This window comes from Paroedura picta, chromosome 10 (genome assembly GCF_049243985.1).
Source record: "Paroedura picta isolate Pp20150507F chromosome 10, Ppicta_v3.0, whole genome shotgun sequence".
Taxonomy (NCBI): Eukaryota; Metazoa; Chordata; class Lepidosauria; order Squamata; family Gekkonidae; genus Paroedura; species Paroedura picta.
The window spans coordinates 48,412,520-48,700,877 of NC_135378.1; the positions used below are offsets into that span (position 1 = coordinate 48,412,520).

Genomic DNA, 288,358 nt, shown 5'->3' on the forward strand with positions numbered 1-288,358 from the left:
GTGGAAGCCATCTTTTGGGGACTTCTACCCATACCGGGTTTCATTGGTGATTGGCAAAAAGCATCTTGCTGTCAGTTTTGATGCCAAGGCTAAGAAAAACTCAAATGGCAGCATCAGACAGCAAACATCCTGAGAGATGCAAACATAATGCTGATGCCCATAATGTCAATCTGCTTAAGGAAACTGCTAAACACTAGAGTGTTTCTGAAGTAACAAAGCTATTACAAGTATAACACCAGGACAGCTCTAATATCAGTGCAATTCAGAAAACAGGAAACAGTTCTGGCACAGCCTTAGGATAATGAAAGCTGCAGGGGAAACAATCTGCAAACATCATGATATTAAAAGGCGTTATTACATGAAAATGTACTTTAATATATGCCATTAATGACCCAGTATTTGAGTGGAAATAGCAGGATGAACAAAATACTTTAAATACAATGTGGCAAGCACAGAAAATAGTTCAATAGTCAAGTCTGGAAGAATTTTTGAATAACTAGGACACAGCAGGTAGCAGCATTGATTTATTAATAAATAATTAAAAGGTTGTGATTCAAGCCACTCTGGAAGCCATAACTACTGACCAGAAGTCCTGCTCTCAAAAGTCAGAGGTTGATACAGACCATTTCATGTTGAACAGGTTTTCCCCCATGCAAAAAAGTACACACTGTCCCACCCCATCTGCAGGTGTAGTGGAAAAACTGTCAAAGGTAATGTTTGATATGGTACAGAGATGCTGTTCTAGAGCTTGACATAAACTTCTGGAACAAATTATAGGTCCAATTTAAGGAAGCTGAAACCAGATCTAACTAGGGTTGCCAAGTTCTAGGTGGTATGGATGGAGATTTCTCACTATTACAACTGATATCTAGGTGATATTGGGGTATAATGCTTTAATGTTCACCTTCCACAGTGGCCATTTTCTCCAGGTGAACTTATCTCTAGGTGACAAGAGATCCGTTCACCTGGAGAAAATGGCCACTGTGGAAGGTGAACTCTAAAGCATTATACCCCAATGAAGTCTCTCCAAATCCCACCCTCCTTACGAACCACCCTCAAAAGCTCCAAGTATTCCCCAACCCAGAGCTGGCAACTCTAGATTTAACCTGGATCTTTGATAACTATTGTAGTGCCATATCTACTGACTTGGGAAGCCACATGCCTTTCTTGATTGGGCTTGACTTGTTTAATTGTAGTGTCTTTTGGACCCCAACATGTTAGAACAGTAATACAAAGGAATGCGGCTTTGCTCTTTTGTAGATAATATCTGATGTTTTCTAATGGTGATGCCTTCCAGCGCTGCAAGTGCTATATGTCAAGGAGTCACCACTCCTTGAACCCTCCTAGAGTCAGCCTTCATGCTGATTAAGCCATGAAACACAGTCATATTCAAGCTGAAAATGATCAGCCTTTGGTAAAGTATCACTTGCCATAGCTGTATATCGTTTATAAAACCCATACACAACCAGGCTTTGCATGCTTCCTTTCCTGTCAACAGTGTACAGTAGCCATCTATTATGATACCCAGAGATTGCCCAGCAAGATTGTAAAATACAGTTATAGAAGAAAGCAGATGCAATCATGGAGACTGTAGATGCTGGTGCTATCTTGCCAGTTTTATTTGTTTGTTTATTTAAGAACTTTTAGCCTGCCCTTCCTCAGGGACACAGGGCCAGTTACAACAAACAAGAATATACAATTTTATAATTAAATAAAATTTGTATATAAAATTGGACATTAAATTACATCTGAACAATAAGTGGCTCTTATATTTTGTAAAGAGCCATGTGGGCGGCCCTGTCCGGCCCCAGACAGCCACCCTGTCTGGGTGGTGTATGAGTCAGTGGGCCAATCCAGACGTGGGCACTTCTGGATTGGGACGGCCCCTGGAGCCGCCAACTGCAGCTGACGCTCCTGCTCCCAGAGGCCCCGCAAGCCAGTAAGGAGCCCACAGGGCTGGGGAAGCCGCATGCTCACTGGGTTGGGGGCTGGGGATGGACAAGGATGCCTGCTGCCTCACAGAGACACCAGGTGTGTTTGGCGGGCTGCAGGGAAGCCATACGCTTGCCTGGGGAATGGGGGCCAGGGCGGCCGGGGCAGCTTCCCCGCAGCCTGCCAAGTATACCCGGCGGCTTGCCTGAGGGGAGGGGCCCAGGGACGATTTCCCTGCAGCCCGCCAAGCACATCCAGCACCTCACAGAGGCGCCGGGTTGCTTGGCAGGCCGCAGCCAAGCCGCGATCACACCTGGGGGTAGGGGGAGGGCCCTTTCAAAGCCCATTCTTATGAACGGGCTTTGAAGCTAGTTATAAATATAAATTCTAAAAATAAAGTACAGACATATGTAAGTTTGCAAATATTATAACATTGCCCAGTTCTGCATCCTGTCTGAGGAGAGAGGTGGGGAAAGTGTATGAGGATATCAACTCTGTAATAGATGGAGTCAGGCAGGTGTCAGCCAGAAATAGCAAATACAAAACTGGGTGGTACTTAGCTGGGTATGATGGATTTAGTGCCTTTTCGTTTTCCAGAAGTGGCCGAACCACAGCCTCCTTAAGCCTTTCCAGGAAGGTCCCTAATAAACCACCACAGAGAGGCCCAGATCTCCCTACCACTAGCCTTGAGGGACATGGGTTGAGAGGGTCTGTGGAAAACCTCACGGCTAATAATCAGTCATATAATTTTGGACATTCGTAATGTGTTTTAATTATTTGAATATTTTAAATTGTATTTATTGTGATTACTCATCTTTGATCCAGATCCTAACAAAATACATGAATCATGGTATTAAGTAATCAGAGCAGTGACTGATTTGAAAATTTCCTGTGCCAGCAAATAAATGCTTAGGATGAGACTTCCTAATTGCTGAGCCTGCACTGTTATAATTCATGCTGCCATTCCAGCAATGTATAAGGATGCCATCCATTCTAACACCATCCATCAGACTACATTAATGAAAGTGTAGCATTCTCAGCATCCATTGTTGCTCCAGGCAACCCAAATCAATCAAAGATACCACCTGTCAAACAATCTATCCTAATGGCAAATATCCCACCTAAATAAAAACAATTTATATCAAAATAGAATTTCCACTGACACATTGGTAGAAGAGCTATTTGAAAATCCAGAGTAAAAAAGCGTAATAAGAGCTTTAAGATCTTCAAGTATTTAAAAGGTAGTCATATAGAGGATGGAGCAGAGTTGTTCTCTCTTTCCTTAGACCAGAACCAATGGGATTAAATTAATTAAAAAGAAATTCCATCTAAACATTCAGAAGAAGTTCCTGACAGAGCGGTTTCTCAGTAGCACAGGCTTCCTCAGGCAGTGATGGGTTCTCCATCTTTGGAAATTTTTAAACAGAGGCTGGATAGCCATCTGACAGAGAGGCTGATTCTGTGAAGGGTGGCCGGTTACAGTGGATGATCAATAGGATTGTGAGTGTCCTGCATTGTTTGGGGGGTTGGACTACGTGACCCAGGAGGTCCCTTCCAACTCTATTATTCTATAACCACTTTCAAAGCCCATTTAAAAATAAATGGGCTTTGAAAGGAGATGGGGCACGGGGGGAAGGAGGGTGTCTTTGAAGGGGGGACCCCCTATTCCCACAGAGGCGGGCGGTTCCTGGTGGGGCTTGGAGTGTAGACTGAGGCCTGCAGGAAGCGTTTTGCGGCCACCCCCTTCCTTGGCATTGCCAGGGCAGCCAGGGGAAGGCTCCCCCTGCTGCCCCCCCATCTCCGGCGCTCGGCCAGCCTAGGCTTCCACTCAATTCAGCCCCATCGTCTGTCTGCTCCATTCCTCACTTGCCTTTTGTTTGGGAGCTGTAGGTGGATCTCCTGGTCTTCCGGCATTTCCTCTGCCTGTGGAAGCTTCTCATCCTGCCCTTTGCCATCGTCCACCCCCGCGAGGGATGGGGCCGCCACCACCTCCCCAAAGAAAGTGGCCATCACCTTTCCGGCCATGGGAATGCGCTGCTTTGGGATCTGGGGCAGTCTACGGCCAGGAGGGAACCATATCCTTCCAGGTTAGTGCAGCCAGCTGTGAGCAGGGCTGCTGCAGGTGCTCCCAGCGAGCATGCTCAGATGTGGCCTGATCGTTCGGCCGCTACCCGACGCAGACCCACAGGCAGCTCTGCCAGTGGCTTCCTTGGCCTTTGTGATGTGACATGCAGGCATCCTGGAAAAGGCAAGGAGGCATGTCTATGGGGAGCAAGCCCGGTCCGAGGCAGCAGAGGGACCACATGGGGCTGCATGGTATAGACTGGGAGGAAAGGGCGATCAGCATGTGCTGTCCATCATTCCATTCCATGAGAGCCGGGGGAAGCCTCCCCAGACCAGCCCCAGCCCCGCCGGTCGGCCAGTTCACCTGGCATGTGTGGCGGGATTTCAGCGAGCTGGGAGGCGTGCCCAATTATCCCCTTGGCCTTGGACTGACAAGCACAGGAGCTAAGGGGCCAATGGGTCTCATTTGGTATCCTGGACCCATCCCAGCCCCCCCCCCCTTAGCCTTTTATTTATACCACGGAGTGGTGTAAAGATTCTAAGATGCCTAATATAAAGGTATAAGTTTAAAAGCAACATCATAGGAAAGTGGAACCATTGTTTCCTGTATCTGTTACAACTCTAAAACACTCCCAATGATGCTCTTCAAATCAGTATATCTAATATGTACATCTGTAAACCACTTCACAGGAGCGGTATAAATAAAACAGTAAGGGGGGTTGGGGTGGGCCAAGTTTGGGATCAAAGCCCCGGATTGGCCCCGGACTTACGAGTGGTTTACAGATGTATTCCATGTGGCCCTGCCAGTAACAGGGTTTTACCCTGGCCATGTGTGGTTTCTGCTGACTCCTTTACAAGAGAACTTACTAGGTGCTGGTAGAGAGTTTATTGCTGTTTTGCTGGTGTCCGCAAATATGGTGGGCTTGAGCACTACAGATAATGGTAAGGGGGCTTTCAATTTATGTAGCCCTTATTGCTTTTTTTCTAACCATATACAGGGTATCACACTCTCCCTTGAGTGCGTGGGAATAGAAATGGACTGAGAAAAAATTTCCTCTATAAGGTGACTGAAGCTAAAAGTTCAGTTGGAATTCAGGTGCTTGGTAGAGTTTAATCTGGTTGTACATACTATTCTGAATTCATATGCAACATGGTTCCAGTACTGAATACCTTGCTTCACCTCTGCTTTGTTACAGAATATTTCATCTGAAAGGATATGAAATACAGAAAATACAAACAGAGCCATCACAATATCTAGAAGGACATTTAATACATTCCAAATGCTTTCCAAGCCAGAAAATGTTTTTTCTCCCAAGCAGTGTAGTAACCTGTACAACATGGATCCAGTCTGTTGCATTATGTGGAGTGACAAGCCACCATAGAAAAACAGATCTTTGCTAATATTCCCCAGAAGAATGGAGTATGAGTTAAATGTAAACAGCTGAAGCCAATTACCTGAGCTTTGGCTGCAATCAAGCTGTCAAACCAATTGACATTAGATCATCTTTGACAGCTGTTAAAACACTAAATCAGCAGATCATCTTTGACAATTGTCAGGACACAAGGCTATTTTCAAAAGTATCAGATTGTCTCTAACTGGTATCCAATATTAAGTCTGTAGCAGCACCTGTAGCAGGTGAGCCTCAGCCAGTTAACCATCAAGATCTCTGAGAGTCAGATTCAGCAAGCCTCCTTTCCACCAGAGCAGCTCAGTAGGCAACTAATGGAGTTAGGTAAGTCACTTTCTTGTATACCCTCTCTGATTGGTTAAGGGCAGTTTCCCCTCCCAAGCAATGCCTACTGGCTAATAACCTACCCCTCCTCTCAAAGTTGGGCTTAAGAATGTAAAGATCTTTTTCTGCTACAAGACATCATTGCACTGCATTTGCAAAGATGCATTGCAATGATTGGCTAAGCTACCTCTACTTTAATTTATTATGGTTAAAGATGGCAGATGATCTTTAATAAAAAGGCAATGATCAGATCATTTGCCATCTTTAACTATAATAAATCTTTATCTTTATGGATGATGGATATAATGTTGAGGTTGAAACACATAGATAATCAAGAACTTATAATCATTCACAGTATGTCCCACCTCTGTGAAGTGATAAACAAGAGGAGAGTCCAAATATCCATGTCTAATTCTGGATCAGTGTTCTCCAATTTGCATCTTAATAGGTCTTCTGCTGATACCTATATATAATTTTGGGCAGCTACATAATATGCAATATTATTTTATTTTGAAAATGTGTGAGATCTTTAACAAAGTTATCCACCAAGATAATGGTCAGCCTATTCTAGTCACAACATTTAGTGCTCTGAAACATGTAACTCCAGGCTGAAGTGAGTCACATCAGGGGCAAACCACCATTTGAGGAGGCTTTTATATTTTTTTTGAAAAGAAGAAAGGGTAAGACAGAAAGTCCAGAGATGGAGAAATAGTGAAAAATGAAAAAGGGAGAAACAGAAGGATGGATATATACAGTCAGAAAATGGAAGGGGGTCCCATGTTTCAATCCAAGATTCAGACTTGCATCCCCCTATATTAGCTGGTTGCCCAATCCCTATACTGCTTTATGCCAATGTTGTAGTTCTTCTTTCAAGAACCCCCATAGGGATTAGGCAAATGCTTAAAAAACTTGCCCAACATTGCGAAAAAGAACACCTTGAAATTAACTACCAGAAGACCAATGCCATGGCATTTGGCAAATGTCCAAATCCCCCTTACACTGAGACAATGTTTTTGTGGGAGTGGAGAAACTGATACAAGACAGCATATATTGTTCCACTGCCCTGCTTATGTAGACATTCATAGCAACTTGATTGAACCACTCCTTTAAAAGTTGCCAGAACATCATGATGTAGATCGAGCAAAGAGGCTGCTAAGTGATGAGTCCCCCCAGGTGACAACTCAGCTGGCTAAGTTTTGAGCCGCCGCCATAACAATCCGATACTCCAAAGTACCATGATTTTAAGTTCTATTTTATGATCTGTTTTAAATTGTATTATAATAAATGACCATATTCTTTTGGTCTTTTATGTATTAACTTCATATAACTTGATCTGAACGACTGTAATAAAGTTTGAATCTGAATCCCACGTTTCAAACTGGGCTTAAAGGTGAGTCCTGCAATGAAACACAACTGCTATAGAACACAACAGTTGAAACAAGCTTACTCAGATCTACACAGAGAGGACAGGAGCCTTTCATACTAGTCAATAATTACATAACTAGATCTAAACAGAAGTATGAGTAATTGTGGCAAGAATTTGTCTGTCTGGAAAGTGGGAAAGCATTTCTAGTAAATATTTACCTATGACATAATAATTAACTTTTTCTCAAGCAGGTTCTCATCTCTCCAGTTCCATCTGTTGACCTGATATCGATACATGCCAACTTTGCTGGAAAATGATGTCTGACTAACAGCCTCCCCTCAGGGTACATGAAAAACCAAGCACTGAATGTTACCTAGATGGCACCAAGAAGCTTATCCGTTCAAGTGTACTTAACAAAGTGTTTATCCGAAGACATATGGCATTGCAGAACTGCCAGCCTATTCGTAATGGAGACGGTATGCTGTAAACCTCAACCTTACATAAATCTTTTTCTGATTTGCTACCAATGAAATATTTGTGCCAGTGCAGTATAATCTGCACAGGACTCTGTAAAACAGCTGCTGATTTTCATTACAGCTAAATTTTATAAACATTGATCTGTTGGGAGAATCCTGGGTATGTTTTGTTTGTTTGTTTATAAAGAAAACTGCTCATTAGAAGTTACAATAAACTTTTGAAGTTAGGCAGACTATTCAGTAAAAATTAAGGGTTCAAAGTGAAACAACAACAAAAAAGGATTTTTAATATGTGGTGTGGTTTTGGTATAGCAATGAGTGAATCAGGCAGCCACATTTTAACACAGTATGGCTGTTACCTTCTATTTATTTAGGTACTTCTATTATTTAGGTACCCCTCTTTCTCCCCAAAGTGATTAACAACATTGTTATATCCTTCTCCATTTTATCCTCATCACAATTCTGCAAGGTATGTTAGGCTCAGACTGTGTAACTGCCCCAAGGTCACACAGCATTCCATCATAGCAGAGTAGGGATCTCACATCCGGCAAAGTTAAAATATGCAAAGAGGATCAAAGCACTAAGCTGCTTAAAATAATAAAATAGAGGAAGAGGAAAGGAGAGTCCTGTCTAATAGTTGTTCTGCATTAATTCAGTCTGTTCTGGAGGCAAGCGGGGAGGAAGTGTGACTCAAAAGAGCAGGAAGTCTCCAATTGAGCCAATCAAGACACTGGAGGAGATTATTTGAAACATTTCAAGAAGTTCTTATTCTAACTATGCAAAGTGCACATCTCTTTCAATGCCCCCTGATCTTCATATCCTCTTGATCATGCACACTACACTCTCTTCTGTGTGGAATTTTTCATCCATGCAATCTGGTTGTTTTCTTTTACCTAGGAAAACTAGCACTGTTTGTCAACTTTTCACTGACATTTTCAAACACCCTTTTCATTAGTATTCCAGGACATTACAACGATAGTTTATCTACTTAGTAATAGATTCTTAGACTGTAATATGAATACTTGAGAGGTAAAGACCTCCCAGACAAAAAGCCAATAATAGTTATATGCAGAAAAAATGACAAGCAGAAGAATAGCATTATTTAGCTTCAATATTTTTTCAGATGATATTGCATTTTTACAAGGCCTTCTAGATTCAACCAAGAAGAAATTTCAAATCTTTGAGAAGCCACTTAGGAAAAAAGCTGTTTGTTCTCCTTGAACCATTCACAGAGCATCAAGAACATCACTTTATCCTAGTTCCTAAAGCTCTGTATGAAGATGAACAAGCCATCCCAACTTGTGTGGGGGATCTATCAGGATTAAAACCATAATTCTTAAACTTTTTCTACATACAGAAATGTTTATATACATAAATAGTGGAAGAGGAAGAGTTGGTTCTTATATGCCACTTTTTTCTACCCAAAGGAGTCTCAAAGCAGCTTACAATCACCTTTCCTTTCCTCTCCCAACAGTGAGGTAGGTGAGGCTGAGAGAGCCCTGATATTACTGCTCGGTCAGAACAGCTTTATCAGTGCTGTGATGAGCCCAAAGTCACACAGCTGGTTGCATGTGGGGAAGTGAGGAATCAAACCCGGCTCGCCAGATTAGAAGTCTGCAGTCCTAACCACTTCACCAAAAGTTAGACCAGAAAAAGGCCAAACTAAACACATAAAATTGAGATTCTTTCAAATGGAAGTCTCTTAGAGTCCTGAATAGGATGGAATGCACACTATCGTTTGAAACAGCATACTTGCATTGACTCATGAAAGTAAAAGAAAGTTAAGCCCCAGTTAGGTTCATTATGAATACTGCATAAGGCATTTAACAAAACCAAAGAAAATACACACAAATAAACTAGTGAAAAAAATGTATAAAATATAACAGCAAATTTTGACACTATTTCAACAAAGAAAATACGTTCTGATTAGCAACATTTAAACATATAAATATACAGGCACACTAGGTTATCCTAGCATTATTTTCACAGCAGAATTAGAAATTGAACATGGAACTTGTTTCTGACACTTACACTATGCTTCTCACATATATTATTTTAATAATGAAGTGATTGCTATGATAGCTAAAAGTATAAACAGAGTCACAATAGATAGATAACAAAAATATAAACAATACAGCAGTTACCGTGTAAACATGCACTAATAAACCATGACAATAACTGAGAGGCTGTTTTTCAAATAACATTGTTTCAAATAATACAAAAAACAATTGTTTCAGACCAACAACAGCTAGAAAATCCATAAAAGTAGCTTTAAAAATATTGTATTATTTATACTTTTTATGGATCTTCTAGCCAATGTTGGTTATTGGTCTGGAGCAATTGTATTTTGTATTATTTGAAACAATGTTGTTTGAAAAAGGACTCAGTTATTGTCATGGTATATTAGTGGTGTTGACATAGTAACTGCTGTGCTGTTTGAATTTTTCTTATGATAGCTAAAATGACAATGAGGTTTTAAGGATGCAGGAAACTGAGAGCTGAGGATTCTGATATTTGTTATGAAACAATTTCAGCGTACTATGTTCTTTTTTTCAGCCAAGTTCATAGTAACATTTAGTGGAATTTACTGTACAAACAAATACATATCTAAAACTTAGCTAGAGATTCCATAGATCCATTATATTATTTAGGTAGAATACAAACTAAAATTCCCTGGCCCATGAAAATCACTATTGACTATTCAAATAGAAGGTTTGTACTCTTCTTCAGTTCTCTCAAGCAGCAGTATTAAGGCTGATGATGTGTAAATTTTCCATGATAAAAACTGTAGGTAGGGTTGAGTAATCTAAGAATTTTGAATATCCTCCCTTTCCTCAGTATATGTCCTGGCCATGTCACCAGCATTATGCCACATTGAACCAAGAAGAAAGACAGGATATAAATGTTTTAATAACTAATAAAAAATTATGCACATGAAAATGTTGATGTAAGTGCCAAACAGACACCTTCCAATTGCTAGATTATAATCAGTCTTTCCTGCAAAACTGTACCATGTTATTTTTATAAATGTCTATCCGCCAAGAAATCAATATAACAAGAAAACCTCTGTTCTAGAACCTCTGGTCTACCATTGGGGCAGCTGAGAACCATAAGAGAACACTCCCTGTAAGCCTCCTTCACACCATTAAGACTCAACCTAAATTGCATATGGCATTAAATCACATGAATGGACCAGATCCATAGACCCGTTGAATTTAGTTTCCCCCTTTTTAAACAGCCATGCTTACCATACCCATTTCTTGTACTGACCCAGAGCCATTAGTCAAAATGTTAACTGACCCATCAATTGGGACAGGTATAAATACTATGAATGAGCACAGTGGAAATGAATAAGCTCCTCCCCCCTCATTGACTCCTGTCATGCTTCAAATCTATGCACAGATTAGGATACCAAGTAAGCTTGCAGCTTCTCTAAGGATATTGTAGTCTCTCTTGGAGATTTGGGGATGAAGCCTAAAGAGAACAGGGAGTTCAGTGGGATAAATGCCAGAGTGCACCACTCTTCAAAGCATCCATTTTCTCCAAGGGAAATGATCTCTGTAGTCTGGAAATTATCTGAATTTCAAGGAATAGCCAGATCCCACCTGGAGATTGGCATCCATAAACCTATCACAATTCTACAAAGCAACATATAAAGCCTAGCCATGTTAATCACCTATCATTTAACAGAGTGCATGGGGTTATTTCTGTCTGGTTTCATTATGAGAACACTGAGAACAAAAGTGGTACAATTTTGATGATGGTAATGTTAGAGAACAGGCAATTTGCATCAAGGGAGCACTTTGCACAAAAAGCCAGGAAGAAAATAAACAAGATGTTAGCATATTTTTAACAGTGTTCAAAACCTTTGCAGATATGCCTGCTCAAATACCAACATGGACAACATCTGGGAATGGATAAGCATGAGTTAGCGATTCCACGATTCAAACATGATCTGGTGCAAATGTTTGCCTCTTCCCCTTGCAACAGTACTTACTGTGTGTGTAGTGTCAACAATTCTGTCTCTCTGACTTTCTCTGAAGAGACTGAGATGTAAGTTCAGGTTGGGTTGTAGCTGGCCTAGGGTAGTTTTTGGTCTTATTTGCACATTTTCTTTGAAATGGAATTTAACTGCTCTAGCTTCTGTTTCTCATGCTACTTAATTTGTTTAATGATCTACCTAGAAGACAACACAAGACTAGCCTGCTGGAGCAGACCTGCTGGGTGAGATTCCCCATTTGGCTATCCAGATGCAAACTAGATAACAATAGGACTATCCTTCATAGATCTGTCCAACCTCTTGGTGAAAATTCTCAAACCCTCATTACATCTCATATTTGGGAAAGGTTCTGGGCTCATCATGGGAGCCTGCGAGTAAAGTGGCTGGATGTTCATGCCTCTTCTCCAGTCAAATCAGTCAAAAAGAAATGTGTTTGCAGGAAGAAATTAAGATGTTCAAGAGTATGGTAGAAGTACCGTGGTATTTGGCCTACCATGGTTCTGGTTACACTAAAGGGTGCTGTATTTTCTAACTTATTTCCTTTGTCCACACTCTGTGTATGAGTGGAGGTAGCTGTGTAGAGGAAGGGGCATATCAATGAAGTGTGCCAGCATCAGCATACATTTATTAACAACTCTCATATATGGCTAACAAATGGTCTCATGATGGCCCCCATCTACTTCCCTCCCCCAGAGGTGAGATATTCCCTCCATTTTTCTTTCCCTCCTGTGACTGAACAGCCCTAGTTATTTCCTAAAGCATTCTGGTTGCCCCACCCTGTCACGGTATAATATTTTGACTGTTTGCTCAGCCCAGGAACCTGAAAGAAGCAATGGGAGCCCCTTTTAAAGGTCAGGTTAAATCAGGGGTAAAATTTCTGTGGTAACTCAATATATATAACTCTGAGAAAAAATCAGTACATGCACAGACTTATGTTCCAAGCTAATAAGAGTTTTTAAAACTCTTCACAGTAGTTTGAAATCTTTATGCTGAGATGCTTTTGCTCCAGTGTTTTTCCAAACACTCCAGCACACTTTCTTTGAATATTCTCTGACTCTTTTGGTTTCCAGAAAGTATAGTCTTTCCAGTACCCAAACCTCTTCTCTTGAAACACCAGTACTTGAGTTTTTAGCTGAGTCTTAAGTTCCATAATGGCAGTTTCTAACCACAGCATACCAGGGATCTCTGCATTCTTCAGAGCTTAACTCCCTCTTCGATTGGGTAGAGAAATTCTCCTCTCACTATAAACTGGGTCTTTCTTTGGCCCAAATGGAAGTCTTTGCCTACTTCTCAAACATCATTGCCAACTTTCCCAAACTCTCCTCTCTGTATTAAACTGCTCAGGCAGGTATGAATTCTGAAACTGGCAGTGTTCTACTCTTCTCAGCCTGAAATAACACTGGATTCTCCTCAGCGTTCAGTCTAGAAGTCTTTCTTTGCTCATCTGATGCTAACCAATCATATCACTTAGATTAGAACAACCTGTCACTCAGGCCTCTCTAACTCTATGAAGAATTAATCCTTCACAGTCCTTTTCTGTTTATGCCACCTTTCTAAGCTTTTAAACAATGCATTCTATCACAATTGGATATTTCTTTTCTCTACTGTCAAAACATAGGATACCAACTAGCTCTACCAGTGTTGCATCACCATCAGTGAAGCAATGGCATCTGGAGATTAGGAATGAGCAGTCTGTGATTTATTATTTGAGTTTAAAGCCAGGGTTCCCAAGCTGAGGCCCATGGGCCACATGTGGACCCTGACCTCTTTCTGTGTGGTCCCGCTTGTCTGCTGCCATCACCCTCAGGACATTTTCCCTCAGATCCATATTGTTCTTCCTGACTCAAGAGACACCACCTACTGCTGTTCATCCTGTCCCTTTCTTGCAAAAAAGAAAATAGCAACATTGTTTGTTTTGGTCTCCCTGCTTCCTTCTGTCAGCTTCCTCTTGCTCTTATAGCATTTTAGCCATTCCAGGTGCTTTGCTAACCAGCAAAGCTCCGGCAAGCATACCACTCAACTTTTTAACTCCCCCTCTGCATGAATTACCATGTTGAAGCTATGCATGTATAAAGGAAAGTTGCTGTGTGAATGGGTTCAGGAGATGTCAGGTAAGCTTTTGCAAAAATAAATAAATAAAGGCGGGAAAAGGACAGTAAAAGGCCTGGTATTTTTGCAAAAAAATGATGCAAAATGTTTTGCATACTGAACTCTTCTAGGGGCTCCACCCATCAAAGCTTCCAAATTACTGGTGAGGTTTCTGCAGCAAGCAAAATTTTCTTCCTTCCACAACAAGAGCTGGTTGCTCTGACTTCTGGCCTCGCTTGCTTCTGCATCTCCTCCCTTCCTCACTCCAGCTAGGTGTTTTCTTAAACATCTGTGATTGCAGAAGCCAGTGAGTGGCCCCTTGAGTACTCTCTTAGCAGGGAAGCTTGTGGCATTCCCCTTCTCACATCTTCCTCCAGCCACATTCCCCTCCCTCTGGCTGCCATTTTACTTCTCATGATTGAGGCTTGGCTGGCAAGCAGTGATATATGTGCATTTTGCATATAATGTGAAGTCAACTTAATGGTGTATCCTCTGTTCCAGGTGGAAGGCTGCCCTCATTTACTCTTTCTATTTGCCCTTTTTTGGAGGGCCCCCAATTTTTAACATATTAAAATGTATTAGCAGGTGTATACTTAAATTTCAAGGGACTGTGTTTATTAAGAAATAAATCTCATAATATTCATTGTACTTAGGATTGCAATTTTACCATCTGGAAGGCCAGATTCACAATCCATTTTTTTAATTGTCCCTAGCCTGTATATACAGCACAATGCTTCTGAGAACTGTAGTGAAGGGGGGGGGGAGCAGGGGTCTCTTCTTTTCTATGCCATGGTTGAATTGAAAATCCCCAGGCAATAGCAGCTAGATATTATAGAGCAACTAGACGCATTGAATCTAAGGTTGCAGGGGAAAGGAAAGTTTGTGTGTGACATGTATACCAAATTGAAAGCTTTTGAAGCAAAACTAAATATTTTTGTGAAGCAAGTTAGTGAAGGTAACTTTTCAGGCCTCTCATGCTGCAATGGACTAAAATTTGAGAAGGATGGGAATTTACAATTCAATGCTGAAAGACACATCAAAGCACTGAACCTATTGCAGGTGAAATATCAGAACAAATTCACTGATTGCCATAAGCTTGGAAAGGAAATAAGAATGTTTTGGAATCCATTTGAAGTAGCACCAGAAGATGCAAGTAACTTTTTCAGATGAAACGAATTGATTTGCAAGCCAGTGATCATCTCAGAGACATTTAGAAAGAAAATAGTATTTTAGATTTTTATTCTAGTCTACCTGATATATATATCAACCTAAAGAAATTTACTGCAGGTATTTTCACAGTCTTTGGCACCACATACATCAGTGAACAAACCTTTTCCCAGATAAAAACTGTTAAATCCAAGTGTAGGTCAACACTTACAGATAAAACTTTACATGACATTTTAAGAGTGTCTGTCACAAACCTTGACTTGATCATCAATGCCTTGGCTAACAGAAGACAACCAAAAAAAAGCACACTGACTAGGTAAGCATGAGTAGCTAAATAAAAAGATTCCACAGTAAAATATTGTTCCAAAATAGATTGCATTTCTTCATTTACTTTTGAATGTGTACTTTTGATCTAAGTAAGTATGTTAATAATTTTGTTCCATTTGGTTTAAGATATGGCCCTCTTTAGGCACTAAGCATGCTAACGTGACCCCCATGTGCCAAAAAGTGGGGACCCCTGGTTTAAAGCATCATGACATTGTTTGTATCTTTATGTTGAAAGAATTTAAAAGACAGCGAGTATCTAAACAGAATAAAGTTATGGTTTAAATTTCAATAAAATAATTCTGACCCATTGTTTGATACTTAAGTCAATGAAATCAAATTCCAAGTTTTTATCCCCTCACAGTGATTTCTTGTGACCCTAAGTGCTCTCAGGCAGACATACCGCTTATGTATCTACAGTATTGCAATAAAGGAACCCTGGCTATGAGCTCTAGCAAAATGCATGCAGAGCTGTAAATTAGAATACCTTCAACTTAAGGTGAAAAGTAGCCAATCTGCTTTTGAAGAAATAAAATACAAAGTAAAATCAAGGTAAGATCCTTGTCATAAATTTCCATGCCTGTCTGTGTATAATAACAGGTTAACATTCTATTCTGTGATAGTCCATTGGCTTAACACACCACACTTCAGACCAGATTTTAAACATTTATGTACTCACACAACAATTTATATGAAATAGATGTGATCTGGTTAATCCTCAGCGAAGTTATTACATTATAATGCTACCATAATGTTAATTTCGTCACAGAAAACTATGTTTCGTTTTAAGAATCTTAAGGGGAACATGTGTTTATAATTAATTATTTGATTATACATAGATATTTTTAAAGGAACGTACGAAGGACAGAGATACTGCTTCTTTTTCCCTTTTCCTTTCTTTGACGATTTCTCTTTGGAATAAACCTCTTCAACGCACAAGGAGAAGAAAACAAACACAAGAGCTGCCAATAAAAACTTCATTGTGGGGACTTTGGCTCTGGAACAAAAGTTGACCTAAGAAAGATAAGAGAAGTAATGGTCTTACATTAGTGGAGTTGGGTGTAAAAAAATGGGGGGGGGGTCATATATGAAATAAAGAGCTAATCGATAGAAATGTAGCATCAAGTGAATTATTGACTATAACTTACAGTCTTATCACATTTTAGGCATGCTTAAACATATGAACCTGTTACATTTATTAGTTAGTAATAATTATCCAGGATCGGGTTATGCATTCTTGAGTCAACTGACTTTATGCTATATTTTAATTATCCTCATATGCTTGTATAGATTACTAGAATAAGAAAACCAATAGCAATGTTATGAATTAATATATATTAATATATATTACTGAATTAATATATAAGTGGGTCTGGCGTACAAAACAAGTATACATCTTTATACAGAAGTTGCATACCTAAAACTAGCTTACCTAAGATTCAAATTCATTCACATATAACGTCATACACATCTTCATTACTGTTAAGGAGATCTCTGACATGCGGTTTCTCACAACTATTGTCCTAATCACAAGAAACAACATATTTGCTGAGGCCTTGTCCATGATATACTTATTGTACTGTTAATTAATTTCAATGTTTTTTTCTTAATTGAATAAAATCTGGATCAAATGCCTCTGAGTACAATATCTGCCATACTAACTCATCTACCTCTATTACCTGTTTACAATAGGAAAGAGAAACTGCATGTAGCTCCAGCATCACTGGTAATATTTCACTACTGCACAACATTTATATGGCATCTGGTTAATATCATCAATAATAAAGCATGCCTCCACAGCAGGGTTAAGTGTTTATGTTCAGTGCCAAGTACTGCTGGCCTACACTGGGGGAGGGGGGAGATCTCTGTATTTTATGATCTCAGCATCAAATGCAGTTTTCCAGGCTTTGCTCCTCAGAAGGTACGACTGTTCTACAACACTAGGTGCACTTCTCTGCTTGAAAATGCAGAGGCTGAGTACAGACAGATATTTACATCTCGTGAACAGCAGCAACAGCAAGACATTCTTGTCTTCCTTCCAAGAGCAACAGAAGCAGAGTCTTCCCTTGCCCAAAGCAACAGCAACAAGGGCTCCCAGCCAAAAGGCGAGACAGAGGGTTCTCCTTTCTCGCAGTCCAAGCAATGCTCACAAGAGCATTCGCCCCTGCAGTAGCACTCCCCAGATCAGGGGTAGTCAAACTGCGGTCCTCCAGATGTCCATGGACTACAATTCCTAGGAGCCCCTGCCAGCGAACGCTGGAGGGCCGCAGTTTGACTACCCCTGCCCCAGATCCTTCACCAGGATAACAAGCAAGGTCTCTCGGACACCTTTCCTTGCACTCATTTCCAAGGGCCTTTGGGGTGGCTTCTCTCCCAGGGCAATAATAGGGCCACAAACATTCAAGAGAATTCACACAACTGCAAACACACAATTAAAATGAAGCTATCAATGCTGCTGGACACATGCCACAATTCTGTTTTCATCAGAGGATGCCCACATTCCTTAAGGCCAAATAAACTGTTTATGGTCAGTGTCACCTTGGCAACAGGTGTCCCTTTCATGCATGTAGAGCATCCGCCAGTCAAGCTCCTTTGCCCTCTGCAATGACCCACCACAAGCAACAAGGCCTGTGCAGCCGTCCCTCTACTGCCTTACCCATCAAGACCTTTTGTCTCTGACATCATCATCCCCCAAAGACTGCCTGCTTTGACCCTGATCCTTATATTTATGCCAGACAGAACACTGACCGCCTTTATGCTCCCACCTCCCCCCCCAAATTGCCCTCTCTCCTATTTGGGCAACAGAGGAAAATCCCCCTTTCTGTGATAGATAAGGGACATCCAGCCCCCCTTTCCCCCCCCCCCCGGTTCACCATGGCCTCCACAACGTCGGAATGTCCCAATTCCCAAATTTCAGCCCTGCAAATGCCAGCCACGCAGGGCTCTGGGATGGAGCCTTAGTAACGGCAGCCTGACTCCCAACGCTGCCCAGTGCTGGCCAAGGTACTGAAGGTGCTGTTTCTGGAGCGGGGCGAGGGGTGCGGGACCACCCCTGCCAGGACGCGCCAGGGACCACGCAGAGGGCACGGAGCGTCGCCCTTACCAGCCAGCCCCCTCGCCCCCGCCGACACCAACCGCATGCCCGTGTCTCCCTCCGTGCCCGGCGAGCGTCCCCCGTGCAGTGACCCGGCTCTCCTCCCCAGCCGCAAGACTCACCCGAAGAGAGACGCCCGGGAAGCCACTGCCACCCCCAGCCCTTTATCGCAGCCGCAGATGGCCGAGCAGCCCGCAGCGGGCCATGGCAAAGCCGAGGATCGCGAGCCAGCGAGCAGGGGGAAGCAGTAGCTCAGCAGCGGCCGCAGCGCTACCAAAATGAACTCTGCATCAAGCGGCGTCCATTTTGCTACTGAGCATGTGCATACTTCCCGAGAGCCTCCTAGGGAGCATGTGCAAGATCTGGGCACATGTGCAGTAGGACTATGAAGCCACGGGGAAGCCTTTGCCCTTGCTGAATTCTGCCCTCAGTTCCGCTCACTGCTTCATTGCCTTTAAGCGCGTGGGAATGCGGCAGCGACAGGGAAGGAACGGCCGGTCAGGGCACACTCCCTCCTTTCCAGACTGTTCAAGGCACTTCGACGCTACTAGCAAGGCCAGAAAGAATGGCTCGCTTCGGTCCTCAGGAGAGACCCAAGTGGGGGCGTTGCTAATGCCTCTCGTGTTGAACTTTTACTCAACCTGCGGCAGTACCAGAGCCGGCTCAAGATAATGCAGCCCTGAGGCACTTAGTCACCTCTTTCTAAGGAATCACAAGAATGCCCCCTGGGGAAAGAATGCCTGAAGACCGATTAGATATAATGGGAGTCAGGAATGCCAACTGATTTGCATGGGCGCCATTGGAAAACATTACTGAAGTGAAAGTTGCAATGAAAATGTGAAATGGTTTTTGAGAAACCTACTCTATGCAAAGAATGGCAGCCTACCCCCACCCCCTCCAGTGTAATGATGGTCCCTGAGAACAGAATCAGTATTCCTGGACTGTAATTGCAGCCCCCACTGTGGAATGATGGTCCCTGGAAGTAGGATTCAGTGTTCAGGGACTGGAAGGACAACTCCACTGTGGATTTACAACTTACGGTAATAATGTCTCTGTCTAGTTTTGTGATATGGCAGAAATGAAAGAAAAAGTCTACATTTATAAAGTTTACACCATATTCCAGTTTACCTGGTCCAGATAGTTACCTAAAGTATATTACACCATTGTAGAATATTCTTTGCCTTTTCAATGAGCCATAGCATGGTGAAATTCATTTTGATATGCACCAATAGGTACATGAGAATGAATCCACATGTGACATGATTTTTATCCAATGCAACTAGATATTTTGTTATACATCTGTAATTTTCACCTAGCAAATGCGTCCATAGGAAAGACATGAGCAGTCTGGCAGTTGACAGGAATTCATACACTTTCAAGATAACTTGGGTTCTAAATCAGCCCTGGCTGGATCAAGTCTGAGGCAACTGTCAGGATGACGGACTCGAAATGACTTCTTTCAAAAGCGTTTATTCGTAGGCAGTTCTATGCAGGACGTTCAATGCTGAATCTGGCTTTCAAATTCAAAACGCAGTTCTTATCCCCCACCAGTTTCCGCCAAAGATGTTCACATAAGCACAGACACAATAGGCCTTCCATGTCCAGGTGCAGCCCGGGACAGCTTCCAAGTACGATTACATACACAGCATTGGCCTTGGAGCATCCAGTAGCTACTACTTGCAATGATAATACCACTTGTTACTTAAATGAATACATGAGCAGACAGTTCAAGGTTAGGGAACAGACAGATTCCCAAATGGCTACACAGTGGCTAAAGAAAGCGATTAATTCATGGCAGCAATCATGTGATTCTGACAGCAACATGCCTACTTCTGTCCCACCACAGACTGGGCAAAAGCTGAGCCTCAGTGGCCCTTTCAAGGGTAACTCTTCTGGAGGCATTGCGTCTCCTTGAGAGCTAGCTTGGTATAGTGGTTAAGAGTAGCAGCCTCTAATCTGGAGAACTAGGCTTGATTCCCCATTCCTTCACATGCAGCCAGCTGGGTGACTTTGGGCCAGTCAGAGTTCTCTCAGAGCTCTCTCAGCCTCACCTACCTTACAGGGTATCTGTTGTGAGAGAGGAAGGGTAGGCGATTGTAAACTGCTTTAAGACTCTTTTGGGTAGGAAAAAGCAGGGTAAAAATAACCAGCTGTTCTTCTCCTCCTCCTCCGCTGCCAGTGATTGGGCAAAAGTGCTCCAGCAGCACTGCAGTTGGATCAAGACTAAATAATAATACTAAAACCTCAGTTCAGCCCCAACCTAATCAAATTCCTGTCACTTGACACTCCAAAGATGTCACCCCTCTTCACTTCCTTGGAGAAGCCAAACGTGGGAGCAACTCCATGTGAAGACACCAAAAGGTAGCAAGTCCAAGTACCCTAACTCATGACCATCCCCTGCCTTCCCCCCATCTACAGTATTTTAGAAGGAATATCAAAATAATATTAGCATAGGAAAAGAGAGTTATGGTATTCTTTGAGCTAGCTGTGGTGTTCTTTGCTGGTGTGAAGCCATTATATGAGAGGATGTGTTCCAGCACAAAGCAGCTCTCAGAGTACTTGGCTCTGGAAATGCCTTCAATGCTAGTGCATTCTCTGTGTAGGCTATGCATTAGTTATGTAGTGGTACTGTTCTCCAATCCAAATAGTGGTACCAATATATACAAGATGGGTGTGTGAGGTGGCCCTGGGACCTGCTGGACAAACAGTGAACAGGGGGAGCAGGACTCATATGGATCTCATTCAAAACAGAAGTAGGGTTACATCACAACAGTTTAGGTGATCAGAAGAAACAGGATTGTGTGAATCGTCTCTGGATGCTAAAAACACTCCAACCTCCCAGCAGCATCACTTGTTGCCCTTTCTTAGTTATTTGGATATGTTGACTCTTGTATTTATAAGGAAGTCAATTTGTTGTTAAAGAAAAGCACAGCATAGTTCTCCAGGTCATCATTAGAGCAATGGCTCCCCTGGTGGGGCTGGGGATTTCTGGGGGCTGCAGAGCTATTGCAAGGGGACTCCAAATCTATGTTGTGATGTTGTTTTTTTATGTCACCATGCACTTTTTCAGTCGATGGATACCAGTACTACAAATACTATCATGTAGGGAGGGGACTTGCAACATTTTTAATATCAAAATGGGGTCCTCATACCCAACAAGGCTAGGAACCACTGGACTAGAAAAAGACTGGCAGCACATAAGAGAAGTCACAGGGGAGACACAGTGTGAGCGTCCATACGAATATATGCATCTAGCCTCAGACCCACTGGTGTGTTAAGCTTTTTATCAACTGGTCAAACTGGCAGTGGTTCTCCAGGCTCTTAAGGAGACACAGATCCCGAACATGCTCCTTCTGCGATTCTTTTACTGAAGAAGTCAGGCAATTCAATGCCTTTCATCTTCTGTACGTTACTGAACAAGCCACAACCATTTCACCAACATGCTACCTGTGTACAAGGACCATAACTTTTCACTAAGAAATAATTTTACATATTGATTTGAAATATTTGACAAATCAGTTCTGGTCTACAGAATTAATTATTATGAACTGTGTATAAAGAGCAGCACAATGTTAGGCTGTTTATTGTTTACTTGATTTATAAGTAAAGTGGATAGGATTTAGCCTCTGCTGCCCAGAATTGCCTAATGCCAGTTGCCACATGAAATGCATCATTTGAGACACGTTAAAAAAAAAAAAACTTTAGCATAACCACACAACTCTCACTGACTCACAGAGAAATTATAGGGCTGCATGTAGGCAGAAGCAAGGCCAACCAAGTGGAAGCTGAAAGTTTCCACTTACTGACCGCAACGCATTCTACTCTTTTATTAAGGAAGTACTCTTTTTGACTGAGATTTATACTTAACTGCTTCTTGATTTAGACATAGTCTACACAGCCATCTGCTACCTGCTCTCGGAAATCAGCTGCCTAAAGTCATTAGAACAAACCTCTTAATGTCTTCATGATGGTCAGTTTCCTCTGTTAACACGCACACACACTCACAAACTCTGTTGGTGTTGAATGCCCCGTCAAAATCCAGTTAGAGGTTTGGATACTAAGATGAGTTGCTCTAGAGAAAGACAACTTCCCCAGCTCAACCTCTCTATTCAGCCGCCTTTGCCTCTCCAAATCATAGTGGGGCTGATAGGGAGTTTGCAGCAGGATGAGGGATCATTTCTTTAAAATCCCTCCCATCTTCTTCACAAACAACAACAACATTCCATCGGAAGAACTGCTGCTGTACCAACGGAATGACACACAGAATCCAAACCACAATTTTCAGTGAGTCATTCTCTAACATTAGAGATACAGTCCAAATCTGGTCCCTGTATAGCTGGTCTGTTATGCAGCAGAACTGTGATGGTGAAGAGGCATGAGATTGCATAAGGAGGTAGATTTACTAAGCACTCATCACTGCTAATCCTGAGACTCATTTGGTGGTGCCTGAGGATGTTGTGGCTTGGGTCCAGTGATGTCATGAACTGGGACTTGATTGGGTCACATCGAAACACAGCATGGATGACAAAACTTCCACACATCAGACATTATTTATGAATATGAACAGTCACAATGAAGTGATTCTGATGGGTTATTCACCACCTTTTAAAAATAGCATGAAAAGTAACTCTGCACTAAAGCTAAAATAGTCCTGAGTGCTTAGTGCCAATTGTTTATTCCTGTCTCCAGTTTATTTGTGCAGTAGCTGCCACAAGCCTATATGCAAAAAGTCTTACAAGAAACTATCAGTGTGGAAGCTAGTAGATGGTTTTGAGTTTTCAACCTGCTTCTCTGAGAAAGAGCCTCAAACACTTTTCAGCTCGGAGGCTTGAGAGTTGGGCTCAAAAACAATCTGAGACTCAGCAATCCTGTATCATAATTCAATGCAGCAAAAACTCCCAAAGCAATAACATATTAATTATTAAGGTATTCATTTAAATTGCACTGGATTTAAAGTCCCAGGTGCCCAAACTGCACCCAGGGAAGGGGAAATTAGCTTATGACAGAGTTCCAGAAAGGAACAACACAAGAATTTGTAGTGTGTGCAGAGGGCTGGATCTCAATAGGGATACCTAAAAATAAAACTGAAAAGAAAGAAAATGTGTTTGTAAACATAAGCAAATAACTTTACTGTGTAAAAATAAAGTAAAATAAAATAAAAATATAAAGAACCTACACAAAGCACCTGATTCCTGAAGCACTCTTTCACATACATACACAACGCTGAGAATGAGGTTGAGGGGAAGATAGAAAGACAAGGGACGGAAGGAGTTTCAGAAGGGTTACACTACCTGATCTAAGGCTTGAGAATCATAGGGAGTCTATACAGCAGAAGTCAGAGGTAGGAGAAAATCAAGGAGGAAAAGTGGGGCATAGGAGCAGTTGCAGGGGTATCCAGGTAGTAGAAAACTTGGTACACTTTCCACCAATTTGAGATGGTCTTCTTATTGGAAAGGGCTCCATAGCTATACATAAGACCCCATTTCCCCAATGGTCAGGATTGGTGTGAGATATGAAGATTGAATTTGACTGCTGTCAAAATCTTTCAGGAATATTAGTGCCAATGACTGCCTCTATGATTATTTGATGGCATGCACACATTCCCTTACATGGATACCTAACAGTCATATGCTAAGGGTTGCCAGCTCTGGGTTGGGAAAGACCTGGAGACTTTGGGGGTGGAGCTGAGGAGGGTGAGGACTTCAACGGAATATAATGCCTTACTGTCCACCTTCCAGTGGCCATTTTTCTCCAGGTGGACTGATCTCTGCCATCTGGAGATCAGTTGCACAATTCTAGACTTTCTTTATCTGCAGTGCATTAGTGTTATCTGCTAACAGAGCTGTTTGAGGTCAGTCATCTCAAGAACCCAACCTGGATAGCCCAATAAAGCCCGACCTTATCAAATGTTGGAAGCTAAGCAGGATCGGCTGTGGCTTGCACTTGTAAGGGCAACCACCAAGGAATACAGGGGTTGTTAAATGGGGGCAGGCAATGGCAAGCCACCTTTGAACATCTCTTGCCTGGCATCCAGGCAATCTCAGGATCCCCTGGCTATATTACACACATCCCATTCAATGAATAATAATAGTCACCTCAAGAGTATCTATTAGAGCTGAGTCCTAGGAGCAAGCTGTTTTTCATTCATACATGAACTACTGCTCTTCTTTAATTCAGTTGGGAAGGAAAGTCAGAACCTTCCAGTGGAAAATTTGCATTGCTTCCCTTTGTTACTCTGAAAGACACAGCAACAATACCAGTTCCTTTTGGTTGTTTGCCAGTCATTATCTTGGCCTGTAACACTGGGTTGGGAATGAATATCTACCAGTTGCTAAGCTGCATGGGAGTATTCCAAGAAGAATTTTGCACACTGTTTGTAGACAAATGTTCTGAATCACAATGTATGTATGTATTTCACTTCAATGTTTATGAAGGGAGGTGGTAGAGAAGTGATGAACTTAATCATAATTAGCAAAGGAAAAATGTGGATGTGTTAAACATAAAACAATGTTAATTGTACCTTGTTATGAAGACAATCGTTATATCCCAGTAGAGAAAATAAGGTCTAAGCTTGCAGTTTTATGCTTACTTTCAAGCATAAGAGCTTAAAGAAATATTTTCCCAGACATAAAGGCGCTAATTAAATGGATCACGTTGGTTGTAGGAGACAGACTCACACATTGTGCTAGAGCAGGCTATGGATGTTGCGATATTTGTTCTTTTTGTAAGAAGAGCCTTCAACATGTAAAGAACTAGAGCTTCTGACTACCCCTATATTAGGCTTGGAAAGCCCCATGTTCATGATAATGAGTCATTGTGCAATTGTTGAGACACAGAAGGAGGGAAAACAAAACCCTTTCAAAGAAGGACTTGTTTTTATATCCCACTTTTCATTACTCCTGAAGCAGCTTACCATTGCCTTACTTTCCTCTACCCACAAGAGGCACCCCGACCCTTACAGCACAGGAGGCATTGCACCGTTCTGCTGCCTGGTTTCCGGCTTGGGGCAGGTCGCCCTGATCCCTCCCGGCACCACACAGGGGAGCATTTGGCCACTCCCCTCCCCACATCTGCCCTGGATTTGTGTTCCTGCACGAGGAAGCCAGGGTGGAAGGTTCCACTACGCTATGGAGTAGTGTGGTGTAATAACGTATGATTGTGTAGCAACACAATACCACCTTCCTATAATTATAAATTAATGCCCTAGATAGCCCTGCCATGCTGCACAGCATGGTAGAGCTGCCTGGGGCATTTCTTTTTATTTGTAAGAACACGGTATTGTGGGCGGGGGTAGGGAGAAGCCAAGCCAGGCCAGCACAATTTTTTTCCCTTCTAGACTGCCCAGGCCTGTCCTACACCCCAATGAGGCCCACGGCAAAAAAGGGAACATAGATTTATCCATGTTCTCTTGTCGCAGACCAACAGAGGGCATGAGTTGCACCAGGCCTAGGACTGCCCTGGCCCGGTGCTGACATTATCAGGAAGCGGGAATTCGGCCCGTTCCTAGATGCGTGGTGGGTCAAGCTGAATTCCTGGTGCAGGAGTGGTCCCTGTGAGGTACGTGCGGTTGAGAGAGCTCTATAGAACACTTCTGTAAGAAAAGGTCTGTGACTGGCTGCATGTGCAGGAGCAGGGAAGGCTGCTGCTCTTAATCACTATACCAATCTGGCTATGGAATCCTTTGAGCACCAGTGAGGCTAATCTAAAAGAGGTGAGTTACTCTACTTAGTCAAATAATAGTTGGCCACTTGTTCTTTGCTAGCAAGTACCTTTGCTGACATATTAATACAATTAGCTTAATTTTAACTGCATTTTCTTCTAATACACATCCTGTAGTGATCATTTTATGAAAGTAAGTTTACTCACAAATGATTTTATAAAACAATCATAAGTCTGCTGACAAGTAAGCACCAAGCACAATTTTATTCAATGGGGCTCACTATTCAGGAAAGCATTTTTTCGCATTGCAGCCTGAATGTCTTCTGTTTGTTGGCAGGAAAAATACCTCCCGCCCCCCAGTAGGACACATTTCTTTCTTTCATCTGACTAGCTCTTTGGAACATAGCACAGTCAACATGTTTAGCAAGCACCAGCTGAATATATAGCTGAAATCTCTTTAAATTGTCATATGTTATTGTGGTTTCATAACTCAAAAAGCCAGTGTACTTCAGCTAAAGCAGCAAGGGTTTTGCCAAGAGATCTGATGGCTGTGGGTGACAGAGTTGTGGAAAGATCCATGCATTGTAGTAAGCAGATGCTGAAAGAGGACAAACAAGTGAGAAAGAATAGAGGATTTCACTGATAAGGAACATCCAATCTTTAGGAGAATAACAATGTGGGGAGAAATGAAGGCGCCAGGCAATATAAATAAGAAGGTGAATTAAAAAAGAAAAGAATAGAGAACTGACAATTAAGAAATGATAGTCCAGTCTCAGTAGATGATTCAGAAAAGGATTTACAGCAGCTTCTAGTTACCATGCTATATTTGTAGTCACCTGTTTTGGATACTGAGGATGAGGATGTAAGTAGGCACTAAAATCATAAAAAGCTGTCATAGGGGGCTATAGCAAAATGGCTGTCATGGGATGCTCAGGCCAATGTCAAAATGATGGTAGGATGCAAGCCAAGCATCCTTAGTTTGAATGGGTGTTTCCTGGACTGTTCTGAAGCTCTTGAACTCAAATGATGTAGAGGAAAGCTGGGACTGGCACATTGGTTTGGGCAAAAGAGGTCTGGTCAAGGCAACAAACAGGCACCAGAAAGACCATTGGCAGATGCCATGGCAGCCAGAGGCTTCTTAATGGGATCACTAAAACTGAGAATCCAATGAAAAAGGCATTATCTGGTAACTAGGTTTCAAAGCTCATTTGTAAGAGGCTGCGGGTGTGCTCTGGGACCACAGGGAAGCCATCCCCAGCCCCTTCTCTCCTCAGGGAAGCTGTGGCTTCCCTGGGGCCTGCAGAGTGCACCCACTGCCATGCAGAGATGGCGGGCATGCTCCGCGGAGCCGGGAAAGCCATCCCTGGCCCCCTCCCTCCCCAAAGAAGCCGCGGTTTCCCCAGGGCCTGAGGTGGGTGTGCTCCGCAGGGCTATCCCCGGATGAGTTTCATTTTCGATCTGCATATATAAAGGAAGACAACCTCCTTTTCTTTCTTTTCTTAATGAGGAACATGTGGAACCAACCTCAGAATTCCATAAGTGACCACAAGCACAGCAAAGCTATTATGTAAGTAGCTGAAAATCTTTTTTCCTAATTAGCTACTTCTTAGTTATCAGTTCTCTTTCTCAGACTAAAGAAATCCATTGCTTCTTTTTGATCTGTGTTCTCCTTATACATGACCTATTGGCTGATCTCTTCATTCCCTCCTGTTCCATATTGTTACTTTCCTGGAGCCTGGATATTTAAAGACAGAATATCCTACATCTGACCTGTCCCTAAAATGTGGGTTTTTATGACCCACCAGACATTTGGGAGCAGGATTCACAACTGACAGATTCAGTCCAAATATGCATTCCAAGTTATGTTTTGTGCAACATTTCAGAAGAATTCTGTGGTCCATTCCCAAATGACTCTAGCCTACCTTGTGCAAGTTGCTTAGCCAGAAACATAGGTGATTTAAAAGAAAAATCTGTAGGTTCACTTAGATTGTTTACACATCTTGCACACTTTTATATGTAACTCTGCAGTATTTATAAAGTGTTCATCGTATATACTTAATGTATGATGCTGACATATTGAGCTATAAATATGATTAAAATGCCTTAATTTTATTTTATAAAAAAACAAATAAATGTAAGAAAATAGAAAATGTTCCTAAAAGAAGGAAACATGGGTTTTATTTTGTGGAAGATAGAAGCAACATTGAAATGGAGATTTGCAGACTGCAACACCCAAGAAGAAAAATTCAAAACCATCCCTTATTGTACTAAATGAAAAAGGTTATTTATTAAAACAAGTAACTATTGTCTTGCTTTGCTTTTGTGACAGATATTATATTACTCAGCTTGGTATAAAGGAGAAGAATAAAATCCACCCAATTCCTTCCAAAACAGGAACATTAGAAATCGACAAAACCATACTTTACTTTGCTTGCCAGGAGCTTCCTATGGATCAAAACTATTAAGACATTTTTGTCCAACAGTTGTCATTACAATGAAAAGATATGTCATCAATCTACAAACAGGGAGTTTAAAGTTGCTTATGTAAGTGGATTCTTCTACCTTCAGTTCTGAATATCACACTACACAAAATAGCCTTTGACTGAAGACAGCTCAGACAAGAAGAAATGCCTAACATTGTCTAAGTTGTGTTCCCAGATGATGAGATTTCCAGCTCACGCAATCTCTCCATCGATAACCATTTGTTTCAGTGGCATTTTGTTTATGAATGGGTTTTATGTTTTCTTTTGCTACAGTCATTCCTTTATCCTTATTCCCTTTTCTTTACATTATTCCTAAATCTTTCAACTCTGTCTAGGTGATAAATGTGGCTATGCATTCAGTGTTCTATGGAATAGTGCGTAGGAAAGTATATATCTCCTTTTTTTTTTAACATGCCATGCAGCATGCTAGCAGTTTGTGGCCAAATAAGTCAACTGTATTCAAAATGTCTAAAATAGAGATTGGTGTCTCTGCCTCCTGTTAGCCTGTCTTGCAAATTGTCATTCAATCATCATCTTTTACAATTATTTACAATGATTTTTTGTCAAATGTTCAAAAAATGTCTAACTCTTAAGGGCTTGGTAGCCCACAATGCCATGAACTGGATAGCCCAATCTCAGATTGGAGGGCTAGTACTAGGATAGGAGATGCCAATATTTGGAGGACTACTATTTGGATGAGAGGTGACAAAGGAATGCCAGGGTTGTGATGCAGAAGCAGGCAACGGCAAACCACCTCTGAATGTATCTTGCCTAGAAAAACCCTACAGCAGGGGTAGTCAAATTGCGGCCCTCTAGATGTCCATAGACTACAATTCCCATGAGCCCCTGCCAGCAAATACCCATGGGAATTCCCATGGGAATTGTAGTCCATGGACATCTGGAGGGCTGCAGTTTGACTACACCTGCCTTACAGGGTCTACAACATACATCAGCTTGATGGTACACACAACAGCCCACAAAACACACAAAATCAAATGGTCTCATTGTCTCCTTTGTTGTTTCCTCCTCTTAAGGAGTAACTAAAGGGGGATGGAAATATCTGGCAGAGGGAAGACTAACTAAACACAGAAAAATATCCTTGGCAAGTTCATGTAGCTACGATTATTGGGATTTGTAGTTTTCAAATTTATTTGGGAAGCAGAGACAAAGCCAAAACAAACAAAAAAGTCAAACCAGGAAGTGATTATTGGGTAAACTGGTGCTTGCAACTGTAAAGAGAGAGAGAGAGAGAGAGAGAGAGAGAGAGAGAGAGAGAGACATATAGGAACTCTGAAGTCTTTTCAGTACTTGCTAGTTCTTATCCCTTATCAGGGTCAAGATAACTATTGTTTTGGAAAGGTGAGGGAGGGAGCCTTCTTCTCTCCTTCCTTTTAATCTCACAACAACTGGGTGAAGAAGGTTAGGCTGAGATTGTGCTACAGTTGCCCAGCAAGCTTTCATGGCAGTGGGGATTTGAAGTGAGATCTCACCAAAGGGAGGGGACAAAAGGCTCAGGACAATTCTTTTCCATATGATAATTGCAGTTCCCCTCTATATTCTACTAGATATAAAAGCCAAACAAAGAAAATCATGTATTAAGCCATATATTTTTGAACAATTATACTACAATTTGGAATACATTTCCTATGAAATAGACATGAATGCCTAGATGTCAGTCAATTACAAAGATGTATTTTGTTCTGAAAAAGAGATTTTTTTGCTATATTTTTGGGATTACATTGAAATCACGGGCACTTACTTTCAGTTAATGAATTTAGGATTGGGGTTCCTCTTCTTATTTTGGAGCCTTATAGTCCCTAGGTAATAAAGTCTTTTTTAAGTATAACATTGTATAGTAATGTGTTAATTCCTTACTCGGAAATTACTCTACAACTAGCATAGTCTGTTCAGTTAATCACAGAGTGAGTTGAAACAGAACAGCACAAGAATAGGGCTTACTAATAAACTTTTTTCAAAAAGCTGCTCATGAAAAACTGTTGAAAATCTATAGGTTTTATTTCAGAAAAATACATTTGCTAATAATCGTGGTTGCATGCTATTGTTATTTTCAACTGCACCAATTATTGGGGGTTGTTTTAGAAACAAAGGCCAAAATGCCTATATCATCAATCTGTTTAAAACTTTAATCAGGTCCTCATTCTGCCCCCCCAACACATACATATATGCACACACACACACACACCACACACACATCCTTCGCTATAATTGCTATGGATACAGAATAAGCAGTGGCTAAAATGCAGGTGGTACTGTAAGAAGACCCTTTTTGGTTTAAGTTACACTTCCAAAGCTATTTTATTTGTCTTTTGATCTAAAGCATTTATTCACTCCTGAGATTCTGATAACCTGTACTAAACTTCCTTCCTCCCTGCCCCAGACATTTGATTGCTGCTTTTCCACACATCTGAAGAATAATGAAATCCCTACCCTGGAAAAGAAAAGAAAAACCCTTGACAATATGACAGTGGTGAAACAGAGGAAGCAAACAAGGTATTGTTGAGGCTGGAAGTGTCTGCAGCCAAGAATAACAAAAATCCCTCTGGTGCCACTTCTTTCATCAACCTTCCAGTCTCTTTCTAGCCTACGCCAGTACTTGGAGAATTTATTATGAGCTCAGGGCAAGTTAAATAACACACACACACACACACACAAATAAGACTGATGAGCTAACACAAACTTCGCATGTTGAGCAAAAAGGATAAAACAAGATGTACTACCACAGTGTCTGTGTAATGATTTAATTTTTTTAAGCAGAACATGCCATGCCTAACAATCCTACAACATTTCATCTGTCAGCCTTGGTATAAATATAAAATTTAATCTCAAAGTTCGTTTCATCCTAAGGATCACTTAAGGCAACCACTTTCTCAGGCTCAAATATGACCTTCCAAACGTATAACTAAAGACACTGTGAAGATCTTCACCCAGACGGTCTGAGACAGCGAAAAATTCCCACTTATTATTTACTGAAACAGATGAAGGCCTTTACTTAGGTATATTTCAAAGCACAAAACAGCCTCTCGTGTATTCATAGTACCTAAATAACCACAATCCACACTTGCCATTACAAGGGGTGGTGTTTAGGCATCCAAGTTCATTTTATCTTGTTATCTAATTTTCCAGTTCAAGATCTTAATACTCCACACTCTCCTGCACAGCTGCAGTCTCCATTGAACGAAACAAGGAAAACCTTGTAGGTAAGGGAGGTTCCACACATACAAAGAACTGTTGGATCAGTGTGCTTGTGTGTTCTATAGGCCCATCTTCCACCAATGTACAGGGCAGATTTTAAGATTTTTTTTTCTTTACTTCTATTTTTAACTGAAGTAAATGTAAAGTTATTTATGGATTATGCCCTTGAATAGTTTTCTTAAGTTATCTAGAATAAGTTGTCTGCTTCTAGATCACCAAATGAATTGGCTCAAACCTGCATCCACATTTGTGACTTGCGTAATTAAAATACTCTAACTAGATGAGCCAGGCTTCAACTACATGGACAAGCAAAAAAACAAAAATGCAGTCTTCTCAGAAAATAGGAGCACACAATAGGGATCATGGGAAAAAACAAGTTTGCTTATGTATATATATACAATAATACAATGAGTTGTTAATCAAGAATTATGTGTCCTATATATTATCCAATCCTTAAGCAGAAGAAAAAAGTATCAAGCTGGCAATGGCGAAATGCTTTATTCCAATGAAAAAACATTCACAACAATTTCAAAACGGATTCTGAGGTGTAGTCCATTTTCTATATCTTCATCAGTGACATTCTCAATATTGTTAATAACTGAATCATCTCTAAATGTATTCTTTTGGGTGATGAAATTATAGAAAATAACTTTGTCTCTGGTAATATTTTGCTTTGTATTGGTCAATCCCCAAATGGTCCTACAATATCCAAATTTTTAGGGGTCTACTAATATTAATATCACAATGTGTAATTACTCTTCAGCAGTGACCAATCCTTGGCAAGCCAGAGGAAAATGCAGGCTAAACAGGATTCCAGTACAAACAAAGCCTGTTTCATTACTTTCTTCAGCAGCATTAACTGAAAGGCTAAAAACAACAACATTAGAAATATGAATAACCATATTGAAAAACCTCATTATGCATAGAATTTATATATGCATCAATAAAACTCACCATAATAGCAGGATATATGCTCTCAATGGAACCTGGCTCACAGAAGCTTGTGGCTCAATCCTTAACCTATAACCAAGGTTGGATAATAATTACTATCATTATTTCAAAAATAATAATTTAAATTGTTTGGATTGAATACTTAGTAAGCTACAGGAAGTACTCTTCTTGTGTTTATTGATCCTCCATACCATTGAGAAAAAAACATAGGTAACTGAGACATCCTTTATGAGCCAGACACCTTATTATTTGTCTGTCATGGAATACAAAATTACAAAAATGTCCCCATTTCCCAGTATGTATTGAGACCATTGGGATATGTTGATAACCTATGGATTAAACAATTATTCCTGTAACAAACATCTCTGATGCTTTGTGAAAACTTTCAAAAAGGTACAAAGTGTTCCCATTCCTTGATGCTGTTCCTGAAAGTGTTGTGTTAAAGGGGAATCACTATTTTTACTCTTTATTCGAGACTTAGGCTCAACAATGCGAGTTTTTACAGTTCAACTGCTTTAACCCATATACCCTTTATCACAGAGAGAACACATGACTGCATAAATTATGTTTTGGGATTGACAATTAGAAAAAAAATGACAGTTGGAAATTGACATCGTGTTTTTCTATCATCTAAGTGGTAGATATTAAATTACAGATGTTGCACACGGAAAGACGCCAACTACTCCCTGTTTTGGAATCTGTTTTCAACTGAGATAGAACTAGACAATCTTTAATGTTCCTCATGTGTATATGAGGTGGAATTTGGCAATAAGAGGTGGAATTTGGCAACCGGCTAGAGAAGAAAATAAATGTCACTTTTTCAAATATTTGTAATTCAGGAAGACATTGGTGAATGCTCTATTGAAAATGTTATTTTGGCATTAACTTTGTTTCTATCTTTGTTCTTTTTTAGTAGTTGCTTTCTAGAAATATTTAGAGTCTTAGCTTCTGCTCTCTTCACTGTGTCCTTAGGGACTTAAAAACCTTCCTCCTGTTTTGCAGTCTGTTGTATCATGGACATATGAAGGAATATACACACACACAAACTGCTTTTTTTCTGTGCACAAAAATGCAGACATCATGGAATTTTTGCCTGGACCCACTGTTGTCCAGAACTTCTCCTTCCCCTCCTCATTTTCCCTTTTTTTATTAAGCTTCCCTATAACACTATCCTTCAATAAGGGACATATTTATTAATATCCCACTTTTCACTCCAATGGAGACCTAAAACAGCTTAGATCATTCTTCTGTCCTCCACTGTATCCTCACAACAAGCTGTGAGGTAAATTAGATTGAGGGAGTTTGACTTTAAAGGTCTGCAAAGGGAGGGATTAAGATTGCCAACTCCATCTTCAGAAATTCCTGTAGGTTTTGGGGTGGTACCTGGGGAGGGCAGAGTTTGAGAAGGAAAATGGACTCAACAGGGACATGATACCATAGAATCCACCCTTCTAGGTCCTCCAGGAAAAGCGGAGACTAGTTGTCATTCAAGGAGAATTCCACACCTATTGGCAGAGTTTAAAGATGTAATAGAGGAGGCTGCTTAAAAGAACAAAACAGTTTTATTTAGAAGAGAAAGAACTTTGAATAGAAAGAGGAGAAAAAGAAATTCCTGCCTAACTGTTGTATGGTCTTTATCCAGTCTTTTCTTCTGTCTGGTCTGTTCTGAGGGCAAGAAGGGAAGATGTGTGCCCTTAGAAGCAGGAGGTCCCCAACAAGCCAATCAGGACACGAATCAGAACATTTGAAAATATCGAATCTAACTATGCTAAATACACATCTCTTCCGATGCTCCATGAAGGAGATTCTTCTGATGATGCTAAATCATGCACACTATAGATCTTGCATATTTCAACATTCCAGGCCCCACCTGTAGGATGGTATACAACACAATGAATACTTCTATTTTGATGGCAGACCCTCTCATATGGGATGACCATAACTGCCATGAAATTTTCTTCCACTTTAATGAAAATGATGTTTATATCTAGAATAAATGGGGTGAGATGTGGGATCTAGGCAAGTCATGCACAGATTGGATATAATGTCATCTCAACTTGTCCATTTACTGAGGGAGCTTCCTGCTTTCCAGGTGGAAGGGAAATCCCCTCATTGTAAAAGCTTGGTGAGGAACCTAGATAAATTGATTACCACAGTTCAGACCAAGAGATAAAGCCAAAAATTGTATCATAGAAGTTTGTGAGCCTTCCCCTTAGTTGTACTAGAGAACTCATCTTCAACCATATTGGATGGGTTTGGGTCGGCCTCCCTGATAGCCTCAGTTCAGGCACACTAGTCTTCCCCTTCTTCCTTTCCTCCAAGTGAACATGAGGGAAGGGTTCAGTGGCAGTTTTTCCTAGAGAGAGAATTGGAAAGGCAAGTGAGGCTTTTGATCCTACACCAGCCTTTCTCAACCTTTCTACCACTGAGAACCTCCTGAAACATTATTCAGGCTTTGAGAAACCCTAGAAGTGATGTCATCAGGCCACACCTTCCTGCAATGCCCCCAGAAGTCACATGTCACCAGAAGATACATCACCAGATACTCCCACCGGATGTGACATCATGCTCTGTTGCCCCCTCCCCCCGATGCCAGAAACAGACCAGCAGCCTACTCAGCTAGGCAGGGATCAGGTTTGGGGTAGGCCTTTGTCTTCCCCACAACACTAGACTGCTCTCTCTGGGGTGACTTCCCTGGCCTTGGTACTTGCTGCCTGTCTGCCCCTTCATCAGGCTCCAGGCACGCCAGTAAGAAAGGTGACTCTCACATGTGGCTTGTTGCAAGACTCAGCCAGGCTGGCTCACAAGGTGTAGCGATGAGCCAGATTACTTTCCTTCAGCTTGCCCAGTATTGGTCATCCCTGTGAAGGAAAAAGCAGAAACACAAATGCAGGGGTGGGGATTTTGGTCTCCCTTCCTGTGTATTGCAGATACCTTCCCCATTTTCAGGGCAAAAGTTGCAGCAACGTCCCCGTACCCACCTACACGTACTGCCCTCACGCTTCCCTTTCCTCTCCTGTAATGAATGAAGAAGAGAAAAACCGGGCCCAGCAGCCTATTCCACTGGACCAGAAACAGGGCTGGGGCAACTATCCACTGCTCCATTGCCCCTTACCACCCACCCAACACAATTAAGTTAAAATGAGAGTACTTATTTTTGTGCACTCCAATCGCTACCATGTTCAGTGAGCCTCCTCTTTCCATCCCCTCCAAGCTCTGTTTAGAAAGTCTGTCCTACACAGTTAATGTAGGAAATGAATTCAGTGGCTTTTATTTCCATGGAGGTATGCATCATAGTAGGGGTATGCATTTTGGGGCATGCATCAGAGACTGAAACCAGAAAGGCCATATAAACACTTGAATCAATTACAGATATTTTCAAATTTACATTCACATGTACCAGGAGGCCCCCAACCATTTAGGAATGCCACTTACCCACTTCTAGAAGGAGAGCTCCTACTGATCCTTGAATAAACACTCAGAGAAAATGGGGAGGAAAAAATTGTGTTGTGTGTTAGCATTACAGTGACACCTCTGGCCAACAAGCAGGATCAATGTCACTATGCTGTGGTGATGCTTCACTGCAATGTAGTTTCACTTCAGGGGAGGGGGGATGGATGTGATGTTGCACCTAGTTCTCCCCTCCTCACCCTCCAAGTAACAGCCCTATCAGATAGATTAGGCTGTGAGACTGTGATGAGCCACATCACAGGCAAGCTTCCATGGAGGAAAGGGAAAACAAATCCAGTTTTCCTAAGTTCTGGTGTCACCCTCGAATCACTGGACCACATTAGAACTGGACCTGTATGCCTGGCTTTCTCAACCAGGTTTCATGATGGCCCTGGAAGCATTTCCTGAATGGATGGGAATAAGTTAATTTTTATATATACTAGATTTAAAGCCGGTTGTACTTTTAAATACAACAGGTGCTAGAAAGGGGGGGAGGAGGCCTTTTGGGCCCGGGGGGAAGGCCTCCCTCCCCCCTCCCCCCAGGTGGTGGCCCAGCCTTCCCTCCAGGCTAGAAGCACACCCGTGGACTGTTCGAAGCCCCAGGTGTGCTTCTAGGCCCAGGGGGAGGGGTTCCTTCTGTACTCACGCCATGGCGCTGCTTCCCTGATCCTTTCTGGACTGTCCTGGTGAGGGCCCAATCAGAAGGCACCCTCAACCGACTGGCTAGAACTCTTGTCAGTCCTGGTGAGGGCCCAATTGGAAGGTGCTTCACACATTCCGATTAGGCCCTCACCCAGACCGGCCCTGCCCACTCTCCGTCCACTTAGGCCTTAGCCTTTTATTTAACAGTGACCTGCTGTTAAAGATGTATAATTTGTTAAACATTTATTAGAAGATTTATTAGAAGATATGACCATATATGGTCATATTGGTCATATTGACCTTCCCCCCCAAAATGGCTAGTGATGGGTCTAGAGGGGGGCAGGAGGGGGAGGGCCCCAGGTAGACTTGTATGGAGCTACGTTTCCCCATCATATTCTGTACAAGTGTGCCACTTCTAGGGTTTCTTGAAGCTCTAAGAATGTTTCAGGGGTGGTAAGACAGTTGAGAAAGACTGCTGTATGAATGTACAAAATACATGTGTAGCCCTGTTGAGACAAATGACAATCAAAGATACTGAGAGTTTTGCAGATAGCAAGCTGCCCTGATAAGTACTAGTATGTAGTATTGTAATGTTTGAAAAGGGGCTACATTGTCCTGCATCTTTTATCTAGCAAGAACAACTTCTGATAAAATTTTGCTTTTTGTAGTCACTGGATGTAACTGAATGTATGTAGTAAAGGTGGACATAACAATTCTTGTGTGCATTCTACTATATGTATATATACAGAGAGAGAGAGAGAGAGTGAAATTATCTTTTTAGATTATGGTGACTTCCTTTATACCACTTCAGTTCAAAAGGGATTGGTCAAAGGATGCAAAGTGAACTGCTGGTCCAACATTATTTACTCATTTAGTTCATTCTTTAGCTAAATCCAAGGACAGATTTGATAAAGGGTGAAATACTGCATGTGCTGAGATGACTGGAGCTCTTGGAAGCCATATTCAGTTAAAATGAAATGTATTAAAATGTCAAGTAAATTTTAGAATTATACAATGTAGGGCTGTTTATGCGTATATGCATGGAATCTTGATACCAAATATTACAGAGATAAAACCAAGCACAAAAGTTAAACAAAATTTAGATACTTTTGTGCATTTTCACATTTAATGTGAGAAATTTCTAAATGACAAAAAACAATCACCATGTTTATTTATGTTTATGATTTTTTTTTCTGAACAGGCTGCAACTTTTAAAAAGTTTCCCAAATAAGTATGCATTAATCATATGTTACCTGAATATATTACAAACCAATTTTCTTTTAAGTACTGATTAAAAAAACCCGATACTTAAGCCTAGGGCCAGGAGAGGGCACTGCATCTGTGTTCCTGGACCTTTACAAGATCATTATTAACTCATAATACTAGAGAAAAGAAGTTATGGGGCATGCACAGTGGCAGATTTTTAAACATTACTCACATTGCTGTTAAAATTGTTTTTTTCTTGCCAGATCCAGCCTGAAGCAAGTTTTTATGGTGTTAGTTATAAGCTCCTGAGAAACCTGAATTTATATTGGAAATACTAACAATCTGAACTATTAGACACATCTGCTGCTACTTGAAGACCTGCCAGTTATCCAGGTTTTACATAGAAATGAGTTACATTTGCCAGGCAGCCACAAGAATCTTAAAGACAGATGGTGGTTATTTATTGAGCTGGGTGGTTACCGAATGCTGTGGCTACCATTCCATGCTTCCACACATAGGATCTATCCTGAATTCAGGCTAGACAGTCTAACTGAAACCTACAGACTTCCTGACAAGATGAAAAGCCATATACCAATACAAAAATGTTTATCTTGCCATATCTCTACAAAGATCTGTGATTTGTAAAATCATTTGCAAATAGATCTGTAGTGAAATGAGAAGCCAGAATGTGACGAGAGAGTGTTCTATTATGTTTGTTATGCCTGCCACACTTTGTGTGTGTGTGAGCGAGCGTGCACGCTCTGAAGAGGACAAGATGTTCTTCTTACTGGAGTGTGCCAGTATGTGTGTGTGTGTTTTCTCTGTGAAAAAGCACCTGTCTCTTCTACTGCAATTATTACACCACATTGTTACACGACTATTGGGAAATGGTTTAGATTTGCAGGATTGCAATTAGTGAGGTTTGTCTTTCCTTTCTACCAAGGACTATGTTTGAATTTTGGATGATTTATGTGTGCTTGGGGAGCATGGGAAGAGTTCTGAAGAAGTGTAGAAAAGTTCCAAAAAAAAGTATCTTCAAGGATACTGTTATGTTTCATTACGAGAGGCTTAGCCACTGTGTTGTACAGTACATAGGAGCTTCTATCACGTTATAATGACCAAGCATAGACTGATGTTCCAAGCACATCTGGACTATAGGGATTTGAAGGGCTGAGACAGTCTACAAAACCTCCCAAATTGGAGCCAGCTGGACATGCCCTAACCCACAGAACATATATTTTAGTATTTTCTCCCTTATTGATCCCATATGTCTACAGACAGTGTTTTCTACATTCTTTCACAAGGGTGTTTCATTTCAGTGGAGAGTCTACCTTTACAGCTCCCACTATTCATGGACAAACAACTTCCTTTGAAATGTCACTTGAAAATGTCCATCATTTGGGAATTCTGTGATGCGACACCATATTGGCTACTAATGAAGCAGATCTTTAAAGAGAGGTTTTTGCTTTGATCCACCTTTTAGAAACTCAGATCTAGAAAGGAAACCTTTCTGATACTATGTCCCAAACTTCCAAAAATATTCACTATGGACAAAATCCTTTAATCTACTAGAATGCTCTATTTTGGTGGTGCCAATTCTGCTACCACTAATCATGGAATCATAGAGTTTGAAGGGGTCTCCAGGGTCATCTAGACCAATCCCCTGCACAATGCAGGAAAGATACACAATGGAAGATATCCATAGGCGAATATGGTATTCAAGCAGGCAACTCTTGTCATTTAAAATAGCTGCTACTACCATTGCACAGTTTTAGAAATTAGTTTCCCATAAAAATTCCAAACGACTGGAAACCTTTTGGTTAATTGCATGGGAAAAGAGCCTTGAAATACCAGAGCTGCTGCCCAATTGCTGGATTTATTGTTTTGAATGGGGCAATCAGAAAACTTAGTGGATATAAATGTGGAGTTCCTTTGAGGTATGGGTGGAAAAAGTATGGCTTGTTACTGTCATGGAAATTATATGACTATATTTATGAAAGTGCAATTAAAGAGAATGGTCAAGTGACTATAGAATTTTTACCCAGGTTTTTGCACAAAGCCGGAACATTTTTATTTGAATACTCTGTGGAGCATCTTTGTTCTCCCCCCCCCCTCCACATACACAACAATTTATTTCTCAGACATTCCAAAAATAGGGGAGGAGGTGGTTGCAATGACTGGTACAAATAATCTGCATGTTTGCAGAGTGGAATTGGACCTATCTGCTCTCTGAAGTTTTTGATAACTACACAATTTGAACAAGCTAACCCCAGACACAATGGAGCGCCCTGGCTTTACTGTTCAATATGAGCAGTGCTTATGCAAACTGGTTGGTTAGGTTTGTTGTTGTTTTGGGGCTCTCTTATGACCTGATTCAGGGGTAGTCAAACTGCGGCCCTCCAGATGTCCATGGACTCCAATTCCCATTGGAGTCCATTGGCGTTCGCTGGCAGGGGCTCATGGGAATTGTAGTCCATGGACATCTGGAGTGCCGCAGTTTGACTACCTACCCCTGACCTGATTATTTAAAACATCTCCCCATATCAACTACTTACAACTCAAAAAATACATATTTTCCAGAAAAACTGTCATGAAGGCAATATTTGGCCTGATAATCATTTAGATCCGTTCTAAATGCCTTGCCACAAAGTGAGGCAATATAACATTTTATATGACTTGTAATACAGTTACTTGCTTCCATTGATTGTGATTGGGTACTCTATTCACAAAAAGACAAAAAAAGAAGAAAGAATAATGTGAAATGAGTGCTAAAAACCACTCTTCAAACTAGCGCCATCAACATGAATGTATTTATGAGATAATCTGCGACACAGAGGGTGGTAAGGCAGACTCTGTCTGTCTGTCTCCCTCACATGCACACATAAAGCTTGATTCTTTTTTCTGTGAAAAAGATGCTAAATTCAATGCCAGTGTATGATCAATAAAGAAAAATGTTGGCAATATCTTAATATACATTACTGGAAAACCTGAAACGACAGTGATTAATAATAAGATATCTTTGAAGAGTTACTAGGTGGAAAAAACCCTTAAAAACCATATTTCCATTAAGCAAATTGGCAAGGAAACAGAAGTTAGCTTTACCAGGTCACATAAAGAATCAATTCATGTATTTGTATTATCTCCATCCAATCTTCTGTCCTGGATTCCTTCCACTTTTTGCAGTTCTAACTTGAATCATTCTGGAATGCCTGCCCACATCAAGGTTTTTCTTCTTGATTGTATTCATTTGGAACATTAGACATATCTGCTGATGTAAATTCAGTTGTACAGGATAGGTTTAAACAACATACATTTATTTTCATCCCTGGATCAGAGCCCACACGTCATCAATTTTCTTTACCATTCACAGTTCCAAGATGGTTCATCAGAATCACAAGTTACTCACATATGTCCTGAGGCTCCCTTTCACAAATAAAATAAAATAAATGCTTAGTATTTTAAATGTTTAAAAATAATGCACCATGAAAAATTCTGATTTGCATAGGTTTCATTTCATCAACAACTTATAAATATGAAAAAAACCTGTCACCTACAAAGTCATTCTGTAGTATGAGTGTTTTAAGAAGCAGGCTCCCCTTCCTTAAAAAGAGCCATACAAATAGGCTAGTTCTATTTTGAAAGGGGAGTATAGAAATTGGTGATCTCAGAAATTACCTAAAGATTTCTAACCACTTGGTAACACTTTGTTTGGTCACTTTGACTGTATGGTACTTAAGAAATGTCAGTTTATTCATAGAACAAACAGAAACTACGCAAAATATGTTAATATGTTTAATTAAATATACTCAGAATAACTCAGTGGCAGACTACACGGTATCCATGGATCCAGCCCATGGATGATGACAATATTTTTAGAGCTGAATTCAGGCCATTGAAACAAATGTGAGATGGGTCTGATCCTGATTGAGCCCACATTGTGGCAGGGCAAGGCACTCTTGTTAACTCACCCTGTGCCTGTTCGAGTGGACCCAGTCAGGTTTGGGCCCTTTAGACATTATTCATCAGCCTATAGGTAAACAAGATTACATATAGGCAGGATCAAGTCCACCAGTTACATTTGGGGATGCTTCAACTATATTTTGAGATCAGGAAGCAAGGTATATGCATTAGTTCTATTAGTCAACCATGTTAGCTTTAGCATTGACATTTATCTCATATCCTGGCTAGTCTGAAAGTCAGCACTCCTTCCATCATTACCAGTTTGACTCATGGAAACAGACCACAGATCATTTCCTTGATGTAAACTGTTAGCACTGCATTTTTAGCCATGTCTATTTGTTAGTCAGATATTCCTTTTAGCATCCCAACCTCTCACGACTGACTAGCAAGTAGATATGGGTATAAATTCTTCTAATATATTATTTGCAGTAAGGGAGTAATTTACAGGTGCATTCATGTAAAGGAAAATGCTATAATTAAAATGCCTTTTTAAGAGTACAAAAATAATAAATTTGGCACTGCTCTAGTACCCCTTCTATCCCTTTCAACCCAGGCTATTTCAGGGTGAACACATATCTTCATTAAACGAATACCAACTGTAGAAATTATTCACAAGACTAGCTTCAAAGCCTGTTCCTAAGAATGAGCCTTGAAAGGGTCCCCTCACCTGGCTCCTGGCCAGGCAGCTTAAGGTGGCTTTGGGCAACAGCTCGATCAAGTGGGGTGCATGGGGGGGGGGGGCTGGCCAGCTCGTTAGCAGGCCCAGGACAGAGCTCCTGAGCAGGCAGTCATCAGGCCAGGAAGCCCTTGTTAGCAGGCCCAGCCTAGCAGGCCAAGAGGCCCTCGTTAGCAAGCCCTTGTTAGCAGGCCTTGTTTAGCAGGCCAAGAGGCCCTCGTTAGCAGGCCCTCCACCATGACCCTTTGCCCAGAGCCCTCTCCCCTTACCTGCTGCTGGCTCCAGGCACTGAGGTGTGTCTGAGACAGGGATGGAGGACAGGAGCTGCAGGAGCAGGGCCAATCAGGGTGCAGCCAGCTTTGCTGATTGGCCCTATTCCAACTTAGACAGCTGGACACATTCCACCCCCCAGGCTATTTCACAAATATAGAGAGGAACCATGGATAAGGATAATAACCCTATAGACACTGCCTTTTTGGTAAGTATGCTTGGATTTCGACTGGGACAAATCCTCACTTTGCTATAAGGCTCTTTGGGTGATCTGTGGAGAGTCAATCTACTTGGCAGGGTTGTTGTGAAAATGAAGTGGGAAAGCGGACCATGTATGCGCTCCTCTCCCCCACTCACTCTTTTAGTTTCTTGATGAGTGTGGCTGCTATGGTGACAGAGGTAGAAAGGAAGGTCTGTGTTGCTTGCTTGTTCCTCATTGAAGGCTAGTGAGCTGTCTCAGTATATTGGGCTGCTCCAGTAGCAGCATATTCTTTATACCAGGAAACGTTTGTGTTTGTGTGACAGAGAGAGGGAGTGCTCTTTTCCTGCCTTTGCTGTTACAACAGCCAGGTAAGTGTTTTGGTTCATCAGCAATCAGGTTTAGTCAATCACTGGATTTGTTTTGTTTGGCAGTAAATGGCTTGAATGATTTCCAAACCAGTTGTGGCTGCACAGTATATCTGCGTGCTAGTTGGCTGATCTGTTTCCTTATTTAGGCTGCTTCCACAAAGGTCATTTGCGCCAGTTTTGATCCTGTTGGGAAGCAGTTTTTTCCCTGCTTCCCCACAGCAATCTGGCACCAGTATTGGGGAAAACCCAGTAAGTGCACAAATAGATTAGCTCACCTCCTGGGTTTTCCACCGGCTTTCCCAAACATGCTTTTGCTGAGGTTATGGCGAACACAGCATGGGCAGGAAGGTTCAGGTTTTCCTGATACTGGACACACGGCAGCCCTTTACCCTGCAGTAGCCATTTCCTCCACCAGCACCACTGAGGACTTTTAAAAAACTGGTGACTGAACATTGTTATATCAACACATTGAAGATTTTCCCTTTATTGTACCAAACTGGATGTTTTTGTTGATGGCCTGGTTTTGAGTAGAGCGATATAGAGACAGGGTTTCATACAGTAAATTTCCTTCTATTCATGAGCCATCTCTTAAGTGCTCCAGTCATTTCAAACAGTGCTGCTTTTTCCCCTGCACTTCTTCACCACATGATCTTCCTCAGAGGTTTTTTCAGCATTCCTACCATGCCGCTTCCCCCATTCGCTTTTTCACTGCACAATCTTCCACTGACTTTTTTAACATTCTAAGTTGAGCGCTATAACGTTAAGTAAATATAGCCCTTCTGTGCACTATTGAGCACTAAAGTGCTCAACATAGAATGTTAAAATGAGTCAGTGGAGGACTGTGCAGTGAAACAGAGCGAGAGGGGAGGCAGCATTGCAGGAAGTGCTGTGTGGACATTTAAAGCAGCACACCACAGTGACTGAGAAGTGTAACAAAAGGGTAGAACATGGAAGGGAATGCTTTACTAACCTGATGCAAGCAGGTCTGTATGAACAAGTAAATAAATTCTGCTAGCAACATGTTATTAAAATCCATCAGCAACCAATCAAAACAAGCATGAAAATACCCTGGTGGTGCATTGGGCAAGGCAGGATGGCTACTGCCAAGTGTAGAGTGCCCCTACTAGAATCGCTAGTTACTGAACTTGATCTGTTTAAAAGGTTGGCAACTCTGATCAATATAGGCACAAGTTTATGGTGCATCATATATAATTCAGACACATGAATACACTATCCCTTTCTAACTAGGTGTCCAGCATACTCAGCCATAACCATTGTTCATTGTACATGAAAGGGTTAAATGTAACTTTTTTAAAGACCAGAGTTTCTTAGACATGCCTACATAAGGATTTAATCTTAAGTGCATATTAGGCAACAACCTTAGGTAATGCAGTTTAATTTTAGAACCTATCTCCCTGTAGTAAAAAGGACCTTGGAACACGGCTACTTCACCAACAGTCTCTTACAGATGCTTAGGTGTTTTCTTTCTTTCAAAGACATAATAGAATTGCTTTACCACAGAGCTCCACAAGCTGTAACTGATCTGTTTTAAAACCATATTTAGTATATCAAAATAGTGCAGTAGCCTTAGTACTAATTTATAACCATCCACTGTTAGTGGGATTGCCAGCTTTGGGTTGGGGAACACTTAGAGATTTGGGGGGTAGAGCTGACAGTGGACAGGATTTGGGGCAGTCAGTGGAGTATAATGATATGGAGTCCACTGTCCAAAGCTGTCATTTTCTCCAGATAAACTTATTTATTTAGTCTGGAACTAATCTCTTTAGTTTGGAGATGAGTTATAATTCCAGGGGATCCCCGGTTCCACCTGGGGTCTGGCATCCCTAATTGTTACTGGAGGTGTTCCTTTTCTTATACAGTACATTCCTTTTTTATATTTGACTGTGAAAATGACAGATAAAATTATCTCTAATACCTAAGGAATGGGAATTTTACCATTATTATTCACTTGCATTCATCAAATAGTAAATAGAACAGATATCTTAATAATTGGGGCTTTTCATTCCAGGTTCTAAACCAGAGAAGACGGAGGACTTCGTAAACCAGGAAGTTTTCAAGAAGCAGCGGAATGGATAAAACAAGCAAGCATGAGGCTTGTTCATATCACAAACCAATTATGCTGTGCCTGTGACATCTAGGGTTGCCAGGCATATCCTGGCAACCAGTTACACCTTTCTAAAGTGCCTGGCATTGTCTGGCAACCAGCAGGAGATGGGACGGAGATGGGTACTAGAGAGAGCCAGTTTGGTGTAGTGGTTAGGAGTGTGGACTTCTAATTCGGCATGCCGGGTTCAATTCTGCGCTCCTCCACATGCAACCAGCTGCGTGACCTTGGGCTCGCCACGGCACTGATAAAACTGTTCTGACTAGACAGTGATATCAGCACTCTCTCAGCCTCACCCACCCCTGGAAGTCTGTTGTGGGGAGTGTGTCTGTTGTGGGGAGAGGAATGGGAAGGCGACTGTAATCTGCTTTGAGCCTCCTTTGGGTAGGGAAAAGCGGCATATAAGAACCAACTCTTCTTCTTCTACTAATGGTACGAGGGGGGGGGGAGCTATCTTTGTGCAATTTTGGCACTTCCAGCATGGCTCTGGCTCTAGTGCTTGCCCCAAATCTGTATGGGCAGTTTATTGACAAGTGCTAGAGCAATGGTCCTAGTGCTATGCCAGTGCTTCTGAGTCATGCAGGGAGTAAGGTAGTGAAAATCCCCTCCCCCTTTTGTTGGTCTGTTTTTGTTGGCTGAAGAGATTATCATTGGTAGGCATTCCTCATCTTCTTGGAGAGGAGTGGTGTGCCTCAGGAGTCTGTCTCGGGCCCTGCGTGGTTCAACATTTATATAAATGACTCCGATGACAGAATGGAGTCAATGCTTATTGAATTTGCAGATGACACTAAATTGGGAGGGGATAGTAAATACAGTAGAAGACACAATCAAGATACAGGGTGGAAAACTGGGGTAAAACTAGCAACTTGGGTGTAGATTCTGGAGATGGTGGGGTTTGTCTAAACTGCTTCGCTTTCTGTACCTGGCCCACTGCAATGGGTTTTTTTTATCTTTGTTCTGAGGCCAAGTTCAGAATTGGATATATGATTTGAGTAAACTTCAGTTATTGTCCTGGCCACAGCACCCATTCTGTGAGGTCATTCTGTCTGCCTGGGTCAGCTGGGAAATGTTACTTCCAGCTTCTCTCTGGACCAGGAATGTCAAGCGACTTAGTACTTCCTAGCCTGTAAAAGCTGCCTGCCAACCAGTCATTTCTTTCAAGCAATCTCCTTATCTCCTTCAACTGGGCCCTTTTATCCTTCTTTCCCTTGCTATTCCTAGTACTTGTTTCATTGCCCTTTTTCTCAAGGGGGCTGTGACAAACAGCACTATAAAAGTCAAGCTTTAGGTGCTGAACTCACAGAACCCAGTGAGTACAGAGTTAAAATTCCTCACTAAGAGAGCTTGGATGAAAGGCAGTTCCAAGCACTCTGATTGGCCAGCAACAGCTGAGAGGGAATTGATATAGCAGCTGTGTCCTAGAGGGAGTTTATTCTAGTCTGTGTGGCCTTGGGGCATCTAAGTTGAGCCAAATAAAACCAACCCTGTGAGGTGGAATACTCCCATTTAAAAGAGACAGGGAGTGATAGTGTGTTATCACTGCAAGAGGGAGATATAAATGCCTATTGCCAGTATTAGAAAAAGGATCATTCTAAGCTGCAGGCAAAACTGTTAAAGAGTAAAAAGGTATTCGAAGGTTGAATGGAACAAATAGGTTAACATCTATACATTACAGCTTTGCTTTGCTGCTAATGTTATGTGTGACCCTCATAGAAGTCTTAAACTCCCCACTAGCAGTAACCCTGAACCTGGATCAGGTGAAAGAAGCAGGAAGCCAAACTGCTTGGCAAAAGGAAACAGACCTGGTAGCATCAAAGTTGTAGTAACCACCCCTGACTTTGTAACATCTGGAGACAATGGGGAATCAGTGTAGTCCAATGGAGTGACATTTATTATCTCTGAGCAGGAAGCTCTTGGCCAGTGAACACCACCTTTCAGTAATGGAGAATGCTTGACTGTTGGATCGGCTTTAGGGAAACTAAGGCCTTATGCATAGAGACAAAAGTTCACCTTACGCTGTGCTGGCTCCACAATACTAAGAGCTGTAACAGCAAATTGTTCTACAGCTTCAGACCAACACAGCTACCTGTGTGAATCTATTTTTTCAAATGGTAGTGATAATAAAATGAGCCTCTTGTGGCGCAGAGTGGTAAGGCAGCGATATGCTGTCTGAAGCTGTCTGCCCATGAGGTTGGGAGTTCAATCCCAGCAGCCGGCTCAAGGTTGACTCAGCCTTCCATCCTTCCGAGGTCAGTAAAATGAGTACCCAGCTTGCTGGGGGGTAAACGGTAATGACTGGGGAAGGCACTGGCAAACCACCCCGTATTGAGTCTGCCATGAAAACGCTAGAGGGCGTCTCCCCAAGGGTCAGACATGACTCGGTGCTTGCACAGGGGATACCTTTACCTTTACCTTAGTGATAATAAAATTAAAAGAATAGTTTTATTCACGTCCTATGAATTCAAACATTGTTTGTTCAGTAGTATGTTTCTGGATGGATGAAGTTCTTCCTCCTCCTGGATCTGATTGAATTGGGTTTCATTCTCTAGCAATAGCCTAACTGCTACTGGTTCTGTCTCCTTACAGTCATTGTCCTTGGAAATTTCTTTCCACTAAGCTCAAGTTAACTGGAAACCATTTCACCTACATTTCCCCTGTAGAGTGACTACCCAAGAAGAGGGACCACCATTCCACTGTGGAGGTTGTCATTCAGAGCAGTTTATCTTGGCCCAGGGATCTGAAGGCAGGTTGGCCCAGGACAGGTTGTTCAAAATCTGTCTTGCATTTTCTTTGCAATTAAGTTTTTCAGTGGAACCCATGCACATTAGGTGACATTCCTGACATACACTGTATAAAATGGGTCTTCAGGTATATTCCCTTCTCTCACTGGGCATTCATGTCAAATGTTACAAATCAAAATGTTGCATATTTATTTGAATGGACAGCCACATTTTCATCATCAGTTGTATGCCCCCCCCCCCCGCGCCCTTCCGTAAGAGCATTTCCTCTATTTGCGAAAACTAACTTGCTTTCTTTCTATCGGCTTATTTCTTTAAAGAAAGGTATCGAGCCAATCCCTGCTTTTTTAACCCCCGAAGCGTTGCGATGCCGGCGGCCTGGATGAAGAAATGCACTCTGCGCACGCTCAAAAGCCTTCTTCTGTGCAGCTTCCCGTGCTCAGCATGAGTGTGACCCGGTGGTCCGTTCCCCTTCTCCAGCACCTGTTGCGTTGCCAGTGAAGGCGGGGGCGCGCGCGCGAGAGGGCCAGGCAGCGTCTAGTAGCAGGCTTGAACTTTGCACGACTTCTGCGTTGCCGGTGCTGCCGCCTCCCGAGCAGGAGCGAACGAACGTCACCCCGCACGCCAGCCGAGAACGCCTGGCTGGCCGCTCCGGGCTTCCTGCGCGCTCTTGCTGCTGCTGTGGCGGCGGCGGCGGCGGAGACCCCTCCTGCGGAGGCGTGAAGGGAGCTTTCTTCTTCCCACCGCCACCTTTTCCCGCCAGACCGGGGGTGGGGGCGGAGGGAGGGAGGAAGGCGAGGAAGTTCAGGCCGTGGAGTGTGTGCGGAGGAAAGGGAGGACCTTGGCGAGTTGAGGGAGAGCGGGGAACTGGGTTGTGTGATAAGACCATAGAAGGTTCTGCGAGCACCAGAGCTGCCCTGAGCAGCCGGGAGGGCGCGCAAGAATTTGGGGTGGAGCAGAAAGTACTTTTTTCCGGGGGGGGGGGAGGGCGGAGGTAGGAAAGCCGTGAGCCCAAAAGGGTGTTTTATCTTCCTTGGGCCCGGGGAGTTTCTCGCGCAGGCTCCCGCCCCTCCCCGTCGCCAAGCCGACCCGGGCGTAAAGGGGAAACCAGGTGCTGTTCGCTGCCGCCCGCGTTAGGTCTGAGGGCAGCTGCTTGGAGAGGCCAGCAGGAGCGTGGAGGTTCCTCGCCCCTTTTCCCCGCCGGCCGGCCGGCGACTTCGCTCGCTTTGATTATCTTTGCCCACCCCTTCCCGACCGCCTCCTCCCCGGGCCAGGCCGCGCTGATGAGGGAGAGTGGCAGTAACACGTGAAAGCGAGCAGGGGAAAATCCGGGCGTCCGGAGAAGGGGGTGGGTGGGGGTGGAGGAGCTGGCTGGCTGGGCAGCGTGGCTGCCTCGTAAGAAGGGAGAAGGTGGGTGTTTTTCCCTCCCCGAGGGGGCTCTCTTTCCTCCACCCCTTTTCCCTCACTTAGTCGGGTGGTTTGTGGTGCCTGAAGCTGACAGGTGCTCCTCGGAGTCAGCCGCCGCTTCTCTTCGCCCCAGCCTTCTCTCCTCCTTCTCCCAGCCGCTGTTTCCACGCTTGTGGCGCCCTCAGGAAGCCGCCCGGAGAGCCCCGGTTATGCTTTGAACTTTAGGGCGAGAAAGAAACTCTGGAGACGCTGGAGGGCAAAGACTGTCGCGGGACAAAAAAAAGTTTTGGATGGGATTATGCGGAAACTACCCTGCTCTTTGCCGCCCGAGCAGGCTCAGTGCTGCTCTCTCCCTAGCGGTGCTGCAGCAGCCTTGGCGGGGAGGTGGAGGTGGTGAGAAGGACGCGGGGAGGGCTTGAGCTGCAAGTGCTTCGACGTGTGTGCGTGAGCGGCCAGACCCAGCCTGCCAAATGCTCCTCTCCGGGTTCCTCTGGCTGACATTCGCCCTGGTCAGCCAACGGCAGGGAGCTCGAGCCGAATCGAACCTGAGCAGCAAGTTCCAGTTCTCCGGCGGCAAGGAGCAAAACGGTAAGGAAGGCGCCGTCCAGGCTCGCGGTGTTTTGTTGTGTCTAGGAGACATGCAGCGTTGTCGTTGCAGCGCACGCGGGGGAAGGAGGAGTCGCCGAGGAGAGGAGGATTTGCATTCCCTTTGCTTCTGCAGAACCTCGGGGGCTGGGCTGTGGCGGAGCGGCCCGTGACAACTTTCCTAGTGCTGGGGGGGATTTTTTTCCACGTACGAGCGAGAAGCTGTTTCTGTATTTATCGACCGGGGGGGGGGGGGGAGATTGTTGAGCGGGGCTGTAAATATCGCATTGAAACGCGCACACTTTGGCGAGGGGTGGGTGGGCGGGCATCTTCCTTCGGCAGAGTGAGCTTTCGGAGATTGAAGCCATAATGAATGAGAGTTGGCAGGTCTGACTTCACTCGGAGTATGTCACTCCGGGAAACTTGTCAACCTCGTTAACTGGAGCAGGATAGGTAAAAGGGCACCAATTAAGAAGCTAAAAGACAGAGAACAGATTAACTCTCTTCTCTCCCCCCCCCCCTCTTTGTGTGTGGTGGTTGCTGCTGGTGTGGCTGATCGAATCACTCTCCCCCCCTCCAGTCTGATAGTGTGGGTTGATGGAGTATAAACTCTATTTTGTATGTGTTGGAAACAAGCTAATCTGCATAGGAAATGAGCCTTGCTTTCAAGTGTACCTGAAATGTTTAGAAAACTCTCAGATGCAAAGTCCCTTGGGCTGTGAGTTGAGCAGAGTGGAGAAAGGTTTCTTTCATGCAGAGGGCAGTTTCAGGGTGTGTAATTTGCTTAGCCTCCGAACTCCATATGATTTACATTATTCAGATTTTTAAGGCCTTTCACCCTTGATCTTCTATTACGAAGTCACTAAAGCATTACTTTGCAAGCAGAAATGTTATATGCCACATGAAACCACCCCATGAATGCAGGCTGCCTAAACTTGGGCTATTAAATACCCTGTTTTCCAGTGATGTATGCTAATGTAAGGGGAAAATGTTTTAGTAGTTTCCCCTTAGCTAGAAAGACGTGATTTCATCTAGGCGCAAACTAGCCAAACAGGCATAAATAAGAGAAGAGAAAAAAATCTTTGCAGTAGGAAAAAATGAACACAGTATTGAATAACATGTCAGTTTGAGGAAAGGCTCAAACTAACAGGAATCCCTGTGATTTTGGAAAATGGTTTACTTAATGTACATTGTATGTTTTGTCTGCTGTTACAAAGCAAACAGAGAATTGAATAGCCTCTTACAAATATATGGATCTGCGGAAAGTGCTTCATGCTATTAAGTTTAGCAGGAGAGAGTCATATTGTTGCTGGTTCCTAATGTGATGACATATGGCACCTGCAGACTGCCAGAGCTGGTGATCAAAGAGCAGCCTTGATGATCAGTCTCTAACCAGAGCAACTGCAAAGGGCCAGGGGAAAGTGATCAAAAGAGTCAGAAACCCAGCTGTAATACCACAGGAACTAATCAGACTAACCTTTGTCCTCAAGCAGGAAAAGCATCCACCTTGCACAAGGTTGGAGAATCAAATCTTAAGTTCCTCTGTGGAGTGGACATTTTAGAGTGTCACAGAATGTCTGGATTAACCAGTGACTTGAAAAAAGTAATATATGTCATAGTCCTGTTTAATACTCCAGCTGGCATGGTATTACAGTATAACCCTAAGCATGTTTACTCTGAAGCAAGTTCAGTAGATCTTACTTCGTAAGAAGGTTTTTTTTAGAATTTCAGCCTTAGTTTTGTTGGGAGGACAAACATGGTGGCTGAAGTAGTCTGTGGACTGCACTGCCAGTGGAATTGTATGGTTTGTGATTGAGAAGTATAGTTACTTCTTCAGTCCAGTCCTGTTGAAACGGTGCACCTGTTTACTTTGCAACCAGGAATTTGGAGCAGCACTGTGTAAATATCTATGCAAATCAGTTTTTCCACATGTTAAAGGCTATTTGAGAGCATCCTTCTGACAGAAGGGTTTGGTACTTAAAGATGCAGTAAGGTCTAAATGTACAAGAAAGCATCAGAACCTGTCACTCAATAGATGTAGGATGGTTTATGGTAACTTTCATAGATGACATTGATAGCTAAATTTCTTTTGGTTCACGGATATACAATTCACAATATTAAAAGTACTGAAGATACCATGGAAGCTTGGCATGGAGAGTACGCAGAAGTAGCATCATGGAATTTTCAATAAACCCATGTTCAATAAGTGATGTAGGATGCCATTATTTTAATTGTATTGCTTATGACTGTTTATCTAGATTACAGACTGCTGTGATGTATACTTTATACATTTGTCAGTGTGACATGAATGCTTAAATTATTTGGAGGATCTAATTTATTATAATGGGACTAATTTTTAACTTGACACAATTAATGTGATTTTAACTCTCTACAGCAACTTAAACGTAATGTTGAATCCAGCTAGTTTTTCTGCTGGTGAAAGAGAGAGTGGGGGATCCATTTAGATTGCCAAAAGGCTATGCCAGGGATCTTGCATGGACAACGTTCATGAAGGTGTAATAGGGAGAATAAATGAGTAAGGTTGAGTGGAAAAAGCTATCTGGATGAAGCCTATGTGGTCCTTAGTAGAACTAGGTTAAAATTTTCTGGCCGCTTTAAGGCAAGTTGCTAATCCCACAACACAGCACTGTATACTGGCACAACAATGCACTCATCTCTCTTATGTTTTTTTTTACTTAAAAGTAAGTCCAACTGAGTTTCCTAGGGCTTGTTTTCCAGGAAATGTTCATTGGATTACAGATTGATCCTCTAACTTCTTGATCTGATCAATGCAACTAATATATATTTATATACATCTTTATACTACTCAAAACTGTGTCACTATTCTCATATAGCAGATAGCAGGTGAGAGACTTGAGATTGAGGAACACATGGCTCATCTAAGGCTATCTTTTCTTGGCATAGGTTATATTTGAATTAGGAATTTCTAATTTGTAGCTCAATATACAGAGGGCTATTTTAGTAATTGAGGCAATTTAGTGGTTAACTGTTTTAAATTATGCTAGGTGCCTGAAATGGTTTAAGTTGTGCAGAATCTTCAAATGTTAGATATTAGGTTCCAGGCATAGATACGTACCTTTAATAAGGAATCAGAACTTCTTCAGTTATCTCTGTTAGTGTGTCTATTTAAACCTTGCCTCATATCAGAAATAGTGTTTTGTCATAGTAATTTTTTTCAGGTGGTTAGTAGAATGAGAATGTGTGGATTTTACCAGTTCCTGCCAGGAAGTCAAACTGATAGGTGTTTGGGCCTGTATATCTGCTTTGGAAAACAGTGTAGTACATCTGTTTAAGCATTCTGGTGGTAACTAGTTGACATTTTATCATAATGCTCTCATGTAAGTCATTCTTGATAAATAATCTAGCTTCATTGTTGGTCAGTAATAATTGTTACAACCACAAGAAAAGGTAATTTACTAAACAGAAAGCACAAAGAAGCCCTGTAATGGTTACTTGGATTTAGATTTATTATAACCTCTTTCATTTTTAGTTTGAACTCTTTTGATCTTCCAGGTTCACTTTAAATCTTCTGGTAGTGGCTTTCATGACACTAAATTGCAAGTTGAAAACATTTGATGGAATTTTATTTCACATCTTAATAGGGAAGTTAGCATGAGAAGGCTTAAAACCATTGTTGTATTTTGATTGTTGATATGCAAATTGTATTCAAATAGTAAGGCTGTACTTTGAACACAGTACATTGCTAATAACGTTTTCCTAATGTCAATACCTGAAAGGGATTTTGAGCTTTGTTGGATGGTTAAGTTGCCAGAAGTAGTCTACTTGTGGCCAGGAATTCAGTTTATGTTATTAAATTATTAGATAAGGGAGACAATTATACTATACCTTTGTTGGAGAGGCTATGCAAAAGTTTTTTGGTTTTTTTTGAAAAATCAAACAAAAGTAGCAGAAAGCACAGACAAAAAGGCAATGCAGAAAAAGTTACAGTATGGTGGTAACATTTATTCAGCTTTCCCCATCATCTGGGAATGAAAGTAAATCGACTGACTTGAATAGGAATTAATTAAATTATTGATTTTCCTCAACTGAAAAGTAATTTTGGCTGGATTGGGTTCTCCCTTTAAAGGGGCTGTCTCTAGTGTAACCTTTTTACCATGGAAGAACCCGTGAAATAATTTTTCTGGCTTTGAAGAGCCCTGGGAGTGGTGCCAGCTGGCTACACCTCCCTGTCACGCCCCCTGGAAGTGATGTCACCAAGTGACACTACTACTTGTGTTAACAGACAAGCTTGAGAAAGATGCGATGGGGGAAGAAGAGAAATACAGAAGGTGGTTTAAGGTGGGAGCAGGTGTGCAGGCTCTGCCCCTCCTGGGTGCAAAAGCCATGAGAGAACTCACTCATGCTTGGGAGGGCATAGGGGAAGCAATGGAAGTGGCAATTTCCCTAGTTTGTGGCCATGTCCATTAAGGCCACAAGTGCTGTGTCTAATTGTTGATACATTTTGGTAGCTTTTGCCCCAACCAACACTTTACTCTGAATAGCAAAACATTTTGTTTGTTCCTTGTTCCATCTGGATTGATGCATCATATTCAGCGATGAAAAGCAATGACTATAACAGATCTTGTATAGTGTAAAAATATTGAAATGGGTGATCTGTAGGAACGATTTCTGCCTAGCAGGATAATGTTGTGCACTTGCAGGCTGGCACACTGGAACAGTGCTCTCAGGCTTAGATATCGAGGAACAGGAGCATTGACAGGTGCTGGCAACTAGGAGCTGGAACTGAAGGTAAGGATCTGGAGGCCAGAAACTGGACGAATGGATCAATCAAGGCTCAGTAGACAGATGGATACATCAACCCAACTTTCTCAGCCTTTTATTGTTGTCATTCTCTGGCTCTGGGATGGAGTTACTTGCTATCCATTGAGCATTTAGCCTCCTTTGGGCCTCTTCATCCTGGACCTTCTGCTGTTGCCATTCCTGCACAGTGTCCCCAGGGGGGCTGTGGGCCTGATCCTGCCCAGTGAAGGCTGATGGCAAGGCCTCCATTGCAGATACAGACAGGATTACTTCTGATGCTGCTGGACCTTTGTCAGTAGGCACTGCAGTCGTGTTATGCTCTATCTGGTTCTGCTGGTCCTCCTCAGCTGATGGGGTTGGTTCTTTCTGCTCTTCCTCAGAGGACTCCCTAGTCTGAGTTCTGATTTCCAGTAAAGTGATTTCCAGTAACTAAACACTAAATTACCATTGGTTGATAATTAATAGGTTCAATAAAAAGGTGAGTTTTGTAAGGGATTGGAGGAGGAGTGTGTCTCACGGCTTAAGCACTGCTTAACACCCACTCGGGGTGGCAGTCCCTCCCTTGAGTGCCTCCTCCTCCAACCAGGTTGCCTGTGTCCAGTGGCCAGCCAATAGCCTTCCGTCCCCCACCCCTGACCACCCTCTCCTCTTTCCAGTTCCCTCCGAGCCTTGGAGGCTTCAGATCCCTGCTTCGTAAGAGCTGCTTTTGCTGCTGAGTTCCCTAACAGCTGCCTGCAGCCTTTCCAGGTGCTGGGGGTAGGGCCATCCACAGAGTTCTTCTACCTCACTCTTCCCAATTTAGTGCCTGTTGTATTCCTGAATGCAACATGCTTGGCCCCTAAAAATGAGATGAATGATATGTAGTCAAGGAAAAAATAACAAGGTGCAAGGTAGAAAGTTTGTTGGATCTTTTAGGTTCCTATTGTAATTCATTATAAACTTTGTCAGGGAATCATTTGTCCAATATGGGAGCCAGAGAGGTTTCTGCTTAAGATTCCCTGACAAGGCATTGGGATTTAAAAGGTCAAATAAACTATCTTGCACCTTGTTCTCCCCCCCCCCCCCACTGGTGTGGCCTTATTTTCTTGATGTGTAGTAAAGCCATAAAGAACTTGCTGGGAGAATCCATATGTTTTAGTTCTATTTCCTAATCTGGAATTGTAGCTATCTGCAGAAAATGTGATTATGAATAGGTTAGTATCATTTCAGTCTCTGCTCATCTTAGTTATGCGCTTCGATGTTTTTGTTCACAGATGCATTACAAAATGAAACTACAGGAATAGTCATGTCATAGTTGTACATGTGTCTCTTTTTTTCTAAATGGAATACTTAAAGTATCTCAAGAATGAAAATAATGTGGTTTAAAAAAATTGCAACAACTGGAAGATCTGTCCCCAGGTTCTATAGTTAGGGAACAATCTTCTGATCTGATGGGGCTTTGTTTGATGGAGTTGTATGCCCTCTGACAATTCGGTAATATTACACATTTTGGCTTCTGTAAACTTTTCTCATTGGCACACAGTTGTAAAATCATTCGCTTCATTGCTATAAGGGTTACTATATTATTCTGTATCCTTGACCTTACAAAGAAATTTACTTACAAAAATGCTGGGGAGGGTTCTAATGTTTCAAATGAAGAGTTTCAGGGCGCTTTCACACATGCTTTCACCCTTGCTATTCACTTTCAATACACTTCTCAACTGGATTTTACTGTGTGAAATGGCAAAACCCACTTGCAAATGGTCGCTGAAGTGGATCTGTATTATTTAACATGTGTAAAAGTGTCCTCAGTAAGTTTTTCCTTTACCCCAAGAGCTTCTGGTACATTTGAAATCTGTCTTTTCATCCATCTGATTTGTTTACTATACTTCTTGGTCTCTCTTACTCTCAAGTTATACACTCTAAAACATCTTGTTTATTTCTTTTATTTATAATTCATCATGATGAAAAATTCATGTGAATTCAGAAGCATGTACTCAGTAATTTGTGGTTGATTTCAATGGAAGGATATTTTTTGGGTTTTTTTTCTATGAAAGAATACAGATACCTTCAGCTTTTATTTTTGCACTCATTTAAGTGTAATCTGATGCTATAGGGGATCTCAGGGTAAATTCAGTAGCTGCAATCAAGAAATTCTACTAGTAATCCTTAGTTTTAAATATCTGACAGATCAGAGACTGCATTTAAGTATAAAAGTTAATTCATATTTTAAAATCTGTACTAGACAATAGAAGAAATGTTTCTCTTATCTACAATCTATGGAAACCTCAGACTTTAAAAAAAATTAAGTCTTTTTCAGTGGTAGTGAGGAATCAAAGCTCTGAAGTTTCCCGTGAATGCCAGAATGTTAAATGTTGTAATAAAATAATAAATCATCTGACAGAATATGACCATAACATTCATGCACACCAAAACTCAAGTAATTTCCATCTTACTTCTCACAGATCTGTATCAGATTGTTTCAAGCCTATCAAAATGCCACAAGGCTGTTTTTGTTTGTCTTTGTTTGTTTTTGTTTTTGTTTTTTTTTAGAAAAACCTTACTATTTCGGGGTAAACTACTAGGCATATGTGACTCCAATGTATTTTCCTGTGTATCATTTAAGATTTAAAACTATGTATAATGATTTAAAATTATGTATAAAGAAGTAGGGACTCATAATGCTTGTGGGAAATTTCCTTCACCTTCATAATCATGGCTCCTCCCTGTTGCTGCCTACAGACTCCTGCCCCCCATCAAGTCTGCTACCATTGAGCCTGGTGCAGCTCTGGCTCTCCCCATTGCCTTCCCTGCCAGTGAGTCCTGTGCAGTTCCCAGACTCTATCACCAGGTCCCCTGTGGTTCCTGCCCCTCCCGGTAATTGCAGCTGCTTCAGGGTCAGCCATGACTTCTCCCCCTGCCTTTGATTCCCCACTCTTTCTCCACATGCAGCCAGTTGGATGACCTTGGGCTCACCACAGCACTGATAAAGCTGTTCTGAACAAGCAGTAATATCAGGGCTCTCTCAGCCTTATCCACCTCACAAGGTATCTGTTGTGGGGAAAGGAAAGGGAAGGCGATTGTAAGTCACTTTGAGACTCCCTTCTGGTAGAGAAAAGAGGCATCCAAAAACTAACTCTTCTTCTCGTGGTCTTTGGTAAGTTTAGCATGGCTTCTGGCCTTTGGTGATGGGTCCACCACAACTCCCACCTCCTGTACAGACAATGATTTTATTTGGAGTTGGGATTTAACCTCCCATGTATGTATTTGGGGAATCTCCAAGTTAGCAAAATTGTCTGGTTTTAGTCAGTGTTGGCCCAGGCTGTGGATTAATGTATCCACAGATTGGCCCACTTTTGACTATTATATATGATAGTGTGTGTATGTGTTTTGACACCATCATGCTTATATAAGCAAGATTTGTAACTTGATTTGTTAGAAGTAGCTAGTTTTGTGGTGTCCAGAATATTTTATTGAGGTTAAAATAGCAATGCCATCACACTATTACAACCAAATTCACTTAGAAATTAAGGAAAAGCTTAACATGGAACTTTATAAAACGATGGCAGAATATTGACATGACTAGTTTTTGTAATCTTTCAAAGGCTTATGATTTTTTTAGAGCACAGATACAAAGTAGAAAATGAATTACTATCAGCAGGTTTAAATGTTGGGGTAGCTATGATAACCTGTTAGTATAGATTCCTCTTGTAGGTTTAAATTAAACTTCAGAGGAAAGAAAGATAAAGAAGTATGAATATTTTTCATAAAAACTAGGTCAAACTTTATTGCACTAGGCCATAGGTCATCGTGAAATCAAACACACAATAAAATTGTTCAGTACAGTAGATTAGTTCAAAACAAACAAGGATCTATCACAGTTAGCAACTAAACAGTGAAAATTACATTTAACACATACATTCTACTCATTAGCTATTTTGAAAGTCCACAAGGCCAGCTTGAAAAATTCTTTTTTTTTTATAACACCTATGTCAATTTCTGGAAAATATAATACAATTAAAGTTAAAGGAATGTGTTTGTTGAGAGGTAAAGAACCTTTGAAAGCAATGTAAATGCAATTTGAATCTTGCCAACAAATTATTAGGCTCATAAAATTGTGTTTATAGAACTTGGAAAGTGCCATGTTGCAAAGAAGCACTGCTAATACAAAATCTGTTTTTATTTTCGTTTTTTAATTCAGTTTCACAATTTTAAGTGGCAGCAACTCACCGTGCCTCCATTTGGCATGATGGAGAGCAGGCAGGAAGAAACGCAGCCTGGGTGGCCCCATGGCAGCTATTGCTGATGCGTGCGGCAGCATGCACAGCATGATGGAGGCGAGGCCCTGGGGTGCCTTTATAAGGTGCCATGTGCTTGGGCTCGCCTCTTCACCGGGTGCTTGGGAGGCAGACCCCTCCCACCTTCCCTGTTTTCGCATGTTGTTCTGGGTATATGTTGGGTGTTTGTTTTTGTCACAGTGGGTTCCAATAGCATGAAAATAGCATGAAAATGAGTCTGTTTGCAGGGAGTCCAGTGTGCGATTGGACTCCCTGGAGTGTGGGGCCTCATTAAGGGGTAGTTTAAAATGAGCAGGGAGCCAATCTGGCAAGGTAGGCAGGCATGGCTCTTTTTGACCAGGCTGCCCTGGGCCAGCCAAGGAGGTCTGTGCCCTTTGGCCCCACAATAGAATCGTCTCCCATCTTAGAGAATCCAAGAGGCGGTGGTATCTGTGTTCCCGGCTGGGAACAATGACGGACTCTGTGTGCCTTTTGGACTTGGTGGTATCAGCCTGCATAGGTCAGGCCCTTTCTCATATTGCGCCAATCCTCTGTTGTGGAGGTGATGTAAATAAAGCTGTGGCCATTTTCAAGCCGTACCTGGTATTGCATCTTCTTTTGCCAAAACTGTCCTACATGCCAAATGCTACAGCATTTTAAAAACCAAAGTTATCTTATGCTTGTCTGTGACTATATTAAATGTTACTATTTCTACCTTTTATAAATGTAAAACTCTTTTTCAATTTTTACAATAAATTTTGGTCACGCGGGAGAAAGTTTACTGTATTTCAAAAATAATTGCTTATCAGTTTAAAACTTCATTTTATGTGGGCGTTTTCACTTGTCAGTTTAATTTGATGCAACAGGCAGAAGGTAATTAATATAATAAGCAAAAGAAGTCTCACCACCATATTGTAGGATCAGTATGCTTATCAAGTTGGAAAGTTTCTATATTCTGTAACATTTAAGAATACTTTTCTAAATCCAATGTTAAAGAATACTGCTTGCCTAGCAACTCACTTGATCTAAGTGACATTGCTTTTACTCCCTAGAATAAAAACATGTGATTACAATGATGAACAATGGGTTTAATTCCCATCATTTACAAGTTTGATCTGCTGCTATCTTAAGTTTTTAAACTTGTGAAGTCTTTTGTGGAGGTGTACTGATCAGTTAGGAGCTGGAGTCTAGAGGTAATAATAATCCTAAATTGGGCAACTCTCCGCTGACTTCAAGCTGTGTATCAGTGTTTTTTTTTTTTATGTTCCCTAGTTTTCAAGGAGGTGTGCACAGGAGGATCAGCCAGTAATGTCTGTCATCCTGTTCTACCTTCTTACCAAGCAGTTGGTGTTGACTTCAGGATAGCTCATTATGCTGTCCCATTTAGCGGTTACAACTACATGACAGTGTATTGTGAGATCTTTCTTCTGTCATGCTCATGCCTTGGGCTACCTATCAGTTGTTCCCACATATTTTTATTTCTTACCAACCTGCTTATGTGATGTAATTTAACATGGTAATTCCTAATCAATTTGGATTTGGGATGCTTAGTATCTTACCAGTAAGATATTTGAGGTATGTTGCTTGCTACCTTCTTATTGCTCCTTCAATCTATGCTGCAAAGTCCAAGATGTGAATGTCAGGCTAGATGTGAGAACTAACATCTGTCTAGAGGCCTTATGTGGGCTTGAGGAAATTAAATCAGTAGGCAACTGTGTAGAATATTGCCAATGTATGAAAACATTAAAAATAATTATTTCTTATTTATTTTTATTTATTTGAATTTATAGACCACCCTTTCTGCTGGAATGGACTCAGTGCGGTGAACAACATAAGCTAATAAATACAATTTAAAATCAGTTAAAGCCATTCTAAAATCAATTCTAAAAATACCATAGATATAAAACCTGAACCCTGGGTGGGGTGCCATATAGGAGGAGGAGGCCAATCTGATGTTGATATTAACTGTTTTACTGGCCTTGACTGTAAGCCTGGTGGAAGAGCTCTGTTTTACAAGCCATGTAAAACTCGGTGAGTTCTGACAGGGCCCTGATGTTTTCTGGGTGCTCATTCCACCAAGCAGAAGTCAAGAACAAGAAGGCCCTGGATCTGTTTGAGGCCAGTCAAATTTCTTTGGGACCAGGGACCACTAGCCTGTTTGTATTGACAGAACAAGACTCTTCTGGGGGCATATTCGGAGAAGCAGTCCTGTAGGCTCCCATTTACATTCTGAAATAGCACAGCCTATTAATTGAAAAAAATCATGTGGTGTTTCAGTGGCGTTTGAAGAGATTATTTGCTTATCTTAAAGACTGCAACGACCTCCTTAGCACTTCTTTGCTTGCTTTGTCCACAGCTTCAGTGGGAAGCTATCTTTTAAATGAGAAACACACATGATAACTAATGAGTTCTGTAACTGCTTTTTGCCAGTGAGCTAAACTAATGAAAGTTCCAAAAGCTTCCCATCCTCAAATCATATTGGCACTTTCCAAAAGACAGAGCCTGCTGCATACAATATGAAGACTGGAATAACAGACAGTGTTTTACACGAGCACCGAATGGTTCTGACATATTCTTTGGGTATAGTTGTAGAACGATGGATGGATGGATGGATGGATGGATGATAGATGGATGATAGATAGATCAAATATAAAAAACAAACACTCATATAATCCTGTGTAGCTAATCTCTTGGATTTCAGGCATATGTCAGACTCAGAGGAAGTAGAAGAAAATGAGTTTTCTTATAGAGATGAGGGTGAAGACACATGAACTAATGGGTAGTATAATGGCAACTGGAATAAAGTATCTGCTTCACATATGGAACATCCCACCTTCAATCCTGATATCTCCAGTTAAATGGATCAGGTTATGTGAGGGAGTTTTTCCTGAGAAACTGGAGAGCTTTTGCCAGCCAGTATAGATATAACAGACCTTGATAGATCAGTGGCCTGGCTAAGGAATGTTGCTTGGGATGTGTGTGTAGGTGTGTGGTTGCATGCCTTCTGTTCTTCTGTGGTTCTGGCAAGAGGGGTGGATTGAAAGGGGACAACTGCCCTGGAGCAAGCTGAGCCAAGTGACACCTGGAGTCCTGGGCATACTGTAGTATTTGCTTTACTCAGCTTTATTCTGGCTGCTAGTGTTCCTCCAGAGCAGCAGCCCACCAGGAACTTGCCCAAAAAATTAAAGGCCCAAGTCCCTATGTATGCCAAAACCCAAACAAATAAAAAATGCATCTTTCAGGCAGAGGGACTATTTTTTCTTATTCTTTTATTGTCGACGACCACTCTTCTGTTGTATAAATTGAAATGATGGGCGCACACCATAGGTTAGCTTTTAAGTGGTTTGTTTTCTTTTGTTTATGTTCCTATGTTCAGATGCACATCTCTGGATTTCACATTAAAGGTTCTAGTCCAGTAAGTATTACTGATAATAAGGAATGTAAACATTTGGGATGATGTTGAAGCATAGCAGAATTTTACTGGCATTTTATCACATTACCTTGCTTGAGCTTTCAAGTGAAACGTTTTCTGACAGCAGTCTTTTAAACTTAGAACTACCCTGATCTTCAGGGATGTCTTTTCTGGGGGCTGCCTCTGGAAGCAGGAAACTGAAAGGACAGCCTATGATGGCCTCTTGGATTTAAATCATGGTATTTAAAGTAACATTCATTCTTCATAGTAGACAAACTCTTTTAATGACAAAAGGAGCAGGACATTCTTTTGATGTGTGAGTGGAGGTATTTTTAAATCTGCAAACACTGTTTGAGGTATTTCACTGGTAGTGGTAAATTACATGAAGCCACTTCCATTAGAAAAGAGCTTGTTCAACTAAGTTGTGGTTCTGGAGCCCATTCAAACACTTTGCAACAAAATAGGGGAATGGATGTAATAACTTCTTTATGGGAAAAAAACTATAAAGTTGCAGAGTCATGTAAGAAAATTGGGTCATTTACTAGAAGTTTAACTGATGGATTTGGAATCTTAATTCAAGTCTGGGTTATTTTACAGCCGTCTTGATTATATTTTACTTGTGTAATGAGGCTTGGGATAATTTTCCAGTCTTAAGATGAAGAGTGACAAATACATTTATATGAGGATTTAATGTGTTTCATTGCACTAAAACTGACTACTGTGAAGAACAGATTAATCCAAAGATTGTGGTATTTTTGCAGCATTCTAAACAAATCGATAATTGTGGTAGTGTTATGACAGTTTTGTTAATCTTGGGGGGGGGGATTCACCTAAAGTCTGATAAATTGGTGTAACAATATGCTTAAACCTAAAATTACTGTTGTTGCATAGCAAAAGTTAACTCAAATTCAAAGATGAAAATATAAATACTTCTTTTTAAAAGAGAAAGTATTGAATGTCTGAGTCAGGGGTAGTCAAACTGTGGCCCTTCAGATGTCCATGGACTACAATGCTGGCAGAGGCTAATGAGAATTGTAGTCCATGGACATCTGGAGGGCCACAGTTTGACTATCCCAACTCTGAGTATTCCTAAAGTAGGAAAAGTTAGTTAAAGGATTAGGCATGTACTTGTTGACTTTTGTTAAATGAGGTGTGTCCTTCAAAACTAGTGTTATTGGGGAAGTTCTCAGCTTCTATGTTTAAAGAAATTAGTGTAGACTTGGGAAATTGAGACTATTCACCAGTTTGTTGAATGGGCTGTAGCCAGCCGAAGAGCCATCTGAACTGTTTTTCAATTAGCACTCCAAATCAAGAGAGAGATCATGGAAACATAGTACCTGTTTTTGGCAAAATATTATTTAGAAGTAGGATTTTCTTGCAATAGGGCTGCTATCTTGTAGGAAGAGTAGTCGTTCCGAAACATAAAGGCAGCTGCTACTCTAGTGCAATAATATGAGAAAATAAATGTCTTCCACCTAAGCAGTCTCACCTAATAGTCAGCAGGGCTGTTCCTAGGCCATCAGGAATAGGCAAAGTGCATAATCTTATTGTAATATGAGGGAAAGTAAATGTATCTGTATCTCGGAAAATTAAAGTATACTAAATCAATGCTAAACTCCACCAGGAGTCATTAAAACCTTCAGATTAAATCTACAAGTGCTCTTGGAGCTGCATATGCAAACATATAACAGGGGTTGTAGTTTGAAGGGTGTGGCTCTATCCGTTCTGACAGTGCATCTTCTGCTTCTGGCAAACAAGAGATGGAGCCAGAATTAACAAGATCAGTAATTAATTTGACTGACTGAATTTCTGTGTACAATTTTATTCTGACAACATTAACAACACTTAAAATCCTGTACAAATACCAATTTAAACAGTATGCAAAATGCTGCTCAGGGTAGGGATGCCGATCCCTTGGTGGGATTGTGCATAGGTGTTGTCTGCCCTATGTGGTGAACAGGACTCTATCTTGTGATTTCAAATAAGTATTTAAAATTCTGCTGTTCCTGTTGTGGCTATGCAATGCAAAAATCCACAACATTCTGAACCTGCAGGTAACTTTGGAATTCTGACACAGGATGTTGGGTACAACCACAAAATGTTTGCTGCAGGATGTGGAGCCAACCACTAAATGTTAGGGAATGAGGTTATACATAACTCTAGTAGTAACTCTTCAGCATTTTAGGAAAAAGCTCTGTTTAGCAGGATGTTTTTTTTTTAATGAATGAGCTGTTTAGAAACAGTTGTGTTGTTATAACAGTTGCAAGAATTTAAAAAGTTTTCTTCAGCCAATCTGAAGCCCTGCTGGATAAAAGTTTCACCTGGCCCAGTTTCTAAACATACTTGGAAGGCACCATGTCAGGGTTGTCCAGTGGTCCCCAACGTTTTTATCATCGGGGACCGGTCAACGCTTGACAATTTTACTGAGACCGGTCAACGCTTGACAATTTTACTGCCGAGGGACATTGCCGCCGCATGAGCCCCTGCTCCGTTTGCTTCTCCACTGGTGCCCTTGACTTCCCACTGCCCACTGGGGGGCACTACCAGCAGCAGCTGCGCAGTGCCACGCCAAGGGGGAGCCCCAGCCACAGTGGCCACTGGAGAACACAAAAGGTGAGCCGGTGGCAGAGTGGCAGGGCAGCCCCAGAGGTAGCAGCCAGGGAGGAGGACTAGGAGGAGCCGTGGCCCAGTACTGACTGATCCACAGACCAGTACCATTCCCCAGACCGGGAGTTGGGGACCACTTATTTACACCACATCTGGTCCCTTGATTTAATGCCTTTTGTTTCCAAAATTTCATTACTCTTATTTGCTGTAAGATCTTTGTTTTCCGTTTCCGCATTTGTTTTCCTGCATTCCAGTCCCTCACCTCAAAATTCCATTTTTCTTTCCTTAAGTGCTGTTATGATTTTCATTGAGGCAGTTTTTAGTATCCCTCAATGTTATATTTTCTGGCTTCTTTCATTCAGTTGTTGGCTTCTCATCTGTAAGGTTAAAAAATATATACATTGTAATATCTTTTTTATGTTTGCTTTTATGCTTAAATGATTCTACTCTTTTGAGCAAAACATGCTCATGAGATGTTGCTTTACTGTAGTTATCAGTATGATGAAATGAGATTCATAACTATTTGGTAAGCTGATGAGTTGAACTGAAGCAGTTTGTTTACCTAATGAACACTGGTCCAAAGAATCATTAAGTGTCTGAAAACATGTCCTCTTGACATCATCAGAAGTAAATAAGGACATTAGTTGATGGAAAAGTAAACGGAGAAGAGAGTAAAGGGAATGGGAGGTAGCTTCTCTGGGATGCCTTACCAGACAAACATTTAGAAAGAAGCATTTCATGTAATGAAATTGTGATGGAAAGGGGAATGACCTTAACATCTTGTCAGTTACAGCATTTTCAGTCTCCTGCTGCCAAACAAATGCATTAAAAGGTGTCATGGATCAGGAGAATACTGTGAGAAATGTCTGTTTGGGGGGTTACAATTTGGTTTCTAGTTTGATACATTTTATCAACACATGCCTGGACAGTCTTTGAAAAACACGTCTTCGAAAACATGTTTTTCTGTTTGTTGAAAAAGTGACAAGTATATTGTGTACTTGCTAGGTTGGGAAATAAGCAGCTTATGACTAGTAGGTCAGAAAGATGAATACAGAATTTCTTAAGAGCGCAGAGTTTATTTGCAAAGATGAGGAAGAAAGCCTCAAATGCCAGGAAAGAATTGATGCATCATGTGTCCTTAAAGGTTCATGTAATATCAAACCACATCACAAGAGTAATTATAGGAAACAGCATTTAATACTAAGTACCCAATCCTTAATATGAGACATATCATGAGTGGAGAAAGATGTTGTATTAAGTTCTCACTACATAAAAGATGTAAAAAAGGCCAGTCTTTGTATAATTAATAGTTTAACATTGTTTATGTGTTTGTTTCCATTAAGGAACTCAGAACTTAATTTGCCACACTGCCATTTTATCCTTGCAACAAGCTTGTACAGTAGATTAGGCTGAGGGAGTCTGGCTGGGCAAGGTTCCCCGCTGAGATTCATGATGTGCTTGAACCTGGGCTTCCCAAGACAATCTTAAACATTGCACTGCCCTGCCAAAGTCTTTCATTGCATTAACTGGGAGGAGGACTCCATTAGGGTTGCTGGACAATTCTGGGCCTGAGGAAGCTGGCAATTGCTGCTAGTTCAGAAGAAAAACTGGTAAATAATGTCCTGGTTTTGCCAGTTGAAACTGATCATCAGTTACACCGAATATGCTTCTGTTAGACAAACAGGAAACTTTTTAAAAGTTGCAGAAAACTGAGTGCTTTGGAGTGAAAAAGGCAGTTCAGTTTAGCAGAGCTATAGAGGGAAGATCTAAAAAGTTTTTATAAGCAATATATTCGCTGACAAGACAATTGTTTTTTTCTCTGCATGCCACCCCAAATCTTCCCATCTGCCAGGCAGACCAAAAAAGCTCCAGAAGAACCCCACAAACTTTTGGCCTGCTTTATTTTATTTTTTTAAAAGAGGCCCCCAATCTGGGTTCTCAGGTTTGAAACCTGTCTCAGGGCTCATCTTTATTTACCAAAAAATTGAGCTACCACAGGCAGACGTTCATATGCATCTGCCTACTGTCTTCATTACCCAGTTCTTCTGCCTTAGTCTGGTCCAACTCAGAATAAGCCCATTAGGCCTTGCTGTGGACTGATGATGGGATAAACGGGCTTGTAAGTTGGGTAAATATATAACTCTTGGCCAGTAATGTGGGTTTTTAGAAAAATACGGACTGGAATCTTTTTAATGATTGGCCCTCCCTCCCTATAATAGGTATTTTCAGTGCATTTTTTGACAATAAATATGTTTCAAAGAAAATCAATGAAAAAACATACATTATTTGAATTTTAGCTAGTTTTATTAAGAATTCAACAAGTTGTGCTCACGTAATTTCCCTCCAGCAGCATTTTTGGGCTCTATTCCAAACATATGTTGATTTGATGTAAGCTCATCAGCTCATCATCTTTTAGCTCCTTACAGAGTAAAATGATATGTTCATTGGAATCCCCAGCTAATGCACAAGTGACACTTCCAACAGTTGTTATCAAATCCTGCAATAGTGTAACACTTTCAGTGTAGCCTTGTGAATATTGGTTTGTTTGTTTATTATTAGATTTATATACCACCCTCCCATACGGCTCAGGGCGGTTCACATACAACATTACAGGGGTAGTACATGAAACAGTCTGAACATATAACACAGTCACAAAATATTTATTGTATGGTGTGTGTAGTGTAGCCAGGGGATCTGAGGATTGTATGGCAGCCAGGCAAGGGACATTTGGAGGTGGTTTGCCATTTCTTGCCCTCTGCATCATGAGCCTTAGTGTTCCTTGGATGACTCCACTCAAATCCCTGATCCCATGTTTGGAGTCTACACTGCTGTAAAATTTTAGCTTTAACTATTCTTCTACTATTTCAAGTTGGTTGTTCTGAAGGTGACATTAATGGTAGTTGCAGCTGTAGAGAAATAAGTTTCTAGGTGCTTCTTCTTTACAAACCATGTACAAACCATTTAAATAGCTAGCCTTCTCTGTGTAGTAGTGGCTGAGGCTTCACTTCAGTTTCCAAGAAGATTCTGATCTTGGCATAAGTCTCAGGATGCCTGGAACAGTTACAGTGGTTGCCAGGACACCCATTGATGAGGAATATACCATCGGAGAGAAAAGAGTGGTCTTTTCTGTGAAGCTCGGAGAAGTTAAGTTGTTCCTGCCTTCGGAAGGGCATTCTCCCCTTCCCCATTTGTGCCATCTTCACCTTTCTGGTTTCTGTTAAATAAGCTAAGGGAAAATGAAAATTGCTGGCTGCATGATATGGTTTGGCAGCGAGGTTTAAAGGACTGCAGAGAGACTTTCAGTTCTATCTCCCCTAGGGCTATTTCCCATCTTTTGCTCTGGTTTCCAGGGCAACAGGAGGGAGTGGGAAGAGGTATCTCTGCAGCCCAAAAGCAAAAGGAACTTAGGGGGCTGGAGCTAGTCATTGCAGAGCTTTTGAAAATGGCATTGCAAAGCAGGCTTGCAATTTGCAAGGTTGTTGCCTTCATGCATGAAGTAACTTTCCCCACCCGTTTCCCAAAGAGCAGAAGGGAGTTGTGGTAATTTGGCAAATCAGAGCTCGGGTTGGAGGAACATTGTTCTTTAAACCAAGCAGAGAGAAACAGACCTATCCAATGGCAATACAATAAATATATTCATAAAAGAAAGAAAAGTGTCCTTTTTTGTGTGTATTTTTCCTTGTTTATTTATTGTGTAGGACTTCTGTCAAAACTGAATCCAGGTAATATCTGTTTGACTAAACAGTTCTTTTTTTAAAATCTTATTTTACTGTTAGTTGTTCTTTGGGCTTGGTGGTGGTTAGGTGTGTGTGTGGAGGCCAATGGCCACAGGCCTTTTTAAGTTCCCTTTATTTTTTCTTCATTGTTTGGCTTCAGCTCAGATTGTCAATATGTGTTTGACATCAGTCCTGTTGAGGTGGCATTTGCCACAATGGCATTCGGTTTTGCTTTTTGGCACTAGTTATACAACATAGGGTTGTGCTGCTGGGCTCTATTCTGCTGTTCTTGTAAACCCCCCCCCCTCTCTTGGATTGTGATTCTGTGCATATGCCACAATGGGCATTGGGTTGTATTTCTGGGCACCAGTATGCTAGTACTGCATTGTGCTGCTGTGCATTATTGTATTGGTTCTGCTGTCCTTGCAAGCCTGCTCCCTCTCGCTTGGATTGTGATTCTGTGCTTGACATCAGTCCTGTGGAAGTAGCATTTGCCACAATGGCACTGGGTTCTGCTGCTGGGCACTAGTAGGTTGGTACCCTGTGGTTCTGATGCTGGTTACTAGTAATTCGACACTGAGTTCTGCTGCTGGGCATCAGTACATTGCATTAGTTTTGTGTCCTTGCAGAAATCTCCCACCCTCGGTTTTAATTTCAGGGATTCTCAGATTTAACCTTAGTCCTGTTGGGCTTGGGCACTGGCATAGTGTCACTGGGCACATTCTTTTTGAGGAGAGGCTCCCACATCTATGCTGCAAATTTTGTGCCTCTGTGTCAGCTCCGTTCCCCCAAACCAATGAATATATCCCAGGATGGATTTGCCATTGACTTTAATGGTCACCATAGGATATAACGGAACCCAAAAAATTTCAAGATTCTGGAATATTTACTGAATCTTAATATCATACTTGTATTGGGAATCAGGAATTTTTGGGAATACTGATATTTTCCAGGTCCAATATACATGAATTTGGAAAAACAATGATTTTTTTCTCATACACTACTAGTAGTAATAGTCAAAGGTTTGTACATAAGTGTTTTAAATGTAAACTATTCTTTATGCAGATGATTTTTTATTGCTTTAAAACTTCAGTCTGCCATACATGTATTTGTGAATATGATTAATATTTCTGGTGATTTGATTAACTGGATAAAATCTGAGTTAATGCCAATGGGAGACAGTATATCACAGAATGTATTTGAAGATGGACATTATCCGTGGCGTTCAGATGTCTTCACTTGTCTTGTAATATTGACTCCTAGATATATGAATATGTCCCTTCTCTAACATAAAGCTTTTTGGATAACCTTGGGCTACTCATACATTCTTACCCAACAAACCTCACAGGGTTGTTTTGAGGATAAAACAGTGGAGAAGATAATGATGTAGAACACTTCATTTCTCAATTGGGGAGAAAACTGGGGTAGAATGAAGTTTATAAAACAATACTTAGACTCTCAATCTTTCATCTTTGAGAAGACCTTAGGGACTGGTGAGGTACCATGGGATTAGAATGTTTCCTCTTCAAAAAGGACAATCTAGGAAGCCTTGTTAGTGAGTGTGATGTCAGAAAGATTTTTGAACATAATTTAAGGCATCCAATCCAGGGATCCCCAATCGGGTCCATGGATCCCTTGGTGTCCATGTGAGCTAGGAAGCGCCATGGTATGGGAGGTGGGATCTAGGCTGTCTTTTCAGTTCCTTTTCTTCTTTCCTGCCTGCATGAGGTAGAGCCACTATAATAATAGTAAAGGCAAGGGGAGGGAAAAAAGGAGGGCTGAGGGTGTGGGTAGTGATGTCACTTCTGGGGTGCGTCAGGGAGGAATGGCTGGTTGACATCACTTCCGGGGGTTCCTTGGAGTCTAAAAAATTATTTAAGGGCTCCTCCATGGTCAAAAGGTTGAAAAAGGCTAGTCTAATCAGTAAGCCTCTTGAAATAATGCAGTGATTCCATTAGAATGGATTTTTCAAGAGTAATCTTACTTCCCCCCTCTATTGGATTATGGGAATAGAGTGAGGTAATATTTTGACTTCTGCAGATCATTTTGTAAACTGATTAACTGTGGGATAAATGGTAGTACTGCCAGGTGGATTTATACCTGTTTGGAGAAGCATAAGAATATTTATCAGTGTGGAGGAGGGTTTTCAGTGGGGTGTTGCAGGGTTTCCTCTTGGACCTGGTATGGTATTCTTCAATGCTTTTTGCTGAGGAGTTGGATGAAGAGGGGGAGGGATTCATTATCAAATTTTCTGATGTGACAATCAATAGTTTCTTATAAAGCTGAAATGAAAGTTCAAATGACCTTTTAATGGTTGAAATGAATGAAGCTTAACAGACAAAAAAGATTCTGCATTTAGGCAAAAATAATCCATTACAGTTAGAGGATGGGAGTTACCTGGCTTGACTGTAGTGTGTGTGAAATGAGTCTTGGGATTGCAGTCAGTTATAAGCTGAACATGAATCAACACTACGAATGGGATACAAAAAGTGATAAATGTACTGTATCCAAGTACTTGCAGTTCCTCTTTATTCCATGCTAGTTAGACCTCATTTAGTATACTGTGTCTAGTTTTACATGCTGGGCTTTAAGAATAATATGAACCAGATGAAATGGTTTTAGATAAGGGTAATGGATAGGATCAGGGTCCTGGAACACAAGGAAAGGTGGGGAAAAGAAAGGTTGATGCTACTTGTTGATGTTCAGTCTGTAGAAGATGACTGAACACTGCAAATACCTGTGGGGAATTCATGTAGATGAGAGCAAATAGTTGTTTTTTGCTGATCCTGCTGGTTTTAAGTTAAAGGAGAATAGATTTCTCAAAAAAAGGTGAGAACTGTTTGTTAATGGAGGCAGTTACTCAATGGTGGTAGAAGTGGAGAACAATGCTTCCTCAGTAGAGGACTTCAGGTAGATGTTGCGCTGTGAGGAATGCACTTTTTTTTTGGATTTCCTGCATTGAATGGAGGTAGGACCAGATGATCCCTTTCAGTTCTCTTTGAATTATGTTTTATCTTTTTCCAGTTCCTTTGTACTTTAAAAGAGTAGTCTATTTTGACTGTTTTGAGGAAAATCACTAAAAAGAAGTAATGCCCTACAAGAATATGATAAATTTGGCTCCACCTTGTATGAAAATTGTGTCTGTATCAACTCCACACTAATGCTTGCGTCCAATTGCTAAGCTGCAGGGATCTTAAAACAAAACAATTGGGAGTTTCAGAAAATCAGTTATGTTTTATATTTATTTTTGGGGTTTTTTAAACAAGAGAGGATCAAATGTCTGTTTGGACAAAGTTGTATTTCCTTATAATTTACATTACAGATCAGCTATTCAGATATTTTAAGTATAACATTTTAATATTTTGATATGCTTTTTACTGCATTTTCTACTCACATATTAATAGAATTAAAATAGTATAATGTGAAAACAGATTTAGTACTATTCATTGTGCAAATGAAGAAATTTATTGTTTTTGACCTGGGGGTACTTGCTTTTTCTGGCTGTCTTTCAAGAGGGCATATGAGCACAAAGGAATGGCATGTATTTATACATTTGTAAATTCTCACTCACTCTCTACTTGAGAAACATGCACACTGACCTTTTATGGTCAGTAATAGAGTGTTGCTCTCTGTATTTATGGAAGATCCAGATGTAACTGGATCAAGTGTGCTGCTAACTTAATGAACAGTCTTTATTAATTTTATATAAAATTTGAAAGAGGCTAGTAGAAAATTGAAATTCCTTTTCTAACTACTTTTCTGATACATATTGAATTGTATTAATAACAGTTAGTTTCTAAAAATAGATTTCTGGTTCCTTGGTGCTGCTGTTTCTAGCTGAATTGCTCTGTTTCCCAGAATAGCATCTGTACAGAACTTGAGATTCTTCTGTGTATAAATTAAAATCAAGTACACCAGACTATGTATCATGCACACTGCTGCAAGCCTCTTGATCTTTCTACATACAGAATATTTCCAGTTGAAGTGCTGTGCTCCACCATATGGCACTCCCCACCTTCTTGGCTGCTGGGAAGGTGAAGGAGGCTGACTGGCCATGCTCCCTTTCAGTGCATGGCATTCCCTGCCTTCTTGGCAGCTGAGAAGGTGAGGAGGGCTGTCTTGCTGCGCTCCAACATGGTGCATAGCACAGCCTGCTGGAAAGGTAAGTGCTGCACACTGCTCTCCACCCCCCCGCAGCCAGGAGTGTGTCAGATGCCAACTGCATGCCCTCTGCCATTCCAGCCTGGGTAGCCCACATTGCTTGTTGGCCTGCTCTGCCTTTTTTCAGCCCATTTTTTCAAGTCATCTTAAAAACAGTAAGTTGCAATTGTTAAAATTATTAAACTGTTAATTTTAAAATCCTGTGTTGTAATATATAATCTTGCAGCTAGTTCTCATTTCCTTAGGAGCTTATGCCTTCCTATGGAGTAGGGGGTGGGGAGGTTTTGCAGGATCTGTTCGGTGTAGTGGTTAGGAGTGCGGACTTCTAATCTGGCGAAGCTGGGTTCGATTCTGCACTTCCCCACATGCAGCCACTTGGGTGACCTTGGGCTCGCCACGGCACTGATAAAGCTGTTCTGATCGAGCAGTAATATCAGGGCTCTCTCAGCCTCACCCACCTCACAGAGTGTCTGTTGTGGGGAGAGGAAAGGGAAGGCGATTGTAAGCTGCTTTGAGCCTCCTTCGGGTAGAGAAAGGCAGCATATAAGAACCAACTCTTCTTCTTTTCTGCCAGGTCTTTGGTTGGGGCGAACGGCATGGAAGACCTAGGCCCCCTCCAAACTGAACATTCACCTGCTTGCTGGCACCATTGAATGTTTTGGCCCCCTTTGGTGCTTGGGGAAAGAGGGAAGTGGGTGAGGTGGGACTTATTTTTTTATTTATTGTCTCATCACTGGGCCTGGTTCTTGGTCTCACATGTAATTGGGGGTTTTGATGGTTTTATTGTAACCCACTGCAAGACATTGTGTGATAGTGGCAAGGTAATAAATCGTAGTAATAATAATAGTAATGATGATGTGCCTGTCAGTTATTTTGGTGGCCTATAATGTTATAATGTTAACTACCAATATGTAACTAAGTGTGCATATAGGGAGGCCAGTACCCTTGGTGTCCCATGGGCCTCAACTGTAGGCCTGCCAAAATAATTCAGTCTTGCAGGCCCTGCAGAACTGTTTTAAGTCCTGCAGGATCCTGATCTCAATTGGGAGGTTGTTCCACCAGGCTGGCTCTGGTGGAGACCATCTTTACCTCTCTGGAGCCAGAGATCTTCAACATATTTTGTGAGCTGGAGTGAAGGCTCCTTTGAGGGACATAGGAGAGAAGGTAGTCCCAATAGTTTGGAAGTCCCAGACCATTTAGGGTTTTAAAGGTGAGTACCAATACCATGAACCTGATTCAGTCTTCAACTTGGAACCAGTGCAGTTGGAAGAGTACTGGTCGAATATGTTCTCTCCATCCCGTTCCTGTGAAGAGTCAGGCCGATGAATTTTGGATCCAGTTTTGGATCCTGACGTAGATGGAAACTGCTTGGCATGCAATATCTGTGACCTGGGCCTCCATAATGTGTGGTCCAAGATCTTGACAGTGGTTACAGTTGCCAATTGGACCCCATCAAGAGCTGGTAATTGTAGGGCCCCTTCTGGAAGTCATTGACCCAACCAGAGGACCACGGTCTTAGCTGGATTTAACACTGTCTTAGCTGGATTTAATAGATACAGCTGGGTGTCATCCACCTATTGGTGAAACCCTAGCCTGAAACTCTGGATTAACTGGGTGATACGGTAGATATAGATGTTAAATAGCATTGAGGAGAGAATTGTTTCCTGTGGGACCCCGCAGGTTAGGACACACCTCTAGGAGGTGCTCTCTCCTACTGCCAACTTTTGTTCCTGACCTTGGAGAAAGGACTGCAGCCACTTCAGGGCAGTATCCTGTATCCCTATGTAGGCTAGGTGCTGGGAGAGTAGCCCATGGTTTACTGTGTCAAACACCACTGTGATTTCTAAAAGGAACAGTGGTGCCAACCCTTCCTGGGTCCAGTTTCCTTTGGAGATCATCTGTCATAGTGACTAGAGTAATCTCTACTCTGTGACCAGGCCTTAAACTGGATTGCAAAGGATCAAGGACCAATGTTTCCTCTAGAAAGCTCCATAGTTTGTCTGCAACCGCTCACTTAGCTACCTTTCCCTGGCAAGGCAAATGCAAAACTGAGTGGTAGTTGGCTGTGTCAGTTTTATCAGCGTGATCTTTTCAAAAGCAGCCTCACCCCTGCCTTCTTTAACTTCTCCAGGAATGTCTCAGTTGTCAAGGATAGGTTAATAATGTCCCAGAATTGGACTGCATCCTCTCATATCTGGCTTTCAGCAGCCAAGAGGGGCACAGTTCCAGGGAGCATGTGGTATGCTGAACAGCTGTCAGAGCTCTGTTCACACTGGCTAAGGAAAGTGGCTAAAGTGGCCCAAAGTAGGCCCTGAGACGGCCAAGGGGCCTCCAGGTTCCTAACTGCATCAATCTTGGTTGGAAGGTCCTGGCTTAAACTTTACAACACTCGTGGACACGTAATTTCTGCTTTTTGATTTATGATTGTCATGGCTGTTGTAACCTACATGTTAAAAAACACACTTTAACAAAGAACACACTTTAATACACACTTTAATAAGTGACTGATCACTTGATAACTAAAGCTTGCATGAAGTGGTTGAAAGAACTATAATCTTGCAGACGGTCATTTAACTCTTGAATCAAAGGAACTGCTCTGAAAATGAAGCTTTAGGGAACTGGGAATTATCCTCAACAGCAGTATATCTGCAGGGATTTTATAGGTCATTGTCCTGCTGTATTTTAGGTTTTTATTTGGTTTTAATTCATATAAGTAGTGAATTTCATTGTAGCTATTTCTTAATGACTGTTCTATGACTTTACCTTGTTTGATAACACAACAATGAAAATGAAATAGTACTTTAGAGTATGTTTTATAGATGCATGGATTAAACTAAAATATAAATTTAAGAGCTTCATTAAGTTCATAATTTGCTTCTTCCCAAGAGCATTCACATGTTACTATTCAATCTTATTTCTTTTGAGTATTGCCAGAAAGAAAAAAATATCTTGCAGATAAAGTAGTTACAGAATAATGAATTGATGAGGGGGGATTTGTCTTTGGGGTTCATACAATTGTACTTTTCTGGAATTGTGGACAAACTGGATTTACTTATTTAATTCTGCTTTCTTATGTTGAGTACTTCAGTATATTTGGGTAGCTGAAGAAAATGCCCTCATCATGTCAGGCAAAAACATCTCATTTGTTCGCATCTTCTGAGGCTGGCAAGAAGAACTTTTGACAGTTTAGATCAGGCTTTCACAACAGGGATTTTGTGAACCCCTGCGGTTTGTCAATGGCCCTGGAAGAGTTTTGTTGATTGGATGGGAATTAGTTAATTTTTAAAATTAAAAATTAATCAGATGATATGATATGTTTATATCGACCACCTCACCCTGGTCATAAAAATCCTTGCTGGCCGAGGCTCATCACACATGGTATTGATTGTAGTCCGGAGAAAATAGGAGATTTCCACCCCCTTAAATGTAGCATCATGCCAGTCAAATGCAAGCTGAATATTCCAGTCCCTTCACATGACGTCGGCCACATCCAGCGTCTGGCCCACTGACTGCTCACTACATCGTCTCTGATAATCCCCCAAAGTGGATTTACCACCCTAAAAAGTGCTATCCACCGGAGAGTAACCAGCAGGCAACCAGCAGAAGGAAGGTATGGAGGCTCAAACATGCTAAAGTCATCTGCAGTGTCCCAGCCTAGCTCCCACCTCCCTCTCCCTTGTTCCTGGGGATAAGAATTACTTTTTGAAAAATGGCATACTTCCTGGAGCAACAAATAGGTGGACATACGTGTAAGCCATAACAGAAATAAAAGACTATTTAATTCAACAAAGCATTCCTCTCAAAAGGTTGCTCCCCCCCCTCCCAAAATCAGGAACGATATTAACAAACATTATATCTTAACTAGGGGCAAAGGCCATTGTATCCAAAAATACAACTGGCGCTAGAGCTTGGCAGTGGGAAGAGGAAGGGGAGGAGTTGTCCATTCTGTAAGGGCATGGGTTTGAATGTGTGTGTTGTGTGGGAGGTTGTGGTGGCATGGGCCGCAGTGACCCAGCAAGCCTTAGGTGTCTCAAAGCATTTTCCATTCGGCTTCCCTTTCTCTCCCCATAGCAGACTCCCCATGAGGGAGGTGGGGTTGCGAACCTCACAGAGAAGCTGGCAACCCTAAGAGGAAGACTCTCTGTGCACAGCAGTCTTGACCTTAGTAAGGATTTTTATACTGTTTTTTTATTTGCCAGGCCAAGACTATTTGCCAGGACAATAAGTCATTCAGTTACCATGTGTCTCCAGACATTTACTTGTTCTCTATTTACAGTTTCAGGCTGTAAATATTTATTTAGATCTTCCTGCACTTTCCAGACTCACAGGACTGATGCTGGTCTGCCTGTCTGCACCCCAGAATACAACCAGTTGCTGGTAAGAGCTGGCCATAACCCATAGGCCAGGAGGGACACCCCTGCACCACTCCCTACCAACTGCAGGCAAACATAGCTCCTTTGAAGGCTGTACTCTGAGGCATTGTACGATTTTGAAGTCCCAACTCCAAACCTCCAGGAATATTTCCAACCCAGGGGTAGCCAACCTCCAGGTGGGGCCTGGAGAGCTCCTGGAATTACAGCTCACCTGCAGAGTATAAAGATCAGCTCCCCAGACAGAAAGGGCTACTTTGGACAGGGTTGTGGTAGAGAAGAAACATTTAAGGCCTCCCCACACAGGTTGTTGTTGAATTGAAAGACTTGAGGCCTACTGCACAGGGTTGTTGTACAGATGAAGCAGGAGACAAAAGAGCCATTTTCTTCTGCAGAATAATGCTGTGCAGTGACCTCAAATCTGCAGAGAGTTACAAAGAAGAAAGACACATGGCTTGGCTGTGTCTAACCTCCAGGCAGAACAGTATTTTAAGTGAGAAGGGGCTTTTCTGTGGCCTCCCTGTCAGGCAACTGTTTGGCAGAATGGGAAAGTCCCCCCCCCCTCAAAAGGAAGGCCCTCAGGCTCCCCTGCGTTGCTCTGTGAAGGAAAATGCCTCCCTCCCCTCAGTCAGGGCCTGTCAGAGGCTCCTTCGCAGCATGCCTGAAGGGGGGGGGGGACCACCTGCCAGCTCTGTCAGGGTTCTGAGGCAATATGCAGTTGGACATGACAGGACAGCCTTGGTGCAAAAAGGGCTGGCACAGCCTGTGTTCTCATCCCCCTTGGCAGCCCTACTGACCTCCTCTCCCTGCGGTGGTCAGGAGCAGACTGGCAGCCAGACTGGGCTTGGTGAATGGAATTTTGGTCTGTCCTGGTTGTGGGGCCAATTGGAAGGCACTTCGTGCGCCTCCCCATTGGCCACTTGGCCCTTGGAGGAGCTTCGCAGTTCCTGATTCGCCCCTCCAAGTTTTTATCACGGACAGAGCCCGCCCTAACTCTTCCCCAATAGCCCTTAGGGATTTGTTTTATCTGCTCGCCAGGAGCGGTTAAAGATTGTTGTGTGAAATTAATGAGGCTGGCAGAGAAGAAGAGTTGGTTCTTATATGCCGCTTTTCCCTACCCGAAGGAGGCTCAAAGCGGCTTACAGTCGCCTTCCCATTCCTCTCCCCACAACAGACACCCTGTAGGGTGGGTGAGGCTGAGAGAGCCCTGATATCACTGCTCGGTCAGAACAGTTTTATCAGTGCTGTGGCGAGCCCAAGGTCACCCAGCTGGCTGCATGTGGGGGAGTGCAGAATTGAACCTGGCATGCCAGATTAGAAATCCTTACTCCTAACCACTACACCAAACTGGCTCTCCAGTATAGTTTGATACATGAAACATCTATAAGTTCTGGTGCTTAGTTTACTTTGAAAGGGTTGCAGTGAGATATCAGTTCTACCTTTCTTAATTTGAGTGGTGCACTAGGATTGTTCCTGTTACCATGAAATACTGCATTGTTTTGGCAGATGATGCATTTTCATGTTAGGTTATGCTGGGGGGAAATGGTGTTTAAAATACTCTCCTAATAGTGCTGTCAGCCAAGAAGCTGTTTTTCTGGGAGGGTTTAAGTCACATGCTGCCTTCTACACATTGATATATACAGTAATAGTGTAACACGTACTTCGTATGAATATAATGCTATCAGTAATGTACCTATAGGAAAGCAAATGCTGTCTAGTGGCAATTATCCTTATGTCTTCCTTTTTTTAGTAACTCATTCCTACCCCATTGACTGTGGTACCATTTGCAACTGAGGTTTTTAAAGTGTGGTTAGCTTATTTATTAAATAAAATTTGTGGTCTGAAATAGGAAAAAATAAACAGTAGTGGATTATAGAAATATATCTTGTATTCTTTAATTTCTTAAATATTTGGCCTGGCTGAGAGTGGCGGTCTAGAAATCCAATAAATAAATAAATGTAGCATGGGTGTAATAAATTTAAACATACCTGTGTTCAAATATGATTGTAGTAACATACATAGTTCCATAGTATAACAAATGTGACCCCTGTATCATGACAGGGTGGATTGATTTTTAAATTGCTAGTAAAAAAGAGAGTTAATTTAAATCTATTTCATGAAATTTTCTCAGCTGTATGGAAGCAGCTCTAATGACAAGTACATACTGATTGTTGAATATAGCTGTTAAAATTTGGATTTATAACTGGTGGCTTTTATACTACCTGTATATACTTATACTAATAATTAAGCCCGCTGTAAAAAAAATACAGCGGGCGCTAGACATTCCCAACCACCCTGGCAGCGCTGCCTGGGCGGCTGGGAAGGGCTGGGGCCCCCGAAACCCTCCCCCAAGGTGAAGCCATTCCCAGGCGGTCAGGAGTGCGATCGCTGCCTCAGCGAGGCGGTGATCAGGCTCCTGGTCATCTTGGAAGGGCTGTCTCCTAACCTCCCCAGGCTAAAGCCTTCCCAGGTGACAGGGAGCGCGATGGGGGGGCTCTCGGAGCCGGCGAGCGTGCTCCCTGGCACCTGGGATGGCCTTTAGCCTGGGGGGGGGGCAAGCCTTCCAAGACTAAAGGCCTTCCCAGGCACGGGGGAGCGTGGTCTCCGGCTTGGAGAGCCATCGATCTCGCTCCTCCGTGCCTGGGATGGCTTTTTCCTCCCCCTCCCAAGGCGAAAGGCCTCCCCAGGAATATCTGGAATATATTTCATTAAGGAATGTTCTGTAATCAGATGGCGGCCTTGTTTTGTCTTTCTTGATATTTCATTAAAGTTTATATAACGTTTAGCATTGGATTCAATAATTTTATGTATGAAGAATGCCAACTTGGATGGAAACCCATCCCCACCTTTAGATCCTTTGTTTTTGATTTGGTTTCTGTTTTTGTCTTATATAATTTTACATCTTTGTATCTTTCACTGATTGGAACAATACTGTTTTATGATGATTTGTTGCTATATCTGTTATCAGATGGTATTCTGTTATGTTTTTCTGTTGTGGTTTTATGTGTACAATAAATAATTTTTAATAGATGGGTTCATAAGGAAGTGGGTGGTTCATCAGGTATGTAGGTCCTAAACCATATAGGGCTTTGAAGGTCAACACCATCAATTTGAACTGTGCCTGGAAACAAATTGGAATCCAATATAGATGGCTCAAGACAGGAGTGATAACACTCTGTATGACTCACTGTAGTCAGCATCCTGGCTGCGGTAGTCTGCACCAATTTTTGTTTCTGAACGCTTCTCAAGGGCAGCACTTCGTAATAATCTAGTCTAGATGTAATGAGGGCATGCAGCACAGTGGCTAGATCTTTTCTGCCTAGGAAAAGCTGCAGCTGGTTTACCTGTAGAAGCTAGTAGAAGCCACTCCTGTCCACAGCTGTCAGCTGTTTATCTCCAGATTACAGGTCTGTTCCTTCAACAGGATTGCAACAGCACCCAGAACAGGTAACCCTCTGTCCCATCTCCTGGTGGAAGTCACCCACTAGGGTTGTTTTCATGCCATAACCAGTTCTAAATCCAGACGGAAGGGATCTAAACAATTTACCTTGTCCAGAAAAATGTAGAGTTGTCCAACCACCATCAGTTCAATCACCTTGCTCAGGAATGGAACATATGAGACTATTCAATAATTTAGATCTCCTGGGTTCAGGTTAGGCTTCTTTAGAAATGATGCACAACATCTGTTTCAGTTACTTTTGTAATTCCATTTACTACACTGTTTGTACGATTCCTTGCCTTAGGCAGTTTGTGATCACATCAATAGATCTATGAACCTGTCCTCCTTGTGTACTGATAAACTGAAAGAATGGGGTCAAGTATACACAGAGAACATTTTTCTGTAACACTCAAGATAAAGTGCAGAAAAATATAAGCACTTTAAAATTAAAGGGGGGGGGAGTCTACAAAACACAGATCTAGGTTATGCAATTGCACATAACAGCTTTAATCACATTTGTGATGCATTGTTTTGAGAGTTGCTTTGAAAGCCCCATGAGCAACAGGAAAAACAATAGAAAAAACGAAGCAGCTAATGAGGGAGTCAATTTTCAGAACATTTGCTCCCCCTCACACAATTTCATGCCCACACTGGCTCTGCCATTGTCACCGCTGCCAGAGGACTCATTGGTGCTAGTGCTGCTGCTGCCATCAGAGCATGTGGCTGGGAAGGCAGCGCTGGATGATGATGATCTGAGTCTTGAGCAGGACAAGCAGTTGGGTCCTAGCTAGGCAGACACTTTGCCCTTTCTGCTAGCATCGCCCCCACCAGGCTCAGTGCACCCTTGAGCTCAGAGAGCTCACCAGGGCCCAGGAGGCAGTACCAGTGGATTGATCTGACACAGTACCTCCAGATTGCTTGCCTCATGGTGCTCTGTCAAGGTAGTTGGGGCTCAGGTGAGGGTGCTTGGATGGCGATGCCTGAGGCTGCAGGTGTGGCTGTTTAGATCCCCGCTGGAGGTCACATTTAAGGAGGGCGGTACAGTGTTTCTTTCTGGGTGCAACTGTGTGTTAACTTACCCGTCAGCTTGGACATCAGTTCCTGTCTTGACCTGCTTCAGTGAAGATCTGTCTGTTCACTTACTGGTTCCTTACTCCTGTTTTGGACTCTGGACTTTGGCTTTTCGTATTCCGACTTCTGACCTGGCTTCTGACTTTGCTCCTGACCTCGGCTCACTCTCTGACTATGCTTCTTTCTCACCCTCTGGACTCAGATCCACTTGGCTGGTAACTAGAACTCAGACTGCACCTGACTAAGGTACTGGAAAGTTATTTGGGACTTGGCTTCTTAGCCAAGGGTGTAGTAACTTGGACCCCCCCCCCAGGTGTATCTGGGTAGGGCAGCACAAACAGCACAAATGATCACTCCTTTCTTTTTTAATCAACCAGGAAAGCTATTCTCTTCCCTTCTGCGAATCATTCCCATGTGGGTTCAGAGTAGGTAACTCCCTCCCCACCAACAAAGTATCATTGCAGAAGCAGCAGGGAATATTGTCATAGAGTTTTGACTGAATGCTTAAGCAGCACTCTACATAATGGCATCATTTCCAGATCATGCTATAAGTGACGTCACTGCACCACCAGTGATTCTCCTTCCACCCTGCTGGCCCACCAAATGACAGAAGAGGAAGATTACTTCTGGAGAAAAGTTTCCAGCCATTTTTGAAGACCCATTAGCCTTAGCAGGAAAATAAGTCAGTGTGCATGTGTGGGTGGTGGTGGGTGATCACAGTGTAACTCAGCAGAAGGACATGGCACCAAAGAGCTGGAAGATTTAGGAGCTAAGGAGGGGCCAAAAAGTGAGGGGAAAGTCTGGTGAGTTGGAATGGAAGTGAGATAAAATAATTGGATTCCTCCCACCCCAAGTCTTACTGTCCTCTAATTCTTTATTTGTAGTCATATTGTATTAAGTTTTCTTATAAGTATATTTTCATTTTGTAATCTGCCTTTAATCTCAGGAAGAAAAAAGGCTGTAAATAAATAATTGTAGACAATTGGGTTTACTAAAAGAAAGCAGGAATATGTGTGTGCAAGGCTCAGTCTTGTAATTTTAAACTGCATTTAAAAATCAGGCTAAGCATCTGCCAGCCACCTTAGCCCTGTTCCTACAAGCACTCATCCTCCTCATTGATGTGGAGCCTGTGCTGTATTGCCAACCTGGCACTGCACCTTCTGGCTTTCATTTCTCTCCTTATCTTTTAAAGGAAAGGGAGCAACCTTGCACAAAGGGATACAATGTCAAGTGTGAGGTAGCTTCCTGTCATTTTATAACAATGATGATAACAGTTTGATCTTTGGCATTGTGCAATATATACAGAGTTTTTATAATACCAGGTGTGCTTCATGCACATGGAACAGTGCAGTTGCAGATAACAGAATAAGTAACATATTTGTAAAATGTATATGAGGTTTGATCTGTATCTGTCTCATCTGGTAGGGTTATTTTTTCATTTGCTACAGCCTGTTATAGTATCAAATGTAATATTGTCCTAAATAAGTAAGCCCTGTCCTTGGTAAATTTGTGAGAGATACCTTTAATTCATTTTTTAGAAATGTGCAAATATAGTGTTACTATTTATAAGAACAGCAGTATCCCAGTATGTTGTGTTCAACAATAGTCACTTTGCCTAAGGATATTTTGATGATGTCGAATATGTAGAACATTAATAGCTCTGTAACTATTTTGGATGTTTATTGTTTTTATATAGCATTATGATAGATGTCTTGAATGTCTGGCGTCTTAGACACTTTAGTTTTTCAGGAGTTTGTCATATGAAAGGCTGCTGTTTCCAGTGATAATCTGTCAAAATATACATGAAAAATAACCTTTCTTTAAACTAACAGCTTCTACATCATGCAACCTATTGGCTGTGTACTCCTTTGATCTCCTCTGTTATTCTTCCTTATGCAGTCATTCTTTTTATGCACCATTTCATTATGCTATTCCTGAAATTTTCAAGTTTTTAATACAGTAATTTTGTAACACTGATATTGTTCTTCCAGTAATCTAGAATGCCCCCCTGCCCCCATGGGTTACTGACACCTATCTTACTTTCCTTCAGGTACAAGGTAAAAAATTTCCCCAAAAGCTTTTAGTTTGAAGTGTTATGAATGCTGTTTATTACTGTTAGTTATGTTCTGTTCTGGGGAAGGCACTGGCAAACCACCCCGTATTGAGTCTGCCATGAAAACGCTGGAGGGCGTCACCCCAAGGGTCAGACATGACTCGGTGCTTGCACAGGGGATACCTTTACCTTTACCTTATGTTCTGTTCTAATTTTTTTTTTTTTTTTTTTGCTTTTGGGTCTATGTTTCATGCTACATCCATACCATGGCAGATTCTTTGTCAGTGATAACTTTTTATCTATTTTAATTTTTGGTTTGTTTTATTTTGTGAGCTGCGTTAAGCAGGTGTTTGGAGATGAAGCCTGAAAAAGATTCTAAATAAATGTTTTTTTTAGTAATAACTCTTTACCCAATATTAACCTCATGCATACCATACAAAGTACATTCTTTTTAGTAAGTTGTTGACATGTCTGTGTAACTGAATCTAAAATTTATTCTCTTCTTTTCAGTATGTAGGATAATTAGACCTGTGATTGGATTTACTCCTACATAAACTATATGAATGACATTCTTATATGGAAGATAATCGTAACCTTTCTCTTAAGGCTATTCAACTTTTGCTGTCTTGTTAAAAGAGTGATGCTACAAAGTATTCTGGTTTACTTCTGATTCATCTGCTCTGGCTGTCACTTCTCAACTATTTCTTGTCTCTCCCCAACCCCCTGCACAGACCTACCACATTCAGCTCAGTTTCTGGCCTCCCTGAAGCAAGAATGACTGAATGTTCCTTAAGTGACTTATTTAATCTCTACAATAAATTAGAAATTCTCTAGATAAACATCACCAACTGCACTCAGCAGTAGTCTAAATTTACGCATGTTATATTCTTCTCTGAAAGACCTCTCTTTTTTAACTCAAATTATTGTTGTCCTGTAAGTCTTTCTCTTCTGTGGTGCTTCTTTTCTCAGTAGGGGTATTTTTTTCTTATTCCCCCTCCCCAATATTTGTTCAGCGTGTTTAATTTGAAGTTGTTTTTTTTAAGCAGATTCAACCACAGAATCGTCAGAATATTAACATTAGAGTTACAATGCTTAAATTACTGCATTGTTTATGTAAATATTGAAGTGAATATACTCGATCCTGGTCTCCTTTGCTTGGGCTGAGTTCTCAGGTATTTTTTGTGTAATCTTCCAGTTATGAAATCCTGGGGTTTCTTGACAGCCCTGGAAGGGTTTCCTGAATGGGTGAGTTAACCAATATATATTATATTTTTTTTTAAATTTGTTAAACAGTTATCAGGTGATATGACCCCCTCAAATGGCCATCAATGGGCCTGGAGGGGGTGGGAAGGACAGGGGCCCTAGGTGCGTGTGTGTGTGTGTATTGCTTCCCAACCATATTCTGCATGATCACACAACTTCTGGAGTTTCTCAGACCCTAAAGAATGATGGTAAAAAGTTGAGAGAGGCTGCTGTTTGCAGTATATAGTATTTACCGTATTTGCCGGCGTATAAGACGACTGGGCGTATAAGACAACCCCCCAACATTTCCACTCAAAATATAGAGTTTGTTACATTACATTACAGTACCTGTCATTGTCACCATTGTACGGCCACAGCGCAGCCGCAGCGCAACCGCAGCGCCTCCGGCCCACCCCTGCATCTCCCTGAGACCGGCACTAGTGCGCATGTGTGAGGTCTGCGTGGACAAGGGGCGGGCCGGGGCGCCGCTGCTTCCTGTCGAGCAGAACGGGCCGGTCACGCCAAAAAGGCTGGCACCCCTGTCTCGCTGCTGATGCTCACCGCAGCCATGCTGATGACCCACCGCGGCCGCGCTGTATACCACGCAATACTGGATGGAATGTAGAATGAGGTGGGCGGGCATTGGGAGGCCATTATGGGCAGCTGTGTCTATCCCAACTGAAGTGCACACGGCGTATAGGATGACCCCCCACTTGGAGGCATGTTTTTCAGGGGGGGAAAGTAGTCTTATACGCCAGCAAATATATGAGTTTCAGATCTATGTATCTGCACTTTAAAAACTGTGTTTTAAACCTGTACATTAAAAAAGTGTTAATTGGTATACTTTGTGTCCTTTCACCTGGGTTTTGCATTGTTAGCTGCCTTAAGTGTATACGTATAAGGAGCGGCAATGGTTTTAAAATGATAAAATATGACTAGGAAATAGCCAAGGAAAGGCATTCTAGGATTACAAAATCTACAGCATCGTAATAGCCTTCAGAAAGTCATAGTGTTAAGATATCCTTAACAAAATCACAATTCCATAATTGTGTTTGTATTTGTTTAAGTGTATAAGAAAAACTGAGGGATAGGATTGCAATATTTATAATGCTTTAGTTAATGTTTATAGAAAAAGTAAAACTCTCCTGCTTGCATTCATGGAAATATCGAATCTCCCAGTTTCATTCAAAGAGGCCTGTTTGTTACAGTTATATTCAATAAAACGCTTCAAGGGAATATGGAAGAAAACAGAAAAGATTCCAGTTGATGGGGTTTTATCTTGATGAGAAGGATAAGTAGCATTGGGCATAGATAATGGTATGGTTAGCAAAATAGCTTATGACTGTGGTCTCTAATTTGAAAGTGATTGTTTTTCTCTTCTTCTTTGGGCGGGGACATGCTTTAATGAATAGTGTCGTTTTATAAATGTGTCCTACAGATGAAATTACTGGGAGAAATCTTTCTAAAAATGTAGTTCCAGGTTATAGTGGTACTGGAAAATGTACAGGTCATGAGCTGCTGGTCCTGGGTATGAGTCATATACACTGAAATAGACATTACATCCTAGTAGAATGTCTGACTTCTTTATAGGAGGCCAAAAGGAATAAATATATCAATATTTAGGTAATTGTCCATTATTCAAAGCTTTATATGCTTCCCCCACTAACATTAAGCATTTTTTCAAAATGTTTCAATGTGGAGAATAATATTTGGTTATTAAGTAGAATACATGTTGAATATGAGTGAAAATTTGTATATCTAATGTGGCAAAATGTTGGCTTGTCACCTTGTATGGCAAAGGTATAGCTCTTCCCCCAGGTCTTTGGTTTAGGCCAGAGCAAGTAAGATCAGGGGCCCCTCCTCAGGCTATGCCAGAACATTGTGTGAACCCACGTTCCATCTCTTCTGAGGCGGAAGGCTGTCTGGTTGGCAGGGGGGAGGTAATTTCTGCTGCCAGCTTTTGTGATGCTAGATTTTATATATGTGTGTGTATGTGGGGGGGGGGGTATGTTTTTTTTTATGCACATGGTTGTTACCTGCCATGAGTCATTTGTGAGAGTGGCAGGCTGAAAATCCATAAATAAATAAATGATTCTTCCCACTTTGCTTGCCTGTATTCTAAATTGTGCCATCCAAATGCTAAATTTCTGTTCCACTTTCATGTATTAATAGCTATTGACTGTGCAGAATTTATATTGCATTTGGAAATTATTTTCCTTTTGCTAGGAGGCATTTTTGTGGCTTTGGAAATATTGGTTTAATTAAAAATAATTCAGGGACATGTTAGAGTGAGGTAAGTGTTAAATCACTAGCACCTATGTTTGCTTATGAAGAAACATGCCATACTTGTGTTCAATTGTATCTAATAATTTAGTTTTGCTGTATATGGTATTGGGTTAGGTTTAACTGTAGTTCCCCCCACAAAGTTTCAGTCTTAAATAGTAGTTGTCACTTTCTTGAGTTACTTGCAGGTTTGTTGATTGATGTTCTGTAGTTTAATATATGGGGACGCAGTTTTAACTAACACACTGTATTGGATCAGATGCCTAAAGGGAATGCTCACTCTGTTCTTTTCCTTGCTAAATTTTGGCTTACGGGACTGGTGAGTATGCAGTAATAGACTATTTGAGGGTAACTTAATTCATGAACTGCACATTTTGCCCAGAGGTAAGGTGCATATACCTATGCCACGCACAGCTGATGCCATCTGGCTGCCCCCACCCAATGAATTTGCTTCAAGCCAGGAACAAATGTTTATTTCTGTAAAAGCAGCTTGCACCAACCTAGGAATAGTTATTTGCTTGTAGAACCCCTGTGTGCATGCTCCAACCCTGCTGTCAACAAGATGCTCTATCAGCATGGTACAATGTCCAACCCTAGGTATTCCACTTGAACATGATAAAAAGGCCTGATCTCTGGCTTGTTCCCATAACAGATGCAGAGTGTTTGCTTTGTTGATTGCACCATTTCCAAACTCCCTGTCTGTTTCTGCATAGCATCCCCCTTAACTTTTGAGTGTTTATTCTGTTGTAAATTTGGTATAACTACTGACATGAGCCAAAGCTAGCTTTAGAAGCACATGATACAGTTTGAAACTTTAAAAGAAATGTTGGAAGTCTAAGTTCTTCATGGTGTTTAAAGAAACTATTGGACTGCATGCCATAATGTACTTGTAGCACCGATAACATGAAGGCAAAATAACATTTAGCACCATGCAGAAGGAGAGCTGAAAAATAAATTATTGTGCCCAAGTACTACAGAAATGTTAGCAGTTTAATATATGTGCCTAATGTGACCTTGCAATAATCAGGGAGGGAATGTTGACTATCTCAAGTATTTTGGGTAAGAACTGAGAAGGATTTAGTAATAGTCATGCTAGTAAAGGAGAAAGTGCCTTTTAATTTACATGTTCCAGGTATATAATAATTGCATGTAGGATGAGCACTATGCCGTTCTATTCTGTACTCAGGAAATACAAAGTAACACCATGTGTAATCTTGGTGGATGCTGTCTGGAAAATAGGAGCATATACTCAGATACTCAAATTTAATTTGGAAAGGTATTATACTGGGAAGGCTGTATTAATAATTTATCTCTAGATATTTTAGTTTACCAATGCCTGACCAGACTTTTTTGGAACATTTTCCTATTCAGTTGCTTATGTTAGGAACAGTTTCATATATTGATGGGACTTAGACTTAGGACACCTCCCTACAACTGTACTCCAATGGCTCTTCTTCCCTTGTACCTGCTCATCTGCCTGTGTTACCATTCCCCATTGCCTAAACATACATCCTTCCCTGTGAGATCTCCGGCCATATGTATCACTTGGATACCATTTCCCTGGTGATGCTGGGCAACATGTTCAGCCAGGTGTCGAGGCAGCTACATCAGCAAAAGTGACAGTGTACCCTGATGGAACATCTGGGCCTTGGCAGCTGGCCCCTTTGGGATATACTGATTCTATCCCTGATTTACACCATTTTCTAGAGATTGAGGTGCATTTAGTTAGCATTATCATTAATCAGGGTGTAAAGGGTTAAACTTGGCCAGTTTGGTGTAGTGGTTAGGAGTGCGGACTTCTAATCTGGCATGCCAGGTTCGATTCTGCGCTCCCCCACATGCAACCAGCTGGGTGACCTTGGGCACTGATAAAACTGTTCTGACCGGGCCGTGATATCAGTGCTCTCTCAGCCTCACCCACCTCACAGGGTGTCTGTTGTGGGGAGAGGAATGGAAAGGTGACTGTAAGCCTCTTTGAGCCTCCTTCAGGTAGGGAAAAGCGGCATATAAGAACCAACTCTTCTTCTTCTTCTTTCCTCATTGATGTAAAACAACTGTAAGTTTGAAGGTAAATTTGAAGTGATCAGACGCCAGTATTGCATGCAACTTTTGAATCTGATGTTGTATTTCTTTTGCACCTAATGCAAAAATATTAAATCTGCATATGCAGTAGACATACAAGATTTTAAAGTGGCTCTTTTCTATATTCTGGCAAGATTAACAGCATGCACAAATGGCATATCGCAGACAAGGTTCCCAAGCCTATATAATATTAAGGAGTAATGGAACTGAATGGGTTGTGGACTGAGAGTGGACATGCTGTGGGCTGATGAAGTATTCTGACATGCCTTGTGTTTTCTTAGCAAAAAATTGTCAAGGTGTGCTCAATGAGAAGGTTAAATAAATGGTGAAATATTCAGTCTAGAATTGATTAGCAATATATTGGGTGATATGGGACCCATTAAATTATTACATCCTGGTATTGTGGAAATGGTCTGAGGCCGTGAGTCCTATCAAGATTCAATGGTTTGGGCCATTGCATTCCCAGAATGGTATGCACTGGCTGCAGTGGGGGGAAAGGAGGCACAGACAGAGGCTCATAGGGCCAAGAGGCGCAAAGTGAGAAATGCACTGCAAAGGTGGGAGCCACCATTTTGCTCAACCTCTGTCTCAGCAGCACCTTAACAATACCTTCTGAAAACTTACCTTCCAGATAGAACCAGGTCGAAATCCAGTCTGAAAAGGATCTAAAAATTCATTTTATCGAGGAAAACATGGTGTTGTACAGCCACCACTCATTCAGTCACCTTGCTCAAGAATCACTATCTAGAATACTTCTACAGATTGCAGCTATTATGTGCAGTACATTTTAGCAGATGTGTAGCACTCATGTGTATTGAAACCATCAAACATATGATAAATGCTAGTACCTCTGTAATTTGTTCTGTATGGGGATCCTTTTGAAGATCATTTGTACATGTCAGGTGATTCAAAATGTGACACTGAACACAAAACTTGCTGGTGCCTGTGGTGTCTGACAGTTTGTTTCCTGGCTTCCACTTACTGCACTGCTTCCTGATATCTTCTATACTGCCTTCTTAGCCCTTACTGAATTTCCTTGTTCTCCTTTATCTTACTTTGCCTCTCTCGTACTCCCGCCTTTCTATTCCTTCCTTCACAGCTGTTCATATTGCTTCATATTGCTTTGTTCCCTTTGTTCCCTTTTCCCTTAATTAACTCTGCAGTTAACCGCTTCCACTTCTCCAGCTTTCCGGTATTGTAAAGCAAGGGGAGGATGGAGCAGCAGTGATGGCAGTAAAATTTGGTGTGTGGTGGGATGGGAGATCCAGCTGCCTCCCATGGAGTTCAGACACAGTAAACGCAACTTAAGGGGTCACTGGCACTTGAGCTCACTCTGCCTTCATTATTGGCATGTGTTTGTTTGAAACTGCCACACCAATGGCTCTCCCACCAGCAAAAAGGAAGGGAGGAGGGGCCACTTGTTACAAAGACTGAAAATAAATTCAGGGAGAACCAGAAGACGCAGGGAAGATGAGAGTCCCCCAATCTCATCCAGGAAAAAAAACATACGGTATTTTCCTAGCACCTGCTGCCTCCAGAATACCTTCAGACATACCAAATAAAAGCAATTGTATTGGCTTTATGCATTTTTCTACTGGATTCCCCGTCAGAGACCCTGATCCCATAAAGACTTGCAGATGGTAACGAAAGTCGCCCAGCAAAACTTGTTCCTGTTGGATAAATAAAATATTAGCAAGTGAAGATGTTGTTATTGCTACCTGAAAGCTTTCTTGACTGCCACAAAAAACTGATCAAAAGCTACAACCTCTCTAATACTAGCCATTTCATGTTTGGGGACCTGTGCATTAAGGTATTTTCAGTGTGGCTCGACAGTATCTGAAGTAGGATTTGTTTTCACCAGTTTGCTTCTTCTAAAGTGGCTTCGCAATTTGGGCTGTGTTCTGGGTTGCCTGTTTCTTTGTCCCATTATTTAAGTTATATTTATTTAAAACATTTTATTGTGCCTTTCCACACAGTGTCCAAAAGGCAGTGAACAAAAGGCAGTGAACATAAGCATATAAACTTATAAAAAACATACAAAAGTTTAAAAAATTAAAAACTGTAGGAAATACATTTAAACTTCTTTATTCCATTAGACCTTTGCAAAGAATATTGTTCTTTTTTAAAATTGTAATTTTTATATTGATATTTAAGTTTTTATTCACTGTTTCATATTTTATAGTTTAGGCTATCCTTTTAATAAAAAAATAGACATCCACCTTTTAAAGAATAAAGGTATGGTGTAATTAAGTTAATACATTCATTCTTTTTCTCCCCCCCCCATACCACCCAGAACTGTTTATTAGCTCCTTAAATGAAACATGCTAAAACTTGTAATTTGGAAATCTTTGTTTTACTGCCTAATGTCATTAATTGTATTATTTTAATAGCCTGTTCATTAACAGCCAACTGAAATATTATAGGCTAAGCTAAGGGTGGCTGTGTCTTGATACAATATCCCTTAAAGGTTTTTTTTAATCATTAATTGGGTTTCAGTGAAATCTAGCTGCAAGCTGACTGAAGGAGGGTTCACTTCACTCATGTTTAATGGGGCATGGTTGAGACTACAGGTCTAAGAAGTTCTGTTTTGTCTACCTTGCAGAGTGGCCAGTGGTTCATTATAAAGTAATCTAACACTTTGTAATTTCCTGTTGTTCATTTGCTTGAGCTTCTTAGCCATAAATTTACCTTTGACCCAATTACAAAACCTTAATGTATGAATCTAGGCAGTACAGGAGGCAGGAAAAAAATGCTGATTTCTTATAATTCTTCATGTCTGCTATATTGTACAATAGTAAAACTTGGCATGACAAAAGGAGATACAGAGTGGTGATTGGAAATGTTCATTATTCTTATTTCCATGTATGATATATGATAATGCTTTACTAACGTATGCTAACGCTTTGCTTATCTCTATATAAATGGAATAATTAAAGCAATTCCAAAAAATCTCTGGAAAGAACTATTTGTGGAATGTTAGTGACTCTAGAATCCATAGTAATGGCTATTCCAAAATAACACTAAGTATTGAGGAAATAGGTTGTCAACAAATTAAAGCACTTAACTGAATTACTGAATTATGCTGCCAAACTGAAGTAATAAGGAGGGTAGTGGTGGGAAAGCTGATATGAGGCCTTGAATAGGACCTTGGATATTTGCAGATGCAACCATAGAAGAATGCATTAATGCTTCAATATAAATTCTGTGCTTATGGTCATTCTTGTCTCTTATAATGAAACACTTGCACAGCCTGTGAACTTAGTAGAATATTTTGGAACTTCTATCCCAGCTGTCAGCATCTGATAAATGTGTTTACAGTAGTTTTAGGGACTGTGCCTTTTGATCACAACAGCTGCAAAATATATCCTCCCTCTTTTTTTTTTTTTTTCAGCCAGAGTCTGAAATGTGGAGCATGTCTGCCACTTTCTCAGATGGCATAATTCTGTCATCAAAAGATGTTATTCCCACTCTCTTTCAGAGTATTCAGTAAGACGGATGGTGGAAGAAACTTCTTTTGCATGAGTTTATCAGGAGAAACAGTCACAAGTAGTGTTGAATGTGGTACCAGAAAGATTCATTGAAATAATACCTCAAAATTTAAAGTTAAGGTGTGCCATTCAGAAGAAAGTAAAACTGTATCCCCCTATCTTTTTCCTCCACCACAAGGCATCACTAAGTTCAGTGAATAAGAGGAAAAGCAGGGCACCATGTGGCATCTTTGAGGTGCTGCAAGATTTTATTTATTTGGCTGAAATAAAGAGTATCATGGCTACCCTCTAAAAATGTGAAAGGAAAACACTGTTCTGCACTTAGAGTTAGATATCTGTGTAGTGAACTGGACTGTAGTGTAATGCAGTGGTCCCCAACCTTTTTTATCACAGCAGCTGTGCAGTGCCATGTCGAGGGGGAGCCACAGCTATGGCGGCCGCCGGAGAGCACCAAAGGTGAGCCGGTGGCAGAGTGGCAGGGCAGCCCCCGGGGAGGAGGAGCCGCGGCCCGGTACTGACTGATCAACGGACCAGTACCGGTCCCTGGACCGGGGGTTGGGGACCACTGGTGTAATGGACAAATTTAAGTCCTCTATTTCTTTGTTATTTTAAAAGGGAGTGCAAAGAATGAGTGTTTTGAACTATTGTGTAAGGTTGTATCTGTATAAGAGAGAAAGGTTCAAGCAACTTTTTATTTGAGACTTTATTTATATTCCACACATGGAACACTTTTTGATTTAAAGGTAAGTTGAGTTGATAAGTGAGTTTGTTCCGCATATTTACTTTTACTTTGAGGAACAAAACCTTTCCATTATGATTTGTATTCTTTTTCTTGTGGTTTATCAGCATAACTGATCAGTTGCTTTTTCTGGTGATTATTTGGGTCTCTTACAAGTAATTGCTTATTCTCTGAACTGCATTAGACAGAGGAAAAGTCAAGCTGAGTTTAAGCTTCCAAAATGGATAACAAAACTTCGCTACTGTGATGGTTGTAGGCCACAGGCCAATATGCAACTCATATACTGCAGTCAAGTTTCCAAGTGATATAAATATTGAGTGCTAGTAATAGGCTTTTCGTCCAGCTTTACTTCAAAGGGGTTCATCGTCTGCCTTTTTGTGAAAGGGTTTTGGAACCTTGTGAATTATTATAATAATAATAAAGTCACCAATGTTTACTAGTGAGAGTATTTTCTTTAATGTAATAAAGAATGGGGAATGCTTTCAGTCCTTCAAACAAATTTTGCTATCCATTAAATATTTTCATTGAAGGAAGAAACTGACAGGTTTATGAATTATTTTATGCTTATTGTTATTAGCAGCTACTGCCACACAACATTTCTCTTTGTTTCCCACCTGGAGCCTGGCATCCCTGCACCTCCATGGGATCCAAAACCAGAGAGTCCCCCCCTCCCATATAATCCTTTGCTCCAGGGGAACTGATCTCTGTTGTCTGGAAATAACATGAAATTCCAGCAAATCTCCAGAGCCCAACTGGAGATTGGCATCCCACAACCTCTGTGGGCACAGTGCCACAGAGTTCCCCCCCTCCCAAGCAGCCCTTTCATCTCTCAGAGCCTGGAGATGAGTTCAAACATTGAGCCACAGTTCCAGCTTTGAGATCAGAATCCAGCTTTGAGATCAGATTTGAAATTTTATTACAAAGAGAAATAGAGATGCATTTGCAGTTCCAGTGCAGAAGGGTCAAGGAGACAGCAAGCTGTCCCCCCCCCCCCAAAAAAAAAGTTTCCTGGTGTGAGAGGACTGCAGCAAGGAACGACTGGTGCTTTATTCTCTTGCTGGAATAATTGGCATTGGCTGCTTCTGCACTAGAGGGACTTTTTGTCTGATCCAGGAAGAGTTCCCTTATATTTATGTTCAGGGAGCTACTGAAACAGATTTTTAAATAAAATTGTTTCATATTGTATTGTGGAAACATGAGTGAGATCAGTGTTTTAAAGAAACCTCAAACTTAAAAAATGGTTGTATCCATTAAAAATACTTTATTTGATATACTACATTAATACATAGAGCCTCTTGTGGCACAGAGTGGTAAGGCAGCCATCTGAAAGCTTTGCCCATGAGGCTGGGAGTTCGATCCCAGCAGCCAGCTCAAGGTTGACTCAGCCTTCCATCCTTCCGAGGTCGGTAAAATGAGTACCCAGCTTGCTGGGGGGTAAAACGGTAATGACTGGGGAAGGCACTGGCAAACCACCCCGTATTGAGTCTGCCATGAAAACGCTAGAGGGCGTCACCCCAAGGGTCAGACATGACTCGGTGCTTGCACAGGGGATACCTTTAAATTAATACATATGTAACAACATTAAACTGACAGTTAAAACCTATACAGAGAGTTTAGGAACCACATGTTGCTCTTTGCCATGCAACCTGTGGTTCTTCTGAGCACTCTTCCCCAATGTGGCATCCTTTTTATTTTCCACAAAAATAAAGAAGGCATATTGCCCAGTCAGGTTTGTTAGAAGGTGGTTGCCACCTTGAAACAGCACCTCTATTCCAGGGGCTGGAGAACAGGAAAAATGTGAGCCTTCCTAAGTTGCAGACCTTGTTCCAGGGATGGGAGTACAGGGCTCCTCTTCTACACCGTTCTCTGCAGTGGCCTGCAAGAGGGAGTCAAGCTGGACTTGGAGAGTATAATCAGCATCCCCTCAATGGCAACCACCTAGGATTAAATCAACCTGATCCCCTTTTCCCATGGTCAGCTTGCTTCTGTGAACCTTGGTAGTCTCTTGCTTTCTCACCTATTCCTATTGTGAAAATAGTGTGTCAGTGCAGCCTTTCCATTCTTTCTCTCTCTCTCTCTGGGGGTAGAGTTTAATCCTGTTTTCATGCTGAAATCCTAAGGCTCTTACAGTGATGATCACTGGGAGCAAATTTTTTAATTAACAACATAGATTTACTTCGACAAGCTGTAGTGAGGGCTACTGGTTTGATGTTTTTAAAAGGGCATTAGACAGATTCATGGAGAAGAGGTATGTATGTCAGTAGCTACCTAACGTTTTCATTTATCAAATGGTAGATGAACTCACAAGAGGTTCAGCCATACTGGACTTAATACTGACCAACAGGCAAGAGTTGGTGGATGAGGTGAAGGAGGTGGGGACCCTAGGGGAAAGTGACCATGTCCTCATAGAATTCCTTTTGAGATGGGGAGCCAAGGAAGCTTGTAGCCAGACGCGGATGTTGGATTTTCGTAGGGCAAACTTTAATAAACTCAGAGACATGATGAGCGTCATACCATGGACGAGAATGCTGGAAGGGAAGGGGGCATGTGAAGGGTGGGCGCTACTCAAACAAGAGCTATTGCATGCTCAATCAATGACTATCCCAGAAAGACGAAAACACTGCAGGAGCTCTAAGAAGCCTATTTGGATGAACAGAGAACTTCAAGAGGAACTAAGAAAGAAAAGGAAAATGTTCAGGAAATGGAGGGAAGGACAGACGTCTAAAGAAGAGTACCTACAGGTTACTAGGCACTGTAGATCAATCATAAGAAAGGCCAAAGCTGAGAGTGAGCTAAGATTGGCCAGGGAAGCCCATTGTAACAAGAAAAGATTTTTCAGTTATGTGAGGAGCAAACGTAAAGTAAAGGAGGCAATAGGCCAACTGTTGGGTGCGGAGGGATGAACTCTAATGAAAGATGCAGAGAAAGCAGAAAGGCTTAGTGCCTATTTTACATCTGTTTTTTCCCACAGGTCAAAGTGTTTAGGCACATCTAGAGATGGCCATAGCCAAAGAACAGTGTCTGGGTGGCAGGTTAACATGGATAGAGAGGTTGTCGAGAGGCATTTAGCTGCACTGGATGAGTTCAAATCCCCTGGTCTGGATGAAATGCACCCGAGAGTACTCAAAGAACTTTCCAGAGAACTTGCACAGCCCTTGTCCATCATCTTCGGAACCTCTTTAAGGACTGGAGATGTCCCGGAGGACTGGAAGAGAGCAAATGTTATTCCGATCTTCAAAAAAGGGAGGAAGGATGACCCGGGAAACTACAGGCCAGTGAGTCTGACCTCTGTTGTGGGGAAGATAATGGAGCGGATATTAAAGGGAGCGATCTGCAAACATCTGGAGGACAATTTGGTGATCCAAGGAAGTCAGCATGGATTTGTCTCCGACAGGTCCTGTCAGACCAACCTGGTTTCCTTTTTTGACCAAGTAACAGGTTTGCTAGATCGGGGAAATTCTGTTGATGTCATTTACTTGGATTTTAGTAAAGCTTTTGACAAGGTTCCCCATGATGCTCTGATGGATAAATTGAAGGACTGCAATCTGGATTTTCAGATAGTCAGGTGGATAGGGAATTGGTTAGAGAACCGCACTCAAAGAGTTGTTGTCAATGGTGTTTCATCAGACTGGAGAGAGGTGAGTAGCGGTGTACCTCAGGGCTCGGTGCTCGGCCCGGTACTTTTTAACATATTTATTAATGATCTAGATGAGGGGGTGGAAGGACTACTCATCAAGTTTGCAGATGACACCAAATTGGGAGGACTGGCAAATACTCCGGAAGATAGAGACAGAGTTCAACGAGATCTGAACACAATGCAAAAATGGGCAAATGAGAACAAGATGCAGTTTAATAAAGATAAGTGTAAAGTTCTGCATCTGGGTCAAAAAAATGAAAAGCATGCCTACTGGATGGGGGATACGCTTCTAGGTAACACTGTGTGAACGAGACCTTGGGGTACTTGTGGATTGTAAACTAAACATGAGCAGGCAGTGTGATGCAGCGGTAAAAAAGGCAAATGCCATTTTGGGCTGTATCAACAGAGGCATCACATCAAAATCACAAGATGTCATAGTCCCATTGTCAGACCACACTTGGAGTACTGGTCAGACCACACTTGGAGTACTGTGTGCAGTTCTGGAGGCCTCACTTCAAGAAGGACATAGATAAAATTGAAAGGGTACAGAGGAGAGCGACGAAGATGATCTGGGGCCAAGGGACCAAGCCCTATGAAGATAGGTTGAGGGACTTGGGAATGTTCAGCCTGGAGAAAAGGAGGTTGAGAGGGGACATGATAGCCCTCTTTAAGTATTTGAAAGGTTGTCACTTGGAGGAGGGCAGGATGCTGTTTCTGTTGGCTGCAGAGGAGAGGACACGCAGTAATGGATTTAAACTTCAAGTACAACGATATAGGCTAGATATCAGGAAAAAAAATTTCACAGAGTAGTTCAGCAGTGGAATAGGCTGCCTAAGGAGGTGGTGAGCTCCCCCTCACTGGCAGTCTTCAAGCAAAGGTTGGATACACACTTTTCTTGAATGCTTTAGGATGCTTAGGGCTGATCCTGCATTGGGCAGGGGGTTGGACTAGATGGCCTGTATGGCCCCTTCCAACTCTATGATTCATGAACAGAAGAATCTGATGTGTATCTGAATGCCAAGTGTCAAGGCCTAAGATCAACAGAATGTTGTTACCAGTTTACAAAGAGACATCTGGCTTGCTACTGTTGCAAAGGAAACAAGACTAGTGGACCTTGATCTGATCCAGAAAGTTATATGTATTGTTACTCAGAATTTTTTCAGGCTTGTTGCCAGTGTAAAACTCACACTTTTACCTTTAAAGGTTTAGACTATCATCACTAAACATTATAAAGTTGAAGCTGTGCAAGCCAAGTCACTCCCTACCTGATTGGTCCTGGGGGTGTGCTGCCAACAGGGAGATAGCACTCTGCCAGTGAGGACCGGTCAGTTCAAATTGCACTCTATCACTGAGCGCCAATTAGTTCAAATTGCACTCTCTCAATGAGGGTCAGGCAGTGCAAATTGCACTCTGCCAATGAGGGCCAAACAGTGCAAATTGCACTCTGCTAATGAGGGCCAAACAGTGCAAATTGCACTCTGTCAATGAGGTCCAATCAGTTCAAATTGCATGCAGGCAACTGAAACCCTACCTGATTGGCCCTCTCTGGTGCATGAAATAGGGAGAGAACAACTTTGGAATCTAAACCCTGGTTCGTCTGCAGCTCCATTCCCTCCTGCTGGTCAGAGCTCTTTGCCTGTTAAACATCTGGCTGGGCTAATCTCTCATCCAGCTTAGGTCCGGGTGAAGCTAGGAGCTCTGGGCAAGACTTTTCCTTCGAAGGGTCCTCCCTAACAGGACTGGGGCGCACAACACCTCCACATGGCCCTGCAGCTGCCCATTGGAGTACTCTTTGCTTTCCCCCACTCTCCGTCTTCTCAGCGGGTTTGTGGGATCCAGCAGTGTTTCTTATCCAGCCTGGTCCTTTGGAGATGTGAAGGAGGCAGCACTTCCCTATCTGCCCTTGCCCAGCCTCAAGGAGATGTGGGGAAGGAGGCAGCCCATTCCCTATGGTTTTCCTGGATCAGCCTGGCCTTTGGGTGAGGTGGGGATAGGTGAGATAGAGGCAGTCCCCCCATGGCTTTGCACACCCAGCCTGGCCTTTGGGAGATGTGAAGGAAGGGGAAGGAAGGAGGCAGCCCCCTTGCGTCCTTCCTTGCCTGGCCCAGTCTTTGGGAAAGGGAAGGGAGGAAGGTGGAGGGGCTCCCCTGCAGCCTTTCTGGCCCGGACTTTGGAAGATGGGGGGGGGGTGGAAAGGTGGTAGCCCAGCCCTCCATGGCCTGCCCAGCTGGCCTTTGGAAAATGTGGGATTGGATGGGAAGATGGGGACAGTGGTAATCTATATAGACACTGTTGTATGGGGGTGGGGGAGGAGGGCTAGTGCTCCTTTGAAGCAGCTGTTTTTTTTTCCAGGGAACTGATGCTGTACTTCCCTCCTCCCTTCCCTCTCCCTTCTTTCTCTTTTATTCTGTCTTTCATCTTCTTGAAGATTTCCACCTGGAATTTGGCAACCCAGCTGTCTGCATATGGAGATGGAGCCAGGAATCAAACCCGGCTCTTGAGATTACAGTCTGCTGCTCTTGAACTGCTTCACCACACTGGATCTCAGGACTGAGCAGGGAATGGGGGCGAGGGTGGGGCATAACTCAGGAAGATCACAGTGCAGGTGTATGTCCTAGCACCTGTTGTATTCCGTTTGCTCCTAGTCCTTCATATTCTCAGGGTTGATTCAATTGTGCATGTTAATTTCAATGATCTCACTTCATTAAAAAAAAAAACCCTCTCAGAGTTATCGAAGTAATTTAGCCTTAGAGGGAGCCTTTGGCTACCTGTGTACTGTGGAGAGAGGGCTACTTTGTTTACAGAATTTACTGCTGGATTTAAGCCATTTGGTGACTCCTGTGTGACTTGGAAAGTGTTTTACTGTAATGTCTGCAGGCAAGTTCTGTGTCTTTGTTATCAGTTTGGCATTTAATTTACCATATATAGAACTAATACAATCTGTTGGGAAGTATGCTTGAGATTTAGGATTGACACAGAGTAGTTTTTGCAGCTGTGTTTTATATGACATCTGGAATGCATTCACAGCACCAGCTGTAGTGTAAATGAAATAAAAGAAAACAATGGCAGATGAGAAGGATTCCAGTAAGTTGTGTCATCAAAATTAACAGGGATAGTCTAAACATTCAGGTATTGATGGGAAATAGTTCTATGTATTGTATCCATTACTTTTGTTAATTATTTATTGTTTTATAAACATCAGCAAGAATAGCTTTTAAGTCTCCTGATTTTTTATGCCGCACTTCTGTTTCTGCTATGAGCTGTTAAACTTGAATTTAACTTCTTTCCTAAGTCTAATTATTATTGTTCTGTAGTGCATTTAACTCACAATTCAATTTAAATAACTTTTTTGGTAATTGTTGCTGTAGGAAGAGTCCAAGCAAATCAAAGCTGCTGGAACAAGGAAGTAGAAAATGGGCAGATAAGGTTAATAGTTGCGCAACAGTATTTTAGTCCAGTGGCACCTTTAAGACCAACAAACATTTATTCAAGGCATGAACTTTTGTATGCATGCACAATTCTAAAGACCCAAGTGTGCATAAACACAAAAGCTCACACCTTGAATAAATCTTTGTTGGTCTTAGACTAAAATTTTGTTGTGCTACTTCATACCGACATGACTAGAAGTGGGCACGAACCTGGAAAATGGAAGTTCGTTGGAATTGTGGGTGGTCACATGTCTGGGGAATGTCATGAACCCCAAACCCTGAACTTGCACGGACCCCTCCATATTCACAAACCTTTGGGTTCCCTTTAGTTTGTTAACTGTTTAGCTGTTTCCTGAGGTGCTATACATGTGAAATTCACTGTGGAGCCCCCTGACTGTATCACCTCATTGTGGACATGGTTTCTGGGTCTTGCCCGGTGTCCATCCTTCTCCCCTTTGGCCCTAGGAAGTGATCATCCACCCACCTACTTTCCCATGTCATAATTTTATTTTGTTTAAAGTTTTTTCCCCCCTAAGTTTTCCCATTCTTCTAACATTTTGGGCTGAAGTACTGCATCCATGATATCATAGTTTTAGAGAGGAGCAAGGTTTCCTATGAACGTAATGGATGATGACTGAAATGGGCATCAGGAGCCCCCACAAGAACCAAGTGGTGCCCACACATGACCATGAGGGTCCATCGTGGAGAGGGCACAGCACCCCACTTCTCCCCAGGAGTTGTCGTTATGAACTCCAGGACACAACTGGCAGCCAAGTAGCCAAGTAAAGGCAGGGATGCCTGACCTTGCAAGGTGCCAAGGTATAGCCAGGTATGTTTTTGGCCTCTCCTTCCTGTTGGAGGTGGTAGCCAAGGATGAACCCTAACAGCAAACTGCCACTTTCCATGCAGCATCTCCAGAAGTTTAATCCCCAGTTACAGACCTCAGAGGAATCCTCCTCAATGGCTGCGGCTGGCTAACTGATTCTGTCCACCTCTTATGAGACTACCAAGGACCAACATTGTCCCTCCCAACACTGGAGCAACCACGCTTAGCAGAGGATGACAGGGAAGAGGAACGTTCTGCCACCACCAAGCCCTGAACTTCACCCTCACACTTAATGCCAGGCCCCCCAACATCTAGCCTAGAGTCATGCAAGGCCCGACAGTTCAGAATTGGAAAAAGCAGTGCTTTATGCATGGGTCACAAATGCAAGCAAGCCTAAACTCCTTCCCGTACATAGGGTACAGATGGATCTCGACACTGTTCTGCAACCTATGCAGAAAGGACTGCACCTATGGTAAGAGATCTGTTGAATGACTCAGCACGGAGGCCAACCATGCATTTGGACTCTACCACTCATCTTGTTAGGGGGGAATGGAAAAGGAATTTGATCTATGGGAAAGACAGCAGTCACTCTCAAACTCTCAATTCAGATCTGGCAGATAGAGTAGGCAAGAGACCTATAAATAAGGGGTTTTTGTGGTGGGCGGAATAACTGGGATGCCTATTAGAACTCACAACCAACCCTTGCAGAAAATCAACTAGGGAATGCCTCAATAGTCATTGGGTGTAAAGCAGGGGAAAACAAAAAAAAATGTGATTACTCAGGTAGATGACCCTAGAAGGGAGGGGAAAGTGATAAACAAGATCTTCTCCCAAGCGCCTCTCAAATTACTTCTTGACATCCATGACTACTGTCAGACTATGGAATGCCAAAAAGGGCAACAAGCATGCAGGTAGGAAGGACTGCAGAATGGATGTTCTCCAAAGGCAGGACCACAGCCACAATTTTTTAAAAGACAACTACTCAAAAATACCCAACCTAGTTGGTGGGGGGGGGGTTACAAAAGGGGATCCCAAACTGATGGTACCCTGATGCTTCAAAACCAGTGATTTATGACTGGCTTCTGAATGTGTCAATGTGGCATGAGCAGGGGAAAGAGGGTGGAAAAGAGAAGCACAGAAAATGAAAACTTGATTGGTAAAGGTGACAGGATTTATTGGTGATCTTTCACCCCACTCCCAGTTTGAAAGTTACAAATGGATTTGAGATTATTCCATCTGCTGAAATACTGAAAGCCTATATGCTGATTTGACTGTGCAAGGAAAGCCAGCCAAATTGTCTTTGGATGTAAAAGGGAAAGCCCCCAAGGCACAGGAAAATTAAAAGGAAGACCCAACCTGTGTGGGTGGGCGATTCCCAGAGGGGATCCAAAACTGAACATACCCTGATGTGGCAGAAACAGTAATGTTTGACTGGGTGGGTCCCAAGTGTGTCAGTGGAATGTGAGCAGGGGAAAGAGGGTGAAGAGTAACAAAAACAGTGTTCTAAGAGAAAGCCACATAAAGTTAGAACTTGACTGGTAAAGGTGATACTTTAAGTTAGGCCCATGTGTTATGGCAATGTGGTAGGCGGGAAGAAGGAAGGAAAATAAATCTGAAAGCCAGTAAACTGATGTGGCTATTCAGTGACAGCCGCCCAAAATACCCAGACCTGTTGAGAGGGCTGGAGCAACAGCCAGGGCCACCTACCCACCCCACACACAGCCCAAGTAAAGGAAACTGTTGAGACCAGACTGTGCCTGAGAGTCAGAGTGCTGGAGGGAAAAAAACAGGATTAATTGGTGGTCTTTAACACCACTCCCAGAAAGGGAAGTGAAAGTAAAATAGGGTATCAGATTAAAACCCAGGGAAAAACCCACCTAAATATGACATGTATTGCAGACATGGAACTCTGATTGTGTTTGAGATTATTCTGTTTAAATGCTGAAAGCCAATAAGCTGATTTGGCTGTGCAACACCCAGACTAGATGCAGTACAGTGGGCGAAACCACAGCCAGGGAGAGACATACACCCCCCCCCCAAAGAAATGAAGGGAAACCCGAAAAGTGTTTCCCCAAAGAAAACAAGAAATCTGGATTTGTGAGAAAGCTTTTGCCCTACTAAGAGAGAAAAAAGAGAGAAAAGGGTGATAAAAAGGTTGGGGACCACTGCCTTAAAGAACACCTTGTTGGAAAAAAATTGTTTTCCCAGACAGAATACTTCAAAGACAGAACATAAAAGACATCTACCTGCAGCCAGTGGAAAAGTCTAGCCAGTGTGACAGGCACAGCAGGGCTGCAATTAAAAGCCAATCAGGCATCAAATGGGGGAGGGAGCTTTGAATGCCAGCCAGAAATTAGCAGCCAAAGACTGACCAGTAAGGCTGAAGGTCTCTTTCTCTTTAGAACCACTCTATCCCACAAAATTCTTTCCCTCAAAATAGCAACACACCTCTCTTTCTGGCACCCATAACCAAAAGGTCACAATGCTCTCCCATGTGGCCTCAGGGATTAAATATAACACTGGTTCTCAGCCTTGGGGTCCTGACCCTATTTGGGATCACCTGGCCCCTTCTGCAGGGTTGCCAGGTTGGTGGCCACTGTGGCGGTGGTCAGAGGCAGCAGAGCCATGGCACTAGCCACCTCCACACCACCTCCAGATTCTTGTGCACGTGCCTACATGTGTGTGGGTGCGCCCACACCTCTGTGGTTGTGGCTTGACGGCGGTTGAGAACCGCTGATATATACCAAGGCATTCCCATTGAAACCAAGGGGATGGCTACTTTTGGATAATGAGCATGCCAATCAAGCTAAATGGGAAATCTTTGGAATAGCCATGGAAACAAAACAAAAAAACAACCCTCCCAAGGCCTGTCTATGCCGGAAGAGATATTTTTGTGTGCTTCATATACTTAATGCATCTGTGCCAAGAGAGGAAACTTTGCCCCTGAAAAAGCCCATGAATGCGCACAGAGGGATAAGACCTGTCTGTGGTTGTATGCAGTCACCAGATGCGTGGCCATATGAAGGCATTTCGCAAGCCACGAACGACCAAATTTTGTGGATTCGCGGAGACCCATGGGTTGGGTTGTGCTCATCCTTAAATTCTACTATTCATTAGAAATCGTCTAAGTTGGTATTAGAAATTTATGTATTTGAGAGGAGGGGAGTATGTTTGACCCTTTTATGTTAAATGCCGTGTGTTGCATACTTATTAAGAGGTTGTTTTATGGTGGGGTGCTTTCTAATCGCAAATTCCCACTGGATTTTCAAGGCAAGAGATGTTGCCCTTCTCTCCGTCATGACTTTGGTATGCCTTGGTGGTATCTTTTGCAAATACTGACCAAAGCTAGTCCTGCTTAAATTTATGATATCTGGCTAGATTGAACTAACCTAGGCTATCCAGGTCAGGGCTATTTCCTTGTGCTGTTTTTTATTAGCAACAATTATTCTCATATATATCTATATCTATATCTATATATCTATATCTATATCTATATATATCTATATCTATATATCTATATATCTATATCTATATCTATTTATATCTATATATCTACATCTACATCTACATCTACATCTACATCTATCTATCTATCTATCTATCTATCTATCTATCTATCTATCTATCTATCTATCTATCTATCTATCTATCTATCTATCTATCTATCTATCTATCTATCTATCTATCTATCTATCTATCTATATATATATATATATATATATATATATTGTTGTTGTTGTTGTTGTTATGTGCGAAGTCGTGTCCGACCCATCGCGACCCCATGGACAATGATCCTCCAGGCCTTCCTGTCCTCTACCATTCCCCGGAGTCCATTTAAGTTTGCACCTACTGCTTCAGTGACTCCATCCAGCCACCTCATTCTCTGTCGTCCCCTTCTTCTTTTGCCCTCGATCGCTCCCAGCATTAGGCTCTTCTCCAGGGAGTCCTTCCTTCTCATGAGGTGGCCAAAATATTTGAGTTTCATCTTCAGGATCTGGCCTTCTAAAGAGCAGTCAGGGCTGATCTCCTCTAGGACTGACCGGTTTGTTCGCCTTGCAGTCCAAGGGACTCGCAAGAGTCTTCTCCAGCACCAGAGTTCAAAAGCCTCAATTCTTTGACGCTCGGCCTTCCTTATGGTCCAACTTTCGCAGCCATACATTGCAACTGGGAAGACCATAGCCTTGACTAAACGCACTTTTGTTGGCAGGGTGATGTCTCTGCTTTTTAGGATGCTCTCTAGATTTGCCATAGCTTTCCTCCCCAGGAGCAAGCGTCTTTTAATTTCTTTGCTGCAGTCCCCATCTGCAGTGATCTTGGAGCCCAGGAAAATAAAATCTGTCACTATCTCCATTTCTTCCCCTCCTATTTGCCAGGAATTGAGAGGGCCGGATGCCATGATCTTTGTTTTCTTGATGTTGAGTTTCAAGCCAACTTTTGCACTCTCCTCCTTCACCCGCATCAACAGGCTCTTTAGTTCCTCTTCACTTTCTGCCATTAGAGTGGTATCATCTGCATATCTGAGGTTGTTGATATTTCTCCCTGCAATCTTGATCCCAATTTGTGACTCCTCTAATCCCGCATTTCTCATGATGTGCTCTGCATACAAGTTAAATAGGCAAGGCGACAGTATACAGCCTTGCCGAACTCCTTTCTCAATTTTGAACCAGTCAGTGATTCCATGTTCAGTTCTCACTGTTGCTTCTTGACCTGCATATAAATTTCTCAAGAGACAAATAAGATGCTCTGGTATTCCCATCTCTTTAAGAACTTGCCACAATTTGTTGTGCTCCACACAATCAAAGGCTTTAGCATAGTCAATGAAGCAGAAGTAGACGTTCTTCTGGTACTCCCTAGCTTTCTCCATGATCCAGCGTATGTTGGCAATTTGATCTCTAGTTCCTCTGCCTCTTCGAAATCCTGCCTGTACTTCTGGAAGTTCTCGGTCCACGTATTGCTGGAGCCTAGCTTGTAGGATTTTGAGCATAACTTTACTAGCATGAGAAATTAGTGCAATGGTGCGGTAGTTTGAACATTCTTTGGCATTGCCCTTCTTTGGGATTGGAATGTAAACTGACCTTTTCCAATCCTGTGGCCATTGTTGAGTTTTCCAAATTTGCTGGCATATTGAGTGTAGCACTTTTACTGCATCGTCCTTTAAGATTTTGAATAGTTCAACTTGAATGCTGTCACTACCACTAGCTTTATTGTTGCTCAGACTTCCTAAGGCCCATTTGACTTCACATTCCAGGATGTCTGGCTCCAGGTCAGTAACTACCCCATTGTGGTCATCAGGGATGTTAAGCTCGCTCTTGTATAGTTCTTCTGTATAATTTTGCCACCTTTGTTTAATCTCTTCTGCTTCTGTGAGGTCCCTACCATTTTGGTCCCTTATCATACCCACCTTTGCATGAAACGTTCTCTTCATATCTCCAATTTTCTTGAAAAGATCTCTGGTCCTCCCCATTCTATTGTTTTCTTCTATTTGTTTGCACTGTTCATTTAAGAAGGCATTCTTATCTCTTCTAGCTTTTCTCTGGAATTCTGCATTCAATTGGGTGTATCTTTCTCTTTCTCCCTTGCCTTTCACTTCCCTTCTCTCCTTAGCTATTTGTAAAGCTTCCTCAGACAGCCATTTTGATTTCTTGCATTTCTTTTTCTTTGGGATGGTTTTAGTTGCTACCTCTTGTACAATGTTGCGAACCTCCGTCCATAGTTCTTCAGGCACTCTGTCTATCAGATCTAATTCCTTAAATCTATTTGTCACCTCCACTGTGTATTCGTCGGGGATATGATTTAGTTCATACCTGAGTGGCCTAGTGCTTTTCCCTACTTTCTTCAATTTAAGCCTAAATTTTGCAACAAGAAGCTCATGATCTGAACCACAATCAGCTCCTGGTCTTGTTTTTATTGACTGGATAGAACTTTTCCATCTTTGGCTGCAGAGCACATAGTCAATCTGATTTCTGTGTTGACCGTCTGGTGATGTCCATGTGTAGAGTCGTCTCTTGGGTTGCTGGAAAAGAGTGTTTGCTATGACCATTGTATTCTCTTGACAAAATTCTACCAGCCTGTGCCCTGCTTCATTTTGTACTCCAAGGCCAAACTTGCCTGTTATCCCGGTTATCTTTTGGCTTCCTACTTTAGCATTCCAATCCCCCATGATGATAAGCACATCATTTTTGGGCGTTGCTTCTAGAAGGTGTTGTAGGGCTTCATAGAACTGATCAACTTCATCCTCTTCAGCAGCAGTGGTTGGGGCGTAGACCTGGATCACTGTGATGTTGAATGGTTTGCCTTGGATTCGAACTGAGATCATTCTGTCATTTTGGGGATTGTATCCCAAGACTGCTTTTCCTACTCTCTTATTGATTATGAAGGCTACTCCATTTCTTCTGCGAGATTCTTGTCCACAGTAGTATACCTGATGGTCATCTGAATTAAATTCACCCATTCCTGTCCATTTTAGTTCACTGATTCCTAAAATGTCGATGTTCAGTCTTGTCATTTCTTGTTTGACCACGTCCAGCTTACCTTGATTCATGGATCTGACGTTCCAGGTTCCTATGGAATAAAAATCTTTACAGCATCGGACTGTCTTTTCGCCACCAGTTACTTCCACAACTGAGCGTCCTTTCGGCTTTGGCCCAGCCGCTTCATTCATTCTGGCGCTACTCGTACTAGCCGTCTGCTCATCCCCAGTAGCATATTGGACACCTTCCGACCTGAGGGGCTCATCTTCCAGCGTCATATCGTTATGCCTATTGGAACTGTCCATAGAGTTTTCATGGCAAAGATACTGGAGTGGTTTGCCATTTCCTTCTCCAGTGGATCACCTTTTGTCAGAGCTCTCAGCTATGACCTGTCCGTCTTGGGTGGCCCTGCACGGTTTAGCTCATAGCTTCACTGAACTACGCAAGCCCCCTTGCCACAACAAGGCAGCGATCCTTGAAGGGGGATATATATATATATATATATATATATATATACTATAGTTGTGTGTGTATATGAGAAACACTATTTGGTTGAACTCCTGATTTGAGCTTATTCCCCAGTACTATATAAGAGTTGTTATGCCAGGGAACACAAACTGTAATTGGTTTCAAACATATATTTTTCATACACATACATGCCTCTCCCTCCTCATAATAAATGATCCTTAATAAACCTTTTAGTCTGGGTATCCTTGGTCCGACCCTCAGGTTTGCAGTGAGGACAGACGATACTTGGTATCTAACACTTAATACTTCTTTCTGACAGCTATGCTTTGATGTGCAGAATTCCCTGCTTTAATGTGGCATATTACAGTCCTTTCTTAAAGCCTCTTACAGCTGCTATGGGTTTTTGGAAACTTTCTTTATCTCAGATCTTTATAAAACTGATTTTGACTGTGATGTGCTGAAAATAAAATAATTCTTGCTCAACTATGTACGTAGCCCTATTGTTTTGGACCTCTCTGACAAAAGCTTTGAAATGCTCAGAATTTTTTCATGCTGTGCCAGGATGGATTGTATAAATAAAAGCAAAGACATTTATTAGATAGTTGTGGTATTACTGCTACGGTGATTTTAATCCCTCTCTCCTGCCCACACCCATGCTGTTAATGTGGCATGCTGCTTTTGAAGACTGGTCTTGCCTCTCAAAGACAGAAGTGATGTATAGGCACCTTATTCCCTTTTTAAAGAAAGACTACTTGTGCTGCATTGTTGTTTTGATATATGAGAGTCAGCCCGAGTTAAGGCTGAAGTTAGATCTAGGATGGTTTAGTTATGTCTCAGTCAGGTGCCTTACAAACTGGTACTTTCTTCGTCACTGAAAATTATTTCTAAGTCACCAGCAGAGATGCGTTGCAAGTATTAATTTGTTGCCCTTCTGGACAAAATAATTAATGCAGGATATTATGGACTAGCAGACTCTTATAAACCATTGTGGCCCAGTAATTTTTGTCAACTTACTTGAAAGCTTAGTTTTAGATTGTTTTGGCACTAGCTAATAATTGCATGACCCCAGAGATATTAAAATACTCCACTGATTTGTGGGCACTAATTCTTGCTGACTTGTGTACCTGATCAACTTAATGGTGATTTCCTGGCAGGTTGGAAACAAAACATTAGGGATGGCACAAATTGGAACTACAAAGCAAAATTTGTGACAAATTTTGGCCTGTTAATGGTTCAGGAACTGAAGTCCTTGATGGGTCCACAGTCCCAGACTTTCATGAAATTTTAAGACAGTTCATGGGATTCATGCCAGGTCCTATCCAGAGCAGAAATCAGAGATTTAATGAGATTTCGAGTCTCTTTAAACCCCTGCTTTTTATTCCAGAAAGCTGCAAAAACAGCCAAGTATTATTGAGTGCTTCCCACTGTACAGCTATTTTGGGTTTTCTTTTGCAGTCCCTGTAAAAGTTTAACGGGGTTGCAATCCACAATAGAGGACTAGTTGGTGTAGTGGAAATTACAGAGATGTATAAACTTACTTCTTTGATTGAAGAAAGGACAAATTCTACATTTAGTACTAACTGGAAACCCATTGTGGACTCTTTGTATGACGAGGACAAAAAAATGAACTGATTTATGGTTTTGACAATTGGGAGGGAGGAATAGATTAAGACAATATAAAAAAGAAATTTTGGTTATAATAAGGTAAGATTAGTTCATAGTTTTACTTACATATGTTGCAGAAAAAATGGAAGTCTTTCCTCTATATATCTGTACCATTATCCTTCCCCCTAGTTTTGTAGCTGTTAATTCTCTCCCTTCCATCAGTAAAACCTATTTAAAACAAATGTAAAGAGACTGCACAAGTAAACCAGGAAATGGGAATCAGCCTGTTCATGATTGGGCACCACTTCTGGAAAAACTCAAGGCATTCACCTACTCTCCCCCCATTGCCTGATGATGCCCTCCCCCCTGGAACTCCCATCAGGAACTCACCTAGGAGGCCTGTGGTAAAGAGGTGGTCATCTGGGGTGTTTGGCAGAGGAGATGGCTTTCTGCAAGCCATAAAGTTGCAACAGGGCCATGGTGGCAGAACAGTAAGTGGGCCCACCATAGGATCCCAGGTCAGGGATCACAGGCAGGGGAGGAGGCTACTGCAGACCACATTGGTTGGGCATCTTTTACCAGTGGCTGCAAAGTGGAAGCAAGTCAACCATAGGGGACACACAACCTGTTGCTCAGTAACTTCATTGAGAAGTAGAGTCAAGAGTTTACCTTCAAATGCCACAAAGAAAATTTGTACTCTTTTGTATGTGGATGACATGATTTTATTGTCGCTTATTCACGTAGGGCTTAGGAGCTTGTTGTTCAAGCTTAGTGATTGCTCTAAAGCAGAATTATCAAATATTAATAACTATGCTGAGACAAAGATGATGATCTTTGGCAAAGAGTCCCACAAATTCTAGCGGTCCATTGGCAGTACTCGTATAGATAAATGCAAGAAATTGACACATCTCAAGAGTTATCTTCATAAAATTCTCAGTTCTTTAGTCACAGGGAGCTATATCAACATTCTACTACACCACAGGAGGATTTTTGAGTAATTCTACCATGAAATTGTATCAGAGCAAACCCCAACTTCTATCTATATGGAGTATAAATTTGGGGCTGGTATAATGTAATGAACATTACACTGGAAACTGTTCAAAATATATATTTTTAAAAAACTAGCTCTGCCTAATGGCACTTCAGCTGCCTTAATGCAGGCCTAAATTGGACTTCCTTTAGTAAAGACTCAACTAATTTTTAGCTGATAAAAGCCCCAGCACCCCATCTCTCAAGTTAATGTATCACTCTTATTGAGAATGATAGTATCTGGGTCACTAGATATAATAGTGTTCTTAATTAGTACTCATTTCTAGTTGACTGCCAGCGGGTTCCCCAGGTTAGCTCCAAACTTCATGAATGGAATTGAAAGCCTTTATGGATTTGTGTGCAATAATAGGTTCCAAATTCTCTCCTTGGTCCGGATGGCTCAAAGTGGATCATGGCAAAAACCATTTCATCACATTTTACAGCCTAAGATCAGCCTTTACAATTATGTCCTTTCAATCTGCTATCTTAACAAGATGCTACTCATGCAGACAGGTTTCTTAATGTATTTATGTCTGTAGTACAGTAGAAGCTGAGTGTCTTCCTCACTGCATGTTGTGTTGTTCTCTATATTGAGAACCCAGATATAAATTTATGGTAGCCATCTAAGCCAACCTGACTGCAACCACAGCTGGGGAGAAAATTTCTTTGAGCATATAAACATATAGGTTCCACACATGGCAGCCCTTTTCGCTCAGGATGCCATTAAAATATGTGAAAAAATCTTGTCTGGAACTTAAAATCTGTATATTTGTAATTTAATTGTATAGCATCTAATCTTGATTATTTTTTATTCTTTCTATGTTTTATTTAGACCAACTTTGTAATGGCCCTTGGCCATGCACCTCAAACATTAACAAAAAAAATTGCATGATCTATTATGGAAAATAATTCAAGCAGCTGCTACATTTGTTTTGTGTGAACGTATGCAAAATCTGGCATCATCTCTTCAAGAAGGTACAGACTCCACATTTTATACTACTCTCTAGACTAAACACTATCTTATTCATTGATTCTCCTCCCCCAGTATTCACCTGCTCTGTTTCTGTAATCCTATTTGACAGATCTGTCATTAAAAACTAATTGAAACTCAAGTAGCTGGAGCAAAGAAATGTCAGTCATGCAGCTGTAATTTTTTTTCAAAAAAATAAGATTTCCTCTCTTCTCATTGACATTATAAAAGAAATTACTATCCAAGTGAACTAAGTTACAAGAATAATGTTAGTGATGTGTACATGTTGCAGAGCGTACATATTAGTTATTAAGCATTTTCTCAAATAGTAATCAAATTAATTGGATATTGCAGTTAGAAAAGAAGGTAACATACAAAAATTGAGTCCAATAGCACCTTTAAGACCAACAAAGAATTATTTTACTTTATTATTATACCTTTATTTATTATACTTCAAACCAACACAGCTACCCACTTGAATCTAGACAAAAACAATACTGTTCTTAAATGACAATCCTTTTAGACTTATTTAAATGGCTTGGTTGGTTCAAACTATATAAACATACATCATACACTAAAATGGATAAAACCCATTAAACCCCTAATAAAAATCCCCAACATTACAAAATTCAAGATGGCGAAAAGATTGAAGCATGGGAGAGAGAAGGTTTGTTAGATTTTCCTCCCAACTTGTTTGTGTGCATGATTTCTGCCTTTTTGGAAATCAAGCAGACTTCAGTTTCCTGTGTGGTTGGGTTGTTCTTTGGATTGTGTGATGTGTAGCTGAGGTCTCAGGCTTAGAATTGAGAAAGTGGGGTCTGTTCCAAGGGAACAAGCGCTTTACTCAGCAGAAGACTTTCCCTCAAATGTGCAAACAAAACCAAGGGTTAGGAGACAAGCCAGTATTACTACTCCAAAAAAGTTATTACTTCCAGGCAGTAGTAAAACACTTCAGAGTCCCAACTGAATCAACCTTCATTTTGTGTCATTCATCCATTCTTTCTAACAGCCAAAGAATGGAGATGAATATTGCATGTTATCTTTGCCAATGTTATTCCTTATCCTTCATGAAGTCACCTAGTACTAAACTGAGCTGAGTGACTGGGCATATGTAGACAAATATGTAATAACTGTGTAACCGTATCTTATATCTAGCTCAAAGGCCTGTTCATAGGTGTTTAACTGGTAGGGTGGCTGCTTAAAATGTAAGCTGTGTTTCAGTGTTTAGATGTATAGACTTAATCCTGCTGTGTTGCCAAATGAGGCATAGTGTGGTAGAGCAGTGGTCCCCAACCTTTTTATTATCGGGGACCGGTCAACGCTTGACAATTTTACTGAGGCCCAGATGGGGGTAGTTTTTTACCAAGGGACGTCGCTGCTGCCTGAGTCCCTGTTCCACTTGCTTTCCCGCTGTCTGCTGGGGGGCGCTGCCAGCAGCAGCTGCACAGTGCCACACCGAGGGGGAGCCCCAGCCATGGTGGCCGCCTGAGAGCACCAAAGGTGAGCCGTCAGCAGAGTGGCAGGGCAGCCCCCGAGGCAGCAGCCGGGGAGGAGGACGAGGAGGAGTCGCGGACTGGTACCAACTGATCTTCGGACCGGCACCGGTCCCCGGACCGGGGGTTGGGGACCACTGTGGTAGAGTATTTGCAAGGCAGATGTGGCAAGTCTTTGCTCAGAAATGGATCATCATGCCATTGTTGGTTTGTGTGAATTGGTTCTCAGAAACTTCACAAATGACTTTTTTAAATAGGAAAAAACAACAAGTACGTTTTCGTGATTTCTTGTGTTAAATTTAACAACAAATAAGCTCCATACAAATAAGTATGCCATTTTGCTTGTATGTTTAAACCAAACCTTTTTGTCTCTGGTTAAAAAAAGTAATTTTGTTCTGTGAATATAAAAACACATTCTAATTTGGATATAGAATGAAACACATTCTAAGATCAGTATAACACTGGGGCCCAATTTGGCTTGGAACCATGGTGTGAGTAGGGAGGAGCTTCAGGCTTCCTTTCTAGGCTGTTTTCTTGAAAGCTCTAAGGGGCTTATTTGCCTCACTGCAGGGCTCCATGTGCAGTATTAAGAACATGTGGAGCTCCACAGTGAGGGTATACACATGGATTCTCTGAGGCTATTTTGTCTCAGGAATGCCCTGAGGGGGGAAAGATTAAGAGCTTTTCCCACAGGTTTTTTCCATTGGTTCTGGCTATACTGCTTCAGTTTGCCCCTTGATTTCTACATGCATGTTTGTGTATTTAGTTTTTGCTTCATTTGTGTTTTCTCCTGCTTTTTCCCAGCCCTTTTGTCACCACTCTAGGCCTGACCTTTTTCTAGAAGCTGATTGTGAGTCTCTCTATATCTCATGCATAATGACCCGCATACTCCCACCACCTTCCAGCCCACTTTTCAATTATCTAACTGTCATTGTCAAATTACTCCTTTTCCCAGCCCCCAGGTTGGGTGGTTTGGTTTTGATTGGGGGAAGGGAGAAATGGCTGTAAAATATTGATATTATTATGGCATTATAATGATAATTAATTAGGTTCTCTAAATACCTAGTCTTCATATTTCAAAAAGTCTTCAGCTCTTTCTCTTGTGGAGATATACCTTTTCCCTTACATCTCTCAGATGGAAAAGGATATAGGTGTTGTTGTTGTTGTTGTCAGCCATTCCGTCATGTCCGATTCTTGGTGATCACACAGCACAGCTATCACCACGACTCCTGATCCCGTATCACTTCCCTCAGCCTCACAATATTCTGGCCGGTGTCCATTTTGATTGTGCCTAACCACCGTGTTCTTTGTCGCCTTGGTTTCCCTTTTCTACTGACCAATCCTAGCATGACTGCTTTCTCCATTGAGTTTGATCACATGATATGGCCAAAGTAAGTGAGCTGGAGCTTCATGATTTTGCCTACCAATGATATATCAGACTTTATGCACTGTAGTATTTCCTTGTTTGGGACTTTTGCTGTCCATGGAACCCAAAGAAGCCTTCTTCAACACCAGAGTTCAAATGAATTGATTCTTCTCTTGTCCGATTTTTTCACTGTCCAACTTTCACAGCCATAAGTGGCTATTGGAAATATTATAGATCTAATCTACCTTTAGTAATCAGGCTTATGTCTTATTTTTCCATGTTCAGTAGACAAATGTTCAGTAGTCATCATTACTGAGTGACCCAAAACAATTTGACATTTATTTCTATATACTGCAAAAAATACTGCTTATATCAATTTGTGATTCAAGAAAAAAGAAAAATAGAAGCTTACCTTTTTTTAAAAAAAGCTGGGAATTCAGAGAACATGCTTAAACTAACATTACAATAATATCTCAGTATTTTAGAGCCATTTTTAAAAGGGGATGTTCTGGTGCCACTGATGATAGTTGGTACCCTTCCTTTAAAATCCTCATTAATTAAGCCATGTGTAGGAGAAAATAAACTCATTCCACAACTGTGTAAATGCAGAGGTAGGGCAGGCATATGGAAGAACCCTGTCCAAACTGATTCCAATTCTTGTTACTACAAAGAAAAATAGGAGTAGGTCAAGCATGTGGAAAAGTCCTGATTCCTGGGCTAAATCGTGATATGGGTGATTTAGGAACTCATGTTTGCCAAGGTCATGTTGGCTGTGCAAAGATTAGTCAGGTAAGAATAACACTGACTCAACTCATGCTAAAAGTAACATGTAGTTTGGACATAACACATGTCTTATACTAGTGTAAATTATTCTTGAGATCAAACCCATGCTTTCAGTTTTGCTTTCTTGGCTATGGGATCACTCTTTTGCTTTGTATACTAATCATAGAGTGCTTCCAGTAGCATATTTATTTTTGCTCAAAGAAAATTGCTATGGATTTGGTTGGAAAATTAGTTATTTCTGTTTAATAAATTGCTAAAATAGTAATTTTGTCATTTTATATAGTTTCATGTCTTCAGGCATAGTATAACATGAATACTATATGATCTGTCTAGGTACATTCAATTTGTCTTTTGCATTCCTTGAATTTTGAATATATCTTGTAAAGAAATGGATATATATGTATGTAGTGTGTATATACAGTGGAAGTTCTGAAATGCTGAAGCCTGAGACGTAATATAGGAATCATGATTATATTTGGGTTTCAGAATGTTGCCTTTCATGTTGAAGTATTTCCCACCTAACCGTAATGAAGACCTGGGTTTGCTGCCCTGTGTATCCATAATGAACCAGTGATCTTAGGCAATATTATTTTAGCTGTTGGGGGAAATTCTTAATTTAGGTACCTCATTTGCTTTGTAGCTGTCAGGTTTGTAAAACATTTACGCAAACATTTCCACATTAAAAATTGGAACCACTTGCAATAAAATATGGCACTAGCAGATTATAGAACATTTTGCAAAACATTAGATAATTTTGTGAACCTGTGTCTCTCAGTGGAATATGACATGCATTTGGTACCAGTCTTCGACCCTAATCCTGAAGTCATTTGTTTTGGAATATTTCCACTGAGGCCTTAATGTTATTTTTTTTCTTTTGTACACGTACACTGTTTCCATTGAATTTGGACTAAATATCACATATATCTCTTGTCATTTTATTAATTCCAAATGAATTGGGGCTTACAGTTTGAATATTCATTAATTGATGGTGTTAGCTGACAGCTCTTTCACATAGACATATCATCAGATGATGGTTGTGCATGAGTATGAAGACAGCCTTGGATATGACTGACATATCTACATCAGATTATTTTCATGTGTTGAATTTCAGTAAAATGCTGCAAGTAGTTTATGTTTAACACTTAAATACCAATTCAGTCAGTAACACAAATGCCATTGGAATGATCCTTGATGAAGAGATGAAGCACTACAGCAAAGTTGGAATGAATGAGATTTACCAAAGAATCATGAATCAAAAGGGTAGGGGGAGGGAAATTCGAAGGTGTGATTCCAAGCACTATCTGCAAGTTACCCCTTTCAGACACATGAGAGAAGTGTAAGAGACATCAAGTAGAAGTGGGGGAGAGCAATCCCATAGACAAGGAGAACCAATGAAGAACATTTAGCTGGCCAGGTGATTAGTAAATCAAAGGAAAAGTGGGTTTAAGCAACTCACAAGACTGAAGTGATTTTAAAGAAGTGCCTTGGGGGAAGGATTATTGGACAAGCATGTCGGGCACAAAATGCACGTTTAGTTTATTCGTGGACTTGGAAATAAGAGGAACCAACTGCATAGGGAGCGTGAATGTGCTGGAATCACAACAAAACATGAGATTTTAGAGTTTGCTGATTCTTTCTGGGTAAGTTCATGATGATATGTAGGTAAGGTTCCTCCGTGGATAAACAAGTGGATATGTTACTATTCATATGATGACGCTTTCTCAGGCAAAGGGGGAAAAAGATGAAAAACAAATGGAAAAGGTGGAAATACAAAGGTGGAAATCTGTGAGTTCAGTGGTAGACAGAGATACTGGTAGTGATTTGAGCTCTTTATTAGAATCCGAGCATGGTATGAGCAGAACTGAACTGACAAACCCACAAGCAACCCCAACTTGCATACAAAACCCATACAAAAGATCTTCCTGCCAGTGCACGCTAATAGTCAGTTTCACATTAAATGGACTGGCTACAGCAGCAGGCACACATTGGTCAGTTTCAGTGCAAGCTTGGATCCTGCCTCTGACCTCAAGCTTGGTCCGCAGCCGATCTGCAGACACAACAGGCAGCTTGCTGCTCAAACACCTAATAGTTCAAATAATGTTCTGTTCATCTGTTGAAAGCAGGAAGCTTGACAGTCTGTTCTATGTTCAAATGAATTTTGAATGTCCATTTCACATTATTTCTTGGCATTTATGCTGCTTTTTGTAGCAGCTACTGTTTTCACTGCATTTGCCTGCCACTGCTTTCATTTTTAAAATAATACAGCGACTGGTATCCCTGGATGGTTCTCAGGATAATATGTTTTAGCATGTGATGGAAAGCACAGTTCCAGTAATTGGCCTCCAACCCAACAGCTTGCTGTGATGGCTGCTTGTTTTTTTAGAAAGCAATTTGAAACTGGCACTATTACCCTAGTAAGCTATTTCTACTGTTAGGCAGTATTCCTGATGTCCCAGCATAATAACGCTAATTTGCTCAAACTATCAGTAAGCAGAGAAGGAACAGCTATTATGCTACCGATTACATTGTTCTTTAGCAGCTGCTGCCACCCCAACCGTATTCCTTGGTCTTTAATTTTAAAAGGCACATGGTTACAAGAAGAAAATTCTATTTAAATTGTAGTGCTTGTTTGCCTTTATCGCTTTGTTAGGGTCATGAATCTGAAAAAATCCCAGATGCAAACAATTTATTGGTAGTGGGCTCCAGATTTTTTCAGGAATCCTGAAATTTTATTGAGTCCAATAGACCAGAAACAAACAATTCTGAGGAAGAAAAATCACACGCCCCTAACAAGAATATATCAACAAATATGGAAAACATTCAAACCACCACAAAAGCCCAGGCAAGCCTTACAGCATCCCATTAAGATCTCCAAGGGAGGTGCCCCTCACCTCTTCCAAGATCCTATTCAATAGAGACAGAGCTGTGATGGAATAGGTCTGGGCTCTTTTCAATTTTGGCCAGTCACATACTTTTAAGTTAACCTACTTCACAGTGTTGTTGTGAGGATAAAAGGAGGAAAGGGTAATTAAGTAAGCTGCTCTGGTCTTGACTATGGAGAAAGACAGGGTATAAATGAAGTAAATATAGCTGAAAATGAGAGGCAGAGGGAAAGGGATATGAGAACATTTCATGTTCTCCATATTCCTGCTTTTTGGTTGCTCAACTTTTGAAGCAGTTTGGACATATACAATTGGACCATATACAATTTGTCGGGAGGGGGAGGATGAGCTAGAGTATCTACCTCCATAAGGGAAGGGGTCTTGAGAGTAGGGTCATTTTTCATTCTGTGCAGCTCAGCTCCCATTCTCAAGGTGGCAAGCGAATCACACAGTGGTTGCATGCCCATGTGGGACCCCTGAACATGCTATCCTATGGTACTCTCCCAGTAGGTGGACTAGGATAAACGGTTGCATCATCAGGCAATGGGGGGTCATCCATTTTAGGATGCCCCATGCTGTACCAGTTCTTACATGATTATATTCAAAAAAGGCTGTGACCATTTTCTCTCCCAGTTGGTGTGGTCTGATATTCTTCCCTTCACTCTTGGTTTCTCCCTTGCACCCTCAGTTCACATTGGACATTTGAATTCGTGTTTCTAAGCTAGAAAGTGTTTTGCAAGCATGTTCATGGTATGCATAGAACTCCTCTATTCAGATATAGTCTTCTATGTTCTACTGCAGTGGTCCCCAACCTTTTTATCACTGGGGACCGTTCAATGCTTGACAATTTTACTGAGGTCTGGGGGGTGGGTAGTCTTTTGCCGAGGGATGTTGCCACCACCTGAGCCCCTGCTCTGCTTGGCAGCTGCCAGAGAGCACCAAAGGTGAGCCAGTAGCAGAGTGGCAGGGCAGCCCCCGAGGCAGCAGCCAGGGAGGAGGACGAGGAGGAGCCATGGCCCGTATCGACTGATCCACGGACCGGTCCCAGCCCCTGGACCGGGGGTTGGGGACCACTGTTCTACTGGAAGTCCTTCAGCATACTGATTATCATTCTCTGGGTGTGGTATTGGGAGGGAGATGTATACGTCTATCAAGTATAGTCTTTTGCGAATCAGATATTAAGTCACACCTTCACAACAGATGACAGGTGATCTGGTTCATGACAGGTTTATCAGTTTATTGGGCCAATAGATAAGGTTTCTTTTGGTAAGTGTTTTATCTGAGTAATAAGATTTTAATTTGCAAAGAAAAAATATTTTCTGAGTTTTTGGCAACTTTATTTTGCAGTCATTATTTCACATACCATAGCAACTCGTGATTGACTAAACAAACAATATTTTTGTATGTGTTTATTACAGGAGTTCAGGAACCTCATCATGAGAAGATTATTACAGTATCTGCTAATGGAAGTATTCACAGCCCTAAGTTCCCATTTACTTATCCCCGCAACACAGTACTGGTGTGGCGATTAGTTGCAATTCAGGAGAATGTGTTGATACAGCTCACTTTTGATGAAAGGTTTGGGCTTGAGGACCCAGAAGATGACATCTGCAAGTAAGTACTATTCAGCTTATAGAAGCTTAAAGGAAGTGATGATGGATGGCAGATCATAGTGCGATCTGCCATTTCAGACTGTTAATGTAATAAACCTCCCCATACTGCTCATTGTGTAGTTTTTACATAGTGCAAGTAGTCTGTAAAGGACCATAATACAACATTTCCTGAAAGAATATTATTTAGCAGGAACAAACTTGACCTTTTTTTAAACGAATGAGCATTCAATAAGATACAGCAAGCTATGCTGTAGAAATGAATAATGACTCAGAGAAGTTCATATCCTGCCACAAATTCAGTTAGTCATTGAGGTGCTACTGGACTCTTGCTCTTTGCTTCTTCTACAGACAAACACAGCTATCCTTCTTGATCTAGCAAGCAATGCAAGATAAAACAATAGTCATGGTGTTTCAATCAATGTTTTGGGAAGTGGACAGTTTCTGCATGTAGCACCGCCGTCTACTTAGATCCATTTCGCCTCGCCTCCCTCCCCCCCCCCCCGCTTTGCAACATTCAGGTTCTACCACAAAGTCAGTTGGATACCTCAGGGTATCCAAGAGTGCATTTTCCTCTTTTAAAAAAACATATTTATGCCCTTCACACAGTCTGTGATGGAAAATAATTACTGGGAGAGGAAGGGGGGAAGGATAGGGTGGCCTGCAATAGACTGCATACTATGAACCTGGGACCCAGACATTAAATGTGTTGCAGTTTTGTACAGGATTATACAGAAACTGGACAAAATGCCTTCCTGCTAACATAAATACACTCATTCATAATTGGACCAACCAGAAGTTCATTTAAAACGCTAGTTATAGGCCCACCTCCAGCCCAAAAAAGATAATTTTCTTTTTGGGTGCTGCACCAAAGATTATACTCTGGAAACACAAAGGGGGGGGGGGAATAGAAGAAGACATTTATGTGCAGTGTTATTTATTTAATTGCTGAATTACCTCAAGCCAGTACTTGAGGTAACACACCCAACACTGTGCAATGGAGAGTAAATGAGTGTAGAAAGAATAAGAGTTGGTTTTTATACCCCACTTTTCACTGTCCAAAGGAGTCCTAAAGCAACTTACAAACAGCTTTCCCTTCTTCTCTCCCCACAACAGACCCCCTGTGAGACAGGTGGGGCTGAGAGAACTCCAATAGGACTACTCTACAAGAACATCCCTAGGAAAACTGTGACTAGCCCAAGGTCACCAAGTTGGTTGTATATGGAGTACTGGGGAATCCAACCTGGTTCTCCAGATTAGAGACTGCACCACGCTGGCTTTCTAGTAAGAATAAAAAGTCAAAGCATAAGTCAGCAGTCATACTACAAAGTCACTAAGCAATAATTCTTGAACAGTAAGGAACCTGTGAGAGCCTCTTGTGGCGCAGAGTGGTAAGGCAGCGATATGCTGTTTGAAGCTGTCTGCCCATGAGGTTGGGAGTTCGATCCCAGCAGCCGGCTCAAGGTTGACTCAGCCTTCCATCCTTCCGAGGTCGGTGAAATGAGTACCCAGCTTGCTGGGGGGTAAACGGTCATGACTGGGGAAGGCACTGGCAAACCACCCCGTATTGAGTCTGCCATGAAAACGCTGGAGGGCGTCACCCCAAGGGTCAGACATGACTCGGTGCTTGCACAGGGGATACCTTTACCTTTTTAAGGAACCTGTGACATCAATAAATACTGACATGAACTACAATAGAATAACCAAATTTCAGAAATTACAAAACAGTATATTACAAAGTGGATCAACACAACAAACTGTGATAAAAATACAGATTAAAAGGGGGGTGTTTTGTTTTTAAAGTAGCTGATATCTGCTGCTATATGATCTATATATCACACAACAGCTTACTTTTCCTTCTGTTTATTACAGTTAAAGTATTGGATGCTATCTTAATTCCATGTACAAAAGCGCATCTTTCCTGCCTCCTCCCCCTCCCAAATCAGCCCCCAAAGTCCCTTGAAATGCTGCTCCTGGAAGACAGTGAACCCCATGACTAACATAAGAGGGAATTGACCTCCCTTCTTGTTTTGGCGATTCTGTTCCTTTCCTATATTGCTCTTTGTCCTTTTCTTGACATAGGCCTGCTGTATGTGTGCACTATAAATAGGAATAACCCAAATCAAAAAGTATACAACAATGATCTCTTCTCTAGTCGTTTCATAAATGTATAAACCTCAGCTTTAATAGTGTGTTTTCCATAGAAATGGGATGAAGATACAAAGGGTGGGAGAAACTAACAAGAAAAATGTATAGTTGGCTCAGATACAGCACAAGGTAGCTGCAAAATTAGCAGTTTGATATGTCTAATCTGTGGATACTTAAATTCTGTGAGAGGCCATGTACAGACAAGGACTATTCTTCTTCATCTTTCTATGAACCCTAAAAAAGCCTTACATTTGTGGGAAAATCTGAAACTAATATTTAAAATGTGGGGTTAATGTCCTCATTCATGTAACTTTAAGAAACAGATGATTCAGTAATCATTCCTAAGTAGCCACAACAGTATTCCCAAGCCTTCAAGCCTTGGTTTATGTCAGTAAAAGGCAGAGGGAGGGTGCCAGGTCCTTTTCAGTGCTATCTTCAGCCTTTTAGGGAGGACTCAATGGAACCTGGCTCAGCTGCAACCACTGGGTGACTTGCATGACTCACCCCAGCCTAGCTGTCTGCTGCTGTTTAACAGCAGCCAAACCAAGAAGTAGTTAAAGGAGAAGAGTTGATTCTTATATGCTGCTTTTCTCTACCAGAAGGAGTCTCAAAGTGGCTTACAATCACCTTTCCTCTCCCCACAACAGACACCCTGTAAGGTAGGTGAGGCTAAGAGAGCTCTGATATTCTGCTCAGTCAGAACAACTTTATCAGCGCTATAGTGAACCCAAGGTCACCCAGCTGGCTATATGTTGGGGGAGCGGGGAATCTAACCCAGCTCGCCAGATTAGAAGTCACTACAGTAAGCTGGCTCTTTTTGTGTTATCATGATTAGAATTTCATACTATATATGGACACCCACTATTGTGTAACTGATCTGTATTGGATGCTCACTGAGTTACTGAGTCAGTCATGCACACTCAGCCTAACTTGCTTCACAAAGTTATAATTAAAGTAAAATGGAGGAGAGTAGAATCATGTAAGCTGCATTTGAGTCCCCATTGTGGAGAATATGTGGTATAAATGAAATTAAATAATAAATAAAAAGGTAGGTATGTTTGGTGAGCAGGAAGGAGAGAAGGAAGCAGGAAAAGGGGGAGAGACTTCCAACTGTTTTCAGGGAAGGGAAAGAGGAAATAGTGGGGGAAGAAAAAATAAGATGCCCCTGTTTTTGGTGATTTCTCATGAACTGTGTTGGACAAGAAAGGGACTGGAGCCTTTGTCACTTGATACCATGCATCAGGTATAAAGGGCCTCCTTATTGAAATTGAACTAGATTCAAAGAAACACATAAGAGTTAAGGAAATTATTTCAGACTTCAAGCCTAGGAAAATTTCTTCTTTGATGATACTTCAAAGGGTGCTTTGTGGTTCTTAGCCAGTTTCGTAAACAACATGTAGTAAAACCAAAGCTTCCACATTTGTCCAGTGGATGATGTCAAGATCCATAATAAAATCTTTGAAGCTGCTTGTGCATGATGGAAGATTCCATTTTAATGAGAGTTTTACATTTGAACATTTAAATGGTGACAGAACCTTGCCATATAGCATCCTAGTTGTGCTTGAAACTGACTTGGCACATGAGAGACCTCTTCTTAGGGTTGCCAGCTTTCAAGTGAGACATAAAACCCACATCAAATCATGAGGTAGTGTCCATTGCATTACAGCATGCAACGGGCTTTACTACTAGTTCTGATATAAAATTAAATGTATTTGTTTCTTTCCAACAACACCTTCTTAAGCCTTTTGGAAATTCTCTTCAGAACTAGTCAGTATATTACAGGCCCACATTTCTACAACTGTCATTTTAAATTGACTTTTCATAACTGTCTACTTTATCATTCCTCAGAGATTTTAAAAGGAAGCTCCCTACTTCATAGTAGGCCTGCCCATTTAACCCTTCCTAGATCATTTAAGTCTTCTACGTTACATTTTAAAGATTAATCGCAGAAGTGTCATACCCTCGCTGCCACCTCTCCCAGGAGTTGCCACAGCAACCAAGGCCTTCAGCTGAGCCAGCTCTGGCAGAAGAGAGAAGGGCCTCTGAATGTGCAGCAGGGGAAGGCAGCACAAGTCAGCCAGGCTCTTCCCAAGAGGCATCTGTGGTGCATCCGCAATTGCATTCCAGCCCTGACAGCTTGCTTGAGTGATGCAGGCGAAGCAGAAGGGTGGGGCTTGACTTGTCGGCTGAGAGTGTTGAGTCCCAGAGTCTGCCTGTGGGTGCCTGCATAGGGCAGCACAGCATTTCTGCTAGAGCTCTCTCAGCCCTACCTACCTCCTAGGGTGTCTGTTGTGAAGGAAGGGGAGGTAATTGTAAGCCACTTTGAGACTCCTTCGGGTAATGAAAAGCAGGGTATAAAAACCAACCCTCCTCCTTACAGTTTTTTAAGGAATAAGAGCTGCTATGTTGTGGTGAGCTTGGGGCAAGTGCAGTCCACTGATTGCCATACTGAAACAATCATTCATAATTCATCTTGTCAATTTCTTTTATTTTTGCTGCTACCAGTGAGACCTTCTTTTTGTTAACTAGGAGAAGTCTTATCAATTCTTGGGAAATAGAAGCTTTAGTATTTTGAACCTTTAGCCTAGTAACCCATTCAATAATGGGATGGTGTGTATCAGTTAACTGACACCTGGAGACCAAAACAATACTTACTTATTCTATAGAAAAACAACATAAACTCTAAGCATAAAACAGTTGAAGAGATGTATTATGCACTAAATAGAATGGGTAACTTTTTACACAAAACTGTCAGAGTAACAATTGTAACAACTATCTCAGAGAAAGAAAATAGCATGTCTGTTCTGTCCTGAACCTTGCTAAGAAAAATCTTTCCCTCCCTCCATCTCTTCCTAAATTCAGGAAGATTATTTATTTTATTTTGACTGCAACTCCTTTACTTTACAAGTGAACTTGTTCCAACCTTTCTGCAGAGAGCCTGGTTTTCAACTTAATTTTCCCACAGTGGAAGAATCAAAAGCTTTCACATGGCAGTGAAAGGGAACCTAATTAAAGAGGCAACAGCCTTAATGAAGAACTTCATAGGCTTACTATATATAACAAACAGAATAAAGATAAGGATGTGTGTGGGGTGGAATGCACCATACATGGGGAAACTTCTGCTTCATGGTTTAGCTGAGATGAGATATGAGCAAGTCATTACAAGGATACTGAACACAATGAAATCTAGGACAGCTCCCAAGAAGTGGTGCAATGCAGTACAATAAATGGAGCACAGCAAGAATTTTAATGTTTGTGAGAAAAGATATAAGCCATGCTTCTAGATTTTTCAAGGAACCACAGCTTATTCTAAAGAAACCTTTTCCAAGTATTAAATCCTGACTGTTTATGAATTCACTCTTTCTAAATCTGTCATCCTGGTCTTTTACTCTGCAGAAAATTAAGGACTACACAAGTTCAGGCTTTGGTACTCTGTTTTTCCCCCTATTACTGTGAAGGGATTGTCCAAATCTGTGCTCCCTGACTTAGATTTAATGTATAATATAGTTGCTGGTGCTTCAATTCATCATGGATGGTTAAAGAACAGATTGATTAGAATGGCTGTAACTGCTGATTGGAAGAAAGTTAATCATATTATGATTCTTTAATTTAAAACCTTTAAAAGAAATGGGTTGATTTCTGCGAGAATAAAAAGAAATCTTAAATGGCATCAAAACTTTTACATTTGGATTACAAGTAAATTAACATACTAAGGATTCTGGAGAGATCATTAAACAGGAGCTCAGTGGTACCTTAGAGCCTTACAAAATTTATTCCAGCATAAACATTTGTGAGTAGCTCACTTTAAGTGAGCTGTGACTTTCCCAAGCTTATGCTAGAATAAATTTTGTTGGTCTCTAAGGTGCCATTGGACTCTGGTTTAATTCTACTGTGACTTACCAACATGACTATATCTTTGAAGAGCAGATGCATTTTGTTTTTAAATACACTTTTGTTCTCAGAGCAGCTGGTTTGATAAAATAGTAATGATAGCACTGGAAATAATAAGAATAATTGTCTTGAAGTAAGCTACCAAAACTTGGTTGCCTTGCAAGTAGGGGTTTTTCTCTCCTGCATATGCACATACAGCTGTGCATCTGCTTCTCCCTTTAGTTCTATGAACTCCTTTGCTTAACTAGCTCTGATTATTATCTCTGAACAATTAGCACCCTCTGAGTAAACATCAGCCACCCAGTGAGCCATTAACCTAACAAATGCATGGTTGAACAAAATCTCCAGCAATTACAGATCACAATGGGACATTTGTTGTGAGCCCCTGAGGAGGCAATAATTTGATCCCAAGTCACAAAAGAAATAAAAACAGGAAAGCAGTTTTTAAAACCAGAAAGGGAAAATGCATAGAAGAAACAGAAATGCTTCAGTTCCAATTCTGACAAACAAGTTTGTACTTTCTCTAGGTCTAGATGGTCCTAGACTTGGCTCATTGGTATATACATGTGGAAGGTCCCAGGTTCAAACCCTGGCATTTCTAGCTACAGGATCTTGAGTCAAAGGTTTTACAAATAATTTCTTATGATGACCCCCTCCATACTTCTCCAGACACAGGCAAGTTTTCCTTCTAAATATATTTCCTGGCTTTTAACTCCGCTTTGGAACATTAAGGGTAGGTGCAGGAGCCCTCTTTTCTGAAAACCCTTCGGAACAGAATTTAAGTTGTTGACTAACAAAATAAAAAGTTTTATTCAACACTGTGAAAGTCAGGTGAAATTAAGAGTTGAAAACTTTGAGTTAAAAATCTGTAGTTGTGCAGTTGTTAATTCTTAAATACAGACTATTGTGAGTTATCAAACATTAGTCTCTTAGTTCCTTTATTTTTAATAGTGAGAGGTTTTTCTATCTGGGTTTTCCCAACACTACAGTATTCTTCTTCGGGTTTCCTTAAACACTACAGGTTTTCTGAGCCTGGTAACATCTATCAGTACTTAATCTCCCCTTTTCTAAAACATCACCTTCCCTCTAACTCCTGAAGTGTCTACAGTGGTATCCTTTCACATCAGATCAGGGAAATCCTCAGAGCTAATTTCCATGTTTAACTGGGCAGGGATTCTTATTCTCTGCCTTGGATATATATCCCCTTTGTTTAGTCCTGACTGGCAATCTAAGTTCACTTTCCAAATCACTCTGCCAAATATTATTCCTGGTTCTTCTATTTTAGGATGAACCCAGACTCTTTAGTCAAAACCATGTTTTTTGACTGAAAGCTCTTCAGAGTAGATATTCAACAGTTAAGGTGCAGAATGGTTTTCTCTATCAGAATTCCCATTCTCTTAGCAAACAGATTTTATAGGACTTCTCTCTCAGCTGTTGCTGACAAATCAGAATGCAGCCTTTCACTTAAGCTCTCTAGCTGTGTTAAGGTTTAAACTCAACACCTTCAGATTCTCTGATACTTCAGCTCTTTGAGACTGACATACAGCTGTGACTGACATAGAGAGCCAGTTTGGTGTAGTGGTTAGGAGTGCGGACTTCTAATCTGGCATGCCAGGTTCGATTCTGCGCTCCCCCACATGCAGCCAGCTGGGTGGCCTTGGGCTCGCCACAGCACTGATAAAACTGTTCTGACCGAGCAGTGATATCAGGGCTCTCTCAGCCTCACCCACCTCACAGGGTGTCTGTTGTGGAGAGAGGAAAGGGAAGACAACTGTAAGCCGCTTTGAGCCTCCTTCGGGTAGGGAAAAGCGGCATATAAGAACCAATTCTTCTTCTCTTCTTCTGACTTTTAAGGTGCTGTCCATCACATATCTCATTTCCTGTGACCTTGAAGAGCTTCTAGACAGACCAAATCTAGACAGACCAGGTTTCTTTCTTTATAATGCAGCTTAATATGTTGGAATGTTGTTCACTGATATAGCATCATCTTGTTGTTCACTGAATGTTGTTCATTGATATAGCATCATCTGCTTTGCATGCTCATCATCTCCAGCTAGGCAGTGGGATTAAGTGCTAGATCTCTTTTTGGGACCTGGGAAAACTGCTGCTAGTGGGAGTAGATAGAACTGACCAGTTGTTTGATTCAATTCAATGATCAGTATGTGAATGGAAAAGAACTTGTCCTGCTTTTGCATGATCATTCATACATGAGCACAGCATACATTTGTCAAGCCTGTTTGTGTTCAGGGAGTGCTGTTCTTCAAATGTTTCTGAACACGGGAAGGGACTGTATGCATCTATATTTCCTTTGTGAATGAACACTTTCTCTTGAACTGGTGATTTATGTGCTTGCTATCCATCTGACTGCACTGATCACATACAAGTTGTATATAGAGGGCTAGTATAAGGCATTTTCATATGTCCTCCCAGTCAAAAAAATTTTTTCACAAAAAGGGTTAATCAAACTGATGAGCCTGAGAATTTATTTTCTGTTCTTACTCTTCTTAGTTGTAGAATCCAAAGCAAGAAATGTGTGACCAAACTGCCCTGTTCATCTGCTGGCAGCCCAGCATGGTGCTGCCAATGTGGTAAATGTCCCTCTGTTCTTGAATATGTTTCTGTTTTGTTCACTAATATTGGTAAAACAATATCTTGATTAGCATTTCCCCATTCAAGTTGATTAGCATTATTGCCAAGGCATTGTATTGTCAAGGAGGGGACCTGATGCAGTTTAGTCCGTTGCTTACCGGTTTATCACTAGACCTATTACAAATCATCAAATGACTGAAATAGTTTTCTCAACGAAAACACTCATTAATGTATACTGAAAAGGGGATCTATTTGAAAAAAACAGTCTAAACTATTGAATAAATTATTTAGGAAGGCCAGATATCACCATTACAATGAATATAGAATATCAGTCAACTTTATCAAACTCTTGTTCAATGGTAGTGTTTCCAGCCTTGGCACCATTGTCTACTTTTCATCTGGGGGCCAATTGTTGCATGCCCCAGACATGCAGGTGATGCCTAATTACACTGCTGTTAAAGGATCAAAAATGCTATCACAGGTAATGCTCACAGGAAAAGAGGAGAAACTGGATATATTTAGCCTGGAGAAAAGATTAAGGGGTAGCATACTGGCAGCTTTCAGACATTGTCAAAGATGCCAGAGAATAAAGAATTGTGTATGTTATCCACTGATGAAAGGACATTGGCAATGACTTTTAAAACACAGGTTGTAGATTTAGCTTAAGGATTAAGGAAAGTGTCCTGATTACTGGAGTAGTTTAGTAGTGAAACTGCTTGGAAAGAACGTGGCATTTCTCTCCCTACAGTACCCCCTCCCCGCAAAAAGAAAAATTAGTAGCTTTTTGTCAGAGGTGCTTTAGTAATAGGTTGTTTTATTTTAGGTCTGAACTAGACTGTCCAGTGGACTGATTCACTTTTCTTTCTATTATTATTTTTAAATAAATCCATTAATCTTCAGTTTACTCATTGCTTAGTTGATAAAGCAACAGCTTCTTCACAAGTTTGTACTTCTGCAGAATTCTCCCCTTTCCCTTGAGTATTCTGCCTGATAAAGCAAAGATAAAGATATATCAAACCTATAAAACAGTCATTAGCAAACCCTACTGGAATATTAAAAGATTCCAAATTTACAAGATTAATTATTTTATAAAACGTCAGGACTGTAATATTATTCTAAGGACCAACTTGATAACACAAGAAGACTGTGACACGGGTAATTAGAGCACTATGAAAAATCCTAAGAACTGAATTTTTGTAAGGTCTTACTATAACATTATAATTTATATCAGCTTTAAATGCTATAACCAGAAAACTTCTGTAAATGGGAAAAGGTATACTAGTTGAAAAGAAAAAGAATTCTAAGAGATTAGTAAGTCATTACTTCTTTTTACAGAATGTTGATTCTTCTTCAGCAACATGATTTAATAATTCTGTCTGTTAATAACAAATCAAAACAAAACTCTGCAACATCAAGAGAACATTAGAGTTATGGAAGTTTGATGTAAATAAAATTCAGCTCACATGTGCAGTGGAGGTAAAATCAATTTCAACTATTAGACGCAGTAGAGAAGATGCTTGATGAACTGTAGCAGGAAATACAATCAACTGTTGTTGAAAAGGCAGTTACTCATACTGCACAAGCCAGAAAAAAAGATCAAAATTGATCTCAGATAAAACAATAAGAATAGCTGAATGTAGAAAAGCAGCAAAAACTACAGGCTAAAGGGAGGAAGCGAGAAAATTAAATGCAGATTTTCAGAGGGCAGCAAGAATAGAAAGTAATGCTTACTGGAATCAGAAAGCCAACAATTAGAAAAAAATTACAGAAAGGGACACACAAGAAATGCTTTTGTGCAAGTAAAGAGGTTCCGAATACCACTTGTTGCTTGCAAAAGCGCTATCAAAGATAAACAAGGGAAGAAACTGACTGACCAGTGGAGCAACAAGACAGGTGGCGGAAATACACAGAACTGTACATGTGCAGAACGAAAGTTCGATGTCTTCAAAATGAAAAAGAAATAGAAATTGAACTTGAAACAGCCATTCTTGAGGGGGATGTTGAACAAGCCTTGTGTCAGTTGCCAAACAACGAGTCCCCAGGCATTGACATCATACCTGTGGAATTGTTTAGATGTGTACCAATCAAAACCATTAAAGCTTTGTGTCAGAAAATCTGGGAAATTAATAATTGGCCAAAGGAGTGGATATGATTTATGTTCTTCCCACTACCAAAAAAGGGTGACTCAAAAGACTGTTCCTATTACTGTAAAATAGTCCTCATTTCTCATGCTGGTAAGATCCTGCTCAGAATCATACAACAATGCATAGTAACAACTATTGGACGAGAATTACCAGATTTCAGGCTGGCTTTCAGTGCGGGCTTGGCACTCATGATCACATAGTAAATGTGTGCTGGATTTTGGAATATAATCTTCATAAAGCAATTAACCTTTCAATTTCTAAACAAGCAAAAGTAAAAATTTCACAGTGGAACAAATTTGAGAAAAAGAAGGCTATTTGCATTTGCATCAACTATTTTATAGGAGCAATGCTAAGTTATATAGCTTATTATTCCATCTTCAGTGAGGCTGCTGCTGACAGCAGCTCTTTCTACTTGCAAAGCGTTTAGATAATTGCTATCACAGCCAGTACCAGCTCTGCACAGGTCATAACACAGAAAGTGATTTAAATGCACTATTCCTTTTCTACACCACTATCTGCAGGCTCTGCTGAAAATGTTTTATGTTTCTTAAAATGCCCACTTGTGTATTCTGTGTTGAGCAGCCTGTTGAATGAAGTAAACTCGTTTGCAGTATCAAAATATTTTGGTAAATGAGCCTAATCCAAATTTATTGCTTCTAAAATTGTTCCATGTTACTGTTGTTGGCTGTGTTTCTAATGGAGTTTTCCCCCTTGAAAATGAGCACTGCAGTCTTAGATCTTGTTTCTGTCTAGGAGACTCTGGGAATAATTAATGTTGTTGGAGAGTTTCCCTTGTTAGTAACTTACTAAAGGATGCAAGTAAATGAATGCAGTAAAAGTCCATAAAAACCAGACTTTCTGTTCCTAGCCCTCTGCATTTGAGTTGTATGGTGCAGGCCAGAACTTTGAAAACTGAAGCCAAGAATTCAGATACTTCTGTACAGTTTCTTAAATAGTGAAGTCAGTTTAAATCCAAGTACAGCTATGGAAATTAACATAATCAAAGCAAACTATGAATAGACTAGAAATATTGTAGTTATATGCTTATAAGGAAATCTCATCCTAATGGTTTCCTGTTGTTGGGAGGTTGTGCCCTAAAGTGTCCTAAAGGCAGTAGATTCACTGTCAGGTTTAGAGCCATTTACCTCTGTGTTTTAATTAGCAAAAATATAGACATATCACTGTATTTATTTCTAGCTCACTTTTTTATCAGACTTGTAAAAGATGATTCTTATTTGTAATACGGATGGATGGATGTATACAGCTGTAAAGAGCTGTATTGTTTTGATCTCCTTAAATGTACATACGTTAGACTGACTAGACAGATAGAGGAATTAAATAATTTAGTAGATAGTTCTTTGGGTTTATCACAGTGATACATGGGCAAATTTTGAACTGAAGAATTAATATTTAGTTTACTTCTCTGTGGCCTTGTTTGTATTGGAAATTTGTGAATATCACTTTAATATATATTTAGTATGTGTCTGCATGGCATACAGCCAGGAATTGGATCAGCCATTTCCATGTTAAAAATTGTTCTAGGTTGAAATGTTTAATTTTAAACAATATTCTACAGTGTGTGTGATCGCATATTTTATATCCCATGGTTTAACCCCTTAGAGCGGGTGCTAGAGCTTGGCAGTGGGAAGAGGAAGGAGGAGGAGTTGTCCAGTCTGTAAGGGCATGGGGTTGAATGTGTGTGTTGTGTGGGAGGTTCTAGTGGCGTGGAGACAACTGAGGGCATGAATGTGGAGATATGGGTGTCAAGAACCTGTGGTTTGGAATGTTAGTTGAATATGAGAGAAGACTGACCTTTGGGAATTGTGGCATAATGGTTACAGGTGAGCTTTCCAGAGCCACGTCTTCAGATATGTGAAGGAAAAATCAGACTGGAGACTCTTCTTAGGGGAGGATTACATGGCAACCAATTCCTCCCAGTTCTGCACTCAACATCATTTCCCTTCTTGTCCCCCTGCCCTAATACACATAGGTAGTCACAGTACACAGGTGTCCACCCTGCTTCTTCTGTCTCCATTTTTTTACTGTTGATAAAATGTTATGTGCCCAAATGCTTCTTTCATGGTTGCTCCTTAGAAGAGCTGGATTTTTGTACCCTGCTGTTTACTACCCAAAGGAGTCTCAAAGTGGTTTATAAACACCTTTTCCCTTCGTCTCCCCACAATAGACAACCTGTGAGGGATGTGAGGTTGTGAGAGGTCTGCGATAACTGGGAATGGGTTGGCCCTGTCAGAACTTTGGCTTCGTGTCCCCCAACTTGCTAGAACTCTTGTCTGTCCTGGTGAGGGCCCGCCCACTTAGGCCTTAGCCTGTTATATTTATACAGCGACAGCTGTATAAAGATAATGTCTGGATACCAGTTATTTCTTTGAGAACATATGATCCTGTTTATTGATTTACTGCCAGAAGATGAGGCCTTTAGGAAAGGCCTGACAAATTGAAGCCATAAAACTGAAAGCAACAAACACGGGTAACTGCTTCATGGATTCTGCCTTGTATGCTATGACCAGTTTGGTGGTCCTCAGGTGTCATTCCTGGTTGGGATTTACTGCCTTTCCATTAGAGATGAAATGAAAGGTTGAAGATCTTCCATTTGAAAATTCCACTCTGTTTTCACTCAAGAGTTGAAGAGATGCTGTCACCTATAACAAAACAATAAGCAGACAGCAAAATCCCTGACTTCAGAGCAAGGAGCATACCAGAATAAGCAATATACCTTCTTGCACTAGCAATTGCACCCCTACCCAAATGATTAATAAATACAGCAACATTAATGGAATGCAGTAGCCTCCATCTAAACCCTTTGTCCCACAGCAGGGGTATTCCAGGTAGAAGGCCGCTAGTTGCTTGAGACTTGCAGCTTCAGCTTCCTCCCAGAAAAATGCCTCGCAAACCCAGAAAACAAGTTTCTGACTAGAGGAAGTTCCTGTAACTGTTGAGTTTGAAGACAGGTTGACTGCTTATGTTTCTGGCTGGGAGTCCATTCCTTCAGACCAGTGAGTCCTGAATATTGTTAAAGACGGTTACAGATTGGAATTTAAGGTGCTACCTCCTGTACTTCTCTATACAGTGAATACCTTGTTCCTTCACCTAACTTCTCTTTGGCCCTCCAGTCATGTAATGAAAAAGGGGAGATTGAAGAAGCTTTTGACCCTCAGTTGTCATTCTAACATCCAGTTTAGAATGGTTATGTGAAAATCCCCTGTGTAATCATAGTCCTATGGTGCTGTTTATTAGATGTCCCTTGCTGTCTGATTGAATTGAATATTTTATAATCTGTTTTGAGACTCAATGAGAAAGGCAGACTCTAAGTGAAATGAATAAATAAATACTGGCTTCAAGAAAGACCTTGAAAGTGAAGTTTGTAAGAGGCCTTGGAACTTTTAAAGAACTGTTGGTAACAGTTGGTAACAGCCATGGAGAAATACTTTTCTTCACATGTAATCTGTCAAGCCATATTCTTCATAAGAAACAACAAATAAAAGAAACAGGCTGTATCCATAGATTGTTAGATATTGTGCTATAGTAGTCATTTGCAAAAAGTTATTCCGATGTAAACAAGACAATCCAAGAGATAAATAATTGCTGTAGCATTGTGATAGTACACTTTCTGAAGATGTGCAGATGCAGCTACTGTCCTTGTGCAGTGAACTAAAGGGGGAAAGATATTTACTCTGATGCTTCTGTGGAGACGTTCTACTAATAGCAATGCTTTTCTTCTGGCACAAGGCAATTTCTGTGACACAGAAGGCTCTGAATAGTATCAGAAGCAATGTGCCTTGTACCAAGGGAAAGTGCTTTTATTAGCAGTATGGATCCTTCAGCGCATCTAACTCTCTGGCTCATTTTTTCTAGAAAGGGACAGAACAGTGCTTCTCTAATAGATTCTACACAGATGTGGAATCCTAACCGATAATTACACTAAAAAATTCAGAGTGTTAGATGAGCCTAAGGATGACAGCATGACACACATAGAGAAAAGAATCTTGCTACTTAGTGATGATTACCCTGTCCTGATGGTTGTAGTTTTGGCTACGATTATTGTTTGGACCAGTCAGATCTTGGTTCTGTACTGTGCTTTACCCAAACACCATGGAGTTGCTGAAAACACTGAAGCATCTTAGAAATTTCACTGGCTTCATTAACTTTCACAGCTGCTCAGATTTCAGTCAACATGTGCAGCACAAGGAATGTTGCAAAGCACATCTGATCCAGTTGGCAGGTGCTCAGAATACACTTAGACAGAGTAAAAGTTAACAGGCACAGCTCCAGTACTTGTAAGAAATGTGAACTTGCCAACTCTTCCTTATTATATAATACATTATTGTCTCTGGATTTTAAAAAGAGTTATTCAGACGTCAGTTTTCCTTTAGTGATAGTCAGATTCAATTTACTGTTTAGTATGCTCAACAATCCCTTAAAAGGTAGTAATCAGTGAGGACTGATTTTTACTGTAGTCTTTTGCCCTAAAGGTAAACAAATAGGATATTCAGGAATTATTTAGTTACTGTATTTTTACCCCACTTTTCTCTGCCCTAGGTATCCAAAGTGGAATTCCTACCTGATCTTTATAAATGAGAGAGGGGTGCTGCATAATGGGCATTTGCATAGATATTAATCAAGTAGGAAGTTAACTGCAAAGTGGCCAGCTTTTTAAAAAGTCCTTCTACCTTTTGTTCTCCTATTTCTAAAAATTGGAGGGAGAATAGAGGCAGGGATAGTGCTTAGAATGGGGCTACATGACAGAGCTGGCTTGGTGTTAATCAAGTGGCAAGTATCAGAAAAGCATACATCTTTGAAAGACATTTGGATGAGAATCAAATGTTCTGGATAAATTAACGTAAATAATTATCTTGGTAGGAAATGATCATGAGAGTAATAATTTGTGGCTTAATTTGTGCCACTGTTTAGTTTTCGGTCTGTAGCACAAACAAGTTCATGAGGACACGGGCAGTAGAAGGCTATTGTTTATTCCCAGCATTTGCCATTCATAGAAAAAGAAGAGTTGGCCACTTTTCTCTACCCGAAGGAGTCTCAAAGCGGCTTACAGTCGCCTTTCCTTTCCTCTCCCCACAACAGACACCCTGTGAGATGGGTGAGGCTGAGAGAGCCCTGATATCACTGCTTGGCCAGAACAGTGCTGTGGTGAGCCCAAGGTCACCCAGCTGGCTGCACGTGGAGGGGGGCGCAGGGAATCAAAGTTGGTTCATTAGAGTAGAAGTCTGTGCTCCTAACCACCACACCAAGCTGGTTTTCTGAATATGGTATTTCTAAATATGGAGATTTTAGTATTGATGTGATCATTCTTGTATGATTAGAGCTCACCGAAGGTGTGGGTGAATGGGTGTTTCAGGATTAGTAATCACTGAAGTGCTTGCCAAATGTATATCTAGGCTGTCACAAGAAATAGTATTTTAAAACTTTAGCTTAAAAATGTTCTGTGATGGTAAGATGAATTATGACAGCTTTAAAGATACATAAATTAACTTTTGAATATACAACCGTACACTGTTTCCCCCCTGTTTTTCTGATGCCGAGCAATTATTTTTCTGCCAGGTCCCCAACTTCAAATTTAGATAAAACCCTACGTTGAGATAAAACCAGAGTAGTAAAGGGGCATCTGAGGCTGTCTATCTGCAAGCTTTCATTGTTCTTATTTGCTGTTTGTGGGAAGTTCAGAAAGGCACCTTAATCAAACAGGTCCAGTCTCTGTTTATAGCTTTATTAAGTAAAAACCAGATCTGTAAATGTATTGAATGAGAACAAGCATTAAGTCTACAAAAACAGGCTTGTTTGTAAGGCATGAAAGAAAATGAATCTTCTGTAGGTCTCTGGGGGATAAGTCTGAGGAAAGAAGTAGTCATTATAAGCCACTTACTTATGTATGTACTGTATCATGTTGCAGCGAGAAGCCTACATTTGATTGGCCAATAAAACATGTTTCTTAAATCCTTTAAATAACAATTGGGACAATGCAATACAATACCAGTGGGTATATTACAGGGATTACAAAGTCTCTGAAAATGATGACCTGGGGACATATGGGGTTCTGGAGTAGGAGTAATAGTTCATTTTACTTCATGTGTCAGTTGTTATATCACTTTTCTAGTTCCCTGGAATGAAAATTACAGTAAATAAAACAAATGAACAAACAGTAGTTTTTTTGATGGACAGAATATTATTTTACAGTGCAAAATATATGTAAACACAAATTGAACATAAGACAAAGAAAAAAAATTGCATATTACATATAGTTTATAAATTTGTTTATCAATTTGTATGTTTTACCTACGTTATGAATATTTGCGTTCTGAATGTGAATAGTTTTTTTACAGCCTAGATATGCATTTGGCAAGCACTGCAGTGGTTACAGATAATAATTGGTAAATTACTGATTTCCAATCAAATCATTTTTCTATTTTTTAACTCTTCCTTGAGGATTAAAATAGCAGAAGTATGTTTTTAGTTGACTGTTGCTGCATACAGATTAAATACATTTGCCTTGCAGGGGAACACTTCCCACTCCACAAATGACACGGACAACAGTGCTTTTGGCATAAAATTTGGCCACAATCTTTATTGACACAGCGTTGGTTAGCATGGGGAAAGATCCCGCCAGCCTGTGGCCCCATGGCCACAAGGCAGCCAACCTTTATTCTCAGCAGGCATGCACAGGTCCTATCCGGCCCCATGCCAAATATCCTATGCCCCCAATGGCCTGCTGAGTAATAGGGAGATGGCACCCATAGGAATCCTAAAATGATTTAGAACAGCATCAGATAGGCCCATTATGCACGGAGTGGAAGGTCCGCATTTGGGGTGGAATGGCGGCGGCTAAAATCACCAATTATGCACGCTGCAGGCGGCAACTGGGCGCAGAGTCAACGTATGCCGCCGGAAAAGCCGCATTAGCGAGATGCGGAAGAAAGTGGAGCTTCCCGGGACCAGGGCGCAACCAGAAGTGGCTCCAGAGTAGCCGCATGCATAATCGGATACTCTGGGTTTTGCCGCTGTTGCGTCCCGTCCCATGCATAAGCGGTTTACTTCGCTTCTTCCTCCTCCGCGTTCTCCATGCCGCCATTTCAGCGGTCGTGTATAATAGGCCATAATATCATCTCTGGCTGCCCTGCTCAGGTTTTGTTTTTTGCATCTAAGACAGGAGAATATCAGATACAGGGCCTTTCTTTGATGCTACTTTATGGAACTCCTTGTGCAGCAGTTCTTCTGGTGAGCCTTAGGCATTGACTTGATTTATAATCAGTGTAATCATAGTCACATCAGAAGAAAGGAACTTCCTAGCTCCCTCTCACTAGAGCATTCTGTGGCCCTCAGAATTGTGTTCCTGTGTGTAAGTGACCCTTCAAAAGAACAGGGAAGGCCTCTGAAGTTATTGGTTCACAGTGATAATTAGGGTCAAATGGTAGCCATGCTGGTCTACAGTAGAACAGCTAGATTTGAGTCCAATAACACATTATACACCAACAAGATTTTGGAGGTATAAGCTTTGAAGATCAAAGCACTCTTCATCAGATACTAATGATCAGTTAATGATAATTAGCTGACTGTACTATGTCTGTGTTTTTCAGAGCTGTCTGTATAGTCAAAACTCAGTATATTTATACATGTGTTGGTCTTGCAGAATTATATCTGACCATAGCATATAAATCATAAGCATATGTTATACTTAATATCACTAGTATACATTAAGAATCACCCAACATGTAACTGTCTCTGTAATTTCTCAGAACTTTCAACAGTGATGGTTGATGTTTGTTCCTGAAGACAATATGAAACAGGCCGCATCCCTCCCCATTTCTTAGCTAATAATGCTTAATATACTTCTGAGGCAAGAGTATATTGAATAAGGAAACTAGGATTAAGGTTATTAATTTGTCTAGTTCACTGTTCACTATTATTAATATTGGTTCTCTCATTGCAGCTTGTAAAATACATGTGAAGATGCAAATGTGTGTCTAGATACACAGTCTCGCTGCAGTTCTCATCTTGGCTGCACTGACTATACATTTATTTATTATTTAGGACATTTGAGTCCAGCTTTTCCTTCCAATTAGATCCCTCAAGGTGGTGAACAGTTAAACATTATGGGAAAAATTTGATGTAGTGGTTAAGAGTACGGACTTCTAATCTGGCATGCCAGGTTCGATTCTGCACTCCCCTACATGCATCCAGCTGGGTGACCTTGGGCTTGCCACGGCACTGATAAAACTGTTCTGACCGAGCAGTGATATCAGTGTTCTCTCAGCCTCACCTACCTCACAGGGTGTCTGTTGTGGGGAGAGGAATGGGAAGGCGACTGTAAGCCACTTTGAGCCTCCTTCGGGTAGGGAAAAGCGGCATATAAGAACCAACTCCTCCTCCTCCTCCTCCTCCTTCTTCATCTATGTACACATAGTGTCATGTACTCAACTCTAGAGTACATACCTGTAACCTAGGGGACCTGCTAAGAGGCCTTGGGTACCCAAGGATGATCTCCCAGACTTCCTTCCTCATTCTTTGTTCTTCCCACTCTCTGAAGCTGCTCCTGTTATCTGTTGTCAGTGGTATTGTCTGGTGTTATAAGGAATGTAAAATGACCTTGCCTGGCTTTTCGTGTCTGGTTAAGACATTTGAAGTTTGTTTTCGCTTTATAGTTAGATAACTCTGTCTGACCATGGGAATGTCAGGTGGTGTGCAAACCTTATGAAGGGGAATGGGGAAATAGATATAACTGTTCTTGAAAAACTCCATGAGGCATGTTTAACTTTCTATGATGGCAACTTCTTGTAGAATGCCCCCCAGGCTCCCATTAAAGCTTCTTTTACTAATCTCTAAGAAGAGCCCTGAGTCTGCTTTGATATCTTCCAAGAGCATGTGTCTCAGGATCATGAAACATAGAAAACAACAATTTAAAATGTAAACTGGAAAAGGGCAAGTGAGTAAGGGAAAACTTAATGGAAAAAAATGTCTTCAGACTAGCAGAAGATAATGAGAAAGGGAACAAAAAAATCTCTTTTGGTGTCACAATAAAGAAGGTCCTTTCTCGGTTTGCCGCTCATCTAGCTTCAGATAATGGGACCACACAAAGCAGGGCCTCCAGAGTGGACCACAGTGGTCAGGCAGGCTCATATGATAATAGGCTGTCCTTAATGCATGCTGATCCCAAGCCATATAAGTCTTTAAAAGTCAATACTAGCATCCTGAATTTGGCTGGAAGCAAGATAGGAACAAATGTAGATGGAACAAGAGAGGATCAGCCCAGTTCCCATAACCCTCCTAGGGGACATTCTTGAAGCAGCATCCTAGAGCAAACTCTTCAAGTACAACTCCATATATAGCACTATGCAGTAAACAAGACTGTGTCTTACCTAAAGCTGCAGATTGTGGCCGCATGAAACAAAAGGCTTGGAAGGAGGAGGCTGGGCCATCAGCAGAGGCAGAAAAGGGTCCATGCTAAGATGCTGGCACATCTAGCGTGTGCACATGCCAGATGCAGCTGTTGCACAACACAAGGATGTAGTCTGAAAGGTCTTGGACTGGCAAGCCCATAAATTAGGCTGTGTACCAGCTTCTAGCGTCTTTTCCTCTGAGCTGGCTGCAGAGTTTCCCACCCTATATTACCAGGGCCCATAAAGGACTGTACCAGCTGTAGTCAGATTTACAGTGCCTGTAAGATGGAGCTATTCCAACACTTATAGTCAAGGCCCAAAATAAAATAACATTCACCAATAAGGCTGGCCTCACTGCTAGAGGATGAGAAGATCAGCTCCCTTATAAACCCCTTGTCTGGGAATTTAATGGGGAGAATTCAGAAATATAATGTTTTTAATTTTAAATTCATATATATCTTAAATGTTACTTGTCCTGAACGACACAGAAGAGTGGGTTAATAATAAATTATTTATTTATTTATTATGTTTTATATTTATTATTTGTTTTTTTCATTGTAGGTATGACTTTGTAGAAATTGAAGAGCCCAGTGATGGAAGTATTTTAGGGCGGTGGTGTGGTTCCACTGCTGTTCCTGGCAAACAGATTTCCAAAGGGAACCAAATCAGAATAAGATTTGTTTCTGATGAATATTTTCCTTCTGAGCCTGGATTCTGTATTCATTATACTCTTCTCACACCGGTAAGTGATATCTCTTCCAGTCTCTGTATTTTCAAGAAATAATGTTAAAAGAAATAGCCCGGTATAAAATTAGGCAAAAGTATTGAACCATTATTCTTCTATCACATCAAATGAAACTATGGATTTTTTTCATGTGTGATAAGCGAAAGATATTAAATATATCAGCATGGCGGAAACTGGAAAACAGGAACTCAAGTTAAAAATGCTTGTAAGTTATTACTAATTAGGCCAATAAGTGAGTTAATGAAAGCTTTTTTTTAATTAAGGAGAGCTGAATCATATCTGAAATATATTTTTGTGAACGTCCACAAGATGAAGAGTAGGTAGACTAGCAAAGAGAAATTGTTTTGGGTAGAAATGAAATAAAACAAGCTTGTGGTTGTTACTGGAGACCGCATACATTAAGGAAGGCAATGTTAGACTTCTTCAAGCATTCTTGTTTAATGCTATTATAATTTTATTTCATTTAAATTAACTGTTTTGAAGAAACAACTTATGTTGATTAAGTATCTGAAAGATGTTGATAAATCAGTTCATTCAAAAGGAATTTTAGCAAAACTGAGATCACAGGGTATGTTACTATTTTGTAGTGATTTTTATTGTAGTTTTCTCTGGTGTTCAAGCACCACATGGTATAAATGGCCAGACACTGAGCATTTCTAATGCATTTACAGTTGTATTTTGAAGACATGCAAAACTGAAAAATCTTGATGGGAGGGTAGAATTAACATACCCCTGCAGAGAGAGAGACCTTATGTAGTCCTGGAAACCTCATGTTGAATACATAATTCTTGGAAAACATTATATTAAATTCTCTAAAGTATATTTACGTACCCATCTATCGTGTTCACAATCATTATGGGTCTTGGCCTGTATAACAGCATTTTTGTATTTAAGTTCTTTGAGTATGTAAGAAAGGAAATGACTTGCCAAAAAATTATGTTAAGAAAATCTGTCCCAAATCTCCTTGATACTGATATGATTTACATAGCAACCATATGCTATGTAAACAAACCTGATAAAAGATTCCAATTTGGGTCTGGGTAATATTCCTTCTACTGACTTGTTTAGTTTAAATTATGTCAGTTACAAGCTTGGCATAGAACACCCAGTGTTGTAAAGTCTATTGTTACTTGGGGGAGTGGGTGAATGGGACACTTGATGCCTGAGGTGCCATTAAGGAATGCATGACTGATTGCCAAAGGAGTTATTAATTATTCAGGGCACCAAGAACAAAGCATCTCCAGTTGAAGTTGAAGTTTGGGGTGACTATGTCCCCCCCATCTATCTTGGCACCTGGTAGTATGTCATTTGTCATTCAAGATCACGCCAAAATTTCTTTGCAACAAACTCACTTAATTTTTTTGTTGGAAGCTGAGATGAAGGTAGAAATCCAAGAAGCTTCTGAATGATCACCCGAAACTGAAATGTGTGTTTTCTCAGATGTTTTGAGCTTTGTACATGTACCAGACATTCATGAGCCTCCATGGAGGGCAATATACATATACACACATACACACATATACACATACGTACACACGCACGTCCAGAGATTATAATTTTGTGGTCTCAACATCAGGCATCTGGAATTGAAAGTTAATAAATACGTGCAACATAGATCTAATTAATTGCTTCTCTAAGCATATCACTAGAATACCAAACAATTTTCTCTCCTTAAATGTACTGTGGTACCAAATAATACTTAACTGAAGAACATTTACTATTTATACTTCGAGAAACCAAACGTTCTTGCCCTGGAGTGAAGGACATATGGAATGATGGGTTTTCTCATCTGCTAATCAGGGAGGCAGGAGAAAAGAAACATCCTCCTTCCACTTCCTAATAAAATCAGAGTCCAGTGGTACCTTTAAGACCAACAAAGATTTATTCAAGGCTTGAGCTTTGGAGTGCAAGCACTCTTCCTCAGTCTGAGTGCTTGCACTCGAAAGCTCAAGCCTTGAATAAATCTTTGTTGGTCTTAAAGGTGCTACTGGACTCTGATTTTATTGTACTACTTCAGACCAACACGGCTACCCATTTGAAGCTTCCACTTTCTGTCATGCCTGCTGTGTCTCCTTCTCCAGTCTTTTGTTGCCTAGGGCAGAGTCTACACTTACTTTGTTTATTCCATTGTCAATCCTGTTGAATTCAGATCGCTTTGAACTCGGGTCTTCCTCTCCTCCCCCCCTCCCCATTGAAACAGGAAAGTGTTCTGCATGTGGTTAGGGTAGTTCAGAAGGGGGGGGGGAGCCAAGCCTCTTTCGTTCTTTTCTTGAAGGGGGGGAGAGGAGCCAGGCAGGGAGCCTCTTTCTTTTCTTGGATGGGTGGGGGAGAACATAGAAAAAGGCAGAGGAGGGAAGAAAAATCCAGGACCGACAGAAGTTGAGAGAAATTAGGGGCTTCTCCTTTAAGGCAAGCGTGTCACATGACCAGGTGTGGCCTATCAGAGGTTCTCTACCACAGAGCATGGTTTCCCAATCCAGATTTTAAAATATATTGAGCATTAAAAGCACTCCAAGATATTGCACAATAAAGGTAGGGTCACTCCGGATCAATCCTTCTTGCTGCAGAAGGAAAATTTAAATCACCCCAAATCCAAACGGAAATCGCATTCTGTGTAGAGGGCAGGGACTGAATCGATCTGGGGTTGGAATAAAAGCTCCGTGCAGTTTACACCTAGGATAGGGATAGTAGCATAATTATAGCTTCTGCTACTAAATTCTTTAATTTTCTGTGCCTACCTACCTTCTCTCCCTCCCTAACTCTACCTTTCCTGAGTTTAGCTATTTTTCACTCCTAATTGACTTCGACACAATGGGGGGAGGGGAGGAAAAAAGCTGCAGATTTTTTAAAAGCGCAGCACGAAGCTGTAGCACTCATTTTATTCCTTGGGAAGCAAGCTTCTACATATTATTGATCTAGGGATGGCTTTACTCCCAAGCCAAGAGAACTTCCTTTCTGAAGATGATCTCAAGGTTCCCTTGGAGGAGTCCAATCAAGAGGCAATGGGCCCAGTAGGCAATGCCCTGTGAAGGGCTGCCCCAACCTAGGTGAAGAGAGCCCAGAAAAAAAGGGCTGCACAGGATCAAGGTTCAGTCGACAGCAGCAGTGCAGCCACCCCACAGGCTCCTGACAAACAGTCGGTCCAGCCTGGTGGCCATTTTAAGAGCACCGCAGGTCCATCATCGGAGCAGCCTTCAGGCATGAACAAAATCCCACAAAGAATCCTGCTGAATCACAGAAGCAGCGTGGATGCTCCAGATGAGGTTCACATGAGTGAAAAGGGTGTTAGCCCTATGAGTGATGAGATGATGCAATTTTTCTGTAAAGCCATGAGGGAAGAAATAGTTTCCTTTTGTCATAGGGTGGAACTCATGTCTGAAGGAACTCTTTCTCTGCGTGCTTCTAATTATTCCTATAAGGATTATAATGAGGAAGCCCCATTCGAACACACACAGACCTGGCTTCCTAAAGAAAAAGGGGGAATGTGCCTCTGTACACTGTGATTCATCAGACAGTGAACAAAATGTTAAGGTTGACGGGGATTTCTTTAAAAGATCACTGAAGAGGTCCAAGTTCTGGATCAGAGTGTTAGGTTTTTTAAAAAAGAAGTTTATCTGTGTTTGCTAGCCAGGGCAATGGCTGCTGTTAACCTAAAATACTCTGAGGAACCAGAGCCAAAGGAACGCTCTGCAAAAAAAGAGTAGAGATGCACTAAGATCAGAGGAGTTTTTTCTTACACCAGAGCCAGTGTCTGAGCTCTTCTTGCTTCCCTTATCTTTTGAGAAGGAAATGAGGGCTGAGTAGAAGAAGTCCCTGATAAGCAATTTCCTACATTTATTAAAATGTTATACAGCCCTCATGAATATAGGAAAGAAGTCCTCCAAGTTTTGTCAGCTGATATGATTGTGACAGCCATTCACTCTCTGGGTCTAGTATCTGAAGATGGAGAGGGAAGCATCAGAGACACCAGAGATAAAAAGACGGAAATGTCCCTGCATAGGGCATATGAAGCAATGGCCATGATGGTAAGGAACCATAACTTCCATGAGTTCCCATCATGTGGGCCAGGGAACTCATACAGCTTCTACCCGCAGATAACGCCAGACTCCTGGTGTGCTGTCCTGCCGTGCTGCACCTACTCAGCCAGAGACCAGAGTCAAGTCTTAGAGGTCAAAAGCCAGAGAGATAGTTCACATAGCAAGCAGGTTAGGGATTGGAGTCAAGCCAAGCCGGGGTCAAAAGCCAGATAAACAGTCGAAGCCAAACCATGGTCAAAAGCCAGGGACTCAGTCAGAAGCCAAGCCGTAGGTCTAGAGTTGGGAACATAGTCAAGAGTCAGGCTGGAGTCAGGAATCAGGAGTCAGTCAGGCAGAGCTTCACCGTAGTAAATCAGAATAAGGAGTTGATTAGGAAGACAGGCAGTGAATACACTTGTTGGACTGATGAAGGACCTTGAGTCAAGGTCCTCCTGAAGAGCACAGTTAGACCAGCCTTCAACCAGAGGGTTTGCAGCTAGATCTAACCCTCATCAGAGGAAGGAGTTGCACTTGGGCCCCATATACCTTGACAGAAAGCTGACAGGTGTGTCAATCTTCTGACAACTGTCAAGGTAGATCTTTGTCAATACTGCTATTCAGGGCTTGCCAGCGTCTTGGCCTGGGGCAGCTGATTCTGCTTCTCTGGTGAGGCAGTGGGTGTCTTGTCCCAGGGTTCAACATAGTAGAATTGGGCCTCAACCTGACTGGTACCAGGCTGCTCATCTTCCAGGATAGCAGGCAGCTCCTGGTCTTTGGCAACCGGGTCTCCTGGTGCCTCCAGAAGATCCTCTGCCTCTGGAGTGCTCCCTGGTGCCAGAACAGAAAGTGCTGGTATGACACCTGGAAGGATCCCATAGACTATTAAAGGAGTCATGACATCCACTGCTGCAGCAAGGAGACTATTGTGGCTGAAAGCATGCCCCACAGATACCTGCTCTAAATCCAAATCCATCATGGCAGCATACCCATTCCAAAGAGACTGGCTGTTTGGAGAGGTGTTGGAACTCAATAGAAATAAAGGACAAAAACCACATTATGCCAAAATATGTCAGCTGAAATACGGACAACAGGTCCTTTCAGCCAGGATCCTTTTGTTTTCAAGGCACCCTTCTGAGATTTCATCAGACTGGTCAAGAGGCATACTTTATGCATTTTGACCAGTTCCCATAATTTCATTGCTGCTTTGAAAAATAGTACAGCAGAAGGCAATAGTACTGTTGGTAGCACCTTATTATCCAAGGAGACCTTGGTTTTCAGCAGTCCTCTAACTAGCTCAAAAACCATCTCTCTACCCCAAATATCAGGCCTTCCGAGTCAGGGACCAGTATGGCATTTGAACCCACACTGGATGAAGTTAACCATCTAGAAATTGAATGACAACTATTGAAAGCAGGTTACACTGAAATAGTAATCCATAGTATACTGGCTTCTAGGAGAGACTCCACCACAAGAATAATAATGTAACATGGAAAGCCTTTGTTTGATGGGGAAGATAGAAAAAAGTAGATTACTTGCACCCCTCAACAAAGGTAATTCTCGAGTTTCTACAAGATGGTTTAACTTAAGGTTTTAACCTGCAATACTTCACAGACAACTAGCTACCATAGCCTCATTGTTTCCATGGATGGAAGGATATGTACCATCTCAACACCTACAAATAATACACTTCCTAAAAGGAGCGTAGGCCAAAGCTCCACCTCAGATCCATACGTTTCCCTCATGGAAGCTTAACATGGTTCTTCATGCATTAACAAAGGAACCATTTGGACCCATTTCATCGATATCACTAAACCAACTGAGTACGAAGACACTTTTCTTAGTGACCATCAGATTGGCAAGACACATCTTTGAATTAGGAGCCTTGTCAACAATGTCTGAGCTATGAATCTTCCATAGAGTTGAAACCAGCTGACCTTTCAACCAAAAATAGATACAGTTTAACATCGGGCACAAGAAATAATCCTTCTGTAATTTTGCCCTCAACTGAAACACCCCAGAGAAAAGGAGTGGGTCCTGAAGGCATACTTCATTCGCACAGAATTCTTCCCGAAAGCCAGACAGTCTGCTCATGTTGGTCTCAACTCCCAACCTGGTAAAAAAGATGTCAAGGGACCATAGGTAGGAACTTGCACAACTGCATTATGGAAGCCTACAAGTCTCTAAAGATGGCAGTAACATTGGGCATTATGGTAAATTCAATTAGAAGCGCCACGACTAATGTGGCCCTGGCCAATAGGGCATTAGTACTAGAAGTTTGCAAAGCAGCGACGTGGGTGTCTGTGGCAATACAGCTCTGCCGATGCAGCATTTGGCAACATGTTCTGGATCCAATAGACAAAAATCCCATCTGGGATACAGTAGTGCTATGGAAGGGCCCATCATTTCAGATGTCCTCCGCCCCAGGGGGAGAATGACCATTTGACTTACCCACAGACGGTCCTTCTCCCATGAAGTAAGGAAGACATCTGGTCTCACCCTAACAGTAATTGGATCCTTAACATTGTTCATAGCCAGGCACAGTAGAAGGGACAAGCATAATTTGTTAGATTAATCTGTCCTCCTTAATCTGTTTCTTGTTGTTTACAAACAAACAAAAGTTGTTTAAGGTTGATTATAGTTATAGTTAAGATCTGCACAGAAAATTTTCAAAGTACCCAGACTAGAAAAGGAGACACAGCACGCATGACAGGACGTGGAGGGAGGGCATTTCTTTTCTCCTGCCTCCCTGATTAGCCGAAGAGAAAACTGTAGTAAACCAGAACAAGGAGTTGATTGGGAAGACAGGCAGGCAATACTCGTGTTGGACTGCCTTAACAAATCAGCAGTGTTAAGTGATTAATCCATAAACTGCCTAACAGTGCAGACGTAAAGAGAGTCACACCCTTCTAAGTACATTGATATCAATAGTAACAGAACATGTTACATTGTATCTGAGAAACTATTGGGGGGTCAAAATCAGCAAATACAGTTGAGTGGATAAGACAAAAAGTGCAGCAGCTGTATCTTTAGATGTGAGCCTAAATGGGCTGAAAGCTCCACATTTTCTAAAAGCAGCTTTTGGATATGATAAAGTCTTGGCAAAATAATAACACCGTGGAATGCCTCCAGCACAAATGTCTGGCCGCAGAAAGATTAATGCATAGATATTGCTACAGCTAGTAAGAGAAGCTCTTTGTTTCTCCAGAGATGGCATGGGAATATCTAGATTTGCACCTGCTCTATCTTTGCAGTATGTAGACTGTGATGGTACATAAAAGGATTATTGAGTTGTCATGTACTTACCATTTACACTATATCTTCTAATCTAATATAATTATAAGAAAAGTGTGGCCAATGGAGCTCAGACTTCCACTTTATCAAAAGTAACTTCTTAAGGTAGCCTAGTTGACAGCAGTCTGTTTCTGCTTCTCCTGTGATTCATCTCTGAATAAACAATCATGTACTTCTAAAAAAAGTATTTTGTTGTTGCAATTTATGCTTTTATTATCATGTTGATTGCATCTACATTTGTTGTCTACCTTGGATGGCTTGTCTGAACCACTGCAATCTAATTTATATTACCAACAAGCTTCATAAATAGATTTATAGTGTAGTATTAAATCAAGAGGGTGTCACGGAGAGTTCAGAGTTTAACACACTGAATTATAAGGCAAGTTTGCATATTTACACAAAATATCCAAGCCCAAACTTGTCCTAACTCACTGCAGATGGCATTACCTGAATGGATTCTGTGGTCACTTAAACACCAAAGTTTCTTGAGAGCCAGCATGGGGTAGTGGCTTCTAATCTGGAGACCCCGGTTTGATTCCCACTCTTCCACATGTAGTCAGATGGATGACCTTAGAGCTGATCTCACGAAGCTGTTCTTTTAGAGCAGGGGTAGTCAAACTGCGGCCCTCCAGATGTCCATGGACTACAATTCCCATGAGTCCCTGCCAGCAAATGGAGGGCCCCTGCCTTAAACCTTTGTATTCTGTTAATATGCCTAACTTTTAAAAGAAAATTAACTATGCTTTATGATGGGGATATGAGGAAGAGATTCTATTTAAACTAATATTTACCAGATATGAATAGTACTTTTAGCCAAACTACTGACTTTAGTAAGGGTGGCTGATTAGAGATGAGAAGTTGACAAAGTGGTAATCAGAGATTTGAAAGTCTTACTGCTCTTCAATCCTGTAAGTGGTGGCAGCTGGGAACTCATATAATCCAGTTTAGCAATCAACCCCTTGTATGCCATAGAGAGATGGCTAAGGACTTTCTAGACAACCCCATAGAAGATGCCATAGAGGGCCAAACAGAATATTAAAAAGGGTGTTTTTAAAAAAAACAAAAACGAAGTGCTGTTTTGTAACATTGATACAGCACTTTGAGAAACCTCATAGCTCAGTGGGTAGAGCATATGGCTTTTCATGTATAAAATCTCCAGTTCAATCCTTGATACTGCCAATGAAAAGGATCTCTGTCAGATTTAAGTGGCAGCTAGCCATTTCAACAGAGTATTTCTCTTCCCCCCCCTATTTCGAAGCAGAAGGGAGCAAAATTAATTGCTGAAATCGATTAGACATTTTAGCCTATTAGTGGCTTTATCAGTGCTGTGGTGAGCCCCAGGTCACCCAGCTGATTGCATGTGTGGGAGCGCAGAATCAAACCCAGTTCGTCAGATTAGAAATCCGCACTCCTAACCAAACTGGCTGTAGGATTGTACTATAAAATTACTCTGCCATTACTGTAGACAACTGACAAACTACAAAATGACTCTGGCAGAAGGGAAGAAAGAGTTAAATCTTAAGATAAAAGAGAAATAATAAAGGGGGAGGGACAGGTAAACAAGGAAAGAAAGAACAGTTTTGCAAACTAACCCATTTTCCTGAAAGAGGTTTTCAGTAGCCTTAAACCTAGCTCCACTTTGGTAGTCAGAGAGAGGTTCCAAGCTCCTGCTGCCTCACCTATCCCTGCAAAACAGAGAAGGAGAAGGCAATGCAGAGGGAGACTGAAATGGGGCAACAGATGCTGAAGGACTGGTAAAAGCTTAGGCAAGCTGGAATGTGATCTGCAGATAGACAGAGCAGAAAAACAGACACCCTGTGAGGTGGGTGAGGCTGAGAGAGTCCTGATGTTACTGCTTGTTTAGAACAACTTTATCAGTGCTGTGGTGAGCCCAAGGTCACCCAGCTGGCTGCATGTGGAAGAGCGGGGAATCAAACCCAGCTCATCAGATTAGAAGTCTGCGCTGGTAACCACTACACCAAGCTGTCCTCTCCAAGAGGACACTATACGGCTGCCAAGGGAGATCTGGAGCTCTTAGTCCTTAGTGTAGCAGATAAGCCTCATAATTCCCTAGCAACTCTGGAGATCATGGACCTACGTGGACAACAGTTATGCAGGATGGTTGCTGTTGTAATAAACAGGACTGTCGGTTGGGGGGGGGAAGCTAAATCGAGCCCATTTTAATACAAGATACAGTTGGGCCCCAGCAGAGCATTTCTATGGATGGAAAGATTTCTGTCCGCTGAGTGTGACTTTTCCTCCCACAGCAGCCACAAATGCCCCCACAAAAACATTCATCTTGGGCATTTCAGAAGCCATTTGGGTCTGAGAGAGGGAGGAAGGGGTGAGTCATGCTCTGCAGATGGAAATCCATCCATTCAAATACTATGTTGGATCCAAGCCATTATCTGTGGTGTTGGCTGTTCTTATTCCAGTATAGTTATACAGAAATGCGAGTGATGTTGTGGTTTTGTGAACCTGAAGTAACCTGTTATGTGGGAGCCTAAGATATTTCAGTATAAGTTGCTGGTGGATATTTTCCCTCTGTAAGTCATGTGCAGTTGCAGCTGTGTAGCATTCTGCAGTGTGCTCTTGTCTGCATTCTGAGTACTTCCCCTTGCCACTTGACTGGATTAAAGGGGGTTGGTAAGGAACTTAATATGAGTCTAAGAAATCAGTTATCAGGCTAGAAGATAAGAACAATGCTAAAAGGCTAGTCTCTTAATTAAAAGCCGGGGGGGGGGGGGATAGTATAGAAACTGAATGAATATAATAAAAGTATTTTGTTCTGTCTTTGAAAGAGAGAATAGAGGAGATGTCAAGCAAGCATTAAAAGGAAGAGTCTTCCATAAGTGAGGTGCCACCAGTGTAAATACTCTGTTTCTGGATGCTAACCATTAATTGCTTGAATGTACAGGCACAAAGATTGGTTTGAGAGAAAAATCTTGGTCGGGAGACCGGACTGTATGGGAGGAAGTAGCGCTTCAAGTACTTTGGCTTCAGGTTAAATGTCCAGAAACGTGTAGCTAGTGGCAGTCTTTCAACATAGAGGTAATATGATTTCTGTATTCCACCCTTGATGTGCTGCCACATTTAGGACCAGGTGAAATCTTTAGACTGTTTACAAAGATAGCCCCACATAGATTATATGACAATAATATAATATAGGATGTCATCAGAATGGATCGCCAAGGCCAGATCTTTCTTCCTTCCTTTCTGTCTTTCTCTCTTTCCTTGGAAAAATTACCATAACTGACAAAACCTCTGAAATTGATAGAAGGTGCTATGTACCATGGAAAAGTCCTACATCTCCACCTGTAGGCCAGAATCCACAGCAATCCTCAAACTACAAACCTGTTCCTTCAGCCTTTCCAGGACAGGCTGATTCTTCAATCCTTTAGTAGTTTATTACTGGCCAGCAGGTCTTCAACCTTGTATGGATTAAGCGTCAGTCTACTGGCCCACCTCCATCTCAGTATTTTCTTCAGGTGCCTACTCAGGATCTTTCAGCTGTTAAGCAGAAACAAATCTTAATGTCCTTTGCATATTAGTGGCCCCCTACTCCACGTCCCTAGTGACTTCTCCCAGGCCTATTCTACATAGGTGGAAAAGACCAAGGGGACGCTCAGATGGAAGTGGAGCTAATCCCTGCTTTTAGATGATGCAGCCGCCAGGCAGGCCTGCTCCTGGGCCTGCTGCATACCAGGCACTCATTTGCCCCAGGCTAACTCACTGCGGAGACCTATGATGCCTGTCCCCCTCCCTGTCCTGTGGTGGCCCAGAGGGGGCAAAAAATGCCCTGGTTAGCTTCACAATGCTTTGCTGCACCACAAGGCAGACTGGGGCATTTTTTAAAATTTGCAAAATAAAAAAACCTGTCCCCCCCTTTCCCCATGCAGCGTAACCTGTCTTCTGCCACTGAGTTTCCCAGAGTGGCACAGAAAGCTGAGAAGCATGAAACTCCGCAGCACTGCACCACCAGTGGCCTGGCACAGCCACTGCTGTGCAGATTGGCTCCCAGTGGTTTCATATACATGTTAAACAGCATGGGGGACAAGATGGCAAATCGCCTCTAGTATATCAAGAATGTTGATGGAATTGAAAGCAGAATTAAAATAGATGAGCCAATGTTTTTTAATGGAAGGGAATCAAACAGTTATCTCCCAGTGCCTACAGTGGTGCAAATTTCTCAATCCAGCCCATCTCTGCAATTCTTTAGTTTCTTAAAATCTGCCCTTTGAAATAAAATATCTAAATTGCAGTTCTGTTTCCATCTGATATTCCAATTAAATCACATTGGACTAAGTTATAATCAAAGTTATAATCAGTTTATCTAAGGCTGTTTGCATTTGCTGTTTTATCTGGCATTGATAATCCTAATCATACATTACCTCAATTCCATTCCAAGAAATATTTTTCTCTTGCTGGCTAACTGGAGCCTTGCTAAAAATAGATATTACCAACTGTAACTTGAAATAGCTTGTCGCTGCTATTATCAGCAGCATTAATTTTCCTTAATTATGCACTGCTGTGTTAATACTATTTCAAAGATCTTATCAATGCCAGTAGCCCTCTATATAGCCCCCTAAAGCTACTCTGAGAGATTATACTGCTATCAGCCAAAGAAATCTGCATTATTTAACATCTCATATAATTTGCTTGCCATAGTATTGTTGATATGGAATGCAATTCCTCTCCCTTAACATTTATTTGTCTTATTCACATATACATGCTCACATGTTATACTTGTGTCAGGGATCCAGTGGAAATGGATTCCCAATGGATTCCCTCCTCAACTGTAACATAATGAAGGGGAATGTCATTGTTGGAAGTGGGAAGGGCAGGACTCACACAGTGATGAAAAGACTCCCCTGGTAACTTAAATATTACAGTAGGATTTAGAGTCTATTGAGACTTTGTCTCATGCTGAGTTTTCTATGACCAGTATGGAAGTTTTCCACTTGGAATTATGCTCTGTTTCAGCAGCTATCACTTTTCTCAGATAAGCAATTTTGTTTTTTAAAAATTCTGCTAACTAGCAACGTGACTGAAATGTTTAGCTAGAGGTGGTGGATAGAGTATAGTCTAATCTGTTCATTGAAGAGGAAAGCTGCAAAAAACTATTCAGTCTTTCATCTTCGCACATTATGGAACGTGTAATGACATGAATGGAAGTGAACACTACTAAAATGAACCCTGCAGCACTCTTAAAGTTTATGCCTTAAAGGTCATTAGAATGAATGTGCAGTGACATTGAAGGTATAAATATTTACATAGTCAAAAAAATGCTGAAACTTGAAAGTTTAGATGCAAGGATAACAAAAACTTAAGAAAAATAATTAATTTTTGTAAAGGTGCTGAAGTTTATTTTAGCCCTCATTTGGGTTGCTTTTTATTTCTGGTCACAATATTGCTAGGTTTATTCCAAAAAAGAGACAGAAATCTCTGCCCATTCCAGGCCAATATAGGTTCATTGCAGAAAATAAGAAACAAAAGGGAGGATATTCACAGACATTTCCGAAGTTTATTATTTGTTTTTTAATATGTTGCATGGGGCAGGGTGACATGTACCGGACTGTACAGAAGATGCTTACACCAATATTTGGGATTAAATTTGGCCACAGCTTTGTGCAAATGAGCATTGGTGTGCATTGGTGAAAACCCACTCAGAGTGGATCCTGCCCCCTTGTTGTTATTGTTGTTGTTATGTGCGAAGTCGTGTCCGACCCATCGCGACCCCATGGACAATGATCCTCCAGGCCTTCCTGTCCTCTACCATTCCCCGGAGTCCATTTAAGTTTGCACCTACTGCTTCAGTGACTCCATCCAGCCACCTCATTCTCTGTCGTCCCCTTCTTCTTTTGCCCTCGATCGCTCCCAGCATTAGGCTCTTCTCCAGGGAGTCCTTCCTTCTCATGAGGTGGCCAAAATATTTGAGTTTCATCTTCAGGATCTGGCCTTCTAAAGAGCAGTCAGGGCTGATCTCCTCTAGGACTGACCGGTTTGTTCGCCTTGCAGTCCAAGGGACTCGCAAGAGTCTTCTCCAGCACCAGAGTTCAAAAGCCTCAATTCTTTGACGCTCGGCCTTCCTTATGGTCCAACTTTCGCAGCCATACATTGCAACTGGGAAGACCATAGCCTTGACTAAACGCACTTTTGTTGGCAGGGTGATGTCTCTGCTTTTTAGGATGCTCTCTAGATTTGCCATAGCTTTCCTCCCCAGGAGCAAGCGTCTTTTAATTTCTTTGCTGCAGTCCCCATCTGCAGTGATCTTGGAGCCCAGGAAAATAAAATCTGTCACTATCTCCATTTCTTCCCCTCCTATTTGCCAGGAATTGAGAGGGCCGGATGCCATGATCTTTGTTTTCTTGATGTTGAGTTTCAAGCCAACTTTTGCACTCTCCTCCTTCACCCGCATCAACAGGCTCTTTAGTTCCTCTTCACTTTCTGCCATTAGAGTGGTATCATCTGCATATCTGAGGTTGTTGATATTTCTCCCTGCAATCTTGATCCCAATTTGTGACTCCTCTAATCCCGCATTTCTCATGATGTGCTCTGCATACAAGTTAAATAGGCAAGGTGACAGTATACAGCCTTGCCGAACTCCTTTCTCAATTTTGAACCAGTCAGTGATTCCATGTTCAGTTCTCACTGTTGCTTCTTGACCTGCATATAAATTTCTCAAGAGACAAATAAGATGCTCTGGTATTCCCATCTCTTTAAGAACTTGCCACAATTTGTTGTGCTCCACACAATCAAAGGCTTTAGCATAGTCAATGAAGCAGAAGTAGACGTTCTTCTGGTACTCCCTAGCTTTCTCCATGATCCAGCGTATGTTGGCAATTTGATCTCTAGTTCCTCTGCCTCTTCGAAATCCTGCCTGTACTTCTGGAAGTTCTCGGTCCACATATTGCTGGAGCCTAGCTTGTAGGATTTTGAGCATAACTTTGCTAGCATGAGAAATTAGTGCAATGGTGCGGTAGTTTGAACATTCTTTGGCATTGCCCTTCTTTGGGATTGGAATGTAAACTGACCTTTTCCAATCCTGTGGCCATTGTTGAGTTTTCCAAATTTGCTGGCATATTGAGTGTAGCACTTTTACTGCATCGTCCTTTAAGATTTTGAATAGTTCAACTGGAATGCTGTCACTACCACTAGCTTTATTGTTGCTCAGACTTCCTAAGGCCCATTTGACTTCACATTCCAGGATGTCTGGCTCCAGGTCAGTAACTACCCCATTGTGGTCATCAGGGATGGTAAGCTCGCTCTTGTATAGTTCTTCTGTATAATTTTGCCACCTTTGTTTAATCTCTTCTGCTTCTGTGAGGTCCCTACCATTTTGGTCCCTTATCATACCCACCTTTGCATGAAACGTTCTCTTCATATCTCCAATTTTCTTGAAAAGATCTCTGGTCCTCCCCATTCTATTGTTTTCTTCTATTTGTTTGCACTGTTCATTTAAGAAGGCATTCTTATCTCTTCTAGCTTTTCTCTGGAATTCTGCATTCAATTGGGTGTATCTTTCTCTTTCTCCCTTGCCTTTCACTTCCCTTCTCTCCTTAGCTATTTGTAAAGCTTCCTCAGACAGCCATTTTGATTTCTTGCATTTCTTTTTCTTTGGGATGGTTTTAGTTGCTACCTCTTGTACAATGTTGCGAACCTCCGTCCATAGTTCTTCAGGCACTCTGTCTATCAGATCTAATTCCTTAAATCTATTTGTCACCTCCACTGTGTATTCGTCGGGGATATGATTTAGTTCATACCTGAGTGGCCTAGTGCTTTTCCCTACTTTCTTCAATTTAAGCCTAAATTTTGCAACAAGAAGCTCATGATCTGAACCACAATCAGCTCCTGGTCTTGTTTTTATTGACTGGATAGAACTTTTCCATCTTTGGCTGCAGAGCACATAGTCAATCTGATTTCTGTGTTGACCGTCTGGTGATGTCCATGTGTAGAGTCGTCTCTTGGGTTGCTGGAAAAGAGTGTTTGCTATGACCATTGTATTCTCTTGACAAAATTCTACCAGCCTGTGCCCTGCTTCATTTTGTACTCCAAGGCCAAACTTGCCTGTTATCCCGGTTATCTTTTGGCTTCCTACTTTAGCATTCCAATCCCCCATGATGATAAGCACATCATTTTTGGGCGTTGCTTCTAGAAGGTGTTGTAGGGCTTCATAGAACTGATCAACTTCATCCTCTTCAGCAGCAGTGGTTGGGGCGTAGACCTGGATCACTGTGATGTTGAATGGTTTGCCTTGGATTCGAACTGAGATCATTCTGTCATTTTGGGGATTGTATCCCAAGACTGCTTTTCCTACTCTCTTATTGATTATGAAGGCTACTCCATTTCTTCTGCGAGATTCTTGTCCACAGTAGTATACCTGATGGTCATCTGAATTAAATTCACCCATTCCTGTCCATTTTAGTTCACTGATTCCTAAAATGTCGATGTTCAGTCTTGTCATTTCTTGTTTAACCACGTCCAGCTTGCCTTGATTCATGGATCTGACGTTCCAGGTTCCTATGGAATAAAAATCTTTACAGCATCGGACTGTCTTTTCGCCACCAGTTACTTCCACAACTGAGCGTCCTTTCGGCTTTGGCCCAGCCGCTTCATTCATTCTGGCGCTACTCGTACTAGCCGTCTGCTCATCCCCAGTAGCATATTGGACACCTTCCGACCTGAGGGGCTCATCTTCCAGCGTCATATCGTTATGCCTATTGGAACTGTCCATAGAGTTTTCATGGCAAAGATACTGGAGTGGTTTGCCATTTCCTTCTCCAGTGGATCACCTTTTGTCAGAGCTCTCAGCTATGACCTGTCCGTCTTGGGTGGCCCTGCACGGTATAGCTCATAGCTTCACTGAACTACGCAAGCCCCCTTGCCACAACAAGGCAGCGATCCTTGAAGGGGGGCAGCGATCCTTGAAGGGGGCAGCGATCCTTGAAGGATCCAGCGATCCTTTGCTGGCCCTAGTGGCCAGCAAAGCTCAAGGGAGTATCCCACTCCAGCAGGTCATCCTAGGAGGCTGAGTGACACACCAGTCAGCTCCCCCTACCACCAGACCTGCTGGGCAACAGGAGGGTGAAATAAGGTGGGAACCTGTGGGTGTCAGCCTCGTAAGGGCACCTGCCAACCAATCACAATGTGAGGCAGCTGCCTCTCAGCCAGAAAACATTGCACATATATCCAGCCACTTAAGGAGGCCCCTGATTTTGTGGAACCCGGTGTGTAGGCACAGGCCCTAACTAAAAGGAACCACCCACCAGGCATAATTGCCAGCTATGACAAGAAAATATATAAACATCAAACAGTGAATGAAATTATATTACGTTGAAATAAGGTTGGAGGGTGGGGAACATCACTCTGGCACTGAGGAGCAAGAGGCTGCCCGCCACGTGCTTGCCCTTATATAGGGCACAAAGGTGGCTCTTTCTTCTGCTACCACCATGGCTCGCCACTCCATGTGGTGGAAAACAACAGTGTACTCACATGGCCTGCGAGATCACACTGGCCCGTCTGAACCAGAACACTGCATCTTCTGGAGCGGTTCCCCTGCTGCTGTGATCAGCAATCTCCCATGAAGCGTGGCAACTATATTTAGTATATTTCGCCTTTCTGGTAGCTCAGGGCTGTTTGCAATACAGTAAATAACCTGAAACCTTGCCCAAAAGTCTGTAAGAGATTGATTTCTCAAGATCTTTCTTCAGGAAGGAATGAGGACTAGAACGTACTTACTTAAAAGACATTGCAACTCGCTATGGGTGATTAATATTTAAGATATTTTTTGACTATTCAGTAATTTTTAATGTGGTACAAAATAATAATCCTAACCAAATAAAAAGGAATATAAAATAAAATAGCAGTCATCATGACATCCTGGGTCTGTAAGATGAGATAGGATGTAGTAAAAAATAAAATATAAATTTGCCATTTATTTTTATGTTCTTCCTACTAAAAAAACAAATGAAGGCTGCGTATTTTCTATATTTATTCCTAGAAAACCATTCACATTTATTTTAATATGAGGAAGCATGTTTAAATACTAAATAGTTCCAAGTATTTTATTTCTGCTATACTAGTGTATATGAATCATATGGCAAACCAAAACCTGCATGTAAATATTCTAGGCCTGCTGCTGCCTTATAGCAAAGCCAAAAATGACAATTAGTGTTGGATCAAGAAGAATTTCCTGTTCTCCGAGTTATATGGGATTTTCCTGCATACATTTAAAACTATCAAAATACAGTTGGTTTTAGGACAGAGTAAACCCTCTCCTGTAGGACCTCTGTATTTTTATTGAGGGCATTAAAAGTAGACTCTGAAAGCCTAAACTGAGTCCAGATACTAAAATAAGGATTGTCTGCATTACTTGATTTAAAAATCTTCGGAGTAAGATTTTGTAACTGTTCAAAAAGTAGGGATGAGGACAGCAGTTACCAATCTACTTGTAACTATGTGAATCCACCTGATAGTCTGATCAGTATTGGTTCCTGAGCTCCTTTAAATTGAGATCACAAAGATTATTCAGGATCATTTCTGTGTTTAACCTATCTCTGAATTTTATTGTGACAGAGACAATTATTTTAGTCCCTGAAAATTATAGAAAGCACTTAATATAAGAAAGTACAATATTGGTGAATGAGAATTTCTTGCATATGTTTAAATATGATTAATTTTAACCATAGTTAATGTGTATACACTATTTAAGATTCCAGTTTATTAGTGCTTGCTGGGTTTACTGCTAATCCTATGCTGGCTGTATGAGGCTGTTTCTGTCCACATAATAATCAACAGTGAGGAAGTATTAAAGTATATGGATAAACCTGAATGCCCTCTGTAATGAGACAAGTGTGACACAAATATGGCCTACAATAGAAGAATCAAGTCAGTGTTAGTAAGAATAAATTCATATTCCTACCTTACAGTTTTTCATTAGCTAAAAACCAATCACAAACGTTACATTTGAAATGTTACATTGAATTTTTTTTTCTATTTTTCACTTTTGCTAAATATATTAGCTTCTTAAATGGACTTCGAGGAATGGTAGAGGACAGGCAAGCCTGGAGGATCATTGTCCATGGGGTTGCGATGGGTCAGACATGACTTTGCACCTAACAACAACAACAAATTAGCTTCTTATATTGCATTAGCTTTTTCAGTGATATAGTCCTGTTGGGATATAAGCAAAATAAGACTCTTATGGCTCCTAAAAGTCTTAAATTAATTATATCATAAGATTTCATGAACTTCAACGTCAAATTCATGAAATGTTTGTACACAGAGGGAAGAAAGTTATGAACAATGGGTTAAATGTCCTCCTTTTTGAGTTTCTATGCACAACTCAAAAGGCTATGATAAGCAGTCGGATCACTTGTAATATCTGCAGTAGGTGATAACAAGGACTCTATGTCAAGCAATTTAACAACTACAGAGAAACTGTAAAAGAGATATTTTCTTAAAGTTCTTTTCCACCCCAGGCATATATTATGCGGTTCCCAGAGAATAAGGAGTTTACCTTTTGTGTCCTAGCAACAAGTGCAAAATATTTTGTCCTACAAACTTCAAAAAGATTTATGCTCAGCTTTCCCAAGCTTAAGTATATACAACAAGTTTAAAACTGATAAGATACCTTTTCATTTTGCACATTCCTGTAGCAGGGGACCTTAGGAATGCCAATTATTCTTACCATAACCTTTGTATAGTAAGAAATTAATATTAGCTCACTGAAGAGAATCCTCCAAGTTCATCTCAATTAAACAGATGTGTCTACTCACAATTCAATTATGAGAAAACTTTATTTGTGAAGTTACGTTTTAGAGAATATGCCAGGAATACCAGAACAAGTTTTCTGAGGCAAAAATTATGCTCAAGATAATTAAGTGTTGTTCCTGTTACCCAGCACCTCACTGTAACATTTCATTTGAAAAAGCAAACAGTATAGGTTGCTGTGGTTATTTTCATTGTTCAAAACACACCCTACAAAGTATATAAATGTCTGGTCTAATGGAATTTGGTAGGGCATATCTTAAAAGAAAATGCATACTTTTAAATGATAATAAGGTGTGTATTTTAAGGATTATATAGGATATCTCTTGCAATTGCAGTGATTTTTGCATTGTTAAATTAAGGTAATTTAAAAGTGTTTGGAACATTCCAATAAACACTGTTATCACATTTTAAGCCATGCCAGATGACTTTCAGCATGGAATTCTTGTCATTACACTGGAAAACGATTAAAGACCCTATAACAACTGACTAAATCACATCCTTTAAGTATGGGCTCACCCTTATAAAATGGTAATAAAGTGGAATTCTGGACTGATAACTAAGAAGAAAGCACCAGAGATGTATACTCATCCAAAGACATGTTTTGAGAGATGGTTATCTATATACAAATTGTGTAGCTGGAATCTTGCTTTCTTAAGAAAAACGAACTTAAGAAAAGCAAAATACAAAGAATTAGGAGGCTCAGAAATGGTAAAAAATTTTGGAAGTTAACCAAAGGGACTTATTTGGTATGAGCTGTACTTGGATCAGTGTACTAATCTTATATTTAAGTGGTGACTGATTCTCTTGGGTTTAGATTTTGCCATTTATATGCCTGGAATTTTGTGGGAAGCTTCCCTAGTTATTCAGTTGTAATTGAATGATGAGATAAAAGATTTTACTGCTGGTTATATTCAATATGCACACCATCTTGCAGTGTTCATGAATTTGAGACTTGATAGATTGGAGTCCAGCAGCACCGTAGAGAAAAAGAGGCTTGCATCTCAAAAGCTAATACCCCAAAGTCTTGTTGGTCCCTAAGATGCTACTGGACTTGAAAATAGCTGCTGTACTGCGGACCAACATGGCTACTCTCTGATTAACATTTTTGATGGATTGTTCTACTGATTTTAGCATGTGAGAAACTGCTTAGCCGGGATGTGCTTTCCTAGGCAATTACTGATACCAGACATGTACAGAAGTTTCTTTCCTTACAAAACTAGATAAATAATTCCATCTACCATACTTTGTGAACATCATCTTAGAAAAATTACTCTAAGGCCATTTATGCACAATGGCCGCCATGCTTGGCCACCATTACATCCTGTGTATGTACAGGGGAGGACATTCCCTGGCGTACATGGTCCGCCCTGCATTTGTGCATACACATGCACAACATGGGCTGGAATGTGCCACCACGCCTCACGGCAGCAGCAGAAAGAACAGGGGCCACAGGGGTCCCTTTCGCACAACAGGGTCTTTCGTGTCCCCGCAGGAATGCCAGAGGTGGGGGCCTTGTGCACAGGCTTGCACCTCTGATGGCTGCCACGGCAAGACAGTAATGTAGAAGAATCTACATTACTTTGCCATGGGCCACCAGAGGCCCTAATGCGGGCCAGGGCCAGGGCCAGGAGGGGGCCAAGAAGGGGCCAAGATGTATCATCCTTAATTGGGGATTAGGCCTGCCGGCATGCAGGTGCCAGCCTGCCTTTCCCAGCCTCTGCATAATCGGTCTAATGATTGATTCTTCCCAGGGTATCCGTAAATGGGGAGATCCCTTAGTGAAAAGTCAACTTTGCTGATGAGGGCACAACTCCACAAGCCAGTGGTCCAAGCCACATAGATAGTATAGACACACAAAAAATGTAAGTGGACTAAAATTTAAATCATAGGAGTGTCTCTGCTATTTTTTCAGTTGTGAATCAAGGCAAAGAGTATTTTGGTCACATGGGCAAAGGAGCTTATATAAACAGGAAAGACAACACAAAATTAAGAACATTTCAAGAGAAAGCCTAAAAGACATTAACCTAAGCAGAACAACATCTGGAACACATAAACAAGGTAGAGATTACAAATGCAACAAACAGGCTCAGCAGGAAGATTTTGGACCAGAAAGGTCTGGAAAATAAAATAGCAAAAACACTTTTTAAAAAGTTTTGGCTTACATCACAATTGTCATTCTAGTAGCAGTTCAGATGACTTGTCACAGGTCAAGTCTGTTTGCCAGGTTGCTTTCAGTGTCTGAACATATACCATCAGCAGCATCTGTTTGTAAAATGAATTCTCCACTCAGTGCCACATACCGCTTCCAGTTATACGAGGAAGAATACAATCACATAGACATAGAAGTAAATGGCTCAGGGGGAAGAGGGATCATGTCTTGCTGCCTGGTGTTCATGTAAGGTTGCTTCATGTCCACCAAAAAAAAAAAAATGCTTTCTTTCTAGATGAGTGCATATGCATTACACCCAGACAGGGAAACTGCAAAATGGAGTAATTTGTGTACTTGCAATCTAATCCAACCATAACCTTGAGGGAAAATTGGTTTACCCTAATCTCTCAGTTATAAAAGCAGCTGTAAAGCATTAAGAAACAAAATATATCAACATTGACTACTGTGCAGTCACAAAGATGCCCAACTCAATGTCTAAGTGAGATAGCAAACAGTAGGGATGAGATGAATAAATCCAAGACTCAATTTAAGATTAAGGCACTGGTGACAAGATGGAGAAGAAATGGAGGTAATGACAGATTTTATTTTCCTGGGCTCCAAGATCACTGCAGATGGGGATTGCAACAAAAACATTAAAAGTCGCTTGCTCCTGGGGAGGAAAGCTATGGCAAATCTAGACAGCATCCTAAAAAGCAGAGACATCGCCCTGCCAACAGAAATGCGTCTAGGCAAGGCTTCCCATTTGCAATGTATGGCTGTGAAAGCTGGACCATAAGGAAGGCCGAGCATCAAAGAATTGAGGCTTTTGAACTCTGGTGCTGGAAAAGACTCTTGCGAGTCCCTTGCTCTGCAAGGCGAACAAACCGGTCAGTCCTAGAGGAGATCAGCCCTGACTGCTCCTTAGAAGGCCAGATCCTGAAGATGAAGCTGAAATACTTTGGCCACCTCATGAGAAGGAAGGACTCCCTGGAGAAGAGCCTAATGCTGGGAGCGATTGAGGACAAAAGAAGAAGGGGACGGCAGAGAATGAGGTGGCTAGATGGAGTCACTGAAGCAGTCGGTGTGAGCTTCAATGGACTCCGGGTAATGGTAGAGGACAGGAAGGCCAGGAGGATCATTGTCCACTGGGTCACGATGGGTCGGACATGACTTCGCAACTAACAACGACAAGGGTTCACCTGACAGATATGTTCAATGCAAGGTTTACAACATGTCTTAATTCTTTACAATCCGAATACTTTACAAAGTTTACAGCATGTCCTAAGACTATACCCTAATATTTTCCACCCAAACTTATTTGGAGTGATCAAATGTCCCCTTCATGTAGAGTGCCAGATACTCTGGCCCACATTCTATTTGACTGTGTAAAATGCTCAAAATATTGCCAGCCCCACTCGGATTATTTCAAGAAATGGAAATTGTATGTAAATGAGTCTGCAAGAAGGTCAAATTAACAAGTTCTTTTGGCACATGCATTTCAATCCTGAGGGTAAATACCTTGGCTAGAAATGTACTACTCCACACAAAATTTTATAAAATATATATTATAATGATCCCTCTAATATTTTTTCTATACTATACTAATCATTTTCTATAATCAAAATTCTTAGCCTTTCTTTCCTTATCAAAAGATTTTTTTGTAGTCTAATTATATACTGAGGTGAATCCTACTCCTATCCTACTATTCTACTGACCAAAGTTTGATTGACTGTTTACTAAGATACCTTTAGCTCAAGTTTTGGGACCCCAATCGATAATGTACCATGGCGTTTGTCCTTTTAAGATGCCATTTTCTCCCATTTCCTGTCATCTGAATATCTGTTATAATTCTAGAGAACCCTAAAGGCTGTCTAATTATGTATTAATGTAGACTTAAATCATTTGCAAACATCCTTCAGCCATTTGACCCCTTCCTCTTTGGCTTCGTTTTGACTAATCCTCTCATTCTTAAGATCTCCTGTTATGAAATCATATGTTATCATGTTGGACTTCTTGTATAAGTTTCCTTGTATTCTAATATTAATAGTACTTTTTAATCACCCCATCTCATGTTGTATATAAATATATTTCTACTCTGCAGTTCTTAGAAAGTATTTAGGCTAAGTACAACCTTGCTCTTAAAAACATTTCACTCATTTCCAAACAAACTAGTTTTTGAGGGTTTTTTCAATGTTTCCTCAGATTTCTGACATCATAGTAGATTATGAGTTTTGACAACCAACAGCATTACAGATAAGACCCAAGACAAATGCAACACATGGAAGCAAAACTTTGTATACATTGCGTATCTCCTTTAATAGTACCGTAAGTCAGAGATGTTTGTTAGTAAGTTCAAGGGATATGAACAAGGTGGAACTTTTTCATACTGTTAATGTCTTGTGTGGCTTTTTAAAAAGTTTAGAAAAATCAGTGGTAGATAATGGTAAGATTTTTCTCATACTCATAATATTAGAATTAGTTAATGGTCTTCCAAGATAACCAAAGGAGAATTCTTGAGCAGTACATAAAGTTTCTATAAGATGTAAAGAAAAGACAATACATGAGTAAGGGCTTTTTGATTGTTTTGATCAAATGCATGCCCCCATATTTACAAATTAGATGATCCGTCAACTAAAAAGGCCTTCCTTAAGGCACGATTTAACATCTCTCCCTCAAGTATAGTGAAAGGTTGATTTTTACAAATTCCCTTAAAGGAAAGAGGGTGCTTTCATGGATACAGAATGTCAGATACTCTGGTCCACAATCTATTTGACTGTGTAAAATTCTCAAAATATCACCAGGCTGTCTCGGACTATTTCAAGAAATGTAACTTGGATGTAAATGAGAAACTTGCTGTAAGCAAGGTGTTGAATGAGGAGAATTCAACTCATATTGTGAGGGTAGCTATGTTTCTGTTAGAAGTTTCTAGAGAAAAAAAATTGTATATGAATCAAGTAGTGACCAAATAATTTACAGATGTAGTTGATCTGAAAGCTGGTATTCTATATATTATCTCTATATGTATATTCCACTGTTTTACTATTGAATCTAGTAATTATGCCAATAAAGGTATTCTGATCTGATCTGATCTGGCCTGTTTTGAAAGACAGTACTTATAGCAATGTCCATGAGTCCTTTTGGTGAAGTCTTCCTGCAATACCAATTGAAGTATACTGTTGAATATAAAATACTGAAAACATCGAGGTTTGTCATCATCTTCAGGCCTAGATAGACTCCTGGCTTAGTCACCAGATTGGTTTTTATAAGATGTATTTTTTCCTGTTATTCCTCTAGATTTATGTAAGCCAAAACATAGGATTAAAATATTTTAACTAGAATTTAAGTATACTTAAAGGTAAGGGTAAAGGTATCCCCTGTGCAAGCACCGAGTCATGTCTGACCCTTGGGGTGACTCCCTCTAGCGTTTTCTTGTTAGACAAGGTGGTTTGCCATTCCTTTCCCCAGTCATTACCGTTTTACCCCCCAGCAAGCTGGGGACTCAGTTTACTGAGCTTGGAAGGATGGAAGGCTGAGTCAACCTTGAGCTGGCGGCGGGGTTCAAACTCCCAGCCTCATGGTCAGAGCTTCAGACAGCATGCCGGCTGCCTGCACCACAAGAGGCTCATAGTATACTAAGTTAATAACTATTCATTTTCTAGAATATTAGGAAACTGTATAATAAAATAAATATTAAAATTCATGGATCAGTTGTTTTCCTCTCCCGTCTTGTGTAACAAACTTCATAAATGGGCATTCAGCATAAATCTAGTGCAACATATGATGTCTGAGAGAGATCTATCAAGTACAAATAGTTTTCCATTTAATGTTGTAGAGATAATTTAGCCAGTGATGACTGCATCTTTTCTGTGGAATATGATACATTGATCACTCTTTCCCAGTATACTTTGTTCACTAGCAGGCTGCTGTGTGAAATCTGAGAAAAACAAACACTCTCTGAGCACTTTCAAGCTAACCACTTAGTTTAGTTTTGTTTGATAGTTTCCCATATTTGATTCATATGAGTAGTTTTAAAAAGGTCCTAAAAGGAAGGCATACTTCAATTGTGGCTGACCACATCCCCCATAACATAAGAGTGTACTGACTTTGTTACTGCTGCAGTTCATTTATAGTTCTATGAAAATAAAGTGGAATGTTTGTTTCTTTAAAGTTTTTAGATATTCTCCATGAAGGAGTGCTCCATATTTTCAAATGTTTCTGCTGCTTTGAATGCAAACATACTATTAGTCTGTAGTCTAGTTATAAGAGCACTTATGCCCCCAAATGATGGCTGCTGTGTTAGAACAAAGACATGTTTACCTATCCTGTCACCAGTGAAGCACCATGATTTGTCTGCAAGTCTACGAATTATATTTCTTAGTTTGATGCCTGATTTGTTTTTCTTTCTTTGACTAAATCCTTAAGACATTGTCCCAAACTATTTTTTACTTTGCCCATAGATCTTTAAAGCAAATAGGTGAACTAGGGTTGCCAGCTCCAGCTTGGGAAATTCCTGGAGATTTGGAGACAGTTCCTGAGGAGGGTGGGGTTTTGAGAGGGAAGGAAGCTCAATGGGGATGTGATACGATAGAGTAGCTCTCAAAAGCTACTCTAGAGGAACTGATCTCTGTAGTTCTGGTACAGAACCTGGAAACCCTAAAGTGAAGCTATGAAGAAAATTGAGGTTGGGGGTAAATGATTAGAAAATCCCCCCCCCCTCCCTTTAAATATGTGCAAACAATTCCAGAACCTCCTAAAGTAGGGTTTTTCAACCTTTTGGCCATGGTCTAGCACTGAAATTATTTTTCAGGTTTCAAGAAGCCCAGGTACATGGATTGTTCCATCTCTCTCTCTCTCTCTCTCTCTCTCTCAGGTGTCTTGGAACAGTCTTCTTGGAGCTTTCTTTGGGTTGTCAATTTTCTGCATATTGTTTATTTTAAACATTTATTAGTTGAAGATAGCGTACAAAATAAATAAATTACATAAAATAGAGTAAAAACATATTACAATCAACATTTTAAAATTATAGATTAGGACTGCTTTAATCATCTGCAGTCCTAAATAAAACTAGGCATGGTGTCATATATATATCTTGTATGTGAATGGCTTGGTTTTACTGTACTTATGGTAGGTACAAGCCATTCGCTTTATTACTTGTTTCATAAAAGACTAGATATTAAGCCCGCTGTGGCCAAAATACAGCGGACCCTAGCATGGTGGGTGGGTGGAGGAGGATGGGGCGAAGGAAGGAGGAAAAGGAGAAAGAGAGACAGAAAGAAAGGGAGGAAGATAGAGACAGAAGAAGAGGGAGAGAAACAGGTAGCCAGAAAGAGGCAGATGGAAGAGAGGGAGGAAGGGAGAAAGGGAAAAACAAAGGGAATGCTGTGAGGAAGGGAAGGATAAAGGGAATGTTGGGAGGAAGGGAGGAACAGAGTAAGGTAGGTAGCCTTGGGACCTTCTGCCAGGCCCAGGGGCAGGCTCGGCTGCCCCAGGGCCCGGCAGAAGGCTCCGGATGGGGGCGGTGGGCTTTGCGGCCTACTGCCAGGCTCAGGGGCAGGCTCGGCTGCCCCAGGGCCTGGCAGAAGGCTCGGGAAGGCGGCGGCAGGCTTTCTGGCCTACTTCCGGGCCCAGGGGCAGGCTCGGCTGCCCCAGAGCCCGGCAGAAGGCTCGGGAAGGCGGCGGCAGACTTTGCGGCCTACTGCCGGGCCCAGGGGCAGGCTCAGCTGCCCCAGGGCCCGGCAGAAGGCTCGGGATGGCGGCGGCAGTCTTTGCGGCCTACTGCCGGGCCCAGGGGCAGGCTTGGCTGCCCCAGGGCCTGGCAGAAGGCTTGGGAAGGCGGCGGCAGGCTGCCCCAGGGCCCAGCAGAAGGCTCCCTGGGAGAGGGGAAGCCGGTTGGAGGACTTACCGCTGGGGAAGGCTTCTTCCTCTGAGCAGCGACTCCCCGGCTGGCCCAGGCGAGGCTGGGCCAACCAGCCAATGGGGAGCTGCACTTTGCACGGCTCCCCATTGGCTGCTTGGCCCTCGAGTGACACTCAGAGGGCCCAATCAGGAGTCACTTCGCGGCTCCTGATTGGACCCTCCAAGTTTTTATCCCGGACTCCTCCCCACTTGCCCTTACTCCTTTATTCCTCCCGCTCCTCTGGAGCGGGGGGAGGGGTAAAGATATTCACATAATTCAGTTGAAACCTGGAGTTATTTAAAACCAGATATTTGTCACTACTGTGCTTTCTTGCAATGGAAACCAAAGCATTTTTATCTGTCCTATGGTTTGATGTTAATTGCCAAATTAACAGCACTAAAAGAAGAAAATATCACCAAAGCAATATTCATATGATTTATAGCAGTAGTTGTTAAACTGATTTCATTTGAGGTTTGAGCATGGATAATCACCTGTACATTACATTTAAATCACAATAAGTTACATGCCCAGGATTCCTGTGCAAACCACTCTGCAAATCAGTACTTGTTTTGCCTTCAAGGAAGAAAATGTCCTTTTTTCACTCCACATGCAGGGGGGAAAGAAAAAGCTTTAGTTCTGTCATCACATATCATCACTGTGTTTCAAGTTTCCTTTGCTATTCCCTTCAGTATTATTGTATTTTACAAAGCACCACACACATATTGCATCCCTATAACTGAGGTGGTTTGTTTATTAGAGCTTTGTCTGTACAGCTTTATACTTTGTACACACAAGCACTGATAAAGTATCAGGAAATTGCTTCCCTGGCTCTTACTTGTTTTGGAACCTTTTGTATTCTATATGATGGCAAATTTATTTTGTTTTACAATTACTGAAGGTTTTTTTTGGGGGGTGGGTTCATGTTCAGATTGTGTGTATGTTTGAAATAAAGACTTTTATGATTTTTTTTTTTAGGAACATGACACACATCTATAATGGGACGAAGCAAACCAATTTGTATAACCAAAGCCTGCCTGTGAAAAAAAATAAGCCCAGTTCACATCCATCTTTTTTCCCCCTCACTAGACAGATCTTTTCATAGTTCATTAACAAAGGCTTTTGCCTAATAGTGATTCAAATTTATTTATTATATTTATTGACTGCCACTTCCAGACTAAGCCAGCTCATGAAACATTGGCCCATGGCTGTGCGATGATTTAAACCAGGGTCTCTGCATCACTTACTTCTGTGTTTTCCAACCTAAGTTCCGTGGTATCGGAAACTGGGGAAAGGACATGACAAAAGGCAGTGACTTGATCTGGAAGACAGTTTCCGCACTGTGCACTTTGCTGTTCTGGCTCCCATGTGAGAACACAAATCCAGGGCAGCACCGGGCCCAATGCTCCCCCATGCGGGAGCAGGAAGAGGCAGGGCAACCTGTCCCATTTCAAACCAGCCTGCAGCCGGACATGAAGCTTCCAGTGCGGAAATGATCAAAATGCAGCAAAATTGTTATGCTGGCCAGGCAAAAACAAATGACTAATAATGATGGTATTAATGTCAGTTGGTGATGCAGTTTTCAACTAAGAGATGCAACAGGAATGGGGAAGTCCAGTTATTGTCTGGTCAGGTCTGCCTCACTATTTAGCCACCAAATATTCTATTTTCCTACTCAACATTAGTTTTGCTCTGAACTTCTAACTGATTGAAATATTGAACATGCTTAGAAAGTTCAGGTATCACTTATGTCATCAAGAGTCTGAAACTTGTTCAGTAAATAATGGCTTTTTGTATGGTTGTGGCTTTAAAAAATTAGGTTTCCATTGCTGGGAATATTAACAATTGATTCCTTCAGATAATTGTTCAGCAAAATTTGTTGACTAATTTCTTTATCTGCTTATCAAAACCATTTTCCTTAATATTAAAATAGAGCCTGACAGATATGTATATAAGCATTTTACAGGATGTAATTGCTTGTAATAGAGGTATATTTTTCTATTGAGGCCATGATCATTTTTAATCATGACTGACATACTGTTTATCATTCAGCAAAACTATATAATAGGTGGTCATTTTATAACCCCAAATTGTTAAGAAGAAACTACTTATTGAAAGTTGAAGGTAAATTACTCAAGTAAAAATAGTGTCCAATTATCACTATTGCTATCCTCTGAACTAGGTAAAAGCATCTTATCTTCCGTAGGTTTTGAATTTCCAAATGGAATGGCTTCAACAGTGCTCAGATTTTAATTGCAATCTTTATCTCATTGCAGCATCAGACAGAATCTGCCAGCCCAACAGTGTTACCACCCTCCGCTTTCTCTTTAGACTTGCTAAACAATGCTGTGGCTGGATTTAGTACTGTGGAAGAACTGATCCGGTACCTTGAACCAGATAGGTGGCAGTTAGATTTGGAAGACCTATACAAACCAGCCTGGCAGCTCCTTGGGAAAGCATACATTCATGGGAGAAAATCTAGAGGTAAGCAGCTGTTCTATGATTTTAGGCACTCATAGTCTAGCACAGAAATGTTAATCACTTGGCAGAACTCACAGAAGTATTATATATACAAAGTCATCATTCTGCAGTTATTATATTTTGTATAACATATTATATTTTGAGGAAGATGTAAGGGGCTCTCTCAAGAACGCGAAAATCTCCTTCTTCTTTGTGTGTGTTCCCAGTGCTGCTTCAGTGATTGGTACCAGGACCAGCCACATTACAGTGAGAGTAAATGCTTGAAGTGATTCATGGAGAATAAAATCATAAATACGCTACAATAGTGAGATTCAAAATGGTGCCTGCTAAGTAATTTTTGAGGAAGTGGGTGGGCTTTTTTGTCCAGCAAGGCTTCTGATTGGCCACTGGATATTTGATTTGCTGTGCAGATTTTTTTCAAAAATTGCTTCTGCAGAAGCTGTCACCAGCTGTGTGACTGAAAGTAAACTCTAAATGCTAGAATATATTTTTAACAATATGTTCAAAGAACATCCTGTTAAGCATAGTTTCTGACTGAAATGTTGAAGAGTTATTAATAGAGTTATTCATTACCTCACTCCCTGACATTTTGTGGTTTGTTCCACTTCCTGTGTTGGTCAGTTTGTGGTTGCACCCACAACATTATGCCAGAATTCCAAAGGTGCCCACAAGCTCAACAAGGCTGGGAAACCCTAGACTGCATGAACCTTTTGTCAGATCCATAATTTCTGCTCATAAAGAACATTACAGTTGGACAAAGAATTAATTGGTTGGTTAAAAAAATCACTTTTATGAGTAGAGAAAAATAATAGAGCTTGAGGGTAGGTATTTTTGCACTTCTTCCAAAATAATTTTATTCATGAGGGTAGTCAATCATAACATAGAATCAGTGGGTTCAGATTTCATGTTAAGACACATTTCCTTACATGCTTGCATTACCTTTGAAAAGTTAACTTCTATTTGGAATGGCACTTCCCAGCAAAATCTCACCCTGAGGCTAATATTACCAAGTTTACCCAAAAGAAGGGCAATGTATGATTCCCTTCCTCTATTTTTTTTAAAGCTGAATGAGTAAAAGATAACCTGGATTTCACGTGACCCAGCTCTCCACCCCCTTTTAGCATGAACCATAAAGCATGGGGACACAGAATGTAAGACAGCTATGAGGGTGCACTCCTTCATTTGCTTCCATATCTTTTGCTAGCAGCCAGGAAACATGGAGGTAGAGGGCATTTTGCAGTGTGGCAAGCTAGCTGTCAAGGCACACTCCTTTCTGTGCCTCTGTACAGAGGCAGAAGGCAGCACTGCTGGGCTTTCCTTGTGGCTTTTCAGGGGATGCTCCTCTTTCTCTTCACCTCATTGGTGTCAGAAGGCTGTGAGCTGACAGAAAAGAAATGTCCCCATGTATTTACCCAAATGGAAAATGGGGGGGGGGGGGGGAATAAGGCTGTATTCTGGTATTTCATACTTGCATATTTTGGTACTAGCAAACAGGATTTACACATTTCATAGCCTGATGAATGATGTTGTGCAAGTACAACCCAGACCTCTTAAATATATTCAAGTTTCAGTGTCGTCTTCTGATTAATCTTCTGGAAAGGGGACTAGGTGAAATCTTTCAAAAGTATTCTTAATCATTTTAATTTATTCCCTAGATCACTGTCTTAAATGCCTACCATGTTATACACAACTTTACTACTAACACATATAAAGAAACTAAACCATATGTGTGGAGAACTGATGGCTATGGCTCACAAGACTTTGAAGTCCTATTTTTCATTCTTTTCCAATTAAATTATTGCTATTTTCCAATGTTTTCTTTTTTATAATCTTCTGTACATCAACAGATACTGAGTAAAATCTGTAGAAAAGCAACTCCTGCACGTCAATTATTTCTTATCCTTGGAAAAAAGAAAATGCTATCAGAATAAATATTTTAAAGGTTATAATTAGACACTGAAATAGAATTGAATCCATTGAATAAATATATCCCAGTACTGCCATATCCATCTTAAAAAGACCACACTCAGACTGCATTACCAAGCCTGAAATATAATAGCCTAAGGCAGAGAATGTGTCCCATTTAGATGACATGGTCCTAACTGTTGACATGTAGAATTGTTTCAGAAATGAAAAGTTTGATTTTTAATACTGTGTGAAGTGTTCTCGGGGGGTGAGGGGAAGAACACATTCATTGAAAGTAGTCAGTTTTGACGACCTGAATGTGTTGATAATTTAATTAAAAGTATACATTAGACTTCAAATATTATAGTTTAGATCATTTCTCTTTTGTTTTCTCACTTTAATCACGTTCTCTTGGCAGCAGTATAGGTGTAAAAAAGTGCTAAGATTCCAAAAGTTAGGATTGGGATAGGAGAGGCGATTTTCATTTGGACATTTTATGAATATTCTGAGTGAGGCAACATTTATTTTAGTTATTTATTTATAATCATATTTATATACTACCACTCATGGATGTCTTGCAGTAGTTTACAAGAATCGATAAAACACAATAAAATCCCCAACAATACCTTTAAAATATAACATCACTAAAACAAGATGGCAAACCATAAAACATCAACCTTCCCCCTCCATTCAGCATGTATGTCAAGAAACTGGGAGCAAGGATCCTAGCTGATCTTTGTTGGTCTCACATGGAGTAATAATTTTGTGAAACATATTTTGTACAACTCCCAACCATAATGAATCTAACCTCATTTCTTGGAAGGCACAAATCTGGCAAGGGGTGAATCCTGCTATGGGTTAGTTCTCACCCAAATGACTGTAGAAAACTTGGGTGAAGGGGCAGCGGTCACATGCCTAGGGACAGAGCTGAGGGGTCAGAAAAATGTACAAAGAGGCAGAGCCAACAGAAAACACTAATTCCTCTGAGGTGATTGTCCCCATCTTTTGCCTCTCACTGGCTGAAGTGACAGCAGTAAGGAAAGTAACCTCGGGACACTCACACATTCTTAGCTTAACGTCCCTCACAAGATTGTTGTGAGATAAAAGTTTTATGCTAAAAAATATTTGTATGTAAAAAGATCCAGCTCTTTGAATAAATCCTAAAATATTAGTCTCTGGTAGGTTTATTCTCACTAATACTTACACAATTCTGTGTTTATTAATCAGTATTTGTGAGAATCCTTTTAGATTTAAGCTATCTAGTAGGAACATTTTGTTGTTTGGCTTAGATTTAGTTTTCAGTTCAGTACCTTATTCATATCATTACTTTGTCACTGCAAACAACTTTGCTGAACTTGTTCTAAAGAAGGGTCTTTTGACTGTTGTGTCAAACATGATGAATGAATAAGAGCCCAGTTCAAAGGGTGTTTAAATTTTCACATACTAATAGGCTTTATAGTTCAGTTCACATGGTAGATCTATACAACCTTTTATTTTAGCTGAGTAAACATTTTAAAGGAATATATATATATATACATTATCTCATCTAGTCTTATGCTGTACAATGTTAAAGTATATTTATATTTTGGACAAGACAGATAGTGGAAAGGAAAAGAGAGATGAAGAAAAAAATCCCACTTCAAAGACTTGAAGATACAAGTGAAAAAAATTCAGAAGTCAGACTTCTGGCAAGCTAGTCATGTAAATTACAGTATAGTAAAAAGGTGCATACTCTAGTATAATAATGTAGCTTGACAAGGTAGTTCTAAATGGACCCTGGGTATTGGGTCAAACTCTGATAAGTTGCATCACCCAAAGTACCTAAATTAAGATTTAGAAGTTGGAATGCAACTGGAAACACTATCAAAGTCCATTGCCTACTGTGATGGACAGCAGGTCTCCAGAGTCTGAGGTAAAAGTCTTCCACATCACCTTTTTCTTGATTCTTTTAAATGGCTAGAGATTGACTTTCTGTAGGTTAAACAGATCATATACTATTGAGCCATAGCTCCATCCCATTGACTGTTACCAAGCTGAAATCAAGTTGAGAAAGAAATATATATCAACTGACTAGGAATAAACTGTTTAAGAGTCCACATTGCACAAATCCATAGATATTCAGTGGTTTTGTAGTTAGCAGGTCTATCACTGAAAGTGGTGGGATGAAATAATGTGTATTTATATTGGTAAAAGTTGATGAACAACTGACAAACAAATGTTTGCTTTTTTAAATTCTTCAGTGGTTGATCTGAACCTTCTGAAGGAAGAAGTGCGAATGTATAGCTGTACTCCACGCAACTTTTCGGTGTCGCTACGAGAAGAGTTGAAGCGAACAGACACCATCTTTTGGCCACTTTGCCTGCTGGTTAAACGCTGTGGTGGAAATTGTGCCTGCTGTCAACATTCTTGTAGTGAGTGCCAGTGTGTCCCCACCAAGGTCACCAAAAAATACCATGAGGTATAGTGTTCCCCCACACACACACTTTACATATTGTAACAAAAAAAATCTTATGAACAATTACTCGGACAGATGTGTTTGTTGAAACAAAAATATGAGGGTGATTTGGAGGTGACATTTGTCACCCCATTGATCTCAAGAGTTGATTCAACTGATCTGGTTGGCTAGGTGGATGTGCCCTACTTCCCCCACCACTCCATACGCATACCTCAAGGCTGCACTTGGTGGAAGAGGACAACCATCCCAGATAGAAGGAGTGTACCATTCTTTGTTGAACAATATATGATGGCTACAAAAGCAAACAGAAGCCTAGTGGCTTGAAGACCTGGCATTTTTTTCATTTTTGTTTTGTTGATGCTTTAAAGATTAGGAACATTTTATTCCAGCATAAGCTTTTGTGGACTGGAACCAAATTCTTCAGATGCAATAAAATAGCATCTAAAGAAGAAAACACTGAAAGTTTGTTAGAATAAATGTTGTGTCTTGTTATGCACAAAGTAAGTGGAGTGATTGAGCCATAGGAAAATTACTTCATGGAATTGCACAGGCCTGGAAAAGGATCCAGTTTTAGTTGTACGATCATCATACCTTTTGATATTATAGAAGAGTTTTTTTAACTGTTCTCTTTCAGGTTCTACAGCTGAAGCCCAGGAGTGGTGTAAGAGGACTGCATAAATCTCTGACAGATGTACCTTTGGAACATCACGAGGAATGTGAATGTATTTGTAAAGGAAATGCAGAAGGATAAAAGGAGCTGGATCTGCTTGTTTCTTTTACAGAGCATTCAAACAGTGACTGATTCTGTTCTGGGGCTTGTGCATTAATTTCCTTCTATAATCTCAGTTGTTTTCTTTGAAAATCGTGACGACTGACAGCTCTGGGAGAAGAAAAAGGACAAAATCAAACTGGGGTTATATATGTAATGTAAAAGTTCTGTTGCTTGAAGGCCTACTATAAGGATGAGCAGTAGGCACCAATGAGGAAGCTTTCTCCTTCAAAATATATATATATATCTCATCTCTTTCATTCATCTTGAATTTAAAAGGATTAACGTTTAAGAGTATAGGAAAAGACAGACAAAGACTGCACTCTGGCCGTCTTGCTTCTACAGGTCTGTTACTTCTGGCTTACAGTTTGGAACATCTGGAATCTCTCAAGTCTACTCAGCAACTCCTGTGTATTCTAAATCAAAGTGTTAATTGTCTTACAGACTGGCTTAATCTGAATAAAGTTTAATTTTTCATTGATGTAAGTAGAAAAGACTGGACACTTTGTCATGGTTTCCAGAAATAATACTTAGCAAAGCTGAACGGTCAGGGTATGTGAGAAAGAAGGAAAAGATGGGGATAGGGAGTAGCTTTACTCTTCTCTCTATGGCCTGCAAGTATTTTTGTTTATATTTTTATTGTGTACATTTTTATACTCTTTTTGGCAGCATAATTATTTGCTTTTCTAATCTTATGAAATATCTATTTTTTACCAAAGGTATTTAATATTCTTTTTTTATTATAGCCTAGATAAATGACAGTTTTGTAAGACATTGGAGTGAGAGATATAGAGAGGAGGAAACAAGATAAAAATCACTGTTTCAGCAAGAAAAGGAGCATGTGCACATAGAACAGGTAAAAATATCATGCTGAATATAAAGTTGTGAGCAAATTAACTTCTGTGGTGTTGATGATTAATGTAAACATAAGTAGCTGTCAGAAGCTATATATTAGCATTCAGTCCAGAAAAAAAGACCAGTGGGCGAAAGCAGGATTTCACAAATGTATTGGTTGTTGAATTAGGGACCACAGGCACAAATTGGATGTGCATTGAAATATCTTCTTTTCAGTGTAAACATTTTGACACAACTAATCATGCATAAATACCCTTATGACATGAAACTAATGTTGGATTGGGGTGTATTTTTAAAATAAAAGAAAGAGGACAGTCTTGTAGCCTGGTCCTAAACATGTTTATTCAGAATTAAGTCCAATTGAGTTCAGTGGGACTTGCTTCCTAGCAAATATGTTTAAGGTTACAGTCTTAATTGTTACATTAACAAGAGACATCTCTTGACAAGACTGTCATCACAGCTGACATTTCAGTGTCATCTTGCCTCCATAATATATAAGGTATTCATGAAAAAAGACGCACATATTTATTGCTTCAGGTGTAAGGGTTTTTTATATCAATGTTGATGGTTATTTTCTCTTAAGAACAATGGGCTTCCAGTATTTTAATTATGTATAGTGCATTTTCATGAAATGTGGTTTTACTTATGTACAGACTATATGTAAGCCAGTACATTTATCCACCCTTTGCCAAGAGGGAAAAAGCAGTAAAATATTTTGCTTGTACAATGCTTTATCTTTGTCAAGTGTGCTTTCTGTGTTTCTCTTTACTTGTTTCAATTTATGTACTGTAATATTGAAATACTTGTATGTTTTCCCAACACTCAAATAAATCTGGGGGTTGTTTCAGATTGCTAACATGATGCATACTGCTTGAAGCCCCCGCCTACCCACACGTTGCACCAAATCAGAACTTTGTGTGCCTGCTAGCTAAAGAAAAATAAAATTTGTTTGAGCTCTGTTGACACCTTCCAAGAATCACATCTAATGTGACCTTCCATAGACTTCCAGATATATATATTCAGCAGAAAAATCAGCAATCTAAATTTCTGTATGATGGTGGTTACAAAAGAAAAATGGATCTCATAGCCTTATAGGAATGAAATATACACGCATCTTTTCTTCCAACACCTTATTCTCTGACATAGGACAATTCCAATATCCACATTCAGCCCAGATAAAAGAGATGATTTGGGTGAAATATAGCACCTCTTCACTTGGTAAATGTCAAGATTCTGATGTAGTTTACTCATTTAAGATTAGTAATGGTTTATGTGCAAATGGTGCGATTAACTTTTGTACAACATTGCTGTTGATACTATAACTATATTGATAACTATATTTCTGGTATTTATCTTTTCAATTGTGTACAGTACTGACCATTTTTCATAACACCAGTTTATTTTACTCAGCCAATTTTTAAAGTTTCTTATGTTGTCTTTGTTGACTATTGCATTCAAACAAATAACAAGTATTCCTACACTTTCTAAGGATAATGACCATAAAAATCTACTTTACAGTTTGAATACTTTTAAGTATTTCAGATATTTAAATATTTTCAAGTATTTCCAATTGTGTGAGAAAAATCTCATTATGAGTAACTTGGTGTATGAAAGTGATCAGAAAATACTTTTCTGATCACTTCCAGAAGACAACAGATATAAAAACAACAACATGGTTTAAAGGATTACAGCAAAGAGAGCAGTTCATAATCACTGAAGTTATATTGAGATAAATGGAGTTGGGATCACACTTCCAATTTTCAAGAAAAAACCCTAATTCTAAAAAACTAATCTATGATACATTTCTGTCAACTGAGGAGCAACTCTGCAGTTCAAGTGATTTATTGATTCTTCAGTCTATCATGCTGTTTGAAAAGGTTCTATCTGCAGTCTTGGGGATTTAAACCAAAATATTTCCATGTAACATTAGTGAAACATTTCTGCAATGTAGGCTTTGTGTCAGGCACATAACATCCCAGTTTCTATGTACCACCCTTTTGGTAAAGGTCTTCAGGGTGGGCTGGTAGGTTCCTTTGAGAAAAATGTAAAAGGTGAAAATTCAAAAATAGTTTAGATGAATCTAAAAATATTCAGCTATGTCCTAAAACTTGAGAAAGCCTTCTCACTTTTAAACTTTGTTTCAGAAATGCCCAAACAAGAAAATTGGACCTTAAGGTGGACCTGAATTTTATTAATAAGATAGACTGTATCCATTTGGTTATTTCCATCATCCATAGGGCAGAATATAAATCCCATAATAAATAATAAATAAATTTAAAACTTATTCTACTTTTTTACGCTGCCAGATCAAAGATAGCCAGGTTAGTGTGCACCATCTACTTCATCTGCATGTTTGTTGTTTGTTTGTTGACAAAGTCTATAACAGTTGTGGTAGGGGCAGATAACACTGGAGTACCTTTTTCCCATCATGATACTTAGATCATTTTTTGTAAATACCTAAAAAATCAACTGTAACTGCTATATAAAATTTGTTAGGTGCAAAGTCGTGTCCAACCCATCGCGACCCCATGAACAATGATCCTCCAGGCCTTCCTGTCCTCTACCATTCCTCAAAGTCCATTTAAATTTGCACCTACTGCTTCAGTGACTCCATCCAGCCACCTCATTCTCTGTTGTCCCCTTCTTCTTTTGTCCTCAATCGCTCCCAGCATTAGGCTCTTCTACAGATATTAGGCTCTTCTACAGATAGAAGGTATAAACAGAATATATAAAATCTAGAATCCTCTTCTTCCATGCAACCACGGCAGCGCGGTTGGTGTGGGTGAAGCACTGGAAGGTGACTGAAACCCCAACTATTTCTACATGGCTAGACAAATTAGCGGACTTAGCAAAAATGGCAAGACTCACTAACATGGTTAACAAGAAACCACCGGAAGAAGATGACAAACAGTGGAGCAACTACCTGGACTTTCTTAAGAAAGACAGCAGTAACTGTTAGGTTGGAGTTAATATGCAATGGGAACTGACTACATACTTCTTATGATAATATCAGACTATACTATAATATGTATTAATGATTACTTACTAGCTGGTCGCTTTTTTCTTTTTTATCTTTCTGTAAACACTTTATATAATAAATAAAAATATATAAAATCTATACATGAATAGTTGGAAGGCAAGAACTAGTCATTGCTTTGGTCCGTATTAGTGCACATTATTTTCTCTTGTTCTGTTTCCAGTGAATATGCATTCTAATAGCATGAAATATTTCAGCTCTCACAAGGTAAAGCATTATTCCTTTTTTTTGTGCCTTAAGAAAAAAAGGTTTTATGCCTTAAGGAAAAAAAAGTGTTTTAAGATTCAGTTGCCTTACAATGTTTGGGATCTAATAGCCAGCAAAGGGTTTTTCTTCAGTTTCACTTGTAATATTCTTGTGATGTTTGTATCTGCTTTGTTAATCATTACTCTAGAGTTAGAACTTAAAGATAAGAATGTGAGATTGCTGTATGCTACATGATAGCAAAGGACCTGTGCCTAGAAAAAGAATCCTATGTGAAATCACACCTTTATTTTTCAACCCGGCTCAGGTTTCTAAAATGAATGATAGCCTTTGAACTGTTGCCAGATAGCTTCCCAAGGAAAATAAGAACATAGGGAACAAAGGGGATTTAGAGTGCAATCCAGAACCATTTAAATCAATAGGAGTTTTCTGTTTATTTCAAAGGTTGGTAGCTTGTGGTCTTGGTGCAGAAAAATGGGATGGAATACTAAACACAAAATGTTAATATTTTGGGAATTGGAGTAACACTCTAATTCCTAGTAGTCACCTGCAAATTTGTTTACATCAAAATGTTTGCAAGAATCATTTTATGTATGATGGGTTATTTGAAAATCATCAGCTTCTGATTAAGGTCACTGATAAAATCCAAAATATTTACTTGATGTTGCATCATAACAGACCAGACCTGATAACCACTGAAGTAGTGACAACCAGCCATTGACAAAGAAGCTGCACCGTTGGTCCATCCCCTATGGAAGTTCCAGGCGGGGGGTAGGACAACATGCCCCTTTGAAAAGCACAAACAGCATAGCAAGCACACCAGAGACCATAGCAACACCCACCAACCAGACAATAGCAACAAAAGATACTCCATAAATGGCATACACAGGCAGGCAGTCACTTCAATGCCACACACCCCCTAGAGAGGCAAGTGAAAAAGACCCAGCAATAGTACAGCCTCGACAGAAGTGCATGGCCCAGACACCCCCACCCCCAGCCCTCAATTGACAGGTCACCCTGGAAATCCATAATTTTGGTGAGGACATTGCTCTATAACTACTGAACCCATGGCTGTACCTCTTGTAGGCCCATTATGCATGGCAGCATGCCCCGCTGTTCCCCGTGTACACACGGGGGTGGGGCATGCAGGGCTGCCCCAGCGTAGCACGCGCACACACACATTGTGCCAGAGCCAGGTATTAAAAATAGAGGACTTGACTATCTAGAAGAGGAATTCCACAGTGATCCATGCAACGGTCACCTCCAGAATAGATTTCTGTAACTCACTCTATACAGGCCTGCCCTTGGCCTTGATCTGGAAGTTACAGCTGATACAAAATGTGGGTGCTAGAGTCCTTACAGGAACATCTTGGAGGGCCCATATCCAGCCTGTGCTGAGGCAGCTGCATTGGTTACCGGTTGCTGCCCAGATCCGGTTCAAGGTTTTGTCAATAACCTTTAAGGCCCTACACGGTCTGGGACCCACATAATTTGAGGGACTGCCTAATGCCCTATGCCCCCTGCAGAGTTTTATGCTCTGCAGGTTCAAATCTGTTGGTTTTACCCGGCCCCTGGGAAGCATGTCTGGCCTTGGCCAGGGCCTTTTCAGTCCTGGCCCCTACCTGGTGGAATGAGCTCCTGGAAGAGCTGCGGGAGCTTCCGGCATTCCACAGGTCCTGCAAGGCAGAGCTCTTCCGCCAGGTTTATGGTTGAGGCCAGCATACTAAGGAAGAGCTGGACCCCCCTGGGTTACTCTTATGGTGAGTGAGGGATTTTTTTTTTTTGCCCCCATGGTGGTTAGTGGATGAGGTCAGTTCTTTGTATTTTGCCACTTCTGGACATCTTGTATATTGTGGGGTATTTTATGGGGCTTTCTGTTTTTTAGGGGAATTTTATTGGGGGTTTTATGTATGTTGTAGCCCGCCACAAGCCTTTTTGGGAGTGGCGGGATAGAAATCCAATTATAAATAAATAAATACAAATAAATAAAGGAGGGCTAGTGTGCAGTTTGGGACAGCTCTCTGTCTCTTTCTCCCTCAGTCGCAGCAGGGGCAGCTCTCTTTGTGTCTCTGTCAGCACCTTGCGGCAGCTCTCTCTGTGTCTCTCTCTGCCTCCCTCACAGCAGGAGTGATAGGAGGGAATGAGGGCTCGTGTTCGATCTGGCAGGGCTCTGTGTCTCTCTCTCTCTGTCTCTGGCATGTCTGAGAGGAATATGGCTAGTGTCCAGAGAGGGAGGGCGGGAGCTGTAGGGGAAGGGCCAATCAGGGTGCAGCCAGCATTGCTGGCTGCACCCTGATTGGCCCTATTCCAACTCGGACAGCCGGACATATTCCACTCCCCAGGCTGTTTCATAAATATATAGAGCAGGGGTAGTCAAACTGCAGCCCTCCAGATGTATAATTCCCATGAGCCCCTGCCAGCGAACGCTGGACATCTGGAGTGCTGCAGTTTGACTACCCCTGATATAGAGGAACCATGATAAAGGATAGGAAACCAAAACTAAAACTTTCAGGTTAGTGTAGTGGTTAGGAGTGCGGACTTGTAATCTGGTGAGCCGGGTTTGATTCTGCGCTCCCCCACATGCAACCAGTTGGGTGACCTTTGTCTCGCCACAGCACTGATAAAGCTGTTCTGACCGAGCAGTAATATAAGGGCTCTCTCAGCTTCATCCACCTCACAGGGTGTCTGCTGTGGGGAGAGAAAAGGGAAGGCAACTGTAACCTACTTTGAGACTCCTTCGAGTATAGTAAAGTGTCATATAAGAACCAGCTCTTCTTCTAAAAACAAATGGAAATGTTTAGGTATAAAGGAATATGTCTAATAATCCAGACTTTTCAGAATGCTTTTTTCTGTGCTGTCACTGATTTATTATCCTCAATTTGTAATAACAGAGTTTTATCTTTTTGTAAAATGCCAGCTCCCCCCCCCAAAAAAAAACCCCCCTCATGGTATCAATTCATATACAAGAAAATCAAGATCAAAATTGAGGAATTTGAATAAAACCAGCAAATTTTCAAAATGTATTTAGTTCTTAATCATTTTTGGATTATTCCTTATTCTAATTAATTGTTGACTGATTTAGAGCATTTATCTGCATTAAAACACAGATGAAAAAGTCCAGTGATAATGAATCTGAAGGTAAGTTTTTGCAGAGTAAAACACCTTGCAGCAAAAAGATTCCCCATCTCCTATAGGCCCTTCCACAATGCTTCCAGCAAACATGGTGAACTTTTTAGATTCTCAATAAATAGCATACTTTTAAACAGCATTGTTTTACCTGAGCTACTTCTGGTTTCTTTGATGAAATATTCACAGTTTCTTTGTGGTACTTCGCAGATTGCAAAACGTCTAGGTTAATTTGGCCTGCTTGCGTGAAAATGTGATTTAACTCCTATTTTGTTGATGAGTTATAGAGTTTTCTTGATGAGTTATAGAGCTATCAGGTGAATTTTCTCCTGTCCTTTCAATGTTCTGGTTCTGTGTTTGTTAATTCTGCACTGTAAGTATTTTAATGTTGCAATCTAGAGAGCTGGTCTGCTTCTTTTACTGCGAGCCCACACATCAATGAACTTTTGAATATTATTCTGTCTGTAATTGCTGTACATTCATATTTAAAATGATTTCAAGAAATCACTGCTATTCAGTGTTTTCTTTTCAATGGGACACACTCTTTGACTTTCTGCCTAGACAACTGGAACCATTTCTTTCATCTGCCTGAAGTGGATGGATAAGTCACTTGGACGAGGGCTGCAATTCCTGATAATGATTTCCCCATTAAAACAATGGTAAACAAAAAATAACAAGGAAAAAATTGAAAAAAGGAGTAATTAAAAAAATAATGTTAACAGTTATGCTCCAGTATGGTGTCTTCTAAACAGAACCGAATTCTGTTTAAATAATGTTATTGCTTGCTTGGATGAGATTTATTTGGGATGCTCATTTTTATGTCAAATGATGGATATATCTATATGCTTTGAACATGGCTTGCCTGCATATTTCAGGGTACATTGGAATGTGGTTAATCTATGAGGAAAAAAGTTCAAGCTCTGAGTCATGCAGGGTTTCTTTTCATTTGGGTTTCACCCTGGCCATGCTTTCAAATTCAAGCTTGTGGCTTATTCAGATTGATTTTTTTGGTAAACTAAGATGGTATATCATGTCTCTCTCTTTTTTTAGCTCAGATCAAATTTACTGTAAGTATCCCATTTTAATTTGGGTGCTTTATACTCGCCATTGTAATGGACTTTTGTCAACTTGTAACTTGAAACATTTTCTCAATAAAAGTCAATCTGTTATCAGTTTAATATCTGACATGCTTTTGATTCAGGAGCTGCATATTAAATTGATTTTCTGGAATAGAAAGGAAGTCTGAGAACTCATTTTGTCTTCTTAACCTTCATATCAGCATTGCATTGGTTTCCAAAAGTGTTTTCCCCCTAAAAATCAGTTTCTCTTAATAAAAACATAATTTTGACCACACATATTATGACATGCCATCCTACAACTGTGAGCAGCAGAACAGTATATTACAGGTAGATTTTAGTGCAGGCACTGCACTGCAAATGTTTCCATGCTAATCTTACTAGATGTTCAATATACAACTGATTTGTAAATCTGCTGCTGTGTAAGTGCACCTTTAAGTTGCTTTTCCACCAAATATTTCTCCCTGATATGACTAAAGAAAGCACCACCAACCGCAGTCATCTTACTTTAAATGTGATCCATTAAATGTGTTTGGAGGAATATACGAAAAGATGGCTGCTCCATAACCTGAAAACACACAATATCGCCTAATCCAGCTAGCTGCTGAGAAAGCAAAATGAAAGAAAGGACCAATGAAAAGGCAAATCAATAAAGGCGCTAATATAAAAAAATGAGCCTCTTGTGGTGCAGAGTGGTAAGGCAGCTACATGCTGTCTGAAGCTCTCTGCCCATGAGGCTGGGAGTTCGATCCCAGCAGCCAGCTCAAGGTTGACTCAGCCTTCCATCCTTCCGAGGTCAGTAAAATGAGTACCCAGCTTGCTGGGGGGTAAACGGTAATGACTGGGGAAGGCACTGGCAAACCACCCCGTATTGAGTGTGCCATGAAAACGCTAGAGGGCGTCACCCCAAGGGTCAGACATGACCCGGTGCTTGCACAGGGGATACCTTTACCTTTAATATCAAAAATCTCTTATATCTATATTTTATTGAGTGAAGCCAAAACAGGGTCTGGATTTACTTCCTATTTTCAATATATTTTCAAATCCATACCCCATTATGGCCTTACTCGATTAAATATAGACAGAAGAGATTTTGGATATTAAAGAGTCTTGATTGATTTGCCTTCTTGTCAGTCCCTTCTTTAATTTCACTGCTTGTTTGAATCAACTGATGTTCATCGGTATGAGTCTGAGAAAACAGCTGGGTATATCTATCTCTGCGGAGCATGTATTTATTTATTTTTACTTATGTAATATTAGCCACACATTTATACTTACAAAGCATCCCAAGCAGCTAAGAATCAAGTCAGTATCCAATATAAAAACAAATGATAAAAAAACTACCTTAAAACCACATATTTCAGAGAGCACATGTGATTATATCTGGCATGTAAAAGATGCCCCCACTGGATCCAGGTGAATTAGAGTATGGAGGATATTTCACAAATAAAGTACCACTGCAAGGAAAGCCACCCTCTCTAGTAGCCATCCACCTGTCAGAAGGTAGAGCTGCCTGAGAAAGGCCTATAACAAAGGTTTTTATGGTAGGTGGGTTTATATGAGACCAACAGGATTTCAACACACCCAGTCACAGTCCATTTTGAGTCCTAGTTCCAAACTATTGAGAGTCCCATAAGTAAAAAAGAAAACACTCTGCATTGTTTTCTGAAATGGACTAGGAGCCAGCAAAGTTTATAAGATTGTTGGAAATGTTCCCTTACAGCCACCAGTACCCAGACCTGATAGAATAGTTATGGGAATATAACATGAGCTGCGTTTTTACTGTTTAGTTGACGGCTGAACCACAAACTGACATGTTGGGTTGTGAACTGAACTGATTCATATGGATTCACAAGCCATTAGAGTTTACATCCCTGATTTCTGCGACTTGTGACTTTTCACCAGGATCAGTTATTTTCACTGAACCACGAATCAGGCAAAATCCATAATGTACTTAGTTCATCAGCCTGTTAGTGCCCATCCCTATAATTGTCAGTAGTACTGACAGTGACTGAAAGAACTAAGAAAACTAAACTATATTTCTCCTCCCCCCAACTTGATAAAGAAACCTTGAGAACGACTAGACCATTTCAGATTCTCTAACACGGCTACCTAATTAGCTCCTTGCAGCAGAATCTAAAAATGCATGGCCACCACCCAAATGACCATTTCTGACTGGCTTCTCAACCACAGTTTCGTGAAACCCTGGGGTTTCTTGACAGCCCTGGAATGGTTTCCTGAATGGGAGTTCATTTTTATATATTTTATATATATTTATATATTTTAAAATTTTGTTAAACATTTATTGGGTGAAATGACCATGTACGGTCATGTTGACCAGCCCTACCCCCCCCCCCCTCAAATGGCCAACGATGGGTCTGAAGGAGGTTGGAAGGGGAGGGATCCTGGGTGGGCATCAACACAGCTGTGCCTCCCAACCACAGTCTGAATGATTGCACCACTTCTAGGGTTTATTGAAGCCTGAAGAATGTTTCAGGAGTTCTCAATGGTAAAAAAAAAAAAAAAAGTTGAGAAAGGCTAACATGAGAAAAGATTTGTCAGCATACAGTAGTTGGCTGAACTGCTAATTTGATGATAGACAAAGATCAGGATTCAGTGTAAAATTTATTCTGTCCTAGATAGAGTAGGGTTCTATGCTTAAGGCCTGTAGCCAGAACATTTTTATTGGAGGGCAAATGAATACAGTAGTGGTGAGTACATTATGAACATTATTATGAATGAGATACAATGTAGTGTAAAGTCTTTACAAGGGTTCATTCTACAAAGGTTAAATCATAATCCATTTTGTTTGAAGCCAAATTTCTTCCTTTATTTACATATGATGAACAGAGTCCTGTAAATGCATGAAGGTCTCATCCCCATTTCCTGGGCTCCAGTGTGCCAAATCGCTGCAAGTATATGTCTCCAGATATACTGAAACAGCATTTCCACAACTATCCTCTCTCTACCTTTATGTAATGGTTGGGGAAATTGTTTTACTGTAGCGGAAAAAGTGTGTGCACCCAAAAGCTTAAAACTTGAATAAAATTTTGTTTGCCTTAAAGGTGCCACTGGACTCAAACTTTGTTCTGACCAAGATGAAGCTATTCTGATTATGACTAAAGTCAAAGACATTAATCAAAAACCCCTCCGACTCATTTGGCAGAGTAAGGGTCAAACACGCAAGTAGGATGTTGGTTGGTCTCAGCCATTCAACCATACAATGTGGCTTCATGCATGTTTCCCCCTAAAGTTATCCTACTTTTCCTTTTGTACATTTGGTTACAAATTATTTAAAAAAAAAAAAGATACAGCCTGGGTTTGACAGATCAAAGCCATGTCCAAAGCTTTTGAGTTAATGCTGGTTGGATTTATGGATTAGTTTTAGTAATCTTATTTTCAAGGTTAAGAAGAAACCAGGTGTTCTAAGAGCCACAACATTCATAGTAATTAGATTACAGGTGGTTTTCCATTGTTCACTCTTTACTTTTAAATGCTACAAGTTTTAATGCACTGAAAGATATAATGCATTGGAAAAACTGAAAGGACTTTCAATCTTGTGATTTTAAGGAATACCTACCTAGAAACCAGGTAATTTAAATAATTGAGATTTAGTTTGTACCAGCTGCAGTCTTCAAACCATTTACACCAGAGTTTATTAAGTATTCCGGAGTAAATTGTTTTAGAACTATTTTGTTATTCTGAGCAAAGTTCCAGCCTGATGGCATTTAGCTTGGAATATGTGAAATATTTTGGAGACCTATTTTACACTTCTGAGGATTTCCTATCCTGAGTTTTTCACAGAGCACTATTATGTGCACTTTACAGAGTATTGCCTACATCATTGGTTCCCACTGTTGTTATGGATAACACTGGTGGGATGCAGAAGTATTCTAGGTGGGATACAGGATTTTCATAACAATTACTAAGAGTACAATCTCCCGTAATCCCCTTGCAAGAGTAAGTTCTGTTTCCAGCCAGCCTTACCTGCCATAGCTTATTCATCACTATTGGGACTTTTGGACAATAATCATAACATAACAGTAATAATACAGTAAGAACCAGTATTGACTAACAATAATATAACAATTAACAATACAATAGAACTTTTTAACAGAGCCCGTAGGAGGTCAGTTGGGTTCAGGATGTGGAAGGATATCTGTGAAGTCTGGGGGGCCAGCTGAATGGTGTTAAGCCTGTCAAGCCTCAACCAAATGCCTAGCAGAGGAGCTCCCTTTTACAGGCCCTGCAGAATGGCGGGAATGCAGGAAGAGCACTGATCTCTTCAGGGAGCTTGTTCCACCAGGTGAGGGCCAGGACAGAGAAGGCTCTAGCCCTGGTTGAAGCCCAACGTGTTTCTTTCCTGGGGCTAGTGCTTATTTGGGGCCAGGGGCCAGTTAGTGGTAGCAGAATGTAATGCTCTTTGGGGGGTATAGGCAGAAAGGCAGTTTCTCAGATACACTGGGCACAGACTACGTATGGCCTTGAAGATGATTACTATAAACTTAAGCCTGATCCAGAATTCAATTGGGAGCCAGTGAAGTTGCTTAAGGGCAAACTGGATGTGGGATCTTCACATTGTGTTTGTGAGGATGCTAGATGTGGCATTCTTGACCAGTTGCAGTTTCCGGGTCAAGGTTAATGGAAGGTCTGCATAAAGCGAGTTACAGAAGTCCAGTCTAGAGGTGACCATTGCATGGATCACCATGGCTAGACGTTCTGGGGCCAAGCAGGATGCTAGTAGCTTGGCCTGGCACAGATAGTAGAAGGCCTGTTGTGCTACTCTCATGACCTGTGCCTACAAGGAAATGGGAGGCATCAAGAATCACATCCAGGTTTCTGGTGGAGTGAGCTACTGATAGTTTCACTCCATCCAGGTTGGGTAGGTGTGCTTTCTTGTTTGGGTCCTTCTTGCCCCGCCACAGGACATCTGTCTTTGAAGGACTGAGCTTCAGTTGACTGCATGAGCCACCTCATCATTGCGTCTGGCATCTGGATATGGATACAGGGGGAGAATCAGGGCAATCATCCATCAGGAGGAAAAGCTGGGTGTCATCTGCATATTGGTGACATCCCAACCAAAACCTCCACACCAGCTGAGCAAGAGGCACATGAAGATGTTAAATAGGATAAGAGAGAGGACTGCTCCCTGTGGGACTCCACATGTGAGCTGATGGCAGCTAGATACTCTCTTTTAGCTACCCACTGTCCACAACCCCAGAGAAAGGAGATCAGCCATATGATGGCTGTCCCCTGAATCCTGGTATTGGCGAGGCGATGAGCGAAGAGCTTATGGTCGACTGTGTCAAATGCTACTAAAATATCTAATAGTACAAACAGTGCTGACCTGCCTCGGTCTAGCTGGCAGTGGAGATCATCCATCAGGGCGACTAGTACTGTTTCCAACCCATGGCCAGGCCAGAAACCCTGAAGTCTCCTCCAGGAATGTTGATATTTTATCTGCAGCAGCCCTTTCAACCAGCTTCATGCATTTGCAAAAGTGCCACGCATGCGCGATTTCGGCTGTGCGGCCGGGCAATTGCCCTCCCTGCTGCCGCTGGTCCCGAGTCTCTAAAAGGTTGGGGACCACTGCTGCAGAGCATTTAGGAATCCAATTGGATCCATAAGTCTCTGTGGGCAAGCTACAGTCTGCTCAGCACCCAACTGAAGGACTGTGGCAGCCTTAACCGAGCCTTCAGAGCATAGTGATCCGACCATGACATGGCATTGGCTGTGACCAGATCCATGTCCAACCCTAAGTTGAAAATGAGGTCCTGATGGGTAGGCGCAATAACAAATTGCAAAAGCCCTAGAGTTGCCATGGCTGACAGTAGGTCCTGCCCATTTCTGGAGGACTGCAGCTCTGCATGGACATTAAAAGTACCCAAGAATTAGTAGTTTGTAAGGCTGGGGAAACGTGTATGCACAGAGCTGCCGCTCATGTGTGTTTGTGCCCACCAGCGGCCATGTCTCCCTTTCCACCCCCCACAACGAGAACCTAAATGACCCAGAAACCTGTTCTGGGTATAATGTCCTAGGTATAATTCCTTTAATACAGGTTTAATATGTAAAACTAAAGTGTTGAAAATATCACGTGCTAAAGAACATCCCGTTAAACCTCCTTAGACAGGACATTTTTTATTGTAAGCTATTTTACTCAGCATAATGATATAAATGTAACAAAATGGTGGAGGAATCCATGTAAACTACTGTTTCTCCAGTTGTTTTGATTACATGTATGGGATTAGAAACATCAAAGAAAATTATTCCATGACAAAGGAGGAGTTTAAGCCTACATGCAAAACTAATGCATTTGCTCTGCAGCTCTATTCATGGTTACTTGGATCTAAACACCACTATATATGATAAAATCAGAGTCCAGTACCACCTTTAAAACAAACAAAGATTTATTCAAGCTCACATCTGATTTTATTGTGCTACTTCAGACCAACACGGCTTTCAAGTAAGCTTGTGTAAGATTGAAGTGAAAGTCTTGTTTTTAACTATCACCCCAGAGGGGTAGAGAGAGTGAAAAGTAGCCAGCTGATCCAGATTAAGACCAGTTATATACGTAGTCTCCATAACCATGGGATTCCACTGCTATCTTGCTTTCTGATTAAAGGGTAGCATAAAAACTGATGGACCAGGCTGGGTGAGAAATAGTCTTATGCATTTGTGATGATCGAAAGGAAAAACTGACAGATGAAATTGCAGGAGTATAAATATGTCAATGTTGTAATATGTTGTGTTAAAATTACAAAACAGACAAGCAATGTTTCTGCTGTAGCCTCAATTGAACTACATGGATGACATTCAGGAACATTTTCAACCTGGGGTCAGACTTCTAGAGAAAGAGTTACATGGATACACAATAACAATGTATTAGTTTTGCAGCTATGGACTTGTTCCCATATTACCTGTGGTGTAAAAGCTATTCCAGCATGTCTCCTCATACTTTCTGGAAATACAAGATTCCTGAGGTTCTGTGGGAGTAGGTAGTCAGGGGTTACTTTTTCATTGGCTTCCAGATCACCTTATAACAATATGAAGAATTTGTTCATTATATTTTGCACATACAGATACGCTTTTTAAGAACAAGTCATACACACACACACGTCTGTTAGTGCGTTGCTGTCCCCTTAAGACTTGGAGATACAGATTTCCTGTATCAGAAAGCATACCAGAGAGAGAGAGAGGGAAGGAGAAGAAAAAACATCAAAAGATTCCTTATTTAAAAGTTCCTGGGTAAAAGTGTCAGTCAAAGAAAAGGGACATATTTCAGGCTAAGGTGGTTTTTAATCAGAAGATTTCAGTTCAGAAATGAACTCTTTGTTGTACAGCCAAAGATGGCAGAAGTATTGTGTAAACAATTTTATATCAAAGGAACTGTGCCATATAATATGCACATGTAGAACAAAGAACTATAACTAGAAAGCTGATAATAAATGGGTGTCTAGAGTTCATTTTTTTTAAAAAAATACAAAGTCTAGACTTCAAAACTATGTGTGTACTCGAACAGGTTATTAAAGGCCACAATGCCTCAGAATGGAAGTTGGCAGTCACTTGCAAAGCAGTCTAAAAATATCACCCACTCTCAATCCATTTGAATTATGCAGCCAGTAAAGCAAGAGAGCCACACGGTGATTAGCAACTGTTCATCTCTCTTATTCAAATCCAAACATTTGGTAATTTCATAACAACAATGAGAACTCAATGAACATTAGCATTGTTTTGTCATCTTCTAACAGCCAGCTATGGCCTTGTGCCCATCAGTGGGGCAGTGAAAAGGGACCACTCACTAACAAAATAAAGGTTAAAGCAAAGTTGGGGATCTTCTTTGATATGCAGCTAAATATTAATTTTAAATTTTGGAAGAACCTGACTTCCTAAATGACCCAGTAAGCCATTTAGGATTATTATCCTGTTTTGTATTTTGATTGCCATTTTGCCCACACTTGAGCAGATATTTTGGTGGGACTTATTTACATTTTTAAGAATCTGAAGCCTTAAAAATGAACCTCCAGTATAACACAGTTATATCTACTTCAAGCGCATTGACACACCAGTGGGCTAAAGTGTGTGCAGTCTAAAGAACAATTTCCTGTGAAAAAACCCTACTGGATAAAATGTGAATAATTTCTCAGTAGACCTGCTTGCACCCTAAATCTGTTAAATTGTAGCCAAAGTAGGTAAATTGTTCCAGTGCAATGTAAGGTCAAATGCCACATCTCAACACCAACTTATTTTTATAATAATGATAACATTCACACATTATTTAATTTAATTCCACAAGCTGTGTTGGCACATCAAGGTCACAATATACAAGTTAGAAGTCAGTTGTTCTGGAGTAAGGATTAGACCCTGGCTGTTAACATGCTGGTTCCATATGTGTTTCGGCGAGGTGTACTAAGTGATACTTTTATATGTGAATTTTCTGTGAATTTTCAGTGGATGGAAAAATCAAAATGTAAAAACATACCTCTAGATTATGATTCATCTTATAGAGAGGGATTCCTCGCCAACACTACCACTGAAAAAGGACCTAAGACCATCTATTTACTAGATTATCTTAAACTTCAGAAACTTGAAAGCAAACTATATGGGATATGCAGTGCAGCCTAAACCTGACTTCAGTCGGCAAAATAAATGGGAAATTCAATACCTCAATAGTATTAACTGTTGTATTTACAGCTGCTGCTCCTGCCCACATAAAGAAATCTTTCCCAAGGGCAGAGATCAAAGGTACTGCCACAATGTGACATGGTACGGGACTACACTATAACAATTTTACAGATTGTTCTGAATGAAAATGTGTGTGATATAAGCTGCAGGTGTTCCAAAGAAAAGGCTGCAAGATCAAAACACTTAAGAAATGGCAGATTAGATTTCAAATTAGCTACTTCACATAAGGGCAGTTTCATTTTGCACCTTCTTGGGCTCTAAAAATTAATGGATATTTAGAATCAGACTTTTGCAGGATGTCACCAACCCAGGAAAGGGCTTTCATATAAAATTAATGTTCTTACCGATTTACTGCAAAGATACTATGTGTTTTGTGTAGCCAATTAATTGACACTGGTCACTGTTTGAAGGTGTTCCTTGAAGGGGGTTTCTGGTAAAGGCTTTTAAATTATCCAAGTGTTGAAAACCAAAGCGTAATATCTGCAGGATCATTTAAGAATTGATCGGATCGCCGTCGACTAGGAAAATTCTGCTGCCAATAATGAACACTTGCTGGGTTTTGCTGCATTTTTTTTTGTACTTGGAAATTGAAACAGACTTGTCTAAGCATTTGCAGGCATGTTGATAAAGTGATCAGGCCTTTTCTACCATTCCTTGAACAACAAGAGAGCCAGTAGGCCAGCTCCTACTCCTGTGAAGATGCCGTAGTTGAGGCATGCAGAATGGTGTGATTTGGCTTTTTTGACAACTGAAAGGTACCACCTTGTATCTCTCCAAATCCACCATGTTTCTCTTTGATTATGTGTCTGATCTGGTCCCCATGTCTATATTGCTTGACTAACTCAGGCCAGGTCATATAAGGCCCAGATAGGGTATCTTGAGCTCGCTGCTTGCTAGATCCCACCACCATGGATTTGGTTTGGATGGGTATGTCTCCCTATCAGGATATTTTTTGTTTCATCTCATGGTCCCAGCTGCCTTAGACAATACCTACTGGCTAACTGATGAAATTTTCATTCAAGGTGAAACAGCATTCCTAAGGCATGGCTTAGACTGGCAGGTAAGAAGATCTTGCTTGGGGTCTTTTGTAGGATTTGTCCTGGGGAAAGAACCTCAGAAGAGAGTCAGGAGGAGGAATTTTACAGCACCCATTTCCTGTTCCTGTCAGTGATCTTTCCCTGGTTGCTTAGGTTAGACCTGGCCCTTCCTCCCTGGTTCTCCCTTTCAAAGTGTTGCCACGGGTTGAGTCAGTTCCAGCCTCACCCACTTTTATTTTGGGCAATGGGCCTACCAGAGTGCCGGGTCTTTGGGCTAATGAAGTGTTGCCTGCCCAAGATCCCATTTCCCCTTCCCTTCTCCCCAGAGAAGCCTTAAAGGGCTTCTCCTGTAGCCCCTGTAGGCTTAAGGCAGCCACTGAAGCCTTAATTAGAAATATTTTAAATTCTTTTCAATGCAGAAGCAAACAATTAATTCAAATTAAATAAATGGTAACAGAATAACTCTGAAGTAGTTACATAAATATTCTTCATATCTGTTTCAGAAATGTCAAGGCTTACCACCCTGCCAGGAATCTGAATGTTTTATTCCTACAGAGTCACAGTGGATAAATGAGCCCAAGCTGCTTATTGCAGAATCAAGGTTAGTGTGTGATTCAAGAATGACCCAATGTTGTGGCAGGGATGTGGAATAAATAATAGCAACTTCCTTTCCACTCTGTCTACCCATTCCTAGGAAACTGCTGAGCTCAAGACTGGAAAGCCCGGTCACACTTTCAGTGAGATGATTTCTGGTAATCATAGATTCATGAAAGATGTTCTAGGAAGGTCTAGTTCATACAACTCCTTAGCCATACTTTTGCCTTCAAGATAGGGTTGCCAGATTCATTGGTGCTGCTGGCAGGGGACAGGGTGGGGGTGCTTTCCAGGAACATTCTGAAGGGGTGACATCATCCAGAAGTGATGTCGGTATGACTGGTGGTCTACATTCTGACTTTTGGGTAAATCTCTGGTGAAATTTGCTTCAAACTGTAGAGTTTGCCCAAAAACTAGAGCATTGCCCCTCCCCCTCATGAATCCAGTGTGCCGATGTCACTTCCAGATGACATCAGTAAGTCACATGAAAATGTAGCATTCTTCTGGGTTTGGGGGCAGTTGGGGAGGGTAAGCTGCATCCGTAAATCTGGGAACCCCTGCCCAGACAAGTGGATCTGACAACCCAACTTCAAGTTCCTTCAAGTGGGTTGGTTCCCAACTCAAAATTTGGCTTTATCTGATGTATAAGCCCTTTTACAAAAATGCCAATAATTGTTTCATTTTATCATATAGTTGGAACCTCAGATAGTGCATGAACAAGTTTAAGTGCTGAAATGAATGAGGATGGTTAAAACATAGTGTAAATTTATCTATCATGTATCAGGTTTTATGTTTCACTTTATGCAATTTTAGAAAACTGTCTCTCCAACCCCTCCCCCCTCCACAGTGTTCTGGACATTTTGGGACTATAAATCATTATCATGCAACAACAAAAGCTCTGTAAGCTCCCTTTAGCATTTTGATAAAGCACCTTATAAAATAAGATTTATAAGATAATAAATCAGTTCATTAAAGAATAAGAAAGCAGTAGGAATTATGATAAGGGAGGGTGTTTTGAGAAAAGTAACAGCAGCAGCAAGGAATGGGTTGGATTATTTGTGAGATTTCCATTTCCCCCTTCTGTCAAGGAGTTCAGGGTGATGCTTCCCCGATCTCTGTTCTTCTTTTTCCTCTCACGTACCTACATTCCCGTTAGGTTGGTTCAGCTGCTGAAAGACCATGATTGGCCCAAAGTCAACCTACTGAGCTTCATAGAAGAATGATATCTGAACCAACATCTTGTTTCTACTGTAAATTACTTGGAGGTCTTTTGGGCAAAAATCAGGGTTAAATCTAAATTAAGAAGCAGCAGCTAAAGGATCTCATGGCTGCATGTGACTCACAAGATATATACATGTCACTGGCCATTTTGCATGGTTGACATCTAACTAAGTTAACATCATTGCGCTAATAAACATTGGCTGGCTGTTAAGTAATTTTTGTAGCTATATTTCTCTTTATGAAACTACTTCATAGATTTCAGCCTGAACTCTGCAAAGTGGAACTTTGGAAACTGTGACAAGTGATTGATCCATACCTTTGCGCTCATAATACAGTCCTCTGTAAGACCACTCCTTGAATATTAATAAATGATCCTGTGTGTCCTCATATCATAATCTCAGAAGCCATGGAAAGTTGGCACAACAGGTGTGCACCCTTGAAATATGGAGGGTTGAATCATCTTGTACCCAGATGATACTTTAATGCCATATGACGTGATTTTACATTTCAGGTTTATTTCTTCAAGCAAATGTTTACTCCTTTCAGACACCAGCTCCTTGCTATACATCAGACGCATCCCATCTCCTGGAATTGCATTAAAAGTGGACGTAATGGAAACCATGAGAAAATTCTCCACTGCTCCCTTCAGAATAATGAGCTGGGATATGGCTCTGTCTGGACAACTCCCTTTTGGGACTGGGTGCAGTTGTTGCAGGTGGTGTCTCCTTTCATCTGCACAAACCATACTTCTGAAGTCCCGATACAGAATTAGGCTTTATGCCTAGTTCACAAGCATAAAAATCGCACTTGAATGTCTGACTAGCCACACCCCTCAAACACTCCTGAGGATTCAGTTTCTGCTGTATACATCATTCACCACGGCAGCTGTTGGGCAGTTTCCTTTGAAAACCACACATAAATGTTTAGTAGCTTTTGGAGCCTATTTAAAATGTCTCACTGCAAACCTGATGAGTCAAAACAGTGGCTAGTTATTTAGGAGCATAAGTAATTGAAAATACAGACCATGTGATTTCCTCAGGCATCAAAAGAAATCAGGGAAAAAAATTATTGCTACTCTCATGTGCAAAAAGGAGCTTGGAGAAACCTGATATTTGACACTTCCAGGTCGTCTTTTTACAGCAATAATAGAATACCAATAATTTACAGTCATATTTCATTCTCCCTGTGATGTTCTCCAAGTTTATAAATGAATTCATAGCCTCTTTCAGGGACAGGAACAAACTCAATTTATACAGATGGATATGGAGTGATGGAGAAATCTGCTTTGCATAAGCCTACAAAAATTGGTGACATTTGAGAAATACTTCCTTAGGCCCATGTCCCAAAATATTCATTTACTTGTTTCTTTTGCTTGCCAGTAAATTTTCTTATAATGATATTTTCATGTTTGTAAATCATCCAGGCTGCATTATTTTAATGTGAAGAACTTTGATAAATCAAAAGAAACAAAAACATGTCCTGTCTTAAAAGTCTGTTTCAAGGCATGTGCTCATGTATGGTAGGAGATGGCATCTAGCTATAAACCCGTGGTGCTCATCTGTTCCCAGGTCTGCTTTCTCTCTGGAATGAGCCTTAATTGAGAAGAATTTGGTTGGAAGGGGTAGAAAAGGCCAGATGGTGCTATTTCCCACTTAAAAGAATCAAGAGAATGACAACACTCAAGCCTACTGAACCAAGAATTCTTCCTAATTTCATTTACATGTTACCTGTTAAGAAACTGATTACTGCATTTGAGTGTTCTTAGTGTTGCAAGCGAAAAGAATAGGGAGGAAATAAGAGTTTATTTGCATTGGCTCAACCTATCATTTGCTCTTTTCCATTTTGTGATTTCTGTTTTAATTCTCCCCATTGATGTAAATTTATTCCTTATTATTTATTTTCCCACTGAATCTGCCAGTAAGAAAACTTTAGGACAACAGTCACCCTTGGCTAATCCCTCCACTGATAAACCAGTTTTGGTGATATGGCTCTCCAGTGCATCTTCACGGCCTTTAGAAGTGGACATGCAACCTTTAACTTGATTTAAACTGATAAACTCATGTCTTGTTTTGTCATAATTTTAAACTCTGTTCATGGCTGTGCATCATAACAGCCTTGAAGTCTATCATGCTTGTGTTAACTTGAGCTGAAAGCACATTTGCTTTTGTAGTTATCCAAGCTCTGCTGAAAGCTATAGGATTTAAACATCTGTTCACTGGATTGCAGCACTGGGAGTAGGAACGTCTCGTATACTTTCATGTTCATTTGTTGAAACTTCTGCCTATTGTTCCTAATGGAGTGGTTTTAGAGCCACTCTGAGGATTGTGTCTGCTTTTACTTTGCAAATTTGGACAACTGTTTGTTCACCAGACAGAATGTGGTTCATATGATGGACAACTCACACTGCAAGCAGCTAGAAATCATGAAAATGACAGAGGTAAGGACCAATGACAATCTGTTTTTGTCAGTGGAGTTGTAGCTTGCAACACCTTGAGGTCTTTCTGCTACCATCCTACGCATAATATTAATTGCCTTCCTATGGGAAATTTTTGCAGGTGCATATTTCTGGGAAGAGACTGTCAACAGGCAGCTGTAGACCACAACACATTTGGCCAGCTGCTATTCCTTACAGCCCTCTATTTTCCAGCTTTCAAATGTTAACACCTGTTGCATTTTCCTGTTGGCTGTAGTCCCACAATCAAAAGAACATCAGCAGATTTTAACAGGACTTCCTGGAGTTTTATCTGGCTACTTACAGAGATAAAAATTGCAGACCCAAGACTTTGTTTCAGTCTAGCCACAGGCTGGCCTATGGGACTGTAATGGCCCTGGTGGCTTTAGCGAATGACCTCTGTCTTTCTGCATTCAGACCATTCCTCTCTGTTATTCCCACTTAGACATATTTTCAGACTTTGAGTCAGTGAACCATAGTATTCTGATGAGGTATTTGGAAGCAAAAATAGGTAATGGAATGTGCTATGCACTGTTTAAAATTAGTTGTCACAGTCAGGACTAAGAGGGAGACAAATTATCATCAGTGTAGTACCTGTTCTGTGGTGTTTTACAGGGTGCAATCCTGACCCCCATGCTATTCAATCCCTGTTCAAAGCCCTTAAGATAAATTATTCACTGGTCCAAATTGTCTGGTGATGTGTAGAGATGGGCTGCAATGGCTCATAAACTAAAGTTCATGATGAATTTTGGCCAGTTTATGGTTTGTGAAGTTCATGGCTGATCAACTGGCATGCACTTCCCACAGACCTTCATGTTGTTCATGGATGTTTTTACCAGTTTGTGAGTGGATATATTTCCAGACAGACTGTTTCTGCCATACTTGGAGGGCAGGTAGAGGAAAGCTAGTTACAGAATACCCAGGAAGTGTAGTATCTCTAGCATACTGGGGGAGGGTTTTTCTGCCATCACTCACCTCACTGGATTGATTAGACCCTAAAAGTTCACAGTTTTCAAACTGGACATGCCATGAACCATGAACCGAAATGAATCCCGTTTTTCCTGGATGGGCCCATACCTAGTGCCCATAGGTATGTGAATTTAAGCAGATTGCAAGTAGCTGAGCAGAAGGGATTGTGTCCAGGCTTGGCTCTTGTGGCTCTTTCTTGCATGTCCGTGGAAATGCCAATTATCACTTTGGGGTTGGGAGGCAAATTTCCTGAAGGCCAGACTGGCCTTGGATTCTGGTTTTATTTTTCAGGGGGGCATCATCTGAGCATGGAATTGGGGTCATTATGGTGGGCAGGTAGTTGTGAATTTCCTGCATTCTGCAGGGGGTTGGACTAGATGACCTTGGAGGCTCCTTCCATTTATGATTCTAATGATGCGGCAGAGGTTTTGAATTGCTCCTTGCCGGCTGTGGTTAAATGGGTTAAATGGGCAACAAACTGAAACTAAATCATAGCAATACAGAGGTAGTTGGTTGGTAAGGAAGATATTTTAAATGACATTCTATTTCATACCTTTGTTAGGGTTCAACTGGGGGCCATTTCGCACGGCTTCAAAGTAGCACAATGGTTGCTATTTGGAAATGCTACTAATTTGACATAACCCACGACGTCGTAGACAATCTGCAACAATCCTGAAACCAATCAGCAAAAAGCGCTTCGTTGTGGCGCTTTCAGGGGAATCCAGAAAAGTGGATTCACCCTCCGGATAGCGATACACTCCTGCAACCAATCTGCAACAGTAGCGCTAAAGATCTGTGCGTTACCATTGTTGCTGGTTCTTCAAAGTCCCTCCCCCTGGCTCTCTCCTCCAAACTTCCGGCGAAGCGATCGCCATTTTTTTTTCTCCGAGCGAGCGGGGATAAACGCACCGGCGAGCCTCTTTCTGTTTAGAGGCTTCCCTGGCTTCAGTCCTTCACCTTTAGTCACTAAGCACAAACAACTGAAAAGCCCGTTTGCTGAAATAAAGTCCCTTTATTTTTTACAAATAAATTCAGCCGAAAATCGTGCCCGTGAGAGGGGGGGGGATTTTTTTTTTTATCACTCGAGGCAGCGTGCAAATGATCATACAATCAAACGACAGCTCACATTAGGCAGCTGGATGGGTCTCTCCGTAGCAACGAATCTACCTAGATTCATTGCTATGGGTGGTTTTTTTTTTTAAAAAACCTTTCTTAAAGGGAAAGGGGCTGTTTGGGAGCATGCTAACGGCTGCCCATTGGCTGCTTGACGGCCAGGGGCGGGACGAGCTTGGCAATAGCGCTTCCTTTCTAGCGATTTCTGCCGAGACCGGAAGCCTGTGGGAAACGCTAAAAAACGCAACTGATTCCACTACAAAGGCAGGTATGCATAACGACGAATTCCACTATTTTAAATGGCGATTTTTCATTCCGCAAACAATTTGCAACAAAGATCCCTGTGCGAAAAGGCCCTGGGTGTTGCTGGCTGAGTTAAACTGCATCCAGTCTTACTGCTTTGAGGATCTACTGTATCTAGTGCTACTATCTGATGTTGTATATATTGTCCTGCAATAACATTTCTGCATTGTTTGACATGTCATGTTCATACATGTATTTGTTTCAGATTTCTGCTTGGTTTCAGATTTCCACAGCTCCAATTCTATTATGCTATGATTACATTTACTTACACTGTGTGATCTACCTACAGTTTCAGTGATAAAGATTAACTATAAATAACATAATAATATTTTCCCACCTGTATTCCGGCAGAGGTAGGACTGGAATCATGGTGCTTCTGAGAGAGATAATGTCATTGCTGTTGTACTCCCCCAAAAGAGAGAAAATTCAAAAGGTTTAGATTATCTTTGTGTCAATTAGCTGTGGTAGAGAGGAGTATTCAACAAGCAGCAGATGGTAAAAGGTGAACTAAACATAAACAGATATTGAAGATGGTGATGAAGTAGTAGCAGCATTGTAAGAGGCTCTCCCATGTATTTTCTTTCTAAGTAGCTCCTGGAGCTTGTTTGGGTTGTTTGTTTTATCCTTGATGCTGCCTGATGTACCCTGAGACGTTCTGGCCAAGCTTAGGACTCTAAATACCTGGTAGGACTCATTTATACTCAAAATTTTGCTGACTATTGTGTCTCGACAACCAAGTGCTGCCAATTAAAAGAGTCTTTACCTTGGTGCTCCCTGGAGGAGTTATCTATACTCAAGATAAGAAGCCAATTATCTGTAGCTAGCAACTCTTTTTTCTGGTTGGAACTCTTTCTTGTCTGCTGTATTTAGTTTCTTTTGCTTCAGTACAACTTTAACGCTAAGAAGTTTAGTGGACGGAAACCTGCAATGAGCTTTTATTCTTCTCTTCTCCTTTAAACATTATTTGTTTATTTGAGTATCCTGTCCTCTTCACAGTTCCTTTCACTGCTTGTTTGTGACTATAACAGTCTTTCACAGAAGCTTTAAACACCCTAGCATATTTGAAGACTAATTATCTCGACCTTTGCAATGGGAGGCTGTAAAAGAGTGACTAAGAGGGTGCATGATGGTGATGCCAATGATGTTACTCCGCCTCCAGTTAGCAAGCAGACAAAGATAGAAGATTTTATTATGGCAGGTGGCATCTCAAAATATGCTGTCTCAACCTCAAACCAATTTGCCCCAGTGGACTACTGTATCTTCGAGGCTCAGCGTGAAATGGAGAGAAATGAGGAAGATGACTTAACTGCTTAGCTGCTAGAAGGACAGACTGAAGCCAAATGCAGAGCCTCCAATAACATCCTAAATGAACTCTCACATCTGACTGCCAAAATTGTGAATTCCTTATTTGAAAGAATAAAGCTTATTGAGGACAAGATTAACAATATGACATAATTGCCCGCAAAACAATTTGTCCCTAACTCACGCTTCATTGGGAAGGAGGTATGTAATCTAACTCTTTAAAAAGAAGCCATTTGTTACAAATAAGGAAGAGCCTAAAAGGCTAGTATATATCTGCAGTCTTCGGAGGAGAGACTAAATTACCAGTTTAAGCTACTGCCCTGCAAAGTGTGTCTGGTGATATGCGAGTATAGAGATCAGCTCATTCCTTGTGACTGGCAATACATCTCCTAAGTAATATCTTACAGAGCAAAAAGAGATCACCACCAGATTGGAACATCTAAGGCTTAAGCTTTTGAGCACTACAAAAGACTTGCACTCACAGAAGTTCCTTAGCAAAACAATGTATTGTTAACGAGTTCATCTAGATCAACTCAATTGCTGATCCCTGCTGATCTCAGTTATAACAAGTAGTGGGAAGCAAACTACTACTAACTACTAACACCAAAGGGGAGATTTTAGAGATTACTTTGCCCTGTGAAAAATCCAAAAATATGAGAGAGGAATGCACTTCACTCGCACCATTATGTAATAATGGCTATATAGTCCTGGACATGGAGGGAGACCTGAATAAGATCATGAATGCGGCCTGACAATTAAAGTTTCTGTTCTGGAATCTTGGGGGGTGGACAAATAAGCTCTGACACTGATTTTCTAAAGGTTTTTCAAGTTCATGACATTATTTTCCTGTAGGAAACATGGGTTCGGGAACAGGATTACCTTTCTATTCAGGACTACAAGGCTTTCTCAGTCCTAACAACCAAGATACACACAAAGGCACGAGAGGGTGGAGGCCTCGTTACCTTTATCTCAGTTCATTAAAAGGTTGATGTTTTAATCTTAGAAAGTAGTCAGTAAAATAACTTCCAGGTACTATTAGTCAAGGGACTTTCCCCCAAAAGCTTAATATGTATTAACTAGAAAATAAGCCTGCTGAGGGTGTGCCATGAGAGCGGCGCTGCTCTGCGGCGTGGCAAGCACGGGGTCGTCCTGTGGGCCCAGCACCTCGTGGCCTACCTGCTATCTTGGGGGTGAGCGGCGAGCGGCGGGCGAGTTTGAGGGCAGGAGGTAGTGGATGCGGTGAGATGACTGGTGCTGGTGTCCGGAGCTTCAGCCGCCGGTGGCTGGCTGGGCGTTGGGGGGATGTCCCATGGGCGGCTGCATGGCCAGCGCTTTGCCTGCAGGGGACGTTTTTCCTCTCCCCCCCCTGAATTAGCCAAACGCTCCCCAGGCCCCAGGGAAGGCGATCCGCGGCTCATGGAGCCGCGGATCACCTTCCCCGGGGCCTGGGGAGCATTTTCGTTGCCGTCTGAAGTTGGGAAATGCTCCCCAGGCCCTGGGGAAGGGCAGTGAGTGGGCAGCTCAGCGAGCTGGCCAGCGGGCTTCCCGGGGTCTGGGGAGCCATTGTCTGGGTGGAGGCCAGCGAGCCTACCTTCGCTCTCGGCGGCCAGCAGAGTAATGGCCACCGTGGAGCGAAGGAAAGCTCTGGTGGGGGGTGGGGCGGGTTGGGAGGTGCTTCACTCTTGATGAAAGAGGTAAGAAGGGTACTCAAATAGCCACCCATGCTTATCTCCTGGATCATTTTTCAAAGGACAGGATTGTCAACAAATTTGGCCTCAAAATTCTAAATTGCTCTCTTTGGCCAATTTATATGTATTGCATGGTACCAGCTTGGATATAATGGGAGGTACTTACATCTAGAATCATAGAGTTGGAAGGGGCCATACAGGCCATCTAGTCCAAACCCCTGCTCAACGCAGGACTAGCCCTAAGCATCCTAAAGCATCCAAGAAAAGTGTGTATCCAACCTTTGCTTGAAGACTTCCAGTGAGGGGGAGCTCACCACCTCCTTAGGCAGCCTATTCCACTGCTGAACTACTCTGACTGTGAAAAACTTTTTCCTGATATCTAGCCTATATCGTTGTACTTGAAGTTTAAACCCATTACTGCGTGTCCTCTCCTCTGCAGCCAGCAGAAACAGCATCCTGCCCTCCTCCAAGTGACAACCTTTCAAATACTTAAAGAGGGCTATCATGTCCCCTCTCGACCTCCTTTTCTCCAGGCTGAACATTCCCAAGTCCCTCAACCTATCTTCATAGGGCTTGGTCCCTTGGCCCCAGATCATCTTCGTCGCTCTCCTCTGTACCCTTTCAATTTTATCGACGTCCTTCTTGAAGTGAGGCCTCCAGAACTGCACAGAGTACTCCAGGTGTGGTCTGACTAGTGCCGTATACAATGGGACTATGACATCTTGTGATTTTGATGTGATGCCCCTGTTGATACAGCCCAAAATGGCATTTGCCTTTTTTACCGCTGCATCACACTGCCTGCTCATGTTTAGTTTACAGTCCACAAGTACCCCAAGGTCTCGTTCACACACAGTGCTACCTAGAAGTGTATCCCCCATCCAGTAGGCATGCTTTTCATTTTTCTGACCCAGATGCAGAACTTTACACTTATCTTTATTAAATTGCATCTTGTTCTCATTTGCCCATTTTTCCATTGTGTTCAGATCTCGTTGAACTCTGTCTCTATCTTCTGGAGTATTTGCCAGTCCTCCCAATTTGGTGTCATCTGCAAACTTGATGAGTAGTCCATCCACCCCCTCATCTAGATCATTAATAAATATGTTAAAAAGTACCGGGCCGAGCACCGAGCCCTGAGGTACCCCGCTACTCACCTCTCTCCAGTCTGATGAAACACCATTGACAACAACTCTTTGAGTGCGGTTCTCTAACCAATTCCCTATCCACCTAACTATCTGAAAATCCAGATTGCAGTCCTTCAACTTATCCATCAGAACATCATGGGGAACCTTGTCAAAAGCTTTACTAAAATCCAAGTAAATGACATCAACCGAATTTCCCCGATCCAGCAAACCTGTTACTTGGTCAAAAAAGGAAACCAGGTTGGTCTGGCAGGACCTGTTGGAGACAAATCCATGCTGACTTCCTTGGATCACCAAATTGTCCTCCAGATGTTTGCAGATCGCTCCCTTTAATATCCGCTCCATTATCTTCCCCACAACAGAGGTCAGACTCACTGGTCTGTAGTTTCCCGGGTCATCCTTCCTCCCTTTTTTGAAGATCGGAATAACATTTCCTCTCTTCCAGTCCTCCGGGACATCTCCAGTCCTTAAAGAGGTTCTGAAGATGATGGACAAGGGCTGTGCAAGTTCTCTGGAAAGTTCTTTGAGTACTCTCGGGTGCATTTCATCCGGACCAGGGGATTTGAACTCATCCAGTGCAGCTAAATGCCTCTCGACAACCTCTCTATCCATGTTAACCTGCCACCCAGACACTGTCCTTTGGCTATGGCCATCTCTAGATGTGCCTAAACACTTTGACCTGTGGGAAAAAAACAGATGTAAAATAGGCACTAAGCCTTTCTGCTTTCTCTGCATCTTCCGTTAGAGTTTGTCCATCCGCACCCAACTGTGGGCCTATTGCCTCCTTTACTTTATGTTTGCTCCTCACATAGCTGAAAAATCTTTTCTTGTTACAATGGGCTTCCCTGGCCAATCTTAGCTCACCTTCAGCTTTGGCCTTTCTTATGATTGATCTACAGTGCCTAGTAACCTGTAGGTACTCTTCTTTAGAGCTCTGTCCTTCCCTCCATTTCCTGAACATTTTCCTTTTCTTTCTTAGTTCCTCTTGAAGTTCTCTGTTCATCCAAATAGGCTTCTTAGAGCTCCTGCAGTGTTTTCGTCTTTCTGGGATAGCGCCCACCCTTCACATGCTCCCTTCCCTTCCAGCATTGTCGTCCATGGTATGACACTCATCATGTCTCTGAGTTTATTAAAGTTTGCCCTATGAAAATCCAACACCCGTGTCTGGCTACAAGGTTCCTTGGCTCCCCATCTCAAAAGGAATTCTATGAGGACATGGTCACTTCCCCCTAGGGTCCCCACCTCCTTCAGCTCATCCACCAGCTCTTGCCTGTTGGTCAGTATTAAGTCCAGTATGGCTGAACCTCTTGTGGGTTCATCTACCATTTGATAAATGAAATTGTCAGCCAGGCAGGTCAGAAAGTTACATGACTGAGGACGCTTTGCAAAGTTTGTTTCCCAGCACACATCTGGGAAATTGAAGTCACCCATGATGATAAGGTCCTGCCGCTTGGATATTGTCTCAAGCTGCTCACAAAGTGCAGCATCCACATCCTCTCGTTGGTCAGGCGGTCGGTAGCAGACACCAACCACCACACTGTTTGTTTTCCCCTCGCTTATTTTCACCCAGATGCTTTCCACTGTAGATATGCTCTCCTTCACTAGAATTTCCTGACAGGTAAGCCCTTTCCTCACATACAGTGCCACTCCTCCACCTCTTCGATCTATTCTGTTTTTTCTGAACAGTTCATATCCATCCACCATTACATTCCCGTCATGAGAATCATTCCACCAAGTTTCTGTGATGCCTACTAGATCATACCTTTCCATCAGCATGAGAAGTTCTAGCTCTTCCTTTTTATTGCCCATGCTTCGGGTGTTAGTATAAAGACATCTGAATCCTTTTACTTTTGGTTCCCTATGAGCTGGCCTTGCCGGTTGGGCTGCCTCCGATCGTTTTCCTTCCATACATTCCCTATGTTGATCGTCTCCTTCTCCTAGTGGCTTTAGTTTAAAGCTCTCCTGATGAATCTCCCCAGGTTCCTGCCAAACACATTCTTCCCCAGTTTCGATAAGTGCAGTCCATCAGGTGCTAGTAGGCCTTCCTCAAGAAAGCCTATCCCATGGTCCCAGAAACCAAATCTCTCCTGCCGGCACCAACTACGCAGCCAGTGATTCACCTCCATTATCTTCCTCTCCTGACGCATTCCTCTTCCCTTGACAGGGAAGATTGAAGAGAATACCACTTGTGCCCCCATTTGCTTGAGCTTCCTCCCCAGATCTTGATAGTCTTTTTTAATAGGAGCGATGGTATTCAGGGACATATCATTCGTTCCCACATGGACCATCACAAATGGGTAGTGATCCGTAGATTTGAGGAGTTTGGGCAGCCTTTCTGAAACATCTTTAATTTTCGCCCCTGGCAAGCAACACACCTCTCGGGTTAGGGGGTCGGGCCCAGCCACATGGCGATCCATTCCTCTTAGCAGGGAGTCTCCAATTACCCGTACTCTCCTTTTTTTTTTTTCTCAACTCCATTTCCTTCTGTCCCCGTGGCCTCTTCCCTTTGTCTTAGAGTTTGTTTTGGGACCTCTTCCCTTGTTGACCCTTGCACCTCCTCTGCAAGGGCCTGAAATCTATTCTGGAGCTCCAAAGGCCCCGAGAACTGTCTCGCCCTTCGCCGTTCAGTCTTTTTCCGAACTGCCTGCAGAGGCTCCCTATTGTGGTCAATCTCCTCATCCTCTTCAGGATTGGTTGTATTCTCTTTATTCCAAGTTGCAGAGCTGTGGACTATGAACTCCTCCCCTTTCTTACTTTGGGTCAGAGTAAAAATTCTGTTTTCTAATCCCTTCATCTTTTCCTCCAAAAGTCTTACCAGCTTACACTTGGGGCAGCTGTAGTCCATTTTGTCTTCTGGGAGGAAGGCAATCATGTCACACTCACTGCAGATGATGGGATGAGTGTCCTGGAGGTCCATTGGAATGACTAGGCAGTGGAAGTACTAGGGAAAATATAATCTACTGATTCTAATTGCTCGGCCAAGAGCCCTTTGTCTCTCGCCCTTTGGCTCGCGCCTCTGGTGAGGAGCAGCCCTTTATAATCCTCCCAACAATTACCCAGCAATCACCTCACCTCACCCAGGCAGAACAATAGCCTCACCTGGTCAGCAGCAACTCTCCCCAGTAGCTCTCTCCACATGCTCTCAGTTGTCTGAGCTCTGCCTCTGGTGAGGAGCAGCCCTTTTTAATCCTCCCAACAATTACCCAGCAATCACCTCACCCAGGCAGAACAATAGCCTCACCTGGTCAGCAGCAACTCTCCCCAGTAGCTCTCTCCACGTGCTCTCAGTTGTCTGAGCTCTACCTGTCAACTTATTGAACTAGCATGATCGATTATATTGCAATTTCATCTGATTTACTTCATTTAGTAGCTAAGTTTGAGGATGTCAATAGCTTGTTAAGCGACCACTGCCCACTGAAACTAACACTTAAAACTTCTTGTGATAACTTCTTGAAACCAGTTCCTGAACTAGCAGATGATACTATATCAGGTTCTAGGAGTCTCAAATGGTTTGACCAGCTACAATCGAAATTCTTTCAACTTTTTGCAAACCCAGAAATGGAATCCTTGAGGCATGCTATCCTTCAGTCAGGTAATAACGCTATCCAAATCTGGGAAGCTGTTACTACTCTTCTAAAACCATTTAATGTTAATAATAGATCAATCAAACCTACGTCATATAGAAATAATGATTGGTTTCACCAAGAGTGTAAAACTTTCAAAAAGAAATAACCCACATAATGGTTATATATAATAAGCAAGAAGTAATAATAATGAGCTTCGAATGCCCCAACTTTTGTATTTGAGATTGCAATACAAAAACATTAATAATAAAAAAAATGACTTGAGTATGCCAAATCCTTATGGAAAGTATTAGATCTGGCAGTTTCTGGGGAAAATGACATTTGCTTTTGGGCACTAGTCTCAAATAGTTTAAACACCTGGTCCCATCAACTGGAGACTCAAATATCAGCTAAAGTTTCGGCCTTGCATTATAGCAAGTTCTTTGGAGCCCATCTGCCCTTACCCCCAACAGCCATGCCACATTTACAATATATCCCTTCTGACCCAGCAGGTCTTCCATTTTGGCCCACAGTTTCGTAGGCTTAAATCAATCACCTCATTACCATTTGTTAAGTCTCTAGGGGAATATCTGATCCCCACAGATCTTTATAAAGCCTTTCCATCAAGGTGGTCTCCTGTACTAGCAAAATCTTTCTCACAAATAAACAACATAGGCCAAATTCCCCCTGGATGGAAACTTAGCATTGTTTTGCCCGTTTATTAAAAAGGGGACAAATCAGCTCCTAATAACTACAGGCCTATTAGTCTGCTGGATATAGCCGCAAGTACTTAGTGATTAAGCTGGAGGAATGGGTAAATGAAAACCATATTTTATACCCACATCAAGCTGGATTTAGAAAGGGCCTTAGTACCATTGACCATTGTCAGATATGTCAGCAATTGATCTATTCAGGAATCAATGACTAAGAAAGTGTTATGCATTGCATTCATCAATATGGCCACAGCATTTGATTCTATAGATAGGCATTACCTATGGCAAAAATTAGCAGACTTGAACTTTAATAAGTGGCTCCTATTCCTGCCGCGGGAGTTGTACTGGGATACTTACACTCAAATCAGAGTGGGAATTTCCAGCTCCTTAACCAACAAAATACCAATATGCAAGGGTGTCAAGCAGGGATGTGTGTTAGCTCCCCGGTTGTTTAATTTATACATAAACAACATTGTAGAAAGACTCCACAATTTATTTATCCTACACTTGGAGATTTAAAAATATCAATTTTACTTTATACAGACGACATGGCCCTAATTTCCCTTACAAAGATTAGGATGCAAAGACTATTGCAACAACTTGGTGCTTATTGTAAAGAAGGCCTTAATATAAAGTATGATAAGACAAAAGTAATGGTCTTTAGAAAAAGGGCTAAAAAATTTCTTGGAAGATACTTGGAAATTCTATCAGTCAGTGTAATTCTTTTAAATATCTGGGTATCACATTTAGTGAGAACTTGAATTGGAAACTTCATCTGGTCACCATTAGAGCCTCTGCAACAAGCTTAGTGGGCACTATTCTGAAGTTTTTATTATACAAAAAGAGGCTTCCTCATTGATCCAGTCCTTAAATTATACAAGTGCAAGGTCATCCATCATCTATTGTATGGAGCAGAGGTCTGGGGATGGAAGGAAAACATCATATCTAGGCTAGAAACTGTTCAAAATACACTCTTAAGGCGAATCCTAGCATTACCTAGGGGAACTCCTGCTGTTTTGATGAGGGCAGAAATTGGCCTACCTTCTTTTAGTGCCCGCTTTGCAGTTCTAAAATTGTGGAAAAACCATAGGTAGCCAACTTAAACAAATTTACCCATCAGTATTTTAATATAATGTTATCTAAAGATCCAGCATGGCATAGCCTTATTAATAGCCTCCTTGCACATGACTCCATCCTTGATGACCTCTTAAATCCATCAGTTAATAACTCCCAACTTAGAGACTGGATCATCAAAAGTGATGCCCAGATAGAATACAAATTTTGAAAATTAAGACAGCATCATGGTTCAAGCAGTTTAAATATGACGATTGTAGATCCTCTTATCTAATTAAGATTCCTAACCATAATCTCAGAGCAGCTTTTATATCATTTTGTTTTGAAATGATGCCCATGGAGGTCTTGGCTGGCAATTATAGCTGTATGCCAAAAAAACAGTATTTTTGTATTTGTGGTGAGCAAACTCTGGATGATTTACCTCATTACATATTTGATTGTTTATGCTCAACCCGAGGCCAAATTCATTGGTGAGATCTTATGTGGCTCTAACCTTCCCTCTGTTGCTGAAAAGATTATCTATTTTCTATCTGACCATGTTGACAGTGTCACATATAAAACCTTACGATTTGCTTTGGCTGCAAGGAAAATAAGGGCCAACGCTGTCACCATTAAGGCAAGCTCTTAATACTCTTGCATCTGGGTATTTTTGCATGCTGTTTCATCGTTCTATGGTCTTAAATGTTATGTTTTTATACAGTTCTTTATTCTATTTTATTGTTTATAAACTTGTCTCTTATATTTTGTAAAGGCCTATGGCTATGTACAAATAAATGTATTACTATAGAGAATGAAATTTTTAGATTGCAAGTTGAATGGCTTTCTATCTTAGCCATCAACAAAGAGACTATCAGTACAATGCTGTGCATTTACATTTTCCTGTAAAATATTGCTTATTGCCATTGAATAAACTGTTTTGTATCAAAAAGGCATGGACAACCAGCCTGTGTCTTATACCCATTATGACTGATTCATCATGTGCCATTACTGCCTTTTTTTAATTGAAGTTTTTTAAAGATTTCAATGACTGAGATGGGAGGATAGTTTTCTGCAAAGGAAACCTTCCTTACTTTATGAAAGGAGACAATGGATCACAACTAAGAAGTATGACAAATGCAGAGTTTTCAGCATTTAAAAACACCCCCCCCACACACACACACAATTCTATTGTCAGTCAGTTACTCAAGAGTACTTTTTTTTTTAATTGGATGTAGCCAGGATTTTCTAATAAAATGCTGGTGGCTAGTGCTCCCCCTCCCCCCCCCCCCGGAAAGAGTAGAGAGGAGCATGCTGGCTAAGGAGCACCTAACACTCAGGGGTCTGCAAAATGAAACCTCTTTGTCCGTTCTGACTGTCTTAGAACAGTGGGAGGGCTGGTAAACCATCCCAGGGTCCTGGATTCAAAATTATAATTAATTTTTTCTTAGTGCACACCCCTAATACTGGTAGATGTATATTTTAAAGATTTCATGTCTCTCAAATCTCAAGTTGTTTGTCATCAGTTTTTTTTTAATCAGCAACTTAAACTGTATCCAAATGATGTTTTGAAATAAGAAACAGAATAAAATTGCTGGCACATAAGTTATATTTTTGAGTTTAAAAGGTTTAGGCTTGCATAACATTAGAAGCAAGTTTCCCCATCTCCTTTTATTTATGAAACTGTGTCACTCGCTTGAACTCTGAATGATTAATATGGAGCATAAGCCCTCAAAGGGAAGCATGCATGATTTATTTCTATGGGATAAGCAGGCTATAGTTTAGTTCCTGCATTAACGTAGAAAGAAAGGGCTCCTGCTGAATAAACATCCTCCATAGTACTATCTCTTGTGCAATATCTCGAGGAGTCATTGTTTAAACAAAAAATAATATGGTTGCAGAATTTGAATCGTTTTAATAGTACGCATTCTTGTGGGTGTCTTCAAATGAGGTGCTGTACGATGTCTCTATCTGTGCCTTTTATAAAACAAGTTAAAACTGTATTACGGAATAACATTATGACAGAGAAAATGTTACAAGAACAGCTCGACCTGGCTCACCTGCCAGCACTATCTAATGATGTCACTTAGCATTTAGATTGGACTTCACATTAATGATCACAGTAATTTTTCTCAGGTATGTGTATTTATCACTGGATAAGAGATGCAGAGCTGTGTATGAGAGATTGGGACCACCCAGGGAATGTCACAGCTAACACTCTCACAGCCACTTCCTTGTACAAGCACCAAGGTGGCAACTGCTCAGAATAGGGTAACACGTGAGAGTGTGTTTCTACAAGAGTGCATGCATGTGTGTCAGGGAGGATTACTCCATTTTTTTTAATGTTAAGGAGCATTACAGGGTTCGTTTATTGAACTGGCACTTCATGGCATGCATTTATTTTATTAGACAGCAAAGCCTTTAGGGATAAAACAGCAAACCCTGCCACTAATGTTGTTCATCTTTAAGGTGCTACTGGACTCTTGCTCTTTTCTACGGCTATAGGCAGACACAGCTGCCCATCTTGATCTATCCTGAGAGACAGTTGGGTGCAGTGGTTAAGACGGGTGGAGTCTAATCTGGAGAACTGGGTGTGATTCCCCATTCCTCCACAGGAAGCCAGCTGGGTGACTTTGGGATAGTCTCTCTCAGCCTCACAAAGCACAGGCTGTCTGTTGTGGAGACAGGAAGGCCAGGCCATTGTAAGCAACTTTGAGACTCCTGTGGGTATACAACAGGCCAGCTCTTCTTCTTGGTCTATCTTCATAGCAGTCCTGTCTATTAGGTTGGATCTGGGTAGTGTAATAAAGGTCACAGCAGGCATCTTTGGCAGTGCAAGGGACATCTAATCTCTGTTCTTATTATCGGTTGTCCTAAGCACTCATACATTGATTCCACTTTGGCATCAGGTAATTCAAAATTTCAAAATCCAGAGAAAAATTTGGATAGAGAGAATTTTTGAATCATCTCTGTTGTTGTTGTTAGATGCGAAGTTGTGTCTGACCCATTGCAACCCCATGGACAATGAACCTTCAGGCCTTCCTGTCCTCTACCATTCCCCGGAGTCCATTTAAGTTTGCACCTACTGCTTCAGTGACTCCATCCAGCCACCTCATTCTCTGTCGTCCCCTTTTTCTTTTGCCCTCAATCGCTCCCAGCATTAGGCTGTTCTCCAGAGAGTCCTTCCTTCTCATGAGGTGGCCAAAGTATTTGAGTTTCATCTTCAGGATCTGGCCTTCTAAGGAGCAGTCTGGGCTGATTTCCTCAAGGACTGACCAGTTTGTTTGCCTTGCAATCCAAAGGACTCGCAATAGTCTTCACCAGCACCAGAGTTCAAAAGCCTCAATTCTTCGACGCTCGGCCTTCCTTATGGTTCAACTTTCACAGCCATACATTGCAATTGGGAAGACCATAGCCTTGACTAGACGCACTTTTGTTGGCAGGTGATGTCTCTGCTTTTTAGGATGCTGTCTAGATTTGCCATAGTACAGACCTTTATACATATTTGAAGTGAAGCTTGGGTCATCCCCATAAGCACTGAAATTCTGTATTTAAAGTTATGTCTGTGAGTTTCTTTCGAGGACTCTTCCATTATCTGTAAAATCCACAGTGTTGAATTTCCTGGTACTTCTCTTTCTTTTTATAGCTGGCCTGTACCAGCATATGTTGCTTACCTAGATAAGTTTCTTTGCATCAGCAGTTTGGCAACCAGTCTGGTGACAGATTAGATTCTTGAGAGCTTTGCGGTTTTTAGCTTCCTGATAACCTGAGGGATGTTTCTGTGGGAGCTCTTCCAGTGGCTTGTGCAGCTGGCAGTGGTATCTCTGGTTTGGTACATCCTTTTTTCATGCCCATGCTTCAAGCCTTGCAGCACTTCCTGCTTAATACCAATTCTTTTCCTCTGATGTGGGTAGACAATTTCACAGCTTCTGAAGATCAGTTTCCTTGCTCAGGGCAACTCATCCTCAACAAAAGTTTCATTATTCCTGCAAATTCAGAAACCCATAACATCCTGCAACACTCCTAAGGTGAAACTCTGGTTGTATCGATATTGATATGTGATTTGCCCATCATATCAAAGATCGAGATGTCACGAGTGATGTCTGCCACCACTATTACATGCTGTGGTTGTGCTGAGAAGAACATGTCATATGGGTCAGAAGTGCTGATTTCCAGGTGAGGCATCAAGTTTCAACATATCACCAAACCACAGAGATCAGTTACCATTGAGAAAATAGCTGCTTTGGAAGGTGGGCACCATGGCATTTTACCTTGATGAGATCCATTCCCAAAATCTGTGTTCCTCAGGCTCCCTCCACAATCTCCATGAATTTTCCACTCCATAGTTGCCAGCCCTCACCCAACAGCTGGTACATTCCTACTTTACCAGCAGGATGATTTTAACCAGATGTTACCTCTATAGGTTTTTTATCCAGATGAGAACAATCTCAAAACACATGTTCTTGGGAGGATTCTGTTCAGTAGGTCTGGTATTAGGAGGACTGGATGTCAAATAAGGATATGCGACACTGTCATAACACTGTTAGCCCAAAAACAAGGTCTTAGCTTAGAAAGACAAAGATTTCCTTCATTCTGGGTTGTGGTCATTGACTACTGATTTGATTATTGCTCAATTATTATCCTTCTAAATCTCTGTGCCACTTTCCCGTCTAACAGACCTCTTCTGGCACTTCACTTTATTCAGATTGCATAATTAAACAAGAACATCAAGAAGTAACCTTTACTTTGGTCTTGTATGATGTATAAACATGAACATCTTGGCTTCTGCCTTAGTGGTTGTGCCCATCACAGCCCAGTCTGGGATTCCCAGCAAGAAGTGATGGGGGTAGCAAGCAAATCAGCATGGATTGAGGCAAACCAGCAGTTGAATCTGCAAGCAAATCCTGGTTCCATGATTTGTAGTTTCTCATGATGCCCAAACTGAGTCAGATAATGTATCATTGCTTGTTTTAACCTAGTAAAATCATCTCTTGCAAAGTTTAGTTTAACTGTCAGATGTGCTATTTTGGAAAGGTAATTATGAAATGAACATTAGCAGATTAATTAAAATAAAGTAAGAAAAAAAGGATAAGAATGAGCCAAAACTGATGGTTGAGGAGAAAAACATGCCTCCCTGATGAGCAGATTTAATTCTATCTGGGAGGGAGAGGGGTTCATGCCCTATACCAGTGGTCCCCAACCTTTTTATCACCGGGGACCACTCAACGCCGGGGACCACTCACCGAGGACCACTCAACGCCTTTTACTGAGGCCTGGTGGGGGGGGTAGTTTACTCCTCTACTCTCAACCACTGCCCTAACGCTCTCTGATCGCTATGGTAATGTTTAAACATCCCTTCAAAATAAGATACAGACACGCCACAACAATGAAGTGTGTTGTAAAGGGCCGGTGGGGGGGGGGGAGAAGGCGTCCTTCGGGGCCCACCTCCAATTAGTCGAAGGACCACATGTGGTCCGCAGCCCACAGGTTGGGGATCGCTACCCTATATTATTATTTCTTCATGCCATGTATGTGGACCACCGCCTCTATGGCTCACAGAGCATTAGTCGATTGGAGAAGGGAAATGCATAGAAGAGTATGAAGGCTGAAAAAGTAGGTGGGTTCCTATTGGGGTTTCTGCAGTATCGTAGGTCTTCTGTCTTTACTTTTTTCAACTTGCACATAATTGAGTCATATCACATCCAGAGATATTCAGCTTCATCTTCCCATCCTGTCGGCAGTATAAGAGAAAGCATTTTCATTGTTAGCACTCCTATTATGGAACTTCCTCCAAAGAGGCCTTTGCTTAATCATCATCATCTTTTTATGTTTTTATCATTAGCCACTTCAGTCAACTGTCAAGTCAACAATTACAGCTGAAACAAAACAGAGTTTTTAAAATTTAAATTACTCTTCAGAAGGAAATGTAAATGCCAAGCCATCTTGATTAAACTGTAATTCACTTGCCGGATTCAGTCTTTCCCCCAAAGCTTCTAAATCCAATGCTACCTGCTGTCGTGAACACAGTTTTAGAAAAATCAGATGAGGATACCAGATCCTTTCCTTCCTCACAAGTGGAGTAGGTAAGATTTTTTTTTAGAAGATGGTTTTTCAAACTCAGGCAGAGGAGAATTACAGTCTAGGGATGGCACAGTTTTAAGAAACGGGAATTCTACTGAATACGAAAAGCCCCAGAGGGTCTGGCAGCTGTTCTTTAGCTGTTACAGCACATCTGCTCTTACTTTTCTTCTGCCAGAGTAGTTTTCATTCCCAGATTATTCATACTGTAACTACTTGACATGTCTTTTACTTGTGCAACTCTGCCCAGTTTCTAGAGCTTCTAGTCACAACCCCAACATGCCCTGAGCCATACTCACAAGACTTCCATATATTATCATAAACATGAAGAAGGAAAGAACAAAATCCAAGCAACAAAAATGAAAGTCAGCCTTGATTGTGATTTTGCTCAGCATCACTTAGGTGAAACTGTAAAAGCTTACTTCTTAGTGAATCACTTGATTCTGGTTTGGTCCTAGCTAGGTTTGGCATTTCAGTAAACTGCATGACATCATGCCATTAACCAGTGAATGCTGAACAATAAAGCCATTTAGCTGGTTCCCCACCCTGCATAGTAATGGAGGAAGATTGCTGTGTTCCTGGGTTCTTTACCTCTCTGGAAAGCAGGGTGAAATCAATTCTTTCAGCACTATAAAGAGAGGGCTTGTGTCCCAGACCACAATCACAAAGCAGGCACACTTTAATACCCATAAAGGCCATCTGGATCATGTTGACTTAAAAAAAAACCATGGCAAAGGGAGTAAATGAAACCTAATTCCTGGCTGCTGATGTCATGGGGATTCCTTCAGTTGGGCAACAGCTGGAGTCCCCAATCTCAAAGCATTTATAATTTCCCAAAAAGTTGCAGATGTTTTGTGTAAAGAATCATTGTAACATGCATTACAGTTACTGTACTCTCTGGAATGAAAAGAGGAATTAAGAGACCAATAATTAAGAATTAAGAGATCCACAAGACTGTTGAGATGAAACTTTTTGTTTGAAGTTAATTCAGAAAGATTGGTTTATATCCAAGTATTTTTTGCCAAACTGTGTTGAGGAATGGATCCTCTATGCATTCTATTACCTGTTGACCATGACAACAGCCTGATTTATTTACAAAATTAAAATTAAAGTAGGAACACACATTACACTTTTTATTTTAATTTACTTATAGGCAAAATTACCCCAATTGCACCACATTCTTCATACATTAATCAGAGCTTTCAAGGAATGAATATGCTATTGTAAAATAATGAGAAATGATAAATAGACCTAATCTAATGAAGACAGCAAGAAGTAACCTTCTTACTATATCTATTGACACTCAGGATTACATGGAAAGCAAATAAGTCAAATGTGAATAAGTACTTACAGGTGAACTTATAAAACCACAAGGACATCTATTTCCCCAACTGCTTTGCCCTGTGTGTGTGTGCATGCACATTTATACTATCACAGGCCTATGGTAAAGCAAGTATGTGAACATTGTCCAGGCTAGCTTGCATGCCAGGAACCCTGTAGGAGTGGCTGTTGGCTGTGTTTGTGGTCCTTTTGACAGCTATTTATTTTCTCTCTGGCTTCTGTAAATGCATAGGATTGTAACTCCATATGGCTGGCATTAGGCTGGGTGTAATGGCACCATAGGATCACTGCACCTCCCGGGATCTGTTAACTGCATAACTAATTTTTAAACTAAACATACTGCTTTTCATTTCCCACATTTTTGTAAATGCAATCCCCATTAAAAATAAATATGACGGGCCATTGGGACATGCATCGCACTTTCATGAAGGTCAGTTTTCATCTATGCACTATTCAATATCAATCTTTGTGATCTATCAGCACTGCTTGGCACATGTTCATAGAGGAATTTTCCTTTGAAATATGCCTTCATCTTGATCAATTACCTCAGGCTAGTGTATACACACAGTGGCACAAGAGCAGCAGTGGCCTGGGGAGTAAAGTTATCTGATTTCTGGATTTCAGCTAAGCTGTAGCTGATGGTGCTCTGAAGCAGAGCAAAATAAAAGAAGAAGAATCTGGCTGACTGGCTGCTTTGAGACAAGTTTCCCTGTTCATTTTCATGCCCATCCTCACATTGGGACTTCACCTGTGCAGGCTGGCCATGGACATTTAGTTTCTAGTTTAAAGCTCCAAAATGGGGTCTCCTTGCCCCTTTTGGAGCTGGCACATGCATGGGTTTTCTCAACAATGAGAACCGGGCATGGAATCACTATTGGTTCAAAATTGAGAAAGGAGTTCGGCAAGGCTGTATACTGTTGCCTTGCCTATTTAACTTGTATGCGGAGCACATCATGAGAAAGGCGGGGTTAGATGAGTCACAAATCGGGATGAAGATTGCAGGGAGAAATATCAACAACCTCAGATATGCAGATGATACCACTCTAATGGCAGAAAGCGAAGAGGAACTAAAGAGCCTCTTGATGTGGGTGAAGGAGGAGAGTGCAAAAGTTGGCTTGAAACTCAACGTCAAGAAAACAAAGATCATGGCATCCGGCCCTCGCAATTCCTGGCAAACAGATGGGGAAGAAATGAAGGTAGTGACAGATTTTATTTTCCTGGGCTCCAAGATCACTGCACATGTGGACTGCAGCAAAGAAATTAAAAGACGCTTGCTCCTAGGGAGGAAAGCTATGGCAAATCTAGACAGCATCCTAAAAGGAAGGCCGAGCGTCAAAGAATTGAGGCTTTTGAACTCTGGTGCTGGAGAAGACTCTTGCGAGTTCATTGGACTGCAAGGCGAACAAACAAGTCAGTCCTAGAGGAGATCAGCCCTGACTGCTCCTTAGAAGGCCAGATCCTGAAGATGAAACTCAGATACTTTGACCACCTCATGAGAAGAAAGGACTCCCTGGAGAAGAGCCTAATGCTGGGAGCGATTGAGGGCAAAAGAAGGGGATGGCAGAGAATGAGGTGGCTGGATGGAGTCACTGAAGCAGTTGGTGAAATTTAATTGGACTCTGGGGAATGGTAGAGGACAGGAAGGCCTGGAGGATCATTGTCCATGGGGTCACGATGGGTCAGACACGACTTCGCACCTAACAACAACAATCGCTTATCCTTTTCAAGGAGTGGCCATTCAGACTGGGAACTTATTTTTGAGAAGAATAAATCCTCTAACTTTCTATATTTTATTGATTGTTGTGTTAGTGGCCCCTCTCTGTGGCATCCAAGGAAGTATTCAAAAAAACTTTTGAGTTCAGGACAATGATGGCACACAATGACCCCTGCCTCCTGTGCTTGGGAGAAGTTCATAACACTGGAGCTTGCCCAATTTGCCAAAAATTTATTCCAAAGGTTTAGTCAAACAGGACATCTAGTTTGAAGGCCATGTTGTAGGAAAAAGTATTATTTGTTTGGCTCTGTCTAAATCGGCTCTGACTTCAGGATCAACCACTTCAGTTTCACTTCCCTTGGCTCCAACTTTTGAACCTTCTTCCAGACCCCCTTCAGTCTATTTGGTTCCAGTAGGACCTTCCTGCAGGTCAATTCCAATTCTTTCAAAGAGGGCTTCTTTGGTCACCCCAGAGGCATACGAGTCCCAAACATCACTCGAAACTTCAAAAATGAAACTCTCAGCACTGCCTGGTTAGATGAGACCTGAGACAAATCCCAGTGAGACTCAGAATCAGCGTAATCAGTGGTTAGGTCTTAAATACACATCAGTGCAATTTGAGAATGGTGACAGGTATTTTTTGTTTACTTCCAAGCCATTAGGCAGGATCGTCAGGTTTTGATGGAAGCAAGATGCATGTTCTCAACAGTTAAAACAAAGAAGTGCCTGAGCCATTTCCAGCATTAAATTACTTCTTCAGTTTTCCCATTCCTGATTACCATGTTCAGAAATCATCATGAGGCCTGGGCATAATTCAAACATAAAGTTCTGCCAGTAATAAGTAGGGCACTAGGGTGCATTTCAGAGTGCTTAACACTCTCTGTTTGCTGCTTGCTGTTACTCCCATCATGCCATGAGTACAACCTGATACTAGCCACACCTTGTGTCTCTTGAAGTTAGCAAAACATTATACACAGAATGCTAACAAAGAGGCCTTAAGAACATGACCTGGAAGATCTTTTCCCATCTGTCTTAAAACATCTAGTTGGATGAAGGGTTCTATAGAAGTCAAAAGATGTGGCATTTTGGTTGGTCTGACTTAATGGTATTATATTTCCTTTATAATAAATTGGTCTGAGAAGATCCAGAGGGGACAATGAAATGCAAGTTAATTCATTCACAACTAGAGCTCACTTGCTGAGGGAGATCAAAATCAGTGCCATGAGGGGAAGGAGCTGAGTGTGAGGAGGACCATGAGCTCTTCAGGGTGGCTGAAGAGAAGGTATTGAGAGATCATTCCTTTTGGGAACACTACTGAAACTGAAAAGTAACCAAATGAACTGGAGATATAAATAAATATAAATCCCAGAATAAATAAATATACAGACCTTGTACTATTTTGAAAATTTAAGCAATACTTTACAAGGATCTACTTTTTTGCTGAACACATAGAATTACTGCCTCAGGCCCTGGAGAGTATTGACATCAAGGGCAGAATTGCTACTGCCTGTACATTAATTAACCTGGGTTTGAACAGATGTGTTTCTCTGTTGGGTATGGGGCCTTAATACTGTAAAGTTCTTTGGGTCCTACTGAGCGGAGACAAAGCAGGATAGAAGTGTCCAAATATATAAACAAATTGCAGACTCTTGAAGCATCTAGTACCCTCTGACATTCTCAGCAGCTCCCAGCTCACCTGTGATTTACTTTACCTGGAATCCCTGATCTCACTCTCATTCATGATGTCCTGACTGTACAAAATTACACATTTTTACTGCTTGATTTTATATTTTAGCCTTCTCCCAAATAGCATTTGGGACAGCTTGATTAGCTTTAATTTAAATAAGAAGACCACAGAAAACCATACAAATATGAAAACAATGACAATCTTAAACTAGCCGTAAAAACAATGAATATTGTTTTTATGCAGATAGCCCGAGCATGAAATAAAATTAAAAGCAGCAATTATAAGGTTCTTTGCAAAATATGTCTAATTTTGAAATAGTGAAGTCACACTTTAGTAGGTTAGATCCCATATATTTATTAGACACTGACTGTTGCACTTTCCCCCAGTGCAAAGAGCCTTCATCTACTCCTGTTGAATCCCTGCATCCGTAGAAAACATCCCTGTGGGCAGCATGGCACCACAAGACCTGTCCCAATATGACTTTTTAATCAGTAGATACACAATTCAGCTCCTAACTATTCAACTAAATAAGCTGAGTCAAACTAATCAATAGTCTGATTTGGATGCCTTGCTATTTAACATAAATCAATGCATTCTTCCTTAATTGATCTTGTAGTACTGAGCAAGCCAAAATTGACTTCCATCATAATATACAAGTCTTTCTATTTTTTGTCAACAAACATGGCTTAAAAGCACAAAAATTTTAATTAAAGTTTGTTAATACGCCAGCCGTGAAAGCTTCAACCTAAAGTTCTTCTATTAGCAGGGAAAGGGGTGGAGGAGGATGATTGTACATTAAATAGAACAGTCACCCGTGCTTTTTCTTTTATCCTAGGTATCTTAGCCACAGCTTCATATAATGAACCATTTACAACAGATGGTTGAAAACAAATTCCACATGAGCTACCATGAAAAGCTACTGGATCTCTTTGCTGTTTCATCAGAGTGTATAACGCTTCCTGAACACCTCTCAGCTCCAAAGTGTCTTCTTAAGGCTTAGAAGAACCATCTGGCAGGAAACTTCACTTTCTTTTTAATTGAACATATTTCTTGGCAAAGTTGCAGACAGAAGTTAAACTTTACAAATATCCAAAATTCAGTTTCTAAAATGTCAATCTATGAAGATCAGCCGGCAGAACACAGACAAAAGGCCAGTCTTGCAAGGAACTGCTCACAGCCCATGGACGATCTCTTGCACACAGACGCGCATAATTCTGTTTGCTTAAACTATTATTTGTATCTCCGCTTCTATTTACATGGTTCTAGAAGGAAGGTTTAAGACATGGGAAGAAAGAAAGGATTTCACATGACGTGAAAGAACTTCTTTGTTTCCATAGGATCTTGTGGTTATAAATTGCAAGAATGGCTCATTAAAACTGAACTAATGCAGAGAGAAAGTTAAGAACTAGCTTATGACCAGATATTGGACTTGTGCCCGACTGTTAAATATATTGTGGTATCTGACTGGCCATAGAGAGAATCCTGTGTTAAATGTATCAGCCTTAGCCAGCGTCGGAATCTTCACAAGCTTCAGTCTTCACACTAGCATCCCATAGTCTAAAGTTCCTTGACATTATGCTTAATTCATCACATACTGAACCCCATTTATCGGGATAATAAGTCAAGCAGTTGCCCAAGTGACTGAAAGTAGAAAGGAAGCATTTCTTTTGTTAGATGGAATCCTATAAGTAAAGTAAAATAAAAAGTGTAATATTTGTTCCTACGTTAATTTTAAATTTTGTAAACAAGATCATGTTGTTGCTATGGTCAACAGGTAACAGAATTCACAAATGATCTATTCCTCAAATTTTAATGTGAGGCATTATTTGCTGTCACCATTCTTATTACTGGCAGTGCCTGCAGCATCCCCCCCTTCCTTTTCTCTCACTCATCTACCTAACCACCTGTTTATCTGTCTCCCAACATTAGCATCCCATAGTCTTAAGTCCATTGACATTATGGTTAATTCAACATACATTTATGGTGGCAGAAGGTCACTCAAGTGACTGACTATAGAAAGGATTTCTTTTGTTGGATGCTGGATGTAAGGGGAGAGGTAGCTAATTAAGAGAAGGTGAAATGAAAAGCATTAAGTTTCAAGGCCCACCTGTATGGGATGAATTTCCCCCCAATACATTTTCCAACCTTTGTAGTTTTAGTGCCTTTGAAATGCATCTAGCAGGTTAGTGATTATTAGACATCCATAATCATATAACACCTGAAACAAGTTTTGTCTACAAGGTTTGGGGAGAGCATTTCCACACTCATTTATGTCTTAATCCTCCTTCCCTTCCCCAAAACTCAGAACAGTCTGGGAATCATTAAAGGCCTCTTGCTTTCATCAGGCTCATAAACAATGAAGTGATTCTAAAGTAAATCAAGGTAATTTGGGAGGTTTCAACAAAACCCATTTTCACTCCTTCAAGGTAAGAGGAGTAAATCTTGACTGCATATGTTTAAACACTGGGAATCTTGTCCCGAGATGGGCATTAAAACAAAAGTGGTAACAAGGGAGGCCTTGGCAGTTCCCTCAGGTCTGGTGGCTAGCTCTGCTGTGCTTTCTGCATGTGACAGAGCTTCTTTGTTTTCTCTCATTGTGGCTTGCTTGTCCTGGCAACAAACTTGGGTTGAGCTAAATCTTGGACACTGATCATTGTCAGCACAAAAGGAGGTGCTTTGGGGGGGGGAGGACAGTTTTCCCCCAATTCCCCCTCCAAGGCTTACTCTTTCTTCAGGTTTCATGCCTTTGTAGCCCCAACTGCCTACTAAAGAGAGCCAGCTTGGTATAGTGGTTAGGAGTGTGGACTTCTAATCTGGCAAGCTGGGTATGATTCCCCGCTCTTCCTCCACATGTAGCCAGCTGGATGATCTTGGGCTCGCCACAGCACTGATAAAGCTGTTCTGACTGAGCAGTAATATCAGAGCTCTCTCAGCCTTACCTAACTCACAAGGTATCTGTTGTGGGAAGAGGAAAGGAAAGGAGATTGTAAGTCGCTTTGAGACTCCTTCGGGTAGAGAAAAGCGGAATATAAGAATCAACTCTTCTTCTAAACATTATATGAATCCATTGTAAATGATTCTATAGAGTTAATTATATGCCAGTAAAATGTATAGTAGCCTAAATTTCCATTGCTTCCAGCCCATCTAGCTGAACGCTAATCTGAGTCTTTAGATATTTACCTTATTCTACACCAGTTGCATGGCTACCCTCTTCTTCCCCTGGGGCTCCCAGATGAAAGAGCCATATGAGCCATATGAGAAACTAGACAATCACGATGGAAACAAGTGCAGCATGAAGGCAGGGAAGCACTAGGAAAAGGTGGGAGAGAGTAGAGTTTGGCTGAGATTACAGTGGATTTTTAGAACTTCAGAGAAAAAACTCTGATCCTCCTCTGAGTGCCAGCTGGCTTTTTATACACTAGTTCATTGATCTGAAGTATCCCCTCCTGTCCTTAGGGGACTAGACTAGTTTCCCCTGCACCTCTCATTATTCAGTCATTTTATTTTGGAAGTAACTGGCATTCTTCAAAAAGACTCTCTTTCTCATCCTTTGCTGTCAATTAGAGAATCCGGTTAAGTGTCCATTCCATCTCTTAGTCATGCAGTGGGGTGTTCAACGTTATTGAGCCACATGAACAAGTTGCCACTTCTTCTGTTTTACATACAGCCAAGACTTGCCACCTCTTTCCATTAAGCCGTCTTTCCATTAAGCCGACTGTTACATACCCATCTTCATGTAGACTTCTTCATGCCAGCTCCTGAGATCGCATGGTTCGGCTGCATCCACTCACAAAATGTCCTTTTGGCCCATCATGGCTAAGCCCGTAACAAGACAAAGTCAGGATTCTTTAGAGTGACCAGTTGGGACTTCTTTGGGATTCAGGGGTCAAATTTCTACCCTTACCCTATTTTCCATCTTGAAATAACAACCCAGTGGCTGCATTTGGAAAAGAAAAAAAGGTATTTTAAAACAACACAATGTGTTTCATCCTAATATTGGGCAATGCTCAAATATCCCAAGAGGCAGATGAAGCAAATGACAAGTGGCATTCTCTTGCTCTGTATTGGCTTCCCCTGCCCTGAGGTATCAGCATGGAGCCAAATTTAATTGTCTCCGTGACAGAGATACTTTTCACAGGACTGAAACAATGTCAATTTTTTTTTAAGGGAAAGAGGCTTGGAGTTCCTCTCCTGTCAAGGAAACTGCTCTTGTTTGTGTAGAGGTGGAGGGAGGAGGAGAGGTTAAAAAAAATAAAAAGTATGGGTACCCACAGTTGTACATGTGAACATTGTTGGCTCTTTCAAACTCTCCACCCCTACTCCAAAGGAGTATGTGCAGTTTGCAAGGTGCCAAGGGATTCTGTTCCCCTCCCAAATTGGCTCATTCTACAACAAAAAGAGTTTCAAAGGATACTGAATACCAAACCAGCAAAAAAAAAAAAAACCCAAGAAAATCAAACCAAGCCTGGCTGAGCCAGCTTTCCGACCGGGAGTACTGATAGAAGTTTCATTAGTTTGGGATGAATCATGACACTCTGTGCACCTTCAGGCCAGATTGAGCCAGTTTAAACCTTTTAACAATATGCCCCTTAAATTAGTTTATTACTTTGAAAACAGAGATTGTAGATCTCATGGTAATTTATTCCAGTTCTATTTATTGGGTACAACGCATGTTTTCCAGCAAAGTGTGCCAATTGCTCATGTGAACTACATTTGTAAATCATCCTGAAGCATATCTTCCGCCTCTATCTACTTGGCTCAAGAAACGGCAGCCTTCTTGGCTCTTGTACAGGATCTGTCACATTTTCTATTCTGTAATAATATTGCATTTCTCTAAGACTGATAGGCAGGACCAAAACAGATGTGACATGATTTCCATCAATCTATACAGCAAATTTTGGATTAGGATATGTAGGAAAGGAAAGGGAATCTTCCCCTTTAACCTCCTCTCTTCTTAATGTAGTGTAGTGATTAAGAGTGCAGCCTGTAACCTGGGTGTAAACTGCACAGAGCTTTTATTCCAATCCCAAGTCGATTTAGTCCCTGCCGTCTACACAGAATGCGATTTCTGTTTTGATTTTGGGCAGTTTAAATTTTCCTTTTGCAACAAGAAGAATTGATCTGGAGTGACCGTACCCTTATTGTGCGATATCTTAGAGTGCTTTTAATGCTCAATATTTTAAAAATCAAATTGAGAAAGCAGGCTGTTTTGAATCTGGGCTTTGCTCCATGGTAGAAAACCCTTGTTTGGCCAAAGCTGGTCATGTGACAAGCTTGCCTTAAAGGAGAAGCCCCTAATTTATTTCAACTTCTGTTGGTCTTGGATTTCTTTCTCCCTCCTTTGCCTTCTTTGATCCTCTCTCTCCCCACTCCAAGAAAAGAAAGAGGCTCCCTGCTTGGCTCCTCTCCCTCCCCCCTTCAAGAAAAGAAAGAAAGAGGCTTGGCTCCCCCCCCTCCTTCTGAACTACCCTAACCATGTGTAGAACACTTTCCTGTTTCAATGGAGAGGGGGGAAGAGGAAGACCCGAGTTCAAATCAATCTGAATTCAACAGGATTGACAATGGAATAAACAAAGTAAGTGCAGACTCTGCCCTGGAGAACTGGATTTGATTCCCCACCCCTTCACATGCTGCCAGCTGGGTGATCTTGAGCCATTCACAGTTTTCTGCACTCTCACATGGTGTGAGAAGAAGAAGGGTGGGCAGTTGTAAGCCATTTGGAGTAAATAGCAGGGTACAAAACCCACAGCTCTTCTAAAAGGGAGCTAAAACAAGGGGCTAATTTTGATTAGCAAAACTCAGAAGAATGCTTACCGGCATCATAGGAAGATGGACAGTGATTTATAGCATAATGCTGTGCAGCTACTCTAGTCTAAACCCATTGAAATGAATGGATTTAGGCTGCGAATCTAAATACACTTACAAGCAATTTTAAGCCATTGAACTCAGTGGTCTTCTAAATAGCTATGTTTAGGATTGCTTTCTTAGATTGAAGTAGCTCTGCAATCTGATTGCATTATTAAGTAAGAAGATGCCCTGTGGTACATCAACAGATGGTCCTGATAACATCACTGTATTGCCAACTAATTGGTCCAGAAAGGAGGAATTAACCAGTTAATGGATGGATGAAAAAACAAACTTATTGAACTTTAAAAATCCATTGAACTATTTTGAGTTATATTTTTTTATGGAGATAGAGAGAACAACATTTAAGGCTTCAGAAGTGAGAATTTAGAATTCATAGAATAAAAAACCTATCTTGCTTTGTGGATGCCCCTATTGCAGGGTGGTAAGGCAGCCAACATGCTGTATGAAGCTCTGACCATGAGGCCGGGAGTTCGATCCCAGCAGCCGGCTCAAGGTTGACTCAGCCTTCCATCCTTCTGAGGTCAGTAAATTGTGTCCCCAGCTTGCTGGGGGGTAAAACGGTAATGACTGAGGAAGGGAATGGGCAAACCACCCTGTATTGAGTCTGCCAAGAAAACGCTAGAGGGCATCACCCCAAGGGTCAGACATGTCTCGGTGCTTGCACGGGGGATACCTTTACCTTTATTATAAAAGATGGCTAGACTGGGGGCAAATAAAATGCTGAAGGATCTGTGATTTTTTAAAAATAATGCTTTAAAATGCTAGTAAAGGCTACATATCAACTTGATATAGATCAGGGCTGTGCAGGGTGGGCATTAACTCCCCTCCCCCACAAGTAGTTTTGCTATCCCCCCATGCTACTGTGATTAACCCTAGAACGAAAAATTAGGGGGCAAGATGAATGCTTCTTCTCCCAAGACTAATAGGAAGATTGAAGTGGAACCATGTAAGGGTGGAACATTTAACCCCAAACTGATCTGGGGCTACACACATCCAAAAATAACCCATAAAGGATGCTGGGAGCAATGTGATTTCTGTTTTGTCTAGTCTGACCTCTTTGTTATCCCATCAGCCCCTTCTTTAACAACAACAAAAAGCAATACATGTCTCAATCGTTTGCATTTCTGGCATGGAATGAAAGAACCAGCTTCTGAATTTCTTTTCTTGTTGTTTTAGCAAGTATATCTGATGAAGTTCTTCTGTACTCTGAGTTTAATTTGCCTGTTGACAGAAAGAGCCAGCGAATACCTCGTACATGCTTAAGGTTCTTGGAGGAAGGATGGGAGAGAACCACGACAAATAAAAAGAAAAGAAAAAAGACAAAGAAAAATGAAGTAGCTTGTCACAGCAATGCTCTGCTTTTCATATCATATATTAAAGAATTGCATTCAGAAGCTCACAGCAAGGAAAGAATGAATGTGATATTAATATCCAAAGCACTGATTAGAAAATCTTCAAGGCTACAAATGTGCTTAAGTTTGATGCTGTTTCCTAAAGAAAGTCATCTATTGTATGCCCAAAGAAACAAAAAGTGTAAATAATCCACCAGGGAGCTGGATGAACATTCCAATGTGGCTGCTTCTATGCTTGCAGATGGGATGAAGGAAAGAGGTTAGCAGTGGATGGGAACAAATGAATCACTCCACTTGGGGAGTTCATGCCACGTTCGTATAAAAGGAATAATCACCATCTAGTACAATGAAATCTGTTTTTCAAAATATAAGACATAGGCTCCTAGAAGACAGAATCGTCTCATTTAAAGGGCAGCTGTTTTTATTTTGTCAGTTCATGATTACCACGCTCAAGAGAATACTAGAAGATGACTTGTGGCAGGGGAGCATTTCACTCAAGCAGCAGCCCATTGTTCCAGTCTGAAAAGTGTTCTGCAACCATGCCTGTGAAAAACTCTTGCCCAATCATTAATTCAAACTAGTCCATGGTGCACAGCTTTTGGGTGGGACAGCCTCTTGCATTACACAAATGCTACTGAAACAATCCCAGAGACTTGTGTGTGTGTCACGTCATTAACCCTGTTTAAGAAATCCTTTGGGGAGAGCTGTGCTAAACAAGGTTGAAGTTTGTCTCAGTTAACTAGATGTCACTTACCTCACACAAGGGTATTTTAAACCCTGATATCCATAGGGGAGCATAGTAAATGCTCTGTCATGCCTTTCCAGCTGCTCTTCTGTTCTCAATGAAAGAAGGTCATGGCAGTTTGATTGCCTTATCTAGTGTTCTGTGGGTCTTTTTGAAAACCAGGTCACTTTTTTCTTCCCCTCTTTGGCTGCAGCAGGTCAGCCCCTCTCCATAGATTTGCATTCACAGTCCCTGAATGATAAATGTCCGGCACACTGCGTCCTCTGTGGGAATTACGGATCTTGAGCAACACAAACATTCTGAGGCAATGAGAATTTGGAGATATGTATTCAAAGAGTTGTTTATATTTATTTGCTTCATTTCTTCCTCATATTCTTCCCAGCAGGAACCCAAAATGGCTTACATAACTCTCCTCTTCTCCATTTTATGCCCACAAAACCCCTGTGAGGTAGGTTGGACTAGGCACCTGTGACTGGCATACAAGTTTCCATGGCAGTGTGGATTCCATCCTCGGCTGTCCAGATTGTCCTTAGGAACTATCTTGTGAAAGAATGCTTCATCTTAAACTCGCAAACTCATAATTAGCTATGTGGTTAGAAATGATACATGGGATGTTTTCACGCTGTGAGTGAGTGATAAGTGGCTGCATCACCAGAGGAATCATCCAGCAAAAATCTTACTGATAAGGCTAGCTTTTTGCCACTTGGACAAATCCATTTGGACAAATCCATTTGGAAGGATAGGTGACAATACTCTTCTGTTTTATTGTATTCACTTGATATAGTTGTGTTTCTTTTTCATATTGTTAATAACCAACCTGAGTCGATAATAAGTCATATAACAACCTTTCCTTCTGATGATGCAATATTGTTAAGGGAATTTAAAATCTGGAGGGCTTCAATAAGTGAACAGCATTGTTTTTGACAGAATGAGGGCCAGAATCCTAAATAATATTGCTCTGACCATGAACAATCAGTGGACCATGCTTAGATTGCGACATTGGTGCTGTAGCTGCTTAGCAATGGCTTCTACCTCACTGTAGGGCCTATTTTCTGAGCCCCAACATCTCTCTGCAGTCATCGAATATATCAACACTCCCTGGTTTTGATTGGGCATCATAAGGACTAGATAAGATCACTTTACATTAGCGGCTTTTAAACCCTTTTCTTTCCGGGAATCCCCTGCATGCTAAAATGCTACTGCATTTCAGTAGCTATAAGTTTCACTTACAGAGTTTTTATTTGTACAGGAAGGTTTTTTAATACATTTAAACATGATACTGACACACAAAGGAGCATTTGCTATCTTTATAGTCTAGCTGGTATCTTTTTTCTTTGTGTGGAGCTCCAGCTTCAGTTTAAAGCTACAACTGGAAGCAGTGTAACAAGTTGTTCCAGGAATGAAGATAGGTAGGAATAGATTGATCTCTGGCAAAAAGGTAATGTGTCCTAGCATTCATAGAAGCTGAAGTATAGGTCATGGTTATGAAGTTTTGGCTTGATTTATTCATAGACCATTCAGTGGGGGTAACGGGTCCTTTTGGAGATGTTTTTATATGAGTAAATAGAGCTTACTGGTTTCTTCTGTGCTTGGAAGTTGAAAGAACACAGTATTTCCAAGGCATGTTGAGTTGATGTAAAGAAGTAAGTTGAAAAAGGTGAATGCCCATTTGTGGTGAGAGCATTTGCCCATTGCACACTCAATTAAAATTAAGGCAGATTATGTTGCACAACTTGTCCACTGAAGTTCAGACTGGTCTTGGCAGGTAGGCTGGTGTAACTTACCTGCCCTCCTAACCCTTTCATGGGGCAAAAATGGGGTTGTATGGCATAGAAAAGATTAGTAAATAGTTTCTCACAAACAGGCGGTATTTGCCTCCTGTGACAACTGTAGATTTGTAGATCATTTGTTATCATACGTAATGTAATTTTTTCATTGGGGAAGTCTGCCTTATCAGATCTGTGGAATTAAATTATCAGCCATGAACATCTGAAATTAAAAAGGACAAAGAGTAAAAAATTGTTCCATTGGTTCCAATTTTGTTTGGAAGCATGCTTTCCTTGTTTCCCACTGCAGTAGGAGACTTCCAGCTGGCAAGCTTCTTTTGTGCACTGCTGCTGCAAGTGGCAGTGGGAGAAAAAAAAATGTCAGCATGGTCTCTCTTCCAGGGAAAGCCCGGAACTGATGCCACATCTCAGTAGCAATTGCCAAGAATGTTCCTGGTGATTCCTGGAGTGGCATGGCATCACTTCAGGTTTTCTCAGGAAGTGACATGATTACAGTGTATGTGATGCCAGTGCCCAGCCCCATGTACCCTTCCCCAAAGCTGGCTTCATATCAGATAGCAGGTTTACAAGACTCAATGACGTAGCAGGCTCAAGACATCTAGGCTATGGTCTCTGGACATCTTGAATTCGTTTTTTTTTTAAAAATTACAGGAGGAGAGTGGGATGACTTAGATCTGTACAGCAAATCTGGGTATTGACCTTCTCTCCCCCAGCCATTAGAGTTTTAGTTAGCTCTAATGAGAGAAAGCCTTGACTGAAATCCTTTTTACCTTGACCTAAATCCTGATCCTTATAGCTATCCATGTAACCATGATGGCTATAAAGGCAATGCTGCATTCTTGCCCACCAGCTGGGACTTACCGTGTCATTTCACGATGCTTGCTTCCAACACAGTGATTTCTCTAATGCAAATTGCAGGATGGCTGAAAAACAAGGACAGCCCTAGAGGGAAATCACCATGTTAAATAAGAGATAGATGATTGGACAAAGGAAATGAGCAGCAGATAGATGGTCTTTTATGAGTTTCTCATTTGTGGCACTGCAAATAATGGAGAGACAAATAAAAACCAGTTTAATGAGGATAATAGGATGGGTGTACCATTCCCAATTGGGGCACTCTATTTCCATTTAATTTCCTGTATTCTTTATTTCCTTCTCTACTGGGCTCTGATGACTTCAAGTATGTTGTTAGAAGCAACAATTATGTTATGGTATCCTCATCACTGTCATTATTTAATTCACAAAGTACCTGAAATTACTAGTCCTCACACAATCCAGTGTTTAAAGGGACAGTTCATCCACAATTCCCCACCCCCATTCACTGTGCCATCATTTCCAGAATGCACCTCCCAACTCTGTTTTCTCAGTGAAGCTCTAGGTCACATTCGGGTCACTTCATATTTTGATTCCTTCCATTTCATCCTCTCTGATTTTCTGTTGCCATATCTCAGGTCTCTCACTTCAATCTAGAATTCTACTGCCAGGAAACTTCATACTTCTGAATGCTTGCAATGGCCTATTTCTTCATTGCAGAGAGGAACAGTTCCTCTCTGCAATGAAGTTGGGTCCTGGGTCTTCACCCTCTGTCCCACATACATGGGAGTTTCTCAGTTTCTGAGTATTTGAACCAACATGCCAGGAGAAAAGTCTGTGCTGGGAATCATGGGGGATGAATGGTTCCACTAAGAAATAGAGGTTCATTTGAAGCAAACATGTAGGCAAAAGTCTCTTAAGTTTTTTTTAGAAGAGGATTTTTGAGCCCTGTTTTTTACTACCCGAAGAAGCCTTGAAACAGCCTTCCCTTCCTCTCCCACAACAGACAGCCTGTGAGGTAGGCGAGGTTATGAGAGAACTGTGACTGGCTCAAGGTCACCCAACTGGCTGCATATGGGGGAGTGGGGAATCAAACCCAGCTCTCCATATTAGAGGCCACCAGGAGTGGTTTAAGGATTTGCAGGGCCTGTAGCACCAGAGCCAGTTTAATGATTCACAGGGCCCTAGCAGAGTACGTTTGTGGTGAGAGCAGCCAGACTGGGGGCAGAGGGTTCACGCACAGTGGAAAGAAGTGTTACTCTGAGTGTCCTTAAAGAGGGCAAGGGGGGAGAGTGGCTATGGCCCTGATACATGGGGGTGGGCACTGTGCAGGGCCCCTGGGAGTGTGGGGCCCATAGCATGAGCTACATGTGCTATATGGATAAACTGGCCCTAGAGGCAACCATTAGTCAGGTTACTTTTTCTATAGCCAATGGAAGGTAATAAGCAGTAGCAAACAAGGCAATGAGGATGGCTTTTTATTGATCCTTCATAACAACAGAATAAGCTTTAGCTGCTTGCTCAGATGCTCATTTCACTTATTTTACATTTTGTGCAGAATCATATTGCCTTGAGGACCCTATTTGGGTCAAAAGGCAATGTAGAAATATTTTAAATAAAAGAAACAGATGCATAATTAAAAAAAAACATATTATTCTGACAGCAAATGAGTTAACCTCTAAGCAACCATAAGTAATTCCAGGCAGAACAACCTGGAATATCCCTCTTTGACTCCAAATACATATATACAGCCAGGAAAAGAGCAGTCACTGGAGGGCAGAGCTACATTTCCTAATGACTGGGAGTGATCCCTCTGGGTCAGGGCTGGCTCCTGATGAGACAGCAAAACTCCAGACACACTGCAGTCAGAATAGCAACATTAGCTCAGACAGGATGCATGAGTCAAGGATACTGAAACAAAACAAAAGGTCTTCAGGCATCTGGTGCTTTCCAATCGCTGACCACTCTTTGTAGTTCTTGTGGCTGATTGGAGCATGCTGGAGGAGAAAGGAGAACAGGTTAAAATGGGTTTAGCAGCAAAATCTTCCCATCTGACTTATGGGATAAGAAGAAAGTTTGAACTTGATGGGCTCTAGGCACTGGGATGCAGCAGAGTTTCTTTCAAAATTATTCTTTTGCCCAGTGATAAAGTCCTTCCTTCCCATCTGGTTTTGATCTTTTCTGTGCATCCTGGACAAGAAAAGAATACGTGGTAACCACTAAGGCAGCAGTAACAATTATGCAGCCTCCTTTCCTTTATAATGGGCTCTTGCTTTGAATTAACACCCTGGGTCAACACATAAAACCAAAATAGAAGCATTATAACAGGTCTCATTTATCTGGGTTGGCAAAATGACTACATGAAAAGCCAGAGAACTTGACTGGTTGACCTGGGTCATACCTAAAAATAGATGCTTCTCTTGCAGAAAATACTCTACTTTAGCAATTACACGTAACAGTTATTTGATTGGATGGATGGTGCTTGCAAGCCAACTAGTAACACCAGGCTTGGGAATCTGTATTGAAGAAGTGTCAGAGCAATATCAAAACATGAAGTGAGCTATAAATCAATGGATTCAGGTGAACAAACAATTCTCTAGTGTCAGCCATTCAAGACTTTATCTGGCCAACACAGCTATCAGCAGACATCACTATAGAGATGAGATAGAAGGAACAAAATTAAGGTAAAGACATCCTGAATGGACAATTTATTGCAACTATTATATGGACTGTACATCCTCACCTTTATACACGAGTCCCTCTGACTTGGATTTCTCACATTACTCTTTTGGCATGGATAAACCATAGTGGTGCATCTCCTTCCCAAGCTATGAAAATGTGGGAGGGCTTTGTACTATTGTTCCCTTTCCTTTCACATATAGACACAATTGGGGCAAGATTTTCTCTAAGTGCAGGTTTATCACCAAGGACCCAGGATTTTTGATGGGAAAGATCTGCACTGCAGCAGCTTCCAAGCTACAAAAACAACAGGCACCTGTTCAGTGGCTCTTTCCTGGCATGGAATTCTTGATGGGGAGAAAGATGGGATGGAAATAATAATAACAACAAAATTTGATGTGACCTGTAGACTGAGGCTGCTGTTGTGGTTGTGGATCTGCTGAGGACTGAACTTGAGGTCTAAGACACGAACCAAGCAGATGTGCAATGGACCAATGTGCCTCTAGATGCCTTCTGCTGGATCCAATCATTTTAAACCTCGACCTAGCCATTCACATACACTGGCAGGAAGATCCATTGTCTGCTTTCTGTATAAATGTTGGGGTTTTCCAGTGGGGACGGTTCAGTCTCATTGTTGATCACTAGCAACTTGTACTCATGCTGAGATTGCAATAAAAGGACCTGCTTAAATTCCCAGTTGCCGCAGCTTCCTCCAAACACACGGATCGAACAGTTGGATACACATATCATTGGATATGACATTATTAAAAGTAGATGGCACCTGGATTATCCTGTCTGGACCAGGAAATCCAGTTCTGAGTGGTTGCTACAGTGCAGTGACAACTCAGGGTATAACAAAGTGTTGATATAGCCTGACACAGCCAAATGTTGAACCAAAATTTTCAGTCATGTTGGCAGGACAAGGAGGAGGATGTCTTTTATCAAACAAAACAATGTGGCACATGACATGTCCAGCTCTAGATCATGTTATGTAGACAATTGGTGATGCTTGTTGGCATTACAGGGTGACCCCCCCCCTTTTTTTTTTGTGCACAGTAGATTTCCAAATGACAGCTTCTGGGAAAATGATCAGGTGAAACTCAAACTGTTATAGTTGCCATATATACACAAACACGTAATTCCAGCTTCAGGAATAGACTCTTAGCTTTGTGAAGTACACTGTATAATTTACCTTGATTTCAGCTTTATAACGTAAACTTCTCACCCACAAACAAACCTTGCCCAGTTGCAGGCACTGAAGTTGCCCGGACTAAGTGTCAACGTGTGCCAGTCCAGCTAGGCCAGTAGACATACAGGTGCAAAGTTTTGAGACTGTTACCCCCTTTTGGATTATGGGACTAACCAGTAATGCCTCATCTGAAAAGGGTCAGTGCTATCAGCTCTGACTCTGATAATCAAGAACCTCCCCCCTCCAAGCAACTGAGATAGTTGATAGTACCTATTGTGAATGTAGATAAAGACGGTTCCAAACACATTGACCTCAGGGGATTTAGTAGGGTGTGACTTGGTTTAGAATTGTCTCTTTTCCAATAACTAAGATCATTAATTTTCAGTCTGGACATAAGCAGCCACTGGGTGCTGTAGCACAGGGGTAATCAACCTGTGGTCCTCCAGATGTGTTTGCTGGCAGGGGCTCATGGAAATTGTAGTCCATGAACATCTGGAGAACCACAGGTTGACTACCCCTGTTGAAGCACTCACATGACTTCTATGCAGGCACAAAGTTGTTTGGCATGGTGCCATGCTCAAGAAGAACTTCTCAGGGAACATGGAGGCAATACAACCAAGAGAGTTCAAACAAGGTAAATTCACCAGGTGATCATATTTGTGTCTAAGTCTGCATCATGACCGCTTTAAACACCTGTAAGGTAAACTCCATTGAGGTAAACAGGCATTATGTAAGTGCTTGTGATTAGCTGTTATTGCACTGCTGTCCAATAGCAGGGATATGATTTCAGATTTTGAGGGAGGAAAGCAATCCTGTTGGATAGACTCCAAATGTAAATGCAAAGTGCGGGGTGGGGGATCTCTTTTTCAAGGCAGCAAGAAAATCAAGATCAGCAGCACTGCCCTTCACCCCTACACACATAGGAATGTGGACCCAGAGGTGGGTTAAGGATTCTCAGGACCCTAGCAGAGCACAATTGCAGTGGGAGCAGACAGACTGGGGACAGAGGGGTGCCATCCTGAGTCTCAAAGTCCATCAAATAAGTTTATTTGCAGTCATTTTGACCAGTATAATTACTGGTATCACTGTTCAAAAATATAAGACATTTCCATTCAATGATCTAAAATATAAAACATTTATGTACAGTTTTTTAAAAAAACATACTAATTAAAGTTAAAACATTTTAAATTTCCATCAGATTCAAAATATCAGTGGACACTCAGAATAATTAACCTTAATTATCCCTGTCCCTGTCCATCTTGGTTCCTCAAGGGGGGTGGAAGTCGGATAGTCGATCAGCTTGGGGATATTTCAATTGCTCTCTGAAATATTTCAGTTCCCTGAGCTACTTAAGGAGGCGGTGGTCTGCCCACTCCTTAAGAAACGATTGCTGTACCTGCAGGACCTAGCTAACTACTGACCAGTTGCGCATCTAGCGTTCCTGGGAAGGTAGTGGAAAGGGCCGCGGCGGACCAGCTCCTGGCTTTTCTGGAAGAAACTTCGGTGCTTGATCCATATCAGTCAGGCTTTCATCCTGGCCATGGGGTGGAGACGGTGTTGGTCACCCTGTTGGATTACCTCTGTCAACAGCTGGATCGAGGCGGTTCTGCTGTGCTTGTTCTATTAGATCTGTCAGCCGGTTTGACATGGTCGACCACAAACTGTTAGCACACCACCTTGCCGGGACAGGGATAAGGGGCACAGCTCTCAGATGGTTGTGATCCTTCCTCCACAACTGGATCCAAAGGGTGGAAGTTGGGGAGGAGTTATCGGGCCCTTATTGGCTCCTGTGTGGGGTCCCACAGGGCTTGGTGCTCTCCCCCACATTGTTTAACATCTTTATGTGCCCTCTGGGCCCAGTTGGTAAGGAGTTTTGGGCTGGGGTGCCATCAGTACACTGATGACACCCAGTTCTATCTCCTCATGGACAGCCACCTGAACTCCCCCCCCCCCAGATCCATTTGCCAGATGTTTGAAAGCAGTAGCTGAATGGCTCGAGCAGAGTTGCCTGAAACTCAACCCCTCCAAGATGGTCCTATGGTTTGGCCGTAGGGGAGCAGGAGAGGAAGCGCACTTACCCTTCCTGGCAGGGATGCAACTTAAAATTGCGCCTCAGGCCAGGAATTTGGGGGTGACTATTGATGCCTCCTCAACACTCAAGGCTCAGGTCAAGAAGATAGCCGGCAAGGCTTTTTTCCATCTGCACCAAGCTCGGCTGCTAGCCCCCTGCCTGTCATCTGAACACCTGGCCACAGTGATCCATGCAACAGTCACCTCCAGAATAGATTTCTGTAACTCGCTCTATGCTGGCTGTGCTTGATCTGGAAGCTTCAACCAGTGCAGAATGCAGCTGCTAGGGTCCTCACTGGTAAATCTTGGAGGGCCCATATCCAGCATGTGCTGAGGCAGCTGCACTGGTTGCCAGTTATTTTCCGGATCCAAGGTTTTGGTTTTGACCTTTAAGGCCTTATGCAGTCTGGGCCCGGCGTATCTGAGGGACTGCCTATTGCCCTATGCCTCCTGCAGGGCTTTACCCTCTGCGGGTATGAACTTATTGGTCATCACCAGCCCCAGAGAAGCATGCCTGGCCTCAGCCAGGACCAGGGCCTTTTCGGTCCTGGCCCCGACCTGGTAGAATGAGCTCCCAGAGGAACCACAGGCCTTGCGGGAGCTCTCCTGCAAAATGGAGTTCTTCCACCAGGTCGTGGGGTGAGGCTGGGCCGCATGGAAGTTCTGGCCTCCCTTACAGCGGCAGTAGCGTACTCCATCTGGCACCCTCTGTCCTCCCTCCCCCTCGAGTGGGTTACCAAGGGGTAGAGTAGATATGACCTGAGTTTTTATCACATCTTGTTCAATTGTCTGGGGATTTATGTATGATATGTTTTATATGTTTTATTGTATGTTTTTATTGGGGTTTTATATGTCTGTAACTCGCCTCGGGCCTCCGGGGAGAGGCGAGGAATAAATCTAATAAATAAATAAATTAAATTAAAAGCTGCTGCTTATCTTAATGGTGGATGAGCAAAATTTAGCAACATAAACAGTTGTATGGCTTCATCATTTAGCAACTTCTTTATCTTTTCCCTTGACAGCAGGCATGAATATCTATCTAGAATACGTTGTAGTAATTTGCCTCAAATCATATTATAAAAGGGGCAATAAAGGATGAAATGCTCTCCACTGTCACAAGTATCCTGAAAGAGGGGAAAGGGGGGAGGAGAGAGGCTATAACCCTGAGCTATGGGGGAGAAGGCACAGCACGAGCCCCTTGGAAATGTGAGGCCCATAGCAGCTACGCATGCAACATGGATAAACTAGCTCTGTGTGCACGTTTAAGTGTAGAGCATAGACTCGCTTCACAGTGTGCAGGTGTAGAGAGTTATAGATGCTTCTGGAAAAATACCACACACAGTTTCAAGATGTCACAGGAGCGTTGATGATGTCTCCAATATCACTCCTTGGTTTGGAAAACAGGTTTTGCCAATATTGTTTCATGAGTTCCTGTTACAAAATTTGTGCAGTCTACAGACAGCCGCTGGGATTACTCACTTTATTTTATGGTGTTATAGTAAATGTGTTGGCCTTCGAGCTGTTCTCACAACTCTTCCTAGTTTAAAAATGAAAATGATACTAGACATTACAGATGATTTTTGAAAAAACTATTCCGGTTTTCTTGCTGATTAAATCTATTGATGTGATTCTATGCAATATTTTACATATAGATGAGAACAAATGATGTGGGTTTTTTTTAAAGAGCCCCGCTTGACATTTGCAGTTAAATCCAATATTGAGTTTGCAGAGTGGGAAATATTGGCACTTCCCTCCTGCCCTTGGGAAAGCGGCCAGGTTAAACTTCCTGGAAGTGGAGGGGGTTTGCAAGTAGCTTAACATCTTGGACCAAAGACAGAATATCACATTAGGAACAAAGATGGTACTTGTCTTCTGTAGATTTAAGGGAAAAATCCTGCAGTTTGTGAAACACTTGGCACAGGCAACTATTAGAATGTTTAGCAAGGGTTGCATCAATTACTCTTTCAGGTTATTCTCATCATTGGGATGTTTTCTGGGCCAAAGGAGACATAGATAGGAAAAGTGTTTTCAAATATTGTAGTCAAACATTTATCTTTATAGACTTTGTGGAACAAAGTGCAATTTAACAGATTGCTCGGATCACACTAACCGAAAGTGCAAATATGTCCTTGGGGCCAAAAGTATCCATTTAGAGACTATTTCACACAATAGGCCTATTATCATTTTCAGTAAGGTATGTGCAATCGTAAAAGGGTTATACATGCCTGTTAAGAACTGCTCCCCCCCTTTCAACAGATAAGGATCACGTTAGTGTTAGGAAGGCCAACCATCAGATAAAATTTCTCTTCAGAACTTGATCTAGCAGTATTAATTACACATAAAAGTTAATGTTAAGCAGGATCAATATACGGAAGGGTAGAAACTTTTTTGCCCCCTCCCTAATCTCAACAGCAGCCTCTCATTCAGAATGGGACTGATTGCCGCAGTCTGTGGGAGAGCACTGGTTTGTCCTCACTGCCTGAGACCTGCATTACCCACAGGAATACTCTGGTGGTGAGCTCAGACATCATTTGAGGTGCTGTTCAGTGTCCTGACTCATAGAGTTGGAAGGTACCACCAGGGTCATCTAGTCCAACCCCCTGCACAATGCGGGAAATTCACAACTACCTGCCCACCCATAGTGATCACATGCCTTTAAGAATTTGACAAAGAATGTAAATCCTTTCCTTTTCAGCAAGCATTCAAATTATTCAGCGCTCTTTATGCTTGCTTTGCTTTGTTTTCAGTGGTGCTGTATGCTTGTATATTTTTAGAACATTTGTTAGCTGTTTGGACCTACTGGGAAAGTGGTGAAATTAATGGATGCAATTGTTTACCTGTAAACATAGATTGTGTCAGTGATATGTGCCAAACATAAGACATAAGTGGTGGCGCCAGCTCGGTGTAGTCATTAAGAGCGACACTTCTAATCTGGTGAGCCAGGTTTGACTCCCTGCTCCTACACATGCATCCAGCTGGGTGACCTTGGGATAGTCACAGTCCTGTTTGAATTGTTCTCTTAGACCAGTTCCTCCAGAGCTCTCTCAGCCCCATCTACCTTATAGAGTGTCTCTTGTGGGGGGAGGCAAGGAAGGTCACTGTAAGCTGCTTTGAGACTTCATGCTCCCCCGCATGCAACCAGCTGGGTGACCTTGGGCTGGCCACAGCACTGATAAAGCTGTTCTGACTGAGCAGTAATATTAGGGCTCTCTCAGCCACACCTACCCCACAGGGTGTCTGTTGAGGGGAGAGGAAAGGGAAGGGGATTGTAAGCCGCTTTGAAACTCCTGAGAAAAGCGGCATATAAGAACCAACTCTTCTTTTTTTAGGAAGTGAAAAGTGGGGTATAAAAAAAACAACAATTCTTCTATCTATCTCAAAAAACAAATCCAGTCTCCATTTGAAGGTACCACATAATTGAAGGCTATGTACTGTTGAAAAACTGTCAGCATGGTTTGCTACCTTCTTTCCTGAGTGCTGACAAGTTGAATTCCTCAGCAGCTGGACTTGGAATGAAATTGTTTCTGCTGGATCTTGGAGGGCAGCCAGCTAGCACCGAGATAATGAAGTCAGAAATGGGGCTTTGTAGGGGCAGTCAGAGAGAAAGACTATCTTTCCTCAGATGCACCCTGCTCCACAATCAATTTAGGTGCAAATTCTTTGGATTCAGGCTCATGTGGACATTGTGAAGCCAAAAAAGATGATCAGCAACAGGGCTGAGAATGGGTTGTGCATTTATTAAAAATAGTCAGTGGGTACTGCTGTTGCAACATAGTCAATGGCATGAGTATAATATCAATGCTCTTATATGTATAGTACCAGATAGATAGATAGATGATTGATAGAAAGAAACAATGATAAATGATAGATAATGGATGGATGGACAGATGGACAGGGATGGTTTCTGTGAATACAATGTTTTTGTTCACAGATGAAAAGGGAGGTCCGCAAAATCCTTCATGTATGAAGGAGAGAACGATCTCCCTGTTCTCTGCCCTGCCCTTTTTTGGCATGCCCTGTTTAATGCTGGACTAAAGGCTATCAGCACATTCCCCTTGGAGCCGACAGGTGACATGTGTAGATTTCATTCTGTCACCCCCAACCTTTTTCTTAAAACCTAGAAGCACCTCTCCCATGAGTGTACTCCCCATGTTAGTCTCTTATTGAAATGCCCTGTTTCCTCCTTAATACTGACAATCATCCTGAACATGGGCTTGTTTTTCACCAAATGTAGAACTCCCGGGGGATCAAAGGCAACTCAATTCCTGGAGAAACCAGAATAGCACATTTCCAGAGCCAAGAGTGCCAGAAACTAGTAGTGTGCTGCCTGGGCTATTAAATAAGAGGAAATAAACACTTCAGGAAGTGAATGATAGCAGCACATTTTGCCAAAGAGAAGAGTGATATACTCCTTAGGCCAGAGACAGCAGTTCCTTCTTTTCGGCCCTGTCTGCTCACAAGAATAAGTTTGGACTGATTGCAGTGTAGCACTTTTCATGTTGACTCTGTGGACAACAACTTCATGTGACTCATTTATGTCAAAACCCTTGGACTAAAGCTGGCTCAGTCTCATTCAAACCAATGGAATGGAACCTGTTTATACCCCAGGATTCTGGCTTAACAGAGTTGAGGATAAACTATAAATTTACAGATGTGAAACCTGTCAGTGTTCAAGTCTCCATCTGTCCAAAAAAGGGTTTATTTTACCATTTTCCAGCAGCTACCCAGGAGGTGAAAACTCTAATCCCCTTGAAATACAACACTGCTTCATGCCAAGAAATTCATGTCACTGTGGTGCTTATGTGCTTATTTAGTGGATGGGAATGCAGGGGTCTTATTTTACAGGGGCCCCCCAACCCGCTTGAGCTTTCAGATCCTTTTGTATATCACCAAGGGTAACGTTAATTTGTTTGGCTGTTTTCAGATACCAGAATTTATAGGGCCTAGAATATAATGGAGGATTTTCTTCCACTGCTACAAAACAATTGTATGGATTCGTTTATAATCGTATAAAATAAAAATTGATGCTTACCGACTGAAAACATGGTGCTTGTAAATCCTCTAAGCAGTGGGCCTCTGCTCATGTGCAGTAAGCTTTGGTAATACCAGGAAGATAAAATCTGAAGTTGATCTTTTTGTTTTGCATGTCTAAATGAATGGTTAGTGAAATTAGTGTGTCTGAAAAGTCAAATGCATTTCAAAAGTTTTTAGAAGATGCTTTCCAGTAGATCAGTTATGTTTGTATCAGGCTTTGAGTTCACAGCATTCCTCAGCTGTCACCTCCATTCTTCAGCACAAAACAAGGGGACAAAAAGTCTGTGACAGTCTCAAAAACCGAAGCCTTACACTCTGCTACTACCAACTGCCTAGTTATCTCTGGCCCCAAGGAAGCTCTCTTGTCCTAAAGCAGGGCCAGGCCTTTTTCCATCCTGGCCCCGGCCTGAGACAGTGAAATATGTTGAGTATTTAGGGATAAATGCTACACCAATGCAAAGGACCTAGATTATGCCAGTGGACTATTTGGTCCCCCTTATCTGCCTTGTTTTATTTTATTTTTTAATTAGATATCCTTTCCTTTTTTTAATCCAAGATGAATAAAAAAAGACTGAGAGAAGGTTTTGGGGGAGAGTCGTGTTCTCTGTTCAATAAAACTGCTTTAGTTAGAAATGTAATCGAGGGCATAAAAAGCCCCCGAGATGCTGCAGGGGAGGAACGCCGACAGGGACCTGGCTGGTGGGAGAGAACTCCCAGCACTGGCATCCTTTGGGCAGCACGTACGTTGGCATGGTGATGGGGGCGTGGCTGGGCCAGGCATCTGTTAAAAGGATGGCCTGACATTGCTCGGCCTCTCTTCCCCCTCAGGGCACCCGAAGATGCATTGCTTGGTGGGAGGAGCAGTCTTTCCTGGCCCAACCAACTTGTGATGTCAGGGAAGCCCAGTGTTTGTTTGTTTGCTTGTTTTTAGGGAAAAGGAACTTTAGACACGCTGTGGGGCATTAAAAAAAATAAAACAAACAAAAACAAAGCCTCTCATAGGCTGTTTTGGCAGGAGTGTTTGCCCCTTCAAAAAAAAAAAAGGCTCCACTCTTATATCAACAGATAAATCTGTCTTTAACCAAATCATACCAAGGTCTCTTTTGACTGCCAGTACCTCTCCAGGATCTCAGACAAAGAAAAGTCTTTCTCAACAACCAAAGACTGTGAGAGGCTTGCACGCTGGCCTCCCCTCAATTTGGGGCCCCCCTTAAGGGACTGTGTTGATGCAGAGCCTGGTTGAAGGCTTGCATTTCCGGAGAGCAACAGAACCCAGCAGAGGCTGATGCCCAGAAGGGTCACACCATGTTGCCACCCCCTTTTTTAGCCTGCCATTATGTCCAGGATTTTGGGCTGGATAGCCAATGCAACCCATTGAGGGGCAGGCTGTGATGGGCTGCCTTGTGGTCGGCTGACCACAAGAGGGCAAGATCCTCTTCCCATGCTTGCCACGCTCAATGTTGAATAAAGGCTGTGGCCAAATGTTTTATGCCAAATTATGGTTGTCAGTGTCCTCATTAGGTGGTCAATATCCCACTGCAAGGCAATGTTTATGATGCTGATTTTTGGATATCTGTCAGTCAGTTCTTCTTTCTAGTTTATATGAGTTTGTTAAAAAGGTGACCTTTCAAGTTTAACAGAGGGAAAATTAAAAAGTAACATATTGATAGTTTCATAATGTCTATTGATTTCTAGGAGAGTGCTCAAACACTTTTTCCTTTATTAGTAAGGCCCCCGAGGGGGCCTTTAATGTGTAGCATAAGTGAATAATTAAATTCTCTGTTGTTATGAATGTCTTACTGTTGAGAAAACCTACAGCAACCTGTAGACACAGCACAGTCTCCCCCCTCCCCACACCCACATTCTCATTGCTTCATTAACTGGGGTCTGGAGTAACTCTTGGCGATCTCCTAGTGGAAGCATTTGGCATCTATGAAGCATCTCTATCAACTTGGTCACCAGTTTTTTTGTTGTTTTTGTTTTGTTTTGTTTTGCCAAAGGCTGTTTCAAGCCATTGCTGGGCAGGCGTATTGTATTCATGCTGGGGTCTTTGTTTTGCAAGCACCTCTCCATGATTTATATGGTGTCACAGGTTTCTCTGTTCTTCACTTAAAGCAAGTGCAGAGGGGGAAAAACTTTCCCAATAGCAGAAGTCTATGCGCAGGTGCAAAAGCATGCTTTCATTTGGGAACTCCGTATACACCTGAAACAGAAATAAGCTGTGACTGGAACTGTAGGATTACTGAATATATCTGCATGATAATAGCACCAAATCCCACAGCTAAGATATGTCCACAGTACAGTCCTGTGTGGTTACCCCTTTCTAAGGCCACTGACTTTAGCAGACTTAGAAGGATATAACTCTGCTTAGAATTATACTGTTATTTGAATTGGCTAGTTGGTTGGGCAAAAGCAAGAGCTCAGTTGCTGTGGGACCTTTAAGTACACTGACACAGGGCTACTATTTTGGGATGACAAGAGTAAGTTCAGTGTGGGAATTATGGGGAAGATGGGAGCCTTTATAAACCTCACCCATGAACCCTTTCAGTTTGGCCCCATCTATAGTGTTCTAAAAACAGTAACTTAGAGAAACAAAAGTCTACGGGTTGGATCCAAAATAAAGTTGTCATTTCCATTCCGTCAATGGAAAATCTATTCTGGATCCAGTCTCAGGAGATATTAATCCCTGGCCAGCTGGTAATTCTAGCTTATCTTGCTCCACACACATACAACTTTTCAAATAATTTGTCATTATTCTTCAGGAACAGCTATCCTTGGTTACTTCTCTACTTCTGAACAATTGTTAAAAACAATTAAAGAGGCTTATACCCCAGATATTTGCAACACATGCACACATATGATTTATATATATAATATAAAAAGGTAAAACAGATATTCTTCAGATGTGCTGGCTTGTCCTATTTAATTCTGAATACACTCAAGAGTGGGCCCTGGCAATGTAAGAACATACAGTTGTAAGCAGGAAGCCTTGGGTTTAACCCCTGAGTTCTCTGTAAGGATCTCACAGTCTTTGGTTGTTGAGAAAGACCTTTCTTTGTCTGAGATCCTAGAGAGGCACAGGCAGTCAAAACAGACCACGGTATGATTTGGTTAAAGACAGATTTATCCACTGATATAAGAGTGGAGACTTAAATCTTGTTGAGAATCACCCTTCTCTCTGGTGTTGCTCCCAAACTATGGAAAAGCATCTTTAAATTGCCATGAAATATAATGGGTTGGATCCTGCAACCTGCCAGCAGGAGGTGCTGACCACCATCAGTCTTCCAGCTCCCCCCTACCCATCAGTCGAGGAAAGTTGATTCCTGGGGCTGCAAGACCCATGTTGAGTAATAGCCATGTGGGTCAGGAGGCTGCATTGGGGAGGGGTAAGAAGGTGAAACTGCTCCCTCCTGCCTCTTCTGATGGAAGAAGAGAAAGGAGCAACTTTGTACCCATTCCCTGAACCAAGTTGTTTCTCCATGTAGGTTTTCAAGGCCAGGGATCAACCCTGGACATGGCTTCTGGAAGGAGGGGACAGCAGGGGATAACTATTATTTGTTCTCAGTCCTTGTTGTTCAACCCATCTAATGGGTTCCAAATAGTTATCATTCTATCATGCCTCAACATCAGTGTCTGCTAAAACTCTTACAGAACAAAACAATGTTTTTCATACAATTATGTAAAGAATATACAATAAAATTCATTGTCCATGGGGTCGCGATGGGTCGGACACGACTTCGCACATAACAACAATACAATAAAATAGTCTTGCATATAAATTAATCCTTGGACTGCATGAGATCTTTGATATAATAATGTCTATAACACAATGTTGTAATCTTGTCTGCTGTTTTCCATCATTGTTGTAGTAATCTTTCATTTTATGGAGAACTGTTTTTAAGTTGTGTACTGAAGCTGTACAGAAATGATAACATCTAGGGTAAAAGTCTTCCCAGTTTCTTTTTTCCCTAAGGCCCCTAATACTCAACTGCTTAATAACAAGAACTGGAATGTGTGAATGGACGTCACTCTTCAAGAGAAAGAAGTTGCTCAAGTATGAAAGGCTTGAACTGTAAGTCTTAATAATCTTCATTTGCAATAAATGAAGGTAAGAACAAGGGGATTTATTGCCTGTATTGGGGCTGAGTATTGCCTGTATTGGGGCTAAAATGAAACTGAATTCATTTTACTGATGTACCAGAATAAGGCTGATGTTTCAATGACATGGATGAACTCAATTTAAAGGAGAGTTCAATGCATTCTGCCTTGGTGGTATCTTAAGGACATACAAGCACAAATATACAATCAAATAATACTGATGCAATTGACTAGCAATGAGGAGGTTGGAGGCTATCTAGTGTGTTGCACTGAGTTAACATGAATGACTAAATGCCAATGGGACAGAAGTCATGGTTGTGTGCTCAGTGAAAGTAACTCCTGGTTCACAAGGAACCAGTTTGCACCTTCGAGGTCGAGGTGGCTGATCTAGAGAAGCAGAGACAGTTGGTTAGGCACATAGATAAGATCCTCAGGGGCTTGTTAGATGTGTCCCAATCCAAGAATGGGAACCCCATAGCTGTCAGTGAGCATGAGGGTCATAGGAAACAGGGCACTGTGCTGATGAAAAGGGAAATATTGCCTCAGAAGGGACTCCTTCCACAGTTGAGGAACTGGTATCCTTTCTCACCAAGGGACCATCCCTGAACAGGGAAGGATTGTTGCTGTTGTTAGCTGATAATCAATCCTTACACATGCAAATAGATAGCTGGTGAACTCATGTACTGACCACATGGTGACTTGCTTTGCCTGGTGAAGGTATTATGTGTGGTTTAGAAAGGATGATAGACAGTGCTGGAGAGGAACCAGTGGTCATGGTAAACATTGGCACCAATGATGTGGAGAAATTTAATTGCATGATCCTGAAGGAAACATTTAAGCTGCTAGGCAGGAGATTCAAGGCCAGGACATGCAAGGCAGCATACTCAGATGTGCTGCATATTCCACATCCAGGGCCAGCTAGACAGGCACAATGTGTGTATGAGATAATGGTGTAGGGATGAAGGTTTTTTGAAGTTTGTTAAGCACTGGGATACTTTTTGGGACAAGCATAACCTGTATAAGAGACATCGTCTACTTGTCCCAAGAAGGAACCAGGCTGCAGGTGCTTAAAATCAAAAAGGTAGCAGAGCAGTTTTTAAACTAAATGTTGGGGGAAGCTAACAGGAGATAAAATTTATCTGGTTTTGGATGTCTCACCTGAAAGAGGTCAAGAGATAGTTGTTACTGTTCTACAGGGAAATGAATTGGAGTTGGCTACCAAGTGAGTGACAAACAATAAGAACTGCCTGGCCACAGGAGGAAAGTTATAGACCTAACATGTCTGGGAAATTATAAATGTTTATATGCAAATGCTAGAAGTGTCTAAGGTAAAATGGAAAATTTGACTCTGGGAGTTTGTTATTGCCCATCAGATCAAAGATTAGAAGATGATTTAAAAGAGCAAAATAATTAACAAAAGCAAGTAGATGAAATAAATGTTATAATAGGTGATTTTAACTACCCACACATTGATTGGGTCAATATGTATTCCAGTCAGGAGAAAGAGACGGGGTTTCTAGAAACTCTCAAAGGCACAAATGGCACAAATGGTCACAGAACCTACCAAGGGAGAGGCGATTCTGGACTCGGTCCTAAGTAATAGCCAAGACTTGAAACATGTCCACATTATATCACTCCCTTCTTCTGCTTTCTTAATTATTAAAAAGTCAAAAGATTCACACAACATTTCTGTCCCCAGTAGTTGATACAAATTTTGCATCCACTTTCCCCACCATTTTCAAATATTACAGTGATTTTTCTCTCTTTGTTAGGTAACTGCAGGACTTTTATTTGTATTGAATACAAAATAAGATATCTAGCCTTTCAGTTGAGACCTACTGGGTTCTGTGAATGAATGGATTTATAAGCTCTAGTTCCTTCTAGTCAGCCATGGGGAGATTTGAGGAACCTCATGGTTGTCCCAAAGTTCTTTCTCTTCCCCTTGCTTCCCAGCCATGCCCAAGACAAACTGGTATCTGCCCATTGTCACCAACAACCCTCAGAATCAATCCTGTGGAACAATGATATGTCTAGTACTCTGTACCCGTGTTACCATTTACAGGCTCCACCTATCACTGTGCAACTTGGCACATCCAAGCTAACATAATCCAAGAATGGTGAGTTGTCCTGCCATCTCCTTCATTCCTACATTTCTGATAACAAGATCTAATAGGTGTGGTGCATTTTTAGAGATCAGACATAAAGCATTCAAAAAAACATTTTTCTAACCTGGATCAGATCCACATTCTGCTATCCTGCTCTTCTTCTGTGTCACCCGTTCAATTCATTGTTCAGTTTTTCTGGCATCACTTCAAGTTTTTATTTGCTATCACTTATGCTGACTGCTTTTGCCTGGGGGTGGTGATGGTGGTGTCAGCCAGACCTGTTTCCCTTCTTTCTTCTTGGCCCAATTCAGCATTTTTTTCTCTAAAAAGCTTTAAAGAAAATTCTTACCTCTTGGCATAAAACCATGTTGAATCCACGGATACATTAAGTGCTCAGTTACCTTGCCTCCAGATACCCATGAAGGATAGAAAGCAAGAGTGGCAAAGAAGATAATGGCCAAAGAGTGGGTTCCATAGGGAGCCTGTCTCCAAGCAAAAGATTCCAAGAGGAACAACTATAATATGCAGGACCTAATTTTGCCTTTGGAAAATAGCTATATGGGGAGCAGGGGTAGAATTGAATCTATGGTGAATGCTAGAAATGAGGACAAGAGAACCAAGAAGATTATAATGCTCAGCATTTATTTAGCTATTTTCAAGAGTTCAAGTTTGTCTGACAAATTATCTCTCTAACAGCCAGTGTGTAAGACCTGAGGAGTATTATGTACAGATTGTAGATAGGAGAGAAGGAAGCAGAAGCTGTGAAAGCAGTGGCTTACCAAATAAGTTCCTAGCAAGATGGGATATGAGCTAGGAACATCCTCCGGGTTCAACATCATGGTCATCATGTTCTCAAAGCCCTTCTGTGAATACTTGCCATGTTCACCAGGTGCCAGCTGGAACCTGCATGCCATTTTACACTTTCAATTAGTCCAAACCCTGCCTTTCTCATCTGTAGTATCATTCAGGTTCTTCTGTATTCTTATGTCCAGGATGAACTGCCAATAAGATGCAAGAAAGCATCTCACAGTTTTGCTGTGCAGGTAAAGATATGTTTATGAATTGTGGAATGAATCTTTTTGGCTTGGTCTACCAAAACTCAAAGAGCCTCTTGTGGCGCAGAGTGGTAAGGCAGCCGTCTGAAAGCTTTGCCCATGAGGCTGGGAGTTCGATCCCAGCAGCCGGCTCAAGGTTGACTCAGCCTTCCATCCTTCCGAGGTCGGTAAAATGAGTACCCAACTTGCTGGGGGGTAAACGGTAATGACTGGGGAAGGCACTGGCAAACCACCCCGTATTGAGTCTGCCATGAAAACGCTGGAGGGCGTCAGCCCAAGGGTCAGACATGACTCGGTGCTTGCACAGGGGATACCTTACCAAAACTCAGGAACACTGGAACTATGTCAGGGAGATATGATCATCTCCCAGGTCAACTGTGGTGGCCTTGGGTTGAAGGAAGTGGGCTTGTAACCATAAGCATTTTTTTCTATTCTTCCCTGGTCTCAATAACCCAAGGAATCCTCCTTCTGCCATTCCCCACAGTTTATGTCTCGGGTCTAACAGTGTTCCTTTCTGTTCTTGCAAGACTCATGACTATCGATCGCACATCAGGGATCCCCATTCAGTCAAGTAACTAGGACAATGTCCTGTGCCCTGGAGCCGCCTTGGCAGCTGGATAGGTTCTCTGTGCTTCTCTGCTCCAGGCACTTCCTCCAAACTCACTTGTACAGCTGCCAGCTGGATAGCGTTTCCCATTTCTTCCTCTGGCAGTGGAGTAATTGTCATCAATGCACAATCAGGGTATAAGGCACATGTTGATGCTGTCTTGGTGGGTTTGGTTATGATATTCTGTGCAGAATAAACAGTTGGGTTTTAGACTGGAGAGGCAGGGTTTCAGACTATTTTTAGGTACATTGGACATTTTAAAGAGTGGTTTTAGCCCTCCTGACAGAGGTGGACTAAAAGCTCTTTGGCATGAGCATAGCAGAGCAGAGGGTGGGCAGGCATTGTGTAAGCTTCTCCATATGTCCCTGCCAAATCCCATCAATCCTGACATGCAACATTCCTGTTGTCCCAGTGCCAAGCCTTTCTTGAGCAACCGTAATATTCAGTGGTTTTGTAACATATACAATTATCTTTGGGCCAGCCTTGCAGCGCTACTGGTCACACAGCTGCTGCCAAGAAACTGGCCTCACTGCAGGATACTCACAAGGAGACAAACCTTCATTTGGGAATCTCTCATCCCTTATTTGGTTACCTCAGAATACTGATGTGGACTTGTAAATGTATGTGAGGGCTGTGAATCATGGAACGTATTTCATCTCTAACCTCTCGAAGTAGTCACTATTCCACACAATGTGTCGTTGTGTGTTGGTTCCGGAGAGTGCTGAAAGTATGCATCCAACATGATTTGAGAGATCTGAAGACTGTAAATAAATTTCCTGGGCTTAAAAAAAAAAAAAAAGAACAGTGCAGGTTTTAAGACAGGGAAATGTCGTCCATAGCCTATAAAAATACAAAGATTTAACAGGGAAAAACCCTTAAGTTGACTTCTGCATATTTTTAACATTTAATCACTCCCTTGGTTATATGGAAGCTGGCAGTCAGTTTTCACTTGCCTCATGAAAACAGCTCTTCAAAGAAAATTGTCCTTGGCTGTGGTATAATTCAGAGCCTGACCCCGCTTTTGCTCAAGTCTGTGGCAGAGGGAGGAAAAATCAGACCCATACATTTTAATCTCCCAAAGAAGCAAAGAATGGAATGTTATTGTGAGCAGAAGTAGGGAGACATCGAGGGGCTCAACCAATGAGACTCACTGCAACACCCATTCTCTGCAGCAGTCAGCCAGTCAGTCAGTGAGCCAAACTCCTTGGTGTGCTTTCAAGTGGTCCACAAAACCAAATCAAAACACACCCCCTCCATCAGTTAAGGGAAATGCTGAAGTCTCTCTGTGTGTGTGTACACGCATGTGTGTTTTACGGAAGACAATGATAAACCCCAGTTTAACTTCCTCCTCACTCAGCCACTGTTCTTTAACTCTTCACTTCCCAGACACTTGCACTGGAGTGCAGAAAAACCTGAAGCTTCTTTGATGCAAAAATATATACTTATTCTGGAGGTACCACAGGCTTCACACCATGGTAATCTATACTAATCTATACTAATGAGCCCATGTTTTCTTAGATGCTGTTTTGTCATGCAATTAGTGAGTAACATTATGCAGGGCACATGATTAAAAGAACTTCAGTAAATGTTTTCCATTTTATCCTGTCCTTTCCCCAAGGGAATGGGCCTTTGCCCCTCCATTTTATCCTTACAACCACCCTGTGGACAGGCTAGACCAGCTTTTCTCAACCTTTTAACCATTGAGAAACCACTGAAAGATTCTTCAGGCTTTGAGAAACACCAGAAGTGATGCCAGCAGATCATACCTCCCTCCCACACCCTTGGAAGTCACATGTCACTGGAAGTGAGTTCACCCAGACACTCACACCAGATGTGACATCACACTCCATTGCCCCCCCTCCGCCTCCCCCCCAGTGCCAGAAAAAGCCCAGCAGCCTATTCTGCTGGATTGGGAACAAGACTGAGCCAGGCATCCTCCACTCCATCACCCCCTGCCAGTCCCCCAGTGGAGTAAAGTTACAATGACATGATCATATATGGTCGTATCACCCAATACATGTTTAACAAATTTTAAAAATACATGAAAAATGAATTAACTCCCACCCATTTGGAAAACCCTTCCAGGCCATCAAGAAACCCAAGAGTTTCACGAGAAAGCCTGGCCTAATTGAAGATTAGCTGTGAATATTTCCGTGTCCAGCATTAAAGACAGGAAACAGCTTTCTCTGATGTAATGATCTTTTGTGGAAAAGCAAGAAAGTGACATGTGAAACACTGACCTTTTTTTGAAACAGGAGCAGAATACTTCAAAGCTTATTTAGAAAGTGTGGACAACAAAGTTCCTTTTCCACAGAAAAATTAACATAGACTGCAACATTTTGTAAGCAGATGCATCTTAAAGGGAAAATAAGGGCAAAAGAAGAAATTAAAACCCTACTGTTCTAATAACTCCCATTCCTTAGATTCCCTAACAATGTTTTTATTCTCTCCCTTCTTTTTTGCTCATTCCTTTTGCTAATGAGAGTCTGACTGTATGTCGGCATCATCTCTGTTCCTAGTCCATTGCATTTCTGGTTTGCATTCCCTTGGAGAATTGCCTATTTTATTGTCACATCTATTGAGTGTGTTTAAAGACAGCTCTAACTCCAAAACCTGGAGGCATTTGGAATACTTTCTGTAGAGGTTGACAAAACTGGTATAGAACAAGCATTTCCTTTTCTGGCAGTTGTATACTACAAGACATGGTACAATGCATTCCTGATATTGCACACCTGCATTACTATCACACTAACAAATCAATTATGTAGATGTGAGTGTTTTTCCATACTGAAGGTGGTTTCATGAACTGCCTTACTTCACCCCATTGCTGCCATTCTGCAGAGCTCTTTTGAAAGAGTCTATCCACCCCCTTAATACAGTCCACTAGAAATATTGGTGAGTTTGTCACTTAATTTGTGCAGGATTTTCACAGATATAATGGATCACGTTCATACTCCCTGATATTATCTTATAATCAGGATATTTGATCATATTTGACCAAATTGATAACATGTTTACTATTTTTCAACTCTTTACATTCTATGCAAGACCCAGGGAAAGACCCCATGCCTCCTTTCCAAGCCAGGCTCCCATTCAAGGGCTTTGGAACCTGCATACCAGGAACCCCACAAGAGGACCTGTATGCCTCCGGAGTCTCCCCCAGGGTTCCAGAAATAAAAAGGTGGAAGGCAAAAGTCAAAGCCCTGACCCAAATGGATGAGTGCATGTGTGACATCTCAGGGCCTCCCACAGTGCAGCCTCTCTCCAGAGTAAGATGCAGCGCTTTAGATCTTGGCAGGATCAAGGATCTATCTCTAGGTCTTTGCAGGATATACATCATAGCCCAGGCTACAGGGGGGGGGGAAAGGGGAGAAAATCTGATAAAGTGAGTTGGCATGCAGAAGAGAAAAATACACCTGAGGGGAATGCAGGGCAAAATTGAAGAAAGGCAGTGCATACACAGCCACTTTAAATGTTGGCATATGACACTTTGCAAAAAAAAAAAATACCGTTAGACACTTGTTCAGTGTTAAATATTAAGAATGTTAGAGAAGCCACGCTGGATCAGGCCAATGGCCCATCCAGTCCATCATTCTGTGTCACACGATGGCCAAAACCCAGGTGCCATCAGGAGGTTCAGAAGCCCTCCCCCCACCCCAGAATAGTGTTCCACCTATATTTTGTGGCTAATGGCCATGGATCAACCTCTCTGCCATACCAGCTTTCCGCAGGGCCTGCAAGACGGAGCTCTTCCGTCAGGTTTTTGGTTGAGGCCGGGGTCAGCGAATGAGTGCCAACATTCTCCCCCCCCCCGGACCTAGTAAGTTAGATCTCCTCCCCACCCTCCCTGCCGCTCTGATAGCAGGGGGTGGGAATAATGAGAGCTTCCGCCATGTTGTGATTGTTTTTAAAGTATTTTAATGGGTAATTTAATGGAGATAGGACTATTGTGATCCACCACGAGCCTACGGGGAGTGGCGGGAAATAAATCTAATTAATAATAATAATAATAATATGCTTATCCAATCCCCTTTTGAAACTATACTCGTTGTTCCCACCGCTCCCTGTGGCAGTGAAGTCCATATGTTAATTACTCTTTGGGTGAAATTAATGTGTTGGTGCTTATTTTAAAGTGAGTCTTCATATTTTGTTTGTTATAGTTCATTTTACTTCATGCTTCTGTGCTTTATATATCCCTTAAGGGCTTGGGCGGGGGGGGGGATCTTATCCATTCAATTTTACAAATAAATTAAACAGAATGTATAATTGGATATCTTGTCTTTCTTGACTTTGCTGCTGGTAAAGTGCTGCTAATCTGAGATCCCAATGGAAAAGCTATGAATGCAGATAGGAAGATAACATTATTGCTTGTGTAAAGTGGGACAGCTTTTATGTAACACAAGCTAGTTATTAGACTTCATATAATCTTTCCTTCTGGTGGGTTTCTAGCTACAGAAATCTTGACTGAAAGAACATTCACTGTACATCCCTAAGAACACTTTCCTGGGAGCAGGCCCTATTGACTAGATCTGAGTAGACCTACTTAGACTGCTCAAAATCCCAAAAACCATAGTAGGGAGAGTTTAACTTGACAGTCGGACCAAATACGGAGCCAGGGGAAGATTGCAAATTTAGCTTAAAGCCACCTTTCACACATTCCAATCCCAACTGTATGCCAAACATTAATCAGCTACACTGGAAAATATAATCCTGAGAACTTAAATACCAATGAATCTTTTTTCTTCTTGAAGAAACAGATTTTTTAAAAAAGAGAAACTGAACACCTGGCTAATTAAAAAATGTTTCCTGGGTACTTTGGAATAGTTCTATGGGCAGCCAGGGGAGAGGGGAAGGGATGATGTGTTCAGCTGCTTGTTGTTCTCTCTTTGTTACAACAACAATTCTATGCATTTGTATATTATTTTGATGAGTAGAGCATACTAGTGGGAATGCCAGTGATCAAGAGCGGAGCAGTTGATAAAGTTCCATTCTGGAGGATTTTTGTTTGGGTGCTCCTATAGCAACCTAAACACTAGGTGGAACGCATTCTTGAATAACTTTAAATTCCTATCACATGTTCTCTAAGCATTTTCTTTACTCTGGCTTTAAACCCTGTCACTGGCCTGGAATGATTCTGGGCCCACTAAAGGGACTGTCCTTCTTTAAGCATGCACCAACTATTACCCAAAGCATTTTTATTCTGGTGAAGTGTGACAGGTAAGCTTCTGAAATGTGCCCCATGATGCATTTTCTCACTAAGCATGGGATTGTTTGGTTTTGTGCATCTTCTGTAATTTATAGGAAAAAACAAACCCTCCCTTCCAAGAGCCTCTTATATATTGGGAATAAAAGCGAAAGACTGGATGCAGGCAGTGGTCACAGAGCCATCCGTGTTCATGGTGGACATTTCGATCGTCTCTGCTTATTTGTAGTACTTCACAAAAGTAATGAGCAAAGATGACTTTACCAAAACGGGTTTGTTCATCTCTGATGAGCATCAGTTGGAAAGTTTAGGTTTCTAATGTCTGTCATAGTGATTCCACTGATGTGGACTGATAGTTAATATGTAGTGATTTTCGCTGATTTTCGCTCAGTAAATTTCTGTGCCTAGAAACTTGAGGGCTGGCCTGTTCTGCAGTTTCTCAGGCATCCTAATGAAACTCTTAAGGCTGTATCTCAAGATGAGCAGCCACGTTAGTCTGCTGTAGCAGTAGAAAAAAGCAAGAATCCAGTAGCACCTTTTTGTTAGTCTTTAAGCTGTTACTGGACTTGTGTTCTTTTCTGTGGCTCTCTCTCCATTGCATAGAACTGTGTGGATTCTACCTACTCCATGAGCAAAACATAAGCAGAGCTTCACACTTCTAAGTCTATTCTAGGTCTATGAAAAGGGTGTACCTGTAAGAATGGTGCATATTTATTTTATTTGTATGTTGTTGTTCCCCCGAGAGGAACACAAAGCAGCTCACAGCTAAGCAAAGCTCCTGTATGCCTAAACCAATAAACAACAAAATAGCAGCACTCCAGCAACTGACATTTTGCACTGGTCCTGAATCCATAGGCTGGCTCTTCTGAAGCCCTGGGCTGTGCACCACAGGCCAAGAGCCCTTTGGCTCACACCTCTGGCCACCCCGAGCCCTATTAGAACCTGAACAAGAAGGGGAAAGAAAACAAATCCTCAGCAAGATGGTGCAATTGGTTATAGCGTTTCTCTCCCTGCTGCAAATACTCCAAGGAGGTCACATAGATATTAGTTTTACGTTTTACCCCATGGTACATCCTCAATAAATCTCTTTTCCCATCTAGCTGGGTTTTTTTTTCTTTGGGGGGGGATTGCTGGATATGATGCATTTGTTGTTGTTGTTATGTGCGAAGTCGTGTCCGACCCATCGCGACCCCGTGGACAATGATCCTCCAGGCCTTCCTGTCCTCTACCATTCCCCGGAGTCCATTTAAGTTTGCACCTACTGCTTCAGTGACTCCATCCAGCCACCTCATTCTCTGTCGTCCCCTTCTTCTTTTGCCCTCGATCGCTCCCAGCATTAGGCCCTTCTCCAGGGAGTCCTTCCTTCTCATGAGGTGGCCAAAGTATTTGAGTTTCATCTTCAGGATCTGGCCTTCTAAAGAGCAGTCAGGATCGATCTCCTCTAGGACTGACCGGTTTGTTCGCCTTGCAGTCCAAGGGACTCTCAAGAGTCTTCTCCAACACCAGAGTTCAAAAGCCTCAATTCTTTGACGCTCGGCCTTCCTTATGGTCCAACTTTCACAGCCATACGTTGCAACTGGGAAGACCATAGCCTTGACTAAACGCACTTTTGTTGGCAGGGTGATGTCTCTGCTTTTTAGGATGCTGTCTAGATTTGCCATAGCTTTCCTCCCCAGGAGCAAGCGTCTTTTAATTTCTTTGCTGCAGTCCCCATCTGCAGTGATCTTGGAGCCCAGGAAAATAAAATCTGTCACTATCTCCATTTCTTCCCCATCTATTTGCCAGGAATTGAGAGGGCCGGATGCCATGATCTTTGTTTTCTTGATGTTGAGTTTCAAGCCAACCTTTGCACTCTCCTCCTTCACCCGCATCAACAGGCTCTTTAGTTCCTCTTCACTTTCTGCCATTAGAGTGGTATCATCTGCATATCTGAGGTTGTTGATATTTCTCCCTGCAATCTTGATCCCAATTTGTGACTCCTCTAATCCCGCATTTCTCATGATGTGCTCTGCATACAAGTTAAATAGGCAAGGCGACAGTATACAGCCTTGCCGAACTCCTTTCTCAATTTTGAACCAGTCAGTGATTCCATGTTCAGTTCTCACTGTTGCTTCTTAACCTGCATATAAGTTTCTCAAGAGACGAATAAGATGCTCTGGTATTCCCAATTTGTTGTGCTCCACACAATCAAAGGCTTTAGCATAGTCGATGAAGCAGAAGTAGACGTTCTTCTGGTACTCCCTAGCTTTCTCCATGATCCAGCGTATGTTGGCAATTTGATCTCTAGTTCCTCTGCCTCTTCGAAATCCTGCCTGTACTTCTGGAAGTTCTCGGTCCACATATTGCTGGAGCCTAGCTTGTAGGATTTTGAGCATAACTTTGCTAGCATGAGAAATTAGTGCAATGGTGCGGTAGTTTGAACATTCTTTGGCATTGCCCTTCTTTGGGATTGGAATGTAAACTGACCTTTTCCAATCCTGTGGCCATTGTTGAGTTTTCCAAATTTGCTGGCATATTGAGTGTAGCACTTTTACTGCATCGTCCTTTAAGATTTTGAATAGTTCAACTGGAATGCTGTCACCACCACTAGCTTTATTGTTGCTCAGACTTCCTAAGGCCCATTTGACTTCACATTCCAGGATGTCTGGCTCCAGGTCAGTAACTACCCCACTGTGGGCATCAGGGATGTTAAGCTCGCTCTTGTATAGTTGTTCTGTATAATTTTGCCACCTTTGTTTAATCTCTTCTGCTTCTGTGAGGTCCCTACCATTTTGGTCCCTTATCATACCCAACTTTGCATGAAACGTTCTCTTCATATCTCCAATTTTCTTGAAAAGATCTCTGGTCCTCCCCATTCTATTGTTTTCTTCTATTTGTTTGCACTGTTCATTTAAGAAGGCATTCTTATCTCTTCTAGCTTTTCTCTGGAATTCTGCATTCAATTGGGTGTATCTTTCTCTTTCTCCCTTGCCTTTCACTTCCCTTCTCTCCTTAGCTATTTGTAAAGCTTCCTCAGACAGCCATTTTGATTTCTTGCATTTCTTTTTCTTTGGGATGGTTTTAGTTGCTACCTCTTGTACAATGTTGCGAACCTCAGTCCATAGTTCTTCAGGCACTCTGTCTATCAGATCTAATTCCTTAAATCTGTTTGTCACCTCTACTGTGTATTCGTCGGGGATATGATTTAGTTCATACCTGAGTGGCCTAGTGCTTTTCCCTACTTTCTTCAATTTAAGCCTAAATTTTGCAACAAGAAGCTCATGATCTGAACCACAATCAGCTCCTGGTCTTGTTTTTATTGACTGGATAGAACTTTTCCATCTTTGGCTGCAGAGCACATAGTCAATCTGATTTCTGTGTTGACCGTCTGGTGATGTCCATGTATAGAGTCGTCTCTTGGGTTGTTGGAAAAGAGTGTTTGCTATGACCATTGTATTCTCTTGACAAAATTCTACCAGCCTGTGCCCTGCTTCATTTTGTACTCCAAGGCCAAACTTGCCTGTTATCCCGGTTATCTTTTGGCTTCCTACTTTAGCATTCCAATCCCCCATGATGATAAGCACATCATTTTTTGGCGTTGCTTCTAGAAGGTGTTGTAGGGCTTCATAGAACTGATCAACTTCATCCTCTTCAGCAGCAGTGGTTGGGGCATAGACCTGGATCACTGTGATGTTGAATGGTTTGCCTTGGATTCGAACTGAGATCATTCTGTCATTTTGGGGATTGTATCCCAAGACTGCTTTTCCTACTCTCTTATTGATTATGAAGGCTACTCCATTTCTTCTGTGAGATTCTTGTCCACAGTAGTATACCTGATGGTCATCTGAATTAAATTCACCCATTCCTGTCCATTTTAGTTCACTGATTCCTAAAATGTCGATGTTCAGTCTTGTCATTTCTTGTTTGACCACGTCCAGCTTGCCTTGATTCATGGATCTGACGTTCCAGGTTCCTATGGAATAAAAATCTTTACAGCATCGGACTGTCTTTTCGCCACCAGTTACTTCCACAACTGAGCGTCCTTTCGGCTTTGGCCCAGCCGCTTCATTCATTCTGGCGCTACTCGTACTAGCCGTCTGCTCATCCCCAGTAGCATATTGGACACCTTCCGACCTGAGGGGCTCATCTTCCGGCGTCATATCGTTATGCCTATTGGAACTGTCCATAGAGTTTTCATGGCAATGATACTGGAGTGGTTTGCCATTTCCTTCTCCAGTGGATCACCTTTTGTCAGAGCTCTCAGCTATGACCTGTCCATCTTGGGTGACCCTGCACGGTATAGCTCATAGCTTCACTGAACTACAACACTGAACTACAACAAGGCAGCGATCCTTGAAGGGGGGATGATGCATTTAGCAGCTATTATTGGTGTTGCTATGATAATCTATACTTTGTTATAGGACTGGTCAAGAGACCAGATGTTATGTAACACGTACCTTGGAAAAAGCATCAGCATGCATTAAGCATTTAATTTGCCATCACTGTGATTCAAAGAAACAGGAATTCCTTTGAAGGTATGTTTGCATTCTGTACCCTTTCTCCCAAGTATTATCCCTGAAAGCAGACATTCCCAGATTCCAAAAACTGGCGCTACGTGCAGAGGCTGGATGGGAAACAAGGGGAATCCAAAACATGTCTTTCTCTAAAGATCACTATCAAGAGCTTAGTGAGCTAATATACTAATCAAGTAGGATATCCAGTGTGTGGGATGAAGTTTCATGTTGTCTAGAATCCACCCTGTTGTTCTCTCTATGAAGCCAAATGCTTCTGGAAACACCCTTCTGTGCAGCTTGTATGATCAATGTTGGAAGCAGAAGTGAGATCCTTGGAATACTTCCAAATGCATGTTAACTGAGGACTTCAATTTTGAAGATGGGTGAATGAATAGGGAACAAAGAATTGAAGTGCCATAATGCTGTTTGCAACTTGAGGTGCTCCTTCCAGGTCAATTTGCATTTATGGCATGCTGGGGAAAGACCAACAACCAGTGGGTATTCTAGTTCTCTTGGTAAGCAAGAACGAATGGCTTTGCATATTCTGTAACTATATATTAGGTTTTAGGCACAAAAAACTTACCTGGCACAAATGCAATGCTCATCATAAAATAAATTTAGGTGATTCTGATAAATGGCATTTGCCCAATTTTAATTTTGTTCTATAAATTACTGTTGAAAGAGTCATTTGCTTAGATCTAACCTTTCTACCTTGTAGTTTCTTTAGGAAGCTTCTGGACTCAACATGTAATATCTCCTGTCAAGTTACAGACCTGCCTGAAATAATATCATCATATGGATTCAGACATGAATACAACAGGTTCAAGAGGCAGTTATTTTGGTCATAGGATTGTCCACAGCCTGGCCCATCTCTGGCAGCATCACAGAGAATGCCGTAATTCCTGGAATGTGTGTTTCTGAAAGCTGCAACCCAGCAACATGGCAAGATAGATGGAATGCATTTTCATTTCATTTTGTTTGTTTTGGCTACTCTTAAAAATGTTCTGGCCCAAAATGCAGTTTGGATTGCTTGTGCAGTTGGCCTCAGAGGAAGAGAACTACAAATTGAATTAGGTGCTAATGTTATTTTGCAGTCATGGGACTTAAATTGATCATATTTAGGGATGTTGCAAATTTGACTGCAAATGTATTTGACAGTTGAATTGCCATATTTGACTGTGACAATCAGATGTGAATTAATCATCTGGTCTGTTTGGTTCACACCAAATGACTCAAACGTGTGGCAAACAGCTTTGCACTGCTTTGTTTTGTTTTCACTGGGACATGTGTGGAAATGCATTAACATTGCTAAAAAGTACTTGGATAAACAGAGCAGTAGGACTTTTCTTCTAAAGAATGGCATTCATTGATGACTGTTTTGTCATTGATTTACCTATTTAAAGAATTAGTTGCTGTCTGGAGTACTGGGACAGCAAGGAGAGGCAATGAGAATGCAATTAGACTTAGGCCCATTATGCACGGCCGCCGAAACGGCGATTTCGGGTCACATGGAAAACGCGGAGGGGGAAGACGCGACGCATACCGGTTATACACGGGGCGGGGCGCGACGGCGGCAAAACCCAGAGTAACTGATTATGCATGCGCCGATCCGGGCGCCGCTTCTGGTTGCGCCCCGCTCACCCGGAAGCTGCGCTTTCTTCCGCGTTTCACTGACGCGGCTTTTTCGGCGGCATGCACCGAAGCTGCAGCCGGTTGCAGCCGGCTCCGTGCGTTATCAGTGATTTTAGTCGCCGCCATTCCACCCCGAATGTGCGCTAAAACCCCCGTGCATAATGGGTCTTAGTGAGGTCACAAATGTGAAAAACGACACTGTGCTGCTAGGAAGGCATACAGCAAAGCACCCTTCTGAACCAACAGTTAACTGAACAACCAGCTCATGATCAGCATACAGGATGTAAGCCAATATGTTTGAGCATATCTAGTCAGAACCAGGCACACTGTGAACTTTAACATGCTTGTTAGAAGAATACAGCTTGTTTGAACCTTCTTCATTATGCTCAAGGCAAGATCTTGTTTGGCTCACCTTGGTTTTCTCTGGGGAAGTTTGTCAAGAACATAGTAGTAGCCTTTCACCTACACCAGGCTTTGTCTGGGGTTTCTTGATAGCCCTGGAAGGGTTTCCAAATGAGTGGGAATTAATTATTTTTCTATATATTTAAAAAAATGTTAAACATTGATTGGGTGATATGACTATATATGGTTATGTTGGCACCCTGCCCCAATAATGGCTAACGATGGGCCTGGAGGGGGAGGGGGGCCAGGTGATTGTGTACACAGCTTTGTTTCCCCATCATATTCTGCAAGATTGCTCCACTTCTGGGATTTCTAGAAGCCTGAAGAATATTTCAGGGGTTTCTCAACAGTAAAAAAGTTGAGAAAGTTGAGAAAGGCTGAACTACACAGTAGCCTATATGAATATTTCTTCCAGTTCAAAAATGACATATCTTCATTCCAGAGAAAATATTATCTGTTGATGTCATGGTTATTCCAGTCATTAAATTGGTCAAATTGTATAAAGCATGACATTGCTGGTCATTCACCCAATTTGGGTGCACAGTGGAATGCATCCTTTAAAAGACCAGCATGGAATTTTGTGGTCTGTGTAGCCAGTGGGAAGAAGTGACTCCAGTTTAGATTTCAGGTTAGATTTTCATTCTTGTATTCTCTAGGGTTATACTACTGATTTTTTGAAGAAAAAAACCTCAACAATTCATACATATTTTACAAAGCAAAATACTAATATGCATAATTAAATATTGTAAACAAAAAAAAAATCCAGTTGCCTCCCTTTCCTCCTTGCAATTTATAATCTTCCCTATCTGCCTTTTAATAGCTATCTATTTGAGTTCATTTCTATTCTGGGCATCCCTCAGCTGCAGATAAATTTTAGATTCTGCTCATGTGTCTATAGAGGGGAAGAGTTTACTATATTTAAATACTGCTAACACCATTGATTTTAATTCATATACTTAAAGCCAAGGTTATTCATCAGTGCCATGTGTAGATGTGGGTCATTCCCAAAGCTGTTACTATTGAACTGTGGGGAATTATTCTGCTAGCTAGGCTAGGTGTGACTAGGACCAGAAATGGCACAAGATCAATTGAGATGTTAATTTACAGTTGTAATTAGCAAAAATGCAATTCTTCTCACACATACCAATTCACATTATGCTAAGTGAACATTTGATAAATACATTTTCCACTCTGTTTGTCACTAGGAGTTGGCAGCCAAAGCCCTGTGCTGGCACCTGCCTGAGTGAAAGTGATGGGGCTTTTACCACATGAATAGTTTAGCAAGAAAAGAAGAAAGGAATTGGTTGTGGTTTCCATGTGGCAATCACAACCCTGAAATACATCATTTTCAAAGAGACATATGAGTTATCTGTTGATAATGGCCCATGTCTGCATTATATTTGGTTCTAGCCCTTTTCAGTACACTGAGGTTGGGGTCATGCCTTCCATCCATTGGAAAGTCAGAAAAGAGCCCAATGAACATACTACTCTGGGTCTTTATTCTGACATTCCCTGGAAACACGGTGACCTGGTGCCATTGGGTGCTTCCCTCTGTGTGAATTCAATATAACAGGATTATGAGAAGAGGGCTATTATCTTTCTCTCCAAAAATGTAAGCTGCATTACTTCTTGTCCCTGAAATATGGAGGCTTCTATAAATGTTATTAATGTGTGGATGGGGGGCAATGCTTCCACATAAACTTGAACCATTCTTTCCTGGGCTTTGTAGAGAGCCACTATATGTAATTACTTTTCCATGTTGTTCAAAGTGGAAGACAGACAACAGCTGCCATTGTCAAACCAGTTCACCATTTTCTTTGTCTGTGGATGTATAGGGTACAAGTAATAAATTGTTTTCTCCAATAGTCATCATAATTAGCTATCCCCATAAAACCCAGCACCTCACAGTGGCCCATTATGCACGGCCGCCGAAACGGCGATTTCGGGTCACATGGAAAACGCGGAGGGGGAAGACGCGACGCACACTGGTTATGCACGGGGCGGGGCGCGGCGGCGGCAAAACCCAGAGTAACCGATTATGCACGTGGCGATCCGGGCGCCGCTTCTGGTTGCGCCCCGGTCACCTGGAAGCTGCGTTTTCTTCCGCGTTTCACTGATGCGGCTTTTTTGGCAGCATGCACCGAAGCTGCGGCCGGTTGCAGTCGGCTCCGTGCGTTATCGGTGATTTTAGTCACCGCCATTCCACCCCGAATGTGAGTTATTTCCCCCGTGCATAATGGGTCAGTGTGTCTGTTGTGGGGAGAGGAAAGAGAAGGCGACTGTAAGCTGCTTTAAGTCTCCTTTGGGTAGAGAAAAGTGGCATATAAGAACCAACTCTTCTTCTTCTTCTTCTTCTTCTTCTTCTTCTTCTTCTTCAGCCCATGGACTTCAATGGATTCTCTGCTCAAGAAGGCACTGCCAACCACCTGAAGTGTGGATCAGATTGCTGACCTTTAAGTGCTCTGACCTTGCACCATGTTGACAAATAATGTATGATCACTGTAGTAAGTCTGTTTATGATGAGATAAACTGATGAACTGGAGCTGATCACAACGTACGGAAAGAAGCATGGCAAGACTGACATTATTAGATAGAATAAAAACTGGGTGGGACATGGACACCACATGAGGGGACCACCTCAAAAGATATAAAATAGCAAAACAGGCTCATCCATGGGCATTGGGGTTCTCTACAAAATTTACAGGAGTTCTGTATGGGTATGACTCTGTATATTAACCACAAGACCATCCCCCCCCCCCAAAAAAAAACAGCTTGGCGAGAAATAAAGAGTAGATGCTGACAGAAACTGAACATGATTCTTAAGAAGTTGGAGTGGGGGAATTAGCTTGAGGGATTTCTAAATTGGCCCAACCCTATGATGGCCTGGGGTCCCTCAGTTTGTTTTCTAAACTGAAAGAAAGATTTGTGTACCCAACCCTGAACATAAATTCTAGTAAGGATCTAAAGTTTACATTTATGTCTCTCTGCTCACAAAACAATAATTTAATATTTAGTTTCTGATCCTGACTCTTTATTCATATTCTAAAGAATGTCATTTTGTTATTTTTATTGTTTCAGAGCTGATTTTTTTTTTGCCTTTATGTACCAGTATTGTGAAGGGGGAAATGGTAAAAGAATTCTCCATACTAGGGGTTAATTGGCACATGTTAGAAGCACTTCTAAAGAATTCAGGAAAGCCTTCAATGAGATTATTCTGAGAATACCATTAAAGATGGGCTCTAGACAGGTGGGCTTTCTAGCAAGCCTCTACAAACATTTTGGTACATGTAGCCAATAAATATTTCCTAATTGGAGAGTAAATCACTTAATTTGCTTCCTGGCAGTGTTTTCATAATGTCAAGCTATATCATTATTTTCTTTTGAAAAATCTCTAGAAAGGGAGTCAGTGCATTTATGTACATTTATAGTACATACAGTACTGTTTGTTAGAGAGTTAAGGGGGAAAATACAAATTCAATATGATGCATATGCAAAAAAACCCATGTTTTCCTAGTCTGCCATTTGCCAATAAAGCTGTTGTGTACGATTATTCAACAGGAATAAAAGGGTTAGTCATCTACTGTGCACTACAGGTAATGCATGTGCATTGTAGGAGAGGTCCATGGACTTAAATAAGGCTTTCTCAACCAAGGTTTCATGAAACTCTGGGGGGTTTTGACAGCCCTGAAAGGATGGGAGTTAATTATATATATTGATTGGATCCAATCAACTTTTCTACTGAAGAAAAAGGAAGAAGGAATTACCTTTGACCATGAAAAAAGCTATACTGGGAATTTTGGGACCTGAATGCACAAAAGCTATGGGGAATGGGAACTTAATAACATGCAAAATTAAATGAAAAACCTGGCTGGATACCACACTTTTCTCAAACTGAAACAGGTTTTGCCATTGGTAAAAATCCTGTCCTTGATATGTTTCTGAGTCTGTCCGCCAAAGATATGCAGACAAGGATTCATGATGTACTCAAAGTATAATAGTAAGCTGTGACTTCTTCGGATGCATTCAAAGTGCAGGTACTCATATCTATACCTATAGTTGAGCACAATTCTATGCTCAGATGCACAGCAGTTTCATCAAATATAACAATCAGATTCTGATTTCCTAGAACTGGCACAATACGAGCACTATTTAGCACAGCAGCATTATGCAACTGATATTTGCAGGCAAATTAGCAGCCGGAACTATCCTTAGCATTTGATCCAATTGCTGAATAGGCAGGCCAGCCTCACCAATGCAAAGTGGGCCAGCAAATTATCCTGGTAGAGACAGGGTAGTGCTTAAAGTATGCAACAGTGTTAAGCAGCCATGAATTAGGTCATAATGACTTCCATGGCAGATGGGGTCTATTGTCCATCTAAGTCTTTCTATTGAGATTAAGGCCTACCACGCATTATCTTTCTAATGTGCACACTCAGTCTGTGTTGGGTGAGCTGGGGAAATATTGCATGTATCTCAGAGTATCAAATTCCTTCTGGGAACTAGATCAAAGTGTAAATCCTATAATTTCAGTTTAACTAAGTTAAATTATATTGGGGGAAGCTTAACATCCCAAATAATATCTGTACATGTGCAGATGACCTCAGTAGCCAGCACTGTGAGAGCCAGCATAATGTAATGGTTAAGAGCAACAGACTCTAATCTGGAGAACCAGGGTTGATTCCCCATGCCTCCCCATGAAGCCTGCTGGGTGATCTTTGGGCAGTTACAGTTCTCTCAGAAATCTCTCATCCCACCTGAGATGAATGGGCTGCCTGAGCTCACTCAGCCTCTTTCCTCCCTCGGCAGTCAGAGCAGCATCCCTCCCACTCTCCCTTAAGTTAGTAGGTTGGCTGAATTCTAAGCTTATGTATGTTGTTTCATTTGAGAGTTGTTATTTGTATGGTTGTTAAAATGGGGCATATCTGTGCAGGGTGGCCAACCTTGCATGCTGGCCTCCCCAGGATATCGGCCCCCATAAGGGTCTGAGTGGATTCTGAGCTGGGGGAAAGCTTGCATTTCTGGGTGGCAGATGGAACCCAACAGAGGCAGACACACAGTGGGTTCCCATCCAGTTGCCACCTCCCATGGGTCACCAGGCCATGTCATTCTGAGAATTCAGGCTGGCTAGTCAGGAAACCTGTCGAGAAGGAGCCTGCTGACAGGAGCTGCCTTATGGTCGGCTGACTGCAAAGGGGTGAGATCCTTCCCCTATTTAACGCCTTGCTCACTTATGAAAATAAAGGCTGTGGCCAATTTTATGCCAGAGTAACAGATGTGTCAGTGTCCTTACTGGGGTGCAGCAAATACTCCCAAGCAAGGCAAAAAAATAGTAGACATCACTGTGAGCATAAAAGCCATAGCAGGACTGACAACTGATCCTTCTCTGATTAATATAAAAACATTTTTATATGTATGTCTATTCCTTTGACAGTTGCATTGTATCTGAAATATTTTTCCAAGCAGTGCTGGGATTCAGTGACTGTGATTCTTTAAATGTTGTTTTCTTTCTTTTGCATCCAAGCAAAGAACTGTGACTGTGGTGAGTTTGAAAGGGCGGGGCAAGTCAACAGTCTTTGCAAAGAACAAAGGCAGGTCGGCAGCCTGGCTAGGATGTGGTTATGTTAAAAAGGTAGCTGTCATCTTCCCACTGTCATGGGAAATGAGAGATGCAAAGACAGCTCTGAAGCCAGATTTCCTGTGTTGCAGCTCAGTTCTAAAATCAGTGTTACTTCTGAGTCACTTTTCTGGAAGAGAGCTGTGAGGGGAATAGTTGTTTAAGTCTGGCTTATAGTTGATCACATTTCCTGAGGGAACATAAAAGTTAGGCATGGTACTGTAAACCTTTCATCCCACATCTTTATAGCTGTGTTACCTGTCAGGTTGATGCAGAGAAAGGCCCTTGCATCTCCAGTGCCTGACTGGTCACATGTGCCTTGTAAAGCATCAGAGTTCCCTAAGGAAACAGTCTCCATAAAATAAATGAAAAAATTATCCTCTATTCACACATTCTCTCATAAACCAGGAAGTCTTTTACTGAGTAAAATTGCTTGTGTGTGTGTGTGTGTGTTTTAACACCCTGAATTTTAGAGAGAGAGACATTTCTTTATTAGATTGCCAGGAAAGAGATTTCCTTTCATTTATAAAACACAGCCTTGGACCAAGTTCCCTTGAACTGTAATTTATGGGTCATTTCTAACCATGGGAGCAATCACATAAGTTGTTGTTGTTGTTGTTTTTTTAACTATCACGTTCACAAAATAGAAAATGTGACTGTTCACATCACTCCATAGAACAAGAAACATTTTAATCAACTACATAATATAATCTAACACCAAATGTAGCCAGAGGTATTTTGATTTCCAGACACTTTAGTCCTGATAGTTAGAAATCACATGTGCATTACAAGTCTCGGGAAGGTCCAAGTGTGGTTATACATTGGACTTTCTGCAACTTGAGTCACATTTTGAAATATTTGGCATTGAACAAGAGCATTAAATTGACTTTTGTGGGAGCAAGATGATAAAGCATTCCAGGGCCGTTTCCACACGGGCTATTTGCCCTAGGTTAGTCACTGCTGGGAAGTGGCAGGAGGTGTCTACCCCTTACACTTTTGTGGTGCATACTTTTTGACATTTCCCTGGCTTTGCTCTGGTTTGCCCAAATCTGCTTTGCTGCAAAGATTTGGGGAAGACTCGAGCAAAACCTCATGGTTGCTGTATGGGAAACTGGATTTTCCCAGTCCCCTCACATAGTGGCCATTTTCCCTGCAGTGTCCATTTGCTTCCTCTGTGTATGTGTGCTCTTTTAATCAGTAATTTAATATAAAGGTAAAGGTAAAGGTATGCCCTGTGCAAGCACCGAGTCATGTCTGACCCTTGGGGTGATGCCCTCCAGCGTTTTCATGTTAGACTCAATACGGGGTGGTTTGCCAGTGCCTTCCCCAGTCATTACCGTTTACCCCCCAGCAAGCTGGGTACTCATTTTACCGACCTCGGAAGGATGGAAGGCTGAGTCAACCTTGAGCCAGCTGCTGGGATTGAACTCCCAACCTCATGGACAGACAGCTTCAGACAGCATTTCTGCCGCTTACCACTCTGCGCCACAAGAGCCTCAATAATATACCTGTATCAATTTAATATACCTGTAGCATTAAAATGATCTGTGACTCAGGCCCTCTGACTTCCCATTTTTGTTTTGTTTTTAAAGATTAGGTTTCTATTCTTTTTCACAATGAAGAAGTAAGGGAAAAGGAATATTGCCTTCAAGTAAGGTATTAGAGACATTTAAAATTTGTTGTAATGCTATAGCTGTGTTCACTTACTTGTTTATTTATTTATCATACTTTTATACCGCCCTCCCCGGGGGCTCAGGGCGGTTTACATTATAACAGAGAACCATACATAAAACAGTCTGTAGAACATGTACACCAATAACCAACAATTGCAACCAAACACAACACAGTATAACAATAAACAATCATAACACAAACAGGTCCAGGGCTTGTTGATGGGATTCTGAGGGGGGTGGCTTATTGATTGAATTCTGAGGGGGGGTGGGGGGGAGCAGGGGCCCTTGGTCGCTGTAGATTACATCTGGTCTCGGCCAAATGCCTGTTCAAAAAGAACTGAAAACACTTTTGGTGGGGTGGGGTGAGGAATTACCTGGGGCAGGGAAACTACTAGGAGACTTTCCTTGTGTAAGCCCTGTTGACACTGCAATATTAGCAGTTGCAATGGGGAAAGTACACTAGCCTTTCCCTATGTGAAAGCCACCTAAATGGCACTTTGGTTACAAGGTAGACTTTTATAGCTGGCTCAGTGTTACTTGTGAATATTGTTGGAAATCAGATTTGCAACTGAATGTCATGTAAGGCAGTGGTCCCCAACCCCCAGTCCGGGGACTGGGACCAGTCCGTAGATCAATCGGTACCGGGCTGTGTCTCCTCCTCATCCTCCTCCCCGGCTGCTGCCTCAGGGGCTGCCCTGCCACTCTGCCGCCGGCTCACCTGTGGTGCTCTCCAGCAGCCGCCATGGCTGGGGCTCCCCCTCGGCATGGCACTGCACAGCTGCTGCTGGCAGCGCCTCCCAGCGGGCGGTGGGAATTCAGGGGTACTGGTGGGAAAGCAAGTGGAGCAGAGGCTCAGGCAGCAGCAGTGATATCCCTCGGGCCTCAGTAAAAGACTACCCCCCCGGGCCTCAGTAAAATTGTCAAGTGTTGACTGGTCCCCAGTGATAGAAAGTTTGGGGACCACCAGCTATCAGTTTGGGCCTGCTTGGTCACCTGTAGTAAGTTAAGAATTAGACAACAGCAGCTGTTTTTATGGAAAGTAAGCTAACCTTAGAGTAGACCTCTGTGTTTACTCCCTTGGTGGCAAAAGATCATCATGTCTTTATTGGCCTATATATCCTTCCACTGCTGTGGATGAAATGTTACTCTCTTTTGCTGGGCAGGGATCTTTCCAAAGGAAAAGAGGCCAAAGAATGGCTGGGACCTGCAGCAATGCAAGGGGGTGATTAACAACCCGGACCTTTATTTCCCAGGTTTTTTACCACTCAACATTCCGGCCTCCAGGAACTGCTTTTCCTTGGAAAAGGGTCTTTGGACAAAGCAGAGAGTTAAACAGAACATAGCCTTTTGATTTTAGTATCACCTATCCTTTACCTTCTCCTCTCCTTTCCTGAGGCTGTCTCCATTCCTAGCCTTCTCTGACAATCTCGGGCCAGACATTTGCCAAGTGGCTTCCGTCAAATTAGTCTTGGAGAGTATACCACAAATGGACAGCTCAAGTGTAAAAATGGAGCAATGCCAGAGGGCAAAGAATATGCTCATTAAAATAAATCCTGAACTTCATTTGTCTTCTTTAGCGATCCTTGAAGCTTGTTGCCAGCCTAATGCATCAAAGCTGTCCAAAATGTATTCCTAGGATGACACCCAGTGGCCAGGTCAATTAACAACACTACATTTTCTTTGCTCTCACTTCCTTTCTTATCTCCAATAATAATAACAACAAAGAATCAAAATTTGCATTTAGATATGTATGAAATCCTTCTAAGAAATTTCAGAGGTAATTCCCTTTAGCAAGCTGGAATTTTCTCTGAGATTATTAAGGCTTTCCCATAATTCTGCTCAGTTTCTCCAGGTAATCTTTAAAATGGTTTTAGCTTGATTTGTTTTTCTTAATCTGAAGCTTCTCTATAGCCCTACCAAATGAAAATAATAAGAAATCCTGATGTTCTGTTACAAAGCATGGCATGTCAACGCATGGATAGGGCAGAGATCACACACAATCCACAAGAAAGTCAAGACAAATGTAATTTACTTCAAGCTACTTTCCCCCTCTAGTTAATAGCAGTGAGTGACTCTACTGCCTCTACATTTTTACATTTCACAACAAAATGAGGGGAAAACCAGCTCTAAGTGGAATTAAAATTAATAAGGCTAAGAATAGCCATCCCTTTAGAACTCCATCCAGCTTTCCAAAAGAGAGTTTTGAGGGAATTTGTAAGAAATACAGTTGAAAAGCAGTAGAGGATGATCCGGAGAACGCACGATGCAGCCTGCAAAGACTTCTTGCCGTATATGAAATTCATCTAGATAAAAGGGAAATCTTGCAGCAATAGCACATTAACATGCTTCTGGACTTGACCATGATCCAAATATGCTTGGGTATCTCCATGAAGTGATCTTGAAGCCTGCTATTCTCTACCGCCCACACCAGTATTTAGGCTAGTCTCTCAAGGATAAAGGAAGACTGCTGCAGTATAATGGTTAATCACCACATGTTGGTACAGTAAGTATATTTGGGGTTTTTTGAGGGGGGGTGTTACGGAAAAGTTAAGGGAAAATCAAACCCAGATAAAGACCCTATGTTGGAAAAGGTGTGTCCTTTAGTATTACCATGGATTTTTAGTTTTCTTGAAAATTAAATATCCCAGGAAGAGATCAATGCCAAGCTTCTTTGAGCATTGATTTCCAAAGGTGAAGACTGAATGACAAAATTAATTTTTACAAAGGAAAAAAATATTGAATGTGACTCAGGACAGTCTACCAACTCACCACTTGATTTCCCATCCACTTCTCTGGGATCTTGGCTTAGAATTGGGAGTGGTGTAAACTACCTCCTTATCCCTCATTTTTCATATGCCGAATGGTAATTGTTGATTACATTTTTTACCTCAAATGATCTCTAAGGAACTCAAAGCCCCAAAGATTGCTTCCCCACATTTTATTCTGTAATTCTGGTACCTAAACACTTCCAGAAGAGTTCCAGAAGATTGGAGAAATATGTGATGCTGAGACCAGGTCACTGTAACTGGCAGGGATGTCTACCAGTTGGAAATCACCCTCAGATCTAGCTACCAAAGAAGAATATGAGTTATGTCTTTGAAAAGTGCTTGTCTCTTTGACTTGAGGAAAAGTTTTATTTAATTGTACATAAACAGTGAGACATTTGTTTGCTGTTCAGCACTTGTGAGACTTGCCATTGGAAAAGTTAGCTGCAGCTGAGTTCCATCTGGGCTGAATTTGTTCTCCTCTCTGCTGGTACTTAGTCTAGGCAGGGCCACAAGTGGGAAGCCTTTGAAATGGTCTTGTTTAGATTTTAGCTGGTACTTCTAATCATGTTAATTGACTGTTTGCCACCTTGGAGTTTGTACTGTTCATGGAACAGTCATGCTGGATCCCAGCCAATGTGTTGACTGAATGTGGCATAAAGGTGACAATGGATTCCAAAGGAAGCTCTACTTACTGGGAAAACGGCAACAGATGCTCCAGGTTAGGGCAAGGCAGCTCACAAAAAGGCAGTAGTGGCCTTATGCAAACTCAGCTGGAGTGGGGCGAGGCAAGGAGGGAGTTAAGGCTCTGAGATGACAGGGGTGGGGCCCAGCTTGACCAGCCTAGGCATAGCCCTAGGGATAAAAAGTGCCATGTTAGAAGATAGTAAATGCTGGCTAAGTAGAGTTGATGAGGTGCTAAAAAAGAAGACAAAGGAATCTAGAGGAGGAACTGGAGCCTGGGACAAGATCAGGATACCACACTGGTACAGACCTAGTGGAACTGCCCCAAAGTAAAGGCACAGCTCAACTCTGTGATGCCTGAAGGGCAAAAATGGGCAGGTAAAGGGAACTGTGCTTGTGAGGAAGCCTGTGTGGCCTTTGTTGTATCCATAAAGCAGAAACTGAGGGACAACATTGCATTTGGTGAGTCTCCAATGATTACAGAAGTCAATTATGATGTCCTGTTGCCCCCTGGGGGGCACACCAACTCATATTTATAGTGGTACCAATTGGATTGAAATGTTATACTTTTAGAGAAAAGTGGCATATAAAAAGCAACTCTTCTTCCTCTGATGTGCTCACAAAAGACGGCTGAAATCAAGCAACTAAAGTCTGCTCAAGATCCCCAGCCTTAAAGAAGTAAAACTGGTCCAGCCCTGGTGGAACGCTTTCCCTAGTGAGATTAAGGCCTTCAGGGTCCTTAAACAGTTCCGGAGTTGGTGTAAAACAGAGCTGTTCCACCAGGCTATGGTTGAGGCCAAAATAACATCATGCTGGCCTCCCTGCCCAAGAACTCACCAAGGTTTCATAACTAAATATCAATTAACCCCCCAGAAGAATTAAAACGGAGGAAGAATAGTTGGTTCTTATATGCCACTTTTCTCTACCCAAAGGAGTCTCAAAGCGGCTTATAATCGCCTTCCCTTTCCTCTCCCCACAACAGACACCCTGTGAGGTAGGTGAGTCTGAGCAGGCCCTGATATTACTGAAGAAGAGTTGATTCTTATATGCCACTTTTCTCTACCCAAAGGAGTCTCCAAGCAGCTTACAATAGCCTTCCCTTTCCTCTTCCTGTAACAGACATCCTGTGAGGTAGGCAACACTGAGAGAGCCCTGATAATTGCTGCTTGGTCAGAACAGCTTTATCAGTGCCGTGGCAAGCCCAAGGTGGCAGCATGTAGAGGAGGAGATGGGAATCAACCCAGAAGTCCATGCTCCTATCCACTACACCAAGTTGGAGGAGGTTTTAATATATTTTAATATATTTTAAAAAGTTAAATTAACTTCCTATTTATGTATTATATATTGTATTGTTGTTTTTATCTGACATTAACCATCCTGAGGTGACTAGAGAAGGGCAGGATATAAACATAGAAATTATTTGTTTCCTTCTCGTTGGGTGCTACTAAATCAGCCAAGGACTTGGATGAATCAGGCAACCCCTGTGCCTTTGCAGGAAACCCCAACAATTATTTATTGCCCTCCTTCCCAGGCTGATCTATTAACCTCACATTATTCTACTGGGAGGGCATGCAAGTCAGTTTGCAGCAAAAGCCTCCTGTGTAAAGACAATGTAGGCTTAAATTAGTTGCCCTCGGGACTCTTGGGCTGCCCCATACAATGTTAGCAGTCCCTCCTCTGGCAAATAGGTACCACAGGCTACCTTCAAAACTGCCTGAAAAACATGCCATAGCTTAGCTAGCTATGGATTGGCTTAATTTGACTAATGTCTGTTGGAATGTGAGGTTATCTGGATACTTTTTAAGTGTCTAATATATTATTGGATCGCCAAAGCATTTTTATAGACAAATATGTGCAATGCTTCCAGTTGAGACAAGACTAGCAGGGTACAGTGCAGGAGGGCCATTTGACCTGACTCAAAAATTTAGATACTTGTTGAATTTTTGACATTTTATAACATTTTAAAATATTAACTTTGTGTCATTTTAATTTTTTTGTTGGGTTAGCTCCAAGCAGCTTTTTTGCTCACTTAAAAGGGAGGAAGGCTTTCATTTGACCACCCAGAAAATTTATGCTGGAGATCGCGGGACTCAGATAGACAACAGCTGTGTAAGACAGGGAATGCAGTAAGTAGGGGAGTTGGGTGAGATTCAGTGGGAAAACTCGGGTAGGATATGGTTCTCCAGAAACTTCTTACATGTCTTCTAAATGAATTATCATTGGGGGGGGATGGGAAATATAGACAAACCTATGTTTCCCCGGCTAATGCTTCTGGCTCTTCATGTCTGCCTTCAACTATTGGGATGTTGGGATGAATGGGGGAAGATCTTCAGAGCACAGGAGGGTACACATCCCTGCACCTGCAAGGAGTCATTGGAACAGGGTCATCCTCATCTCCGTTATATATATTTGTGTTAACTGTAATCTTGACCATTTGTTCAAAATGCTTGTAAGAAGTTTCTGGAGAACCATCTCTTATGTATTTATAATACTGGATACTCTTCCTAATAGTGGGTATCTTCTTTCCACATGTGATAATAAAATTATTTAAATTATGTGATTATGACCTAAAATTGCTAAGACTGTACAGATGTGATGAGCATAAAAGGAAAGAGTATGTCTCATAAATGATTTTTCCATAAGCCACATAACCTGCAAAACAAAACAAAACAAAAACTCATTGAACTGGAAGCCACACACATACAAGTGCCATGTTGAGTAAAATGAATTAGCTCATTCATAGGTCTTGAACTTCCTGCTTTTGGCTGGTAGGCAACTACTCTGATGCCGTGCCAACTACAGTTTCCAACTTAAAACAGAGAACATTCCCTGTACTTTAAACTTACAATTGCCCTTTAAGTCTCCCCATTCCTGTCACCTTTCTGACTCAAAGCTTCTTTTTCATCTCTGTTCAGGGAATTATGTGTGAATGTTGATCACAATTAGCAATTAGGTCCAACCCCATTTCAATAAAGCCAATTAAGGACAGAATATTCTGGACAGAATTTTATAAAAGATTGGCTTTTCTACTATATAGAAAGTCATCAATAGCAGAAAGTAAAGGGCATCTTGTAGCAAAGTCTCTCTAATTAGCAGCTGTTAAATTTTAACACAAAGCCCTGCTTCAATAGTCACCTCTTTGTGGTAATTAAACAGAATATAATTCAGAAATGTTTGGAAAGGAGGTTAGAATTCCAGTATCTATTTTATACTATTTCAGTTCTGTGTTAAGTTAGGCTGATTCCGCACATTAAAAAAAATTGCATTATGCCAGCGATATGGCTAAAAAATAACACGTCCCTGGCCATTCCTCACCTTCTGGCTATCTCGTTTTCCTCTGCTGCCTCCTTGCGCTTCTTGGCACTTTGCATGCCTGCTTGAAATGATGGAAGAGAGCAATGCACTTTGCCTACGATTCTCCTCCGCCTGCCAAACAAGCCAGGCAGCCAATCACCTTTCTCCATGTTTTAAAGAGCCCGCAATGCCAGCTATTTTTTTTTTTAAAGTCAAATTTCTCCGTTGAGATGCCTATACATCTAATCATAGATGCATAGTGCTTTTTTAATGCCACCCCTTTTGAAATCATTAGCCTTGAAGCTTTTAAAAATAAATCTTGAGCCCAATTTTTTGAGGGGGGGGACTTTAGAGAGGCATGCTTAATGTGTTAACTGGTGGGGTTTATTTATTTATTTATTTATTTATTTATTTATTTATTTATTTGCTTTTCCTGGATGCTTTAATGCCTATTCATTGCTTCAGGCATTTTGCTTAAGAATTTTTTTTTAATGTCCCTGGGAGGAGAGGGAAGTGGGTGCAAGGGCAGGCACTGGAGGAGGAGATAGATCTACTTTGGCTCCACACATTTCCTTGATGTGTGGCTTGCTGGTTGCTCTCCTCTGTGTGCACTACATATTTTGGAGAATCCACTTTATGCAATCGCCCAATTTGTGCTTTAAAATGGAGGATGTAACTACTGTTTTGCTGCTGGGATGCTGGATGTTGCTGACATCATGAGAAACGCAAAAAAAAAGTCATCTGCAAAAGGTAATCCTTTCACTATATTTTTTGGGTCCAAAATGGCCCTCAGTAGGGAGAGAAGATATAATATTTTAAGCAGATAAATATTTCTTTTTAAAATGCCTACTGAACCTATTAAGTACCATTGCTTCATAAGCCACAATCTGATATTCAGATAGATGAATGGGGAAAGAATTGTGCAGTTATCAGTTTCCGTTGCTTCTGGTACTGCAGGGAAGCGATATCTATGAAGGAGACATGCACATGACCAAATCTATGAGGGGAATATGCATAATTTGACATGTTCGAGTGATGAAAAGTCCCACTAATTTCTACTGAGAATGGGACAATAATCTTAATAGTTTTAGCAATTATAAATGGGAGCACCATTCTGATGTATACGTACATAAACAGTCACGAATTTTGATTGTCCTACTGAAAAGGTTTCTAACCAGTGCTGCTTCCTATAATGATCAAGGACTGAATTTTTCTTTGTATCATACAGGAAAAAGGGAGAACATGTTCCTAGTAATCCATTAGCACAGCGAGGAAGAAATGGGCTTCACTGCCAGAACAACCTTACCAAATTTGACTTGAATGCTGACTAATTAATTTTTTCCCTTTGCACAAAAAATATTAATACAGTTTTCAAAGGGCCAGTTCTAGTCTAACTCTTCCTGCTCCCTAAATTAAACATATTTGAACACAGCACTACATCTAAATTAGAGTGAGAAGTGAGTAGAGCTGCATATTAAAATGAAATATATTTCCTATAAATGATGGATATATCAAGCTGCCATATATATAGCCAGACCATTTATTGATCTTACTCAACAAAATCTTCCCTGGCTGGCTCAAGTTCTTGAGGATCTCTGTTGAAGAAAATCATTTCCTAACATTTGGTGCTTGAGAACCTTCAATCAGCATGCTATAGTGGTTAAGAGCAGCCACTTCCAATCAGATGAGCCGGATTTGATTCCCCATTCCTCCGCATGCAGCCAGCTGGGTGACCTTGGGCTCTCTCAGCCTCACCTACCTCACATGGAAAGGAAAGGAAGGCAATTGTAAGCCCCTTTGAGACCCCTTTGGGCAGTGAACAGCGGAGTATAAAAACAACTCTCCTTCTTCTGGAGATGCTAGCAACTAAATGAGAAGCTACTAGCAAGCAAAATTATAGTTTGAGCCCAGTCTCATTGATTTATTACTACAGAAATATGTGCCTATGATCCATTTTGAAACTCAGAATAATGAATTATTATTATTATTATACTTATATTTATACCCCGCCTCCCCCCGAAGGCTCGAGTACAATCTATTGAGAAGGTCTCCTGCACAAGCCCCATTGCTAAGAAACCCTCAATGACTTTTGTGGTAAGGCTTCAAAGTTTGCTGAATAGAGTGGGAGGATACATGTCTAATGAACTCCATACCAATAGCACCTTTAAGACCAACAAAGATTTATTCTCTTAGATTAATTATGTCTTTCCAGAAGGACTCCTGTCTGTTCCAGCAGCCCAGTGGTTGGTGGTATGAGGTCTGTCTTAACCTGTGTCTGAGCAATAATTGGTATTAGTCATGTCTGCTTATTCACTAGACCTAGCTCTTAGGAATATGTCAGGTTGGTCATGTCTGCTTGATTCATTGCCTACCTGCATGACTGACTCACCTACCTGCCTGCTTCTCATCAACTCTTCCTGATTTTTGGTTGTAGAGATTCCTATTGCCAGCTTCTCAGCCTGCTGATTTCCCTAAAGGATGTCAACCGTGTGTGTGTTTATCTTTTTGTCCTAACCTGGATGGTCCAGGATAGCTTGATTTCATCAGAGGTCAAAAGCTAAGTGGGGAATCCCACCAAGGAAGTCCAGGGTGGCTACACAGAGGAAGCCAATGACAAATCACCTCTGCTAGTCTCTTGCCTTGTAAATCTACAGAGTCATCATAAGATAGGTGTGACAGTGTTTACTCAAAACCAAAAATATGCTTAAGTGACACTGGCCATATGAGTGACTTATCAAACCGACTAAAAAATAAAATTTTTAACAAACACCTTCAACAGTTATGGCAGCTCTTCTAACAGCACTGGATTGTGCTTCCTATTCAACCAGCCAATATTTCAGTGCATATTACCATATATGGTTGTACGTAAAATTATCCAAAGCCGTTACACAATAATTCTGGCTGCTGTACAGTGACTCAGAATCTAGGTTAACAGTCCAATATATTCAGAATTAGGCATACAAATCCATTAGACAGGAAAAGGAAAAGAATATGCAGTGCCTCCCCACAATATTTTTGTCTTCTGAATCAAAGTCATTTTTTCCCCGCTTTATTTTTCAGTCTCAGAAATATTTCCCATGAACTTTACAATTCATTTTTGACAGCCTTGATCCCCCTCCCACCCGAGTACAGTAATACATTGTTCTGAATGCCCCTTCCATCTTTTTCTTCACTTAGATCTTTCAGAGACATACATTTAACATGTTTTTATATCATACTGTATGCACTAAAGGGCTTTAAACATTAAAGCCTTACCGGAGAAAAGTTACAGTGTGAACATTGTTAAGTTTCTTCACATCCAGACAGCACAGTAGAATAACAGGCTGCAACCTTAGCTACTGTGTGCAGGCCCCTGCAGAAAAAAGACGTTTTTAAAAGCATGTTTGCACCTTGTCTTCGTCTTCCAGACAGCCAATCAAGTAGCACTCAGTGTAGCCTGGACCTTTATGGGAAACAGATTGTGAAGCCAAAATCATGGTATGGTTAACTATTCAGCTGCCAAGTTATCTCAGCTGACTCAACAAAAGCCCAAAAAACTAACATGGAAGTTTATAAAAATGCATTATTGAACAGAACACGTCAAATATTTTCTAAAATAAATTGACCTGCATTTTAAAAATATGTTGACTTTTTTCATAGTGTGTTCCAACCTATCAACCTTCATTAAACATTGTATTTATTTTTTATTTATTTTTATATTTTCTTTACATTCTGCCTTTCTCTCCAATGAAGACCTAAAGTGACTTAAGGTGACTATCATTTTCCTCTCTCCCCTTTGATCCTCACTTCAACCCTTTGAGGTGGATAAGGCTGACAGTGGGCATCATCAAGATCACCAAACAAACTTCCTTGTTTGATTAGGGATTCAGACCAGGATCTCCCATATCATATTCTGAGACTCTAACTGCACCGAAACTCACACTGTGTACATAAATCTAATATCCGCCTGGAACATGAAAATATTAGTTTCTTCATATCCATGGATTCATGGTGTCAATATATCCACAAGAGTAGATAATCACTGCATGCTTGAAGCCACAACAGGCATTCACAGCCTCAAAACCATGGATTGATTTGCCCCAGTCCAGCTTCAAATGACACAGGATTGGCTGACTAGGATGCAGCCATCCAATGGCAAGGCAGGCAGGACAGTTAATTATTTCTCCTTGCTTCTTGCTGCTGACTCTATCTCTACCTTCTGGGGTGTTCACTATTCCTCCTAATTTGGTGTCACATATGCAGATTTGATGAGGAGACCCTCCATCCTCTCATCCAGATCACAGATAAAATGTTGTAAAGTACTGAACCCAGTAGGTTTAATTTTCTGCATCATTTCAGTGAGAGTTTCGAGTAGGAAAAAAGATTTTAAAACACTTAGTGCTGCAGGATTATATTTAAATACCTTTAGATACCAAAAGATGTTGCATTATAAATATTGTCATTAAATAGAGTTTAATAGGTTACATCTATTTATTAAAACATTTATTAGCCTCCTTTCTCCCTTGCAGAACCATGCTGGCTCTCAAAGTGTATATAGAACTGGCCACATGAGGAATATTAGCAAGAATTCAGCCTGTAGATTGCTGAGGTCTTCCCCATGCCATCCTCATAATAATCTGTTCTCCCTTGTAGTATATCACAGGAATTCTCCTTCTAATCCAAACAAGATCTTACTAGATCTGCTTTAAATTCTGTGTCTGAATTCATAAGATGAGCACATTCAGGGCTATTCCACACCCGGAAAATTTCGTGAAATGCTTACCTCTCACTGACACCTTATTTTTGTCATTTTTCATGATGTCATCAACATCTAGCATCCCAGCAGCAAACCTCAATCAACATCCTCCATTTTAAAGTGCCACTTGGGGAATTGCATAAAGTCAATTCCCCAAAATATGTAGCGCAAGCAAAGAAGAGCATCCAGCAAGCCATATGTGAAGGAAATTTGTGGAGCTGAAGTAGTGCTGTCTCTCTACCTCCAATGCCCACCCTTACACCCGCCTCCCTCTCCCTTCTCCTGGAGATGGGGCTTTTTTCTTTTAAACCAAACTGCCTGGGGCAACGAACAGGCATTAAATCATCCAGGCAAAGCAAAAAAAAAAAAAAAAACCACCACCAACAACAACAACAACCTCACCAGTTAACACACAAAGTATGTCTCTCTAACCCCACCCCCAAAAATCAGGAACAAGATTACTTTATTAAAGCTACAAGGCCCATAAATTCAAAGGGGGTTACAGTAAAATAAGCACTATGCATCTATGATTAAATGTATAGGCATAGCAATGGAGAAGTTTTACTTTAAAAAAAAATACCTTGCATCGCAAGCCCTCTAAACCATGGAGAAAGGTGATTGGCTGCCTGGCTTGATTGACAGGCAAAAGAGAGTTGCGCGTGTAGCGTGTTCCTCTCCTTTGCCATTTCAAGCAGGCGTGCACAGTGATTATAAGTGTGAGAAGGTAGCAGAGGGAAGCAAGATATCCAGGAGGTGCAGAATGGCTGGAGGAGCGATTTTTTATATGTTATGCAATGGTGCTGGCCTAATGCTATTTTTTCCAATATGCGGAATGGCCCTCAGTCATGCAGTGATCCCTATCATCACGTTTGGTTGCACAGACTTGTTGAGTGTTTTGTAGAAATAACAGAACTGCTTTTGTTCAATGGTGTGCTCATTTGCTAGCTCTAACCCTGGTTTCTGTAGGGGAGGGTGACATTATCTGTGACCAAAAAAGTAATTTACAGATAGAAGAAGACACACATGGACCATATTTTATATCCACTTTCAGTTTTACACATATCCTCCCTCTCCTTTAAATATTATCAAGCTATGGGGCTCCATTATGGACTGAGGCCTGTAAAGAGACTCTAGATTCCATTTTGTCATTATTTTTGCAAGAAATCACAGGCATGCCAATTGTGTGGCTAATGTCTTTTAAGGGTGAAACTAGGCTTACAATTCTTGGAAGCATGGACATGGGTAGAATCCTATATACCACAGAATCTAATGAGTGCCTCTATGTATTAAAATCTGAGCTTGTATGGGCCTACTGTCTGTGTGGGAGATTTTTCTTATAAAAGGAATATAATATATTTGGCTTCCACCAGAGACAGGATATGCACTGATGTTTTTCCTATTTAAGGGTCCTGGAATGGATTACATTAACCTATGGGTCAGGACAATAGGTTACTGAGTGATCCACCATTAGGTGAAATCTGAGCTTCAAAGAGAAGAAAGGAATGAAAGTACAGTATGGATTGTAGGAGCCAATAGCACTGGTTCTCCAGTCTCTCTAGCATGAAGATTGTTGGTAGTACAGTAGATGAATAGACAAATATGTCACCTGAACCCTCTTGTAGAAACTGCCATGCTTCTCATTAGTAGAGAGAAAACACTTAAATAAGTGTTTAAATCATCCTGGAAACAGGTTTAAATCATCCTGGAAACAGGTAATGGGAACTGAGTCCCATCTGGGCTAAAATTGCCCTCCTTTCCCTGCAGGTAACTATAAAGCTTAGGAACGTCCTTTGGCTCTTTATCTGTGGCTTCCAGCCAGTGCCTTGGATGAACTGTCTGATGAATCTCAGCCAGCTCAAGACATATTGTTGTTTTGTGTGTCTGTTTGACTTATTGATATTATATTTTCCTTTCATTGTTATGAACAGCTTTGAGTTTCTATGATTAATGTTATGTCAATACTTTCTGAATTTTGATATCAGCTATTCATATTATAAAGACATTTTTATTTATTAAAATTTAAGAAACGGACAGTGTCACCCTATGCAGAGTTGCATTTCAGCTTCACTGGATTTAGGAACCCTGCTGAGGAGGGCACTAACATAGTTGAAACTTTACTCTGCAGACGTATTAACTGACTTTTGACAAGAGAGATGCTAGTTCTAATTCCAATGTTGTTGTATTTTCTGATTTCAGAATGTGCAGAACATTGCATCAATAGATTATTTCAAGTTTTTGGTAATCATCCTGGACTTTTAATGGAAACATGGCACCTGAGGTTCCTTGGGTTCATTCATATACAATCCCATTGAAATATTTCCACATAGCAAAAAGAATAAAATTTTTCTCTGTCCATTTTTACCATTTGAGTTTTTTAGTTAATCCACAGAAATAATTGGTAGTTTTTTTTAAAAAAAACTAATAGAATAAAAGGGGAAATCTAGCATCATCAATGATTTTGTTTCCTTATCCTTTCTATCTAGGTACACGGTATCATTTATTTTCCTTTATATAATGAGTAGCAACATGCTATACCTTGACTCAAAATGGTCCATTATATATTGGCATACATAAGTATGCAGAACTGACTATGGTGAAACTAATAATTTATTTGCAAAACAGATTTGTTATAGAATTTAAAATATAAAAATGTTGGATATAAATGTATCCCAACAGAAGTCATCTTTATTGTATCTTATAGACAGGGTTCCAGTAACCATTTAATGTAATGAGGGAGGTGTTGGGGAGAAACATTTCTTATCTCTTATTTTTGTATATAATATAGAAATAATTTTTGTTTTCTATATTTTCTTCATACCATCTGTTTGTTTTTCAAGAAACAGGAAATCATGGATGACCCATTTACATACAATGTAAAACCCTATTATCTGGAGAGGTGATAACTTATAATAACCATAACTCCTGAAAGATATTTGTTTCATTGGAAGGGAACACATTGATACCTTTAGTCTTTTCCTTAAGGGATAGTACTTTAATATGGAAGGGTGTGTGATTTTAATCTGAAAAAAAGACATGGGAAAAATGGGAAGTTTTAACCCTTTGCAGGTGATAATGTACTGATCCACATGGCTACTATATATAAATGTCTAAAGAAATGGGCAGATAATTGTTGCAGTGTTGGAATTTCTGCAAATGGTGCAAAGGAGTATTTTTTTAATTAGAAGCTTCAAAAACAGACTGCTTCCCAGTGGAGAAAATAAGAAGTGTTTCTTGAAAAGAAAAATGTTATTAACTGAAAGCATTCTTTGGATTCAATCAAGATTGTGCACAATATTTTGCAAAGCTTATTAAAATGTCCTTATCTTGAACTTCAGAGCAACTTAGATCCCTATGTTATTTAATTGCCACAAATATTAATAAAGATGCTCACTAGGTATCAAAGCCTGTGATGAGGATAGCATAGGTGCATGTTATCTTGTATAATTTGACATTCAGAGGCTCTCATTAAAATGTCTTCCCTTCATCTCAGTTATTTTTGTATTTTGATCATTAGGAAACTGCAATCTGTTTATCACTAGTGTTTTTCTTCACACTCATATGTAGTCAAAGTTTTATGTGCATGTATACTTCTTCAGATACAGTGAAACAAGGTGTCCTTTGTTGGTCTTGGAAATGCCACTGGGCTCAAATTCAGTTCTCATCTCTCTCTCTACTTGTTTGTTTGTTTGTTTATTGTCAGATTTCTAGTCTGCCATCTCAGGGCAGGTTACAACAGCAATATATAATAACAATTACAATGATTAAAACACTTAAAACGTTTAACAATTAAATCAACCAAACAGTTGGTGACATCCGCACTAGAGTTCTTCTCATTGGGACAAGCAGTGAGAGCTTGCTGCATGGGGAGGCCCTTTATTGTTCATGTGCTTTCTTGTCTGAACTGGCCTCACCCATAAACCTGGCAGAGAGCTCTGTCTTATAGGCCCTATGGAATTGTATTAGTTCTATCAAGGCCCTGGGGTTTTCAGGGAGCTCCTTGCACCAGGCAGAGGCCATTGTTGAGAAAGTCCTGGCCTTGGTTGAGGCCAGTTGGACCTCTTTGGGACTAGGGATTACCAGACAATTTGCTGTCATAGAGCAAAGCACCCTCTGGGGAACATATTCAGAAAGATCCCACCTATATGAATATGCTTGCACTTGTACTTACATGCTAATTTACAGATGTTTCCAATTGATTTAATCCAATCTCAGCTATAATTGTCCAGTTACTTATGCATCTTGACTTTAACTAGGCCTTCCTGGCAACTCCCCCCTCCCCCCAATCCTTTCACTTCCAATATGTAATGGTTGAGGACATCTTGTTTCACTGTATTTGAAGAAACGTGCATGCACACAAAAGCTTATACGTTGACTAAAACTTTGTTGGTATTAAAGGTGTCACTGGGCTCAAACGTTGCTCTATATCTTTTTGCTGATTGGAAAAACAAAACAGTAGATAATATCTGTCTACCCAGGCCTCTGAGAGATTGGAAAGAATACTGTATTCATATTTTAGTTGATTTCAGTTGATTTTGTTGATTTTAAATGGTTTCTTATATGAGATAACAACTGTAAAAAGATATTTTAACAGCATAAAACAAAGAACTTTCCTCAAAGAATACCTGTTTTTCTTTAACTCTGGTTATAGTACAAATGAATACTGAGGGACATTCTGCACTTCTAAAAAAATAGTGTTAAGCCAGCTCAATAGCCTAACACTATTCAAAATCTCACCCCCCCCCCCGCCATTCCTCACCTCCTCACTCTCTCACTTTCCTCTCCCACTTCCTGACACTCTGCACGGCTGATTAAAGTGGAGGATAGGGACTCACTATATCCATGAGTCTCTCCCTGCCTGTCAATCAGGCAGCAAGCCAATCACCTTTCTCCCCAGTCTTAAAGGGAAAGTGATCTTTTTTTTTAAATGAAACTTCTTCATTGCTATGCCTATGCATCTACTCATAGATGCATAGTGCTTATTTTAATGCCACCTCCAGCCTGAAGCTTAGGAGAAGTAATTTTTTCACCTTTGGGGGGGGGGGGTCTGAGAAGGATGCTTGTGCATCAATTGGGAGATTTTTTTTTATACTGCCTGGCTGCAGCAATGAGTATGTGTTGCTCTAGACAGTTTGCTAAAGAAAAAAAAGCCCCGTTGCTGGGAGAAGTGAGAGGAAGGTAGGGGGTGGGTGGGCACTTAACATGGCGATCTTTCTACTTTGCTTGCTTTGGTTATGCACAGCCATTTCACTAGTGGTTGCTGGTTGCTGTCCTGCTGCTCTTGCTACAAAGCTGGGGGAATCCAGTTGTAAGGATTTCCCAGCTAGCACTAAGTTGGAGAATGTAGCTGCCAGTTTGCTACTGGGAGTCTGGATGCAGATGACATTGTTTGAAATGCAAAAAATATGGCGTCTGCAAAAGGTAAGTGACTCACTATATTTTCTGGGGGTGGAATGGCCCTGAGGACCATAAGAACATGCTTTTGGGCTTTTTTTGACTATGCAGTTAATGCTCTGTCTTTGGACATCTCTCTAAGAATGTTGTGAAAGATTTATTAAACATTTAAAAAAATTAAGCAACCATCTACTCATTACAGAAATGTGTGTGGTTGTTGCATTATCCCATGGTACATTTCAGTCTCCCATACCAAGTGAATATTAGGCATAAACACTTACACACTGATCCTAGCCATGTTTTCTGAGAAGTTAGTCCAATTGATTTTAACAGGACTGCTGCCAAATAAGCATACCTAGCACTGCAGCCAGAGCATAATAATATTGTTGCAGATCATGAAATGATCAACAGCTTAGATTTGTGACTTCAAAGTGTTGGAAAGTTCTTGACAAGTTATAGCAACATCTCATTTGGAGCAATATACTTAATGCTCACTTTGAACATGCAAAATGTTTTGAACAGTAGTTTTGTGATGATCAGAGCAGAAATGCAATTGAGATGGCCAGATAGAGCAACTGCAGTATTTTTGAACTTGTAAAACTGGATAATATTCCTTCTGTTGCAGAAGAAGCTGTACAGCATAGCAGTACAATCTCTATCAAGAAATTGCAATTCTTCCTCATGATTGATCTCAGAAATATTTGTTGCCATAATCTTTCATACTGCCAGAAATACTATATTATTATGCTATTTGTTATAGGTATATGTTTAGTGATTCCCAGTATGCACAAAATGAATTCCCAGTATGCACAAAATGAATTTGATATCAATGATTACAGGAAAAACAAATCAGATTCACAGCCAACCACATGTTAAGAGAAAACAAAATGTTCTTATATAGGTAGATTACTCCAAAGGACATTGAATTGTTGGAAATGTCAAAAAAATAAAATGAACTTATTAGCATATGTGAGGAACCTGTAAAAAAGCAGCAAAGAAAGAAAGAAAGAAAGAAAGAAAGAAAGAAAGAAAGAAAGAAAGAAAGAAATACATGGAAAATGCAGAACACATTAAAAGTTAAATTTCCTATAGGAGCCAAAAATACTTTATTAGAAAAAGTTTTATTAGGAATTTAGGAAAAGTCAAACTTCCTATATACCCACTTTTGTCTTTGCTTGCACAAGGTGTTATATAACAAATTTTGAAAGCACGCGTGAGACTATTTCTAGAAAGCTATATTTACTCAATAGAGAAATACAGCCCTTTCAGGAGAAACAGTGTAGTCAGGGAAAGGGGATTCTACCATGGAGAATTGGGTTTGATTCCCCACTCCTCCACATGAAGCCTGGCACAGTTCTCTCAGGACTCTCAGTTTGCATGGTGCCTGTTGTTCAGACAGGAAGGGACGGTGTCCAAACTTGGCAAAACTGTCTAGAATTCAGTTAAAATATTTTTCATATTTCAGTCAACAGAAACCCAAAATTAATTAGTACAAAAATTATTGAAGTGGGAAAATTAAAATTTTGGAAACTATTGAAAAAACATCTCCAATCATTCAGGGCTTTCTCGAGCTCTTCAGCCACACAGATTACTTAGCATTTTCTTGGCAGTCACAGCAATGGGATTCCCTTCTTGCCCAGCCTTCCATATGAGCATTGAAGCCTCTGGAAGTGAAAGGCACAGTATTACAGGATCCTTTCTATGGAGGCTCAGATCACTAAGGTAGCCCAGATGGCATTTTTCCATCTACACCAAGTGCGGCTACTAGCACCAAACCTGTCTTCAGAAGACCTGGCCACAGTGATCCATGCAACAGTCACTTCCAGGTTAGACTTCTGTAACTCATTCTATGCGGGCCTACCCTTGGCTTTGATCCGGAAATTACAGCTGGTATAAAATGCGGCTGCGAGGTCCTCACTGGAACATCTTGGAGGACCCACATCCAGTCGGTGTTGTGTCATCTTCACTGGTTACCAGTCTATTTCCGAATTAAGTGCAAAGTATTGGTTTTAACTTGTAAGGCTATA

General features: G+C 41.3%; 2 protein-coding genes across 6 annotated transcripts in view; one reads left to right on the forward strand and one right to left on the reverse strand.

Annotated features, from left to right (window-relative positions):
• GLRB (glycine receptor beta) overlaps positions 1-18,759 on the reverse strand; it is a 47,360-nt gene extending 28,601 nt beyond the window's left edge. The window contains exons 1-2 of one of the 3 annotated variants that reach the window (XM_077300021.1): positions 18,367-18,759; positions 16,010-16,164 (exon numbers count right to left, since the gene is read on the reverse strand). In XM_077300021.1, the coding sequence (XP_077156136.1) occupies positions 16,010-16,131 (122 nt within the window). In that variant the 5' untranslated portion in view covers positions 16,132-16,164; positions 18,367-18,759. Of the gene's footprint in view, positions 1-16,009; positions 16,165-18,366 lie in introns of those variants that run through there. The other 2 variants (XM_077300020.1, XM_077300022.1) reach the window with 2 other exon arrangements.
• Positions 18,760-48,635: 29,876 nt separating this feature from the next.
• On the forward strand, positions 48,636-177,810 carry PDGFC (platelet derived growth factor C). Of its 3 annotated transcripts, XM_077300024.1 has the most exons (7): positions 48,638-50,182; positions 112,176-112,318; positions 120,256-120,451; positions 141,185-141,365; positions 170,766-170,973; positions 175,116-175,333; positions 175,965-177,810. In XM_077300024.1, the coding sequence occupies exons 2-7, from the start codon at positions 112,288-112,290 to the stop codon at positions 176,079-176,081; spliced, it is 951 nt and encodes a 316-aa protein (XP_077156139.1). In that variant the 5' UTR covers positions 48,638-50,182; positions 112,176-112,287; the 3' UTR covers positions 176,082-177,810. The 3 variants fall into 3 exon arrangements, with proteins under 3 accessions (XP_077156140.1, XP_077156139.1, XP_077156138.1); XM_077300025.1 differs by lacking the exon at positions 112,176-112,318 and having other exon boundaries at positions 48,636-50,182; positions 175,116-175,286; XM_077300023.1 differs by lacking the exon at positions 112,176-112,318 and having other exon boundaries at positions 48,641-50,182.
• The last annotated feature ends 110,548 nt before the right edge of the window (positions 177,811-288,358 follow it).

Excerpts from the sequence above, each read along its gene's own strand:
- PDGFC (XM_077300023.1), top strand. The coding sequence starts at position 50,065 with ATGCTCCTCTCCGGGTTCCTCTGGCTGACATTCGCCCTGGTCAGCCAA. Across the intron at positions 120,452-141,184 it reads CCAGAAGATGACATCTGCAA|GTATGACTTTGTAGAAATTG; the intron begins GTAAGTACTATT and ends TTTTCATTGTAG. Across the intron at positions 170,974-175,115 it reads TCATGGGAGAAAATCTAGAG|TGGTTGATCTGAACCTTCTG; the intron begins GTAAGCAGCTGT and ends TAAATTCTTCAG.